The sequence below is a fragment of the Giraffa tippelskirchi genome, chromosome 6 (genome assembly GCF_054371585.1).
Source record: "Giraffa tippelskirchi isolate mGirTip1 chromosome 6, T2T-mGirTip1v1.2.pri, whole genome shotgun sequence".
Taxonomy (NCBI): domain Eukaryota; kingdom Metazoa; phylum Chordata; class Mammalia; order Artiodactyla; family Giraffidae; genus Giraffa; species Giraffa tippelskirchi.
Genome location: NC_137280.1, coordinates 91,094,267 through 91,308,136, shown reverse-complemented (window position 1 = coordinate 91,308,136; position 213,870 = coordinate 91,094,267). Strand labels below are relative to the sequence as shown.

General features: G+C 51.0%; 12 protein-coding genes, 3 long non-coding RNA genes and 3 other non-coding genes across 38 annotated transcripts; 8 read left to right on the top strand and 10 right to left on the bottom strand.

The window, feature by feature from the left end:
- Positions 1-7,941: 7,941 nt before the first annotated feature.
- Positions 7,942-19,205, top strand: CDC37 (cell division cycle 37, HSP90 cochaperone). 4 transcript variants are annotated; one of them, XM_081498219.1, is made up of 9 exons: positions 7,942-8,132; positions 10,903-10,979; positions 14,600-14,881; positions 15,204-15,312; positions 15,420-15,535; positions 15,892-16,014; positions 16,619-16,801; positions 16,892-16,963; positions 18,647-19,205. In XM_081498219.1, the coding sequence occupies exons 3-9, from the start codon at positions 14,615-14,617 to the stop codon at positions 18,800-18,802; spliced, it is 1,026 nt and encodes a 341-aa protein (XP_081354345.1). In that variant the 5' UTR covers positions 7,942-8,132; positions 10,903-10,979; positions 14,600-14,614; the 3' UTR covers positions 18,803-19,205. The 4 variants fall into 4 exon arrangements, with proteins under 4 accessions (XP_081354345.1, XP_081354343.1, XP_081354344.1 ...); XM_081498217.1 differs by having other exon boundaries at positions 15,033-15,312; XM_081498218.1 differs by lacking the exon at positions 10,903-10,979.
- Positions 19,206-23,311: 4,106 nt separating this feature from the next.
- On the bottom strand, positions 23,312-23,418 carry LOC145511788 (U6 spliceosomal RNA). Its single transcript, XR_014058167.1, has one exon. It is a non-coding gene; the product is annotated as a U6 spliceosomal RNA (small nuclear RNA).
- Positions 23,419-32,058: 8,640 nt separating this feature from the next.
- On the bottom strand, positions 32,059-37,133 carry LOC145509499 (uncharacterized). Its single transcript, XR_014056119.1, has 2 exons — positions 35,657-37,133; positions 32,059-32,311 (listed from the first exon to the last, which is right to left on the bottom strand). It is a non-coding gene; the product is annotated as an uncharacterized LOC145509499 (long non-coding RNA).
- Positions 37,134-37,378: 245 nt separating this feature from the next.
- On the top strand, positions 37,379-65,842 carry TYK2 (tyrosine kinase 2). Of its 7 annotated transcripts, none has more exons than XM_081498201.1 (26): positions 37,379-37,504; positions 38,536-38,653; positions 38,797-38,863; positions 39,175-39,390; positions 43,142-43,265; positions 43,383-43,530; positions 43,851-44,014; positions 47,853-48,219; positions 48,937-49,146; positions 49,243-49,400; positions 54,198-54,306; positions 54,402-54,591; positions 54,681-54,784; positions 54,937-55,119; positions 55,195-55,282; positions 56,140-56,267; positions 57,443-57,578; positions 57,660-57,814; positions 59,204-59,354; positions 60,066-60,163; positions 60,435-60,627; positions 61,005-61,123; positions 61,517-61,689; positions 61,924-62,041; positions 63,556-63,666; positions 63,853-65,842. In XM_081498201.1, exons 4-26 carry the CDS (start codon positions 39,195-39,197, stop codon positions 63,985-63,987), a joined length of 3,558 nt encoding a protein of 1,185 aa, XP_081354327.1. In that variant the 5' UTR covers positions 37,379-37,504; positions 38,536-38,653; positions 38,797-38,863; positions 39,175-39,194; the 3' UTR covers positions 63,988-65,842. The 7 variants fall into 7 exon arrangements, with proteins under 7 accessions (XP_081354327.1, XP_081354326.1, XP_081354325.1 ...); XM_081498200.1 differs by having other exon boundaries at positions 54,396-54,591; XM_081498199.1 differs by having other exon boundaries at positions 38,797-38,895.
- On the bottom strand, positions 40,727-40,799 carry TRNAG-CCC (transfer RNA glycine (anticodon CCC)). Its single transcript has one exon. It is a non-coding gene; the product is annotated as a tRNA-Gly (tRNA).
- A 9,453-nt stretch (positions 65,843-75,295) lies between the features above and the next one.
- ICAM3 (intercellular adhesion molecule 3) lies at positions 75,296-82,670 on the top strand. Its single transcript, XM_081498206.1, has 8 exons — positions 75,296-75,333; positions 75,549-75,694; positions 76,295-76,561; positions 80,327-80,635; positions 80,961-81,242; positions 81,696-81,950; positions 82,063-82,311; positions 82,400-82,670. The coding sequence occupies exons 2-8, from the start codon at positions 75,580-75,582 to the stop codon at positions 82,585-82,587; spliced, it is 1,665 nt and encodes a 554-aa protein (XP_081354332.1). The 5' UTR covers positions 75,296-75,333; positions 75,549-75,579; the 3' UTR covers positions 82,588-82,670.
- Positions 80,197-83,167, bottom strand: LOC145509498 (uncharacterized). Its single transcript, XR_014056118.1, has 2 exons — positions 81,842-83,167; positions 80,197-80,630 (listed from the first exon to the last, which is right to left on the bottom strand). It is a non-coding gene; the product is annotated as an uncharacterized LOC145509498 (long non-coding RNA).
- RAVER1 (ribonucleoprotein, PTB binding 1) lies at positions 82,899-96,566 on the top strand. Of its 4 annotated transcripts, none has more exons than XR_014056115.1 (14): positions 82,899-83,139; positions 84,675-84,741; positions 86,347-86,816; positions 90,357-90,548; positions 90,649-90,778; positions 91,131-91,225; positions 92,168-92,255; positions 92,565-92,776; positions 92,874-92,967; positions 93,043-93,179; positions 93,947-94,021; positions 94,587-94,626; positions 95,013-95,096; positions 95,186-96,566. XR_014056115.1 is itself a non-coding variant. In XM_081498205.1 (14 exons), exons 1-14 carry the CDS (start codon positions 82,921-82,923, stop codon positions 95,330-95,332), a joined length of 2,151 nt encoding a protein of 716 aa, XP_081354331.1. In that variant the 5' UTR covers positions 82,899-82,920; the 3' UTR covers positions 95,333-96,566. The 4 variants fall into 4 exon arrangements, 2 of the variants coding, with proteins under 2 accessions (XP_081354331.1, XP_081354330.1); XM_081498205.1 differs by having other exon boundaries at positions 94,486-94,626; XR_014056114.1 differs by having other exon boundaries at positions 92,874-93,179.
- A 151-nt stretch (positions 96,567-96,717) lies between these two features.
- Positions 96,718-101,068, top strand: FDX2 (ferredoxin 2). 4 transcript variants are annotated; one of them, XR_014056117.1, is made up of 7 exons: positions 96,796-96,951; positions 97,039-97,093; positions 97,305-97,411; positions 98,154-98,199; positions 99,679-99,830; positions 100,362-100,449; positions 100,640-101,068. XR_014056117.1 is itself a non-coding variant. In XM_081498214.1 (5 exons), exons 1-5 carry the CDS (start codon positions 96,779-96,781, stop codon positions 100,794-100,796), a joined length of 516 nt encoding a protein of 171 aa, XP_081354340.1. In that variant the 5' UTR covers positions 96,718-96,778; the 3' UTR covers positions 100,797-101,068. The 4 variants fall into 4 exon arrangements, 3 of the variants coding, with proteins under 3 accessions (XP_081354340.1, XP_081354338.1, XP_081354339.1); XM_081498214.1 differs by lacking the exons at positions 98,154-98,199; positions 99,679-99,830 and having other exon boundaries at positions 96,718-96,951; positions 97,305-97,347; XM_081498212.1 differs by lacking the exons at positions 98,154-98,199; positions 99,679-99,830 and having other exon boundaries at positions 97,305-97,347; positions 100,295-100,449.
- A 103-nt stretch (positions 101,069-101,171) lies between these two features.
- Positions 101,172-104,659, top strand: ZGLP1 (zinc finger GATA like protein 1). Of its 5 annotated transcripts, none has more exons than XM_081498209.1 (6): positions 101,172-101,702; positions 101,951-102,322; positions 103,505-103,593; positions 103,961-104,054; positions 104,221-104,346; positions 104,484-104,659. In XM_081498209.1, exons 1-6 carry the CDS (start codon positions 101,566-101,568, stop codon positions 104,581-104,583), a joined length of 918 nt encoding a protein of 305 aa, XP_081354335.1. In that variant the 5' UTR covers positions 101,172-101,565; the 3' UTR covers positions 104,584-104,659. The 5 variants fall into 5 exon arrangements, with proteins under 5 accessions (XP_081354335.1, XP_081354337.1, XP_081354333.1 ...); XM_081498211.1 differs by having other exon boundaries at positions 101,259-101,702; positions 103,961-104,023; XM_081498210.1 differs by having other exon boundaries at positions 101,298-101,702; positions 103,961-104,047.
- A 3,734-nt stretch (positions 104,660-108,393) lies between these two features.
- On the bottom strand, positions 108,394-115,702 carry ICAM5 (intercellular adhesion molecule 5). Of its 2 annotated transcripts, none has more exons than XM_081498193.1 (11): positions 115,062-115,702; positions 113,844-114,113; positions 113,328-113,648; positions 112,824-113,111; positions 112,117-112,371; positions 111,739-111,987; positions 111,020-111,262; positions 110,660-110,938; positions 110,316-110,555; positions 109,682-109,948; positions 108,394-108,822 (listed from the first exon to the last, which is right to left on the bottom strand). In XM_081498193.1, the coding sequence occupies exons 1-11, from the start codon at positions 115,141-115,143 to the stop codon at positions 108,548-108,550; spliced, it is 2,769 nt and encodes a 922-aa protein (XP_081354319.1). In that variant the 5' UTR covers positions 115,144-115,702; the 3' UTR covers positions 108,394-108,547. The 2 variants fall into 2 exon arrangements, with proteins under 2 accessions (XP_081354319.1, XP_081354320.1); XM_081498194.1 differs by having other exon boundaries at positions 112,117-112,257.
- A 945-nt stretch (positions 115,703-116,647) lies between these two features.
- ICAM4 (intercellular adhesion molecule 4 (Landsteiner-Wiener blood group)) lies at positions 116,648-117,904 on the bottom strand. The gene is made up of 3 exons (XM_081498196.1): positions 117,459-117,904; positions 117,035-117,340; positions 116,648-116,895 (listed from the first exon to the last, which is right to left on the bottom strand). The coding sequence occupies exons 1-3, from the start codon at positions 117,832-117,834 to the stop codon at positions 116,777-116,779; spliced, it is 801 nt and encodes a 266-aa protein (XP_081354322.1). The 5' UTR covers positions 117,835-117,904; the 3' UTR covers positions 116,648-116,776.
- Positions 117,905-118,234: 330 nt separating this feature from the next.
- Positions 118,235-128,759, bottom strand: LOC145509488 (intercellular adhesion molecule 1). Its single transcript, XM_081498195.1, has 7 exons — positions 128,639-128,759; positions 126,396-126,656; positions 121,076-121,384; positions 120,428-120,709; positions 120,093-120,347; positions 119,711-119,959; positions 118,235-119,628 (listed from the first exon to the last, which is right to left on the bottom strand). The coding sequence occupies exons 1-7, from the start codon at positions 128,703-128,705 to the stop codon at positions 119,444-119,446; spliced, it is 1,608 nt and encodes a 535-aa protein (XP_081354321.1). The 5' UTR covers positions 128,706-128,759; the 3' UTR covers positions 118,235-119,443.
- A 1,273-nt stretch (positions 128,760-130,032) lies between these two features.
- Positions 130,033-130,741, top strand: LOC145509490 (uncharacterized). Its single transcript, XR_014056111.1, has 2 exons — positions 130,033-130,175; positions 130,586-130,741. It is a non-coding gene; the product is annotated as an uncharacterized LOC145509490 (long non-coding RNA).
- A 5,562-nt stretch (positions 130,742-136,303) lies between these two features.
- Positions 136,304-154,223, bottom strand: LOC145510854 (intercellular adhesion molecule 1-like). The gene is given in 8 exon segments (XM_081503031.1): positions 136,304-136,311; positions 143,416-143,664; positions 143,870-144,098; positions 144,101-144,126; positions 144,212-144,499; positions 144,868-145,176; positions 152,118-152,387; positions 154,157-154,223. Coding segments are annotated over 8 exon segments (1,446 nt in total).
- Positions 154,224-166,074: 11,851 nt separating this feature from the next.
- MRPL4 (mitochondrial ribosomal protein L4) lies at positions 166,075-174,782 on the bottom strand. The gene is made up of 9 exons (XM_081498192.1): positions 174,683-174,782; positions 174,529-174,595; positions 174,301-174,451; positions 171,317-171,368; positions 169,338-169,455; positions 168,330-168,436; positions 168,079-168,188; positions 167,923-167,999; positions 166,075-166,861 (listed from the first exon to the last, which is right to left on the bottom strand). The coding sequence occupies exons 1-9, from the start codon at positions 174,737-174,739 to the stop codon at positions 166,716-166,718; spliced, it is 885 nt and encodes a 294-aa protein (XP_081354318.1). The 5' UTR covers positions 174,740-174,782; the 3' UTR covers positions 166,075-166,715.
- Positions 174,783-181,127: 6,345 nt separating this feature from the next.
- LOC145511787 (U6 spliceosomal RNA) lies at positions 181,128-181,231 on the bottom strand. The gene has a single exon (XR_014058166.1). It is a non-coding gene; the product is annotated as a U6 spliceosomal RNA (small nuclear RNA).
- A 7,296-nt stretch (positions 181,232-188,527) lies between these two features.
- Positions 188,528-196,303, top strand: S1PR2 (sphingosine-1-phosphate receptor 2). The gene is made up of 2 exons (XM_081498191.1): positions 188,528-188,648; positions 193,746-196,303. Exon 2 carries the CDS (start codon positions 193,788-193,790, stop codon positions 194,844-194,846), a length of 1,059 nt encoding a protein of 352 aa, XP_081354317.1. The 5' UTR covers positions 188,528-188,648; positions 193,746-193,787; the 3' UTR covers positions 194,847-196,303.
- The last annotated feature ends 17,567 nt before the right edge of the window (positions 196,304-213,870 follow it).

Below are 213,870 nucleotides of genomic sequence, written 5' to 3'. Positions count from 1 at the left end.
TTTATGCTTAAACCCGAAATAGCTCCGATGTGCGGGGGCCGGGCGCAGCGAGACGGCGGTTTGGGCACAGATGGGGGACGCGCAGGCAGAGGCGCGCGGAGACAGACAGGGACGCGTGGAAATAGAAACAGACAGACAGGGACACAGACGCAACTCCCGGTGATAAGTGCGCTCTGCTGCCGGCAATCCCTATCTAAAAGCTTGGGGGAAGGGAAGCCTGGCTCGCTGTACCTTTGCACCCAGGCGCTGCAAATTATGGCTGTGTGGCCGTAGGTCAGTGCATTCAACTCTCTGAGCCTGTTTCATGGCTCAGAATGGAATGATAATTCTTACAGGTTCTATATGAGAATGAAATGAGATCAGACCATATTGAATTCTTGAAGAACTGTCTGGCACTCAGTAATTGCTTAATAAATGCTATTGACATCTGAGCCTGTTGCTCTTCAGTCACTAAGTCCTGTCTGATTCTTTGCGATCCCATGGACTGCAGCTCACCAGGCTTCCTTGTCCTTCACCATTTCTCAAAGTTTGCTCACATTCATGCCCACTGTGTCGGTGATGCCATCCAACCACATCTCATCCTCTCGCACCCTTCTCCTCCTGCCCTCAGTCTTTCCCAGCATCGGGTCGTTTCCAGTGTGTTGGCTCTTTGCATCAGGTAGCCAAAGTATCTGAGCCTGTGGGAGCCCGTTAGAACCCACATCAGATCATGACCCTCCTCTGCTCAGAGTCCTCCATGACTTTCACCTTCTTCAGAGGAGACATCAAAGTCCTTAACAAGAGGCTCACAGAGTCCTGCATAATGTCTCTGTCCTCATTCCTCCCACTCTCCCCTAGGCTCACTCTGCTCCATCTACACTGGCCCCTTGACTGTTTCTGGACACACTCGGCATTCTCTAGCCTCAGAGCCTTTGCACTTTCTGTTCCCTCTGCCTTAAATATCCACAGGTCCCTCACATCCTTCAGGTCTTTGTCAACATCTTACCTTTTCAGTATTTGTCCCCTCCCCACTGCTGTTTAAAGTTGCTAGCCCCTCAGGATGCCTGAATTTTCTTATCCTGCTGTATTTTTTTCATAGAATTTATCACCTAAATACATACTATGTAACTTACTTATTACATATATTGTTGGTCTTGTTCTACACTAGAATATCAGCTGCAGGAGGATAAAAATATTTTATCTGTTTTATTAATTACTATATGCCCAGTGCCTAGAACTGAATCTGGAACATAGTATTCTCTTAGTGAGTTTTTGTTCAATGTCTGGTTATTATTTTGAGGACTCAAGAGCATATTTATTAAGTTCCTAGCAAGTCTACTATGGACTGGCCACATTACCCCCTACCTTGGCTCTTATTACTTTTTCTTGCCTTATAGCTCTAGCTATAGCACTTCAGTTCAATGTCAACTAGTAGAAATGAATATAAACATCATCTCACCCACGTAGTGCTTAGCACCAGGCAAGCTCATGGCAGACAGCTGTTGAACAAATGGATGTATGTATGAATATTGTTCAATGGTCACCTTCACTTCTCTACCAGACTCAATCAGTCAGTGTTCCGGGCTCCCACTGCTGCTTATTCTGCCCCTATTAAAGCACTCATCATTTGAGGTTATATTTTTATTCCCCACTACAGCTCTGTGAGGGCAAGAAATGGTCCCCTGCACATAGTCTCAATGAATGTTGAAAGAATAAATGAGGGAACAAATTAGCATAAAGAGAAAGAGGCACCCTCTCCTCTGTATGTAGACAGACTAGACACATATCCTCAGACAGGCAGAGAAAGGGTCACGTAGTGAGGACCGTGCTTAGGCTCCAGTGTTAACACTGACAGATCTGCATTCAAATCCTGTACCACTCCTCATTAGCTGTTTATCTGGGGGCAAATTGCCCAGCCTCTTTGAGCTTCAGTTTCCTGATCTTCAGTTTCCATCGTAAAATGGGGACAATATTCCTACCTACCTGAGGAGGTTGTTGTGAGGATGAAGTGAAGTAATGCATGTAAGGTTCTGAGCATAGTGCCTGGTTCACAGTATGTGCTCATGGAACAGTAGCCACTATCATAATAATATTATCACTGTTGTTGACTCAGTAGAGCTATAGACATATTCCCAGGTGACACTTGTGATAAAGAACCCTCCTGCCAGTGCAGGAGACATAAGAGATGCAGGTTCAATCACTGGGCCAGGAAGATCCCCTGGAGGAGGGCATGGCAGCTTACTCCAATATTCTTGCCTGGAGAATCCCATGGACAGAGGAGCCTGGAGGGCCACAGACCATAGGGTCCCAAAGAATTGGACATAAATGAAGTGACTTAGCAGCACATTAATAGAGATTCCTCCCATCCTCCCCCTCATCCCACTGGCCTCCTCCCTGTTCCTCAAACACTTTGAGCATATTTTGATCTTAGGGCCTTTACGCTTGATCTTCCCTCCCTTGGAAAACCACCCTCAGATATTCTGTGCTCTTCCCACCCCCAATCTCCCTGACTCTGCCTTAATTTTGTTTTAGAATTATGACATTCTAACGAGATATATTGGAGAAGGCAATGGCAACCCACTCCAGTGTTCTTGCCTGGAGAATCCCAGGGACGGCAGAGCCTGGTGGGCTGCCGTCTATGGGGTCGCACAGAGTCGGACACGACTGAAGCGACTTAGCAGCAGCAGCAGCAGCGAGTTATATAATTTACCTATTCTTTTATTAGCTATTGCCTGTCCTTTGATTAAGACATGTCATCAATATGTTGGTCTGTTTTGTCCCCTGCTAAATCTCCAGGATCTTGAACAATGCTGGTAGACAGTAGGTGCTCAACAAATGTCTCTTGAGTGGATGAATAAAACCACTTGACTCTCTTACCTCCTTCACCTCTCTGCTCAAAGTTATCTCTTTTCAGAGGCCTTTCCGACTGGATGCCTCCCCCTACCCCATTTCCTTCTGCCTCTCACTCAGCTTTGTTTCTCTCCTCGCATTCATTGCCCCTGCGGTATTATATATTTATGTTTTTGCTTGCCCTACCCCTTAGTTCCACGAGGTCAGAGGATTTTTCTGTCTTGTTCTGGGGCCAGCATCGTGGACACATGACCTGAGCAGTCACACAGGGCCCCATGCTTAGAAGGTTTAATGTGTTACTGTCGTGGTCTTGTCATGGTCTAAATTCTTATATTAAAAAAATTTTTTTTTAATTAAAAAATAATTTTTGGCCACTCAGCATGTGGGGTCTTAATTCCCCAACCAGGGATCGAACCCACTCTCCCTGCATTGGAAGTTCAGAGTCTTAGCCACCGGACTACCAGAGACATCCCTTAACAATAATTTTAAACAAGGGTCTTGCATTTTCATCTGGCCCTGGGCTCTGCAAAATTCTGTAGCTGATTCTGGCTGTATCCTCAGTGCCCAGAACAGCCTATCGTAGGTGCTCAAGGATTTGTGGATGAAGGAAGGAGTGGAGGAGGCCAGGGGGCGGAGGTGGAGACACACACATGCCACCACTGCCTGGACACTTGTGCATCTTTGTAGAAATCAGCCCTGGCATAAACCTGGGCATGGGAGGCAGGTCCTCAGAAACTGGCCTGAGTGCCCAGGTGGAGGGGGAGCCACTAAACCTGCCTTCCCCCAACCCTGGGCAGCAGCCCACTGGGAGGGGGTCCAGATGGCCAAGTAGGCTCAGGCTGAGGAGGGGCCTCTTGACTCATCCAGCTGCTCAGTGCTCCTGGCCTGACCTGACAGGAGCACTGGCTTCACCCAGCCCCCACCACCATCAGAAGGACATGGCGATGGGTGGCCAGAGAGGGATGGAAATGAGGATAAATGCCCTTGTCTGCAGCTTGCCCAGATCATTCAGGCCTAAGGAGGGACAGTGACTACCCAAGCTCCATGCCTTGGAGCTGGGAAGGACTCTCAGTTCCACCCCCTCCCCACGGGGCATATGTGTGTGTGCATGTGCATCTGCATGTATGTGAACATGAGATTTTGTACATGGCTGTCCATTTGCAACTGGATGGGTAGAACTCTCTGGGAGTCTGAGTATTGTGTAGATGAGATCAGACCATACTTGCAGGAGTGTGTGTATGTGACAAAGTGATACCACATCAGTCTATGTGGGCAGGAGGCTGGCTCTGTGTGTGTGTGCGTGCATGCACACAGGTGAGGAGGGTGCATACATATGGATGCAGCAGGAAGCAGCATTTTACACTGGTTAGAAATGTGGATTCTGGGTTCAGATCTTTGCACAGCCACCCAGTAGCTATGCAGCCTCAGGCACTTGTGGTTCTCCAGCCTGTATATGGTGTTTGAGTGACTACGTTTGTCTGTTTGTCTGGATCAAAGTATGTGTGTGCGTGTGTGTGTGTGTGTGCATTTGAAGAGTAATACAACTCTTCTGGGAGGTCTTCCTGGATACGCATCCCAAAGTGGACTCCTCAATTTTTCTCTCTTTTGTGAATTGAATTGTTCAGTCACTCAATTGGGTTTCATTCTTTGCGACCTCTGGACTGCAGCCTGTCAGGCTCCTCTGTCCATGGAATTATCCAGGCAAGAATATTGGAGTGGGTTGCCATTTCCTCCTCCAGGGGATCTTCCTGACCCAGGGATGGAAACTGTCTCCTGCACCTCCTGCGTTGCAGGCGATTCTTTACTGCTGAGCCACCAGGGAAGCACAGTTTGTTGTTACATATTTATTTATGTTGTTTCTTCACTGATTCCTCCACTAAATGTCAGCTCCATGGGGGTAGGGGGTTCTGTTCTGTTCACTGCTGTGTCCTGAGCACTGGGCACATAGTAGACACTGAGTAAATACTCTTTGAATGGATGAACATAGGGCTGTGTCTGTGTCATATGAGGAGAGAGATGGGGGCAGATAGATGTCATGAGTTCCTGGAGGGACCTGTGCTCAAGTCTAGTCTCTATTCTCTTCCATTCCCGGCTGTTCACAACCATTTCTTCAGCCATCCTCACTTGTATGGGAATGACAACATCCCATCAACTTCCTGTACTGCCTTTGATGACATCTTTCCCCTTTCACTTGCCTATCTGTAAAATGGGAGAGAGGATGGGTTGGTTCATGACTAGCCTCCTGCCTGACCTTAAAGCACTATGAAAATAGTTTCAATCAAATTCCCTCTTTAATTAATTCAATATTTATTATGCACCTATGCCTGGAAAATGCCATGGACGGAGGAGCCTAGTAGGCTGCAGTCCATGGGGTCGTGAAGAGTTGGACACAACTGAGCGACTTCACTTTCACTTTTCACTTTCATGCATTGGAGAAGGAAATGGCAACCCACTCCAGTATTCTTGCCTGGAGAATCCCAGGGATGGAGGAGCCTGGTGGGCTGCCATCTATGGGGTCGCACAGAGTCGGACACGACTGAAGCGACTTAGCAGCAGCAGCAGCATTGTGTACCAGGCACTCTTCTAGACCGGACTGGCCCCCGTGGAGCAGAAAGTGAATGACGAAGGCAGATATAAACCATAAAATCTCATTGAATCTTGAACACCCTCCCCTGAAATTACTCTCCATGCCTCATGGAATTTTAGTTTTCACAGTCTAAAATCACTGAGGGGATTTCTCTGTTCACATACTGATCTTGCTCCCTCAGCAGTCTCCAGGGCCAGCCAAGCCAGGACCCAGCTGGTCTCTTTGGTTGCTGTAGTCTGACCACCCAGCCACAGGGCCCTGGCATACAGTAGGCACTGGGGAAATATGTGTGGAATGAGCTTGAAAATAAATGACAGACTAATGCAGACTCGAAAACAAGACTTCCCCCAATCCTGGATGAGTCATTACCCACTTTGTAGATGAGGAAATTGAGGCTCAGGAAGGCAAAGCCGTTTGCCCAGTCCCACAACCGCAGCTAAGCAGTGTGTGGCTGTGGGATGCAGCAGAGGAAGCTTGGGAGCCCAGAGGAGCATTCCCAGCCCCCCACCCCCACCCCACAGATACCACACATCCAGCTAGAGATGCGCTGATGGGGGGTGGATGGTTGGGAGGGCGAGGGACAGTGAGAAGCAATTCAGGGGTCTCTGTCTCAGTCCCCACGAGTGGAGATGCTGTGTTGGCAGGAGATTAGTAAAAGCTTGGCGCTGATGGGGGAGCTTCCGGCGCCCTGTCCCCAATTCTGGGAGCTGAGGCTCCTGGGACCCTGATTCGCAGGGGCCAGGCAGCTCCAGTCTCCGAAGCTAGGTAGAAACACCCCCGCCCCGCCCCCAACCCCGCTCCTACCCGGGAATCCCGATGCGGGGTCCTCCCTACACACCCTCAGCCTGGGGGCCAGCCTGAAGCCCTCAACCGGCTACGTGGGGGGCCCTGACTTCCTTGGGGGGGGATGGAAGTCCCCCCTCCCCGCCCAGAGCCCCTCCCTCCCGGGCGCCAGGTCCCCCTCCCAGCCGCAGTCGTAGTCCAAAGCTTACCTTGCAAGGGGGCTGGGGAGGGGATGCCCCGCCCTCTCCGGCCTGGGGGGCGGGAGGGGACCGGGGTGTCCAGACCCTTTGTTTGCCGGTGTGTGTGTGTGTGTGTGTGTGTGTGAATGTGAGTGTGTGTGTGTGTGAGAGAGAGAGATCGGAAGCCCTACTGGGATGTAGGTCCGTGCGCGCGCGTGCCCGGGCCTTGACGGCCGCTGTGATGCTGAACTGCCAGGGTTGGAGGAGGAGGAGGAAAGGGGGACTCCCCCGCCCCCGCCCGCCTACTCTCGGGTTTGAATGGACCGTGAGGGGGAGGGGCGGCAGCGGGCGGGAGCTTTTGTCCGGATAGCCCCACCCCTTCCCGGGGCCAGGGAATCCCCCACACCCCACACCCCACCCATTTAAAGACCTTTGCTCCTTTCTCTCCAGCGCCCCCCCCCCAAACGCCTGCTTGGTTGGGGGGAGTCTGGAAGAGGCGCCCTTCACTCAAGTGGCTGAATCTCCTCCCATCCTCCCTGTCCCTCGCCCCGCGCCCTTTAATCTAAGATAATCCTGGCCCTAGGCTGCAACGCAGCCTTTTATCCCAGTATCAAAGCGTGGGCAGGGATATATGAAAATGTGTGGCTTAGGTCGCCCAAGCTCAGTGTAATGGAGTTTTTAGAGTCCGGGACGAGGAAGGGGATTCCAGACGAAAGGGGGGCGGACTGCGAGGAGTCCCAGAGTACCTCGAGGGAGAAAGACCCCCTGCGTGCGCACTTCCAAGCTCTCCCACCCCTCCCCCACCTGGCGCGGTGCCACCAGCACTGGCCGCTAGTTAGACACGAGCGACACCCAGCGGACGCAGGGGGAGCCGGCCGTGGACAGGCTCCCGAGGCCCGTTAAGTGAGGTCCGGGTGATTCCAGAGGGGGCGTGTATGCGCGAATCCCCGCTAAGGAGTGGCAGAAGATGGGGGAGGCGAGAGGGGAAGCTGTGGTCCGAGCCAGGGAAACACCAGTTCTCAAGGCAGGGCCACATCGTCCCCATCTCGACTCCTCGAGGGCAGGCCATAACCTTCCTTTACTTAGACCCTCCCAGAGCAGGGCCTTGTACCCCTTGGACTGGGAAGGTCCTTTCCTATCAGGCACCATCTCCAGCACAGAGTGAAGTCCGTCTTCACAAGAGGCGGGAGCGAGGTCTTTTCACCGAGGCCGAGCCCCAGGAGTGAGCTCAGGCTGACGTCACCGTGGCGTGGCTAAGAGGACCATCCTCTCTCTCAGTCCCGCCAACGGTCCCCTCCCCTAAGGCTGCCGTAAACGCCCACCGTGGGGTAGCGGGAGATGAGGGGGGCTCGAGGTTGGAGAACCCACCCGTAAGTCCCCAAGAGGGGCCTAGTGGAGGCCCGAAGCCCGATGGGATGAGGTCTCAGCGGACTCCCGAGAGCTGGAACACGTGCGCAGGGCTCTTTAAGGAGAACTCGGTCGCCAGTGCCGCTGCTGCGGTTACTAGGGATGTGACGTCACGATCGGGCGGGGCGTGAGCGCCCGGGCGGAAGCGGAAGGGGCGGGGCTCCGCGGGCTGAGTCTCAGTGCTGCCGCTGCTGCTGCCGCTGCCGCCGCTACCAGAGCCCAGGAGGGCTGGGCCCCGAGGCAAGATGGTGGACTACAGCGTGTGGGACCACATCGAGGTGTCTGACGATGAAGACGAGACGCACCCCAACATCGACACCGCTAGCCTCTTCCGCTGGCGGCACCAGGTAGAGCGCGCGCGCCCAGCCCCTTCCCCCACTCCCGGGACTCCGCTTCAGAGTTCTGACCCCTGGTACTGCCGGGGGCCCAGCCATTGATATCTGGGATTGCCCCCTACAGCCTGGACTTTCCGAATAGCCCAGGGTTCCTCGATTCAATTCCGGGGCCGTAGAATTGCCGGGACCCCTGAGTTCCTTGCCCGCGATGCCGGCGCCCCCACCCCCCCCTTCCAATTTCTTCTTGAAACTCCAGGTTGACCTGTACGGTATCTTTTTAGAGTTTAGACTACCAAAACAAGCTTTTGACGTGCCTCCTAATCCTGCTTGGGATCTTCCATTTACACCCAGATTTCTACCTCAGAATCTGGATCCTGAACCTACTCGGGTACCCAGTTAAGATCTTGGCTGTTCCATGGCCCCTCCTAACCCCTGTGCTCAGTCGCTTCAGTCGTGTCCAACTCTGTGACCCCAAGGACTGTAGCCCGCCGGGCTTCTCTGTCCGTGGGATTCTCCAGGCAAGAATACTGGAGTCGGTTACCATTTCCTTTTCCAGGGGATCTTCTCCATCCAGAGATCGAACCCGTGTCTTTTATGTCTCCTGCATTGGCAGGCAGGTTCTTTAACACTGGCCCTGGCTGGAAGCCCTCCTAAACGTTAGAGTTCCCAATAGTTTAAGTCTATTCTGCAACCTGCTTTTCTGGATCCTTATGGTTCAGATCCAGAAGTCTTACTCCTCTGAATAAAACAAGAAATTCTGTCTTCCCCTGAGATTTCTATTCCTGGCTTGAGACTCCAGGACCCCTCCCCTAGAACAAAGATTGGTACCCCCCCCAACACCCTCCCCCCAGGGCCCTCAGTCTCATCTAGGCCTGGAATTTTGAAACCTGGGTCCTGTTCAGAATGAACCACCACCTCCACCCTGATGGAGCCTCCAATTCCGGAGGCTCTCCTTCGACCTCCAGTACTGTTAGACCCAATTTCCCATTACATCAGGAAACCCTACCCACGTGGCTTCCTGCCCAGCCAGAACCCCTGCCCCTCCTTGATACTGCACACCCAGTCCCCGCCCACCCCCAAGACAGACTTCCAGTGGGAATCTTTGCCAGCTTCAAAATGCCTCATTCAAACCCAAGTCCAGGACCCAAACCCACCTCATCTCCCTTCTGACACAAACTTGGTTTGCTGTTCTCAGATACCCACAATGACCCTGCTGTTACAAGGAACCCTCCCATCCTGATTCCAGATTCACTGCCCCTTCTTTTATCTATTTTCCCCCAAGTACAGACCCCCAGAATCCCAAGTCTGTGTGTTCTTTTGACACCCCCCCTCACCCCCCCCCACCCAGCTGTGCTCACAGGCCAACAGAATGACTCTCCTGAGACCTTGTGTGCTAACCTCTTGCTCCACCAACTCAGAGCTCCTGCACCCACATTCCAGGGCCTGCTATGCTCTCACATTTGTGGCATATACCTCCTAGAACCTTCCAGTTAGGAAGGTCTCATTCTATCTTCCCATGTATCAGCTTGCAGTTGTTTATCCAGAAACACCTAGAAGCGCCCTTACTCATCCTGCTGAGACACAGTATCCGTGCCTACATCTGGTCCTGGTTCCGGGTCCAACCCATTTCTTAAAGCAGCAGCCTCCTGGCTAGGGCTTCCCTGGTGGCTCAGATGGGTAAAGAATCTGCCTGCAGTGCAGGAGATCCAGGTTCGATCCCTGGGTGGGGAAGATCCCCTGGAGAAGGGAATAGTGACCCACTCCAGTATTCTTGCCTGGAGAATCCCATGGACAGAGAAGCCTGGCAGACTACAGTCCATGGGGTTGCAAAGAGTCAGACACGACTGAGTGACTAACCCTTTCACCTGGCTAGTGTACCTGGTGGGCAAGCCACTGGAGTGAAAAAAGAAAGTTCTAGCATTTCTCTCTTGCCATGTGTGACATTTTATGATGAAATATTGAAGCTCTCTGCAAAGCTCTAAAGCCCATTCTCAGGAACACCTATTGTCACGTAGTTGATCTGTATCACCAGGTTTGGTCCTGCTGGTTTGGGAGGCCATGCCCACTCTCATACAGCGTCCTCCTCCTACCACGCCCTACTCCCTCCTGGCGCAAAACCTTTTCCTGTTCAACTGCTGAGGGTCCAGGGCTGTCGTGCAGATGAGTGGAGGCAGGGAGCTTGGTGTCTCCAGCATAAGGTTCAACTGCCAGTGACCAGTAGCCTGGGCTCCAGCCCTGCCACAGGACCATCACTGTTTTGGGGGAGTGAGCCCCCTGCCTCCATGAGACCATTGTGAAAATGAAATGAGACTAGATCTGGAAAGAACTTGGCTCGGGGCCTGGGAGGAAAGAGTAAGCAATACCAAGAATGGAAGGGGGAATTAGCCAAAAGGTAGCCTGGTACCCTTGTGAGCACAGGCCTGCCCGACTGGGTTCATATCCTGCTCCTTCTGAATATCACTGACTTGCTGCATGGTCCCCAGTGAGGTTTTTTTTTTTTTTTTTTTTAATTAATTTGACCACACAGGGTCTTAGTTACAGTGTGCCAGATCTTTAGTTGCAGCACGTGGTATCTATTAATAGTTCCCTGACTGGAGATCAAACTGGGGCCCCCTGCATTGAGAGCACAGAGTCGTTGCCACTGGACCACCAGGGAAGTCCCCTGCAGTGAGTTTTGATCGCTGTGTGCCTCAGTTTCCCCAGCTGGCGGTCTTAATAGTACCCACCCAATAGGCTTGCTGTGAGAGCCACCTTATGAATTTAATCTGTGTATTGCTTGCAGGACAGCACTGGAACGTAATAAGCTTTGTGGAAACTTTAGCTCCTGTTATCATCATTGCTTGGATAATTCATGCCGTGGTAAAAAATAAAAAATAATCCCAAGGTTCCAAAAGGGGGCAAGTGAGTCTTCCCAGTTCCAGCTCCCTGTCTCCCTTGCCCAGAAACAGCTCCCAGTCCTGGTTTCTCGTGGCTCCTTCCAGTGAGCCATGCGGCATCCAGGTTCTGTGAGCCTCGGGTCCCCCCTCTCTGTGTAAGGCAGGAAATAGGGACACCTGTGGCCCCTTCTCGCCACTGAGGTTTCTGTCCTGCCCAGCCTGACACAGCTCCTCCCGGAGGTGTAAAGCCCAGGTCGGGCAGGCTGCCACCTGCAGCAGCTCCGGGAGGCCTTTATTTAGCTTTGGCCTCCCTGGCGGCTGCTCAGAGGATGCCAGAGGATTTTGATGGCCGCCCAGCAGACACCAGCAGTGTGGTAGGTTCCTGCTGCCCCCCGAGGCCAGCGGTGATGCCGACCACCAATAGTCCCTCTCAAGGCAGGGGGAGGGTTCCAGAAGGACACAGGCCTATCGTGAAAAAAGGGAGGCGCAGCGGCTGCAAGGCCTTAAGAGTCTTGTCCACCCCTTAACCAAATGGGAAAAGTGAGGCTCGTGATTGGCCATGTCAGTCCAGTGGGGTGTGAGAGAAGGGCTCGGGTCTCCTGGTTCTCACCCATCTGTGCATGGCCCTGTGCTGGAGCCCAGAGATACGACCTTGGGTAAAGCACAGAAGTAAGTTAGCAAACCATTTTGGTGACCTTGGCCATGACAGTGGTGAGGACAGTAGGACACATATACCGAGTGCCATGTTGCCAGCGGTTTCCTTGGGGTAACTCATTTAATCCTCACAACAACCCTGTGAGGCCCCATTTCTTAGGGCTTCCCAGGGGGTGCTGGTGGTAAAGAACCCACCTGCCAATGCAGGGGACATCAGAGTTGCGGGTTTGTCCCTGGTTTAGGAAGATCCCCTGGAGAAGGAAATGGCAATCCGGAGGAGCCTGGTGGGCTGCAGTCCATAGGGTCACAAGAAGTCGGACACCACTGAAGTGATTTAGCACACCTATTTCATAGAGGGGGACACCAAGGCAGGGAGAGGTGTAAGCGACTTTGCTAAGGTCACATTGCCAGTAGGTGTGGAGCTGGGTGCTCTGATGCAGTAGCAACTGCTCCCAGTTACCAGGCATGTACTGGATATCGAGCTAAGCACTTGAAGTGCATTTTTCATTTGAGCCCCAGTACCATCCCCAGAGAGAAAGACTGTCCGTTGGACAGACAGTGATGACAGTAGCCAGTGTGGTAATGGGGCTGACCGAGTGTCCAGCACAGCTCTGGACTGTACAACCTCTTTCGTGTCTTCCACTGCAAGCTCGTGAGATTGGCACAGTTGTCCGCCTCTGACAGATGAGGAAACTGAGGTTTGGAAATTGGCCCAGAGACACCTGGCCATTATGTGGTGGCCATGGGATATGACCCTAGGTCTGGGGTCTCAAGGCTTTCCACCAGCATCTCATCATGTCACCTGATGATCACCGAGGGGCCTTTGGGGCTCAATAACTCTAGGGGTCTCGCACTTGGGGAAAGCTTTGTTGAAGCTGAGACTTGCAGACAAAGCAGATGGAGTGAGGGGAGTTCCAGCAGGGAAGAACAGCATGTGCAGAGGCTAAGAGGCAGGAGAGAGCTGGTCCATTTGGGGAGCCACAAGGGCTGGCGTTGGTCTGAGACCCAGCCCCCCAAGGAACATTGGTGCCATCTGGGCAGCTTGGGGCAGGAGTTTGGGGTCCCTTCTGAACAGGGAGGGCTGTGGTCAGATGGGTGTGTTTCCAGGACTCCTCTGGCAGCTTCTGAGCCTGAGTTGGGGCAATGGCAGTGGTGTCTTTCAGGGTCCAGTGTGTGACTCTGGGTTGAGCAGACGCTGCAGGGAACCAGGGGCAGGTGATGGAAAGCAGTGGCACCTCTCAGTGTTCAGGCCATGGCTCTGGGTTGAGCAGACATTGCAGGGAGCTGGGGGAGGTGATGGGGAACTGGGGCAGGGGTGGACAGTGACAAAGCCCCATGATCCAATGAGGGGTCTGGATGAGGAAGCTGAGATGAGCTTGGGGTGCAGCAGAAGAATTCTGAGGAGCAGCGTCTAGGATAGGGGGTATACAGGAGTCTGGTGAGTACCATGCTGGGCTCCGGAGGCATGCTGGCCTGGAGACAGAGCTGAGCGGGCCCTGCGGATCCAGGTGCAGCACGCGGGGTGGAGTACATTAGAGGAACGACTGGAAAGGAAAAGCGTGGTGATTTGGTGGCAGAGAGGGAGGGATGGAGTCACAGCAGGCCTCAGCTGGGGGCAGGAGGCAGGGGCAAGGGTCTTCCCTGAGGGAGGACACAGCAGAAAAATAGGTTTGGGGGAGCTCAGGGGGGGAGTTCAGTCTTGGGCACAGACTTGGTGGTGCCTGTAAGACACCGAGACAGCAGTGTCTGGAGGGCCATATGGCCAGGGTAGGGTGCCTGAGTGTTACCCATGGTGCTCCAGGCAGGAGGGGAGCCTGAGACCCTGGGGAGGAAGGAGGCCTCCTTCCAGCGTGTGATTATTACATCCAGCAAGTCTTTCTTAAGTCCCTGCTATGCACCAGCTTCCTGGCTCTGGAGTCGCAAGAGTGATCAGATCCCAACCTTTGTGGAGCCAGTCTCCTTGGAGGTGGACAGCACCCCAAAACAGGAGAGATAACTGTCACAGAATGTTGTCAGGGGACAAGTGCTGAGGAGGAAGATCAAGCAGAGCAGAAGAGGGGGAGGTTGTGATCCTCAGCAGTATCAAGGAAGGCCTCATCTGGAAGGGACATTTTTTTTTTTACTGCACTACATGACTTGCAAGATCTCGGTTCCCCATCCAGGGATTGAACCCTGGTCCCCAGCAGTGGAGCCTCAGAGCCCTAACCACTGGACCACCAGGGAATTCTCTGTAAGAGGCATTTGAAGATGATCAGGATGCGGGGTTTGGGGAGGTGGGATAGATCTAAAGAGAGAGCATTCCAGGCCAAGGGAACACACAGGCAGTGCAAAGGCCCTGAGGCTTGAAGTGAGTTGGGGAAAAGGTGAGGCAGCCAGTGTGGCTGGAGGGAGGGGGCGAGCAGGAGGAGATGAGGCCGTGGAGGGGACCGGACAGGTTGTGCTTGGCTTTGTGGGCTCCGGGGAGGACTTAGGCTTTTGCTCCAAGTGAGGAAGGAGTCATAGAAGGTTCTTATTTAAAAAAATATTTATTTTATATACTTGGCTGCGTTGAGTCTTAGTTGTGGCATGCAAGATCTTTGTGCCACAAGATCTTTGATCCTGTATATTGTAGTACACAGGCTCTTTAGTTGTGACCTGCCGGCTTAGTTGCCCCAAGGCATGTGGGATCTTAGTTCCCCAACCAGGGATCAAACCACTTTCCCCTGTATTGGAAGGCGAATTCTTATCCACTGGACTGCTGGGGACGTCAGTCATAGAAGCTTCTGTGCAGAGGAGGGACCCGCGCTAGCTCAGGCCTACCTTGGGGGTGAGAGCAGGAGCCGGGAATCCAGTGCGTGGAGGTTGGTGTGGACCTTCTCTGGGGTCATCCCAGGTGCGACTGTAGAGAGCCTGGGGCCGGGGTCAGGGCCAGGCTGTTCGCCAGAGTGACAGGCCGTGCTCAACCCTCAGGCCCGGGTGGAGCGCATGGAGCAGTTCCAGAAGGAGAAGGAGGAGCTGGACAGGGGCTGCCGCGAATGCAAGCGCAAGGTGGCCGAGTGCCAGCGGAAGCTGAAGGAGCTGGAGGTGGCCGAGGGCGAGGGCGGCAAGGCTGAGCTGGAGCGGCTGCAGGCTGAGGCGCAGCAGCTGCGCAAGGAGGAGCGGAGCTGGGAGCAAAAGCTGGAGGAGATGCGCAAGAAGGAGAAGAGTATGCCCTGGAACGTGGACACGCTCAGCAAGGATGGCTTCAGCAAGGTGGGCGGGGCCTGGGCGTGATGGGCAGCGGGCGGGGGCGGGGAGCACTGCGCAGGTCCAGGAATGGACGGATGCTGGGTGGGGGAGCGGGTGGGGGGCGCCCGGCCGGTGAGGCACCCCACCAGTACCCCTCCCTCTGATCTGCCCAAAGGCCCCAGTCCGAGGCCACGCCCACGCTCCCGCCACACTGATGTGCACGGCGCCGTCACCGCCTATGCTGTGGATGGGATGGGCGCTGCGGCCACGGCCGGCCCGGCCACGTTCGAGGCGCCCCGCGGCCGCAGCCTCGCCCCAGCCCACTCCCCTTCTCGCCTCACCACAGAGCATGGTCAACACCAAGCCTGAGCAGGCAGAGGAGGAGTCGGAGGAGGTGAGGGAGCAGAAACACAAAACCTTCGTGGAAAAGTATGAGAAACAGATCAAACACTTCGGTGAGTTACGCCCAGGCGTGGGCTCCAGGTGGGTGGTGCGTTTGAGAGAGGGCTGGCCCTCTGCCTCCGGGGGGCCCTTGGAGCACCTCGCCATTGCCTTCTGGCAGGCATGCTGCGCCGCTGGGACGACAGCCAGAAGTACCTGTCGGACAACGTCCACCTGGTGTGCGAGGAGACAGCCAACTACCTGGTCATCTGGTGCATTGACCTAGAGGTGGAGGAGGTGCGTGCAGACACTGCGGGATTGGGGGCTTGGGAGGGCCCAAAAGGCTCTGCCTTTTTTTTTCTCTTATTTTTTTTTATTCTCTTTTCATCATTCGTGTTTGTTCAGAACATTACAGTAGACATAAAGGGAAAAAGAACTGCATTTTTAAACACTGTCTGGAGTCTAATATAAGAAGCCGTACCATTATCTCTTAGGGGGAAAAAGGCATTAATTTTACATTGAAGTTAAATATTAAGACCGGTGTCCAAGTAAGCCACGGATAAGGTTTAAGTGCAAGTTGTGTTTTCATACAACGGGGGCTGGGGAAAGGAGCCCGACACTCGGTGACGCCGTGCCATGTCCTCCCTTGGCAGAAATGCGCCCTCATGGAGCAGGTGGCTCACCAGACCATCGTCATGCAGTTCATCCTGGAGCTGGCCAAGAGCCTCAAGGTGGACCCCCGTGCCTGCTTCCGGCAGTTCTTCACCAAGATCAAGGTAGGGAGGTGGTCCTCCTCAGGGATCCAGCCTGCAGTCCACTAGGGGAGGCAGACACGGGTCCACTCGGACTCAAGCCCCTGTGATCAGGATCTCATCCATCAGCAGAGGGTTAGTCTTCAGAGGAGCTGGGTAGTGGGCAGCTCCTGTGGAGATTTGGAAAGCTGAGCTGGTAGGACATGCTGAAAGTCCCAACCTAGGTGAGGGCCAGAGTCATGGGCACCTGTGGGTTTCTTACCTGAGCACCTGAAGAGCAGAGCTAGGGGAGATTCAGAGCAGACCGGAGGATGATCGAGGGCAGCTGTATTGAGTTTGAGGTGCCTTTGAGACTCCACAGGAGGACCTGGAGAAGGTGGGTGTCACGAGTCTGCAGTATAAGGGGACATTCAGTCAGATGATTGTAAATACAGGGGTATAAGGTTGAGCTCAGAGAAGATGGAGGAGGCTAGACTGAGCAGAGGAGAGGCCTGAGCCCCAAAGTACCCGTCCTTTAGTTCAGGACCAGCTGTGGGGAGCCCTGGGGACCGGGCGTCCCTGAGGACCTGCATTGGGAGGGTCCTGGGCTCCCCAGTCTCCCCTGGTGAACACACTCCCTCCCCTGCAGACTGCCGACCGCCAGTACATGGAGGGCTTCAATGACGAGCTGGAGGCTTTCAAAGACCGCGTGCGGGGCCGTGCCAAACTGCGCATTGAGAAGGCCATGAAGGAATATGAGGAAGAGGAGCGCAAGAAGCGGCTTGGCCCTGGCGGCCTGGATCCCGTCGAGGTCTATGAGTCCCTCCCTGAGGTGAGGCTCCCCAGGCCCTGGCAGGTGGCAGGTGGGCTGTCAGCGGGATCCCTGGGACCCAGGCCCTGACCCCGCCCCCTCCACCCACAGGAACTTCAGAAATGCTTTGACGCGAAGGACGTGCAGATGCTCCAAGACGCCATCAGCAAGATGGACCCCACCGTGAGTAACCACACACCCAAGCCCACCTGGACAGGCAGTGTGTCTCCCCTACCCCCTCCAGCCCTGCTGACCACTTTGCTGCTGGCAGTGTCCCTCCTGGGCTTCTCAAAAGATCCAGGGAGGTTTTGTCACCATGTGGCTGGCACAAAAGACAGCCAGGCTTCATGCCCCATGCTTTCTCACTTTTATTGAGCAGCTGCTGTGTGTCCAGCATGTAGATTGAGTATCCCTGTCCCTGTGGGCTGTTTATGAGCGCACCCAGCTGACTCCATCTTTGCCAGCAACTCAAGAGTGGCCCACTCCACAGTCTCAGTTAATCCCTCAAACCAGTATCTCTCAAAAAACATATTAACTCACAAAATCCGTGAGGAGGGCCAAGTATGTGGTTGGCGCTGGTGAACCTCAGCTCTTTGGAGCGGTAACAGCACTGGTGGATAAGAACCCTGAGTCTTAATAAACCTCTGTTTAAGCCCCTTCCTGCTGCTTGGCTCACTGGTTGGCCACACTGGTTCCCTTGTCTGTAAAATGGATCTAGTCTCTAGACCAGCTCAGGGTTTCTAGAAGCTTCTATGGGCATAAGCATGTAGACTAAGGGTCTTCAGAGAGTCTGGCTCAAAGGTTCACTGCCTATCTGTAAATAAAACTTTGCTGGAACCGCAGCAGCCAGGCTGGTTTATTTTCATCTTGTCTGTAGTTGATTTTGTGTTGCAGCCATAAAATCGAGGCGTGATGGAATGAGAGGTTCTGACAGGGACCACAGGGCCTACAAGCCAAAAATATTTGCTGTCTGGTTTTTATTTTTTAAAAAAAGTTTGCTGACCCTTGTTCTAGACCTACACTTTTTAAATTTGAATTGTTCATACTAAGTCGCTTCAGTCATGTCTGACTCTTTGTGACCCCATGGACTGTAGCCCACCAGGCTCCTCTGTTCATAGCATTCTCCAGGGAAGAATACTGGAGTGGGTTGCCATTTCCTCCTCCAGGGAATCTTTCCGACCTGCTAATTAAACCGGTTTCTCTTATGTCTTCTGCATTGGCGGGCAGGTTCTTTACGACTCGGCTTCCCAGGTGGCTCGGACAGTAAAGAATTTGTCTGCAATGCAGGAGACCTGGGTTCCATCCCTGGGTTGGGAAGATCCCCTGGAGAAGGGAACGGCTACCCACTCCAGTATTCTGGCCTGGAGAATTCCGTGGACTGTATAGTCCATGGGATCGCAAAGAGTCGTACATGACTGAGCGGCTTTCACTTCACTTCTTTACCACTAGTGCCACCTGGAAGTTAAATTTGAATTAAAGTAAAATTCAGGGACTTCCCTGGTGGTCCAGTGGCTAAGACTCCACACTCCCAGTGCAGGGGACCTAGGTTTGATCCCTGGTGAGGGAACTGGATCCCACATGCCACAACTAAGACCCAGCTCAGCCAAATAAATGTATTTTTTTTAAAAAAAGTAAAATTTCAAGCTCTGTCCTTCCCTTGCACCAACCACATTCAAAGTACTCCGTAGGCACCCATGTCTGGTGGCTGCCAGGTTGGATGGCACAGATTACAGACCATTTTTCCTTGTCCCAGACAGCTCTGATGTAGAAAGAGCAGAAAGCGGGCTTGGGGATGTGCAGGGGATGGGAATGCCACCAGCAGGCGGCAGGCAGCCCAGCCTCACCCACCCACCCTTCTCCCCACAGGACGCAAAGTACCACATGCAGCGCTGCATCGACTCGGGCCTCTGGGTCCCCAACTCCAAGTCCAGCGAGGCCAAGGAGGGGGAGGAGGCGGGTCCCGGGGACCCCTTGCTGGAAGCCAGCTCCAAGTCAGGCGACGAGAAGGATGTCAGCGCGTGACCTGCCCCGGCCGCCACAGGCCCCTGTTCGCCCCTTTTCAGAAAACAAAAATAGATGCCATCTCCCCAGGTCCTGGCTTCCTCCGCTTTTGCTGCTCCCCAACCTAGCCCGGAGGGGCCCTCCCACCCCCCTTCCACCGCCCCCCTCTCCCCCAGCCCTCAAGCAAGTCTTTGCTTTGAGTCAAAGGGGCTTCACTGCCTGCAGCCCCCCATCAGCATTAAGCCAAAGGCCCGGGGATCCAGGGAGGGGCAGAGGTTGCCAGGTTGGTCCATGGGGTGGGGATGGGGTCCCCAGCCAAGGAGCCTGCTCCAGTCACGGTGGGCTCTGTTTTCACTGTTCGCCCACGTCAAGTCTTCTATATAGTAAACAGCAGTTATCTTCCAATAAAGGATTTCAGATGCTCTGTGGGGCGTCACAAGGGCTGTGGGCACAGCTCTTCTCTGGGGGGTGGGAAGGGACCTGTGAGTGTTGGCGGTTGGGCCCGTGACACCCTGGCTTTGCCCTCCAGCAAATGGGCTGTGTCCCCCATCCACACTCCTGGCTCTTCCATCACCTGGAATCCTTCCTCAGGTCACCTTTGGATCAGAGTTCTCACCCCACCCCCATGAAGTCTCGGACTCATCCCATTCCTCTAAGCCCCTCCCACCATCCATTTGGGAGCATCACCCTCCACTGTGGCTCACCTTCCACGGGGCCAGCTCTGCCTCCAAGACCGATCTTGAGTCTGTCCACTGCCCTTCATTCTCCACCCTGGCCTGGACCCCTGCCCCTAGCCTCCTCCCTGTCTCATCCACCCTCACTGGACCCCAACAGGCAGGGTGCGCCTATGAACACTAGAGTCCTGGCACATCCTGCCCCAGAGCAGAAGCATAAGTTCTTACAGCTCACCAGGCCCTGTACTATCTGCCTGGTCCCCTCCCTGCCCTCATCACCTTGTGGCCTCCCATTGCCCCTCTCACTAACTCTGCTCCTTGGGCACTTGAAGCTTCTCTGTCAGTGTGACCTTGGACAGCTTAATCAGCCTCAGCATTCTTCTCTGTATAGTGATAGAAATGTTCGTGCCTTCTTCCCAGGGTTGTGATGAGGAGTGAGTGAGATAATGAGCAGGTGAGCATAGCACCTGGTACTCAGATGCTCAAGATCTGGGCCCCAGCATGTCCCTGTCCCTCACCCTGAACACCTTTCCCTACAGTCTTCCTTTACAAAGTAATATTTGGGCCCCAGGAAAGACTTAAAGAATAGTATGAACAAGGACACAGTTTTTAAGACATGAAATAATGGAGAATCCAGTTGAAGCCCACTATCCACCTCTTTGGGGGACACCACCACCTGGCAGGTGCTTCTCAGTCTGACCAGAGCTCTGGTACCTCCTCCTGGAAGCCTTCCTTGACCCGCCTTCTGAGTCACCCCTCACATCCAGCCACGTTGCTTCTTTACCTTCCTGGCTTTGCCAACCTGTGTATTGCTGTCTCCTTTATGCTGTGAGCACCATGTGGACCTAAACTGAGTCTTGGTCCTAAAATGATCCCAGTGACCCTCACGGATTCTGGCTCTCAGTGAATGCCTTTGTGCCCAAGCTGATTGCCACCAGAGGGCAATAGTGAACTGCAAACAAGTGGTGTTGCCCGATGCTTTTCATATAGATTAAAATGGCAGGGACTTCCCTAGTGGTCCGATGGTTAGGACTCTGTGCTTCCAGTTGGGGCGTGGGGGGGAGGGGGTGGATTCAATCCCTGGTCTGGGAACTAATCCCATATAGCCACATGCATGGCTGAAAAATAAAGATTTTAAAAGTATTTAAAAATGACAGATGAGGGATCTGGGAAGGATTGGGGAGACCCTCCTAAGGCCATGGATAAACCTCGTTCATCTGAGATCAATTCAAAATTGTGAACTTGTTAATTCTTTACCATGAAAACTTTCAGAGGTAGAATCTGTATTTCTGGTATTTCCTTTCACCTCAGCCTCCAGTACAACTCAGCACTGCTGTTACTGATCCTTGACTTAAAATTTCAATATTTTGTTCATCATGGATTTTTTTTTTCCCACATTAACGGTGTTTTTGGAAAATATTACATTAAAATATTTATCTTGATTACTGAATTGGTGCCCTGTTTGCTTTCATGCCACACGCACTTCACCCTAGCACTGTTTAACATTTAAAACATCAAATGATACTGAGATACACAGTAAAGGGTCTTCCCTGGCAGTCCAGTGGTTAAGACTCTGGGCCTACACTGCAGGGGGTGTAAGTCCCATCTCTGGTCGGGGAACTAAGATCCCACATGCCCCATTTCCTTTGTGGCTCAGTGGTAAAGAATCTGCCTACTAATACAGGAGACAAGGGTTCAATCCCTGATCCAGGAAGATTGACCAGGCATGATGTGGAGCAACTAAGCCCATACACCATAACTATTGAGCCTGTGCTCTACAACCCAGGAACCACAACTACTGAGCCCATGTGCTGAAACTACTGAAGCCAGTACACCTAGAGCCTGTGCTCTGCAGCAAGAGAAGCCACTGCAGTGAGAAGCCCGGGCAATGCAACTAGAGAGTAGTCCCTTGCTTGCTGCAACTAGAGAAAAGCCCACACAGCAACAAAGACCCAACACAGCCACACACAAAGAAATCCCACGTGCCGTAAGTCAAGGCCAAAAAAAAATCCGGTTCCCTGCCCCCAACCACTGTCTCTGGTGTCTTGTGACTCCTTCCAGGGTTTCTCTTTGTAAGATCGAATGTAATCTTATCCCTTCCGTTCCTTTTTACACAAAGCATAACACACTGCAGTCACGGACGCATCTTGCTTTTTTCATTGAACCATGTGACCCCGCAGATCTTTTCTTGTCAGTCCATCAGCACTTCCTCATTCTTTCTACTCTGGTAGTATGTACTCATCTCAGCATTTATTTCACCAACGGTTTTTTTAAATTAACGCTTGCAGGTTTGTCTGTCTACTTTTACAAGCAACGCTGAGAGAAATACCTTCCTGCATCATTGCTCACAAGGGCAGGCATCCTACCTAAAGAGTAAGCTCCCAGAAGCAGGATTGTCTGAGTCTTAGCAGCAAACAGAATCCCACCCAAAATGTTTCACTAAACAAAAATGTAATGATGGGGACTTCCCTGGTGGTACAGCGGATAAGAAGTCTTCCCAGGTGGCTCAGTGGTAAAGAATTCTCCTGCCAAGCAGAAGACCTGGGTTCAATCCCTGCCTCAGGAAGATCCCCTGGAGAAAGAAATTGCAACCCACTCCTGTATTTTGCCTGGGAAATATCGGGATCACAAAGAATCAGGCATGACTTAGCGATGAAATAACAACAGTGGATAAGAATCTGCTTGCCAATGCAGGGGTCACCAGTTCAATCCCTGATCCAGGAATATCCCACAAGCCGAGGAGCAACTAAGCCTGTGCTCCACAACTACTGAGCCCTTGCGCCTAGAGCCTGTGTTCTGCAACAGGAGAAGCCACTGCAATGAGAAGCCTGCACACCGCAACGGAAGAATAGCCCTGGCCCGCCACAAACACAACTCACCCCATGCAACAACAAAAACCCAGTGAAACCAAAAATAAATATATATATATTTTAAAGTGTAATGATGTGAGTGGGATAGAAGGACCAACAGAGTGGATTCATTTTCTGGAGCTGCAGTAACAAATCACCACATTTAGTGGCTTCAACACAGATTACCTTACACTTGCATAGGTCAGAAGTCTGACATGGGTCTCTGTGCTGAAATCTAGGCACTAGCAAGGCTGTGATCCTTCTGGATGTTCTGGGTAGGATCCATTTCCTCTGTTTCCAACTTCTCGGGGCTGCCTCCATTCCTTGGCTCATGGCCACCTCCTTCCATCTTCGAAGATGCCAAAGATGGGGACTTCCCTGGCTGTCCAGTGGCTAAGGCTCCGAGCTGCCAATGCAGCTCAGGTTAGATACCTGGTCAGGGAACTAGATCCCACATGCCACAAGTAAAGATCTCATATGCTGCAACTAAGACCCAGTGCAACCAAGTAAACAAATTCCCACTCCCCCCCAAAAAAAATGGCAAAGATGACATCAATCATGTCACTCTGACCTCTTTTTCTGCTTTCCTCTTTCACTTTTAAGACCTTTTTATAAAAAATATGTACACTTTTTATTTACTTACTTATTTTTGGTTGTGCTAGGTCTAGCTATGAGGCTTTTTTCTAATTGTGGCAAGTGGAGGCTACTCTCTAGTTGTGGTGCCTGGGCATCTCTTTTTGTGGAGCACAGGCTCTAGGCACACAGGTTTCAGTAGCTGCAACACGTGGGCTCATGTGGCTCCTGGGCTCTAGAGCACAAGCTCAGTAGTCATCTTGCATGGGCTTAGTTGCTCCACGGTATGTGGGAATCACCCTGGATCAGGGATTGAACCCATGTCTCCTGCATTGGCAGGCAGGTTATTTGCCACTGAGCCACCAGGGCAGTCCCTAAGGACCTTTGTGATTACCTTGACTCCACTAGGATCATCTTCCTATCTTTTTTTTCTTTTTAACATGGAATGATTCAGGCATTTGCATATTATCTTTGTGCAGGGGCCAGGCTAATCTTCTCTCTATCCTCCCAATTTTAGTATACATGCTGCTGAAACGAGCTTGCTAATCTTTTTTTTGGCCATGCCACACGGCATGTGAGATCTTAGTTTCCCAATCAGGGCTGAAACCCGCAGCCCCTGCAGTGGGAGCAAAAAGTCTCAACCACTGTACCATCAGGGAAATCCTCATTTTAACCATTTTGAGGGGGTACAATTCAGCGGTGTTAAGTATGAGAAATTCTGTACCCATTAAACATTTAACCCCCCCCCGCTCCTGAAATATCTGTAATTTCGTGCCTGGCTTATTTCACTCAGCATAGAGTTTTCAAGATTCATCCATGGAGTAGTGTGTGTCAGAAGGTCTCTCTCTCTCTTTTTTTTAAAAGGCCTTATAATATTCCATTGTAGAATACATCACAGTATGTCTATCCATTCATCCACTGATGGACACTTGGGTTGCTTCCACCTCTTGGCTACTGTGAATAATGCTGCTATGAACTCGGGATGTGCAGGGACTTCCCTGGTGGTCCAGGGGCTAAGACTCTGAGTTTCCAATACAGGGGGCCTGGGTTCAATCCCTGGCCAGGGAACTAGGTCCCACATGCCACAACTGAGACCCCAACACAGTGAAACAAATATTTTTTTAAAAAACATGGATGTACAAATATCTCTCTAAGTTCCTGCTTTCTTTGTATATACACCCAGAAATGCAATTGCTGGATCACATGTTAATCATTTTTGAGGAACCACTAAACCATAAGCAAGTTTTGAATTCAGTAATGAGTTGGATGTCAGGAGCCTGGAAGCAGAGTGGGGACTTGTCCTCAAAACCATTTTGTGCCTTTTTGATTTAGAACCTTGTGAATGAATTACTTATTTAAAAATAAGTAATTATCTAAAATAATTTTTAAAAAACATTGAAAGGAAAAGAAGACAGGATAAGCCTTTTTCCTGGAGCCATTGAAAACACAAAATTGGAACTCACACAATTATCCATGGGGCTTGTATAACGGGGCTTCCCTAGTGGCTCAGCGGTAAAGAATCCCCCTGCCAATGCAAGAGACGAGGGTTGGATCCTTTGGTTGGGAATATCCCCTAGAGGAGGAAATGGCAACCCACTCCAGTATTCTGGCCTGGAAAATTCCATGGACAGAGGAGCCTAGTGGGCTACATACAGTTCATGGGGTTGCAAAAGAGTTGGACATGACTGAGCGCATGCACACACACAGACAATGTGTACAACATTGCGCAATAGAGCAGTGAAACCAAAGAAGGTGATTCACACCTAGATGGATGAAATTCATCAACAGGAACTCCAATGAACAAGCACTTTAGGGGGCCCAACAGATAGACAGGAATTACATCAAGTCTAAGGACATCTTCTCCTCCAGACCTTGGCCTCAACTCTTCCCCCTGCCTGGTACACCCTGCCCTGACATCCATGTGGCTCCACTTCAGCTCCCACAGATCAGAAAGATGGTTCTAGAACCCCCAGATCTCCAATGACATCGTCTCCTTCCTTGCTTTGCTTTTTCTATACCATGTCACCATCTGCTACGCTATACATTTTTACTTGTTTATCCTCATTCTTGGCTGTTGTCCCACCTGGAAGTGCAGGGAATTTTATCTACTCTCCACTCTGTTCCCAGGACCTAGAACTGAGCTGAGCATACACTAGGTGCTCAAGAGATATGTACTGATGAAATGAAAAGCAACCCTTCCTCATTGCTTTAGAGGGTGGAAGGGGAAACATCCACTTCCCTCCAGGAATGAAAGTGGAGAGTGGAACTCTGAGATCTCCCATGGTCTTTATGCTGTTTTGTTTTTTGACCTGAGTGGATGGAATACAATGGTTTTATAAAGTTTTAGAAAATTGAGATATAATTGATACAGAACATTATGTTAGTTTCAGGAACAACATAAGGATTTGATGTCTGTATACCTTGTGAAGTGATCACCACTATAAATCCAGTTCACATCCATCACCACACAGAGATACACATTTTTTCTCTTGTGATGAGAACTTTTAAGATCTTCCATCTTCTTCTTGTTGCTGTTCGGTAGCTCAGTCCTGTCTGTTTCTTTTCGACCCCATGGATTGCAGTACGCCAGGCTTCCCTGTCTTTCACCATCTCCCGGAGTTTGCTCAAACTCATGTCCATTGAGCCAGTGATGCCATCCAACCATCTCATCCTCTGTTGCCCCCTTCTCCTCTTGCCCTCAATCTTTCCCAGCATCAGGGTCTTTTCCAGTGAGTCAGCTCTTCGCATCAGGTGACCAAAGTATTGGAGTTTCAGCTTCTGCATCAGTCCTTCCAATGAATATTCAGGGTAGCAACTTTCAAATACACAATACAGTATTATTAATCATCACACTGTACAGTATATCCTCAGGACTTATTTATTTTATAACTGGAAGCTTGTACCTTTTGACCACCTTCGTCCATTTCACCAACACCATTTCTTGTTGATTTAAAAAAAAAATTATTTCTTTATTTGGCTGTGTCTGGTCTTGGTTGTGGCATGTGGGATTTGTAATTGCAGCATGGGGGACCTAGTTCCCTGACTCGGATTGAGCTAGGGCCCCCTGCATTAGGAGAGTGGAGTCTTAGCCACTAGACCACTAGGGAAGTCCCAGGAATTTCCTTTCCTTTTCTTTTTTTAAACTTTAAAAACATTTCACTTATTTATTTTTTATGTATTTTTGATTGTGCTGGGTCTTCATTGCTGTTCGGGCCTTTCTCTAGTTGTGGTGCATGGACTTTTCATTGCGATGGCTTCTCCTGTTGCAAAGAACAGGCTTTAGGCACGAGGGCTTCGATAATTGCAGCACATGGGCCAGTAGTTGAGGTTCCCAGGCTCTAGAGCACAGGCTCAATAGTTGTGGCGCATGGGCTTTGTTGCTCAGTAGCATGTGAGATCTTCCTGGACAGGAGCTCGAACCTGAGTCTCTTGCATTGGCAGGTGGATTCTTTACCACTGAGCCACCTGGGAAGCCCTTTCCTTTTCTTTTGATTATTCTCCATCTATGGTTGGTTGAATCCGGGATTCAGAGCCGGTAGATACAAAGGGTCGCATGTATTCCATTGTATGGTTGTATTACATTTTGTTTGTTCATTCATCTGTTGATGGATGCTGGATTTGTTTCTATCTGGTGCCTAGATGATGTTTATGTCTGCACATCTTTTGGATGCCTGAAATATTTCATACTAAAACTGTTCTGGGGAATTCCCTGGTGGTCCAATGGTTAGGAACTGGTTTCACTGCCACAGGCCAGGTGTGACCCCTGATCAGTGGGAACGCACTCCAGTATTCTTGTCTGGGAAATTCCATGGACAGAGGAGCTTGGTGTGCTATAGTCCATGGGGTCTAAAAAACAGTCAGACACAACTCAGCAATTAAGGGACAATAATGACGCACAACTAAGATCCCACAAGCTGCATGGCACGGGGGTAAAAATCCACCAAATAGATCTACACATATTGCAAAATAAAGATCTCGAAGAAATATTGTGCAATAAAGAAGATAATAGCACTTGTCCTGCACCTGGCTCTGTTTTAAACTCTTTGCTTGTTTAGGTGCATGCTCAGTCCTGTCTGACTCTTTGTGACCCCATGGACTGTAGCCCACCAGGCTCCTCTGCCCCTGGGATTTTCCCAGGCAAGAAAACCGGAGTGGGTTGCCATTTCCCCCTTCAGGGGATCTTTCCGACCCAGGGGTAGAATCCGCGGCTTCCACATCTCCTGCATTGGCAGGTGGATTCTTTATCACTGAGCCACCAGGGAAGCCCCCGTTTCCTCTGGAAACCAGCACAAAACGAACTTGCCTGTGGCTCCTCATGAGAAAGTTTAAGAGGCCGTGTATTCACACACACACAGAGAAGGGTGTGGAGTTTCCTTAGAGGGACTGTAAATCCATCTCAAGGCTCTTTGGGGGAGGGGGATGACTGTTCCCCGAGCCCTCCCATTCAAAAAGACACAAAGGGATTTTTGTTTTTAATTTAACAGCTCTTGACTTTTCCCAGGCTTGGTGGGAGCTCAAGGAAGGTCCCAGAAGACCGGTGAGTCTAGGGAATCCCCCCATTCTAGCTTCCTCCTAAAAAAACCCACTGGGGCAGCATGACTAGTTGTCCCAAGTTTAGCCTGGAAAGTCCCTGGTCTGGGGACTCCCCCTCACTTCTTGGCAAACCTCCATAGTTGGTGGGGTAACCCAGAGTTTCTGTGCTGGGGTTGGACCCCCACTGTGATGTAGGAGTTCAGCAAAGAGGTCACAGGTGTGAGGGGCTGCCTGTGAGCTTTGCCAGTGGCAAAGCTGTCTCTCCAGCTGTCAAGTGGTGTGCTGGTCCCAATTTAAAAGAACCCAAGGGACTTCCCTGGCAGTCCAGTGGCTAAGACCCCAAACTCCCAATGCAGGGGGCCTGTGTTTGGCCCCTGGTCACAGAGCTTCCCTAGTGGCTCAGACGGTAAAGAGTCCACCTGCCTGAGTTGGGAAGATCCCCTGGAGAAGGGAATGGCAACCCACTCTAGTATTCTTGCCTGGGAAATCCCATGGACAGTGTAGCCTGGCAGGCTACAGTCCATAGGGTCGCAAACAGTGGGACACAACTGAGCAACTAACACTTTCGGGAACTAGATACCACTTGAGGCGACTAAGACTGGGCACAGCCAAATAAATAAATTAAATAAATAAACACTAAAAAAAAATCTAAGAGAGCTCAAAGAATTCTTGGCACCCAGGCTGGCATCCAGGCTAGGAAAATGCAAACTATTATTAGAGTTTATTGTTATGACTGGGTTTATTACTGTTATTGTTATTGGGCTTCCCTGGTGGCTCAGATAGTAAAGAGTCTGCTTGCAGTGCAGGAGACGCAGGTTCGATCCTTGGGTCAGGAAGATCCCCTGGAAAAGGAAATGGCAACCCACTCCAGCATTCTTGCCTGGGAAATCTCATGGACAGTGGAGCCTGGCGGGCTACAATCCATGGGGTTGAAAAGAGTCAGACACAACTGGAGAGCTAACACTTTCACTTTCACTTTCATTGATGTTATTAATCACCCCACCTGACAATTTCTGGTGTTCTGGCCTCTGGGCCCAGCAGAGGCCGCCCCATCTCATCTCACCGGGGCTGGCTGTTGAAGAATCCGGCGCACTCCATTTCCTGCTATTGCGTGGTGCTAGTGGCAAAGAGTAAGCTGAGGCTGGAAGGCCATGGCCAGCTTTTCCCAAGTGGGGCAGGACAGTTGCCTGAGGCCTAGATGTCTCTGGAGATCATTCACTCCACCAGCTTCTTGGCACCATTTCAGGCCATGAGGACACCATGGGGAACCACACAGACCTCACTCTTTCGTGGAGCTGACACTCTAGAACGGAAGTCAGGCCTTAAAATCAGTGCTCAAAGAAAGTTCCAGTGAAGCAGACTATCGTAAAGGCTGCTAAGCAAAATGTAGCCGGTGAATGGAACAGGAAAACAGACTTGCTGATTCAGAATGAGGAGCTTCTGGGAGGGTTGAGGGTTCATTTCTGGGCCTGGGTATTTGCTTTGTTTTATTGTTGTTCTCATTGAAACACTGGGCCTACAGTGTGTGTTAGTCACTCAGTCGTGTCTGACTCTTTGCGACCCCGTGGACTGTAGCCCCAAGGCTCCTCTGTCCATGGGATTTCCCAGGCAAGAATACTGGAGTGGGTTGCCATTTCCTTCTCCAGGGCCTATAGTGAAGCTCATGAAAATTTTCTTTCTTCTTCTTTTGTAAAATATTTATTTTCTTGGCTGTGCCAGGTCTTAGTTGTTGCGTGCGGGATCTTTGTCACAGCATGTGGAATCTTTAATTGTGGCCTGTACATTTGGGAACATAGAGTCTTAACCACTGGACCACCAGGGAGGTCTCAGAGTTTTCTTTTTTTTTTTTTTTTTAAATTTATTTTAGGATTTCCCTGGTGGTCCAGGGGTTAAGAACCCACCTGCCAATGCAAGAGACATGGGTTCAATCCCTGGCGGGGAAGATTCCACGTGCTGCAGAGCGACTAAGTCCATGAGCCACAACTACTGAGCCTGTGCTGGTTTCAATATAGCAGTGTATACGTGTCATTTCCAAACATCCAGTATATCCTTCCCCTCAACATTTCCCCTTGGAACCATAAATTCTTTCTCTTAAGTCAGTGAGTCTGTTTCTGTTTTGTAAATATATTCATTTGTATCCTTCTTCTTCGTTTTTTTTTATGATTCCAAATATATTTCACATATATTCCAAGGGATATAAGGGCTTCCCTGGTGGCTCAGATGGTAAAGAATATGTCTGCAATAAGGGAGACCTAGGTTCAACCCCTGGGTTGGGAAGATCCCCTGGAGGAGAGCATGGCAACCTACTCCAGTATTCTTGCCTGGAGAATCCCCATGGGCAGAGGAACCTATCGGGCTACAGCCCATGGGCTCACAAAGAGTTGGACACGACTGAGCGACTAAGCACAGCACACATATAAGGGATATCATACATCTGTCTTTTTCTATCTGACTTACTTCACTGAGTATGATAATCTCCAGATTTATCTATGTCACCTCATCAGCATAAACTCAGGTATGGTTGCACAGGTTTATTATGAAACACAAAAGATGTTCTTTTCACCTCTACCAGTCAGGATATTAGAAAGGTTTTAGGAGATCTGAGCCAGGGACCAGGGACTAAAGCCAAATGCTACAATGAAACACGATGCTATCACTTCTTTCACTCAGGAAGTTTCAAGAGTTGTCGAAGTTCTGTGCCAGGAATTAGGGATGAAGATCAATGTATATCTCTTCTTATATCACCGTATCACACAAGGAAGGGCCAACTCCCTCAGACAAGGGTATTGATGGGTCAAAGTTCTCAGGCTCATCTTTTATTTTTTATTTTATTTTATTTAAATTTTTTGGCTGCCTTGTGCAGCATGCAGGATCTCGGTTCTCCAACCAGATTGAACCTTTGCCATCTGCCCTGGAGGTTTGAAGTTTTAACCACTGGACCGCCAGGGAAGTTCCCTTCTCAGGCCTATCTGTGTTTGCCCAATATTCTCATTCCAAACCTCTGGGACCTGCTCCTCCCCAGTCAGTGCTCTCATCTTAGCCTAAGAGATCCTTGACATTTAAAGTGAAAGTGTTAGTCGCTCAGTCACGACCGACTCTTTTCGACCCCATGAACTGTAGCCCGCCAGGCTCCTCTGTCCACGGGATTTTCCAGGCCAGAATACTGGAGTGGGCAGCCATTCCCTTCTCCGGGGGATCTTCCTGACCCGAGGATCAAACCTAGGTTTCCTGCATGACAGGCAGATTCGTTACCATCTGAGCCGCCAGGTTAGCATTTAAATGGTGTTACAATTCTGTAACCCATACAGTCAGGCTCTGAGCCTGATCACTCATATCTATAAAGGATAAGAGATTGTGCTCAGATGCTCACAAATGGTGTGGGCCTTGCAGGGAGGACAGACAGAGGTGGGGGTGGGCGGGGCAAGGGGAGGAGCCTCAGACCAGGATAGAAGCGATTTCATTGGTCCGGGTGAGTGATGGTGGGACTGGACCAGGTGAGGTGAGATTTTGCTGATGAACCAAAGATGGGTGTGAAAGAAACGTGAGATTTCTTTTCTGCATTTTATTTTTTGTTGTTGGTTTTTTGGTTTTGTTTTTGCTGCACCACAAGTCATGTAGGATCCTAGTTCTCCACAGGCATTGAACCCGCACCCCCAGCAGTGGAAGCACGGAGTCCTAATCACTGGATTCCCAGGGAAGTCCTTCCTGAGATTTTCTGAAAATTTTTTCCTTGAACTAACGAATATTTCCATATTTCTCTTGAGTCCTTCCATAGGTGGGCTGATCAAACACAAGAAAACGTAATACTTTTTTTTTATTCTATATATTCTTTTTCTTTCTTTTCGGCCATGCCACTTGGCATGTGGGATCTTAGTTCCCTGACTAGTGATCAAACCAAGACCTGTGGAGGCAGGGAGCCTTAACCACTGGATCACCAGGAAGTCCTATTCTATATGCTCTATATATTTCATTCTCTGTTATGAAATATACAGACACTCTGGAGATGTCACCATATCAGTACAGAATTCTGCTTTTTTTCCCCCAGCTGCAAATGATTCGCTTGTCAGGGTGAATCACTGTCGATTCCCCAGTCCCCAAGTTCCCAGCACTCACTATCCTCCAGGCTCTAGGCTAAGTTTTTGTCTACAACTTCACATTGAATTTCCATAGCTGCCCTGTGAAGAAGGGTCTGTTTTCCCCCATTTTCTCAGACTGAGTAGAGTAGTCATGTGCTCTTGGCCACAGCTGTTATGGCTCCAACTTCAGAATTAAACCTGACTACGCCCTTTGGTGCTTTGGGACCTGGAAAAGTTCCTCAGCCTCTGTTAAAGAAAAAATTATACTGACACTTGTTAAAGTCATTAACTAAATGAAACTTTTAGGTGGCGTTTCGGGGGGTGGGGTGGGTTCCAAAGAGCTCCAGTCCTTTATGTCTCGGTGTAGAAAAGAATTCAGCGAGAGTCAGAGTGATAGATACCAAGTGACTTATTAGAATAGGATGCTTGTAAGGCTTACCAGTGGGCAGGTGAGAGGGTGCCGAGCCCCTCAATTTAGTGGTCTACAGTTTTATAATCAAAGGAAAAGTGGGGAGAGGGAAAGACCCCTTTCTTCCTCTTTCTTTTTTAAAATCATATATTTGTTATTATTATTTTTAATTTATGTATTTATTTGGCTGCGCCTGGTCTTAGTTGCCACACATAGGCTCTTTTAGTTGCAGCACCTGGGATCTAGTTCCCCAACCAGGGGTCGAACCTGGGCCTGATGCATTGGGAGTGCAGAGTCTTACCCATTGGACCATCAGCAAAGTCCCACTTCCTCATTCTTGAGTAGATGTTATGCTTCGATCATCAGCTCCTCCTCCAGATTGGGCAGGGATGTTTTCTTGTCCCTACACGGTTAAGCTGAAAGTCGTAACATAATGGAAAAATTATTTCAGGTTTCAGTACAATGAGGATATTTACTTTTAAATGTCACTTTCCCATTAATTGTTGTTTTCATGTGTGCAGAAAGCATGTCCTAGAACTTGCTGAGCTTCCTGGAAGGATGTGGGTCTCATAACTGCCATTGTTTTATTGTTTTGGAGCTTGTCTCTTGTTTGTACTGCATGCTTTGTTGTTAAGCAAGCCTGTTTGGTTTTGTGGTTAAGCAAACCTGTTTTCTCAAGTGATCATTAACTTACTGGGGTCTTCCATATTTTTTCTACTTACAATCCCCTAGTGGGATTAACTATTTAATCACCTACTTTGTTCCTTTACTCTGCCCTTATCATAAATGGTACAGATGAACTTATTTTCAAAGCAGAAATAGAGACACAGATATAGAAAATAAACTTATGGATACCAAGGGGGTAAAGGGGGTAGGATGAATTGGGAAATTGGGATTAGTTATTGATAGATAACTAATAAGAACCTACTGTAGAGCACAGACAACTCTACTCAATGCTCTGTGGTGACCTAAATGGGAAGGAAATCTAAAAAAGAGGGAATATATGTATATGCATAACATTCACTTTGCTGTACAGCAGAAACTAACACAACACTGTCAAGAAACTCTACTCCAGTTAAAAAAACAAGCAAACTGTCAACTGGGAAAAAAAGAAGCACAACCTAAAGTTGAGAGTTATATTTTATTTGGCAGGCAAAACTGAGGACTGAAGTCTGGGACACAGCATCTCAGATAACTCTGAGAGATTGCTCTGAAGAGGCGAGGGGGAAGCCAGGATATATTCAAGCTTTTACAACAAGGTTATTGTTAATTAAAGAAAATCAGATATCTCAAGTTAAAGAATTTAGTGCTTTTCTATGTATGGGAAGATGCAAGAGTCTGGGCTCACTGAAATCATTCCTTTGACAGGCACCTCAGCTGACCTGTGCTTTCTCATCCTGAGTCTCCTCATGGTGCATCTTTGCAAGGGTGGCTGCAGTGACTTCCTAGGTGGTGCTCGTGGAAAAGAACCCACCTGCCTGTGAAGGAGACATAAGAGGTTCGGGTTTGATTTCTGGGTCAGGAAGATCCCCTGGAGGAGGGCATGGTAACCCACTCCAGTATTCTTGCCTGGAGAATCCCATGGACAGAGGAGCGAGGTGGGCTAAAGTCTTTAGGGTCGCAAAGAGTTGGACATGACTGAAGTGACTTAGCATACACCCATGCATTGCAGTGACAGATGGGTAGATGGTGGGCATCCTGTTTCTATCCTGAGTTCCCTCAGGGCTCACCATCTGTGCAGCTGTAATGCTGATCTCTGGTAGCCTCAGCCTGCAGTGGTTTGAAGCAGGGTTTCAGTTCCCCAGCCAGAGATTGAAGTCAGCCTGAGGCAATGAGAATGCTGAATTCTCACCACTAGACCATCAGGCCCTGGCCTGTCAGGTGTGTAGAAATGAATTTCCACATAGAGACAGGAAGTAGTGAAACAAGTAGTGATTATTAGGAAGGAAAAAGAGTATGTGTGGATAGACACATAGGCAGGTACAGAGACAGAGTCATGCCCTTACGGTAGTTTGAATCACTTTCATGGTGCATGTCTTCCAGGTTTCCTTTGGCCAATCATCTTGCTTTGCCTGGTTCTGAGTACGTATTTGGTTTATCTCAGTGTCCTCCCATGTGTGCACACATCTCTTAACCAAGATGGATTCCAGTGAAGAGGCCTATGGGTAGGCTGACATCACTTACTATGAGGTGACGCCCCCTCCTTTTTGACCTCCAAGGAGCCTTTCTGTGCATGTATAGTCGGGGTCTCCTTGACTTGTTGTTCAGTCACCAGGTGGTGTCTGACTCTCTGCAACTCCATGAATTGCAGCATGCCAGGCTTCCCTGTCCTTCACTATCTCTAAGAGTTTGCTCAAATTCATGTCCATCAAGTCGGTGATGCCGTCCAACCATTTCATCCTCTGTTGCCCCTTCTCCTCTTGCCTTCAGTATTTCCCAGCATGAGGGTCTTTTCCAACGAGTCTGCCTTCAATCTGTCCCAGCATGAGGGTCTTTTCCAATAAGTCGTCTCTTCACATCGGGTGGCCAAAGCATTGTAGCTTCAGCTTCAGCATCAGTTCTTCCAATGAATATTCAGGACTGATTTCCTTTAGGATTGACTGGTTTGATCTCCTTGCTGTCCAAGGGACTCTCAAGAGTCTTCTCCAGCACCACAGTTCAAAAGCATCAGTTCTTCAGCGCTCAGCCTTATTTATGGTCCAACTCTCACATCCATACATGACTAGTGGAAAAACTATAGCTTTGACTATAAGGAACTTTGTCTGCAAAGTGGTGTCTCTGATTTTTAATTCACTCTCTAGGTTTGTCATAGCTTTTCTTCCAAGGAGTGTCTTTTAATTTCATGGCTGCCATCACCATCCATGACTTGGAGAATGAGAAATATGTGGTCTCTATCTTTTACCTGGATAAAACTTAGCTCTTCTGTCTCCTGCTAATTTGGAGTATCTGTCCATAGGGGAGAAACCAGCCGTTTACCCTGAGGCCCATCTAGCTCCTACTCAATGTGATGGCTGAATGGCTGCAATATCCTTTGTTTACTGATATAGCAGGCAATATTTTTGACTCACAAAACAGTAAGGGAGACTTTATTCAGGACAACTGCAATGGGGGACTGCAAAAGGTGAGAGCATTGGACTCAGCTCTGAATGCAGCACAGACATCTGGGGATTGCCAGGCAAAGAGCAGAAGGAGGGTGTGACGGGGGAGGGTGGGAGGGGAGCTTCCCTGGTGGTCCAGTGGAATCCACCTTGTAATGCAAGGGACACTGGTTCGATCCTCGGTCCAGGAAGATCCCAAATGGCGCAGAGCAACTAAGCCAGTGTGCCACGTGCTTTACAGCCCAAGAGCCTCAATTACTGAAGCCCACGTACTGTGACTACTGAAGTCCGAGCAGCTAAAGTCAGTGCTCCCCAACAAGAGAAGCCACCACTGTGAGAACCCCATGCACTGCAACGAGAGAAAGCCTGAGCCGCAAGGGCAACCCTTAGCTGATCCCCAAAATAAAATAAATAAATGAATAAATAAATCTTAAAAAAAAAAAAAGGATAGGGGGATTCTTGCTAAACTGACCTCACAGGGTTCTTGCTAAAGAGAGGACGAATATTTATACATCAATGGTGGAGACTGAGAAAGCTGATCAGATATTAGGGGTCGGGGGATGACTGTGCAGGACAAAGACAGGACTGGGGCCAAGGTTGAGGGGTAGTCAAAAAGAAGGCTCAGGGCTTCCCTGGTGGCTTAGGGGTAAAGAATCCACCTACCAATGCAGGAGATGAAGGTTTGATCCCTGTTCTGGGAAGATCCCACTTGTCACAGAGCAACGAAGCCCAAGCAGCACAACTATTGAGCCTGTGCTCTAGAGCCCGGGAGCCACAACTACTGAAGTCCAACAACAAGAGAAGCCACAGCAATGAGAAGCCTGCACACCACAACTAGAGAGTAGCCCCTGCCCTCCACGACTAGGGAAAAGCCCACGCAGCAATGAAGACTCAGGACAGCCAAAAATAAAAATAAATAAAATTATTTTTAAAAACAGAAGAAGGCTCAGAGGACTAAAGTTTGGGCAAGGAAAGAGTCTTTGTCACCTCTCTGTACCTCAGTTTCTTTCTCTGAGAAAAGAGATGCCAGAGGACTACTGCTAACATCAAATTGTTAGGGGAACCCACTGACTGAAACCTCCTGCCCTGGCCAAGCTTGATAGTAACAACTTGAGTGAGTTATCTTACAACAGGAGGAATGCAGAACTAACAAACTACCAAAATTCCGGTAAGGAATGCAGAACTAACAAAACTACTACCAACCAGAAAGAAATCGGGAAAGGTCAAAAGGAGAGAGAAAATGCCAATACATACGTCGGACCACCTCCCAGAATTCTTGCTGGAATTCATCTAGGCTGACCCACGAATGCGCCACCAGGAAGGACTCTGAGTCAGAATGATTGGCCAGAGACAACCCAGAAACTAACCCCATCACCATAAAACCCAAGACTGAGAGCCATGCAGCAGAGCCGTTCTCCTGGGTCCCCTTACTCCGCTGCTCTCTTTTCCCCCGGGCGCCCCTTTCCAATAACGTCTTTTGCTTTGTCAGTACATGTGTCTCCTTGGTAATTCATTTCCAAGTACTAAACAAGAGCCCACTCTCAGGCCCTGGCAGGGGTCCCTCTTCCCGCAACAAAATGAAATAATGTGTATGAAACGCTGAGTGCACAGCCTTCTCTGTAAATATAAATAGCAGCGACTTGTTTTGCAGGGATCAGAACTTGGATCAGGTAAGACGCCCAGGCTGCTACCTTGAGCAAAGAGGCCTCAGAGAACAGGATTTTGTTGTTGTTCTTCAGTCACTCTCTGCCACCCCATGAACTGAAGCACGCCGGGCTTCCCTGTCCTTAACTATCTCGCAGTGTTTGCTCAAACTCATGTCTATTGAGTCAGTGATGCCATCCGACCATCTCATCTTATCGCCCCCTTCTCCTCTTGCCCTCAATCTTTCCCAGGGTCAGGGTTATGGGTGATCAGAAAAGGCATGTGAGCTGGTGGGCCCTGAATGCCTCCTCTAGAAGGCGAGGGTGGGGGTGGTTGGTGGGGTGTCTCAGCTCTGAGAAGCAGGGCTGGCCACGCAGACAGGGAGGAGAGGCAGGACGGAATGTAGGGCCACATGGCAGCGGAGTTGGAGGACTGAATGGCAGCCAGCTGCAACCTTGATCGCCGAGATGACGATCTGGCCTTGCACCAGGGTCAGGTCTGGAAGCCTGACTTGCTTGGATCCACGCCTGCGTGGGTAACTGAAGTCGCGGCGCCGCAGTCCTCCCTCTCCCGCCCCCGAGAGACGCCGTAGTAGTGAAGGGGCGGAGCGGGACAGCGACCAATGAATGTGCCCGTTTCAGGCGACCAATAGGAGGTGCTGTTCCAGGGGCGATCAAGAGGCCCCTGCCCGGGGCGGTGGGGCGGGGTCCCGGGTTGTAGCCCGAGTTCCGGGGAAAGGTTGAGTCTGGAAGTGGGCGCGAGGGAGCGCACCCGGGAGATCATCAGGAAGGATGCAACTGGTGGAACTGCCCTTTGCAGGAGGTGGTTAGAAGCTCGCACACTGCCTTGTGACTGATCGATGGCCAGGTGGGTACACAGCGCGGTTCCTGCCCCTGCCAGCAGGGTTTGGAGGTTTCTGGCGGGGTGGTGGGGTGCTTAGGGGGTTGGGGGCTGCGGACCTCGCTTAGACCTCATCTTCAAAGCTAGATCTGTGCCCAATGGGATGAGGAAGGAGGAGATGGCCACTGCAAAAGCCCCATCCCTAGGGTCTTATCTCAAAGATGATAATTTGTTGTTGTTCAGTAGGTCAGTCGTGTCCGACTCTTTGCGAATACTTACCAAGCGTTTGCCAGGCCCCTCACGGAGCCTTTTCTCTGCTTCAACCTTATTGAGTCCTCCCAACAACGCTTTGAGAGAGAGACTGTTTTATGCCTATTTTCCAGATGAGGAAACAGGCTCCGAGAGAAGTTGATTCCTGACAAATCCGGCATTATGCAATTGCGATATTCTGTTTTTTCCCTCATCACGGTCTTAAATGAATAACGTCACTCTAATTGCTGACAGTCCTTTTCCGGAAATACTTGGAGGCCTCAGGAAGCCTGGACCCTGGGTCTGTCTCTCAAAAGTCCAGATTGTTGGGGAAAGAGCTGAACAGAATCCCTCCGCCACTCAGGGAGCCAGCAGGGACTGGGGTCACTAGTAGGGGTAGATGTGAGAGGCAGAAATATTGGCTGAAAGAGAGAAACGACTATGATTATAAAATTAATAATAATGACTTCGTTCTTGATTTTATCATATTTGTTATTTGGTCATGCCTGTATCAAGATTCTTAATGTATAACATACAGAACTGTGTTGAAACATCACAACCTAATTGATTTATAACTCTAGTTTTAAAAAAATGTAGAAAAAAATAACCATAACTACAATAATCTGATTTAGTTACACAATATAAAAAATGTGAAGTGTAACAGCAGTAATCAAAATGTGAGGTGGAGAATTAAAAATGTAAAGTTTACGAATTCTTCTAAAGGGAAGCTGTTAGCTTAAAAGAAGGTATTGTCAGTGTGAGGTATGTTTTGTAAGTCTCATAACACATCTTAAACTTATTAAACTTAGGGTAACCACAAGGAAAAAATCCTGTAGTAATTTCACTCAAACACAAAGAAAGACAGCAGGATAAGAAACAAGGAAGAACCTATCTACGAAACAACCAGAAAACAACAAAATGGCAATAGTAAGTCCTTACCTGCCCCCATATGGTTAACAGTAGTGCATAATTTCCTTAAAACTCTAGTTTAAAAGTTTTTTTTTAAAAGGAATGTAGAAACATCACAACCGTCTCTTCATAGCAACACTCTCAGCATGTCTGTTTTCCAGATGGGGAGACTGAGGCCCAACATGACTAAGTGACTTGCACCCGAGTCGACACAGCATTCACCCCCAGGTCTGTCTGACCACCCCGGTTATTTTGGAAAGGTGGGTTCAGGGCAGACTTTTGTATTGGTTAATTTGTCCAGTAAAGGGGTTGGTGGTGGTGCTGTTCATGACTGATGTAGCGTGCGGGGAGGGTGTCGCATACCCCAACTCCATCAAACAGATGTGGAAACTGAGGCCCAAGGAGGGGAGTTGGGTGCCTAAGTTTGCACAGTGAGGGGTCCCAAATCTTTCCCTTCAGTCTGGAAGGTGAGAAGAATGAGGTACTAAAAAGGGCCCTCAAGGCTGAGGCCTGGGGGTTGATAGGCTGTTCCTTCACAGGCAGGCTAGCTGTCAAGAACATGTCTCTGTGCCAATGGAGGGCCACCACCAGGGGCAGGAAACCCAGTGGGGACGGAGCTCAGCCCATGGCCACCAGAGGAGGCCTGAAAGTGCTTCTGCACTGGGCCGGCCCCACTGGTGGGGAGCCCTGGGTCACCTTCACTGAGGCCACACTGACCGCGGAGGACATCTGCATCCACATCGCACACAAAGTTGGTGAGTCGCGATCACTGGCCCCATGGCAGGGTGGCGGTGCCAGCAGCCACCGGGCCCCGTTCATCCAGTTGTCTGCCCATTCATGTAGCCCACATTGAGTGAGCAGCTTCTGTGTACCAGCCCCCAGTTACTGCCTCTGTAATTTGCAATCAGCTTTGTAAAAAGCTGATATTTTAATGAAAGCTAAAGTGTTAGTTGCTCCGTTGTGTCCAACTCCTTGCAACCCCAGGGACTGTAGCCCACCAGGCTCCTCTGTCCATGGGATTTCCTAGGCAAGAATACTTCGGTGGATTGCCATTCTCTTCTCCAGGGGATCATCCCAACCCAGGGGTCAAACCTAGATCTCTTGCATTGCAGCTGAATTCTTATAGGGCTCAACAAGAAACGCAATAAATAAGGAAACCGAATAGGAGGCCAGAGATGATGGTAAAAGATTTAACACTTGGGGACTTGCCAGGTGGTCCAGAGGTTAATACTCTGAACTTCCACTGTGGCGATGGGAGCCAGGGTTCGTTACCTGATTGGGAACTAAGATGCCACAAGCCACATGGTGCAGCCAGAAATAAAGATTTAAAACTTAAAGGAGATAAGGGAGCAAGCCACAGGGACATCTGGCAGTGAGAACAGCAAGTGCAAAGGCCCTGAGGTGGGAACTTGCTGGTAACTGTGAGGAGGCCCGTATGGCTGTAGCCAAGTGAGTGAAGGGGAGACAGGGATAGGTGAGGGTGAAAAGGTGATGGTGTAGGTTGTGCAGAGCCTTTTGGGCCTCAGGGAAGACTTTGAATTTTACTGCAAGTGAGGTGGGAGCCATGGAGGACTGTGAGCCAAGGAGGAACATGGTTGGACTCAAGGATCAAAGATGCTCTGGCTGTTGTGGCGGGAGCAGACTGTGGTGGGTGAGGTTAGCATCAAGGAACTCCAGGAAGGGAGATGATGGGTGCGAGGTCAGCCAGAGTCAGGTCTTAAACCTTAAAGCTTAAGGGCCTTAAACCCCAGAGGGAGAGTCTAGAGTTTAGACTTTTTCCCAGGAATAGTGGGGAAACATGGAATGGTCATGAGAGCTCGCAGTGGATGTGCTCAGAAGTCTAATGTCTTCTGCCAGAGGAGGAGAGGGTATCTTCAAGGGGACTTCACTTACATACCCCTTCCTCCAGGACATCCTCTCAACCCCCCTGCCCCACAACTGAATGGGGGCTTTCTGGTAGATTTCTATAACACTTTGTACTTTTCTACTGATGGCTGATTCTTTTTTTAAAAAATTTATTTATTTATTATTGACTGCACCAGGTCTTAGTTGTGGCACATGAGATCTTTAGTTGTGACGTGTTTGATCTAGTTCCCTGACCAGGGATAGAACCTGGGCCCCCTGCATTGGGAGTGCAAAGTCTTAGCCACTGGACCACCAGGGAAGTCTCTGACCATAAAGAAGTCGGACAGGTTTGCTGGGTTTGTGAATGATGCCTGGTCAAGGTCCCAGAGAACCTGATCTATTTGAGGAAGCAAAAGATCTTAAGAGTAACTGGAGCATCAGTTTCAAGAATTTAGAAGGGAAACTAGAGATGGAAAGCAGAGCATGACTGTCTGGGTCCAGGTCATGGCTGTTCATTGCTGAGGGGGTTGAGCTTTCTTATGGGGCAAAGGGGGAGCCATGGAAGGTTTAAGCCAGAGAGTGAAATAGATTGGTTCTTTTTTTTCATAGAATATCTTCCTCTAATATCTGTCTTTTGTTTTTATTTTAAATATTTATTTATTGGCTGCGTCAGATCTTTGCTGTGGTGTAGGAACTTCTTACTTGTGGCTTATGGGCTTAATTGCCCTACAGCATGTGGTACCATAGTTCCCAGACCAGAGATTGAGCCTGCATCCCCTGCATTGGAAAATAGATTCTTAGCCACTGGACCACCAGGAAAGGCCCACAGATTGGTTCTTTAGGAAGCTGTCTCACAGGGAGGCGTGCTCCTTCTATGGGGTGCAGTACACTTGGATGTAACCATTTTTTTTTTTTTTGGCTGTGCCATGTGGCTTGTGGAATCTTAGTTCCCCAACCAGGGGTTGAATCTGGGTCCTCAGCAGTGAAAGCACCAAGTCCTAACCATTGGACTTCTGTGGAATTCCTGGATGCAGTGATTTTTGTAGAGCAATTTGGTGTCATATAACCTGAATACATTCCCTGAGGGCACACAGTTCCACTCCTAGATATGCACTCTACAAACACTCGGCCCATGTGTTCCAGGAGACACACACGAGAATGTTCAGAGCAGTCTCATTTATTTTACTGAGAAATAAGAGGCCATCTGAAAGTCTGTGTAGAGGAGAATGCACAAATCAGTTGCAATGTGGTTTGAATACTGGAATACTATGCAGCTAGGAAAAAGAAATTCAACCAAAGATACATGTATCATGTGTGAAGCTTAAAAGCTATCATAGCCTGAAAAAACAAATTGCTGAAGGACACTTATGATGTAATACCACATTCAAGTTTATAGCATTTAAAACTAGGTCATAGAAAATATGAAAATGATAAACTCTAGTTCAGGAGTATGGTTACCTCTTTGCGATAGAGGAGAGGAGGTGGATGTAGGTGGGGGTTTCAGTCGGACTTGCCAAGTTTTATTTCATTAGTGGCTGGTATTTAGGTGATTATAAATTATTCCAAAAGAACTATTTTAGATACAGTTTTTAAGTGATGTATGTATAAAAAAAGATGCTTGGGTGGCCAGTATGGGGAATGACAGTAAATCTGGAGGCTGAACTGGGACTGGGTTTTGTATTTGAAGGAAGTGGGTGGATCCTAGAGAGGATGAAGGGTGCAGAAAGAACAAGACTTGTGACCAATCTGATTTTGAGGGGGTGGGATGAGTTAAGGACAAAGATGAAATCCTGGCTTAGAGAACTGTGCTGAGAGGGGGCAGGTTTGGGGACCTCAGATGAGATCTGTTTGGAACAAAGCACATCTCAGGGGGCCAGAGATACCTACAGGGTGACAGCCAAGGTTGGTTGGGTATTTCTCTGGGGCTGGAGTTCAGAGAGAGACAGGCAAAGTGCCAGCAGTCTGAAGAGCTGTGTTAGTCAGTCTATGCTAGGTTTGCTGTAGTAACAAGCAGCATCCCTCAAATTCTCCTGGGTTAAGACAATGAAAATTTACCTTAAGTCTGATAGTGAAAGTGTTAGTTGCTTAAACATGTCTGACTCTTTGCAAGCCCATGGGCTGTAGTCCACCAGGGCCCTCTGCCCATGGAATTCTCCAGGCAAGAGTGTGGAGTGGGTAGCCATTCCCTTCTCCAGGGCATCTTCCCGAGTCAGGGATCAAACCTGGGTTTTCCACATTGTAGTCAGATTCTTTACCATCTGAGCCACCAGATGTAAGCATTTAATGCTGATGCCCTAGCATTTAATACTGGTCAAATGGTTCCCCTCTATCTTGTAGTTTCACCACTAGGCATGAGGGGTCTCCAACATCTCTGGGGTAGGGAAGAGGTCAGGAGAGTTTATTTCTAGACCTGAAAAATGTATATTCCTTCTGCCCACATCCCATTGGCCAAAAAACTGTCCAATGCCCTCATCCCAGCTGCAAGGGAGACTGGGAAATGTAGTTTTTCTGTGTGGCCACAGCATGGTCTACATATTGTGTTGTCTTCTTTTGCCAGGGGAGGAGGCCAGGGAGAGGTTGTGAAGGGAGATAGCAGGTCTGGGAGTCCACGAGGCTAACAGCAGCAGACACCAACTCCTGACTCATTTCTCCTCTGTGCAGGCATCACTCCACCCTGCTTCAATCTTTTTGCCCTCTTCGATGCCCAGGCCCAGGTCTGGCTGCCTCCAAATCACATCCTGGATACCTCCAGGGACTCCAGCCTGATGCTGCACTTCCGCATGAGGTGGGCAAAGTCCCCTTAGAAAGCTTTTGTCCTCTCCCCTCCCTCCCCTGTCCCCATCTGCCAAGACTTGGCCTGAATCCATGCTAAACCCCGACTGCACCCCCTCCTTTCCTGCAGGTTTTATTTCAGAAACTGGCATGGCACGAATCCTCAGGAGCCGGCTGTATACCGCTGCGGGCCCCCAGGGCCCGAGACTTCCTCAGAACAGGCAGAGCAGGGGGTGCAACTCCTGGACCCTGCCTCCTTTGAGTACCTCTTTGAGCAGGTGTGAGCAGGGCTGGGGAGGCGTGACTATTTGTGAGGGACCTTGGACAATTGAGGAGCCCCCACTTCCCTCCCAATTTGCTATAGCTAGTGGGTTTCAGTCATGCCATCAGGGATCCTTTGGCTGCCTGAACAAAAGGGTTTTGGACTCTTAGGGCTGCAGGGGTAAGAGTGCTGTGATTGATTAGTGATGTCTGCCACAGGCATAGGATTGGACATATGAGGCATACATATGGGGTCCCTCCCTTCCTTAAAGTGACCGGAAGCTGGGGAGTGAACAGGTTCTCACATCTCCCTTTCTGCCTGATTCCCCATCCCCAGGGCAAGCATGAGTTTGTAAATGACGTGGCATCACTATCGGAGCTGTCCAGCAAGGAGGAGATCCACCACTTTCAGAATGAGAGCCTGGGCATGGCCCTTTTGCACCTCTGCCACCTCTCTCTCCATCACGGTGTCCCTCTTGAGAAGGTGGCCAAGAAGACCAGGTATCTGGGAATGGGGCGGGGACATTGCATAGGTGGGTGGACATGCCCAGGTATCTGAAAGCCAGGGTAGACCTTGCATACTGCCATGCCTTCATTCACTCAACAAACATTTATCGAGTACCTACTGTGTGCTGGTACTAGTTTTGGGTGTTGGACACGCAACAGTAAACCAGGCAGACAAAATCTGTGACTTCCTAGAGCTCACTTAAAAAAAAAAGAAATTGTGTATTTATTTTGGCTGTGCTCGGTCTTAGTTGCAGCATGCAAGATCTTTAGTTGTGGCATGCAAATTCTTAGTTGCGGCATGTGGGATCCAGTGCCCTCACCAGGGATCGAGCCCAGGGCCCCCTGCATTGGGAACACAGAGTCTTAGCCACTAGACCACCAGGGAAGTCCCTGGAGCTTATATTTGATGGAGAAGACAGGCAATAAACAAAATACAAAAGTAAAATGTATATAGTATTTTTGATGGTGATGAATGCAATGGGGAAAAATTAAACTGGAAAAGAGGAAGGGGGTATCAGAGAATGAGGGGCGTACAGTTTAAAACTGGGTCATCGGTTCTCACTGAAAAGGTGACATTCACTTTCAGAGATTTGAAGGAAGTGAAGGAGGGAGCCAGGTGGGTATTTGTGAGAAGAGAATTTTCCAGAGGTATCAGCTAGTACAGAAGCCCTGAGCCTGGGCTGTGCCTGATGTGTTGGAGGAAGTATGGCTGGAGTAGAGTGAGCTTGGATGACTCCCTAGAATTCAAGGGAAGGGAGAAGGCAGGAGTCTGGGGGAGTCACTCACCTCCACTGAGGTGAGGACTGGAGCAATCAGGGCACACTGCCTGGAGGAGGCAACCCTGCAGTTTTTTGTTTTTCTTTTTTGGCTGTGCTGTGCAGATTGTTGGATCTTAGTTCCCCCATCTGGGTTTGAAACCAAGTCTCCAGCAGTGAAAGCGCCAAATCCTAACCACTGAAAACTGCCAGAGAATGTCCCAGGACCTGCATTTAAAAAAACAAAAATTATTTATTTTATTTTAGGCTGCTTAGTTGAGGTATATGGAATCTTCGTGGTCTTCTCTGTAGTTGCAGCGTGTGGGCTAAGTTGCCTCGAGTCATGTGGGGTCTTAGTTTCCCGACCAAGGATTGAGCCTGCGTCCCCTGCATTGAAAGGCATATTCATAATGACTAGACTACCAGGGAAGTCCTAGGACCTGCAGTTCTTTTGGGAATTATTTATTTATTTATTTTTGGTTACCCTGGGTCTTTGTTGCTGCGTAGGCTTTTCTCTAGTTGTGGTGAGCAGAGGCTACTTTCTAGTTGCAATGCATGGGCTTTTCATTGCAGTGATTTGTTGCCAAGCACAGGCTCTAGAGCACAGGCTCAATAGTTGTGGCACATGGGCTTAGTTGCTCTGCAGCATATGGAATCGTCCCAGATCAGGGATTGAACCCCTGTCCACTGTGTTGGCAGGTGGATTCTTTACCACTGAACCACCAGGGAAATCCTAGGACCTGCAATTCCTTTTTTTTTTAATTAATTTATTTTTAATTGGAGGATAATTGCTTTACAATGTTGTATTGGTTTCCATCATATATCAACACAAATCGGCCATAGGTATATACCCATGTCTCTGCAATTCTTAAAGCACATATTTTTCGATCCCTGTCGTGTTATCACTCTGGAGGACCAGGGCTGTGACCATGAAGCCAGGATGCTGGGGAGCCCAGAGGAAGCACCCTGTCCAGCCTGGAGATCAGAGGATGCTCCTGGGGTGACATTTCTGCTAAGACCTGAAGGTTGAGTTGGCTTTATTCAGATGTGGACTGCTTTGGCAAAGCATTGGAGGCAGAAGGAATAGCACATACAGAGGCCCAGAGGCAGCAGGTGGCAAAAACCTGTTTCCAGGGGAATTGAACTTGGAATGCAATTGCCCAAGTGGTGGAGTCAGCCAGGCACTAATCGGGGGTCTTTTTCTCTCAAGGTCTTTAGGGAGCCCTGGAAAGCTTGGGAGTAGGGGCAGAAGACAGCTAGAACCTTGAGCTTTAGGCTCCCTCTGTTCAAGGGATGGAAAAAATGGCTTGGGACATGGAAGATAAGGCTTGTGTGTGTGTGTGTGTGTGTATGTGTGTTTAGTTGCTCAGTCATGTCCAACTCTTTGCAAGTTCATGGACTATAATCCCCCAGGCTCTTCTGTCCATGGGATTTCCTAGGCAACAATAGTGAAGTTGGTTGCCATTTCCTTCTCCAGGGGAATCTTCCTAACCCAGGGATCAAATTCACACTCCTGCATTGGCAGGGGGATTCTTTACCACACTGAGGCACTGGGGGAAACCCAGGATAGGGTGTAGAAACTGTAATCTGAATGGGCTCTGCTGGGGACTTTGCTGGTCTAGGAATCCACCTGCCAATGCAGGGGACTTGGGTTTGACCTCTGGTTCGGGAAGATCCCACGTGCCACCCCTGTGCCAGAACTGCTGAGCCTTCTCTCTAGAGCCTGTGCTCCCCCAGCACAACCAAAACATAAAAAAATACATACACACACACATACATAATAAAATAAATGGGCTCTGCTGGTGGGCGGTGCAGGCAGGAGAAGAGGTGAAGAGTACAGCTTTGTGAGGAGCAGAGGGGCTTCCCAGAGCTGTCCTTTTATTGATAATCATTAATGATCAAAACAGTAGTGACTTCTCTAGTAATAATAATAGCCAACACTCACATAGTCTGTATTTTATGCCAATCAATAGTGCTAATTCTCTCGTCAGCCCTAGATGTGGGTACTGTTTGATCCCATTTTACAGAAGAAAAGACGGAGCTCTTTAGAGCTTAAGGAATTCACCCAATATCTGGAATTTGAGCCACGTACTCCCCTCCGGAGTCCTGGGCCCTGGCCCTGACACCATTTGGCCTTGCTATCCTCACCCTTTATCACATTTCTCTTTCCACCTTCATGACAGCTTGCCTGATTTTATTGTTTGTACTTTTATTCAATTTTAATATTTTTTTAGCTTTAATATTTTTTGATTGAAGTACAGTTGATTTATAATGTGTTAATTTCTGCTGTACAGCAAGGTGATTCAGTTATATTTTTTTTTTAATATTCTTTTCAATTATAGTTTATCACAGGATATTGAATATGGTTCTCTGTGCAATACAGTAGGATCTTGTTGCTATCCATACTAAAGCTTACATCTGCTAACCTCAACCTCCACTCCGTCCCTCCCCCAACTCCCTCCCCCTTGGCAACCACCAGTCTGTTTTCTATGTCCATAATTCTGCTTCTGTTTGGTAGAGAAGTTCATTTGTGTCATATTTTATTTTTAATTATTAATTTTTAAAACTTCTGGCTGCACTTTCTTCACTGTGTTGTGCAGGCTTTTCTAGTTGTGGTACATAGTCTCTAGAATGCATGGGGCTCAGTAGTTGTGGCACACAAGCTTAGTTGTGGTATGTGCAATCTTAGTTCTCCAACCAGAGATCAAACTCAGGCCCCCTGCATTGGGAATACAGAGTCTTACCAACTGTACCAACAGGGAAGTCCCTGTCGGGTTTTAGATTCCACATATAAGTGGTATCATACGGTATTTTTCTTTCTCCTTCTGACTTACTTCACTCAGTATGACAATTTCTAGTTGCATCTGTGTTGCTGCAGCTGACATGATTTCATTCTTTTTCTTGGCTGCATAGTATTCCATTATATATGTACACCACATCTTTATCTGCTCATCTGTCGATGGCATTTAGGTTGCCTGTCTTCTAGACGAGGCAGCTGAGGTTCAGAGAGGTTAAACCACTTCCCCATTATCACCCAGCTGGAGCCCCTGAACTGCCCCTCTTGGTCGTCCCTACAGCTTCAAGGATTGCATCCCACGCTCCTTCCGGCGGCAGATCCGGCAGCACAATGCTCTGACACGGCTGCGCCAACGAAGCATCTTCCGCAAGTTCCTGCGGGCCTTCCAGCCGGGCTGCCTCTCCCAGCAGGTCGTCATGGTGAAGTACCTGGCCACACTCGAGCGACTGGCGCCCCGCTTTGGCACAGAGCGTGTGCCCGTGTGCCACCTGGAGCTGCTGTCCCAGGCCGAGGGGGAGCCCTGCTACATCCGGGACGGTGGGCAGGCCTCTCCCGACCCCGGGTCTGAGTCTGCTGCCGGACCCCCCACCCACGAGGTGCTGGTGTCAGGCACGGAAGGCATCCGGTGGCGGCTGGTACTGGCGGAGGTGAGTGGGGTGCTTCTACCATCTCACAGTGGAGGGTGTGGGCTCCTGCTCAGCCTTGACTTTGGCCTCGGAAGGTGGCTATGGCAAAGGTGGTTTTCCCTACATAGCTCTGGGATATGACTGTCTGTGCGTAGACGTCTGTTTCTTGGATAGTGTCCCAAAGGCTCTAATAAGGCTTGCAATCAAGAATTAAGTTCAGTCTTAATGTTCTGCCTAAGCATTTCTGATGCATATTGGTTCAGGAACCCTTCGGTAATACAGCATTCTTCTAGTCTGCCATGGAATTAAAAGTCTATGCAACATACTTGGTTACCTGGTCAACCTGCATCAGCTCCAGGCCAAGCCCATTTCCTTTAGCTTGGCCCTCAATAGAAGGACAGCAGCTGTCTCAACCCCAGGGTGATAAATCCTCTGCCTACCCCCCTTCCACCCCTGGGGAGCTGATGACTAGGATCTCTGCTTCTGGAGAACACCTTTGACCTCTGGGGCCAAGAGGGCTAGGAGCCCCCTTTCTACCCTCCCCGAAGTTCCATCTTCTGGTAACTGTATCTCTCTGGATGGGTCCCCCATCTAGCCTGTGACACTGCACTCATGGATAGATGCCCAAATAGGTAACCTGGTCCCTCCGGCTTCTGCCTCTCCCCAGGGAGGGAAGGGCAGGGGGATTGAAAGGGCACAACCGTGCTCTATTCACCTGCCCCACATGCTGGCTTCCAGGGGCCTGGTGATGATGGTGGTGGTGGCGGCAGCAGGATGCCCGATGCTAACCCATCTGGGAAGAAAATGAAGGCCAAGGAGGCGGGCAGCGAGCCAGTGGACAGGCCTCGGGAAACCCCCTGGTCCTACTTTTGCGACTTCCAGGACATCACCCACATGGTGCTGAAGGAACGCCACGTCAGCATCCATTGTCAGGACAACAAGTGCCTGGTGGGGCCTGGGGCTGTGGAGCTGGGCTGAAAGGGGAGATGCTTCTGGCCTGTGATGCCTGCCTGATGACCCCCCACCCCAACCCCCGGCCTGCAGGAGCTGACCCTGCCTTCCCGGGCCGCGGCCCTGTCCTTGGCGTCGCTAGTGGATGGCTACTTTCGCCTGACTGCCGACTCAAACCACTACCTGTGCCACGAGGTAGCTCCTCCACGGCTGGTGATGAGTATCCAGGATGGTATCCATGGACCCCTGCTGTGAGTGCCTTGGAGGTGGTGGCGGTGGGGTGGGGACAGGGCAGAAGGGGCAGCCGCCAGCTGGACAGTGAGCTCTAGGGACTGTGGAGTTTAAACGAAGTGTGTGCACGTTGATGTCTTGGTGTGTGCCTGTGCGTCTTAGGGTGGGAAGGCCTGTGTGTCCACCCACCTGTAAGAGTGCACACCGGTGTGCAGGCATTCAAGTCTCAGTAAGTACATATCAGTATGTGTGTGTCCTGAATCTATATGCATGTATGTGGATGCATGTGTGTGCGAGCATTTGTGTCTAGTGTGTACATGTGTGTCTGTATGGGCCTGCGTATACTGTGCAAGGATTCACTCATATCGCATTGTACATGCGTTCACATCAGTGAGTGCTCACGTGGGTGCATATGTGACCCATGCATGTGTGCAAGCAGAGGTTATGCAGGGAGAGGGGCACCTGTAATGACGTGGGTGGTGTGCCATTCTGAGAGTGCCTGGCTTTGGGACTGGGTCCCCATGCATGTCTGGATGTTTAACAGCTGTGTCACTGCTCTGGTGACTGCATTTGATTTTGTCTTGTTTCTCTTGTTGTGTTTTTTGACATTGCCATGAGGTTGTGGGATCTCAATCCCCACGACCAGGGACTGAACGTTGAACCTGTGCCCCCTGCAATGGAAGCACAGAGTTTAACCACTGGACCGCCAGGGAAGTCCCCCAACTGCATTTTAAATGTCAGTGCATATTTTCACACTTGCCTGGTGACTTTTGCGTGGCTGTGTGTTTCTCAGATGCTGGTAGCCATTGAGATATACATTTCGGTGTTTCCACCCCTGGAGTTGTAATGTGACTCACCCCTGGCTACTGTGAGTCGCTGAGCACGCCTGCCTGGACATGTGTGGCTGAGAAGGTTGAGTGTCAGGGCTTATAAGGTCATTGGTGTGTGTGTGGGGGCCATCCCGTTTGCTGCCACGTTAGGGTTTATGACTGTCAGCTCCTCTGGCCTGGGTATCCCTTGTCCTACCTGTGACACTGGGACTAGCTGCCGGGGGTGGGGGGGGGTGCGTCATAAGAGGTCTCACCCCTCCTAGCCTAGTCTGTCCACCAGAGGAGGGTGAGGCCTCCTCACCTGTCAAGGGGCTGTGGCCTCATGGAAGTCTGTGGGCCATGTCAGTGTTGTCTTAGTCCATTCAAATGGAATGCCAATGGTTGAGTGGCTTAGAAACCACAGACACTTATATTTCTGAAGTCCAAGCGCAAGGTGTTAACAGATCTGATGTCTGTGAGAACCTGTTTCATAAGAGGCTTCAACACACTTCCTGTTTCATAACCACAAGTTCAGCCTTCTGGCTGTGTCCTCATATGGTGGAAGGGGTGAGTGAGATCTCTGGGGCCCATTTTTTATAAGTCACTAATCCCATTCATGAGGGCTCTACCCTCATGACTTGATCACCTCCCCGCAGGCCCACCTCCTGATGCCATCACCTTGGGGGTTAGAGCTTCAACACAGGAATTGTAGTCTTTTTTACACTTTTATTTGTTTAGTTAGTTTTGGCTGTGCTGGGTCTCCGTTGCTTTTTGCCTGAGTAGGCTCTTCTCTAGTTGCAGCGAGCAAGGGTTGCTCTCTAGTTGTGGTGTGCGGGCTTCTCATTGCCGGGGCTTCTCTTGTTGTGGAGCACAGGCTCTAGGGCTAGTGGGGTTCAGTAGTTGGGGCTTGTGGGCTTAGCTGCTCCACAGCGTGTGGAGTTCTCCCAGAGCAGGGATCAAACCCATGTCCCCTGCATTGTCAGATGGATCCTTATCTGCTGAGCCACCAGGGAAGTCCAACACAGGGATTTTAGGGGGACGCAAGCATTCAGTCTATGTAGCTGCCAGGGCCCGTGGGGCTATGTCATCTTGTGGTACCTCTTTGTGTTTATGACCGTGCTCACCTCTAGGTCTGGGATGCCAGCCTCTGGACTGTCATGTTACACTGGGGGAGCAGCTGTGTCTGTGAGCTTTGACCTCTGTGTGTGTGCCAGACTAGTGTGTGTCACCCTGGGAGTGGCGACAAAGTAGGAAGTAGGAAGTCAAGAAACACCTGGAGTAACAGGCAAATATGGCCTTAGAGTACAGAATGAAGCAGGGCAAAGACTAATAGAGTTTTGCCAAGAGAACGCACTGGTCATAGCAAACACCCTCTTCCAACAACACAAGAGAAGACTCTACACATGGACATCACCAGATGGTCAGCACCATAATCAGATTGATTATATTCTTTGCAGCCAAAGATGGAGAAGCTCTATACAGTCAACAAAAACAAGACCGGGAGCTGACTGTGGCTCAGATCATAAACTCCTTATTGCCAAATTCAGACATAAATTGAAAAAAGTAGGGAAAACCACTAGACCATTCAGGTATGACCTAAATCAAATCCCTTACGATTGTACAGTGGAAGTGAGAAATAGATTTAAGGGACTAGATCTGATAGAGTGCCTGAAGAACTATGAATGGAGGTTCTTGACATTGTATAGGAGACAGGGATCAAGGCCATCCCCAAGAAAAAGAAATGCAAAAAAGCAAAATGGCTGTCTGAGGAGGCCTTACAAATAGCTGTGAAAAGAAGAGAAGCGAAAAGCAAAGGAGAAAAGAAAAGATATACCCATTTGAATGCAGAGTTCCAAAGAATAGCAAGGAGAGATAAGAAAGCCTTCCTCAGTGATCAGTGCAAAGAAATAGAGGAAAACAATAGAATTGGAAAGACGAGAGTTCTCTTCAAGAAAATTAGAGATACCAAGGGAACATTTCATGCAAAGATGGGCTCAATAAAGGAGAGAAATGGTATGGACCTAACAGAAGCAGAACATATTAAGAAGAGGTGGCAAGAATACACAGAAGAACTATGCAAAAAAAGATCTTCATGACCCAGATAATCACGATGGTGTGATCACTCACCTAGAGCCAGACATCCTGGAATGCGAAGTCAAGTGGGCCTTAGGAAGCATCACTAAGAACAAAGGAGGTGATGGAATTCCAGTTGAGCTATTTCAAATCCTAAAAGATGATGCTATGAAAGTGCTGGCTGCACTCAATATGCCAGCAAATTTGGAAAACTCAGCAATGGCCACAGGACTGGAAAAGGTGAGTTTTCATTCCAATCCCAAAGAAAGGCAATGCCAAAGAATGCTCAAACTACCGCACAATTGCACTCATCTCACACACTAGTAATGCTCAAAATTCTCCAAGTGAGGCTTCAACAGTACGTGAACCATGAACTTCCAGATGTTCAAGCTGGATTTAGAAAAGGCAGAGGAACCAGAGATCAAATTGCCAACATCCGTTGGACCATCGAAAAAGCAAGAGAGTTCCAGAAAAACCTCTATTTCTCCTTTATTGACTATGCCAAAGCCTTTGACTGTGTGTATCACCACAAACTGGAAAATTCTGAAAGAGATGGGAATACCAGACCACCTGACCTGCCTCTTGAGAAATCTGTATGCAGGTCAGGAAGCAACAGTTAGAACTGGACATGGAACAACAGACTGGTTCCAAATAGGGAAAGGAGTATATCAAGGCTGTATCTTGTCACCCTGCTTATTTAACTTATATGCAGAGTACATCATGAGAAACGCCAGGCTGGATGAACACAAGCTGGAATCAAGATTGCTGGGAGAAATGTCAATAACCTCAGATATGCAGATGACACCACCCTTATGGCAGAAAGCAAAGAAGAACTAAAGAGCCTCTTGATGAAAGAGGAGAGTGAAAAAGTTGGCTTAAAGCTCAACATTCAGAAAACTAAGATCACAGCATCTGGTCCCATCACTTCATGGCAAATAGATGGGGAAACAGTGGAAACAGTGACAGACTTTATTTTTGGGGGCTCCCAAATCACTGCAGATGGTGACTGCAGCCATGAAATTAAAAGTCGCTTACTCCTTGGAAGGAAAGTTATGACCAACCCAGACAGCATATTAAAAAGCAGAGACATTACTTTGTCAACAAAGGTCCATCTAGTCAAAGCTATGGTTTTTCCAGTAGTCATGTATGGATGTGAGAGTTGGACCATAAAGAAAGCTGAGTGCCGCAGAATTGATGCTTTTGAACTATGGTGTTGGAGAAGACTCTTGAGAGTCCCTTGGACTGCAAGGAGAGCCAACCAGTCCATCCTAAAGGAAATCAGTCCTGAATATTCATTGGAATATTGCTAAATATTCATTGGACTGATGCTGAAGCTGAAACTCCAATACTTTGGCCACCTGATGCAAAGAACTGACTCATTTGAAAAGGCCCTGATGCTGGGAAAGATTGAAGGCAGGAGAAGGAGACAACGGAGGATGAGATGGTTGGATGGCATCACCGACGCAATGGACGTGAGTTTGGGTAAACTCTGGGAGTTGGTGATGGACAGGGAGGCCTGGTGTGCTGCAGTTCATGGGGTCGCAAAGAGTTGGACATGACTGAGCAACTGAACAACTGAACTGGAAGTGGCGGGGTCTGTGGCTGGGCGTGTGTCCATCTGCCATCTGACAGCTGTTTCCTCTGCGTGTGTGTGTGTGTTGTGTGTGTGTGTGTGTGTGTGTGTGGCCTTGTTTGCCATGGTGTCTGACAATTATCATGCATGAGTGTGTGCCTGTTCCGTGTCTGTGTGTGAGTTTTCATGCGTGGGACAGTGTGACATTTCATGTGTGTGTTCAGACACAGTGTCTGACATTTCTCCCAGCTGGGAGTGTGCCCTGCTGGGCAGGTTTTATGTGTCTTTGTTGCCAGGCGTGGGTCCAGCAGTGCCCCCAGTTGCCCTAATGGTCCCCCGCTCCCTACCCGCCATCTCCCTAGGGAGCCATTCGTGCTGGCCAAGCTGAAGCCCGAGGCTGGCCTCTACCTTATCCACTGGAGTACCAGCCACCTCCACCGCCTCATCCTCACAGTGGCCCAGCGCGACCAGGTGGGCGTGGGGCGGGGGGTCCTGGGCCGGGGCTGGGCGCGCTCCCTGCCTGGACCCCTGCTCACCGCCCCCACCCCTGCTGCTGCCAGCTCCAGGCTCCAGGTACCAAGGGCTTGCGCCTACGGAAGTTCCCCATCGAGCTACGGGCCGGGACAGTCATGCTGGAGGGCTGGAACCGGTCTTTCACCAGCGTGCGGGACCTGCGGGCCGCCCTGCAGGACTGCTTGTTGCGGGCTGGTGATGACTGCTTTTCCCTGCGTCGCTGCTGCCTGCCCCGGCCGGGAGGTATGGAGATGGGGGTGCCTCGAGGGAACTGGGGTGGGGGGAGGCCTCTCCCATCTGTGACAGCTCTCAGGGGCTACTCCCACCCCCAGAGATCTCCAACCTCATGGTCACGCGGGGGCCTCAGGCCAGCACCAGACCGCTTAACCTCAGTCATCTCAGCTTCTACCGGATCCGCCAGGAAGACATCACCCAGGTGCGTGGCAGGGGTGGGGAGGAGGGGGGGAGCTGGATGGGGGGCAGTGAGACTGGGATGGGGGATGGGGGTGGGATGGGGGGAGGTGTCGGGCACCAGAGAGGCAGCCTTAAGCCGTTGTCATGGAGATCTTCCCCTCCACGTTCCCCCAGCTATCCCACTTGGGCCAGGGCACAAGGACCAATGTGTATGAGGGCCTCTTGCGAGTGGGGGGCGGAGGCCCCGAGGAGGACAAGGCGGATGGTGAGGAGCCCCCCATGCCCGCTGGGGACCGTGGGCAGGAGCTGCGTGTGGTACTCAAGGTGCTAGACCCCAGTCACCACGACATCGCCCTGGTGAGTGAGCGCAGCCAGGGGGTAGGGGGCAGGATGAAGGGGTCTGTGGCCCCCTAACCTGCTCCATCCCCTCAGGCCTTCTACGAGACAGCCAGCCTCATGAGCCAGGTCTCCCATGTGCACCTGGTCTTCGTGCACGGCGTCTTCGTACACGGTTCCGAGAGTGAGTGGCCCTGTCCTGCCCCCACACACACACCCAACATCCCCCCTCCGTTGACAGCCGGGCCCCACTTATACTCTTGACCTTCATCCTTATCCTTGACTGTACACTGACCCCTTGAGCTACACTCCGAGCCCTGACCACACCCCAGTCTGTGCCTGTTCGACTCTCACCTGCACCCTGAACCCTGTCTACACTTCGACCCTTACCTGCACCCTGATCCCTGGCTACACCCCAACCCTCCACCTCCCCTCTGACTCCAGACTGCATCCCAAACTCCCTTTGCCACCAGCCACCTCAACAGCCCCACGCTGTGTACCTTCTGACCCCTTCTATGCTGTGGCACCATGTAGACCCCAGCCTTGCCCCCCTGTCTTCCCAGACCTCAGCCCCTGTTCCTCCCCCAACCTCCTCTGCATGTACTTCATTGTATAGGGTGGCCACGGGCAGCCCCCAGACCCAAAGGTCCATCTCTCCTGCTTTCTCCCTAATACTGGCCCGCGTGCTGACCCCACACCCCTTCCAATGCATAGGCACCCCAGCCCTGGGTGATCCAAGTGTCACTCAGGCTCCAACCTCCAGCTCCTCTCCCTCCAATCATCCGCACCTCCCCCCGGCACCTCCTGACCTCCATCACTTACTCTCAGCCTCCTGTCTGCTGCAGCCCTACCCTGGACCCTAGTGCCACCTTGTACCTTGGCCTCACCCTGCGGTCCAGCCCACGTTTCTCTTCTCCCCAAAGCCACTCCCAAGTCTCCCCTGGCGCCCTGCCCCAGGGGAGCCTCAGCCCCTGGGTCCTGCCCCTGGCACTCTGAAAGGTGTGCGGGTGTGCAGCACCTAAAGTGACCGGGCCTTTGCAGACATCATGGTGACCGAGTATGTGGAGCACGGGCCCCTGGACGTGTGGCTGCGGCGGGAGAGGGGCCGCGTGCCCCTGGCCTGGAAGTTGGCAGTGGCCCAGCAGCTGGCCAGCGCCCTCAGCTACCTGGTGCGTGGCCTGCAGGCCGGGCCTGGGTGGGTGGTGAGGGCCAGGGCAGCCCCCACATTCAGGGGAGCATGCTTGCTAAGTCACTTCAGTCGTGTCTGACTCTTTGCAACCCTGTGGACTGTAGCCTGCCAGGCTCCTCCATCCATGAGATTTTCTAGGCAAGAATACTGGAGTGGGTTGCCATGCCCTCCTCCAGGGGATCTTCCCGACCCAGGGATTGAACCCACATCCCTAATGTCTCTTGTATTGAAAGGTGGGTTCTTTACCACTAGTGCCACCTGGGAAGCCCCCACATTGGGTATAGAGGCCTCAACACATCCCTCTACCCACTAGGTCTTTCCATGAACCTCCTCTGCTCACCCACCCCTGTGGCTCCCATGTTCCCCTGATTCCCCAGCTTGATATCCAAGACCCTAAGGGAGTTGCTTCTGTTTGCTCTTTCTTGCCACTCATCCCCAGCCCCCCTTGGTCCAGTCACCTGTTTCCAGAACACCCTCTGTGTGCCAGGCTCTGTCCTAGGCCCTGGGGATCCAGGAGAGAGTAAAATAGGCAGAAGTCTCTGTTCTTGGGAGAAGATGGCATTTTACTTGGGAGGGATAAACAAGAAACATTGGGTTGGTCAAAAAGTCTGTTCCGGCTTTTCCATAGCATCTTACAGAAAAACCTGAATGGACTTTTTGCCCAGCCCAGTAATAATTAAATATATTACATGATGTGTCAGAAAGTAGCAAGAACTATGGGGAAAAAAAGCAGAGGTGGAGATGAGGATTTGCTGCAGTTTGGGGAAGAGGCGAAGCCTTAAATAGGTGGGTTGGGGAAGGTCTCACTAAGGGGACCTGGAGGTGATGTGGGGCAGGTATGAGGACATCTAGGGGAGGTGCATTCCAGGCAGCAGGAACAGACAATGCAGAGGACCTGGGGCAGGAGTGTACCTGACCTGGGCTGAGGATAACAGTGAGGTCCTCTGGCCTTTTGTTCCTGTCTGAGAGCCTTGGCCTCCAGTGCTGGGAAAACAAGAAGGACTCACTGGGGACCTTGGACTGCTTTGTCACTATGACAATGTACTGCCATATGCATAATAACCGCAATTGTCTTTTTCATGTGGGCCATGTGGGATGGGTAGGGGTAGGATCTACAGCCCCCAGTGACCACACCCTCTTTCCACCCCACTCCAGGAAGACAAAAGCCTGGTTCATGGCAACGTGTGTGGCCGGAACATCCTGCTGGCACGGCTGGGGCTGGCGGAGGGCACCAGCCCCTTCATCAAGCTGAGCGACCCCGGCGTGGGCCTGAGTGCCCTCTCCAGGGAGGGTGAGGACCCAGGAGGTGCTGGGCACAGGGATGGGCTGCCCCACTCCTTTTACCTTGCTGACCTCTGACCCTGGCCCCCAGAGCGGGTGGAGCGGATCCCCTGGACAGCCCCCGAATGCCTGTCTGGTGGAGCCAACAGCCTGAGCACCGCAGCCGACAAGTGGGGCTTTGGTGCCACCCTCCTGGAGATCTGCTTCAACGGTGAGGCCCCCCTGCAGGGCCGCAGTCCCTCTGAGGTATGGCTGGAGCACCCCTGGGCCCTTCCCACAAAGAGGGCTGGCACCCCCTAAGGAGTCCAGAGGGCAAGTTTCAGGGTTCAGAGCTGCCTCCCCTTTGGCCGTGCAGCCTCATCTTGCTGGGCCTCCATCAGTTTCATCTGTCAGTTGCAGTGAACTGTAGTCATGACCTCATACGGTTGTGCCTGTTCAGTTACTTCAGTCGTGTGTGACTCTGTGCAACCCTACAGACTGTAGCCCACCAGGCTCTTCTCTCCATGGGATTCTCCAGGCAAGAATACTGGAGAGGGTTGCCATGCCCTCCACCAGGGGAATCTTCCCAATCCAGGGATCGAACCTACGTCTCTTACATCTCCTGCGTTGGCAGGCTGGTTCTTTACCACTAGCGCCACGTGGGAAGCCGCATAAGGTCGTGGTCACAACAGATAGTCACATACTTTATTTATTTTTATAAAGTGATAATTTTTAATGTATTTATTTATTATTATTTTTTAATTTTGGGGTGCTCTGGGTCTTCGCTGCAATGTGCCAGCAGCTCTCTGGTTGTGGCGCTTGAGCTCTAGAGTACACAGGCTCAGTAGCTGCAGCACATAGGCTTCTCTGGTTGCGGTGCACGGGCTTAGTTGCCCAGTGGCGTGTGGCATCTTTAGTTCCCCACCCAGGGATTGAACCCGCATACCCTGCACTGGAAGGCAGATTCTTAACCACTGGACCACCAGGGACGTCTCAGGTCACATGCTTTAGTTTTAGGCAGTGTGTGCAGGCCATCAAGGAGGGAGCACAGGCTGTGGAGAGGAGGGGTTCCCAAATGATGCCCCTGACCCAGCTGAGGGGTGGGACAAGACTTCCCAGAGGAGGTTTTAATCCAAGTGCAGAAGTACCACAACGTCCCAGGCTGGGAAGGGCAGCCTAGGTGGCGGGGGCAGCCTAGGTGGTGGACACAGCCTGTGCAAAAGCTAGGAGGCCTTAGTGCATTCAGGGAGCTGAAGACCATAGGAACTTCCTGGGAGTTGGTGGGTGGGGCCAGCAGGACCTGGCCAATTAGAGGCTCTCAGTCCCAGGCAGAGGATGCTGTTTGTAGACACCAAGGTGGGCGAGGCCCGACTGCCTCCTTTCCATCTTCAGAGGCAGGTGGAAATCCAAGCAGAAAAGGCCAAAGTTAAGATGCTCCAGCACAGCACAGTCGGCTGGACTTGGGTTCCAGTCCAGACTCTGCAGTGATGGCCAGCTCTGCATCGCTTTGCGGAGGCTCAGTGGCCTCATCTGTAAAATGGGAATGACAAGAACAAGGAGCTGACTGGTCCACCCTGTCCCTCTGAGGACTTGACTCTGCCTCCTGCGGGACCAGGACTGAGGGCGTACACTGACTCCTAGTCTCCTCCCCACCAGAAAGAGCGCTTCTACCAAAAGCAGCACAAACTGCCCGAGCCCTCGTGCCCAGAGCTCGCCACACTCACCAGCCAGTGCCTGACCTACGAGCCAGCACAGCGACCTTCCTTCCGCACCATCCTACGTGACTTCACTCAGCTACAGCCCCAGAGTGAGCACCGCGCCAGGGCAGGGACCCTGGAGAAGGGAGGGAAGGGCTGGGATCCCTGCTGACACAGGCATGGTGCCCCCAAGATTTTTAAAAAAAATTTTTTGGCTGTGGTGGGTTTTCATTGCTGCGTGTGCGGGCTTTCTCTAGTTGTGGTGAACAGGGGCTATTCTCTAGATGTGGTGCTTGGACTTCTCATTGCAGTGGCTTCACTTGTTGCGGAACACTGATTCTAGGTGCACGGGTATCAGTAGTTGCAGTGTGTGGGCTCAGTAGTTGTGGCACATGGGGCTTAACTGCCCCTCAGCACATGAGATCTTCCTGGACCAGGGATCAAGCCAGTGTCACTTACATTGCAAGGCAGATTCTTAACCTCTGGACCACTAGCGAAGCCCCCCCCCTCCCGCCCCCAGCTCTCAGTGTTTTGCTTGGGGAGAGCCACAGCTTTGGATGAATTAGACCCTGGCAAATGTTTTGGTTGTTAATAAAAAGTTTGTGCCCTTAACCCAATCTCAAAACATCCCAGGTGTCGGTTTTGGTGCAGTCAACTATGCATTTTAGACAAATGGAATTTTTCAGCCCTTGCAAAGAAAGTTTCCTTGTCTGGAGGATCAGAGCTGGGTGGGTAGCAGTCATCGGCTTTCTGTGCCCCCAAGTGTGGGCTCTTTGGGGGAGAGGGCGGTCGTCTGGACTCACCCACTGTGATTCTTCCAGATCTCGCTGATGTCTTGTCTGTGAGCCCGGATTCACTGGCTTCAGATCCCACGGTTTTCCACAAGCGATATTTGAAAAAGATCCGGGATCTGGGTGAGGTGAGGGCGGGGCCTTGAGGGCTGGGGGCGGGGCCTGGATGCCCAGGGTGGGACCTGGAAGACGGGGGCAGGGCCTAGGCTGTAAGAAAGCTCTGGCCTTAGAGACCCTTGGCTTCAAGGGAGGCCCTGGGGAATTGAAAGGGAGGCCTCGGCTCCCAGGGGTCCCTATCAACAAGGAGCAGGCGGGGCCTAGGATTTTCCAAACAGACCTGCCTGGAAAGTGGGCTTGGGGAGCTGGGGTGGGGCTGACCGTCCTGCACACTCCGGCCAGGGTCACTTCGGAAAGGTCAGCCTGTATTGCTACGACCCGACCAACGACGGCACTGGTGAGATGGTAGCCGTGAAGGCCCTCAAGGCAGGCTGCGGTCCCCAGCTCCGGACGGGCTGGAGGCGAGAAATCGACATCCTACGCACGCTCTACCACAAGCACATCGTCAAGTACAAGGGCTGCTGCGAGGACCAAGGTGGGCGGGGCCTAGAAAGGTAACGAGGCGGGACTAGTGCTTGGGTGGGGCTTTGTGGGCGGGGCCAACATGACCTGGTCGTGCCCTCCGCCTCTCAGTCCTAGGCAGAGAATGCAGTTTGTGGACACCAAGGTGTGTGAGGCCGGGCTGCCTCCTTTCCATTCTGAGATACTTTTCTGAAGTCAGGATGGGTGGGAACCATGTCAGCTCCCTTGCCAGGGGACGGGTCGAGATTTGATGGTTCCCCCTGAGGACAGGTCCTAGTGTGGACGGGTCTTGGCTCTCCTTCCCGACCTTGGGATTAGGGGGTGCAGGGTGGACAGCCCGCGGTCCTAGCCTCCACCGCCCTTATGGGCTGCCCCTCTCGCCCCTCTCAGGCGAAAAGTCGGTACAGCTGGTCATGGAATACATGCCACTGGGCAGCCTCCGAGACTACTTGCCCCGGCACAATGTCGGGCTGGCCCAGCTGCTGCTCTTTTCCCTGCAGATCTCCGAGGTGGGCCGGCCCGCCCCTACTCCCGGAACCTACCCCCTCTTTGGCCTGGCCTGAGCTTCCGATCCCCTCTGCTGGCCTCGACCCGCCATCCCTGGGCGGGCTCTCTTCCATCCTTGTCTATTCAGCCGATCATCCATCATCGGGCCACACCCTCGCCGGCCCATACCCCCAACCCATCTATTTCCCACCGCTGACATCCCGCCCAGCGCCTGGCTCCTCCTAATTCTCTCGCCCCCTGCCCGGGAGCGCCCGCTTGCGCTTGCGGCCCCTTCTCTGCTGTTCGGCTCTGCTCCCGCCCCGTCTGCCATCCTGCCCGCTTCTCATGCCCTGTTCTGGTCACGCGTCCTCAGGCCAGGCCCTGCCCGCACTGATCCAGACTCGCCCCACCCCCAGGGTATGGCCTACCTGCACACACAGCACTACGTGCACCGAGACCTGGCCGCGCGCAACGTGCTGCTGGACAACAACAGGCTGGTCAAGATCGGGGACTTCGGCCTCACCAAGGCCGTGCCCGAAGGCCACGAGTATTACTGCGTGCGCGAGGATGGGGACAGTCCTGTGTTCTGGTAACCAACCAGGCGGGACCCAGCGGGAGGGATGGGTGGGCGGTGCCGCGGTCACCCGGAGCAGACAGGGTGGAGCAGATGTATGCTGGGGTCCCAGACAACAGGGCCTGGGTTCAGTGACCCTGCCCCTCCACTCTTAAGGGTGGGGTCCTAACTGGGGCCACAGGGCTCCTAAGCCTCAGATAAGGACTCCAATCTGGCCTGGCCCATGGCTTAAGTGCCTTTTCTCCCCAGGTATGCCCCGGAGTGCCTGAAGGAGTGTAAGTTCTACTATGCATCAGACGTCTGGTCCTTTGGGGTCATCATGTATGAGCTGCTGACCTACTGTGACTCCAGCCAGAGCCCCCCCTCGGTGAGAGCCAAGCCCGCGCACTAACCCCATAGTTGTGCCTCACAGTCCTATTCTGTAAAGTTGGCTACTTACACTGCAGAAGGCTTTGATTGTGAGAGAAACGCACTCAAATAGGAACAGCTAATTCTGCCATTTGCGAACCCCAGGGGGACAGTGGGAACATGGCTTGATGTAGATCTTCAGATGTCATCAGGAGCCCAGTTTTCTCCGTCTCTTGACTCTGCTGTTCTCTGTGGTAGCTTTTTTTTTTTCGCTGTACCACACAGCATGAGGGATCTTGGTTCCCTGACAGGGATTGAACCTGTGCCTCATGCAGTGGGACATGGAGTCTTAACCACTGTTAGCATTTCTCAAGGGCTTTCCAGGTAGCTCAGCTGGTAAAGAATCTGCCTGCAATGCAGGAGACCCCAGTTCCATTCCTGGAAATAAGCTACCACTCCAGTATTCATGGGCTTCCCTGGTGGCTCAGACAGTAAAGAATCTGCCTGCAATGCAGCAGACCTGGGTTTGATCCCTCGGTTGGGAAGATCCCCTGGAGGAGAGCTTAGCAACCCGCTCCAGTATTCTTACCTGGAGAATTCCATGGACAGAGGAGTCTGGCAGGCTACAGCCTATGGGGTCGCAAAGAGTCGGAAACGACTGGGCGACTAAACACAGCACAGCATTTTTCAAGTGGGCGTTCCCTTTAAAAAAAAAAGCAAAGCAAGCCCACCCCCTGCTTTGGCTACAGTGGACCTAGCTGAGAGGAGGAGAATCTTTCTCTTTCCAGCATGATTCAGGACTCTGACTGGTCCAGCTTGGTTCACTGTGCCCTCAAGGAAGCCAATCACTGTGTAGTTCTGGACCAAGAGGAGGAGCCTGGAGTATGCTAGGGCTTTATGCCCAAAGCCAATCAGAGTGCATATATAGGAGAAGAGAAAATAAGATTCTCAACAGGCAAAAACAACTAGCTGGGAGGCTTAATAATAACACGAAACATCTAATCCAGACTTACACTATGAATATTAGTTTATCTAGGGACTTCCCTGGTGGCCCAATGGTTAAGACTCCTTGCTTCCAATGCAGGGGGTGCAGGTTCAATCCCTGGTGGGGGAACTAAGATCCAAGATGCTACATGGTGTGGCCAGAAAAGAAAAAAAAAAGTTTTATCCAACTTCACAATAACCCCAGGTGGTAGATTTTATCACCCATTTTACAGATGAGAGAACCAAGGCCCAGAGAGGTGAAGTCATAAGTCTGAAGTTATACAGCAGAGAAATGGTTGTTCAGTTGCCAAGTCATGTCTGACTTCTTGCAACACCATGAACTGAAGCACACCAAGCTTCCCTGTCCCTCACCATCTCCTGAGGTTTGCCCAAGTCCATGTCCACTGAATCAGTGATGCCATCCAACCATCTCATCCTCTATAGGCCCCTGAGGGTCCCTTAGAACCCCTGCCATCCAGCTCCAGGCTCCTGACCTCTATTGAGGCAGCTCTACCTCTTAAAAAACAGCTTCTCTTGTTTCTTCTGCAGAAATTCATTGAGCTCATAGGCCTCACTCAGGGGCAGATGACGGTGCTGAGGCTCACGGAGCTGCTGGAACGAGGGGAGAGGCTGCCACAACCAGAGAGATGCCCCTCTGAGGTGAGATCCTCCCTTTCCCCCCTCCCCCACTATCGGAGCAGGGAGAAAGTGGAGTTCACACCCTGGTGAAGCCAGCCTCACTGACTCCCTGGGCCTTTCCGCTGTCCCGAGACCCCACCCCAGTGAACTGACTTTCCTAGACTTCCTCCGTTTGGACTGCTATAACAAACTTTTTCCTTTCCCCAGATCTATTGCCTCATGAAGGACTGCTGGAAGGCAGAGGCCTCATTCCGCCCGACCTTCCAGAGCCTCATACCCATCCTCAGATCATACCACGAGAAATACCAAGGCCAGGCACCCTCAGTGTTCAGTGTCTGCTGAAGCCCACCAGCAGCTCTGTTTGAGGGGATTGGAGCAGACAGTACCTACTGAGAGCAACTCCTGGTCCTTAACCTAAGAGGAGCTCAAGATGGGAGGCCAGCCTCACCGACTCCCTGTGCCTTACTACTATCTGAAGACCCCACCCCAGTGAACTGACTTTCCTAGACCTACTCCATTTGGACTGCTATAACAAAATACTGCAGACCGAGTGGTTTATAAACAACAGAAATTTATTTCTCATGGTTCTGGAGGCTAGGAAGTCCAAGATCAAGGTACCAACATGGTTGAATTTTGGTAAAAGCCCTCTTCCTAGTTCATAGCCTATGCCTTCTCACTGTGTCCTCACAAGGTGGAAGGGGGCAAGGCATCTTTCTGGAGCCTCTTTTATAAGAGCACTAATCACATTCATGAAGCCATCACCCTCATGGCCTATGCACCTCCATAATACCATCACTTTGTGTGTGTGTGTGTGTGTGTGTGCATGTCCAACTCTCTGCAGTCCTATAGACTGTAGCCCACAAGGCTTTTCTGTCAATGGAATTTTCCAGGCAAGAATACTGAGTGGGTTGCTATTTCCTACGCCAGGGTATCTTCCTGACCTAGGAATCGAACCTGCATCTCCTGTGTCTCCTGCATTGGCAAGTAGATTCTTTACCACTGAGCCACCTGGGAAGCCCCATTTTTGGAATTTAGGATTTCCACATAGGAATTTTAAAGGGACACAAACATTCAAATCATGGACCCTTCCAAAGTCATGAGCTTGACACAGACTCCTCAGGGACCCAGGACAAGCAAGGAGCTAACCAGGCCCTTGAATTTGATTTTTTTTTTGGCCGTGCCACTCAAAGCATGTGGGACTTTAGTTCCCCAACCAGGGATCAAACCCACGCCTCCTGCAATGGAAGTGTGGAGTCTTAACCACTGGACCACCATGGAAGTCCCGAATCTGATCTTTCTGCCTTCCCCTAGCTCCTGCCCATTGAGCCCACTATCTCCCCTAACAGGGTATAAACTGGTATTTCCTCTGCTAGAGGCGTGGTCCCTGGGCCCTTTTTCATCAAGGATCTGCTCCCCTGAGGACTGCAGCTAGGGCCAGACACTCACAGACAAAGAAGCAGGATTCAAATCTTCAGCCTTTGCTCACCTCTAAATAACCAGCCAGCAATTAGACCAGTGCCTAGAACACAGAAGGCCCTCAAGATATATGTTAAATATATCAACGAAGGACTGGGGGACCACATGCCATGTAGATAAGATTGCCAGTTTCACCCTTTTCTCACTGTGCGACCTCAGGCACATGGCTTCCCCTTTTTGAGCCTGAGCTCTCAACTATGAACTTGGGATATTCCTACTTGCTGCCTCGTTGTTGTTCAGTTCGACCCCTTGCAACCCCATGGACTGCAGCATGCCAGGCTTCCCTGTCCTTTACCATATCCTGGAGTTTGCTCAAACTCATGTCCATTGAGTCGGTGATGCCATCCAACCATCTCATCCTCTGTCACCCCCTTCTCCTCCTGCCTTTAATCTTTCCCAACATCAGGGTCTTTTCCAGTGAGTCAGTTCTTCGAATCAGGTGGCCAAAGTATTGGAGCTTCAGCATCAGTCCTTCTGGTGAATATTCAGGGTTGATTTCCTTTAAGGAGCATGATGTCCATGTGAGAGCTGTACCATAAAGAAGGTTGAGTTCCGAAGAACTGATGCCTTCAAATTGTGCTAGAGAAGACTCTTGAGAGTCCCTTGGACAGCATGGAGATCATGCTGCCTTGTAGGACTAATGTAAAGAGCTAGTAAGGTCATCAAATACTTAGCAGAGAGATATGCAAACAAATGCTTAATAAACATTTGATATTATTAATCTGGTGTTTGCCAACATGTTTCTACTTAATGGGTGTTCTTGAGATGGGTCAGCTACATGGTGGAGTGAAAGTCTCTCAGTCTGTCCGACTCTTTGCGACCCCATGGACTATACAGTCCATAGAATTCTCCAGGCCAGAATACTGGAGTGAGTAGCCTTTCCCTTCTCCAGGGGATCTTCCCAACCCAGGGATTGAACCCAGGTCTCCCACACTGCAGGTGGATTCTTTACCAACTGAGCCACCGGGAAAGCCCAAGAATACTGGAGTGAGTAGCCAGTCGCTTCTCCAGCTGATCTTCCCAACCCAGGAATCGAACCAGTGTCTCCTGCATTGCAAGCAGATTCTTTACCAGCTGAGCTACCAGGGAAGCCACCTTATGGAAGACAGTTAAATTTCTTTCCCCAGGGATTTCTCAAGACCCTCTGCATTGCAGCTTTCCTGGCTGGATAACTTCACATGAATCTAGTGATGTTTTCTTTTTATAACAGTTTTTTCTTTTCTTTTTTTTTTTTGGCCATGCAACTTGCAACTTGCAGGATCTTAGATATTCGAGCAGGGATCAAACCCAGGTCCACAGTGTTGAAAGCACAGAGTCCTAACCACTGGGCAGCCAGGGAATTTCGTATAATGGCTTTTAAAATTAAATAATCAGGGAATTCCCTGGTGGTCCAATGGCTAATACTCCACAATCCCAATGCACGGGGGTGCCTAGGTTCAATTCCCTGGTCTGGAAACTAGGTCCTACATGCCACACTAAGAGTTCACAGACAGCAACTAGAGCTCTCGTGCTGCAATGAAGATCGAAGCTCCCATGAGCCAGCAACTAAGACCTGCTGCAGTCAAGTATTTTTTAAATAAATACATAAAAAGAAAAAAGTTGATTAGGTTAGTTTTAAAATAATTAAATAAAATATTCAGTATAATTCTAAATCCTCCCCCTCTCTTTTTTTGGATGGGTAATATTGACATAAGTACTGAAATGTTTCCCTCCTCTGTCCTTCACCCACCATTGTCACCTCCCTGGGAGACAACTAATGTCATCTGGTTTCCTGTTTTGGCTTCCAGACACATTTTATGCAGACATAAGGCAATCCGTACACATGTTTTCCCATTATTCACAAAAAGAATAATATGCACTGCTATCTAGAGCTCTAACCTATTCCCCCCACCCAGCCCCCACATAACAGGTCTTGGAGGCAAGCTTTCTATTTTATGGTTGTGTTGTAACTCATCATTCAAAAGGCATCAGTGGGCTTTCCCGGTGGCTCAGTGATACAGAATCTGCCTGCCAGTACAGGAGACACGGGTTCGATCCCTGGTCCGAGAAGATCCCACATGCTACAAAACAACTAAGCTGATGTGCCACACCTGTTGAGCCTGTGTTCTAGAGCCTGGGAACTGAAACTACTGAGCCCATGCTCTGCAACAATGAGAAGCCCAGGCACCACAACTAAGAGGAGCCCCCCGCTCACCACAACTGGAGAAAAGCCCCAAGCTGCAACGAAGACCCAGTGCAGCCAAAAATGAATAAATCTTAAAAAAGAAAGCACTTAAGAAAAAAAAAATTATCAGCATTTGTTCTCTGCCGAGGTTCATGTATTCATTCTGAATCCTTTGCTGCACATGTGCTGCCGTTATAGTGAGTGACTGTGTGCTCACATGGCTTCCCCCACATTCAAGGACACCTGCAAGATAGATTCCCAATGGGAACAGCTGCACGATCAACCCAGTAATTTAGAAAGTCGTTGCCACCAGAAAATATTTCGATTGTTGATAAGGCAGGTCTCTCCTCATTCTTTTTTCAAAATTATCTTGGCTTTTTTGGGGGCAGCTTTTTTTTTTTTGCATTCTTTTTTTAAAAAAATTACTTTCCCTTATGGTTTATCACAGGATGTTGGGTAGAGTTCCTTGTGCTATACAGTGGGACCTTGTTGTTTCTCTCTCTTGTTTTTCTTTTGTCCTACCCAGTTACGTGGAGATTTTCTTGCTCTTTTAGAAGTCTGACATCTGCCAGTGTTCTGCAGACTTTTTTTCCAGCCAGGCAGCAGGTGAGATTTTAGTTCCCCCAGGGATTGAGGAAGACATGGCAACCCACTCCAGTATTCTTGCCTGGAGAATCTCCATGGACAGAGGAGCCTGGTGGGCTACAGTCCATAGGGATTGCAAAGAGTCAGACACGACTGAGTGATTAAGCACAGGGATTAAACTCATGTCTCTTGCTGTGGAAACACAGAGTCCTAACCACTGGACTGCCAGGGAATTCCCTGTAGATGTATTTTTTTCTTAATTTATGTATATTTAATTGAAGGATAATTGCTTTGCAATATTGTGTTGGTGTCTGCCATACATCAACGTGAATCAGCCAAAAGTCTACATGTGTCCCCTCCCTGCTGAACCTCACTCGCATTTCCCACTCCATCCCACCCTTCTAGGTTGAGTATTTTTGATGTATGTGTGGGAGAAGGTGAGTGCCTCGATCAGATCTCAGGACCTTGTTGCTTATCCGTTCTATGTATAGTAGTTTGCATTGGGAAGCTACCTTTTTTAAACTTTCATTATGGACAACTTAAAGCATATTCAAAACCAGGAAGAATAATATAATGAACCTACACTTAACCAAGAAAGGCTTCCCGGGTGGCACTAGTGGTAAAGAACCCACCTGCCAGTGCAAGAGACCCAAGAGATGTGGGTTCAGTCCTGGAGGGCTATGATCCATAGGGTCGCAAAGAGTCGGACAGGACTGAAGTGACTTAGCACACACACACACTTAACCAACAGCCAGCACCAACAGCTTCTAATACTCATGGCCCATCTTTTTTTTTTTTTTGGCCATACTAGCTCTTAGTTGCAGCACTCAGGAGCTTTGTTGCAGCATGTGAGATCTAGTTCCCTGACCCTGGATCAAACCCGGGCCCCCTGCATTGGGAGCCCAGAGTCTTGGCCACTGGACCACCAGGGAAGTCTCCCCATGGCCAGTCTTGTTTCAACTTGACCGCTGCCGCTGGATCACTGGGAAGCAAATCCCAGAAATCATGGCATTTCATCTGTTAAAACTGAATATATCTTGAAAGATGTTCAGTTCAGTTCAGTCGCTCAGTCGTGTCCGACTCTCTGCGACCCCATGAATCGCAGCACGCCAGGTCTCCCTGTCCATCACCAACTCTCGGAGTTTACCCAAACTCACGTCCATCAAGTCGGTGATGTCATCCAGCCATCTCATCCTCTGTCGTCCCCTTCTCCTCCTGCCCCCAATCCTTCCCAGCATCAGAGTCTTTTCCAAAGAGTCAACTCTTTGCATGAGGTGGCCAAAGTATTGGAGTTTCAGCTTCAACATCAGTCCTTCCAATGAACACCCAGGACTGATCTCCTTTAGGATGGACTGGTTGGATCTCCTTGCAATCCAAGGGACTCTCAAGAGTCTTCTCCAACACCACAGTTCAAAAGCATCAATTCTTCAGCACTCAGCTTTCTTCACTGTCCAACTCTCACATCCATACAACTACTGAAAAAACCATAGCCTTGACTAGATGGACCTTTGTTGACAAAGTAATATCTGCTTTTTATTTATTTATTTTTTTAATTTGAAATTCACCTATTTTTTCTTTTTTTTTCTTTCTTTTTTTTTTTTATAAATTTATTTATTTTAGTTGGGGGCTAATTACTTTACAATATTGTAATAGTTTTTGCCATACATTGACATGAATCAGCCATGGGTTTACATGTGTTCCCCTTCCTGGACCCCCCACCCACCTCCCTCCCCATCCCATCCCTCTGGGTCATCCCATTAATATCTGCTTTTTAATATGCTGTCTAGGTTGGTCATAACTTTCCTTCCAAGGAGTAAGTGTCTTTTAATTTCATGGCTGCAATCACCAACAGCAGTGATTTTGGAGCCCAAAAAAATAAAGTCTGACACTGTTTCCAGTGTTTCCCCATCTATTTTCCATGAAGTGATGGGACCGGATACCAGGATCTTAGTTTTTTGAATGTTGAGCTTTCAGTTCAGTTCAGTTCAGTCGCTCAGTCATGTCCAACTCTTTGCGACCCCATGAATTGCAGCATGCCAGGCCTCTCTGTCCATCACCAACTCCTGGAGTCTACCCAAACTCATGTCCATCGAGTCGGTGATGCCATCCAACCATCTCATCCTCTGTCGTCCCCTTCTCCTCCCGCCCCCAATCCTACCCAGCATTAGGGTCTTTTCCAATGAGTCAACCTTTCGCATGAGGTGGCCAAAGTATTGGAGTTTCAGCTTCAACATCAGACCTTCCAATGAACACTCAGGATTGATCTCTTTTAGGATGGATTGATTGGATCTCCTTGCAGTCCAAGGGACTCTCAAGAGTCTTCTCCAACACCACAGTTCAAAAGCATCAATTCTTCGGCGCTCAGCTTTCTTCACCATCCAACTCTCACATCCATACATGACCACTGGAAAAACCATAGCCTTGACTAGACGGACTTTTGTTGGCAAAGTAATGTCTCTGCTTTTAAATATGCTATCTAGGTTGGTCATAACCTTCCTTCCAAGGAGTAAGCGTCTTTTAATTTCATGGCTGCAGTCACCATCAGCAGTGATTCTGGAGCCCAAAAAAATAAAGTCTGACAGTTTCCACTGTTTCCCCATCTATTTCCCATGAAGTGATGGGACCAGATGCCATGATCTTAGTTTTCTGAACGTTGAGCTTTAAGCCAACTTTTTCACTCCCCTCTTTCAGTTTCATCAAAAGGTTTTTTAGTTCCTCTTCACTTTCTGCCATAAGGGTGGTGTGGTCTGCATATCTGAGGTGATTGATATTTCTCCCAGTAATCTTGATTCCAGCTTGTGCTTCTTCCAGCCCAGCGTTTCTCATGATGTACTCTGCATATAAGTTAAATAAGCAGGGTGACAATATACAGCCTTGACGTACTCCTCTTCCTATTTGGAACAAGTCTGTTGTTCCATGTCCAGTTCTAACTGTTGCTTCCTGACCTGCATACAGGTTTCTCAAGAGACAGGTCAGGTGGTCTGGTATTCCCATCTGTTTAAGAATTTTCCACAGTTTATTGTGATCCATACAGTCAAAGGCTTTGGCATAGTCAATAAAGCAGAAATAGATGTTTTTCTGGAACTCTCGCTTTTTTGATGATCCAGCGGATGTTGGCAATTTGATCTCTGGTTCCTCTGCCTTTTCTAAAACCAGCTTGAACATCTGGAAGTTCACAGTCCATGTATTGCTGAAGCCTGGCTTGGAGAATTTTGAGCATTCCTTTACTAGCGTGTGAGATGAGTGCAATTGTGCGGTAGTTTGAGCATTCTTCGGCATTGCCTTTCTTTGGGATTGGAATGAAAACTGCCCCTTTCCAGTCCTGTGGCCACTGCTGAGTTTTCCAAATTTGCTGGAATATTGAGTGCAGCACTTTCACAGCATCATCTTTCAGGATTTGAAATAGCTCAACTGGAATTTCATCACCTCCACTAGCTTTGTTCGTAGTGATGAGAGATGTTACCACAAGCAATAACTACAATGTCATTATCGTAATTGAGAAGTTTAAACAGTCATCCCTCAATATCATTGTATAGTTTAGAGTGTTTAGATTTTCCCAATTGTCTCTTCAATATTTGATGAATGGTTGTTTACAGTTCATTCAAATAAAAATCCAAACAGGGGACTTCCCTGATGGTTCAGTGGCTAAGACTCTGTGCTCCCAATGCAGGGGGCCTCACGTTCTATCCCTGCTCAGGGAACTAGAGCCAACATGTCATGACTAAGTTCCGCCACAGCCAATAGGTATGTAAAATCAATAAACAAAAAATGTTTATTAACAATCCAAACAAGGTTCATGCACTGCTTCTGGTTGGAGGCAAGTTCTGTAAGTTTTGGGTTCCTCTTCTTCCTTTTCCCCCCTTGCAACATGTTTGTTGAAGAAACTCAGCTGTTTGTACTGTAGACTTCACCAGTCTGACGGTGTCCTTGTGATGTAGTTTAACATATTCCTCTGTTCTCAGTTTGACCAACCAAGCATCAGTTTCCGTGTCCAGTTTTGGGGCAAGTCTCTCTCACAAACGGCAGTGAGTCCTCTCAGCAGGTGACACTCAGGGAATGTTTGTCCCTCCTGTTGTGACACAAGCCGCCACCTGATCAATCAAGAGGCAGGTTTTCTTTTCCAACATTTTATCTGAACAATTACAGACATTCAGAGAAGTTGGAAGAAGAGTGCAGTGAATATTCATGTGCTATGCTTAGTCGCTCAGCTGTGTCCCACTCTTTGTGACCCCATGTACTATAGCCTGCCAGGCTCCTCTGTCCATGGGGATTCTCCAGGCAAAAATACTAAAGTAGGTTGCCACGCCCTCCTCCAGGGGATCTTCCCAGGCCAAGGATTGAACCCAGGTCTCCTGCATTGCAGGCGGATTCCTTACCAACTGAGCCACCAGGGAAGCCCATAGGTTCCACAATTACTATGGTGCTAAATTTTCTTTATCATACTGTGTCTCTCCATCTATCTATCCATTCCATCTGTCAATCCATCTCATGTTTTGGACACAAATCAAAATAGGTGGATGTCACTTTATTTTATTATGAATATGTATGTTATCATTTTAACCATTTTAAAATGATTTAAGGGGCTTCCCTGATGGCTCAGTGGATAAAGAATGCGCCTTCAATGCAGGAGACACAGGAGATGCGGTTTGATCCATGGCTTGGGAAGATCTCCTGGAGAAGGGAATGGCAACCCACTCCAGTATTCTTACCTAGAGAATCCCATGGACAGAGGACCCTGGTGGGCTACAGTCCGTGTGGTCACAAAGGGTCAAACGTGACTGAGCAACTAAACACACACAAATGGTTTAAGTATATAATTTTATGGCATTAAATACATTCATGATATTCTATAGTCATCATCACAATCTGTTTACAGCACTTTTTCATCTTCCCCAAAAAGAAACTGTCTTCATTAAATACTAACTTCCCATTTCCTTCTCCCTCTAGCCCCTGGTACCCACCCTTCTAATTTCTCTATGAATTTGCCTATTCTAGGGACCTTGTATAAGTGGAATATTTCTTCTTTTGTGTCTGGCTTATTTCACTTAACATAATGTTTTTGAGGTTCATCCATGTAGCATGTGTCAGAATTTCACTTGTTTTTGTGTGTGTTAGTTGCTCAGTCGTGTCCGACTCTTTGTGACACTTGTTTTTAAGGCTGCATAATATTCCAGTGTATGGCTATGCTTCAGTTTATTTATCCATTCTTCTGTCGATGGACAGAATTTGGGTTGCTTCCACCTCTTGGTTAGTTTGAATCATGCTGCTATGAACATTGGTGGGCAAGTATCTGTTAGAATCCTCGTTTTCAATTCACTGTTGGTGGTGGTTTAGTCACTAAGTAGTGTCCAACTCTTGCGACTGCATGGACTGTAGCCCTCTAGGCTCCTCTGTTCATGGGATTCTCCAGGCAAGATTACTGGAGTGGGTTGCCATTACCTTCTCCAGGGGATCTTCCTGACCCAGGAGTCGACCCCGAGTATCCTGCATTGCAGGCAGATTCTTTACTGACTGAGCTATAAGAGAAGCCCTTTCAATTCTTTGAAGGTCTATATATCTAGGAGTGGAAGTGCAAAATCATTTAATTCTATGCTTAACTTTTTGAGAAACCACCAAACTCTTTCCTACAGTGGTTGCACCATTTTATATTCCTGCCAACAGAATATGATGGCTCTGTTTCTCCACATCGTCACCAACACTTGCTACTTTCTGTTTTGTGTTTTTGAGAGTTGCCATCGTGATCATCAGAAGTGCTATCTCACTGTGGCATTGATTTGCCTTTCCTTAGTGGCTCGTGATGTTGAGCATCTTTTTGTGTGTCTATTGGCCATTTGTATAGCTTCTTTGGAGATCTACTTGAGTCCTTTGCCCATTTTTTATTTTTTAAAAAATATTTATTTGGCTGCACATGTCACATTAGCTGTGACATGCAGGGTCTTTTCATTGCAGCATGTGGGATCTAGTTCCCTGACCAGGGCTAGAACCTGGGTCCCTGCATTGGGAGCTTGGAGTCTCAACTACCGGACTACCAGGGAAGTCCCCTTTTCCCATTATTGAATTGAGTTTGTCGTGGTTGAGTTGTAGGAATTCCTTACAATCTAGATATTAATCCCTTATCAGATATATGATTTGCAAATACTTTTGATTTGGGTTTTAGTTTCTCTCTTGGCACCATGTGGGAAGCAGACTTTTGCAGAGGTGAGGCAAGCGAGGAGAGATTTAACTGGGGCAGGAACTCCAGGTGAGAAGGGGGAGTGGCCTCAAGGATGGGGAGAGTGGATGAACCCTGAGTGCCATCAAGGCCCTCAAGAAGGTCCCTCTCTGGAGCTCAGATCAGAGGCACGGGAGGCAGGTCAGAGGCCTGAGAGATGGAGCTGATGGAGTGCCCACCTCTCTGTCTCTCTCTCTCTCACACACACACACACATACACATGTTCCTTCTCTTGGGATGAGGAGACCAGCTACCTGGAGGAGAAAGGCAAGAGGGATGAAGACAGGGATAAGAACTCAATTACAAGTATCACCCTTGGCAGACGGTGGCTCAGGGTTTAGTTGTCCCTCAAATGCTCCATCTCAGCACTGCACACAGGCAATGGGAGACCACCCCAAGATCTTCAAAGATTTGTTGTTGTTATTCAGTCGCTCAGTAGTGTCTGACTCTGTGACTCTTTGGACTGCAGCATGCTAGGCTCCTCTGTCCTTCACTGTCTCCCAGAGTTTGCTCAAATTCATGTTCATTGAGTTGGTGATGCTATTTAAGCATCTCATCCTCTGCTGCCCCCTTCTTCTGCCTTCAGTCTTGCCCAGCATCAAGGTCTTTTCCAATGAGTTGGGTCTTCACATCAGGTGGCCAAAGTACTGGCGCATCAGCATCATTCCTTCCAGTGTATATTCAGGGTTGATTTCCTTTAAGATTGACTGGTTTGATCTCCTTGCAGTCCACGGGACTCTCAAGAGTCTTCTCCAACACCACAATTTGGAAGCATCAATTGTTCTGCACTCAGCCTTCTTTATGGTCCAATTCTCACATCTGTACATGACTATTGGAAAGATAAGGAGCCCTATAGAAGTCACGCTGGCAGCCAACATAGAGCCTGGCACAAGTCCCCAGTAAATGTGGGCTCTGTTCATTGTCACAGTTTTACTCATCATAGGGGGTTCCTCATTGTCACCCCCCAAATCTTTTATTTGCCCTCCAGGAACATCGAGATCTCATGCTAACTCTTTGAAGCCCTGCCCAGAAGTCTGCCCATTGTTCCCTCCTTGAAACGTCACCTCGAAATCCCACCCCTTTTCCTTCAAGGCCAGTGTCCAGATATCCCCATTAACTTCCTCTCTGGAAACAAAACCGCCCCCTTCACCTAAGTTCAACAGGAAGGAGATGTCTTACCACCTTCACCCCTGCCCCCCTCCAGGCTTTCTAGTACTGAGAAAAAAGGAAGTCAACTGAACTGGCACTTCCTGTGAGTTGATCTGGGGACAAGGGGTGTAACTGAGGTCTGCCCTCTCTGACACTCCTCGGAGACTCACCAGCACTCTCCATTTCCCTGAGACCCTCACTGTGGACCCCTAGGGGGTGGCACAAAATATTCCCCTGCCCCTCCCTCAGTCTTGGCAAGGTGTGGCCCCTGGACTTCTGCATTCTTAACCGCGGTGACAATTCTTCCTTCCCCTGGAGGTCCTGCCTGTTCGCCGGTGCCCTGCGCTTCATGAAGGGAACTTCCGCCTCCAATCTGGCCACCATGATGCCCTCAGGGCCGCCGCCCAGAGTCTGCTGGACTTCGTTCATCTTTCTGCTTCTTGCCTGCTGTCTATTGCCCACAGGTGAGGCCCAGTGAGCTGGGCAGGGCTGGAGATGGGTTGCTGGGGAGGGGAAGGAGAACAGTGCACCTCACTTCCTGCTGCCCAGGGCTGTGGCAACACTTCTTTGACTCAGATCTGTCAGGGGGCTCCCCAGTATCCTTGGGGGAAAGTGGTGGCTCCTTAACTCAGCCTTCGGGGCACCCTGAGGCCAGGTCCCTGCCTTTCACTTGTTCCCTGCCCCCTTCACAGCATAGACACACACACACCCAAACACTTATGCCTGCATGCATTTGCTCCCTGCTCCATCCGGACTCTTGATCTCTGCCTATGCTCTTCAGTCTGCCAGGATCACTCTTGCTTTTACTTGACTAAATCCTCCTTGACCCTTTAAAACTGACTGTAGTAGTTTTCTCCAGGAAGCCTTTCCTGACTCATTTCCTCCTGGCCTCCTTCTCAGCTCTCCTTGGTTCCTGATCCATCATCTGTCTTTCCCACTAAACTGAAGCACTGCCAAAGGCAGAGACCTTCATATCTTGGCTAGGGGAGGTGTTGAAGGGTGGAACCTGCAGCTGGGTGGGCTGGGGGGCACTGGAGCCCCCAGCAGGGACTCTGTTTGTGCAGGTGCCCAGGAACAGACATACCAGTTACGAATGGAGCCGAAGGACCCAGTGGTGCCTTTTGGAGAGCCCCTCGTGGTAAACTGCAGCTTAGATTGCCCCAGCCCTAGATTCATCTTCCTGGAGACAGCCCTCTCCAAGGAGACCCACAGCAGTGGCCTGGGCTGGGCGGCCTTCCGTCTCACCAGCGTGACAAGTGACATGGAACTTCTCTGCTCCGGCCTCTGCAATAAGTCCCAGGTGGTAGGTTCCTCTAAGATCACAGTGTACGGTGAGTAGCCGTGGCTGGAGTTGAGATGGCCTTGGGCAGTGGTGGGGGTAGATGACCAATGGTGTAGGAGACCGAGGTGGGGCTGGGGCCCTGAATTTGCACAAATGGACCAGGACACTCAGTCAGAGCTCAGACCTGGGTGTGTGTGTGTGTTTGTGTGTGTGTGTGTGACAGAGAGACAAAGTCAGAGAGAGAGGGGTACATTTCAACTGCATGCCAAAGCAGCAGCTGTGAAATCAACTTATTTGGTTCTCAATAAGCATTGTGTGTGTGTGCATGCGTGCTAGGTTGCCTCAGTTGTGTCCGACACTTTGCAATCCCATGGACTGTAGCCTGCCAGGCTCCTCTGTCCATGAGATTCTCCAGACAAGAGTACTGGAATTGGTTGCCGTGCTCTCCTCTGGGGGAATCTTCCTGACCCAGGGATCCAACCCGCATCTCTTGAGTCTCTTGCATTGGCAGGCAGGTTCTTTACCACTAGTGCCCCCTGGGAAGCCCAATAAGCATTTAAAAAATATTTCAGGAATTCCTTGGTGGTCCAGTGGTTAGGACTCCAGGCTTTCACTGCCAAGGGCCTGGGTTCAATCTCTAGTCAAGGAACTAAAACCGTGGAAGGCTCTCGGTACAGCCAAAAAAAAAGGACACGTCTTTTACTCAATTTTTAAAATTTCTTTTAATATAGTTATTTATTTTGCTTGGCTGCATTAGGTCTTAGTTGCAGCCCACGGGATCTTTCTTTGTGGTGCATAGACTCTAGTTGTGGCACATGAGCTTCAGTAGTTACGACATGCGGGCTCTGGAGTGCATGTGGCTCTCGGGCTTCATTGCTCCGTGGCATAGGGAATTTTAGTTCCCCAACCAGGAATTGACCTCGTGTCCCCTGAATAGCAAGGCAGATTCTTAACCACTGGACTACCAAGGAAGTCCCTACTTTTTCTTTTTTTTGTATTTACTTATTTATTTGGCTGCACTGGGTCTTAGTTGTGGCAGGCGGGAGGTAGGATCTAGTTCCCTGACCAGGTATCGAACCCCTGTGCATTGGCAGTGTGGAGTCTTAGCCACTGGACCACCAGGGAAGTCCCCTATTGCTTTTATTTTTATGACAGATAATAAATTCATGTGGTTCCCAAATCAAAAAGTATTAAAAAAGGGGGAGGGTCAGTGTCAAGTCTCCATTACCTAGTGTGGGCTGTGAGTGACTGTTGTTCTTAGTGCTGACGCATAGGTGCTCACCCAAAAGCCCTTATGAAAGCCCGGGGGTGGGGAGGTACACTTATGAGCCTCATTTCACAGATGAGGAAACTGAGACTCGGTGGGGGTAAAGTCACTTGCCAGGGTCCGTGAGCAGAGATGCCTGGAGTCCAGGTCTCAAATCCCTGCTCTTCACAGTTGAAGTCTTCCTCTCCAGACCTGATATCCCTGTTACCAGTTTTTTATGAATCCTTCCGGTTTCTCTGCATTTGAAAGAAGACAGGGAATTCCCTGGCTGTCCAGTGGTTAGGACTCAGTGCTTTCACTGCTAAAGGCCCAAGGTTCAATCCCTGGTCGGGGAACTAAGATCCCGCAAGCCACGTGGTGCAGCCAAAAACAAACAAACAAAAGAACCCAACAGACTAGGAAATAGCTGAGTACATCACTCAGGGTGCCTACGGTTTTGTGAGGCCTCAGAACAGTGTAGTGTACATCTGTAGCTGTGTGTATGCTCTTCCTGTGTGTGCACCAGTGTCTGCATTCATGGTTGTGTACCTATATGTCTGTGAGCAGGTGGATCCCAGTGTCCTTATCTTTGTGTGAGTGTACTTGTATGTCTACAAATGTGTTTGTCTGTATGCTGTGTGTGCCTGTGTGTGGCTCTGGACTTGTACCTTTTGAAAATAACTTTTAAATTTTTATTTATTTATTTTTGGCTGGGCTGGGTCTGCATTGCTTCAAAAGCTTTTCTCTAGTTGTGCCAAGCGGGCCTACTCTCTTGTTGCAGTGCTTGAGCTTCTCATGGCTTCTCTTGTTGCGGAGCCCGGGCTCTAGGCTGCGTGGGCTTCAGTAGTTGTAGCTCACGGGCTCTGGAGCACAGACTCAGTAGTTGCCGTGCATGGCATAGCTTCTCCTCGGCATGTGGGATCTTCCTAGACCACGGATTGAACCCATGTCTCCTATATTGGCAGGTGGATTCTTTACCATGGAGCCACCAGGGAAGCCCCTGGATTTGTATTTCTGTGTGTGAGTGTCTGCACATGTGTATGTGTCACAATCTGTGCCCGTGTGTTTATCTATGTGAGTATGTCTGTCTCTGAGCATGTGTGGATGTCTGGGCCAGTATGTGTCTATATGTGTCTTTGTGTGTATTTCTGCACGTTTGCCTACGTGTGTATCTGGGTATCCCCGTCTGTGTGGCTGTAAGGTGCCACTGTCCAGTGCTGTGCAGGAGCCAATTTGTCCTGGCTCACGAAAGCCCAGTGGGCTCATCTCTTCCCAACTCTGTGTCACATTGAGTGGCTTTAAATCAGCCAAAAGTGGGAGTATTTACACCACAGAAATTGGCAAATACTCCACGTGGGGCCTCCCTCATCCACCATAGAGAGCCCAGGCATAATCAGCATTGGCTACCATACCACTAGCCCTTGAGTGGAGGTTAAGATGGGGGCCTCCTTGTTAAATACTCTAAAATTGTAAATTTGTTGTTCAGTTGCTAAGTCGTGGCTGACTCCTTGTGACCCTGTGGACTGTAGCCCACCAGGCTCCTCTCTCCACGGGGATTCTTGAGGCAAGAATGCTGGAGTGGGTTGCCATTTCCTTCTCCAGGGGATCTTTCTGGACCAGGAATCAAACCTGAATCTCTTGTATTGGCAGGCAGGTTCTTTACGACTGAGCCACCAGAGAAGCCCTGTAAATGGTTAGATGTTAAAAATTTTCCATGGAAGCCAGTCCGCAGGCTTGTGACAGCTTCAGAGCCAGGCTTGAGAGCTGCTCCCCCAGCGGAGGCCCAGGGTTTGGAATGTGCGCCTTTGAGGGCCACTGAAGCTGCAGCTGGGATTGGACCCAGCCTGGATCTGTTGAGTACCCCCAGGACTGTAGAGAGCACTTTCAAGAGGCTGCCCCAGGCCTTGAGCACCTGGGACAGATTGGGGAGGACTGGACCAAGCTCTGGGAAAGGCCAAGATCAGAGTTCAGGCCAGAGGCTGAAGGAGGGATTAGGGGACTTCCTAGATCTGATGTCATGGAGGTAGGTGGGCACACAGGTCTAGGGTTTGGGAAACCCATTGTCTAAGCCTGGCTCTGCCCCTTCCTGGCTGCGCATCCTTCGGCAGATCACGTCACCTGGCTGGGCCTCAGTTTCTCTGTTCATAAAAGGGAAGAATAATAGAGGAGATTTCACTTGATTGTTGTGTGAATGAAAGTGGATGACATCTGGAAAGAGGAAGGAAAACTCAAAATAAACAGGAAGTTCTATGATTACTATTAACATCATAAATGGTCATAAACTTTAGTCCCCTTCCTTGCCCTTTTTTTCTCTGTTAACTATGAATTCCTTGGGAACAGAAAAACTGATTCATTTCAATGCCTGCCAAGGTGTCCAGCAAAACAGGAAATAATAATCATGATGTTAATGATAATGGCAAACACATATACTAGCACACTTGTAAGTCCAGCAGGTTTATTAACTTGAAGTTCACAGTCCCACACTGGGCCACCCTGGGCTCTTCTCCATGGTAGAGGTTGCCGGCTGGTTGGTAAGTTCTACTCTCCCCTTCACACACCTCCATTCAGCGTTCCCACAGCGTGTGCAGCTGGCACCCCTGCCCCGCTGGCAGCCGGTAGGTGAACAACTCAACCTGAGCTGTCTGGTGTCTGGCGGGGCCCCCCGGGACCACCTCACCATGGTGCTTCTCCACGGGGAGGAGGAGCTGGGCCGGCAGCCAGTGGGAAAGGAGGAGCCCGCCAAGGTCACGTTCATGGTGCAGCCGAGAAGAGAGGACCATGGCACGAATTTCTCCTGCCGCTCCGAACTGGACCTGCGGTCCCAAGGGCTGGAACTCTTCCAGAACACCTCGGCCACCAGGAAGCTCCAAACCTTCGGTGAGGGAAACAACTTCAGACGGTGGGTGATGAGTGGAGCCAGAGTAAGTGTTCCCTGACCACGAATTCCTGAGAATGGGGTGGCCTGGCCCTCAGGGCTTTAAGGAACACATGCCCTTGGCCATTGGGCAGGGTAGCCTCAGATGAGAGGCTCACAGCCTTGGGACTTTTGAAGAAGGCTGTGTGTGTCCTGGAAAGGGGGTGATGCAGGTCTCAAGGTATCCTGGGAAAGAAGGACCCTGGTTTAGGGGGATGAGTGTCATGGGGAAAAGGGATCTCCACAGCTGTGAGACCTCCTCCTGCTCACTTCTATCCTTCTTTCAAGCCATGCCCAAGACCCCCCCACGCCTCGTTTTCCCCCGGTTCTGTGAGATGGAAACCTCCTGCCCTGTTAACTGCAGCCTGGATGGGCTGTTCCCAGCGTCGGAGGCCCATATTCAACTGGCGCTGGGGAACCAGATGCTGAATGCCACAGTTGTGAGCCACGCGGACACGCTCACGGCCACAGCCACAGCGAAAACCGAACAGGAGGGCACCCAAGAGATTGTCTGCAGTGTAACCTTGGGGGTCGAGAACCGAGAGACCCGGGAGAACTTGGTTGCCTATAGTAAGAAGGGGCGGAGCCAAAACTGCTCAGGAGGCGAGGGGTGGGGCTGACCCGGGAACGTCACTGCATATAGTAAGAGGAAAAGTGAAAGTGTCCAACTCTTTGTGACAAGGACTGTATAGTCCATGGAATTCTCCAGGCCAGAATACTGGAGTGGGTAGCCTTTCCCTTCTCCAGGGGATCTTACCAACCCAGGGATGGAACCCAGGTCTCCCACATTGCTGGCGGATTCTTTACCAACTGAGCTATCAGGGAAGTCCCATAGTAAGAGGGACAGGAGGGGCCTAAGTAACCCGAGAGGAGCCTGAGTGCCCCAAACTGGGTGGGGTGAGGGCTGCAGAGTAAATGAAGGAGTAGCCTGGATACTCCGACGGGAAGGAGGCAGGTGGGGGCAGAGCTTCACCCAAGGGAGGTGTGTAGTCAGCAAACTCCTGGGCAATGCCCCGCCTTTAGGCTTCCAGGGGCCCAACCTGAACCTGAGTGAGCCTAACGCCACAGAGGGGACCCCAGTGACTGTGACTTGCGCGGCCGGACCCCGAGTCCAGGTCATGCTGGACGGAGTTCCAGCCGCGGTACCAGGACAGCCTGCCCAGCTTCACCTAAAGGCCACCGAGAAGGACGACAGGCGCACCTTCTTCTGCAATGCTACCCTCAAGGTGCATGAGTTGACGTTGCAACGTAATAGGAGCGTCCAGTTGCGTGTCCAGTGTGAGTAGGTCACGCTGACCTTTAATCCCTTGCTTCTTTGAGACTTGTCTCTCCCTTGCCCCATTGTGCCTTGGGTGTGTTGGGTGTGTCTGATCATTTGGCGGTCCCACAGACGGCCCCACGATTGACAGAGCTAAATGTCCCCAACGCTTGATGTGGAAAGAAAAGACTATGCATATACTGCAGTGCCAGGCCCGGGGCAACCCGAACCCCCAGCTACAGTGTCTGCGGGAAGGCTCCAAGTTTAAGGTGCCCGTCGGGATTCCATTCCTCGTCTTGTTAAACTATAGTGGTACCTACAGCTGCCAGGCGGCCAGTTCACGGGGCATGGACGAAATGTTAGTGATGATGGACGTTCAAGGTGAGCCTCGGCAAGGCGTATTTATCCTAGACGGGCAAGCTTAGGAGGGGCTGACACGAGCGTATTTATTCTTCGTTTTTCCGCACAGGTCGGAACCTGGTCACTATCAACATCGCCCTGGGAGTGTTAGCGATCTTGGGCGTGGTGACTCTCGCTGCAGCCTCAGTATATGTCTTTAGGGTGCAGAGGCAACGTGACATTTACCACCTGAAGCCAAGGAGCAGCCGGTGGTCCCTCATGTTTACACAGCCCGTGACTGTGACAGAGGAGTTATAGTGAGCTCAGTGATACTGAGCAAAGACGACGGGGGCCTGGCTGTATCTATCTTCGAATTCTGAATAAAGGCTTTAAAATCCTTACACTGTGGCTTGATTCCATCTCGCAGCTTCGCGAGCCCATAGAGTGACATCGCGATAGCGGAAAAAGGCGGAGCCTGTAGTGCCCAGACAGGGCTGGAACACCGAGAGGCGGGCCGGGCTTTACCCAATGGGCTGAAGGAGTCGAGAGGAGGCGGGGCTTCCATTGGCCAATCGGCGGGCGCGCCCTCGTTGCCGCTCTATGCCGCTCCGCCCCGGCTCGCTGGTCCCAGAAGGCGCCGGGTTTCCCAAGATGGCGGCCGACGTGTCCGTTACTCACCGGCCGCCGCTGAGCCCAGAGGCTGGGGCCGAGGTTGAGGCTGGTGATGCCGCGGAGCGCCGGGCGCCTGAAGAAGAACTGCCGCCGCTAGATCCAGAGGAGATCCGGAAACGCCTGGAACATACTGAGCGCCAGTTCCGTAACCGCCGCAAGATACTGATCCGGGGCCTCCCGGGGGACGTGACCAACCAGGTACGGGGGGGCTGTGTGGGAGCGTGGCGGGAAATACCACCGTGCGCGTGCGCGGGGGGAACCGGGCGACACCAACGCTGGCGTGCCCGGGGGGGGGTCGTCGGCGGGTGAGTCCAAGCGCGGGATCCATGCGGGATCGGGAGAGACCAACAGCGGGACGTAAGGGGTCGGAGATGGAGGGAGAAACCAATTTTGGACTGAGGGAGGACGTTGCTAGGGGCGACCAGAGGCTTGGAAGGAGCCAAGTGGTTGAAGGGGGCGGGGAATGGAAGGGGGCGGGCAGCTTTGGCCATGTTGGGGGGATAGTGAATGGACAGTCAGATTGGGACTGTGGAATCAGGGACGCCAGTTGCTTCCTGCTCTAGCATGGAGTGGTGGGATCTCATATCCATAAGCTTCATGGTTGACTAGAGTGTGCCTTTCCATAGCAAGCGTTTTTGAATTCCTTTTAGGGGTAGATCCAGAAGTTAAGGCAGCCCCAGGGGTCTTTTTTCCTCAAAAGCCTCAGATTAATTTGGAAAAATGGAGTCATCTCCTGTCCCCATGCCACAGACCTGCAGAGAAGGAGGGGGCATTGTTCCATGTAGCCCTCCTTGGCTGATCTGGGGTGCCTTGGTAATCCAGGGGTGCCCTTCTCTTGGCGCCAAATGGGGCAGGACTTCCCAGTGCTCTTTGGACCCAGGAAGACTGAACCTAGTCTGCCCTGCCCTTCAACAACGGAATGGGTTCTTTGTCCTTGCTGTGGAGAATCCCTGCTCCCTGGCCCCTCCAGCACACCTGCCACTGGCTCTCTCTGTTCATGGGTAGTGGGACCCTAGGAGTGTTGGGAGGGGTGTGACTTGGGGATAGACCTGAGACAGGTGTTCCTAGAGTCAGTCATCCTCCTACTGCCCACCATCTCCCAGCCGGAAATGTGCCTTCTCTCCTGCAGGGTGCACAGGGTGTCTGGCACTAAAAGGCTCCAGAGCCTCACCTCTGCAGCTGGCTTGCAGGAAGCTGTCAGTAGGAGGGAATGGGGAGGCACATGAAGCCACACAATGTGGGCTTATTAAGTACACAGGGTCCCCAGTCAGGTACCCAGGGGTGGCATTCCCACTGCTGTGCCCTGACCAGCTGCTTGACCTTTGACAATTTCCTTCACCTCTCTGAGCCTCCGTTTCCTCATCTACAAAATGGACTTGTTAATACTTGATTTGCAGGGTTGTTGGAAAGAGTCAGTCTTGCAAACTGAGGTGCAGACGGGTTAAACAACTTCCTTGTGGGCAGAGCTGGGTCTTGAACTCAGACCCACCTGACTCTCTAAGAGCGTGTTGTGTTGGTTAAAAGCATGGGCTCTGCAGCTGAGCTCTGCCTCCCACCCCTGCTAGGTATGGCTGCAATGGCCTTGGGCAAGCAACTGCTCTGAAACTCCATTTCCTTGCTTGTAAAATGCGGCTGGTGATTGACCTGCCTTCATAGCTGGTCCACGTGAACATGCCACTGGGTTGCTCTCTTCATTTCTCGGTGATTCTCTGTCCTTTGGCTTGTCTCCACAGGAGGTGCACGACCTGCTCAGCGACTATGAGCTCAAGTACTGCTTTGTGGACAAGTACAAAGGGACAGGTTTGTGGGACCCTGGGGTGGGGTGATGTGGGCTAGTGGCAGGTGATGACAGTCCCTGACGCTGGAGAGTCCTGGCCCAGTGTCTCCTGAACTTCAGGCCCAACGTTCGGCAGAGAGAGGGGGGCCATGGACCAGATGGGAGCCAAGGGATTGGAATGGCACCAGTTATTCTGGAGGACTTGAAGAAGATCAGACAGGCCTAGGGGACTGGCTGGCGGAGGGAATGTTTGGGAAGGGGTCCCCAGTGCCCAGGTATCTGCTGGGTAGCCTGGAAGAGAAACAGCAAGGATGCCCCACGATGGGCACCCAAGATGGGGACAGATTGGGGCAATAGTCTGTCCTACTCTGGGTCTAGGAGACATGTCTGCCGAAATGACGGCCTCCCTCTGGCCTCTCTGCCTCCACGATTTCACTCTCCCGCCTACCTTCCCCTAGGCAACCAGCTCTGATCTGATTGCAAGTCTGATCAAACCTGGTCCTAACCCTGATCATTCTTCTGTCTCCTCACAACCTGTCTGAGCTCTTCCTGATATTACCTTGCAAAGAAGTAGCTCAGCCTTGCCACCTCTTCAGGTGCCTGAGGTTCCAGGCTATTCCCTCTGTTCTTAACATCTCTTCCATTCAGGGCAGCTCCTCCCAGTGCCCAAGCACACCCCGTACCCCATCATAGCACTGACCACCCTAGGCTGTCTCTGCTGACTCACTCACCTGCCTCCACATGGTGGTCATTTCTATGAGAACAGGGACTGGTCTTGGCCCCCAACATAGGAGGCTCTTGGTGGATATCTGTGTCCACCAGGCATCGTGCCAGGTGTCAAACCTGCCAGGGCCTTTGCCTGCAGTCTGTAACATGGATGAGAAGGAACTGAGGACAGGTGACCCCTCGAGACCTACCTGGTGGACTGGGGTCGTAATTAAGATCTTGGCTCTGGAGGCTAAGAGTCCTGGGTTCTTGTCCTGGTCTGTCCTCGCTGTGTGGCCACAAGCAAGTGACTTACCCTCCCGAGCTTTGGTTTTCTCACCAGCAAATTGGACATGGCCTGTTGGAGTTGGCTGTGAAGCCAAACTCATTAAAACATCTGAAAAACTGTGGGTGCCTGGGAGGCGACCTGCCGGGGTTCAAGTCCAGGCTTCTCCACTTGAGCAGGGCACTGCCCTGTGCCCATTTCCTTGCTGGAAAGATAGTGAGGAGGAAGTTATTCCCATTTGACAAAGAAGGAAACAGACTTCAGAGCCACTCGGGCTGGTGTTGAAACCCAGGCTCCCCAGACCACATGTTAACCACTACTACCTCACATGGCATAGCTTGTGGAAAAACCCGAATGAACTTTTTGGCCAACACAGTAGTTCTTAGGATGGGGCCAGGCCCTCAGTGGGTGAGCATCACCGTGGGTTGTAAGGAGTAAGCCTGGAGGAGCCAGGCGGCACTGGGTATTGTTGCTCATGGCTGGTGACTATTCCAGTCCGCTGGTGCCCATGATGTCCTGGTGGTTCAGTATTCCTGAGGTCATGTGTGGTTTAGAGGGAGGTGGGTATGGGCGGACATGGGGTAGAGGCACAGGCCCTCGGGGGGCCCTGCTGACCCCATGCTCCCACCCATCGCAGCCTTTGTGACGCTGCTGAACGGGGAGCAGGCGGAGGCCGCCATCAGCGCCTTCCACCAGAGCCGCCTGCGGGAGCGGGAGCTCTCAGTGCAGCTGCAGCCCACAGACGCCCTGCTCTGCGTGGCCAACCTGCCCCCCAGCCTCACGCAGCAGCAGTTTGAGGAGCTGGTGCGGCCCTTCGGCAGCCTAGAGCGCTGCTTCCTGGTCTACAGCGAGCGCACTGGTCACTCCAAGGGCTACGGCTTCGCCGAGTACATGAAGAAGGACTCGGCCGCCCGCGCCAAGTCAGACCTGCTGGGCAAGCCCCTGGGCCCACGCACCCTCTATGTGCACTGGACAGATGCCGGGCAGCTGACACCTGCCCTGCTCCACTCCCGCTGCCTCTGTGTTGACCGCTTGCCGCCTGGCTTCAGTGATGTGGATGCCCTGCGCCGGGCGCTGTCAGCCGTCCACACCCCCACGTTCTGCCAGGTAAGCCCGATGCCCAGTGCAGGGACCTGGGGGAGCAGATGTGAAGCCCAGAGCACCTTGGAGGGGCCGTTGAGTCACCTGCTCTCTCCAGTCTTCTGTGTTCCCTTTCAGTAAGGCAGCAGTGAGGCCACTTTGAATGGTGTTCTTGTTAGAAAGGCCATGTGGTACAGTGGGTGACAGCCCAGCTAGGAGCCAGATGGCTGGGGTTCAGATCACTGCACACCCTCTGGTGACTTGCTTAACCTGCCCCTGAAAAATGCAAGCAAGGCTACTTTTGTAAAAAAAAAAAAAAAGGCTTTGAGACCCGCTCACCCTGCATTCACATCCACCCTGTGCTCATGCCTCCAGACCCCAGGGCCAGCATCAAGGAGGTCACTGGGAGAGCCCACCGCAAGTCACACATGGCCAGATCCCAGCCCTGCCCTGTGGCCCCAGACAGGTCACTCACTCTCTGGGTCTTGGTTTCCTTCCTACCCCTGTAAGTAGAGATTCGTCCCTCATGCGATGGTTTAGGAAAACAATCCCTGGTTCATTCCGGTCTCACTTGTCAGGCCCTTCTGTAAGTGTGCCTAACTCTGTGACAGGTGCAGTGGGGCAAGAATAGGCCAGGGCCAGCTCTCAGAGAGCCCCCAGGCTCCCAAAGTGGACATCCTTCAGCACACACTGGGCTTAACTACTATCTCTCCACCCTGCCTGTAACAGCCCAGGGGGGCAGGTGTTACCTGTGCTTTCAGGTGGGGAGATCAGTTATTCCAGGACAGACAGCCAGGGTGGGCAGAGCCAGTCCAGGAAGCCCAGGCCACCCTGGAGGAGGCTGGGACATGGGCTCAGAGCCCAGGTCTGCTGCCATGGGTGCTGGTGCCAGGGAACCAGTGTTGGTAGGAACCCCACTCCTTGTTTGCTGCTGCTTTTGCAGCACGCCTACTGTGTGCCAGGCCCTAGATGGGACTCAGGACACAGGTGACATACACTTATAGTCAGCAGCCACTGACTGGAGATTGAAGGCGACAAAGCCATGACCAATTACAGGTTCTCTCTCTGGGCCTCGCTATCCCCATCTCAGAACGGATCTGGTCCTGCTTTGTGACTGGGTTATTGTGAATGGTTGCTCATTTATTCCCCCACTTACATATCTGCTGAGTCCCCGGCTGGGAGGTGACCGCCTCCAAGGAGCCCAGTCACACATGGCATCCTGTTGAACAGAGCCTGGGCTTGGGAGTCAAGCAGGTCGAAGTCTGAGCCTCTGTCCCCCTATTTAGGAGCCAATGGCCTGGGTTGCCCTTTGACTCCTTTCTGTAGTCATCGGATAAGATGGATGTGATTGTGAGAAGCAGCCCATCCAGGCCTTGGTGCAGGGCCTGGCCAGTGGCAAAGGTGAAGTGCTCACTAGAGGTGGGCTGAAGGCCAGACTTGCCCTGCCTGGGCCAGTGGGCACTAGGCTCCCACCCACAGCCACCCTACCCAGTGGATCCAGCTGATGGTCTCATCTTACAGATGAGGAAACCTGGGGCCATGGATGGGCACTTGCAGTGACCTCCCCAAGCTGGCCAGAAAGAGATGGACTGGGAGTCAAGATCAGGCAGCTGACCCAGGGCCCACGCTCTTAACTGGGCACCCTCGCCTCCCATAAGGGAGTTTGCTGCCCATGTCCGGGGGCATTTTATTTCCGATACAGTCTAGAGGAGAACGTGAAGGAAAGTCCATAGCAGCCTAGTCTGGTTCACTCTGCCATTTATCAACAGGTCAATTTATGTGTGTGTGTGTGTGTATGTATATATATATATATACACACACACATATATATGGCTTCCCACGTGGCTCAGTGGTAAAGAACCTGCATGCCAAGCAAGAGATGCAAGTTCCATCCTTGGGTGGAGAAGATCCCCTGGAGAAGGAAATGGCAACTCACTCTAGTATTCTTGTCTGGGAAATCCCATGGACAGAGGAGCCTGTTATAATCCATAGGGTCACAAAAGAATCGGACACAATTTAGCAACTAAACAACAAACAAATATACATGTCATTTGTACTGATTCATTAAAAAAAAAAATTGGCTGCACAGAACTAGTGAGATCCTAGTTCACTGCTGACCAGGGATCAAACCCTTGCTCCCCTGTAGTGGAAGTCCAGAGCCCTGACTGCCAGGGAAGTCCCTACTTAATCGGTTCATTTTGTTGCAAAGTTGCTTAAAAAACTTTGAGTGCTATGTAGTAGTGTTAGTTGCTCAGTCATGTCCGACTCTTTGAGACCCCATGGACTGTAGCCTGCTAGGCTCCTCTGTCCATGGAATTCTCCAGGCAAGGATACTGGGAGATAACCATCTCCAGGGGATCTTCCCAACTCAGGGATTGAACTGGAGTCTCCCGAATTGCAGGGAGTTACTTCACCTGCAAAGTGGGTGTGCCGAGACCACCTGTATCCGGGGTGCAGTGAAACAGCACCTGTGGCCCCTGGCCCATGGCCATGTGGGGCCCAGCCAGATGCTCTCCCAGGATCTGCCCACCCTGGGACAGCCCTGGTCCACGAGTCTAGCAGCCACAATACCCTGGAAACCAAGAGTCTTGTTATCTGAGCTGAACTGACATGGGGTCATCTGTGGCCTTCCTCTTTGCATCTTGCTGCCGAGCTATTCGCAAGCTTGATTTCCAGAGTGCCCCAGAACCCCCTGGGGGTGACTGATACATAGGGTATGTTCGGCTCCCTCTTCTCATCTCCAAAACAGCCTCAATCCTGGAACATAGGGACTTCCTTGGCGGTCCAGTGGTTAAAATGCTGTGCTTCCAATGCAAGGGGTGTGGGTTTGATCCCTGGTTAGGACTAAGATCCCATATGCTGTGCAGCGTAGCCAATTAAAAAAAAAAAAAGGCCTGGAACACATCCTGCTCCAGGATTGAGGGTGAGGGCCTGAAGTACCAAATGGCTGCTGTTAAGGCAGGTGAAGGGGCCTCTGGCTCACTCGTGATCACATCTCTATTTCTGCCACACACTGGCTGTGTGACCCCACCCTCCTGCCCAGCACTACCAGCCTTAAACCTGAGCTCGGTGCCCATCTGCCTCACCATCAAACTGTATGCCCTTCTCAGCCGCAGCTGTAGCATCCTCGGCCTGAGGTGTGCGATCAGGCCGAACTCCAGAGCACCTGGTTCTCTTCTCCTGCCAGCCCCTCCTCTCCAGGCCCTGCAGCGTGTACTCTGGAAAACCAGGCAACGTCCCCAAGAGGCACTGGCGCAAGGCCTGGTAGCTCTGACCCGTGGGAAGCCTGGCTCTGCCCTCCCACCAGCATTGTGACCTTGAGCATGCTGACCTCTCTGAGCCTCAGTTGTCCCCTCTGAATAATGGGCAGGATACAGCCTCCCAGGGCTGTTGAGAAGGTTCGATGACTTAACATAGGAACCGGGCGCGGGGCAGCACAAGGCCCAGAGTCCATTCTCTCTTTAGGGGTTTACTGTCATCAGAATCCTCATCTGGTCACTGCTGTCACTTCAGCTGATGGTGGTCACTGCCACCCTGGTGCTCACAACTGCCTCTCCCCCCCCACAGCTGGCATATGGCCAGGACGGGCAGCTGAAGGGCTTCGCCGTGCTGGAGTACGAGACAGCAGAGATGGCAGAGGAGGCCCAGCAGCGGGCGGACGGCCTGGCCCTGGGAGGCAGCCATCTGCGTGTCTCCTTCTGCGCCCCCGGGCCCCCTGGCCGCAGCATGCTGGCCGCTCTCATTGCTGCCCAGGCCACGGTGAGTGCATGCCCGGGGGGGCGGGTGCCCCAGAGGAGGGGCATGGGGGTACCAGGGAGTCAGGCAGGGCTCTGAACTGCCCCTCTGATCCTCTCTGCAGGCCCTCAATCGGGGCAAAGGGCTCCTGCCAGAGCCCAACATCCTGCAGCTGCTCAACAACCTGGGGCCCTCCGCTTCCCTCCAGCTGCTGCTCAACCCCCTGCTCCACAGTGGCGCGGGTGGCAAGCAGGGTAAGGCGAGGGGGGCCCAGCACTCTCAGAACTGGGCACCTCCCTGGACTCTTGCTGTCTGAGCTCCGAGTGACATGAGCCCACAAACAGGGTCTGGGATGACGCTCCCCAAGGGAGTTGGTACCCTGAGTCCCTTGCAAGTGGACAGGGTCATGGAAGAGGGACTGTCCTTCCCTGGGGGGGGTGAGGGGGGAACTCATCACCCAGGCTGTTTCTTGGGGTATGTCAGTTGCCCTCATGGAGCTTCCATTTCCTGTTTTAATTGGGCCTGGGGCTGTGTTTCCTTGGTGGTCAGCGGGGTGGGGGGTGGTTTCCACCCTAGGACCACTTCATTTTCTGGGTCTCCCCCTAGGCCTCCTGGGTGCCCCCCCAGCCATGCCGCTGCTCAATGGGCCCGCCCTTTCCACGGCGCTGCTGCAGCTTGCCCTCCAGACCCAGAGTCAGAAGGTAACCTCAGGCCTGTGGGCCACAGGCTCCCTCCTCACACACATCCCGCGGCCCCTCATGATTCCATTTCCAACATTGCTTCTTCTGCCAACGGGTAGCTCACCATCAGTGGGGCTGTGGGCCCTCGGACTGTGTCCCTGGGGCCTGGTTCGCAGGTGCTCAGGAAGTGACTCAGTGAAAGCCAAGGCCCCACAGGGGAATAGAGGGGCCTCTCATCCCCACCCCCTCAACACGCACACGGAAAAACTGACACACCACACACAGGTGGCGCTAGTGGTAAAGAACCCACCTGCCAGTGCAAGAGACACAAGAGACACGGGTTCAGTCCCTGGGTGGGGAAGATCCCCTGGAGGAGGGCACAGCAACCCACTTCAGGATTCCTGCCTGGAGAATCCCACGGACAGAGGAGCCTGGCGGGCCACAGTCCTTAATGTCACAGAGTCGGACAGGACTGAAATGACAGCACACACACACCACCCTGTCCAGTTTGATTCACGGGCCAAGTCAGTGACTCGGGTGTGTCTGATGGTAACTGACAGGTGAGGTTGTGGGCGTGGGCTGTTGTGTGAATAAGAATGATTGAATCTACATGTGGCTGTCACACACTGCATCTCCAATCGGGGTGTGTTAGACGTTGTGGGTCTGTGATAATCAGCAAGGGGGCTAGGTGTGAACCAGTGGACATCATTGTATGAATTGCTGACGGTAACTGACTGTGGGTGACACGCTTTGACCCGCTGAGTATGGCCCATTGTTCCCGGGGTCTCCCCAGCACCTGGGCAGGCCCTGGCATGCAGGTGGCCCGCGGTCACTGTTGGTGGGTGGATAATGGCCAGGGTGTCGCAAACATTGGGAGATGCCCTGTGTGTCTGCCTGTCATTGGCTGTTGGCTGGGCCTGTGAGCCCCTGTCTCATCTCCAGCTCATTATCCTCTGTCCCTAGAAACCTGGGATCTTGGGAGACTCTCCTCTGGGCACTCTCCAGCCTGGGGCCCAGCCAGCCAACCCCCTCCTCGGGGAGCTGTCTGCAGGTAATGCCAACCCCCTCCTCCCCATCTCTCTGGGCTCCATCCCACTTCCCCTTCCCTTTCCTCCCTGGGCGTGGTACATTCCCAGCTGTACAGCTTTGGGCAAGTGACCTAACCTGAGTCCTCACCTGTCAGTTGAGCACATGGTGCCCGCCTCCTTGGGGAGCCACGGACATCCTGGGAGTTGATGGACTTCAAGAATGCTGCTCGGTGTCCGAAACGTAGTGGCCCTGGTCCAACCCGAGGCTCCCAGGCCCCAGAAGAAGGGGTCCTGTGTGGTTGGGCTGCTTGACACCCTTCTTCTCTCTGTAGGAGGGGGCCTGCCCCCTGAGCTGCCACCCCGGCGAGGGAAGCCACCACCCCTGCTGCCGCCACTGCTCGGCCCATCTGGGGGTGACCGGGAACCCATGGGCCTGGGTCCCCCAGCACCCCAGCTTACTCCACCCCCTGCCCCCGTGGGGCTCCGAGGCGCGGGCCTCAGAGGCCTCCAGAAAGACAGCGGGCCTCTGCCAACGCCCCCTGGGGTAAGGCCCCACTCAGTGCCCAGCCATCACCCCAGCCTCCCGCCCTGAGAGCTCCCCCCTTCCAGGGGCCCTCATGAATCTAGCCCTCCCACCACAGGTCTCTTTGCTGGGGGAGCCCCCTAAGGACTTCCGGATCCCCCTGAATCCCTACCTGAACCTACACAGCCTGCTCCCAGCCAGCAACCTGGCGGGTAAGGAGGCCCGGGGCTGGGGAGGCGCTGGGAGAAGCCGCCGCCCAGCTGAGGGCCCCCTGCCTCACCCCCCAGCCCCCGGAGGTGGTGGTGGAGGTGGCAGCAGCAGCAAAGCCTTCCAGCTCAAGTCCCGCCTGCTCAGCCCCCTCTCCAGCGCCCGCCTGCCCCCTGAACCAGGGCTGCCCGACAGCTATGGCTTCGAATACCCCTCAGTAAGTATATGCGGCCACCCTGGGGGCAGCCCTCCCAAAGGCCCTTTGTCTCCAGCGAGCACATCATTCTCCAGTCCGACATCTTTCTAATACTGACTGTGCTGGGCTGGGCTGAGTGCACGGGAGACAGGAGGGAACATGCTAGCCATGGTCCCTGCGCTCAAGTCTCTTGTCTGTTTGTCTCTGCGCATCATCAAACCCTGCTTCCTGTCAGTCAGTCTTTCTCTCCCAAGAGGCCTGCGGCCACACGTCTACTTCTCTTTAACAGACAAGGGCTCAGCCTCCTCCCTGTCTGTCTGTCCTTCTCACTGCTCCCCTCTGCAGTCCCCATCTCAGTCCCTGGAGAACTGCTCCTTCTATGGTTCTGAATTCTAGGCCAGATGTTGCAGACTGGCCACATGTGTTGTGTTTGGCCCACACTGGATTTTTTAAAAAATAACCGAGATAAATGCCAGTGACAAAATACAGAAACCACAAGAGTTCGCACCAGGGTGCCCTGCTTGCCTTAAAGACTCCAAACTCCTGCCTCACACCTTCGCAGCCCTCTGGGGTCCAGGTGCAGCCACCCCCTGGGACCAGGCACCGCTTCTGTGTCACTGCCCCACCCTGCTTGCTGAGTTTGCCCCAGGCACTAGAGTCTGCCCACTTCTGGAGGAGGCAGACTTCCCCAATGACAGCTGTGCTGTGGAACTGAATTTGGGTGAGATTGGTTATAGACACCCCCCCCCCCACCGCCCCAATTCAACATGCTTCTCCCACTCATTCAGGATGTGGGACCTCGGCGGCTCTTTTCCCACCCACGGGAGCCAACCCTTGGGCCTCACGGACCCAGCCGACACAAAGTAAGAGCCTCCCTATCCATCCCACCTCCTGGATGTATCAGTTAGCTCATGCTGCATAAGAAGCAGTCCCAGTACTTTGTGACTTAGAACAGGAAATATTTTATTATTCTCACCCTCCTGTGGGTGGGGGGTGGGGGGCAGTTCTTTGCAATCACCAGGCAGTTCAGCTGGGTCTTGGGAGTTCACAGTGGGTTCCTTCATGTATCTGGCAGTCAGTAGGCTGGGGATGCAGCCTCGGCTGCAGTGACTGCTCCACTTGGACCTCATCCTGCAGCTGGCCAGCCTGTGCTCATGCATATGGTAGTGGTCCCGGGGTTCCCCAGAGGAGGAAGGGAGGGCTGGCCCCTCTGCTGGCATTGTCAAAACATTCTCCTAGGGGCCAAAGCCCAGACTTGTTTGGGGGACCTCCAAAAGGGGGTGATTCCTCAGTGATCTGCCTTACTCAGCTAGCCCCCTTTCTGCAGATGTCCCCCCCACCCAGTGGCTTTGGCGAACGGGGTGGCGGAGGTGGCGGTGGGCCCCTCTCCCACTTCTATTCGGGCTCACCCACTTCCTACTTCACCAGTGGCCTGCAGGCTGGCCTCAAGCAGAGCCACCTTAACAAGGTGAGGAGCCTCCCCAACTGAGAACGGGGCCCCAGGGACAACCCGGATGCATGGGGCCCCTGTGACCTTCGGTGTCACGGCCAGGGTGGTGGTAAGGGTCAGTTTTGCTCAAGGCTGAGCTAAAACAGGCCGTCCTCCTCAAGCCTGTATGTCTTACATGTAGTACTGCCCAGGCTTCTGGGCCTCTCACTTCCTCCCCCAGCAGCCCAGGGTGTGGGTGGTATAGCCCCAATCCACAGATGAAGAAACTGAGGCCCAGAAGGATGACATAGTTAGCCCCCAATCTCAGAGCTCGTACCTGGCAGCGGCAGGATTTGAACCTAAAACTCTCGCCTCTGCTCTGGGGGCTGCTTCCTCTCCCATCCCACATCTCCCATTTCTCCCAGGTGGTTGGCTCCTCCCCACTGGGCTCCGGAGAAGGGCTCCTGGGCCTTGGCCCTGGGCCCAATGGCCACAGCCACTTGCTGAAGGTATGGGTAGGGGGTGGGGACCCTCAGGGCTGGGGAGTGGTGGCCCCTGGGTGGCCCCTGACCCACCAGCCCCTCCCCTCTGTCTCCAGACCCCACTGGGTGGACAGAAACGCAGCTTCGCCCACCTGCTGCCCTCACCCGAGCCCAGCCCAGAAGGCAGCTATGTGGGCCAGCACTCCCAGGGCCTTGGTGGCCACTACGCAGATTCCTACCTGAAGCGCAAGAGGATTTTCTAAAGGGCCAGTGCCGGAGATGCTCAAAGGCCTGCACCAAATTGCTTTGGGGTTTTCTGGTGTTTTGTTGTTACTTTTTTTTTCCTTTGGGTAATAGAAAAAACTCTGAAAGACTTTGCTGACCAACCAGCAGGAGCCCAAGGAGTGCGGGGGGCATCTGGGAGCACTCTGCACCTCTGGCCTGCTCCCAGTGTGTAAACCCTGCAGCCTTAAGAGGGAGGGGCACAGCCTGCTCTCTCCGCCCCCCCGCCTCCCCCCCCACCGTGTCCGCCTGTGTCCGTCTCTCTGGGAGTCCCCTCCTGCCTCGTCGCTCCTGTATCTTGGCCTTTCGAGTGCCTTGGAGGTTTCCCTGACCTCCCGTGAGGATCAGAGACGTACCCCATTTTCTAACTTTGAAGATTGACTTCGGTTTCCTTTTCTAATTTTTATTATTTTTAAACAATCCAGGACGTTCCCCTCCCAGCTCTGATTCCTTCAAGGCCCAGCATGTCTGGGCCTCCATTCCACAGTTTCCAGTTTGAAATGGCTCAGCCCTTCTTTCTTTCTCCCACACTTGTTGCAGGCATGGCTGTCTTCTGCCCCGGCCTGCCCTCTCTGGCCTGTACCCCAGCTCCGGGTCCCCTGCTCCCTACTACAGTCCCCTCACCTTCTGATGCCTTAAAAGCCAGGCCCCAGACCCCGCCGGACAGAGCCTCTCAGATGCTGAGCTCCGGAAGCTTGACTCAGGACCAAATGGCTCTGGCCTGGGGATTGGGCCCCTCTACCCAAGGTCCCCTATCATGGGGACAGTAGAAGGCCAAAGTTTTGGTCTTGGCAAACCAGTCCCACCAGCCCTCTCTGCCCAGGCCTAGGTGCGGGGTGGGCTTTCTCTGCCAGCTTAACCCAGTCCCTCTACTGTCCTACTGTCTGTCGGGCATTGTGCATCTCACTGAGCCTCTGTCGTCTCCCCCATGTTGAAGATGAGCCCCGCCTTGTCATCCCCAAGCCAGATCACCCAGAGCTGGCCTCCCTGTGGCCCAATGCTGGAAAATAAGACAAGGTGCAGATAAACTCTGCCCCTTCCCACCAGCAGGACCTGTTAGCCTGAGGTGACCCTGGGCTGTGACCCTGGCCAGCTGGGCCACCAGCTCCCCTCCCCTGACTCGGGGTCCACATCCACTCCAGGGGGCTGTCTCTTCCCCAATCTCACACAAACCTTTGCTGAATTAAAGTTTGTAAGTAAATGGTTTTAAAGGAAGCAGACCTGGCTGGTTCTTGGGACAGTGTGCCTGGGTGGGAGGTCTGGGATATCCCTGCAGGTCTTGGCTCATCCGAGCCTGCGCACTGCCCTCCCAGTTTGGCAGCCTCCCCTGGACTCGCCTCCTTTGCGTGCAGCGACGCCTAAAAAAAAAAAAAGGCGCTTGTATTCGGGGGATTACAGGGCCGTAGCTTCTAAACGCGCCAAGGCGCATGCTTAGTTTCTGGTCACGTGATACCTGTCATGGCCGCCTCCGTGGCCTGGGGTGTGAATGCTGGGTTTCTGCTGCGGGCTGCCAGGGGCGCCTGGTGGAGCCTACCTGGGGGCTTTTGGGGGTCCGGGGAGGCGGCGGCGCCAGCGATAGCCAGGAAATTCCGGGCGACAGGTACCTGGGGAGCCTCGGGGGGGCATCGTTAACCCATCGCACGCCAGCTGGGCCCGGCACGGCAGCTCACCCAACCGTGTTTTCCAGGCTCGCGCACGGCGAGGGAGGAAGAAGCCGGCGGCCCCGAGCGGCCTGGGGACGTGTGAGTGTGGGAGCCAAGTCCCCCGTTAATAATAGCACGGGGTTCCTCCGGTCCCCACATTGCCGTACAGTCTCATCCCTGTGTCCCCCCTTCTGCATCACCCTATTCCCATGTCCCGTCAAGCCCCAAACATAAGTTCCTAACCCTATATTCCACCTGGCCCCTGCGCCCATCATCCATTTGAGGCATCTGCACTGTCATCTGTCCCCAGGGTGAACGTGGTGTTCGTGGACCGGTCAGGCCAACGGATTCCAGTGAGCGGCAGAGTCGGGGACAATGTTCTCCACCTGGCCCAGCGCCATGGGTTGGATCTGGAAGGTGGGAGCCGGGCACAGGGAATTGGGGATATCTTTATTCATTCGTTTAAAAAGCCCACAAGTCAGATAGGATCCTCCACTACTTAATCTTGCACGGCTTCCCACCCAACATGGTTAAACTTAAGTGTCCTCACCAGGATCTCATCCCCTGCTCTCTTAACCTTTACTCATTCAGCAGTTATTTATTGAGCATTTACTAGAGGTTCCTAAAACTCCTGCCCGCCAGGAGCTTGCATTTTCTTCCTTTTTCCTCCCTCTCTTCTAGCCACACTGACTTGCTTGCTGTTCCTCAAATAGCCAAGTTCATGCCTGCCTCAGGGCCTTCGCATTTGGTGTTCCATCAAAAGTGCTTTCCCACCAGACCTTCTGGCTCCTCATCCTTCAGGTCTTGATGTAAATATCATCTTCCTGACAGTCTTATCCCTCTCAGCCCAACTGCAGTCCCCAGGCCCCAATAACTCTATTCATATCAGTGTGTTGTATTGTCTGCATAGCACTTCTCATTGTTTTGTCTCCTTCTTTGTCGTTTCTCCCCAAAATGAGATCAGAAACCCTGTTTGCCTTGTTCATACTTATCTGTTGCCTGTCATGGTATTTAGATGTAACAGGTATTAAATCAATAGTTGTTAAAGGAAAGATAATAATAGCAGGCTTTACTTTAAGCCCCTTACCACATTTTAACCGATTGAATCTGTTTCATGACAACATTATGCAATAGGAAAGAATGTTATCCTGTTTTATAGGTGAGGAAACTGAGCCCCAGGTTGAGCAGACCTGGTCCAAGGTCAAGTAAGTGGCAAAACTAGATTCAAACCCAGCCTATCTTAGCCACTAATCTGTGCTGCTCTTCTGTGAATATTGAACACATACTGTGTGCCAGGTAGCAATGTAAAAAGGCAGATAAGGCCCTTGTCATTTCACACCAGTTTCAACCTAACAGGGACAATAATCCCATGCATAAACATGTAATTATATCATGAGCAACTGGGAGAGTGGTCTTTTAAAAAGTGTATAGTGTTGGGTGTATGTATGTATGTGTGGCAGTGAGTGCATGCTCAGTTGTGTCGGACTCTTTGCAACCCCATGGACTGTAATCTGCCAGGCTCCTCTATCCATAGAATTTTGCAGGCAAGAATACTGGAGTGGGTTGCCATTTCCTACTCCAGAGGATTTTCCTGACCCAGGGATCAAACCCTCGTCTCCTGCATTGGCAGGTGGATTCTTTACCACTGCACCACCTGAGAAGCCCCGGTGTTTATAATAAGGAGCTGATTTAATCATTAGACAGCGTTGGGGGAGGGGGGAGAATTGGGGGCGGTCCTGGCAGACCTACCTTAAGTTCTGTTCTGGAATCCAGTGGCTGGCATTTCATGACAAGATTAGAACATGGGTTTTCGAGGCACGTGGCCTGTGTTCAGATTTTTTTGTTGCCAACTATGTGACCCTGAGCAAGTTACTTAGCATCTTTCAGCCTCCTCATCTATAAAGTAGGATAATTTAGTTCCTATCTCACTGGGTTGCTGTGAGGATTAAGCAGATTTCATGTGTACGGTGTGTAATACCTGGTACGTGGTTGGTGTGCAGTGAGTAGTTGGAATGATCGTATTAGGTTATCTCTGTCTCATGTGGTAATGATGTTAATGAGCTGGGAAAGAGGGCTGAGAAAGAGACACCTGGGGATGACTTGAGTTTTGAGACCCAGACTGTTTCTTCCCCAGACAGGGAAGGTGGGCAACTTAGTCACTGCAGCCCACGGGGAGGGTCTTCTGGGTCAGAAAGCTGCCTTGCAGCTCCACCCTCATAGTCCGACCTGTCTGGAAGAGAAAGGAGAATTCTGTCCTGTTTACTTAGAACAAGTATCTCTCAAGGCATCTACAACCTCCCAGGCTCAGTGCTGAATGCAGAGAGAAGAGGCAGGTTGACAGAGCACAGGGAAACCCAGGAATGGTGGTGGTAACTTCAGATTGTGATAAATGCTGTCCAGAAATTTTTAAAGAGATAACAAGAGTTGGGGGAAGGACAAGAAATAGGAGATGGGAACTCGGAGGACAATTGAGTAGTGCCCAAAGACAAAAAGGACCTAGCTATGGAAAGAGTGGAGAGAAGAGCATTCCAGATCAAGAGTACGCCAAGTGCAAAGGTCCTGTGGTAGGGGGTGAGCTTGGCATGGAGGAATTGAGCGAGGAGGCTGGGATGGCTGAAGTAGATGAGTGCAGTGAGGTGGGAGAATCTCAAGGACTGAGGTGAGGAGTTTGGATTTTATTCTAGCTATGAAAACCCTTTGGAAGAGGACATTATCCGGAAGCCCAGTGCTCAGTCAGAAGCTTGGGAATGTGTCCAGGAGCAAGCAGGAAACCCTCGACTCTGTACCTTTCACCCCTTTATTTCCTGACCCCTTCTGCTGCAGCACTAGATGCTGAGTGAGTCAGTCCCTCCTTCAGGAGCATCAGGGCAGCCCAGCAAAGTGGCAGGGTCACAGCAAGGGTTCACAGGCTACAGGGAACCTGTCTGGCCTGTCCCCTCTCAGCTACACTGAAGTCCAGTGCACGCTTATTAATGGTGCCAGGTACCCAGCCTGGTCGTCAGCCTGCTGGGGAGTGTGGGGGAAACCCTGAAGTCCATTTGCAAAACCTGTGTGCAGATCAGCAACAGTCAGTGACATGGTGGAAGATGCCCAGAGTGGGCGTACAGGCCTGGGAGGGAGAAATTAGGGTCACATGGTGAAACAAAGAGATTCACCGGATTCCTCAGTGGTCCACTTGTTTTCATTGCCATAGATCTGGGTTTGATCGCTGGTCGGGAACTAAGATCCCACCAGCTTCAGGGTGTGGCTCCCCACCCCCTCCCCCTAAGAAAATAAGAAACAAAGGGATTTTTTTTAAAGTCCTTCTCTGAATGGCGCTTGCCCAAGCACGGTCCCTCACCAACGGTCCCTCACTTGCCGCCCCCAGGGGCCTGCGAAGCTTCTTTGGCGTGCTCCACCTGCCACGTGTATGTGAGTGAGGACCACCTGGACCTTCTGCCGCCTCCTGATGAGAGGTGAGCAGGGTGGCCCCTCCCAGCTCTGAGCTGCAAGGCTTGGTTGCTGAGCCTCGGCATTCCGGGGTCCGCCCAGGCCATAGCAGAGGGCGGCCCCGCTTTTCTCTCCCCTCCAGCTGCTGGTGGGAGAGCTTCCCTTCTGGCCCCTACCCCTGGATCCATTAACAACTGCTGCCGCCCTTTACCCCAGGGAGGACGACATGCTGGATATGGCCCCCCTGCTCCAAGAGAACTCCCGGCTGGGCTGCCAGATCGTGCTGACGCCTGAGCTGGAAGGGGCCGAATTCACCCTGCCCAAGATCACCAGGAACTTCTATGTGGATGGCCACGTCCCCAAGCCCCACTGACACGGGCAGCTGGACGGTCCCAGACACTGATGGCCCCAGGGCCAGGACTGGAAGAACATAGCCAAGATGCCAGCCCAGCCCAGAGCGCGGACAGATCCGAGAAAGATGGCGGAAGCACCCAGAAAGTCAAAACCCTGGCTTCAGAGAGATCCCATGTCCCAGCTCTGGTGGGGCCAGGGCCCCTATTGGGGCCACCTCAACCAAGCTCCTGAAAATGGGGGTGTGGATAGGAGTGGAATCTAATTGGAGCGATAATAAAACTGTCTCACAGATATCTGACATCTTGAGCGTCCTTGGGGTTGGTGGGGGTGGGGTGCAGGCTCTGGGGTCTACAGTTGCATATTCCAGACCTCCCCAGCTTTCCCCTACCACGGTGGTGATGGGCCAGCGGGAAACTGAGGCAGAGAGGTCTGAAGGCGAGGTTCCGCGAGCCAGAGGATCAGCATGGCAAGGCCCCGCCCCGCCGTCGCGGAGGGATTTGGAGGGTCCCGGGCCGCCCTTGGCCACAAGGGGTAATCAGATGGTCTGAGCAGAGTCGGAAGCGAGAGAGGGACCCAGGCGGGCCTGAGGGTGGAGTCTTGGAAGCCCGTGCCCAACATCGCCCGCTAGAGGCGCCCAATCTTACTGGCTCCGCCCCCCGACCCCCCAGGTGGAGCCCCTTGCACACTCGGCCAGAAACGGCCCCCCCCACGCAGGTGGGGCTCATCAAGTGGGCCCGGCGTGGGCGGGGCCAGGCGAGATTTGGGCAGGGGGGCTGGGCTAGGACGCAATGGAGGCCGAGCCAGCCCCGGACTTCGCCATGCTGCGAGAGCTGCTAGCGCCGCCCTGCCTGAACCCCGAGCCGCCCCCGGAACCCCCGATCCGGCAGGCACCAAGGACCCCAGGATGCCTCAGACCCAGTGGCAGGTGCGTTCACGAGCAGCCCTTCCCCCAACCTGGCCCAGTCGTTAATGGGTCATGATCTCTGGTTCCTGGGGTTACTCGGGGGTCAAAATGTTAGTTACTGGTACTTGCAAGGAAGAGATTCTGATCCCCAGGGATATTGGGGGGGTCATATGGGGGTCAGAGACTGTGCAGTTCTTGCTCTGTGTCTTTGAGACCCCCTGTAGTTGCCGCCCACGGAAGGGGGTGACCACACCGGCCATTGTCCCCAGGTCCTTCTGGCCTGCACACCAAGACTCGGTCACCGCCCTGCACTTCCTCCAAGAGACAGCAGGGGAGCTGGCCCAGACCCCCTTGGACACCCAGGCCCTGGAGCCCTACTGGGAGCCAAAGGCCCTGGAGACCCTGGGACCCCTACCTCTGGCCGAGGATGCCAAGAACATGCTGACCCCAGTCAACCAGCAGAGCCCCAACCTGGGGCCCCCACGGGCTCCCCCGACTTCTCCAGCCCACTCACAGAGGAGGCCCCGGAAGCAGTCAAACCCCCAGCGGGGCGCGGAAAAAGTGGACCCTCTCTTTGAGGGGGTGACTCTGAAGTTTCAGATAAAGCCGGATTCCAGCCTACAGATTATACCCAGTTACAGGTAGGAGCTGGCCTGGGCAAGGGCACCCTTTATTCAAGTAATAATAATAGCAGTGGGCCTTCCATAGTGGCTCAGTGGTAAAGAATCCACCTGCCAATCCAGGAGATGCGGGTTTGATCCCTGGGTGGGGAAGATCTCCTGGAGAAGGAAATAGCAACCTGCTCCAGTATTCTTGCCTGGGAAATTCCATGGATAGAGGACCCTGGCGGGCTACAGTCCACGGGGCCAAGAAGAGTCGGAGACGACTCAGCAACTAAACAATAATAATAGTGCTGGGGGGTGGGGAGGTGCTCCCAGGCATGTGCTCATGGACTACCACCCCAGCCCTGCATTACAAATGGCCTCATCTCTGTAACTGCCTTTCTTCTTTTTTTATTTATTTATATTTTTTAAAAACTTTTTTGGCCTGTGGGATGTGGGATCTTAGTTCCCTGAGCAGGGGTGGAACACTCGCCCCCTGCATTGGATGCTCAGTCTTAACCACTGGAGTGCCAGGGAAGTCCAAACAGCCTCATCTGAGCGAGACCTTAGGCTGATGCCAGTTCCTGTCCTTTCTGCTATGAGCCAGTCAAATCCAGGACTGAACTCGAGTCTTCTAGTGAAATGGCCTCACCATACCTGGGGGCTGCTGCTTCTGTTAGTTTTTCCTGCAATGATAATAGCTACCATTTGTCAGACATGACACCAGCCATAGAGGTAACAGCACTTGGTGTGTATGGACTCGCTGAGGCCTTGTGAAGCCCACTTTACAGATGCAGAAACTGAAGCACAGAGGATAAGATCCCTTGTCACACAGCAAGGACATGGGAGAATTGAGTTTGCAACCTGGCAAAGCTGGCCATAGGCTTACTGTCTCCTCAAATGATTATGTGTATGATTACTCATGAGGGGCAAGGCCAGGCCTTTTCAAACATCGGATGCCCCCTTGGTCGGGGGGGGGGGCAGTCCCAGATGCCTTGATAGTAAATCTTCATTTGGGGGAATTCTCTGGCAGTCCTGTGGCTAAGACTCCACGCTTTCATCGCTGAAGGCATGGGTTCTATCCTGGTTGGGGAACTAAGATCCCACATGCTGTGGTGTAGCCCAAAACTAAATAAATAAATATTATTTAAAAATCTTAATTTGGGTGCTGTCTGGGGCAGGATCCAGACCCTCTGTGCTAACGCCCTGTCTACTCCCCAGCCTGGCCTGCAGCAGCCGCTCTCCAGGGCCTCTCGCTCCAGGCCCTGCCAGAGGCCCAGAGGCCAACCCGGGAGGCAGCGAGGCCCTGGGTGAGTCCTGGAGACTTAAGAGCTATAAACACTGGGGAAAGGTGCGGGGGGCAGCATTTTCTTTTCTTCCTTATCTTTCTCCCCATCCCGCTTCCCTATTTAGACCCATCCAGGAGGAGTCGCAGCATCCCCCATCCACTCAAGCTGAGTCACCCCCACCCCCAGCTTCCTCCTCTGCTGAGCTTTGCCATCTGTCTCCCTTCCTGGCTTTCCCTCTGTCTTAGATCTGGGGCTGGCTGGGAGTGGGGGGGGCCTTCACAGAGAGCCCCCTCCCACCCACACATATACAAAAGGCCCATCCTACACAGGTCTCCTCAGCTCAGGCTCTTGGCCTCTGACCCCCACCCTTTGACCTCTGCCCTTTCAGCACCCCGCCGCTGTGCTTCCTGTAGGACCGAGAGGACCCCTCTATGGAGAGATGCTGAAGATGGTACCCCTCTCTGCAACGCTTGTGGTATCAGGTCCTCAAAATGGAGGAGGGATTGGGGGTGGGGTCCTCACTTGAGTCCACGCTTAGCCAGCATGGGGTATTGGGAAAACACCCACCTCTGGGAATGTGCCTCCCTTGTGGCAGTTTCTGGGCTCCCCCTGCCTGCTGAATGTCGGTTTCTTGCACCCCCATCCCAGGTACAAGAAATATGGCACCCGGTGCTCTAGCTGCTGGCTGGTGCCCAGGAAAAATGTGCAGCCCAAGAAGCTATGTGGCAGATGTGGGGTGTCCCTGGGCCCCCACCCAGCCTCAGCTCAGGAAGGGTAAGCCCTTCCTCACCCAGCCAAGCCTGTCCTGCCTCAGTTTCTCCAGGGGGAAAGTGGGCTGTGTTCCTCGTAGGGGGAAGAGCCTGAGTCTTGAGGGGTCCAGCCTACCTCCTCTCCACCCCCTCCCCATGCAGAGACCTCAGATGGAAGACCCAGGCCTCAAGGCCCCAGAGATCCTGGTTCAAGGGGTCACTAGCTCCCTCTTTGGCTCCTGCTTCAATCAGGCTTGGCTGAGCACCCCCCTCAGGAAGTGCTGTCAACAGTGACACTCATATTGTTAATAGAAGTGACAATAAAGAATATATCTGTTCAGAAGGGGCACTGTAACTTTGGGATCCCACCTTTCGCGCCCTCACCTGCCTCTCCCCGGGCCCAGGAATGTTGGGGAGGGGTTTTTTCACGGGGTTTTCCAAGGGACACACACAATCATCTAAACAGCTACCAGCCTCCTGCCCCACCAGACAATTAGTCAACTTTGTTACAACATCCCATAGAGGGCAACTGCCAGCACACACAGAAGCAGCACATTCAGAAAGACAGACACAAGGACTTCCCTGGCAGTCCAGAGGTTAAAACTCCGTGCTCCCCATGCAGGAGGCAAGGGTTCAGTCCCTGACCAGGGAACTAAGATCCTGCATGCCATGCAGTGCAACCAAAACTTTAAAAAAAAATTTTTTTTTTAAAGGCCCAAGACAGACACACAGGCTGACAGGTACATCAAAACACACAGGAGATATATCAGCAGACACGTGCGTGCTGTCGCTCATCAGACACAGACCACACACAGGACAGAACGACACACACGTCTACGGAGAGACGTGTATGTTGATAGACACAGGACACGCATGCTCAGTACAGACACACATGAAAGACACATCGATGGCACATGGACACAAGTGGACCCTTCATCTGGCAGCTCCACCCCTGCGTGCAGAATGTCCCCTTCCTGCCTCCTGTACACCTGTGTTCCCCTTCCCCCTTTCATGTTCTCTCTGACCCCACCAAAGGGTGTCCCCAACCTGAAGCCAAAAGCCACATGGGAGAGACATCGAGCTCTGCCCCTGTTGCTAGGACATACAGGCCACCACTACTCAGAAGGAGGGGAGGAGGGAGGGAGGAGAGGAGGGAGGGACGGAGGGAGGGGTGTGTCAAGGATGGGCGGGATGGTCCCTGCTGTGTAGGGGTGAGTGAGGCCTGCTTGGCCTCAGAGGGAAGAGAAGCCCCTCTGAGACCCCCTTTGTCTCTCGTGACTGAGCCTGTGGAGAAGGCCTAGGGCCAGATTCCTCAGCCCTCAGATCCCTGACTCATCCCATCCTGCCTTTCCTCTGCTCGGAACTCCCTCCCGCACCTCTCCTGTAGCTGCTACCTTATCCTTTGCGGGGTCGGGCGGAGGGTGCTTTGCCGGGACACCACATCTTCAGAGAAGCCTTCCTTGACCATCCAGCCTAAAAAGGAAACCCCTCCCACCCGGCATCAGGCTCTAGTTCAGCTTCTTGCTCATCTCCCTCTTAGAACCTGTGGAGATTCTAAGAGGTTCAGAAGTTTCACATCTCAGGACTTCCCTGGCAGTCCAGTGGTTAGGACTCTGTGCTTCCACTGCCGGGGGTGCAGGTTCAATCCCTGGTTGGGGAACAAAGATCCCACAAGCCACGCATGTGGTGTGGCCAAAGGTAATTAAAAATTTTAATTAAATGTTTCACTTCTGTACTGGTCCAGGGTTGTTTCATTCACATTCATCTCCCCTACTGGACCATGACTTCAGAGGTCCAAGCTCACCACCTCTGTGTTCTTGACCATGAATTCCCCACCCCACCACCAGTGCCCAGCATGGAGAAGCTCTTGAGGGATAGATATAGCACACAAGGTTCTCACATTGTGTGTCTCCAAACCCCTGGCAGTTTGTATCCACTAAGTCAATGTTTATTGAGCAAGTATTGTGTGCCAGGCCCCCATGGGGCACTCAACTGGAAATAGAACAAGGATCCCTGCTCTAGCAAAGCCAATATTTTAGAATGATAGTAAGCAAGTATTCAGTGAGGACTAGTAGGATGTCAAGTAGTGATCATGCTACAGAGAAAAATAAAATGGAACTTCCCTGGTGGTCCAGTGATTAAGACGCTGTGCTTCCAGTGCAGGGGGCCTGAGTTCAATCCTTAATCAGGAAACTAGATTCCACATGCTGCAACTAAGATCTGGCATAGCCAAATTAAAAAACAAAAAAGAATTAGAAAAAGAGGGCTTCCCTGGTGGCTCAGGAGTAAAGGATTCACCTGCCAATGAAGGAGAAACAGATTCAATCCCTGATCTGGGAAGATCCCACATGCTGTGGAGTAACTAAGCCCATAGGCCACTACTGAGCCTGTGCTCTAGAGTCCAGGAGGCGCAGCGACAGAAGCCTGCCCTGTGCCCCGCAACAAAAACGTGCGAGCGTGCTAAGTCACTTCAGTCGTGTCCAACTCTTTGTGACCCCATGGACTGTATAGCCCAACAGACTCTTATGTCCACGGGATTCTCCAGGTAAAGAATACTGAAGTGGGTTGCCGTGCCCTCCTTGAGGGGATCTACCTGACCCAGGGATCGAACCCATGTCTCCTGTGGCTCCTGCATTGCAGGCAGATTCTTTACCACTGAGTCACAAGGGAAGACCCCGCAATAAGGTCACACACAACAACGAAGAGTATCCATGCTCGCCGCAACTAGAGAAAGCCGGTGCAAAGCAACAAAGACCCAGCCCAGCCATAAATAAAGAAAAAGAAAATAAAGTACATAAGGAGGTGAGGACTTGGGGATGATACCATGTTCCCAGGGAAGGCCCTTCTGAGCAGGTGACCTTTGTGTAGAGACGTGATGGTAAGGTACCAGCTACGGGACTATTTGAGGTGAGGACACCTGAGGCAGAGGCAGTGGCACGAGCAAAAGCCCTGTGGCGGGGAAGACTTTGTGGGACTCCGGAAACCTTGAGGGCTCGAGTGAGGGCAGAGAGAGGTGAATAAGGGGTGGGGTGGGGTGGGTAGAGCAGAGATTGTAGCTCGCTTGGGCCTTGTCGCCTTCCGTACCTGGCACCCAGCCCTGGCTTGGCCTCTGATGCCCCCGTTTCCTGCTCTCACCTTTTCTCCTGAAATGTTGGGGTGGAGCGGCCAGCCTGTGGAGCTGGAGCTGCCCAGGCCTGCTTCCTTATGGCAGCTCTGTGTTCCTGCTTTTGAGGGAGGAGGAAACGGCGGGGGGGGGGGGGGGGGGGCAGTGGAGGCACAGCTGTTCTCTCCTGCTGCTGCGGAGGGTGAGGGGGGTGGCTGGTGGTGTAACGTGGGGGATGGGGCATGCGGCTGATACCCACTGTGTCTCTTCTGAATCATAATGGCCAAGTCGATGAAAGGCATGTTGGGGGACATCCCCGGTGGTCCAGTGCTTAAGACTCCGCCTTCCAATGCAGAGGGCATGGGTTTGATCCCTGGTCGGGGAACTAAGATCCCACCTGCTGCGAGTGCAGCCAATAAGTAAAAAATAAAATACTGAAAGACAGGTTAGGGGTAAACTCCATTACAGATGGCACAGGATGGAGGAGGCCTTGAGGGTGGGGCAGGAGTGGATTCTGCAATAGGAGGGACATCCCAGAGGCTGACACTCATAGACACAGCTTTGTTTACCCATCCCTGCAGGGCCTCGGGGCCCGGCCATGCCTAGACCCCTGGGAAGGGCCTCCACCCATCCAAGGAAGGCAGACTCGGAGCCTGGGGGAAAGCTCATGTAGCTCCCACCCCCAGACAGCAGCCGGATTAGAAGGCAGAGCTGGGCGGAAGAGATAAGCTGCTGAAGGGGAGGAAGGAGCAAGGTCCCCACCCTGGCCCAAGGGTCCAGGGAGGGCAGGAAACGGGGCGTGGAGAGCAAACTCCAGGTCTAGTCGTGAAAAGGTGGCTTGGACCGTGCCTGACATGTAGTAGTAGGTCCTCAAAAGCCAAAAGGTTTTTTTGAATCAGTAACCGGCAGGGCTGGGATTCAAACCCTGGATTGCTTCCCCATCGCAGACTGAAGCAGATAGAGCCGGAGTCCTTTATAAAAATTTTATTGGGGGAGGGGGTAGAAAACGCGGGGTGATGCCCCTGGAATTGAAAACATAAATAAATAAATAAATAGAACAATAAATCAGCCCCCGTGTGAGTCTGGGGGGCTTCCCCCGGCCCGCGGGGAGAGGGGTGCGGGCTCACGCTGACGTCAGCTGGATGGCAAAGACCTCGCCCCCTGCCGGCACCTCCGAGGTGCCCGCAGCCTCTGTTCCACCTTCAGCGCCTGCGTCCCTGCAGGCGCCGGCACCCGCGCCGTTGAGACACACGGCCTCGCCTGAGCTCTCGGCCTCCTGCACGTTATACTCGCCCTTCTTGCAGGCGGTGGACTGCACGTAGAAGGCCAGGCCGGCCCCCGCGGCCAGGAGTGCCGCGCCCGCCGCCGCGCCGCCCACAGCGACCCAGAGCCACGGACCTGCGGGGTGGAGACGCTCAGAGAGGATGACGAGCTCCGGGCTCGGTCCACACGCCAAGCCCTGGCCACTTCGTCCCCTCCCCAAAGGCATGAAGTCAGTCCTCATGCGCCTGGCAGGGAGCATCAGGGAACTCAGCCTTGGAGGAAAAGAGTGACCCCTGTAAGGCCACCCCCAACTCGGGTGATGCCCTTGACCCATTTTACACACCACCCCATCACAGGGAGGATATAAGCCTCTAACCCCAGGGATACCAAGTCAACCAAGTCTCCTCACCCTCAAAACGATGGGGAGGGTGACCTGGTCATTCCTACTCCCCAGAAAGACCCCAGCCCCTAGGGATTTCCCCAGCGGTTGAGACTCCGCGTTTCAACTGCAGGGGGCGCAGTTTCCATCCCTGGTCAGGGAACTAAGATCTCACACAGCAAAAAGTTAAAAAAAAAAAAAAAGACCTCAACCCCACCTAGAGATACTCGAAATGAAAGTGAGGATCTTGGGGGCCTCACCCTGATCCTCTTCTCTTGGTCCCTCTTCAACCCCCTTCTCCACAGAGACACAGTGGAGGGTGAATTGTATTAAGTCTTCACCACTTAAAAGTTAATATCAACTCCCTCCTCATAACAGTCACATCCTCGAAGGTTCCCTTACTTTGACTCCAGTCAGCTCCCTGTCCCTCCACTTGCCACCTCGAACACGCCATCAAAGCCCCACCCATCAGGGCGCCCCTGATTTCTACCCCGGTTCACATCAGTCTCATCTGTGGAGACTGAGAGGGAGGCAGGGGTGGGATCAAAAATACCAAGGCGCAGGTCATAGCCGCCTTCAGATCCCTCACCCCGCCTCCTCCCCATTGCCACTTACCAGCCACTCGCACTGTGATGCGCCGCGTGTGGCGCCCATGCGCGTTGGTGGCTGCGCACTCGTACTCGCCGCCGTGGCTGCCCATGGCGCCCGCCACGCTCAGCGTGCTATTATTGCTCGACAGGCCGATGTTGAGCGCCCCCGGGGGCGCGCGCCAGCTGATCTGGGCTGGGGGCCAAGCCTCGGCTCGACAGGTCAACGTGAAGTTCCCACCTGGCCGCACGCCTCCTGGAGGTGAAGCAGCCAGCTCGGCCACCACTGGGCGGTCTACAGGGGACAGGAGGTGGAAGGGGGCCAGCTGCTGACCAAGCGCCCCTCTTTGAGACCGCCCCTCCTGAAATGAACAGGCAAGGATTCTGCCTTCCATCAGAGTCCCCTCCCCCTACCACTGGCCTGGTGGGATTAAACTGAGCCCTGCTTCACTGAGTGGAAGGAGGTGGGGACCCAGGCCAGTGCCTTTCAGACCCAGAAATTGAGGGGGGGCCGGCTCTTGTTCCCTCATGTTAAGGCCGGGGTTCCTTGTCCCTGGGAACGGGACTAGGAGAGGTGTCCTTGAACAACCCTGGGCAATCCCACCTCTTCTAGTCACTGTCCTGGAGACCGAGTGCCCTCTATCTGGTGCTGCCCCACTCACATTCCACGCCCACGGTGATGATCCGGGCGTCCGTGCCGTGCGCGTTGGTGGCCAAGCAGCGGTAAGTGCCCGCATCCTCTCGGGACACGCGCAGCCGCTGCGGCCGGGGCGCGCCTTCCCGGGAGCAGCTCACTTGTGGGGAGGGGCGACCCCGGGCGGAGCAGGCCAGCGCAGCAGCCTCCGCGCCTTCCAGCCAAGACTGGTGACTTGGGCAGGTAGATTCATCCATTTGCGGTGGCGCTGCAAAACAGCCACGGGGTTGTGGGGAGGTAGGGGGGAGTGGGTCAGGGAGGGGCCGAGACCCGCAGCGCCCCCTACCCTCCGCCCGCCTGGGCCTTGCTCACACTCCGCGCTCACGGTGACCATCTTGACCATGGAACCATGCCGATTGGTGGCATTGCAGATGTAGGTACCGGGTGCCAGTTCACTAGGGATGCGGGGGGCTCTGGAACCAGGGTCTGGGGGTGCCAGCGGCAGCAGCACCCCCTCACTGTTGCCTCCGGAGCCAACACACTCCACGCTTGGCTGTGGCTTCCCAGCCACCTCACAGGAAAAAAGTCGCCCAGATCCTTCTACCCATGTCCAATTGCTGGGGCAGCTCACCTCCTCAAACCTGGGGCCATCTGGGGAGCAGAGCAACTGGAAGTCAGTTATTCAAGGTTATTCTGACATGCCCCATCTTGAACCGTGTTGTCTCCACTCACATTCCACTGTCACAGCCACATTTTTAGCTGCCGACCCTTGAGCATTAGTGGCTTCGCAGCGGTAGGTGCCCGCATGCTCCCGGGCCACACGCATTAGGCCCTCGATGACCTCGGCTCCCCCAAAGCGCACACAGCTCACGTTGGGTAGTGGGACCCCATGAGCCACACAGCTCAGGGAGACCTCTGTTCCTTCCAGCCAGGTAATCCGTTCAGGGCAGCCCACGCTGTCCAGCGCTGGTGCATCTAGAGAGGGGAGTATTGTTGAGTTTGGGGTTTAGTGGACAGTCTAGAGTCCCTGGACACTTTTTTCCCATCCTAGGCAGGCAGGCTACACTCTGCACAGGGACTGGCCGCCGAAGCAAAGGATTTTGGCACTGATCACTGTTTGGGGCTTCCTGAGCCCCGAAGTGTGCTTTTTTTCTGATTCCTTCACAGTGCTCACAGGACCTTCCCCAGTCTTTGACCTAAAAACTGTTAGCTGGTTTGGAGCACCCACCTTTCCAAGACTCAGCTCAAACGCCACGCACCAGGCCCCTGTGGACACGCTCACCTGCTCCTCTCCGTCCTTCTCTTAAGATCTTCCCATAATCCCGCTCACCACCTTCTCAAAATCCTGCTCAAAAGCACACCTCAGACCCTGTTTCCACCCTACTCTGTAGTCAGGCCACCCCTAGGACCTGAGAACCAGACAGAGGCGCGCCCCATGCACCCCCACTCACACTCCACCGTCAAGGTCACGTCCTTGACCGCCTGGCCTTGGTCGTTGGTCGCAGTGCAGCGGTAAGTGCCAGCGAGAGCACGAGTGACCGGACCCACCAAGCCCAGGGCCAGCACCGCCCCGCCGTCGGGCCGCGCGCAGTGCACCGAGGGCTGTGGGTTTCCGCGGGCTTCGCAGCGCAGAGTCTGCTCTGGTCCCTCCGGCCACGTCCAGCTCCTGGGACAGTCCGAATCGTCCAGCCGGGGGGCGTCTGAGGGCAGGGGCATATATATACAGGAGCCTAGACGTGAGAAAAGCCTCCACTTCCACGACACGGCCAGAGATCGGGCAGGCCCTTGAGATGACGAGGAGGGAGGCGAGAGGTTAAAGGCCAACTCACATAGGACTCGCAGCTCTACGCTCTCGTTCTTACTCAGGGTCTCCCCGTCAACTTCGAGGGTGGCGTCGCAGAAGAAGCCACGCCTGTCGTCGTTCTCGGTGGCGTTTAGCTGGAGCTGGGCGGGCTGTCCCGGGGCCGCGGCTGGAATTCCGTCTAGTGTGACTAGGGCTTGGGTCTCCACTGCGCAGGTTACTGTCACCATCGTCCCCTCGGGGGCGTTGGGCTCGCTCAGGGTCAGGAGGGGCTCCGGGAAACCTGGGGCGGGGGCATTGGCCGGGAGACCACTGACCTCGCCCCTCCCACCGCTCCAGGCTGCAGCTCAGTAACCCGAAACTTACCCCCTGCAGCCGAACAGTGCGTGCAGTACAGGTTCAGGAACGCCCATCTTTCCAAGACTCAGCTCAAACTCCACGCCCCAGACCCCTGTGGGCACGCCCACCCTACAGGTGGGCTGTTCAGGCTTCTCTCCCTTCTTGCCCCGTCCCCTTGAGGAGGTCAGGCCACATATCTAGGTATCCTCGTCGGGTCTGCGATCTTGTCGCTGGGGCAGCTCAGACTCCACCTCTCTAGCTACTATCCAGCAGGTCCTACATCTGCCCCGCCCCTTCGGGACTCTCGGGCCACGCCTATTCGGATACCATGGCCACACCCACTATTGGCCCCGCCTTCGCCTTCCTCTGGCTGCACCCCCGAGGTCCCACTCTTACTGTAGACAGTCACGTTCTTCCGGGTCTCTCGGCTCTCGCCTCCCAGGGTCACGTTGCAGACCAGTTGCCTGGCGCCCTTCTGCTCTGCGCTAGCTGTGGCTGTGGTAGTGGCCATGAGAGCGTCCCCTTCGAGGGTGACATCGGGACTCAGCCTCTGGTCCCCCAGCGCCACGTAGACGCCAGCCTCCGAGACTGGAAACAGCCCATCAATGGCGCAGCTCACGGTTCCTTCTGAACCCACTTCCAAGAGCCGGGGGGCAGTGAGGCGAGGGGGTTCCGGAGGCAGGGCTGGTAGTAGAAGAACAGAGCTTGAACTTTTGTACTGAACGCTCAATATGTTCTAAGCGTTTCACATGTACTATAGTATGGAATTATCCTCAAGGTAGACAGAATAACTTTCAGCTGGTGAGTGTTGGAGCAAGAATCAGAATTCTGATTTCTCTGCCTTCAAAATTCTTAAACACCAACCCGACCCCTCTTGGGCCCCTTCTCCTAGCTACTCACCGAAGGTTCGGAGCTCTCTGGGAGCTGAGCTGTTCTCAAACAGACCCAGGCCATGCGGCCGAAGGTCCAGCTCCGCAAGGCACGAGAAATTGGCCCCATGGTCCTCCCTGCGCGCCAGGACCGTGGCTGTGAGCACGGCGCCCCGTGCTCTGGGTGGCTCCCCGGCGAAGCTGCGGCGGATCAGCTCCTGGGTTCCCCGCAACAGGGTCAATGTGAGACTCCCACGAGGTCCAGCACCGGGGACCCTACAGCTCAGGGTAAAGTTCTCGCCCACTGGCTGCCAGGCAGGCAGCGGCACCAGCTCCACACGATCTGGCCGTTCTGCAAGGAGGAGGAACCACGGCTGTTGGAAATGCCAGGCTCAGAAGGACTTGGCTTGGAACCCCAGGGACCAAGAGGGGGAGGGGGTGCGGATTCAGAGAGTGGGGTCTGGAGGAGAGGACCCCGTGACCCAGGGAGCGGGACCTGGAAGGGAGGGAAAGTAGTGGAGTAAGAGCGTGGCCGCTGAGAACTCACGGAAAGTGCGAATGAGCCCACGCGCCTGCAGTGTGCGCCGCGCGCAGCGGAAGAAGCAGACGGGCTGGGTCTCCGGCTCGCGAATGTCCACCAGCTGCCGCGCCAGCCAGCGCAGACCCCTCTGGGTCCCATTCCGGCGCAACGAGGTCTCCAGGCCACCGCGCTCGGGCCGTGGGCAGTTGGTGCTGCAGTTCAACCACAGCGATCCCCCGCGTTCCACGAGCGCCACTCGGGGCTGCAGGTCCGCCCAGAAAGGTTCCTGCGTGACGGCTGCTCGGAGAAACGCAAGCTTAGCCTGGGAGCCATCTCCCTTGGATCTATGTGCCCCTCTGCCCGAGTCAGGGATTCCCACGGAATGAGCAGAGGCCACAGCCGGGAGTTCCATATCCTGCCGAGGTCTCGGGTTTACAAGCGCGCTCCCGCGACCCAAACCTCGAGGGTGTCTCTGGTACATGGCAGCGAAGAGTCCTGCTCTTCAAGGTGCCAGCAGAGTGATGGGGAAGCATACGGGGAGGGGAGAGATGAGGGGAAATATGGGGTCTCCAATGCACACAGCAATGCTGAGAGGAGGGGACCCCGGGCGGAGGAAGGGAAACCACCTGGTTCTCACTGTTCTCGCCAAGGAGGGGGGGGGGGCTGTGGTTGAAGTGGAGGGGGTGTCGAAAGAGAGATGAGACTGAGTCAAGCAAGGGTAAGGGAGGATTCCAAACCCCGGTGAAGAGGTGAAGAGTATGGAAAGAGGTCTGGGGCTGGGCTCAAGAAAAGAACCGCGGGAACAGCGGACAGCCGATGGACTCGGTTGCCAGGGCTCCGAGGGGAACGGAAACAGCGCCTTTGAGTCACGGCAGTTGGTGAGATCGGGTCTTCGTTGATTTCGAGTAGGGAAGATGCCGTAGAGACTATGGTGCATAGTAGAACACAAGGAGGTACCCCGGGAGGGGTCAAGGGAGACGTGGGGGTCTCCAGAGCTCGAGGATGGATGCAAAAGAGCACCCAGGATCTCGAAGAAGGTAGGGTAGAGACCTGGGCAAGCGAGAAGTCAGGAAGCTGGGTCTTCAGTGTGTATTGAGGGGAAGAGGGTTAAAGAAGGCCTGGGGCTCAAGGTGGGAGCAGAAGCGTGGGAGCGAGGCGAGGGCGGAGAGGGGAGGAGCTTGTGGCCGCTTCTCTGGTCCAGGAACTCCGCCCCCACCCTGTCCACCCTCAGCCAGACCGGCTTACCTGAGAGGCCGAGGAGCCCCAGGCTCAGGGCAGCCCAGAGGCCGAGCAGCGCCCGGTGCAGCCCTGGCGAGGGCCCTGGCATCGCCGCCGCGGGGGAAGCGCAGGAGGCGAGGGGACCGCGAGCGTTGAGCTGGGCTAGAGGACGGCTCTGCGCGGCGGGTGGGGTGTGGAGGAGGCTGAGTTGCGCTCGGGGATTGGTTTAACGTTGGTAACTTGGTTTCCAAGGAGGGGGCGGCAGCAGAGGCGGCGGTAGGGGGCGGGAAGGCGAGCTTGCACCAGGCTACCGGCCTTGGTGAAGGCTTGCTGGCAGCAGCTAGCGACCCCCGGGGTCTACGTGGAGGCCGGCCCCATCGCCCGGAGCCTTCTGGGGGCGGCTGCGCGCTCCCGCGTCATCCCCGGCAGCGACGCGAAGGTTGTGGGGGATGCAGGGTTGTCCTTCGCAAACCCCCACCCACCACTTGCTTAGATTCCATAATGAGCTGGACTCCGAAATCCACCTCCATATTTAATCCCTCCCACCGGAGCCCCTTGAGGCGGGGATTGAGTTGGGGGCTAGGAGAGATCTGAGAAGCGGAAGCTGAGGGTGGGAAGGTTCTAGGAGAAGATTTCGAGATGCCTGGCTCGCTGATCCTTCCCCTTTTAACCCCTGGGAGCTGAGAGTTACAGCCACGCCTCTAGTCTTTCTCTGGCTCCGCCCCCGCACGCGACAGAAGGGGCGGGGACGAAAGTGACAGCGAGTTGGGAACACGTGTGCGTGAGCGCTGCGTTCTCGGGCGTCTAAATTAGTGTCGGCTCGGCTCTGGGTCTGTATTTACCCAGCGTGCAGCATGCACGTGTCTGAGCAGCGTGTGTGAGCTGGGGCCGCAGAAGAGCGTCCCCATCCTCTTTCTGAGCGGCGGGCGGGGCCCTGGACCACACAGGCCTTGCCAGGCATCCGCTGCAGGCCCGGATTCTGTGTCCACCCTAGGCCAAGAGTTGGCCTGCCTCTGGGCCCCAGATTTGGACGCTCTCCATGTGCCCACCTGGCCCGGTGACTATCAGGATGTTTCCAGGCTGCGATTCTATGACACACACCCGCCCCTTCCCACACACACACCATATGGTTGTTCCTTCCCCTCAGTCACCACCCAAGTATCTTTTCTGCAGATCCACGTCCCTCAGAATATACATATGACCCCGTCCACCTGTACCCTCCCTCCTAGAGCTCGTGGTGAACTCTGGGGATTACTTCTCGCCCCGCCCCTGCCCTCCAGTAAAGTGCAAGGTCTAAAGGGGGCGGGGTAGGAAACTTAACATCCAATCAGAGCTCTGTGTGGCAGCGCTGGAGCCAATCAGAAGAAGCCGCACCAGGAAGCCGCCTTCTCAGATCCTGAAGCCCCCTAGGGCCCATGTTTTGCCCTTCTGCTCCTCACTGATAATGACCAGGAGAGAGGTTTTTACTACACAAGCTGGCAATGCAGAGGGACTGGGGCTCCGGTATGGGAGACCAGAGTGAGGAAAGCTCAAGAGCCCTCAGGGAGACAAGGAACTTGGAGAAAAATGAAAGAGGCAAGGCCAAAAAAGAAGACCACTTCATTCATAGGAGGTGCCCTAATGGGGGAACTTTATGCCCAGGGGCAGAGCTGACTGAGAAAGTCTTTATTGATCCAGGCAAGGTTCCACCAATTGTCCCAGATTCCTTTTTCCTCCAGTTCAGCCAGCATGGACCAATGACTCTATGTTGGAGGCTGCATCGATAGGTACTTTCGCAGACAGAGGGCCCCCACAACAAGAAAGATCCCCACAAAGGCTGCGATGGAGGTAGAGGCCAAGGCTTTGGACGCAGGACTCCAAGCTGGGAATAGGAGGGGAGAATTAGAAACAGAGCGCTTGGAGGTGTGACCACCCCCTTGGACATGCTCTAGCTTGGCCCGCGCCCCCTCTTGGGGTCATAACACCTCCCCACTTCTTCCAGGATTATAAGGGTGCCTCACCGGGGACTGGCAGCGTCACGGGTGCTGAGCTACTGAGGACCACCAAGCCGTCGAGATTGAGGCGGGCATGGCAGGTAACGGGCTGCCCAGAGTCACCGGGCCGGGAGGGTAACAGGTAAGTCAGCGTCACGTTGGCCAGATCCAGGCCGGTGAAGCGCTCCAAGCTCTCGGAGTAGATGACTCGGCCACCGCGCCTCAGAGTCACCACGAAGAAGCCCACGGGGAAGACGTGCGTCACGTGGCAGCGCAGAGTGTAGTCACTGCCCATTAAGACGGGAGGCTCCAGGATCACACTGCTTGGCGGTTCTAAAGCAAGAGGGGTCCGCTAGGCAAGGTCCAAGGGCTCGTCCTAGCGCGACTGTCAACTACCCCCGCTCCGTCCTCCTCCCCTCACCCCAGGCCGGCTTGAGCCCCTGTCCCTCACTGTAGGCTGTAATCCTGGCGGTGGCCCCCCGCGTTTCTCCCGCGCAGGTGACGAAGCAGTGCACATCGGAACTCCAGGCCCTCACATCCAGCAGCTGGTAGGATACCCAGCGGGGCCCACTGAGCGTCTCACCCCGCCGCAGCTCGGTGCGGAGGCTGGAACCCTCCGGGAGGGGGCAGCTGCTGCTGCAGTTGAGCCACACTGAGCCCCCCAGGGGCACTGCCTTGAAGACGGGGCTTACGCGCACCCAGAACGGTGAGTGAGAGCTGTCCCCCGGGCTTTGCGTCCGCGCATCCCGACGCCTCCGCGCGCTCCCGCCTCGCGGATAGGAGGGCGACAGCAAAAGCAGCAGCAAGACGAGGAGCAGAGACCCCATGGCAAAAAGCCCGGACTGAAGGGCTGGGCGCCAGGGAGCCACGGCTGGCTCTGGAGATAAGGAGGCTTGTAGCACCGCCTCCTCGGCACCACCCGGTGGGGGCAGTAGGGAAAGGGGCGTGAAAGAGACTGAGGGGCCCTGAAGCCTTGCAGGATACACCCCACTACTACAGCTTAAAAAATGAACTCTCAACGCCATTCCAAACCAAACGTCATGTTTTTTCTGGAGAGGGATTTTTCATTTTCACTAAAGTCTCCAAAGGCCCTAATAAACCTCATATTTGGATTAGAGCCTGAGGGCTGGGCCTTGAACCCGCAGCCTTTTCTTGGAGCAGGAAGTGGGAAAACTGGTAGAAAGGGCTCCAGCTGGACATGACACCACCCCTCAACTCACACAAGGCTGGGAGGATGAAACAGCTTTATTAGCACAAGGGAGAGGCTTCCGACGCTGGAAGGGGCTACACCTAGGCCTCTCCTCCCCACTGCCTGCAGGACCCTCGTCGCTGCAGGAATTTGGAGCTGTGTGGTCCCATTGAGATGGAAACAGGAAGGGCAAGGCAGAGGCACACAGGTGTTGGGCAGAGTTTCATGCGACCCTGTGGTGTAGCTATCAAGGAGTGAGCACTGACATTTAGGCCTGCCACCAAGTGTCAGAATCCCATGGACAGAGGAGCCTGGGAGGCTACAGTCCATGGGTCACAAGAGTCAGACACGACTTAGTGACTGAACAACCACCAAGTGTCATTGTCAGCATTAGCAGAGATGCATATGGGTGGAGAGGTGTCTTAACAGAGGTCAGTGCTAGTTCTGGGGTATAAGGGCTCAGTGGGTGATCTCTGGGCATGTTACCAGCAATACCCTATTATCATTACTAATCCCTTTCTGGGAGAAAGCAGCTTGGCCAATGGAGTGGGAAATCCTAGCCCCACTTAATTTTTTTGCCAGGCACTCTTGTGCAGTGCACAGCCAAAATAACTGTACCTGACAACCCTGAATGAGATTTGACCGAGAACTCCCTGAGGGCTGGAAGCAATGTTCTTGTTTACAAATTCTAGCCCCCATAGAAGGCACTCAATAAATAGCTAGTAGAAAAAACAGTGAATAAATATGTCATCACCAAGATTTGGGAACAGTCTGTGGACAGTAATGCCGGAGCTGGTTTCTGTTCAGAGGAAGTGTGGGGATTTGTGTTTCAGTGCTGCATGCGTCTGAGCAGGGCCACGTCTCTCTTAGGACTGTAAGGCCTCAGCACATGCAGCAGGGGATGAGTTTCAATGTTTCCCAGGTGAGTGTCCCCATGCTGGAGGTAAGGGTCTCCATCACACAGCCTCCGGCCAGGTCAGACTTTGACATCCCTCAGAGTCATGCCCTAAGTCTTGGCCCCTTCTTTTGTCTTAGTTCTTTGGCTCTAGGTCAGGTGTGAGGCCTGGGGGTCATAACTGTGCAGAGGCCATGACCCCAGATGCTGTTTGTCCTGACTGAGTCCTCTATTTGGTCCTCTGGAATCCAGGGAAGGTGAGTGTAGCTTAATGGCATGTGTCCACCATTGGTTGATGCAGCCCCATTTGTCATGGCTTGGGGAGCTGAAGTGGTCCTGTCCTGGGGTGGGCTCAGGGTGGCGTGGATTGTGCATTCAGTTTCAAGGCAGCCTCTTCTTGGGCCTTCCGGGCCTTCTGCAGCTCGTATTTCTGGATCTTCCGCTGGTAGTTATAGATGTAACCGGCGGTGCCCAGAGCACCCAAGATGAAGGCCACAGCTACCACCGGAATGACAATGTCCGGGATATTCTGGCGGTCTGTGGGGAGGACACAAGGCAGCAGTGAGTGTTGAGCTGGCCAAATTGCCCCTGCCCTGCCCATCCCAGAACTCGAACTCACAGAGCACATTCAGGACCACTTCACGGGTGACTCCACCACGAGTGCTAGTGGCCCGACACAGATAGGTGCCCGCCACCTCCCGCTTGACGGGCCTCAGGTCCCCGATGGGCAGTGAAGCCCCATCCCCTTTCCGGCTACAGTTCAGCTTGGGGATTGGGTTCCCCCGGGCCTCGCACTTCAGGGTCTGCTCCGAGCCTTCCTGCCACGTCCAGTTTCCCAGGCAATCCCGCTGGTCTAGTCGGGGGCCGTCTGAAGAAACACAGCAAGATTGGGGGGGGCGGTTTCAGTAGGGGTGAGGGTGGGCCTTGGAGGGCAGGAGCTCTTAGGGTCTTGGTGGTTGGGGCTTGGAACTTAGGGGTCATTGTCCAGCGGCCTCACTCACACAGGACATGGAGCTCCCGGGTCTGGGTTTTGTGGACCACCTGCCCAGCTATCTTCAGGGTAGCAAAGCAGGAGAAGTTGCTCCCGTGGTCGCCAGCACTGACATTCAGCTTCAATTGGGCCTTCGGACCCGGAGGCTCAGCTGAGACTCCATTCAGCGTCACCACAGCTCCATCACGGGTCACGCATCCCACAGTCACAGTAGTCCATTCTGAGACCTCAGGCGGGCTCAGGGTCAGGGTGGGAACGGGGAAGCCTGGAGGTGAGACACACAGTGAGCCCCGCCCCTGGCATTAGCCCCACCCCCTCGGAAGGTTCACGTGGGATTCTACTTACTGTAGATGGTCACGCTGTCTCGCGTCCTCCGGGCCTCCTCTCCCAGACTCACTGAACACTTCAAGGAATGGGTGCCCTCCTCGTTTTCCTCCGTCCAGGCCTCGGCCAAGACAGAGTCACCATTGTACGTGATATTGGATTCCAGTTTCTGGTCCCCCAGCACCAGGTAGACCTCAGCATCCGAGGCTGGGAACAGTCCATCCAGCGTGCACTTCACCCGCCACCGTGAGCCTACTTCCATAACCGGGGGGGCCTCAAGGTGCGGGTTGGTCGATGGCAGGACTGGTGAGACAGAGCCGGTGTAAACAGGGGGCAAACAGACATCCTGAAGCCCTCTCCTGGGCCATTTCCATCCCCCCACCTGGAACGCCCTCCTCCAGGGAAACTGGCTGGGTCACCCTTGTCTCAGGACACACGTACCACTTGCCGTGGGTCACAACCTTTCTAGATCATCCTGCAGTGCAGGAACCCCACCTAGAATATTCCACCTCAGTGGCCAAGAAGATGCTCTTCCCAAAAGCCTTTGCTTTCAAGGTTGCCACTTTCTCAGCAGGCCCATGGCCAGAGGCCTCTCCTTTCCAGGGACCCCACACCCCAACAAGAAATCCCCCTCAGTCCATCTTCTCTTCTGGCTCCCCAATGCCTCACCATAGGTCTGGAGCTTCCTGGGGGCCGACGTGTTCTGGAAGAGTTCCAGCCCTTGGGACCGCAGGTCCAGTTCCCAGCGGCAAGAGAAATTGGTGCCATGGTCTTCTCTTCTCGGCTGCACCATGAATGTGACCTCGGCAGGCTCCCCCTTTCCCACTGGCTGCCGGCCCAGCTCCTCCTCCCCTCGGAGCAGCACCATGGAGAGGTGGTCCCGGGGGGCCCCGCCAGACACCTGGCAGCTCAGGTTGAGTTCTTCACCCACAGGCTGCCAGAGGGGCAGGGGTGCCAGCTCCACGAGCTCCGGGAACCCTGAAGGGGAAAGGGGTGTTGTGTGAACAGGACAAGCTGGCTGCCTGCCCACAGACGGTGCGTTGGGGCCCTGGACACACCTGCTCCAGGAGCCTCACCACTTTCTCCCCAGAACACTCCCCAAACCATCTAAGCCAGAGCGGAATGTTAAGAGCTTCAGGATAACCTGGTGAGACGTCCCCAAGTGGTTATGAAGGAGGCAAAACAGTTTATTCACTGTAGCATCTGAGAATCACAAGTGGGAAAGGAACTTCAAAGTCTATTGCCAGGAGTCCCAGCAAATAAATACAGTACATTTAAGCCGCCCAGTCTCTAGATTTTGCTGTAAAACAAAACAAAACAAAACTTCTGTTCTTTCTTCTCTCTTTGGCCATATTTTTCTGCATAGCATCTCTCACCTCTGAGGTACAAAATCATTGACTGAGTTCATTTGTTTCTCTATTATTCCTACCATGGAATGTCAGTCCAGGAGGGAAGGAATCTTTGTTTTGTTCCCTGTTGTACTGTTGGCACACGGGAGGCTCTCTGTGTTTGTAGAAAGAATGAGTTTGGACTACCCACACCTATTCGAGGCCTTTCGGAAGCCTGCTTCCCAAATAAACTGTCCGATCCCCTGAAATGTCAAAATGTAAGAACAACCCACAGACGCTCAAAAAAAAAACCCTGAGTATACCCTGAAACCACCATCTGTGGGCAGGGTATTCACAGGCCAGGGTCTCCATTCTACATGAGGTAAGAATTCTAAGCCTGGATCTTCCTGCCAGTGGAAATTGCCAGCATGAGCTGTGGCTTAGCATTGAGACCCCCCTGCTCCACCCTAGACTCCCGAAGGAGGGGTCTTGAGGCTTCCCACTCCTAGTCCCTTCTCAGATGGCCCTGAAGTGTCACTTAAACAGCAGTGATGTTGGGAGTTGGTTTTGGGACATGAGTTCACCTTCTCCCCAAGTTGCCAACCTCCTGAACAAAGCAAACTTTCCTCTTCCAACAAAAAAAAGAAAAAGCAGGGATCTTACCATGTTAGAAGCCTAGAGTTGATTCCTAGCTTTTGTGCTTCTTTGCTATGGGTTATGGGAAAGTGACTTTGCCACTGAACAGTCCCAGCCCTTGTGGCTATAGAAACCAAGCCTCAGTTTTCTAAGCTGTAAGCTGGGACTAATGAAGGTAGGAGTAATATTATTTTTTTAAGGACTATCATTAATCCACTTCAGAAGTTGAGAGAGTGACTGTAAATGGGCATGAGGTTAATTTTAAGGTGAGGGATATGACAGATACATTCTTAAAGTATATTGTGGTTGTATACCTCTATAAATACACCAAAGTTCATTGCATTGTACATTAAAAGCTGTTAAAAAAAGAGGGGGTGAGAAAACCCATAGACATTCAACTCATACTTCTGACCATCTGTTGCAAACCCTTGCTTGCAGAGCTGAAGGCTTCCTCAAACCACAATCCCCAAATGGGACTCACATCTACAAGCCTAGCTCTTTGCCCTGAAAGCCAGACTGGGGCAGGAGGTCTGTTCCACCAGTATCTCTCCTTGACTCCCCATCTTTAGTCCCAAACTGAATCCTGATTACTCCACCCTTCAAATGTTTGTTGGCCACTCCCTTCTTGTACATGTTACTGCCCATGAGATGTGTAACCTGGATTGGGTCCACAGCCAGCTGCTCTCTGGCTTCCTCTAAGTTCAGCCCTCTGCTCTAGATCCCTGGCCTGCTTACACATCCTCCATGGCTCCCTATTACCCAAAGGAGAAGTCTCAGCTTCACAGCCTGGCATTTGAGGTCCTGCCAAACTCAGCTCCAGTGACACTGATCTTTTGATAGTCAATCCCTCTGGTTTCCCCAATCCCAGGCTGTTTGTTTCCCCACTCCAAACCTTTGCCCAGTCTGCTCCTTCTGACTAGAATGCCTGTCTTTACCAACTCCTACACGTCCTACAAAGCCCAGCTAGGGCTTCCCTTCTGCAGGAATTACAACTCCTTCTAGAGAAAGCTCAGCCACCCAGAGATGCTCCCTTATCTTTCTACTGGTGGTGCGGCAAGACCAAGCTACAGTGTCTCCTAGGTGGCCCCTTGCTACTGGGTACACCCATCTGTTCCACTTCACAGAGGTGAAAACTAAGATAAAGTCTGGAACCCAAAGAAGGAGAAATGTAGTAGAGCAAGGACTCAAACCTGGAGGGAGGGGCTCTCAACTCAGGCTGAGAGGCAGACAGTCCTTCGAGGAGGTTTCTGGGTGGGGGTGTGGTTTCAGAGGCCACTGGGAATGTTTGGGGACTTCCCTCACTTGGCTAGCCACTGCTCAAACATCCTTCAAACCAGAAACAAACTTGATATTTACCTCAAAGCTTCTTTGACTCAGGTACTGTGAAGGCAGAATGTCCTTCAGGCCTCACTGCATCATTAAATCCTTCCAAGCAGGTTTCAAGTGAAAATCAATCAGGAAGCCATGGGTTCCCCCCTCACTCCCCCACATTGGGGTCACCCAGTTAGTGAGGACCATACTGGGACTAGGGGTTTCCCAGGTGGCTAGTGGTAAAGAATCCACCTGCCAATGTAGGAGACAGTGGATGCTTGTTCAAACCCTGGTCAGGAAGATCCCCTAGAGTAGGAAGCAGCAACAATTCCAGTATTCTTGCCTACAGAATCCCATGAACAGAGAGAGGAGCCTGGCAGGCTACAGTCCATGGGGCCACAAAGAGTTGGACATGATTGAACATACACACACACACACATGCTAGGACTAGAACCCAAGGCTGTCTAATCCCAAGGACAGTAGGCCAGTCCTCTTTCTTTCCTCCTTTTTTATTTTCTTTTGTTTTCATTTGAAATTCATGTCTATATTTCTTTACCAACTGAGCTATCAGGGAAGCCCAAATAAATAATATAGTATCCATGGAGTTCTCCAGGCCAGAATACTGGATTGGGTAGTCTTTCCCTTCTCCAGGGGATCTTCCCAACCCAGGGATTGAACCCAGGTCTCCTGCATTGCAGGCAGATTCGTTTTTCCAGTAGTCATGCATGGACATGAGAGTTGTACCATAAAGAAAGCTGAGGACTGAAGAATTGATGCTTTTGAGCTGTGGTGTTGGAGAAGACTCTTGACAGTCCCTTGGACTGCAAGGAGATCAAACCAGTCAATCCTAAAGAAAATCAGTCTTGAATATTCACTGGAAGGACTGATGCTGAAGTTGAAACTCCAATACTTTGGCCACCTGATTCGAAGAACTGACTCACTGGAAAAGACCCTGATGCTGGGAAAAATTGAAGGCAGAAGGAGAAGGGGAAGACAGAAGATGAAATGGTTGGATGGCATCACTGACTCGATGGCCATGAGTTTGAGCAATCTCTGGGTGTTGGTGATGGACAGGGAAGCCTGGAGTGCTGTAGTCCATGGGGTTGCAAAGAGTTGGACATGACTGAGAGACTGAACTGAACTGAACTGATTTATTGCTTATATTCATATTAACTCACTGTCACACTTCAAAATGCCCAGAAGAAACAAAAGGTACACAAAGAAAACTAGACCCCCTGCCCTCTCCCAGAGCCTCCCAGCTTCTCTCCTCACAGCCAGCTATTATTGTCATTTACTGTGTCAGGGCTCTTTAATGCAGAAACACAGTCTTCCTCACCTAGCCCCCGTTGGCTCTCTAACACTGTGGTAGGTGTACTACTGATTCTGGACAGGACCTTACTTCTTTTGAACTTGACAGTACACCTGGGAGTTTCCATCTCATTCTTTTTTAAAAAATATTTTTAATTGTTATACTAAGAAGCAGAAAACTATAAAAAGGTAAATGTGCAGGTTAATATAACTGCTTTAAGGTTAGGACTTTTGTAAATACTACTCAAGATAGGAGAATTTTTTTAGTCACTCCAGAAGTCCCCTAAGTGCCCCCATCAACCACCAGCACTCTCTCTGCTAGAGTGACCACTACCCCACCTAAAAAGATGGAAACAAGCCAAATGGCCATCAACTGATGGGTAGATAAAATGTTCTACATCCATTCAATAAAATATTATTTAGCCATAAAAGGAATTCAGTACTAATACATGCTGCAACATGGATAAACCTTGAACAGTTTGATAAGTGAAAGAAGCCAGATACATCGGTCCACACACTCCATGATCCATTTAAAGGAAATGTCCAGAATAGAAAAACACAGAGACAGAAAGCAGACTAGTGATTGTCAGGGGTTGGGGAGAGCAGTTTCATTCTTTTATACAGTTGCATACTATTCCACGATTGAACTGCCTTCTTCCCCCAGTTCCCTACATTTGAGTGGCTTGCAAACTTTTGCCCTTCCAGATCAAGAACAGTGAATAACCCCGCCCCCTTTCAGTTCCCTCATGGGTAGGAACATCTACAGGCCCAATTCCCAGGAGTGGGTTTTCTCTATCAAATGACCCCCTTATGTGACATTTTTGAAGACTGATGCCCCCTCCCCCACTGGAAGTTGTGCTTTTTGCACCCCTACACTGTCAGCAATGTCCCAGGATTACCTGCTTCCCCACACTCTTGCCAGCACAGCTGTTATCAATTCTCTGGATTGTTGCCAATAAGTGAAAAGTGTCATCTCAGGGCTAATTTTAATTCTCATCTTTTTTTTTTCCTTTGGCCAAGCTGTGAGGCTTGCAGGATCGTAGATCTCAGGGATTGAACCCAGTCCAAAGTAATGAAAGCCTGGAATCCTAACCACTACCGGGAAACGCCCAGCATCTTTTTCTAAAGAGTCAGATCTACGACCTTGTCATCTGTTTAAAGAGGCCTAGAGAGCCAGCATTCTTGAATGTTCTGATTCTCTGACCATACTCCAAAGGCACGTCCAAGGAAGTTCAAGGAAGGGTTCCAGACAACAATGAGACTTTCCGAAGATGGACCCCCTGCTCTTCAGTGAGACCCTGCCTTCACCTACCAAGTCACAAATGTTGTTCCAACTTGCTGGGGACTCCCCTGTCTACCTCCCCCACCCGGTCTGCCTAGTCCAGGCCCTGGACCTAGCTACTCACAGTATACGGTGAGGTTCATCGAAGCTACTGGCTGTTTCTTGTGACAGTTTGAGTAACAAAGCAGGTTGATGTCTTCTTGCACATCACTCAGTTCAAAAACCTTCCAGTTGTTCCCACGGTCCACCTCCTTTTTGGTTAATTCAGTCTCTAGGCCAAACGCTGAGTTTTGGTCACAGGAGCTACTGCAGTTCACCCTCAGGGAGCCTCCACGGGGTATGATGGCTTTTGAAGGATATATTGATGTTCTGGCACCTCCAGGCACTGGAATCAAAAGGGGGGGTGGTCAGGCATGACAGCTGGGGCTCATCAATATTACTGCATCCAGTCCATGCTGGGGACACAGCATTGAACAAGAGTCCCTTCAGTGTGGGAGACAGAAAAATTCATGAGCAAACAACATAATTAACAACTGATGCTCACAAGGATTTTGGCAAAACCAAAATGGGATGAGAGAACAGACAGTGCCTTGGTGACTGGGGAATGTGTGAGCAGAGAGGATGAAGAGCAGAAGCGGGCCATTCCAGAGAAAAAGGAAATGACCTCCAGGAAAAGCAAGTACAGAGGTCCTGAGGCAGGGTGGCTGGAGCAGAGTAAGGGGATAAGTTGGGGGGGGAAACAGAGTCAAGAGGATCATGAAAGGAGTGTTAAGCCATGCCAGGGATGTGGTCTTCATTCTGAGGAACTTCTGAGCAGCCATGGAGAATTTTAGCAAAAGAGGGGCATGAAGTCAGCATATGTTTCAATCCCAAGAGGTCAAGGGGAGGGAGTCAGCCTTTCACGGGTGAAGGGGCTCCAATCAGGCTGGTCCCCACTCCTTTGGACAAGTGGTTTTCCTTCTCTCTGGGCCTCACTTTCCTCTATCTGTAAAGTGGGCAAATACAGTCACCACACCTTCTGCTAACACAAGTAACTCCTGCACAGGGTAGGCAGGCAGTGGCTGCAAATAAGAAAGACAGGGTCTGTTCTGATGAGCTCCCTCAGACCATGGCCCTTTCAAAGCTGAAAAAATCTCTCTCTGAGCCCATCCATCCTACCTGCCCCCCCAAAAAAGATTTCTGCCTTCAACTTTGGGTCTACTCCATCTGGGATGGAGGGAAACAGCAGCTCTTTGAATTCTCCAAGGGTGATTCTGGAATCCTTCCCATTTCAGAAGGAAATTTTGAGATCTGAAGGGAGGCTGGGGCTTCCCAGGTGGCACAGTGGTAAAGAATCTGCCTGCCAATGCAAGAGATCCAGGTTCGATCCTGGGGTTGGAAAGATCCCCTGGAGGAGAAAATGGCAACCCACTCCAGTATTCTTGCCCAGAAATCCCATGGACAGAGGAGCCTGTCAAGCCCCACACACGAAGGGAGGTTACTCAGCTAGAAAGGGGTAGACTCCAGGTTAGAGTCTGGATTAGAACTCTTCGTTGAGCTGGTAACCATGATGTGGATTTTTCACACTCCTGCTTTTTGAAGTGGCCACCATTTGAGACCAGTTGCGCTGCTTCTGCAGGGTTTCCCTGCAGTTAAAAATCTGCCTGCAATGCAGGAGCCAAGGGAGACACGGGTTCCAGTTTCCCAACCCAGTCTCCTGGGTTGGGAATTCAGTAGTCTTGCCTGGAAAATTCCATGGACAGAAGAACCTGGCAGGCTACAGTTCATGGGGTGGCAAAGAGTTGGACACGACTGAAACGACTTAGCACAGCACACAGCACAGTCCGCCTTCTCCCCTTCCTCCTAGCTGGAGGTGGGGAAGGGCTGCTGGGGCATCCCACTTCTCAACCTCTGCTCCCCGGGCAAGTCAGCCCTGGAATTCCCCTGAGCAGAGTCCTGGACTTCCCCCAGTGGCATGGGGTGAGGAACAGAATGTGCATGGCGGGGTGGGGGGGGGGGTGGTTTCCAGTCTACCTAAGGTTGGGGCATATGTCTACACTGTCAGACCACCTCCTGGGGCCAGGACACAACCACTGCGAGGTGGCCACTGTTAAACGTCTCCATTTTACAGCGGAAAACCTGTAGATCCTCAGGGAGGGGCAATCCCCAGTCCGAGAGCACAGAGTCGGGCCATGAAGGGTCTGGTCTGGATGGGAACCCACGGCTGTTGACTTGCAATCAGTGCCTCTAACCCCAACTTCCCAGAAACAGCGACCTAAGTACGAATGGCCTTATTCCCAGCCGGTCGGGAGCCGGTCCTCCCACGGCTTCTGGGCGCACCTCGGATCCCGAAAGCTGACTCGACGGCAGCCCTAACCCCTGACTCACCTGGGAGCAGAATCCCGAGCAGGGCCAGGAGCGCAAGCGGCGCGGCAGGGGCGGCGCCGGGAGCCATCGCAGCAGGAGGCGGGGCGGACAAGTTGCAGCTGAGAGGCGCCTCTAAGACTGTGGCGCCCAGGGCTTCGCGGGTCTTTTTATACCGCTGGGCTGGCCGAGGGGGGCCGAGGGGGGCCGTGGGGGCGGTTCTTCCCGGAAACCTCTTGCTTTCCCCTCCGGAACGGGGGCCCTGGCATTTCCGGATTGAGAGGGTGCCTGGCCAGAGTCGGGTTGTCCCCCCTCGCTGGCCGCTCAGCACCGGAATTTCCGAATTCAAGTCTTGAGGGCTGCCTGGCGGCAGCAGCCAAAAAAAAAAACCCGGGGACGACTCCCGGAGCTAGGGTTCCTGTCCCCGGGCCAGGCTAACCTTGATTTTGCGTTTACACTGCGCTAAACCCTTTATTGGATCCTACCAACCACCCTGGACGGTAGGGACTGTTATCGTGTCCCTTCCACGGAGGGGTAGACTGAGGCTTCCAGCTTCGAGGGCATTCGAACTCAAGTCTAACTCCCCAGCGCAAGCAGGCCTCTAATCGAGTGGACCGTCCCTCGCTTCGGTGGGGGCCCAGGATCCTCCTGGGGCGCTCCCGATCACGGGTGCCCCTGCCCTAAGGGCCAAGTACCCGCCCAGATGACACCGAGATTTCTCGAGAAGCGACCGCAGCAGGCCCAGGCACTTCCAGACGCCTGTGAACCCTGGAGGGGAAGCAAGGCGCATCACATCCGGGGCGCTGCATCCCCCACGGATGGGCGCTCCTACTCCCCCACTCATCGCTTCCCCTTTCGGCCTGGACCTCGGCCACGGGGGCGTCTTTACAGCTTCCAGGGAAAAAAAGAAGGAAGCCTCGTGGTCCTGACGCAGCGAGTTGCTGTTCCCAGGCTCCGCGGGGAAACTGAGGCCAAAGACCTTGACCAGGGCGGGGAGTGGGGGCGCTCGAACCCTTGCCCTCTGCAGGGAAACTGAGGTAGCTCCCAGGCCCCGGAATGGAGGAGGAGAGGGGGCGCTCAAACCCCCGCCCTCTGCGCGCAGCTTCTGAAACTCCAACCCCAGGCGCCAAAACTAAATCGGTGCGGGAGTTCGCCCGGGCTTGTTCTATTTGCATTTGTAGGGAAGGGGCGCGGGATGCTGGGAGGTCCGGCGCTGCGCACTTAAGCTGCTCGCACGCCATCGCCCTCCGCTTCAGGCCACGCCTGCGCGGGTGATCCACAAACTCGGCAACCGTCCCTTCAAGGCTGGGGATCCTGGAGTCTCCAAGCGCGGAGCCTCGCCGCCTAAGGCTTCCTGTTGTGGGGCGTGCGCCGCGTCGCCATGGAGACCAGAGAAAGGCCAAGAAGGTCGCGCCGCAGAAGGGGAAGGGGCTGCGAGTCACTACCCAGCCAGAAAAGCGTTCCTCGCTCCGCCTAGATTGTTCCTAAGGAATTTCCACGGGGATCTTTCTTCTTAAGGGTGGAGAGTGCTGAATTCCCGCCCCAAACGGCCTGGGAAAAGGTGCTGAGTGGGGGCCGGGGACGTCCCTAGGAAGGTCTGGAAAAATCCTCTGCTGGGGTCACTTTCCGGCGGGTTTTTAGCAAGTTCAGATCACTATTTTGGCCCGGACCCCAAGTGCGCTGGCGGAGAGCTCCCCCGCGCGGCCCAAGTTTTACGGCGGTTTTAAAACCGTAAACCGTGGTTCCTTCTCTAGCTCCACAGTGACTTAAAACTGTGTTGACAGCCTAGAGTGTGGACTCCCTGGTAGCTCAGTGGTAAGAAATCCGCCTGCCAATGGAGGGGACACGGGTTAGATCTATGAGAAGGTCCCACATGCCTCGGAGCAACTAAGCCCATGCGCCACAACTATTGAGCCTGTGCTCTAGAGCCTGGGAGCAACAACTAACTGAGTCCCCGTCCTCCAACTACAGAAGCCCAAGCGCTCCAAAGCCTGTGCTCCACAACGAGAAAAGCCACTTCAGGGAGAAGCCAGTGAACTGCAACTAGAGAGTAGCCCTCACTCTCCACAACTAGAGAAAAGGCCACACAGCAGAGAAGACCCAACACAGCCAAAAGTAAAAAGAAAATTTAAAGAACCTACTGTGTGCCAGGCATCGTTCCAGGTGCTGGGGGCACAGTAATGAACAGAAGAGACCAAAATTCCTGCCATTATGCAGAGATCGTTATTAAATGTAGGAGCAACAGAAACAAAAATAAAATACATAAAGGGACTTACCTGGTGGTCCACTGGCTAAGATTCCACTGTCCAAATGCCCGGGCCCAGGGTCCATCCTGGTCAGGGAACTAGATCCCACGTGGCATCACTAAGAGTTCACATGCCTCAACTAAAGATTCCCCAAGTAGAAGATGGATGATCACCCAAGCAACAACTAAGACTCAACACAGCTAAATAAATGCATAAATGTTTAAAAAAGAACAGATATGGAGATGTAGCTTGTGCTTAGTGCTAAGAAAAAAATAAAGCAGGAAAGGGAATAGAAATGTTCAGAAAACTTTAAATAGAGTATTCCGGGAAAGACTGAGAAGGTGATTTTGAGCCAGAAATAGAGGGAGGTGAGGAGTGAGTCCTGATTATATCAGGGAAGGAATGTACCAGGCAAAGTGCACTGGATGTGCAAAGGCCCTGAGGTAGGAACTGACTTAAGGAAAAACCAGGAGGCTGCTGTTGCTGGAGTGCAAGGAGGGAGGGAACTGGGGGCGAGGCGGGCAGGGAGGGAATGGGCAGAGCATGGGCTGGGGAGAACTTTGGCTTTTCCTCTGAGTGAAGTGGGAACCGTGGAGGATTCTGAGCAGAGGGGAGACACCCCTGACTCGGGCATTTACAGGCACCCTTCTGAGACAGCAGGAGCTACAGTAGCGGGGGAAGGAAGGGAGGTTTGGTGGAGGACAGGGTGGAATCAGGAAACCGGGAGCAATGATGGAGCCTGGAGTGGGCCCTGGAGACTGGAGATGTGGTCCAATTTGGCATTCATTTTGGCAGCAGGGCACAAGCACTTTTGGGACTTGGGGGCAGGGCAGAGTCAAGGTCAGCTCCCTGGTCCGGCTCTGATGTCCTGAGAGGGTGGAGGGCCCTTTCCTGAGATAAGGATGGGATGATAATGAGGGACAGTTTGGCAGAAGAAACTCGCACTCTCCATCTGCACTCTCTTTGTGCTTTCTTGAAAGAAAGGGAAGCAGATGCTCCCCCATCCCCTTTCCAAAGCCACCAGGAAGGGCAGGGCTTCCTCCAGGGTGCCTGGCAGTCTCAGGAAGGGAGGAATGGCTCCAGTGCAGACTAGAGGCTGTGCACCAGGGCAGAAGTACCCAAAGTGCACTCCAGGGCACTGTGCCTGCTCGGAACTCATCCTGAGCTTGGGTGTGACCACCTTGCTGTTCCCTTGAACTGGAATTCACTTCCTCTCATCCCTGATGGAGCCAGCCCTTGGGGCCTCAGCCTCCACTTACAAGCTTTCCTGAGGACTTCCCTGGTGGTACAGTGGATCAGAATCTGCCTGTCAATGCAGGGGACAATGGTTCCTTCCCTGGTTCAGGAAGATCCCACATGCCTCGGGGCATTTAAGCCCATACACCACAACTACTGAGCCCGAGTGCTGCAGCTACTGAAGCCCTCACCCCTAGAGCCTGTGCTCCACAACAAGAGGAGCCACTGCAATGAGAAGATGGCTCTCTGCAATTAGAAAAAAGCCCGGGCAATAATGAAGACCCAGCGCAACCATAAATGAATAAATACATTCAGTTCAGTTCAATCGCTCAGTCGTGTCCAACTCTTTGCAACCCCATGGACTGCGGCACACTAGACTTCCCTGTCCATCACCAACTCCCAGAGCTTGCTCGAACTCATGTCCATTGAGTTGGTGATGCCATCCAACCATCTCATCCTCTGTCTTCCCTTTCTCCTCCTGCCTTCAATCTTTCCCAGAATCAGGGAAGTTTTGTTTTTTTTTTTAAATAAAAAAACCTTTTCCCAATGCTCATCTGGCCCCTTCCATCCTGGGCCACAGCCTAATCATTCCCTGTCACTTGCTCTAATGGTGTCATTACTGAAACTCATTCACGGGTCAAAATTCTTTTGACTGACTTGATTATATCACCTCTATTTGTGTGAATGCCAGAAGGCCAGGGAATCTCTCAGCCTCAGCACCTGAATCAATGTCCAGTCATTAGAGGCAGTGTTGGTTGAATGAATGAACTTCACTTATTCTCTGAGCATTCCGTACATGCTGTTCTTCCAACCCAGGATTCCTGTCCCACTGCTTTTATGAAAGGTACTAGAGGATTTCATCCCCCCAGGTTGTAACAGGGCTGGGAACACAAGGTCCAGACATCTTTGTGCTTTTTTGGCTCCCAGGCTCTTTGTTTTAGTGAGCAGGCTTAGTAGTTGCCACACTCGGGCTTAATTGCCCTGTGGCAAGTTCTCTGAACAGGGATCAAACCTGAAACTCCTTCATTGGACAGTGGATTCTTAACCACTGGACCACCAGGGAAGTCCTCACTCTTTCTTTCCTTTTTTTTTTTTTAAAGCTTCATGTTTGTGAGCTCTTAGTTTTTCGACCTGGGATTGAACCCGGCCCCCACAATGAAGGTGCCAAGTCCCAAACACTGGATCACCAGGGAATTCTCAGCTATCTTTTCAAAGGAACAGCTTTGTTTCCTTCAGATAAATACCCAGGAGAGGAATGCCTGGAGCATACATTAGTTCTATATATTTATTGAAATAGAGTTGATTTATAATGTTTGGATAGTCCTATTTTTAATTTTCTGAGGAACCTCCATATTGTTCAGGCCCTCGTCTGAGTAACATTCCATTGTAAGGCCAAATCAAGTTTTGTTTTTCATTCATGGATATACTTTGGTAGTTTCCACCTTTTGGCTATTCTGAATCATGATGCTATCAGCATTCCTGTACAAGTGTTGGTATGAATGTCTTCTCATTTCTTTTGGGTGTCTACCTGGGAGTGGAAATGTTGAGTCACATGGTAATTTCGTGTTGAACGTTTTGAGGAACTGTGAGACTGTTTTCCCTGGCAGCTGTACCATTTTACATTCCCACCAGCAACAAACAAAGATTCCAGGGTTCCAATTTCTCCGCATCTTTGCCAACATATATTTTGTTTAATTATTATGGTGATTGTCATCAAAATGGGTGTGTATTAGTGGCTCAGTCCTGTCTGACTCTTTGCAACCCAATGTACTGTAGCCCACCAGGCTCTTCAGTCCATGAGATTCTTCAGGCAAGAATACTGGAGTGGGTAGCCATTCCCTTCTCTAGGGGATCTTCCTAATGCAGGGAGTGAACCTGGGTCTCCTCCACTGCACACAGATTCTTTACTGCCAGAGCCACCAGAGTGGAAGTGGTATCTCACTGTGGTTCCCCAGTCCTTCTGACATGTCCAGTGGTGAGCCCAAAACAGGGCTGTGATGTGCAGGGGCCAGCAAGTGCTGAGGGGATGGGGCCAAGGGGCACCAGACACGAGCTGTGACCTTGAGAAGCCACTTCCCCTGGTGTTACCTTCATGGCCACAGCTGCAGAAAGGGATGGTAATGCATCCTGCAAAGCGTGGCAGTGAGATATCAATAAGACCATTAGGGACTTCCAGTGGTTAAGAATCCACCAGGTTCAATCCCTGGTCCAGGAAGACTCCACATGCCTCGGGGCAACTAAGCTGGTACACACAAATTCTGAGCCCACGCTCTAGAACCCCTGCTCTGCAACAAGAAAAGCCACTGCAATGAGAAACCCTCATGCCACAACTACAGAATAGTGTCCCCTCCCTACTCGCTGCAACTAGAGAAAGCCTGCAAGTACTAAAGACCGACGCAATCAAAAATAAATAAATAAAAACTAAAAAAAAAAAACCCCAATATCATTCATGGGACTTCCCTAGTGGTCCAGTGGTTAAGAATCTGCCTTCCAATGAAGGGGACACAGGTTCAATCTTTGCTCAGGGAACTAACATCCCACATGCCTCAGGGCAACTAAACCCTTGAAACTACTGAGCTTGCAAACTTTAGAGCCCATGCTCCATAATAAGAGAAGACCACTTGCTCCAACAAAGACCCAGCACAGCCAGAAGAATGAATAAGTAAATAAATAGACAGATAAACAAAATTCAAAAGACCATTCATGCACAGATAGCAGTAGTGGCAAGTTGTCTGTTTCCTTACGACTCAGCTCTGAGAATTCCGCCTCAAACTTCCTGGTCAGGACCACAGACTTCCTCCTTTTTCCCCACAGATGAGTTCACTCTCGCATCACAGTTCCTCATAACAGCCCTAGGGTGGAAAGCAAAATTGCATGGCATGTGGATGTTGATTGGAACAGAACTCGGCTCCTCCATCCACTCAGTTCAGTTCAATTCAGTTCAGTCACTCAGTCGTGTCCAACTCTCTGTGACCCCATGGACTGCAGCACGCCAGGCTTTCTTGTCCATCACAAACTTCCGGAGCTTACTGAAACTTATGTCCATCGAGTCGGTGATGCCACCCAATCATCTCATCCTCTGTCATCCCCTTCTCCTCCTGCCTTCAATCTTTCTCAGCATCAGAGTCTTTTCAAATGAGTCAGTTCTTCCCAACAGGTGGCCAAAATATAGGAGCTTCAGCTTCAACATCAGTCCTTCCAATGAATATTCAAGACTGATTTCCTTTAGGATGGACTGGCTGGATCTCCTTGCAGTCCAAGGGACTTTCAAGAGTCTTCTCCAACACCACAGTTCAAAAGCATCAATTCTTCGGCCCTCAGCTTTCTTTATAGTCCAGCTCTCACATCCGTACATGACTACGGAAAAAACCACAGCTCACTGAAAGTTTATTCTGTGGTGGACTCTGCCCTGCCACTAGCTGCGAATCCTGCCTGGGACTCAGGTCCACATCAGCCTCACATTCAAATCTCTGAACTTGGTGTTGGATGGGAGCCCAGGTCAGGCCTCTCCCAGCTGGAGGTCCTGCTAGAGCAGAAGGGCCTGGTCCCCCAGCTGTTGACCCTCTGTCTGTCCCCCTCGCCTCCTCTCACCAGCCTTTGGGTCTCCTACCGAGGTGTAAGGAGGCACCACAGGGCAGCTCCTCCTGGGCTGGCAGCTTGCCCTTCTTTAGGTTCCCCAGCAGTGTGCTCAAGTGTTCTGAGCAGCTTTTCAAGGTTTCTTCTTTTCTGGGTACATCGTTACTAGATGGAGGCACCTTTTCTTTTATTTTTTTTTGTGGTCCTATCCTGAGCCATGGAACCTGCACCCCCTGCAGTGGAAGCACAGAGTCTTAACCACTAGATTATCAGGGAGTCCACCAGCATCTTTTTTCTTAAATGTATTATTATTATTATTTGTCTTCTCCAGGTCTTCCCAGGTGATGCTGGTAGTAAAGAACTCACCTGTCAATGCAGGAGACATAAGATCCTGGGTTTTGATCCCTAGGTTGGGAAGATCCCCTGGAGGAGGGTACAATAACCCACTCCAGTGTAGTTTTCCTCAAGAATCCCATGGACAGAGGAGCCTGGTGGGGGTACAGTCCATAGGGTCACAAAGAGTCAGACATAACTGAGCTTGCACACATCACCGGGTCTTAGCTGCAGCATGTGGGATCTAGGTCCCTGACCAGGTTTTGAACCCACACACCTGCCTTGAGAGAGCAGAGTCTTAGCCACCTGATCACCAAAGAAGTGTGAGATGGAGGCACCTTTGGTATGGGCTATGGCTCTTTCCTCAGCCCTTGGGGTCAATCTACCCTCTCATCTCTCCTGGTGGGCTTCTAGGTGTGTGTGTGTGGGTTAGTCACCCAGTCGTGTCTGACTCTTTGTAACCTCATGGCCTGAAGCCTGCCAGGCTCCTCTGGCCATGGGATTCTTCAGGCAAGAATAGTGGTGTGGGTATCCATTCCCTTCACCAGGGGATCTTCCTGACCCAGGGATCAAACCCAGGTCTTCTGCATTGCAGGTGGATTCTTGACCATTTGAGCCATCATCAGGGAAGCCCAATGGGTCTTCCACACCAACCACCAATAAGCAGACACCTTCACTCTGGATCACAGCCCCCTTCCTCTCGCCCTCTGGATCTCCAGGATATCAGATCCCAGCCCCATTACCTCACTTGAGCTTTCTTAAGCCAAAGTCAGCCTCAGTCTTGAGTGTTCTGTCTTCAGGATATATTTTGTCTTCAAGATATATTTCAAAGGCTATGAAGTCTTCTTTCTCTCTGAGCTCTGGGTTAACCTACATCCTAAAAGTGTATGATAGGGTTTTTTTGTTTTTGTTTTTTTTTTTGGCTTCACTGCGGGGCATGTGGGACCTTAGTTCCTTGAGGAAGGATTGAATCACAAGGAGCAGTGAAAGCATGGACTCCCAACCACTGGACCACCAGGGAAGTGCCAGTGTGATAGGGATTTGCATGCAGCAACAGCTCCCCTGAAGAAACCTCTTCACCCATCTCTCTCTCTCTTTTTTAAAAAAGATTTTAATTGCATAGAATTTCAAAATAGGCAACAGTGAAGAGGACATGTGATAAAGCCACATGTGCCTACTTCCACAGTCCTCATGGCCAGTCTCATTCCATCCTGTCATGGGTTCAACTACTTCTCTTCCCAGGGAGAGGAGGGAAAGTGCTGACCCCCAGATTGTGATCTTATTTAGAAACAGGGTTTTTGCAGATCGTCAAGTTCAGAAAAGATCACTTGGATGGGCCCTAACTCAACATGACCGGGGCTCTTATAAAAAGGGGAAATTTGAATACACACACACACAGGGACTATGCCAGTTGAAGATGAGGACAGAGATCATGGTGATCAATCAAATAAAGAAGTGCAGAGTGTTTGCCACTCGGTCGTGTCCGCCTCTGTGACCCCATGGACTGTAGCCTGCCAGTCTCCTGTGTCCATGGAATTCTCCAGGCAAGAATACTGGAGTGGGTAGCCATTCTCTTCTCCAGATGATCTTCACAACCCAAGGATGGAACCCAGGTCTCCTGCATTGAAGGTGGATTCTTTACTATCTGAGCCACCAGCGAAGCCCATTGGATATGCAGAGAAGTGCAAAGGACACCAACAAACCACGTGAAGATAGAGGACAGGGATGGGACAGAGCCTGCCTCACAGCCTCAACAGGAATCAGCCCTGTTGATACGTATTTTTTTCTTGGCTGGGCCACCAGGCATGCAAGGATCTTAGTTCCTTCTCCAGGCCTTGAACCCACATCTCCAGCAAATGGAAGCACAGAGTCCTAACGACTGGACAACAGGGACGTTCCAACCCTGCTGACATCTTTTTTTCTTAATAATGTTTATTTATTTACTACCAAGCTGGGTCTTCCTTGCTTTGTGGAGGCTTTCTCTAGCTTCAGTGATCGACGGCTACTCTCTAGTTGTGGTGCATGGGCTTCTCATTGCAGTGGCTTCTCTTGTTGCAGAGCACAGGATCTAGGTGGGCAGGTTTAACTGGGGCACACAGGCCCAGCTGCTCCATGGCATGTGGAATCTTCCCACAGGAGGGATTGAATCTGTGTCCTCTGAGGGATCGAACCTGTGTCCGCTGCATTGGCAGGCAGATTCTTAACCACTGGACCATCAGGGAAGTCCCCTGCTGACATCTTGATCATGGACTTCTGACTTCCAGAACTGTAAGACGGTACAGTTCTATTATTTGTTTGACTTTTAAAAATCAGGTTACTACATTTATTTTACATTATTAGTTTTTTTTTTCTTCTTCTTTCTGGCTTTACTTTGTGGCAGATGGAACTTACCCCACCAGGGAGTCAACCCATGCCCCCTGCAGTGGAAGCAATCAGTCTTAACCAGTGGACTAGGAGGGAAATCCCAGTTCTATTGTTGAAGCCTGCCTCTGTGCTACTTTGCTAAGGCAGCCTAGGAAACTAATTCACATATTATGCCCTGATTATTAGCACATTCCTGACACCAAATCTTTTTGAAAAGTATTTATTTATTTATTTTTGACTGCTTGGGTCTTCATTCCTGCTCGTGGGCTTTCTCTAGTTGTGGCAAGCAGGGGCTAGTCTCTAGTTGTGGTTCACAGGCTCCCTTCCTTGTGGTGGCTCCTCTCACTGTGGAGCTCGGGCTCTACAATGCAGGCTCGCGGGCTTAGCAGTTGTGGCGCACGGGCTTAGTTTCCCAGCCACATGTGGAACCATCCCGGATCAGGAACTGAACCTGTGTCCCCTGCATTGGCAGGCAGATTCTTAACCACTGGACCACCAGGAAAGTCAGGGATCACTTTTTCTGATGCCTTTTTCATCCTTGATCTGGCCAAAGAATTGCAGTGCGGAGCAACAAGTTCTGACCTCTTTCTTCACCCTGTTTCCTGTTTTCAGCTGTGCTATGAACAGCTGAACCCTATTAAACATCTCGATGACTAGGCTGGGAGCTGTCAGAGCAATAGAATTGTCTTTCTTGGAGCCTTGGTTCCCTGTGGGACTGATGAGAGGCAGAGGGAGAGGCTGGTAATGGTATGAGTTTAGCTCAGCATTTCCCACTCAGCCTCTGTATCCTTTCCTACTATTTGCTCTAAATTGCTTTTTACTTTTTTTTTTTAATCAAAAAATGTATTATTATTTCTAATGGAAATATAGTAGATTTACAATGATGTGTCAGTTTCAGATGCACAGCAAAGTAACTCAGCTATGCAAGCAGGTGTGTAAGATCTTAGTTCTCCAACCAGGGATCAAACCTGCACCCTCAGCACTGGAAACATGGAATTCAAACCACTGGACTGTCAGATTTTTCTTTTTCTCTTGGTCAAATATGATGCTTTAAGGATCACAATTTATGTCCATGGAGGACTTTTGAAGAGTGTGTTGTGAGCCTCTGAAGCCAGTCCCGAGAGGCATCCCAGAGATGTTTTCAGGGAGGAGCTGTCCAGTCAATGGGTCACTGTGGTCACCTGGCCGGGCCCACACACCAGAAGGCAGTTTCGGCTGACGGTAAAGAAACTACCACATTATTTTGTACTTTGTGTTGTGACTATTAAAAAAAATAATAACTTGGGGGATTAGGGACATCCAAAAGATGCTTACTCCTTGGAAGGAAGGTTATGGCCAACCTAGATAGCATATTTAAAAGCAGAGACATTACTTTGCCAACAAAAGTCCGTCTAGTCAAGGCTATGGTTTTTCCAGTGGTCATGTATGGATGTGAGAGTTGGATGGTGAAGAAAGCTGAGCGCCGAAGAATTGATGCTTTTGAACTGTGGTGTTGGAGAAGACTCTTGAGAGTCCCTTGGACTGCAAGGAGATCCAATCAATCCATCCTAAAAGAAATCAATCCTGGGTGTTCATTGGAAGGACTGATGTTGAAGCTGAATCTCCAATACTTTGGCCACCTCATGCGAAGGGTTGACTCATTGGAAAAGACCCTAATGCTGGGTAGGATTGGGGGCGGGAGGAGAAGGGGACGACAGAGGATGAGATGGTTGGATGGCATCACTGACTCGATGGACATGGGTTTGGGTAGACTCCGGGGGTTGGTGATGGACAGAGAGGCCTGGCGTGCTGCGATTCATGGGGTCGCAAAGAGTCGGACACGACTGAGCGACTGAACTGAACTGAACTGAACTGACCTCTATCTACCACTAGATGCCAGCAGCACCCCCACCCCAGGGGGAACAACAAAAATGTCTCAGACATTGCCAAAAGTCCCCTGGGGCTGTGGAATCACCTGGGAAGAGAAGGACCGATTTAGCCCCATGAAAGTGACAAAGCAGTGAGCTTGTCCTGGCCATATTTCCTCTGGACAATATCTTACAATATCTTAGAGCCTAAAAGCAGCCCCAAATCAGCCTTTTGAAAACAGTTAAGTCATGGATGGGGCACATCAGGAGGGGTCCAGGGTGAAAATGTGGAGTCCTAGGCCCTGGAGGGAGAAGGAAATGGCAACCCACTCCAGTACTCTTGCCTGGAAAATCCTATGGACAGGGGAGCCTGGTAGGCTGCAGTCCATGGGTTCGCTAAGGGTCGGACAGGACTGAGCGACTTCACTTTCACTTTTCCCTTTCATGCATTGGAGAAGGAAATGGCAACCCACTCCAGTGTTCTTGCCTGGAGAATCCCAGGGACGGGGGAGCCTGGTGGGCTGCAGTCTATAGGGTCGCACAGAGTCGGACACGACTGAAGTGACTTAGCAGCAGCAGCAGGCCCTGGAGGCAAATTCTGCAGGTCCTGGTAGGGCCCAGGGAGCTGTATTTCACAACCTCTTCACTTGGAAGTTTAAAAAGCATTTCCCCCAGCTCTATTACGATGTAATTGACAAATAGAAATCACATATATTTAAAGTGTACAACATGATGATTTGATATATATATATACCCACTGTAAAATGACTACCACCATCAAGCTAATGCATTCATCACCTCACTTGGTTCTTTTTCATTTTTTGGCCACACCACACAGCCTGAGGGATCTTAGTTCTTCAACCAGCAACTGAACCTGCACCCCCTGCATTGGAAGCGCAGTTTCAACCACTGAACCACCAGAGATGTCCTTAGCTAGCATTTTTTGTATGTATAGTGAGAATACTACTGTCCAACTACACGATGCAGTGTTATCAGCTATAATCACCACGCTGTACATTAAATCCTCAGAACTTACTCATCTAACAACTGAAAGCTTAAATCCTTCAATCAAATTTGCCCCCAGCCCCAGGCAACCACCCTTCTACTCTCTGCTTCTGTGCATTTGATTTAAATTTCACATGTAAATGAAATATGGTATTTATGTTTCCGTGTTTGGCTTATGTCATTTAGTATGATGTCCTCCAGGCTCATCCATGGTGTTGCAAATGGTAGGATTTCCTTCTTGATGGCTGAATAATATTTCCTGTGTGTATATGTGTCTGATGATTCTTTCTTCTTTCTTTTTGGCTGCACTGAGTGGCATGTGGCATCTTACTTCCCTGACCAGGGATGAAACCCATGCCCCTTGCAGTGGAAGCACGGACTCCCAACCACTGAACTAACAGGGAAGGCCCTGTAGCACTTCTGCTTTATTCAACCATCTGTTGACAAATGCTGAGGTTTTTTTTCCATATCTTGGCTACTATGAGTAATGCTGCAAAGAACATGGGGGTTCAGATATTTCTTCAAGAGAGTGATTTCATTTCCTTTGGATATATACCTAGAAGTGAGATTGCTGGATCATATGGTAGTTTTACATTTAATCCCATGAAGAACCTCCACACTGTTTTCAATCATGGAAATTACTTCCTAACATTGTATCATATATTTGCTTTTGTGGCTTGTCTCCCCTACTACCATGTAAGATCTCTGAGGGTAGAAACAAAATAGAGTGTTCAATATGTATTTAAAGGTTTTAATTCTTTTTTAAATAGGCTTACTGAAGCAAAATTTAGAGGCCACAAAATTTTCACCCATTTTAAGAACAGAAATCAATGTTTCCTTAGTAAACTTTCGAAGTAGTGCGATTGTCATCACTATCCACTTTTGAAACACTTACATCACTCCAAGAATCCTCATGCCTGGTTCCAATTAATCCCCATTCCTGCCTTCAACCCTAGGCAATCACCAATCTACTTTCTGTCTCTATAGATCTGTCTCTTATGGACCTTTTATAGAATGGGTCATACAATTTATATTATTTTGTGTCTGACTTCTTTCACTAAGTAAGCATAATTATTTTGAGTTCCATTATGTTAGTATGTGTCAGCGTTTTGTTCCTTTTTCTTGCTGAGTTATACTCCATCATATGGATGAACCAAATTGTGTTGATCCATCCATCAGCTGATGGATCCAACTCATCAGTTGATGAGTTGTTTTCACTTTAGGACTATTATGAAAAACACTGTTGTACATATGCACAGACAAGTCTCTGTGTGGACGTATCTGTTCATTTCTCTTGGGTAGATACCTAGAGTCAAATTTCCAGGCTGCATATTAAGTTTAGGTTTGCTTTTCTGAGAAAACAGCTAAACTGTTTTCCAAAGTGGCAGGGCCATTTTGCATTTGAGGTTGAGATTACCATTTTACAGACAATGAAACCAGCGGAGACTTGTCAGGCAATTTGTGAAAGTCTACTTGGAATGTCAAGTGTTGGAGTTGCGATTAAATTATGTTTGTTTTTGTTTTTCACTTTAGAATATGCACTCTTAAAACTAACATCACAAATGCTGCTGACAATGAGTCACACCTACCCACCTCCATTTGCCTTTTATGACAGATTTAACTATTCTCGGACAGGACACTTAGGGAAAGGCAGTAGATGTTAGATGTCTGAATTTGAGGAAGTACGTTTGCTTCGTAGATACATGAGAAAGATGTACAGAGTGTGAGGATGGAGAGATGGATTAGAAACCCTTTGAAGGTGGCTAATGAAATGACAGGTCCCAGTAACTGTCCACAGAGGATCAAATCATTAGGGAACAGTCAGAGAGTTTACAAAGGTAGGATCAGGTGGATGACACGTGAACCTCTTGATCAGTTGTAGTCCTCAGAAATGGAAAGAGAAACGCAGAATCCTGTCCTCCTGGTGAGTGTTTCCAGCACCACCTAGAATGAATTATGGCTTTCGCTTCTTGAATTTGGTGACAAAGGAACACGTTAAGTGACATAAGGGGATGCCATCAGCCAATATCAAACTGTGGGAAACTGCAGGGCAAACAGCCTGGTTTTTTTTTGTTTTGTTTTTTTGCCTGACCACACTGCATGTGGGATCTCAGCACCTGAACCAGGGACTGAACCCCTTGCTCCTGCAGTGGAAGCTCTGAGTCCCTTCCCAGACCCAAACTCCAGCATTCACAGAGCATGTTCACGACCACTTCACGGGTGACTTCACCGTAAACGCTGGTGGCCTGACACAGGAAGGTGCCTGCCACCTCCCGCTTGACTGGCCTCAGGTCCCAGATAGGCAGCGAAGCCCTGTCCCCTTTCTGGCTACAGTTCAGCTTGGGGATTGGGTTCCCCCGGGCCTCATACTTCAGGGTCTGCTCTGAGCCTTCCTGCCACATCCAGTTTCCCAGGCAAACCCGATGGTCTAGTTGGGGGCCATCTGAAGAAACACAGCAAATGGGGAGTGGGGGGAATAGGGCAGATCAGGAATCTGGACACCACTCACCTTCTGGGTCTATGTGAAAGAAGACTTAGGTGGGAATTTGGGTAAGGGTCTCGCCAGGGTGGGGGTGGGGTGGGCCTTGGAGGGCAGGAGCTCTTAGGGTCTCGGAGCTTAGGGGTCATTGTCCAGCAGCTTCACTCACACAGGACACGGAGCTCCCAGGTCTGGTGTTTCTGGACCACCAGCCCAGCCACTTCCAGTTCAGCAGAGCAGGAGAAGCTGCGCGCATTGTCCTCGGCACTGGCGTTGAGCTGCAACTGGGCCCTTGGGCCCAGAGGCCCAGCCGGGGCTCCATTCAGCGTCACCAGAGTTGCAGCACGGGCCTCGCACTCCACGGTCACTGTAGTCCATTCTGAGACCTCGGGTGGGCTCCCAGGGTCCGGGAGAGAGCCGGGAAGCCTGGAGGTTGGGCGCACACACAGTGAGCCCCGGCCCCAGTGTTATCCTGACCTCCCTCGTAAGGCTCACTTGGGTTTCTACTTACTGGAGATGATCATGCTCTCTCGCGTCTTCCGGATCTCGTTTCCCAGACTCACTGAACACTTGAAGGACTTGGTGCCCTCTTCCTCCTCATTTCCCTCTATCCAGGCCTCAGCCAAGATGGAGTAATCATGGTACATGATGCTGGTTTCCAGCCTCTGGTTCCCCAGAACCAGGTAGACCTCATCATCCGAGGCTGGGAACAGTCCATCCAGCATGCACTTCACCGGCCACCGTAAGCCCACTTCCACAACAGGGAGGGCCTCAAGGTGCGGGTCGGTCGATGGCAGGACTGGCGAGACAGAGCCGGTGTAAACAGAGAGGGGGCAGAGACATCCTGAAGCCCTCTCCTGGGCCATTTCCATCCCCCCACCTGGAACGCCCTCTTCCAGGGAAACTGGCTGGGTCACCCTTGTCTCAGGACACACGTACCACTTGCCCTGGGTCACAGCCTTCTCAGATCATCCTGCAGTGCAGGCACCCCACCCAGAACATTCCACCTCAGTGGCCAAGAAGATGCTCTTCCCAGAAGCCTTTGTAATCAAGGTTGCCACTTTCTCAGCAGCCCCATGGCCAGGGGCCTCTCCTCCCCAGGGACCCTGCATCCCAACAAGAAATTCCCCTCAGTCCATCTTCTCTGCTGGCTCCCCAATGCCTCACCATAGGTCTGGAGCTTCCTGGGGGCCGACGTGTTCTGGAAGAGTTCCAGCCCTTGCGACCACAGGTCCAGTTCCCAGTGGCAAGAGAAATTGGTGCCATGGTCTTCTCTTCTTGGCTGCACCGTGAATGTGACCTCGGCGGGCTCCCCCTTTCCCACTGGCTGCCGGCCCAGCTCCTCCTCCCCTCAGAGCAGCACCACAGAGAGGTGGTCCCGGGGGGCCCCGCCAGACACCTGGCAGCTCAGGTTGAGTTCTTCACCCACAGGCTGCCAGAGGGGTAGGGGAGCCAGCTCCACGAGCTCCGGGAATCCTGCAGGGGAAAGGGGTGTTGTGTGAACAGGACAGGCTGGCTGCCTGCCCACAGAGGGTGTGTTGGGGCCCTGGACACACCTGCTCCAGGAACCTCACCACTTTCTCCCCAGAACACTCCCCAAACCACCTAAGCCAGATCGGAATGTTAAGAGCTTCAGGATAACCTGGTGAGATGTCCCCAAGTGGTTGTGAAGGAGGCAAAACAATTCTTTATTCATTGCAGCATCTGAGAATGACAAATGGGAAGGAACTTCAAAGTCTATTGCCAGGAGTCCCAGCAATACCTTACACTTAAACTGCCCAGTCTCTAGATTTTGCTGTAAAATAAAAAGAGAAGTTCTTCCTTCTCTTTGTGGCCTTATTTTTCTCCACAGCAACTCTCACCTCTGACATACAAGATCATCGACTGAGTTCATTGGTTTCTCTACTTTTCCTGCCACGGAATGTCAGCTCAGGAGGGCAGGGATGTTTGTCTGTTTTGTCTCCAGTTGTATGGTTGGCACCCAGGAGGTGGTCTGTGTTTGTAGAAAGAATGAAAGAGAGCCACCCACACTGATTCGAGGTCTTTCAGGAGTTTCCTTTTAAGGGTTCCTTAATGAACTCGTGATTCCCTGAAATGTCAAACATATCAGGACACTCAAAACGAACCCCTGAGTACCCCCTGAAGCCACCATCTGTGGGTGGGGTATCCACAGGCTGGGGTCTCCATTCTGCATGAGGTAATAGAATTCCAGTAACGCTGAAGAAGCTGAATTTGAACGGTTCTATGAAGACCTACAAGACGTTTTAGAACTAACACCCCAAAAAGATGTCCTTTTCATTATAGGGGACTGGAATGCAAAAGTAGGAAGTTAGGAAACACCTGGAGTAACAGGCAAATTTGGCCTTGGAGTACAGAATGAAGCAGGGCAAAGGCTAATAGAGTTTTGCCAAGAGAATGCACTGGTCATAGCAAACACCCTCTTCCAACAACACAAGAGAAGACTCTACATATGGACATCACCAGATGGTCAACACTGAAATCAGATTGATTATATTCTTTGCAGCCAAAGATGGAGAAGCTCTATACAGTCAGCAAAAACAAGACCGGGAGCAGACTGTGGCTCAGATCATAAACTCCTTATTGCCAAATTCAGACTTAAATTGAAGAAAGCAGGGAAAACCACTAGACCATTCAGGTATGACCTAAATCAAATCCCTTATGATTATACAGTGGAAGTGACAAATAGATTTAAGGGACTAGATCTGATAGACAGAGTGCCTGAAGAACTATGGACAGAGGTTCGTGACATTGTACAGGAGACAGGGATCAAGACCATCCCCATGGAAAAGAAATGCAAAAAAGCAAAATGGCTGTCTGAGGAGGCCTTACAAATAGCTGTGAAAAGAAGAGAAGCGAAAAGCAAGGAGAAGAGGAAAGATATTCCCATCTGAATGCAGAGTTCCAAAGAATAGCAAGGAGAGATAAGAAAGTCTTCCTCAGCAATCAGTGCAAAGAAACAGAGGAAAACAACAGAATGGGAAAGACTACAGATCTCTTCAAGAAAATTAGAGATACCAAGGGAACATTTCATGCAAAGATGGGCTCGATAAAGGACAGAAATGGTATGGACCGAACAGAAGCAGAAGACATAAAGAAGAGGTGGCAAGAATACACAGAATTGTACAAAAAAGATCTTCACGACCCAGATAATCACGATGGTGTGATCACTCACCTAGAGCCAGACATCCTGGAATGTGAAGTCAAGTGGGCCTTAGAAAACATCACTACGAACAAAGCTAGTGGAGGTGATGGAATTCCAGTTGAGCTATTTCAAATCCTGAAAGATGATGCTGTGAAAGTGCTGCACTCAATATGCCAGCAAATTTGGAAAACTCAGCAGTAGCCACAGGACTGGAAAAGGTCAGTTTTCATTCCAATCCCAAAGAAAGGCAATGCCAAAGAATGCTCAAACTACCGCACAATTGCACTCATCTCACACGCTAGTAAAGGAATGCTCAAAATTCTCCAAGCCAGGCTTCAGCAATACGTGAACCATGAACTTCCAGATGTTCAAGCTGGTTTTAGAAAAGGCAGAGGAACCAGAGATCAAATTGCCAACATCTGCTGGATCATTGAAAAAGCACAAGTGTTCCAGAAAAAGATCTATTTCTGCTTTATTGACTATGCCAAAGCCTTTGACTGTGTGAATCACAATAAACTGTGGAAAATTCTGAAAGAGATGGGAATACCAGACCATCTGACCTGTCTCTTGAGAAACCTGTATGCAGGTCAGGAAGCAACAGTTAGAACTGGACATGGAACAACAGACTGGTTCCAAATAGGAAAAGGAGTGTGTCAAGGCTGTATATTGTCACCCTGCTTATTTAACTTATATGCAGAGTACATCATGAGAAAAGCTGGGCTGGAAGAAACACAAGCTGGAATCAAGATTGCCGGGAGAAATATCAATAACCTCGGATATGCAGATGACACCACCCTTATGGCAGAAAGTGAAGAAGAACTAAAGAGCCTCTTGATGAAGGTGAAAGAGGAGAGTGAAAAAGTTGGCTTAAAGCTCAACGTTCAGAAAACTAAGATCATGGCATCTGGTCCCATCACTTCATGGGAAATAGATGGGGAAACAGTGGAAACAGTGTCAGACGTTATTTTGGGAGGCTCCCAAATCACTGCAGATGGTGATTGCAGCTATGAAATTAAAAGATGCTTACTCCTTGGAAGGAAAGTTATGACCAACCTAGATAGCATATTAAAAAGCAGAGACATTACTTTGCCAACAAAGGTCCGTCTAGTCAAGGCTATGGTTTTTCCAGTAGTCATGTTTGGATGTGCGAGTTGGATGGTGAAGAAAGCTGAGCGCCGAAGAATTGATGCTTTTGAACTGTGGTGTTGGAGAAGACTCTTGAGAGTCCCTTGGACTGCAAGGAGATGGAGATCCAACCAGTCCATCCTAAAGGAGATCAGTCCCGGGTGTTCATTGGAAGGACTGATGTTGAAGCTGAAACTCCAATACTTTGGCCACCTCATGTGAAGTGTTGACTCATTGGAAAAGACCCTGATGCTGGGAAGAACTGGGGGCGGGAGGAGAAGGGGACGACAGAGAATGAGAAGGCTGGATGACATCACCGACTCGATGGACATGGGTTTGGGTAAACTCCGGGAGTTGGTGATGGACAGGGAGACCTGGCGTGCTGCGATTCATGGGGTCGCAAAGAGTCAGACACTACTGAGTGACTGAACTGAACTGAATAGAATTCCCAGCCTGGATCTTCCTGCCAGTAGAAATTGCCAGCAGAGCCCCAATGAACTGTGGCTTAGAACTGAGACACTCCTCAGACTCCCCAGGGAGGGGTCTTGAGGCCTCCCACTTCTAGTCCCTTCTCAAGAGGCCCTGAAGTATCACTTAAATAGCAGCGATGCCTCGAGTTGGTTTTCATACCTGAGTTCATTTTCTCCCCAGGTTGCCAGCATCAAAAGAAAAAAAAGAGAGAGCAGTGATCTTAAAATGTCTGGAGGCTGGAGTTGATTCCTAGCTTTTCTGCTTCTTTGCTATGGTCAGTGGGGGAGTGACTTTGCCACCTGAACAATCCCTGCCCTCGGGGTTAGGGAAAGGAAGACTGAGTTTTCTAAGCTATAAACTGGGTCTAATGAGAATAGGGCTCGTGTCATTATAATTATTATTAATTTACTTTAAAATATTTATTATCTTATGTGTGTGGATCTCATTGCAGCATGCCAGATCTTTTCTTGAAGCAAGAAGGCTCTTCCCTGTGGCAAACCGTGCTTCTCTCTAGTTATGGTGGGCGGGATCCAGAGTGCTCAGCATCAGTGGATGTGGTGCTTGGACTTAGTTGCCCTTTGGCATGTGGGATCATAGTTTCCCAGCCAGGGAAGGAAACTTCTGCATTGGAAGGCAGATTCTTAACTGCTGTACCACCAGGGAAGACTCATAATGGTTTTTTTTGGACTACTATTAATCCACTTCAGAAGTTAAGAGGATGACTGTAAACTGAAATGAGGGTACTTTTTAAGGTGAGGAATGTGTGTGCATGCTCAGTCGTGTCTGATTCTTTACGACCCCATGGACTGTAGCCCACCAGGCTCCTCTGTCCATGGGATTTTCCAGGCAAGAATTCTGGAGTGGGTTGCCATTTCCTTCTCCAAGGTGAAAACTACCTTCTTTAAAAGAAAAAAAATTTTAATGTATTTATATGGTTGTGCTGGGTCTTCATTGCACACACAGGATCTTTAATTGTAGCATGTGGGGTCTAGTTCCCTGATCAGGAATGGAACCTGGTCCCCTGGGAGTAGAGTCTTAGCCACTGGGCCACCTGGGAAGTCTCTGCTACTCCCTTCTTGTACACACCACTGCCCACGACATGTGTGACCTGGATTGGTTCCACAGCTAGCTGCTCCCTGGCCTCCTGTAAGGTCAGCCCTCTGCTCTATATGTCTGCCTGCTCACACGCTCTCCATGGCTCCCTATCACAGGAAGGAGAAGGTCTCAGTTTCTCAGTCTGGCATTCGAAGTCCTGCCAAACTCAGCTCCAATGACATCAATCCATTGATATTCAGTCCCTCTAACCTCCCCAATCCCATGTCAGCTTGTTTCCCCACTCCAAACTTTTGGCCAGGCTGTTCCTTCTGTCTACCCTTAAAAAAAAATTATTCTTTTATCTTTGGCTGTGCTGAGTCTTCTTGCTGTGTGAGCTTTTCTATTATTGAGGTGAATGGGGGTACTCTCTAGTTGTGGTGTGCAGGCTTGTTATTGGGGTGGCTTCTCTGATGGGGATTCTGGGCTCTAAGGCTAGCAGGCTTCAGTGTTGTGGCCCACGGGCTTAGTTGTTCTGCGCCATGTGGGATCTTCTTGGATCAGGGATTGAACCTGTGTCTCCTGCTCTGACAGGCAGATTCTTTACCACTGAACAACCAGGGAAGCCCTGTTCCTTCTGTCTAGCATGCTTGTCTTTACCAACTCCTGTGCATGCTTCAAAATCCAGGTAGAGGCCTCTCCTAAATTTCAGCCACCCAGAGATGCTTCTTCATCTAAATATTGGCAGTGGGGCAGGACCAAGCTACAGTCTCTCCTAGGTGACCCTTTGTTACTGGGTGTGACTATGTGATCCATTTCACAGAAGTGAAAACTAAGGCAAAGTCTGGAACCCAAAGAGGGAGAAATTTAGCAGAGCCGTGACTCAAACTTGGAGGGTGCTTTCAATCTCAGGCTGAGGCAGAGGGTCCCATGAGGAGGTTTCCAGGGGGTTTTCAGAGGCCACTGAGATTGTTTGGGGACTTTGCTCACTTGGCCAGCAGTTGTTCAAACATTCCCCAAACCAGAAACAAAGCCACTGTTTGCCCCAAAGCTTCTTTTACTCAGGCACTGTGAAGGGGAATGTCCCTCAGGCCTCATTGCATCATTAGACCTTTCCAAGGGGGTCAAGTGAAAATCAATGAGGAAGCCATATGTTCCCCCTCATTCCCCCACATGAGGAGCACTCCAGCACATGGACTTAGTTGCTCATAGGCATGTCTTTGTTCCCCCACTAGGGATTGAACTTGTGTTCCTTCCACTGCAAGGCAGGTTCATAATCACTGGATCACCACAGAAATCCCTCTTTCTTCCTTTTTTATTTTCTCCTAGTTTGAATTTCGTGTATCTATTTATTGCTTGTGTCATGCTAACTCACTGTAACACTTCGAATGTCCACAGGAAATAAAAGGCACCTGGAGAAAATGCATCCCCTGCCCTCTCTGGAGCCCCTCCTCCCACCCCAGTTTCTCTTGTCACAGTCAGCTACTTTTGCTGTGTTTCTGTCCAGAGCTCTTTAATGCAGAAACACAACCTCTCTCTCCCTGCCCCAATGTCTCCCTAACACTGTGGTACCTTGACAGTCATTCTGGGCAGACCTTACTTCTTTTGAACTTGACAATACCTCAAATTTTCTGTATCATTCTTTTACACAGTTGCGTACTATTCCATGGGATGACTGAACCATTGTTTCTCTGCTCAACCCCCTATGTTTTTTAAAAGATTTTTTTTTTACTTTGGACCATTTTTAAGCTCTTTATTGAATATGTTACAATATTGTCTCTGTTTTGTGTTTTGGTTTTTTGGCTGTGCAGCATGTGGGATCCCAGTTCTGGGCCAGACATCAAACCCTCACCCCCTGCACTGGAAGGTGAAGTCTTAAGCACTGGACTACCAGGGAAGTCCCCCCAGTTCCCTACATTTGAGTGACTTGCAAACTATTGCCCTTCCAGATCAAGCCACAGTGAATAATCCCCTACCTGCTTCAGTTCCCTAGTGAGTGGGAATACCTATAGGCACAATTTCTAGAAGTGGGTTTTCTATGTCAAAGGACCCAGACATGTGACATTTGGGGGACTGACGCCTGCTTGCCCACCAGAAGTTGTGACTCTTGGTACCCCCATTCTGTCAGCAATGTCCACAGACTGTCTGCTTCCCCACACTCTTGCCAGCCCAGCTGTCACCAGTTTTTTGGATTGTTGACCATGTTTGAAAAAAAAAAAATCTCAGGGCTACTTTTAATTCACATCTTTTACTTATTTATTTATTTCTTGGTCTCAAGGCTTGTAGGGACTCAGTTCCCTGACCGGGTACTGAACCCAGGCCATATCAGTGCCTCTACATTACCAGGAAACGCCGCAGCGGTTTTTTTTTAAAAAGAGTCAGATCTAGGACCATCTCACTTTATTAAAGAGGCCTAGAGAGACAGCATTCTGGAACGTTCTGAATCCCTGTCCATATTCGAAGGGCACCCCAAGGAAGTTCAAGGAGGGAGTTCAGATGACATCAGACTTTCCAAAGATGGGCCTCCTGCCCCTCAATGAGACCCTGCCTCCACTCACCAAGTTACAAAGGCTTTCCAACCTGCTGGGACTCCCCTGTCCACCTCACCCACCCAGTCTGCAGCCACTCACAGTATACGATGAGGTCCATCGAAGTGAAGCCATCGTCACTTCACTGTGACACACTGAGATGCACAACGGCATGTGGTCTTCTTGCACATCACTCAGTTCAAAAACCTTCCAGTTGTTCCCGCGGTCCACTACCTTCTTGGTTAATTCAGTCTCTAGGCTCAAAATTGTCTTTTGGTCACAGGAGGTACTGCAGTTCACCCTCAGAGAGCCTCCTCGGGGTGTGATGGCTTTTGAAGGATGTATTGATGTTCCGGCACCTCCAGGCCCTGGAATCAAAAGCAGGGGGAGGGGTCAGGCATGACAACTGGGGCTCATCAATATTACTGCATCCAGCCTGTGCTGGGAACACAGCATTGCACAAGACAAAACTCTGCCTTCAGTGTGGGAGATGGAAAAATTCATGAGTAAACAAGATAATTAACAACTGATGCTGACAAGGGCTTTGGGAAAGATGAAACAGGATGGGAGAACAGACAGTGCCTTGGTGACCGGGGAACGTGTGAGCAGAGATCAGGATGCAGAGCAGGGGCGGGCTATTCCAGAGAAAAGGGAAATGACCTCCAGGAAAATGAACAGCAAGTGCAGAGGTCCTGAGGCAGGGTGGCTGGAGCAGAGTAAGGGGATAGGTTGGGGGAAAATGAAATCAGGAAGATCAGGTAAGCAGTGTTAAGCCATGCCAGGGATGTGGTCTTCATTCTGAGGACTTTGAGTGGCCATGGAGGATGTTAGCAAAAGAGGGGCGTGAAGTCAGTGTCCGTTTCCCTCCCAAGAGGTCAAGGGTGAAGAAGTTCCAATCAGGCTGGTCCCCACTTGGACAAGTGGTTTCCCTTCTCTGGCCCTCACTTTCCCCTATCTGTAAAGTGGGCGAATACAGTCACCACACCACCCACTAGCACAGGGAAGGTAGCCAGTGGCTGCAGGAAAGAAGGAGGTGGTCTGTTCTGATAAGCTCCCTCAGACCATGGTGCCTTCCAACTGAAAAAATATCTGTGTGAGCCCACCCATCCTAACCCTGTCACCCCCCCCAGACCCCCTCAAAATGATCTCTGCCTTCAGCTTTGGGTCTACTCCGTCTAGGATGGAGGTGCGTGGAAACAGCAGCTCTGTGAGTTCTCCAAGGGTGATTCTGGGATCCTTCCCATTTCAGAGGGAAATGGTGAGACCTGAAGGGAGGCTGGGGCTTCCCTGGTGGCTCAAATGGTAAAGAATCTGTCTTCCAATGTAGGAGACATAGGTTGGATCCCTGGGTCAGGAAGATCCCCTGGAATAGGCAATGGCAACCCGCTCCAGTATTCTTGCCTGGCAATTCTGTGGACAAGAGCCCCATGCTTGCCTGGCAATTCCGTGGACAAGAGCCCCATGCAAAAGGGGAGGTTACTCAGGTAGAAAGGGGTAGAATCCAGATTGGAATCCCGATCAGAACTCGTTGTTGAGCTGGTGTGGATTTTTCAGTCTCTTACTTTCTGACAGTGACCACCATCTGAGACCAGCTGTCCCGCCTTTCCCCTTCCTCCTAGCTGGAGGTGGGGAAGGGCTGCTGGGGCATCCCACTTCTCAACCTCTGCTCCCTGGGCAAGTCAACCCTGGAATTCCCCTGAGCAGAGTCCAGGACTTCTCCCAGGGGCACCGGGTGAGGAACAGAATGTGCATGGCGGGGTGGGGGTGTGGGGTTCCAGTCTACCTAAGGTTGGGGCGTGTGTCTACACTGTCAGACCACCTCCTGGGGCCAGGACACAACCACTGCGAGGTGGCCACTGTTAAACGTCTCCATTTTACAGCGGAAAACCTGTAGATCCTCAAGGAGGGGCAATCCCCAGTCCGAGAGCACAGAGTCAGGCCATGAAGGGTCTGGTCTGGATGGGAACCCACGGCTGTTGACTTGCAATCGGTGCCTCTAACCCCAACTTCCTAGAAACAGCGACCTAAGTACGAATGGCCTTATTCCCAGCCGGTCGGGAGCCGGTCCTCCCACGGCTTCAGGGCGCACCTCGGATCCCGAAAGCTGACTCGACGGCAGCCCTCACCCCTGACTCACCTGGGAGCAGAATCCTGAGCAGGGCCAGGAGCGCAAGCGGCGCGGCAGGGGCGGCGCCGGGAGCCATCGCAGGCGGAGGCGGGGCGGACAAGCTGCGGCGGAGAGGCGCGGATAAGGACTGTGGCCCCCCGGGCTTCGCGGGTCTTTTTATACCGCTGGGCTGGCCGAGGAGGGCCGAGGGGGCGGTGCTCCGGAGAAACCTCGCACTTTCTCCTCCAGAACCCGGACCCTGGCTTTTCCGGATTGAGAGAGTGCCTGGCCGGATCTTGCTTTGTTCCCCCTCGCTGGGCGCGGAGCACCGGAATTTCCGAATTGAAATCCTGAGGGCTGCCTAGAGGCAGCGGCCGTGAAACAAACGACGGAATTGCTCCCGGCGCTAGGGGGCCCGTCCCTGAGCGGACCTGACCTTGATTGTGCGTTTACACTGCGCTTAGCGCTTTATAAAGCCTTTGTCTGTGTAGATCACAACAAACTGTGGAAAATTCTTCAAGAGATGGGAATTCCAGACCACCTTACCTACCTCCTGAGAAACCTGTATGCAGGTCAAGAAGCAACAGTTAGAACCAGAGGTGGAACAACTGGCTGGTTCCAAATTGGGAAAGGAGTATGTCAAGGATGTATATTGTCACCCTACTTATTTAACTTTGATATGCAGAGTACATCATGCGAAATGCCTGGCTGGATGAAGCACAAGCTGGAATTAAGATTGCAGGGAGAAATATCAATAACCTCAGATATGCAGACCACACCATCCTTATGGCAGAAAGCAAAGAGGAACTAAAGAGCCTCTTGATGAAGGTGAAAGAGGAGAGTGAAAAAGCTGACTTAAAACTCAACATTCAAAAAAATGAAGATCATGGCATCCGGTCGCATCACTTCATGGCAAACAGATGGGGAAACGATGGAAACAGTGACAGGCTTTATTTTCTTGGGTTCCAAAATCACTGTGACTGTACCCATGAAATTAAATGATGCTTGCTCCTTGGAAGAAAAGCCATGACAAACCTAGACAGCTTACTAAAAAGCAGAAACATTACTTTGCCTACAAAAGTTGGTATAGTCAAAGCTATGGTTTTTCCAGTAGTCATGTATGGATGTGAGAGATGGACAATAAAAAAGGCTGAGCAGCAGAGAATTGATGCCTTTGAACTGTGGTGCTGGAGAAGACTCTTTATAGAGTCCCTTGGGCCCCAAGGAGATCAAACCAGTCAATCTTAAAGGAAATCAGTCTTGAATATTCATTGGAAGGACTGACGCTGAAGCTGAAGTTTGGCACCTGATACAAAGAGCCAACTCATTGGAAAAGACCCTGATGCTGGGAAAGATTGAAAGCAGAACGAGAAGGGTTCGACAGAGGATGAGACGGGTGGATGACATCACCATCTCAATGGACATGAGTTTGAGCAAGTTCTGGGAGACGGTGAAGGACAGGGAAGCCTGGAGTGCTGCAGTCCATGCAGTCTCAAAAAGTAGGACACAACTGAGTGACTGAAGAACAAGCAGGGAAGATCCAGCACAACCAAAAATAAACAAGTAAATTTTTTTAAAAGAGCCTACTGTGAGCCAAGTGTCATTCCAGGTGCTCAGTTCAGTTCAGTCGCTCAGTCGTGTCTGACTCTTTGCGACCCCATGAATCCCAGCACGCCAGGCCTCCCTGTCCATCACCAACTCCCGGAGTCTACCCAAACTCATGTCCATAGAGTTGGTGATGACATCCAACCATCTCATCCTCTGTTGTCCCCTTCTCCTCCTGCCCCCAATCTTTCCCAGCATCAGGGTCTTTTCCAATGAGTCAACTCTTCACATGAGGTGGCCAAATATTGGAGTTTCAGCTTCAACATCAGTCCTTCCAATGAACACCCAGGACTGATCTCCCTTAGGATGGACTGGTTGGATCTCCTTGCGGTCCAAGGGACTCTCAAGAGTCTTCTCCAACACCACAGTTCAAAAGCATCAATTCTTTGGTGCTCAGCCTTTTCTTCACAGTCCAATACTCACATCCAAACATGACTATTGGAAAAACCATAGCCTTGACTAGACGGACCTTTGTTGGCAAAGTAATGTCTCTGCTTTTTAATATGCTATCTAGGTTGGTCATAACTTTCCTTCCAAGAAGTAAGCGTCTTTTAATTTCATGGCTGCGCTCACCATCTGCAGTGATTTTGGATCCCCCCAAAATAAAGTCTGACACTGTATCCACTGTTTCTCCATCTATTTCCCATGAAGTGATGGGACCAGATACCGTGATCTTAGTTTTCTGAATGTTGAGCTTTAAGCCAACTTTTTTCACTCTCCTCTTTCACTTTCATCAAGAGGCTTTTTAGTTCCTCTTCGCTTTCTGCCATAAGGGTGGTGTGGTCTGCATATCTGAGGTTATTGATATTTCTCCTGGCAATCTTGATTCCAGCTTGTGTTTCTTCCAGCCCAGCGTTTCTCATGATGTACTCTGCATATAAGTTAAATAAGCAGGGTGACAATATACAGCCTTGACGTACTCCTTTTCCTATTTGGAACCAGTCTGTTGTTCCATGTCCAGTTCTAACTGTTGCTTCCTGACCTGCATATAGGTTTCTCAAGAGACAGGTCAGGTGGTCTGAGTGATCCACACAGTCAAAGGCTTTGGCATAGTCAATAAAGAAGAAATAGATGTTTTTCTGGAACTCTCTTGCTTTTTTGATGATCCATCAGATGTTGGCAATTTGATCTCTGGTTCCTCTGCCTTTTCTAAAACCAACTTGAACATCTGGAAGTTCACGGTTCACGTATTGCTGAAGCCTGGCTTGGAGAATTTTGAGCATTACTTTACTAGTGTGTGAGATGAGTGCAGTTGTGCGGTAGTTCAAGCATTCTTTGGCATTGCCTTTCTTTGGGATTGGAATGAAAACTGACCTTTTCCAGTCCTGTGGCCACTGCTGAGTTTTCCAAATTTGCTGGCATATTGAGTGCAGCACTTTCACAGCATCATCTTTCAGGATTTGAAATAGCTCAACTAGAATTCCATCACCTCCACTAGCTTTGTTCGTAGTGATGTTTTCTAAGGCCCACTTGACTTCACATTCCAGGATGTCTGGCTCTAGGTGAGTGATCACACCCTCATGATTATGTGGGTCGTGAAGATCTTCTTTGTACAGTTCCAGGTGCTGGGGACACAGTAATGAACAGAATAAACCAGATTTCCTGCTATCATGCAGAGATCATCTATTAATAGCAGGAGCAACAGAAACAAAAATACAATATGTGAAGGTGATCCATTGGCTAAGACTCTGCTGTCCAAATGCTGGGGCCCGGGTTCCATCCCTGGTCAAGGAACTAGATCCCACATAGCATAACTGAGTTTGCATGCCGCAACTAAAGATTCCCCAAGTGGATGCAGAAGATGGAGAATCGCCCAAGTGGCAACTAAGACTCGACACAGCTAAATAAATACATATATATATATGGAGATGTAGCTTGTGTTTAGTTCTAAGAGAAAAATAAAGCAGGGAGGGGGATAGGAAATGTCAGGATTCCTAAAGCAATAAATAGAGTATCATGGGAAAGACTGAGAAGGTGACACTGATCAAGAAATGGAGGGAGGTGAGGAGGGAGTCCTAACAATATCAGGGAAGGAATGTACCAGGCAGAGCTCACTGGATGTGCAAAGGCCCTGAGGTAGGAACTGCCTTAAAACAGCCAGAAGGCTGGTGTGGCTGGAGTGCAGTGAGGAAGGGAGGGAATTAGGGGAGAGGAGGGCATGGAGGGGATGGTGTAGAGCAAGGGCTGGGGAGAACTTTGGCTTTTCCTCTGAGTGAAGTGGGATCCATGGAGGGTTCTGAGCAGAGGGGAGACAGCACTGACTTGGGAGTTTACAGGCACCCTCTTGATACAGCAGGAGCTACAGTCGGGAGTGGGGTAGGTGGAGGACTGGGTGGAATCAGGAAACTGGGAGCAATGATGGTGCCTAGAGGACCAGAGATGTGGTTCAATTTGGCATTCATTTTGGCAGCAGGGCATATTGCACTTGATGCATGGCCGAGTCAAGGTTAGCTCCTTGGTCCTGCTCTGATGTTCTGAGAGGCTGGAGGGCCTGAGATGGAAAATGGGATGATAATGGGGGATAGTCTGGCAGAAAAATTTGTGCCCCCAGTCTACACTCTCTTTGTGCTTTCTTGAAAGAAAGGGAAGCAGATGCTCCCCCATCCCCTTTCCAAAGCCACCAGGAAGGGCAGGGCTTCCTCCAGGGTGTCAGGCAGTCTCAGGAAGGTAGGAACGGTCCCCCTGCAGACCAGAGGCTGTGCACCAGGGCAGAAGTACCCAAAATGCACTCCAGGGCACTGTGCCTGCTCGGAACTCATCCTGAGCTCGGGTGTGACCCCCTTGCTGTTCCCTTGACCTGGAATGCCCTTCCTCTCATCCCTGATGGGGCCAACCTTTTCTTGTGGCTTCAGCCTCCCCTTAACAAGGTTTCCCGAAGATTTGCCTGGTGGTACAGTAGATCAGAATCTGCCTGTCGATGCAGGGGGCACTGGTTCCCTCCCTGGTCCAGGAAGATCCCGTACGCCTCGGGGCATTTAAGCCCATGCACCACAATGTTGGGAGCTGTTCTGGAACTACTGCCGGATGACAAAGTCACGGCACCACTCAAGAAGAAACTGCAAAGCGGTTTCTCTCCTGGATTGAAACCTTCACTCCTTCCTGTTTCTATGCTTTTGTTGTGGCCAACTCTGTTTCATTCTTTGATGGCTGGAGTTGTAGGGGCTTCTATGATGAGGTCATGAGAGTCCAGGAAAGAAAAAAATGATCCCTTACCCCAGAGAAACATTCCAAAAATGATTAAACCTATTGAGGCTCCTGACTGGTGGGTCCTTGACACTCAGCCGGGGAATAAGGCCATGATTATTTGGAAAACAAGCCCTAAGCCTATTGTGACCTGGCCTCGTGAGGAGATTGTTATTGATGACTGGAAAACTTGGGTCATATATCAGGGAAAATTACATAAAATAAGCCAGTTACCTTTTCTCATAAAGATTGGGATGCTAGAGATGTTTGTGCCCCTTAGAATCTAAGCATAAACGGAAAGAAATATGTGAATTGTATTGTAAATAGTTTCTAGGTAAACTGCAAAAGACTTGCCCCTGCCAGAAATAGCCTTGTGTTATGTGGGTAGATGGTAAACAAACCACCACTGAAAATGGCTGTACTATGAGAAACTTTTGCCCTTAGACACTGCTATAGTACTTATTCACTGAAGCAAGACTCTGTATTCGCTGTAGTAGCAGGCTGTACAGAATAAGTAGATGGAATAATATGATTCATAGACTATGTTTCAGTAAAAATAAAAATAGGTTTCGGGGTAAATATGTAACCAAAATGTGACAAAGGACTAGGAAAAAACTTTTAACGCATTTAAGAATCAGGGGATGTTGATCTGAACAGAAAAATATTTTAAGAATCATTGCATAAAAGAACATGTGCTATATAAATAGAGATTAAAGCAATAAAGAGTGTGGTCCTTGGACCAATGGTCTTTGGGCCATCAAAAACTCTCTGTCTCCTTTCTTTTCCTTTTGCCGACGCCGTTCATCCCTTGCGGACCCCTGGACCACCTGGAGCGGGACTCCGGCACCACAACTACTGAGCCTGAGTGCTGCAGCTACTGAAGCCCTCACCCCTAGAGCCTGTGCTCCACAACAAGAGGAGCCACTGCAATGAGAAGCTGGCTCTCCGCAACTAGAAAAAAGCCCAAGCGGTAATGAAGACCCAGCGCAACCATAAATACAAACATACATACATACATAAACAATTAAAATTAAAAAAACCTTTCCAATACTCCCCTACTTGCTGGCCCCTTCCATCCTGGGCCACACCCTAATCATTCCCTGTCACTTGCTCTAGTGATTTCATTACTGAAACTCATTCACTGGTTGAAATTCTTTTGACTGACTTGATTATATCACCTCCATTTACATGAGTGCCAGAAGACCAGGGAATCTCTCAGCCTCAATCCAGTCAGTGTCCAGCCTCAATGTTCAGTCATTAGAGCAGATGGTCAATAGTATTGGTTGAATGAATGAACTTTACTTATTCTCTGAGCATTCCGTACATGCTGTTCTTCCAACCCAGGATTCCTTTCTCACTGCTTTTATGAAAGGTACTAGAGGATTTCATCCTCCAAGTTGTAACAGGGCTAGGAACACAAGGTCCAGACATCTTTGTACTTTTTTGGCTCCCAGGCTCTTCATTTTAGCAAGCAGGCTAAGTAGTTGCCACACTCAGGCTTAATTGCCCTGTGGCAAGTTCCCTGAACAGGGATCAAACCCGCAACCCCTTCATTGGACAGTGGATTCTTAACCACTGGACCACCAGGGAAGTCCTCGCTATTTCTTTCCCTTTTTTTTTTTTTTTAAAGTTTCAAGTTTGCGAGAACTCAGTTTCCTGACCTGAGATTGAACTCGGCCCCTAAAATAAAGGTACCAAATCCTAAACACTGGATCACCAGGGAATTCTCAGCTATCTTTTCAAAGGAACAGCTTTGTTTCCTTCAGATAAATACCCAGGAGAGGAATGCCTGGAGCATACATTAGTTCTATATATTTATTGAAATAGAGTTGATTTATAATGTTTTGGATAGTCCTATTTTTAATTTTCTGAGGAACCTTCATACTGTTCAGGCCCTCGTCTGAGTAACATTCCATTGTAAGGCCAAATCAAGTTTTGTTTTTCATTCATGGATATACTTTGGTAGTTTCTACCTTTTGGCTATTCTGAATCATGGTGCTATCAGCATTCCTGTACAAGTGTTGGTATGAATGTCTTCTCATTTCTTTTGGGTGTTTACCTGGGAGTGGAAATGTTGAGTCACATGGTAATTTCGTGTTGAACATTTTGAGGAACCGTGAGACTGTTTTCCCTGGCAGCTGTACCATTTTACATTCCCACCAGCAACAAACAAAGATTCCAGGGTTCCAATTTCTCTGCATCTTTGCCAACATATATTTTGTTTAATTATTATGGTGATTGTCATCCCAATGGATGTGTATTAGTGGCTCAGTCGTGTCCAACTATGTGACCCAATGTACTGTAGCCCACCAGGCTCCTCAGTCCATGCAATTATCCAGGCAAGAATACTGGAGTGGGTAGCCATTCCCTTCTCTGGGGTTTCTTCCTAACACAGGGACTGGACCCAGGTCTCTTGCATTGCAGGGAGAGTCTTAACTGCCAGGGCCATCAGAGTGGAAAGCGGTATCTCACTGTGGTTTCCCAGTCCTTCTGACATGTCCAGTGGATGAGCCCAAAACAGAGCTGTGATGTGCAGCTTGGATGTTCAGGGACCAGCAAGTGCTGAGGGGATGGGGCCAAAGGGCATAGCCACCAGCTGTGACCTTGAGCAAGCCATGTCTCCTGGTGATAACTTGATGGCCTCAGCTGCAGAAAGGGATGGTAATGCATCCTGCAAAGTGTGGGAGTGAGATTTCAATAAGACCATTAGGGACTGCCGTGGTGGTCCAGTGGTTAAGAAACCACTTTCCAATGCAGGGGACACAGGTTCAATCTTTGCTCAGGGAATTAACATCCCACATGCCTCAGGGCAACTAAGCCCTTGAAACTACTGAGCTTGTGAAGTTTAGAGCCCATGCTCTGCAATGAGAAGCCCACTTGCCCCAACAAAGACCCAGCACAGCCAAAAGAATGAATAAGTAAATAAATAGATAGATAAACAAAATTCAAAAGACCATTCATGCACAGGTAGCAGTAGTGGCAAGTTGTCTGTTTCCTTACGACTCAGCTCTGAGAATCCCACCTCAAACTTCCTGGTCAGGACCACAGACTTCCTCCTTTTTCCCCACAGATGAGTTCACTCTCACATCATGGTTCCTCATAACAGCCCTAGAGTGGAAAGCAAAATTGCATGGCATGTGGATGTTGATCAGAACAGAACTCGGCTCCTCCATCCACTCAGTTCAGTTCAATTCAGTTCAGTCACTCAGTCGTGTCCAATTCTTTGTGACCCCATGGACTGCAGCACACCAGGCTTTCTTGTCCATCACGAACTTCCGGAGCTTACTGAAACTTATGTCCATCGAGTTGGTGATGCCATCCAATCATCTCATCCTCTGTTGTCCCCTTCTCCTCCTGCCTTCAATCTTTCTCAGCATCAGAGTCTTTTCAAATGAGTCAGTTCTTCCCAACAGGTGGCCAAAGTATTGGAGTTGCAGCTTCAGCATCAGTCCTTCCAATGAATATTCAGGACTGATCTCCTTTAGGATGGACTGGTTTGATCTCCTTGCAGTCCAAGGGACTTTCAAGAGTCTTCTCCAACACCACAGTTCAAAAGCATCAATTCTTCAGCCCTCAGCTTTCTTTATAGTCCAGCTCTCACATCCGTACATGACTACGGAAAAAACCACAGCTCACTGAAAGTTTATTCTGTGGCAGACTCTGCCCTGCCACTGGCTGCGAATCCTGCCTGGGACTCAGGTCCACATCAGCCTCACATTCAAATCTCTGAACTTGGTGTTGGATGGGAGCCCAGGTCAGGCCTCTCCTGGCTGGAGGTCCTGCTAGAGCAGAAGGGCCTGGCCCCCCAGCTGTTGACCCTCTGTCTGTCCCCCTCGCCTCTTCTTACCAGCCTTTGGGTCTCCTACCGAGGTGTAAGGAGGCACCACAGGGCAGCTCCTCCTGGGCTGGCAGCTTGCCCTTCTTTAGGTTCCCCAGCAGTGTGCTCAAGTGTTCTGAGCAGCTTTTCGAGGTTTCTTCTTTCCTGGGTACGTCGTTGCTAGATGGAGGCATCTTTTATTTATTTATTTTTGTGGTCCCATCCTGAGCCATGGAACCTGCACCCCCTGCAGTGGAAGCACAGAGTCTTAACCGCTGGATCAGCAGGGAAGTCCTGAGATGGAGGCATCTTTTTTCTTAAATGTATTATTACTATTATTTGTCTGCTCTGGGTCTTCCCAGGTGACACTAGTGGTAAAGAACTCATCTGTCAATGCAGGAGACATAAGAGCCTGGGTTTTGATCCCTGGGTTGGGAAGATCCCCTGGAGGAGGGTACAGCAGTCCACTCCAGTATAGTTTACCTGAAGAATCCCATGGACAGAGGAGCCTGGTGGGGGTACAGTCCATAGGGTCACAAAGAGTCGGACATAACAGCATGCACACATCGCCGGTTGCAGCATGTGGGATCTAGTTCCCTGACCAGGTTTCAATCCCACACCCCCTGCCTTGAGAGAGCAGAGTCTTAGCCACCTGATCACCAAGGAAGTGTGAGATGGAGGTATCTTTGGTGGGGGCTGTGGCTCTTTTCTCAGCCCTTGGGGTCCTTTTATCCTCTCGTGTCTCCTATTAGGCTTCTGTGTGTGTGTGTGTGTGTGTCGTTCAGTCATGTCTGACTCTTTGAAACCCCACGGACTGAAGCCTGCCAGGCTCCTCTGTCCATGGTATTTTCCAGGCAAGAACACTGGAGTGAGTACCCACTCCCTTTTCCAGGGGATCTTCCCGATCCAGGATGGACCCCAGGTCTCCTGCATTACAGGCAGATTCTTTACCATCTGAGCCACCAGGAAAGCCCAGTGGGCTTCCATGTTGACCATCAATAAGCAGACACCTTCACTGCACATCAGAGCCTCCTGCCTCTCACCCTCTGGATCTCCTGGGGGTCAGTTCCAAGCCCTATTAGTTCATTTGAGTTTTCTTAAGCCTGATCAGCCTCAGCTTGGGTATTCTGCCTTCAGGGATATTTTTCAAAAGTTGTGAAGACATTTTCCTCTCTGGGCTGTGGGTTAACCCATGTCGTAAGAGAGTGTGATAAGGTTTGTTTGTTTCATGGCCACGCTGCGCAGGATGTGGGATCTTAGTTCCCTGACCAGGGATTGAATCTGGTCTCCAGCAGGGTAACTATGGAGTCCCAGACACTGGACCACCAGGGAAGTCCCCCTGTAATGGGCATTTTCATGTAAGAACAGCTCCTCTGAAGAAGTGTCTTCACATATCTCTATTTTTTAAAAATATTTTAATTTCAGAGAATTTCAAAATAGGCAACAGCGAAAAGGACATACGGTGAAGCCACATGTGCCTACTTCTACAGTCCTTGTGGCCAGTCTCGCTCCATCCTTCCCCCTACTCCCTGTCATGGGTTCAACTACTTCTCTTCCCAGGGAGAGGGGGGAAAGTGCTGACCCCAGATTGTGATCTTATTTAGAAACAGGGTTTTTGCAGATGATCAAGTTCAGTTGAGGTCATTAGGATGGGCCCTAACTCAACTTGACCAGTGCTCTTATAAAAACGGGAAATCTGAGCACACACAAACACAGAGACAACACCATTTGTAGATGAGGACAGAGATCATGGTGATGGATCAAGCCAAGAAATGCCAAGGATGCCAACAAACCTCCAGAAGCTAGGGGAGAGGGATGGGACAGATCTTGCCTCATAGGCTCAGAAGGAATCACCCCTGCCTACTTTGGGGGAGGGGGAGCTGCTCTGTAAGGTGTTTGGGGATCTTAGTTCCCTGACCAGGGATAGAACCCATGCCCCCTGCAGTGGACTGAGTCATAACCACTGGCCCACAAGGGAATTCCTGATCCTGCCTACATCTTTTCAACATTTTATTTTTATTTGCTTATTTTGTTGCACCAAATCTTTAATTGTGGCATGTGGGATCTAGTGCCCTGACCAGGGATCGAACCGAGGCCTCCTTTATTGGGAGGATGGAGGCTTAGCCACTGGACCACCAGGGGAGCCCTCCAACCTTGCCAACATCCTGCTCTTGGACCTCTGGCTTCCAGAAGTGTGAGATACTACAGTTCTATTGTTGAAGCCCTAGTTTTTGTGTGCTCAGTCATGTCTGACTCTTGGTGACCCCATGAACTGTAGCCCACCAGGCTCCTCTGTCCATGGAATTTCCCAGGCAAGAATACTGGAGTGGGTTGCCATTTCCTTCTCCAAGGGATTTCCTGACCCAGAGATCGAACTTGCGTCTCTTCCATCTCCTGCATTGCCAGGTGGATTCTTGACCACAGAGCCAGCTGGGAAGACCCTCCTAGTTGTGCTTTATGGTAGCCCACGAAACACACACATTTTATGCCCTTACTACTAGAAAGCACATTGTAGACCCCAGGTCATTTCTTCTGATGACTTTTTCCATCGTTGATCTGGCTAAGGGATTCCAGTGTGGGGTAACAGATTCTGACTGCTTTCTTTACTGTTTCCTGATGGCCATGTTGTGGACAACTGAGCCCCATTAAACATAGCTATGAGGCTGGGTGCTGTCAGGACAACAGATGTGTCTTTCTTGGGGCCTCGATGTCCCTGCAGTTAGTGAGGCACAGGCAGAAGCTGGTAATGGTTTGGGTTTAGCCCAGCATTTCCCACCCAGCCTCTGTACCTCTTCCTACTACTGGCTCCAAATAGCTTTCTCTTTTTAAAATATTTTAAAAATTATTTTAAAAAATTGAAACATAGTTGGTTTACAATGCTGTGTTAGTTTCAGGTGTACAGCAAAGTGGCTCAGCTATACATGCACGTACGTGGGATCTTAGTTCCCCGACCAGGGGTTGAACTTGGACCCCTTGTATTGGAACCTCAGAGTCTTAACCACTGGACAGCCAGGGAAGTCTCAGATTTTTCTTTTTCCCTCAGTCAAATCTGAAACTTTAAGGATCACAATTTTTGTCCACTGAGGACGTTCAAAGAATGTGTTGTGAGCTCTCAAGGGACTCTCAAGAGGCATTCCAGAGATGTTTTCGGCATCGAGCTGCCCAGTCGATGGGTCTCTTTGGCCGCCTGGGTGGGCCTGCAGGCCAGATGGCAGTTTCAGCCAACCTTAAAGAAACTGACATTATTCTGTAGTCTGTGTTGCGACTATTAAAGAGATAATAACTTGGGAGGTGGGGGACAGATAACATCAGCAGACTCAAGAATCAGTATGTTGACTTGGTGTTTTTTTAAAAAATGTTTATTTGCACATTTACTGACCACATTGATCCTGACTCAGTGCTTAGGGAAAATCCCTGTGATGGAAGCCCCAGTTTCCACATTGTATCCATTTGGAGAATCAGGCCCACAGCTGGATGGAAGGGTGGTAATAAAGGGGACCACAAGCCCCATCAGGGATGCGAGCACTTGGTCAGAGTGCCTGGGTTTGGGAGGCAGCACCAGTGGGTTCTCAGAGATGGCGGCTTCTCTGCTGCGTGCTCCCCGAGGCTGACTCACCCTGGCAAAGTTGATCCTGGGTCATTTCTACAAATGGGGTCTTGAGGCAGCCAGGTACCCAGGGACGCCCAGCACCAGGGAAGGCGCCAAATGGAATTATTCACAAAACGGCAATCAGCTGCTGTGCTTCCCCTCTTTGATTACAAAATAAAATTTATCTTACACGAAAGAGAGACGTGTCTCTGGCAAGCTGCCCTCTTCCCAGTATTGACACCTGCTTGGCTGCTCTCTGTGTGTGGCCTCAGCCTCCCACTGGGACCAGGGGGCCTGGGGATGGGGAGGTGTCTCCCAAGCCCGCCCAGGGCTTGGGCTGGCTCAGAGCAGGAAGGAGGGTGGTCTGTGTGCCCTGGGGGGCGCGGGATTGGGGCTCAGGGGAAGTCTCGGTAGGGCAGGCGGAAGGGGTAGAGGGGTGTGTAACGTGAGTCATGCCAGAGCAGCTTCTCTTCCAGGAAGGCGACGGTGGGCAGGGTCAGGACCAGGGTCTGGTGTTTGAGCATGCTGTGCACGTTTAGGCCTGGGGAGGCGGGGGGAAAGGGGGGCACAGTTAGGTCCATCCCCCCTCCCCCAACAGAGACACCGCAGTCTAGCATAGGGTCCTGAGCCCAGCAGCCTGGGTTTAAACCCTGGCTCAGCCGCTCACCCCTGACAAGACCCTGGGCAAGGGGTGGTCCTCAGCTCGTCAACCTCAACCAAAACACCCAGGGTACCCTGACTCTGCCCTGTGCCAGGGAAGGGTTCCCACCTCACGTTCCCGTTGGGGAGACAGATGATAAACGGAGCAGATGAATAAACACGATGTACTGAGGGGGGGTCCATGCGGCTGCAGGATGTGATGAGGGAGGGAGGGGAGAGGTGGGGAGAGGAGAGCAGGTAGTGCAGATCTGTGGGCCTCCAGATAAGTCAGGTTTTTACCCTGAGTGTATGGAAGCCCTGGAGGGTGGTGGGCAGAGAATGGACGGGATTTTATTCAGGTGCTCAGGCGCCCTCTGGTGGCCGTAAGCGGGACTGGGAGGGGGATGCGAGATCAGGACAGATTATGGCAGTTAGCAGGTGTCTGGGACCAGGGCAGAGGTGACAGAGTGGGAGATGCTGGGAGCTGGCCCAGGGTGGTGAGAAGTCGTTGGATCCTGGACAGGTTCACAGACAGAGCTGACAGGGTGGGCTAACAGACTGGAGTGGAGGAAGGAGGTCTTAACATGCTGCGATGACTCAGAGACCCCCATGTGCCGCTGTGCAGGAGGCAGCTGGGCCCGCAGTCAGGAGGCCAAGAGAGGGCTCTGGAGACTAGTCAACCTCTCGATGGATGGGGGGACCTGCTCAGGGCAGCTCTGATCCTGTGGGTCTGAGTGAGGAGCCGTGTGGGAGCAGCCAGGGGGCCCTCGGACTCACTCCACCCCGGCACTGAAACTCAAGCTTGGACTGACATGACCTCAGAGGATTTCTTTAAGAAAGACATCATTCTCCCAGTGCTGGGCCAGCTGGGGGTTGGGTGGGGGAGAGCAGTCACTGCCCAGAGCCGCTCAGTGACTGAGTTGTAGATACAGGATGTGAACGGGCCCGAGGCCCTTTGCTCACCGACAGCTGGGACCAGGTTGAAGGTCTTGAGCCCGGATGTGGCTGCTACAACGTTCTGGGGCATGTCCTCGTGTTCTCTGAAATAGAGGCCAGGAGGTGAGCCCTGCCAAGGATGGAGCCCCGGCCCCCCGTCCCTGCCAGGCGTGGCCCCCTCACAAGTCTACAAAAAGGACAGAGTCGCCCCAGCGGCGGTAGCGGGCCAGCTCCATCAGGTACTGGGGGTCTGTGGTGGGCAACTCCAGGGAATCCACGATGTGCAGGTCGTCCTGGTGGGAGGAAAGGACAGGCTGAGCCTCCTACTGCCCCCCTGGGAGCCACTTGGGCCCCCCTGCAGCTACTCAGGCTCCTCCACCCCCACAGGCCACATCCTAGGACACAGTGGCTCCCGGTAGGATTGGTGCTATTACCTGGGCCAGCTTGACGGTCAGCGCCACCTTGAGGCCTAGCACCCGCACTTTCATGGGGAGCATGTAGTAGTAGCTTGTGGGGCCCCGGGGGCCATGGGCGACACCTCCTGCAGGGGCAGAGGGATGTGTGAATGGGTGAAGGCCCCAGCTGGACTCGGAGGTCAGAAATCTGCCTCAGTGGTGGGCCCAGAGGTGGGAGGAGGGAGGCTGCTGGCAGCCAGGCTGAAGTGCAGCAAAGACGGTGTGGGTGTCAGGGAGGGATGAGAGGGGAGGATGGATCAGGCACCACCTGGGACAGGTAACTGCCTCAGAGGGGCCTGGTGTCCTCAGCCATCAATCCCTGAGTGAGGATAGTTCTACTTGGGTGCTCCCCCTGCTGGGCCCTGGGATGCAGCAAGGGACCTGACAGGATCCCTGCCTCATTCATATTCAGACAGAGGCTTGATCGCAGAGGGAAATCAGGGCTGTGTGGGGCAGCACAAGGGGATTCAAGGGGTGAGGGGGACCCAAAGAGGATCATGGAGGGCTTCCTGGAGGAGGCATGGCCCAAACACAAGGGAAAGTGAAAGCTGCTCAGTCGTGTCCTACTCTGCAACCACGGAATTCTCCAGGCCAGCATACTGGAGTGGGTAGTTGTTCCCTTCTCCAGGGGATTTTTCCAACCCAGGGAAGGTTGAGAGGAATTGGCCAGGCAAATGGAAGATGACTGAGTCAGCTCTATTTGGTCAGGAAGGCATGGAAGGACAGCGGGGAGAAGGGGTCTGCAGCCACCAGGGCCTGGAAGGCCAAGATGAGGGGCTCAGACTTCAAACAGGAGCTAGGAGGCTCGGGAAGATCCCTCTGGGTGCTGTGTGAAGTGTGGGCCAGGAGAGGTGAGCTGGGAGGTGGGGTAGAAAGGGGCTGTGGCCACGGCCTGATGAGAGGTTGAGGCCAGAGCTGCTGGGACTTGCAGGGAAGTGCACAGTCTTGCCAACCTCTGACCGCACACATGTGGGCACATCTGCTCACCTCCTCGCCAGATTGGGGAGCGGATGCTGCCGTGTCTGGCGCGTCCACTGCCTTTTTGCTGCCAGGGCTTCCGGCCACCTCCCCGCACCTCAGCCCTGGTCTTGGTCTTGGCGTAGCTCTGTGGGCACAGAGTAAGGAGTCAGGTTCACATGGCAGATGCCATCGCAGCCGAAAGGCACCAGGCCCATGGACAGGGCAGTGAGCTGGGAGGACCGGCCTGCTGCTTGGGAGCTGGAGAGGAGGCACAGAGACTGGGGCTCCATCAGGACAAGCACAGAGTGCTTTGGGAGGGAGGGAGGGAGGGATAAAGAAGTCAAGAGCTCCCTCCTCTACTCCAGAACATCAGCCTCAGAAGGGCAGGGGTGCTGCTGCCTGGCACAGAGTATTTTTTGAATGATTTCCATGTGGTTGTAATTAAAAGGAAGGTAAGGGCTTCCCTGGAGCCAGTGGATAAGAATCCGTCTTGCAGTGCAAGGGACACTGGTTCAATCCATGGTCCCGGAAGGTTCCACATGCCTTGGGACAACTAACCTTGTGTGCCACCACAATTGAAGCCCACCCCCCGCTAGAGTCCATGCTCCGAAACAAGTGAAGCCACTGCAGTGAGAAGCTGGTACACCACAACAATGATTAGCCCCTGTTCGCCGAAACTAGTGAAAGCCGGCGTGCAACAATGAAGACCCAGCACAGCCAAAGATAAAATAAATAAATCAATATATATATATATGTATTTTTTTAACAAAAAAATAAGAAAACAAACTAATTTTTTAAAAAAAGGAAGGTGGGGGAATTCCCTGGCAGTCCAGTGATTAGGACTCTGTGCAGGGGGCCTGGGTTCAATCCCTGGTTTGGAAACTTAAGATCCCACAAGCCATGTGGCCAAAAAAATAATAATAAAATAAAATTTAAAAAATGAAAGGAAGGTGGGATATGGGGAAAGATGTGGGGGTTAGAATCAGGGAGAGGTGTGGGGTGGGGGATCCTGTGAGGCTTCCAATGCCAGGCTGATGACTTCATTCCCAGGGCCATGGGGAGCCAGGCAGGGCTCACAGGACTGCAGGTGGGCACATGAAAGGCAGGGACCCCGACTGACAACAGGATCTTCCATGCTCTTGGCACAAAATCCAAACACCCCCACGCTGCCCCTGCTGACCTCCAGGACCACGCTGGGCTCCCTCTGATCCCACAGGCCTTTGCCCATGCTGCTCCCACTCCCTCCATGCCAGCCCCACTGACCCCTCTACCTACTCAGCTCCTATCTATCACACACCCGAGGTTAAATTTCCTTTCTTCTGAGAACTTCCCTAATGATACATTTACAGGCATGACTGTTTGACTCCCATTCTCCCATTCTGACTAGACTGGGAGCTTCATGAAGGCAGGGACCTTGCCTGTCATGTCCCCTAGCACAATGGCCAGTACACAGTGGGTGTTCAGAAAATGCCTAGTGGGAATTCCCTGGTGGTCCAGTGGCTAAGAATCCTTAGGAGCCTGGGTGGGGGGGCGGCTACAGTCCATGGGGTCGCAAAGAGTTGGACACAACTGAGCACACAGGCACAGACAAGGGCTTCGCCAATAGAACTGTACTGTCGCACACTTCTGGAAGCCAGAGGTCCAAGATCAAGATGTTAGCAGGGTTGGAGGACTCCCCTGGAGGTCCAGTGGCCAAGCCTCTGTGCTTCCAGTGCAGGGGGCCTAGGTTCGATCCCTGGGCAGGAAACTGGATCCCACATGCCACAAGAAAGACCCAGAGCAGCCAAACAAATTAAATAAAGGTATGAGTATAATCAGTAATACATAAAAATAAATCTTAAAAAAATTCTCAGTGCTCACATTTAAGAAAAAAGAAAATGGCCCATTGGGGAATGGTTCAGGAGAGAGAAAATGGGGCCTGAGCCAGCCATCCAGAGAAGACACAGCAGGGCCTTCCTCTGCCTCTGCCTCTGCCTCACCCCACCTGCCCTGCCCAGGGCACTCACAATTCTCTTGAAGTTCTTCTGCCAGATGGCAACTTGGTGCAGGATATCCAGCCTGTGAAGGAAGGAGATATAAGAGGGCCGCATGCACTTAAAACCCTCCCTACTCCATGAGATGAAAACCCGGGCTCTTCCTATCCACTTCCAGGGCCCTGTGTGGTCCGCTCCAGTCCCTCTCCGGGCCCATCTCACACCACCTCCAGCCCCGCTCCATGTCCGTTCTGTCACTTCTTTACAGGCTAGCTTGCCTCTCTAACCCTACGCTGTCCCACACAGTGGATGGCCATATGTGCATCTACTGAAGCCCTAAAAGGTGGCCAGGGCCACATGACAGCACTTCATATTTTTAAAAAATATTTATTTATTTTGGGTTTCCCTGATGGTTCAGTGATAAAGAATCTGCCTGCCAATGTATGTTCGATCCCTAGGACGGGAAGATCCCACATGCCTAGGAGCAACTAAGCTCGTGGGCCACATCTACTGAGCCTGTGCTCTAGAGCCCAGGGGCAACAAGTACGGAAGCCTGGGGGCCCCAGAGCCTGTGCTCTGCAACAAGAGAAGCCGCTGCAAGGAGAAGCTTGTGCACCGCAACTCCAGAGGAACCCCTGCTTGCCACAACTAGAGAAAAGTCCGTGCGGCATTGACAACCCGGAGCAGCCAAGAATAAACAAATCAAATTTAAAAAATTTATTTTAGACTTATCAGGCTAAATGAAATATATTACTGAAATCAATCTTATTTGTCTCTTGCCATTTGAAAGAAAATGTGGCTACTGGAAGAACTGAAATTACACATGGGGCTTGCATTGGACAGGGGTGCCAGGCTGGTGTGCCAAGGGTTGCCAAACTACGGTTTGGTTCAGTTCAGTTCAGTTGCTCAGTCATGTCCAACTCTTTGCGACCCCATGGACTGCAGCACGCCAGGCCTCCCTGTCCATCACCAACTCCCAGAGCCTACTCAAACTCTTGTGCATTGCATCGGTGATGCCATCTAACCATCTCATCCTCTGTCCTCCCCTTCTCCTCCTGCCTTCAATCTTTCTCAGCATCAGGGTCTTTTCAAATGAGTCAGTTCTTCCCATCAGGTGGCCAAAGTATTGGAGTTTCAGCATCAGTCCTTCCAATGAATATTCAGGACTGATTTCCTTTAGGATGGACTGGTTGGATCTCCTTGCAGTCCAAGGGACTCTCAAGAGTCTTCCCAACACCACAATTCCAAAGCAGCAATTTTTTGGTGCTCAGCTTTCTTTATAATCCAACTCTCACACCCATACATGACTACTGGAAAAACCATAGCTTTGACTAGATGGACCTTTTTTGGTAAAGTAATGTCTCTACTTTTTAATATGCCGTCTAGCTTGGTCATAGCTTTTCTTCCAAAGGAGCAAGCGTCTTTTAATTTCATGGCTGCAATCATATCTGCAGTGATTTTGGAGCCCCCCAAAATAAAGTCAGCCACTGTTTCCACTGTTTTCCCATCTATTTGCCATGAAGTGATGGGACTGGATGCCATGATCTTAGTTTTCTGAATGCTGAGTTTTAAGCCAACTTTTTCACTCTCCTCTTTCACTTTCATCAGGAGGCTCTTTAGTTGTTCTTTGCTTTCTGCCACAAGGGTGGTGTCATCTGCATATCTGAGGTTATTGATATTTCTCCCTGCAATCTTGATTCCAGCTTGTGCTTCATCCAGCCCAGCATTTCGAATGACGTATTTTATGGTTAGAAAGGCCAAGTCTGGCCTGCTGCTTGTTTTTGTAAATATGCTTGACTAGAACACAGCCACGCTCATCCACTTCCTCATTGTGTATGGCTGCTTTTGTACTGCATCAGCAAAGATGAGTAGTTGCCATGGAGACATTACAGCCTTCAAAGCCTATAATATTTACTCCCTGGCTCTTTACAGAAGTTTGCCGTCCCAGCTCTAGACTGGAAGCAACATCAGCAACCTCAGTGCTCATTCACTGCTATATCCCTGACACCCAGAATGGAATCTGGCACCTGGTAAGCACTTCCTAAGTATTTACAGAATAAATAAAATGCTTTCTCTTTTTTTTTTTGACCTCACAGCATGTGGGATCTTATTTCCCCAACCAGTGATGGAACCCATGCCCCCTGCAGTGGGAGCTCAGAGTCTTAACCACCAGGGAAGTCCCAAAATACATTGTTTAAAATTTTTTTTTTTGGTCACCCCTTAGCAGATTGGGATTCTGTAAAAACAGGGGACAAACCATACAAACAACATTACAGTAATAAATTAACAGCAGTTATTATCTGCCAGACACAGTAGACATAAGAGATATCAAACTCTTTTGCAAGTGAAAACTTAGTCCTGGAAGTTGGCCCATATACTGTTGAGTATATAGTTTACAAGCTATGTGACCATAGGCAGATTTCTTAACTTGCCTGTGCTGTTTCTTTAGCTACAAAATAAGAATAAAAAAATAATAAAAAGGAATTCCCTGGCAGCCCAGTGGTTAGGACTTTGCACTTTCACTATGGAGCGCCTGGGTTCATTCGCTGGTCAGTGAACTAAGAGCCCACAAGCCATATGGCCAAAAATAAAAAAAAAAAACGAAGTTAAAATAAAATGCAAATAGGCTGTGCCAGACACACAGTAAGGCCTTAACCACTGTTAGTGCCCATTTTTGCAAAAACCAATAACAGCAACAATAATCAACATTTCTATAGACCATATTATGGGCCAGAATTATCTCATTTAATCTCTTGAGGTTTGACAGAATGGAGACATCAAAGCACAGGGGGAAGGTAGGATTCCAATCCAGTCACTCGGGACACAGAGCCCTGTGCTCCTAACCCACAGGGAACGTTACCTCTCAACCCTCACCTTCACACAACTCTGAAGCAAGAAAAACCATCATTCCCTTTTGACAGCTGTAGAAAATGAGGCTCGAACCCAGGTCATCCTGATTCCTAAACCCCGATCCTCGTCCCTCTGCCACCCAGCTCACCATTTCAGCTCCCACTGACCTGGGCGCCGTGGAGAAAACGTCTGGGTGCAGCTCGGTCAGACCCACGCGCTCCTGCTCATAGCCCCGCAGAGATTCAACCCAGGCCTGCACGGGACGCCGGTGCAGGGGTACCGGGAGCTCGCACCTGCGAAGCACGGGTGCCTGGGGACCTGGAACGATTGAGAAGTCAGTAGTAGGGGTCAGAGTTCCCAGTCGCCACCCTTCCTGGGGTGACTAGCAACCTCACCTGCGTTCGCCAAGGGTTCTGGTTTCTCCGCCGGCTGCACTGCCTCTTCTGCCAGCGCGTTCAGGCCCTGAAAACGGTGGGCGGGAATGAGAGAGAACCCCCCTGGGCCCTCCAACTTTTATCCTCCAACCCCGTCCTCCGTCCCCGGCCTCACCCGGCAGCCCTTGGGCCGAAGCCAGGCCCGGGCCCCGGCCCGGACTAGCTGCTGCATCTTCGCGTAGCTCCCCACGCTTAGAGAGGTCAAGGTTTCCTCTGGAGTCTCACGACGCCTCGAGATGACGTCACGCCCGCGACACCGCCTTCTGGGCTTGTTTTCGACGTAGGAAAGCGGGGCATGCAAGATCGAGGACCGCGGGGCTCGCCTCAGCGTGCCCCCACCTCCGCCCCAAGACTAACCCCCAAACCCCAGTTTTCTCCGCAGGCCTAAAAACCCTCTGCAACCCCGAGAGTGCGAGCCCACAGTGAGAAACCCCGCCCCTTCGGTCCCGCCCCCAAAGAGCCTGAGGGAATCCAGCAATGAAACCTCCCTACTCAAAGGACACGCTCCTCATTCAGCCAATGAGCTGTTAAGTATAAAAAAAAAAGTTCTGGGGCGGGCACTAAAGGGAATATGGCCAATAGTTACGCTTTTATGTCGGCCACGCCCTCTAGGTCCCGCCCTGTTAGGGCCCCGAAGACTCTAAGCTGCGGTTTCTACAGGAACGTGGATTTTTGTTTGTTTAAATGCAGAGCTTTATCTCCTGCAGAAAGCGGTCAGGATAGGACCTGGCGGATAGATCCCCAGGGTATGTCTCTGTTCAGTGCCTCAGGTTAGGGATGTTTCTCCCTCATCTCCTTGGCCAAGATGTCGCGTCTCATACAGCCCGAGTTCTCGGAGAGCACAGTGGGAAGTCCACAGATCCTAGCTTGCTCTCTCGTCCCCCCTCACAATAAAAATCCAAATGCTCATTAAAAAAAGTAATTTTATTCATTTATTTGCTTATTTAGGCTAGTTCTTCCTTGATGCGCGAGCTTTTCTCTAGCTGTGGGGCACGGGCTTCTAAATGCAGTGGCTTTTTTGCCGAGCACGGAGCTCTAGGCGAGCGGGCTTCAGTAGTTGGGATACGTGGACTCAGTATTTGCGGCCTCTGGGGTCTAGAGCACAGACTCAGTAGTTTTGGCTCACAGGCTTAGTTGCTCCGGGGCATGTGGGATCCTTCGCGACCAGGTATCGAACTCGTGTTCCCTGAATCGCCAGGCCGATTCTTTACCCCTACTGAGCCACCAGAGAAGCCCCAAATGTTCCTTTTCCAGGTTCTTTGCCACGTTCCCCGTCTGACCTCCAGGCGGCGCCACGAGCACATAGCAGCCTTTCTTGCCGGGCTAGACCTGAGCACTTGGCTGCCAGCGCGATTTGGATCGAGTTCAGTGGCTGAGAACGAGTTCTCGGAGTCGAATTCAGTGAACTCATCTGGAAGATGGGGAGGTTGTAAGATTCGATGAAATGATTGAGGCGAAGCATGTCATGCGTGAAACATGCAGAGCATTATTATATTATTATTATTAATTGAAAGTGACTTTTGTCATCAAATCAAGAACCAAGGCAGGGAAAGGGGTGGGCACTGGAGGACCTGAATGCTGTGCTAAAGATGTAAGACATTGTTTCTTCTCCTTTTTCAATTTTCATCTGATATATGACATGTGGATATTTTTGTGAAGTATTAATGAAAATTTACAATGTTATATTTCATTGTGTACTCTACTCTTGTAAGAACTGTGAATGTGTGTTTTAAATTTCACACACTTTGCAATTTCAAAAGGTTTTTAAAATTCTTTATTTTGTACAGTCTTGTTTATTCACTATGTGTTTGCATAATTTACACACCTAGTAAAGAAAATTTCAAAAACTGCAAAAAGAAAACTAGAGTGAATGAAAAATCGGTCTCCTCCAACCTCTGTTCCCTGCCGGGCCCCGCCCCACACTCCTTTCCCTTCCCAGAATCCATCGCCACAACCAGCTGTGTCTCTTCTCCGAGAATCAGTTTATTATTTTATAGGCAGCTTTTCCAAGTCTGTCCCGGGCAAGAGAATTTAGATTTTATGTGGTTAAGGATGGAACGGCACTTAGTTGCTTAATGATTTAGTGGGCACCTACTGTGTACCGCTGGGGTGGCTCCAACAGACACCCTTGAAATACTCACAGCTCAATGCAGAAGGCTGAGAGATCGGAATGGGGGAGGGAGGTCTATAGAGTCTCTGAGAGCCCAGGGGAAGAACACCTAGCCCGTGGGGGCAGGAGTCTCACAGGAGACTTCTCTGAAGCTGTAACCTGAGAGCTAAGGCTTAAAGGTCCATCAAGAGTTTGTCCAAAGGAGAAAATGTGATCCAGGCTGAGGAAATAGCAGTTGCAAAGGGCAGAAGTGGGGGTGGGGGTGGGGGTGGGGGTGGGGGTGGGGGTGGGGGTGGGGGTGGGGGTGGGGGTGGGGTGGGGTGGGGGTGGAGGAGGGGTTGAGGGGTGGGAGGTGGGGTGGCTGGACCTTCCTAATGGCCACAGGCTTTGTTTATTGACTCATTCATTTCTGTTGACCCCACCTCAGGGCCTTTGCATTGTTGTTCCTTCAGCCTAGATCATACTTTTCTTTCTTTTTAAAGGCTTTTTTTTTTGACGTGGACCGACTCAATGGTTATGAATTTGAGCAAACTCCAGCAGATCGTCAAGGGCAGGGGAGCCTGGCCTGCTACAGTCCATGGGGTCACAGTCAGACACGAATTAGCAACTGTGAACAATAGCAGGTTTTATTTTTTGTTTTTTATTAGTTGCTCAGTGATGTCGGACTCTTTGTGACCCTGTGGACTGTAGCCCACCAGGCTCCTCTGTCCATGGGATTCTCCAGGCAAGAATACTGGAGTGGCTTGCTGTGCCCTCCTCCAGGGGATCTTCCCAACCCAGGGATCAAACCCAGGTCTCCCACATTGCAGGCAGAATCTTTACTGTCTGAGTCACCAGGGAAGCCCTGATGCAAGTATATTACCAAAAACAATCCTCTCTGTCTCTTGGGTCTCAGGATCTGTATCCCCCCTGAAGTCATGGGCAAATAAGGTACCCAATGAATTATTTACCCAATGATCCTGGAATCATATAGACACAGGTTCGAATCCAGGGGCTGCTGCTAACTGGTTGGGTGTCCCTGGGCATGTGGTTAGCACTTTCAGAGTTCAGTCTCCTTACTGGTAGGTGGGACACCCACAACCTCTCCCCTGACTAGTTGTGTAGTTGATGAGTTCTCTTTCTTTCCATCCTCAGCCCCCACAGTGTCTCCCCGCTCCGCACCATGGAGAGAGCCTGTAAATACCTGACTCAGATCACGTCCCTCCTCTGTTCAGAACCCTCTATGCCTCCTTTTCACTTAGGGCAAAAGCCAAAGTCCCCACTGGAGCCCACAAGGCCCTGCGAGACCTGTCCCCACTTCCTCCCACTGTCCTCCTCTATCCCTCTGTGGTTTCCAGTGCACTGGTTGTTCTAGGTTCCCTCTGTGGTGGGGGGCAGGGGGAACATTGTGGGGGCTGAGGATGGAAAGAAAGAGAACTCATCAACCATACAGCTTATCAGGGGAGTGTTTGTCTGTGTCCCACCTACTGATCAGGAAACTCAACTCTGAAAGTGCTAACCATGTGCCCAGGTAATGCTTGACCAATTAGCAGCAGCCCCTGCATGCACTGGTTTTCTCACCAGAACCTGTCAATCTCACACCAGCCCCAGGGCTTTTGCACTGGTTGTACCTTCTACGTGGACCACTCTCCACAAAATATCTGCACAGTTCACTCCCTCACCTCCTTGTGTGTGTTTAGTCACTCAGTTGTGTCTGACTCTTTTCGACTCCATGGACTGTACCCTGCCAGGCTCCTCTGTCCATGGAATTTTCCAGGCAAGAATACTAGAGTGGGTTGTCATTTCCTTCTCCAGGGGATCTTCCCTCTCCAGGACTCAAACCTGCGTCTCCTGCCTTGCAGGCTGATTCTCTACCCACTGCGCCACTGGGGAAGCCCTCACCTCCTTTGGGTCTTTACACAAATGTCACCTTCTCAGGTGATGCTAGGTCTAAAAATCACAGATCTGTTCCTACCCCACATATCTAATCTACCTTCCCAATGTCGTTGTTTCCTGAACTTTCACTACATCCTAACAGATGACATCATGTTCTTATTTGTCCTGCCTCTTGTCTGTCTCCTCATTGAGAACATCAACTCCTAGACAACAGTGATCTTTGTTTCTTTCACTGTTGGGTCCCTTTGCTAAGAAGGAGAAGGGTGCCAGGCACCCAGAAGGTTTCAATACATAGTAATTGAACAAATAGAATGTAGACGAAGCAGTTTGCACATGGCTCCTCCACTGGCATATTGATTGCAAGCCTTAATGAAAGGGGGGTAATGACCTTCAGATCTGCACACTGAGAGGCTCAAAGTTTGACCATTTTGGTCCAAGCCTGAGTAGAGGTTGAAGGTTGAGGTGTCCAGCCCTCCCCTGTGGCTCAAAGGCTCAATGGTAGGTGACCTCTGTCCCCAGTGGGCCAGTATCAATACTTGAAGACCAGAGAGGGTCTCTGCTGGCACCAGGCATGATAGCAATTTTGTTGTTGTTGTTCAATCACTAAGTTTTGTCCAACTCCTTGCCACCTCATGGACTTCAGCATACCAGTCTCCTCTGTCCTCCACTATCTCCCAGAGTCTGCTCAAATTCATATCCATTGAGTCAGTGATGCCATCGCACCATCTCATCCTCTGCCGCCCTCTTCTCCATTTGCCTTCAATCTTTCCCAGCATCAGGGCAATTTAGGGAGCACATATTGGAAACTGGAAGGTCCCCCAAGGTCTGGTCATTTCTAGCCTCCCATCATTGTGCCAGGGTTTTCACAAAGGGAAGAGGTCAAGGCTGGGATATTGAGGGGCAGCCTTCAGATACAAGATGCAGACCATGGGTTCAGGCTGATCTGGGGGCTCTGACCTCTTGGCGGGAGCTGTTTAAAGTATACCCCCATCAGCTGCCAACACAGCTGCTGTTTTGCAGCTCAGTTTGTGGGTAACGGCCAAGCAGGTGAGGAGGAGGAGTCCCCATGGAGGCTTTCTCCACTCCCCTCAACCCCTAGGGATGGGCATGATTTGCATAGATGTTTCCATTCTCTTCAGTTCAAGTGGGTGTTTGGGGCAGAAAAAAAGGCTCAAAACCAGCCTTCCAAGTTTTGGCAGAGAGTCAGGCCCCCGCAGGGCACATGGGCTCTCTCAGCCTCAGTTTTCCCTTCTGTAGAATGGGGGTATGCTTGCCCTTTCCTCATTTGGTTTGTGTCAGCCTTCAGCCTGTGTACCCTCAGATCACCCGCTCCCTGTTCTGTCCCTGCCCCATGGTTAAGGTCTGACCCCTGCATAGGATAGCCCCCCTTTTGCCCACTGCTTTGTGCCCAGATTTAGTCAATGGCAGGCCCTAAGGGTAGATTGGAGGGTGGGAGGATGGGACAAGCCAGAGTCGTTCTCCCCATTTGCTTCCCACATCATCTCTCACTGGACATGGCCTCCCTCTTTGTCAATTTCTCATCAACGTAACCAATCCTGTTATTAAATCCCATCTGTTTGAGATACTTCTATTTTCCTAAATTGACTGACTCATTTGAAAAGACCCTGATGCTGGGAAAGATTGAGGGTAGGAGGAGAAGGGGACGACAGAGGATGAGATGGTTGGATGGCATCACCGACTCAATGGACATGAGTTTGGGTAGGCTCTGGGAGTTGGTGATGGACAGGGAGGCCCGGCGTGCCGCAGTTCATGGAGTCACAAAGAGTTGGACACAATTGAGCGACTGAACTGAATTAATGCAAGGCAGTTGTGAAGGATTTTTATTTAAGATACAATTAAAAAAGAAAAAAGATGGAAAAGGAAATGGCAACCCAGTCCAGTATTCTTGCCTGGGAAATCCCATGGACGGATAACCTGTCAGGCTATAGTCCATGGGGTTAAGAGAGTTGGACACAACTTAGTGACTAAACAAACTACATTTAGTACAAAATACTCAAATGGAAAAATCAGTAGGTTTATATCTTTATAAATCCAGTGCAGTAAGCCAAGGATTCAAAAAATTCTTTTAAGTAATGTACTAATGGTTAATTAAGATTCATATCTCAGGTATTTTTCCTGGTTACATTTATAGTTATATTTGGAAGGGTTTTTTTTTAAGTACATTAAAATGTGACCTGCATTTAAAAAAAAAAAGAAATTCTTTTTTTATAGTGCATATTTCTGCAAGTTTCCACAAACATATGTAGTCATAGTACCACCACCACAATCAAACTATAGAAAGGTTCCATCACCAAAAAATCCCCCATGCTTTTTTGTTGTCAACCCCTCCCTCCACCCTCAGCCCCTATATATCCCTGGTTGTTCATTGTCCGTATAGCTTGGCCTTTTCTGAAATAACATAGAAATGGAATCATACAGTATGCAGCTTTTTGTGTCTGCCTTCTTTCTCTCACCACAATGCATTTGAGATTCATCCATGTTGTTCTATACCACTGCTTTCTTTTAATTACTTGGCTGCACCAGGTCTTAGCTGCGAGATTTGAGTTTTGTTTTTGTTTTTATGGAACGCTTCATGAATTTGCCTGTTATCCCTGCGCAAGGGCCATGCTAATCTCGGTATCGTTCCAATTTTAGTATATGTGCTGCCAAAGTGAACACCACATGCGAGGTCTTTAGTTGCAGCAGGCAAACTGTTAGTTGCAGCACGTGGGATCTAGTTCCCTGATCAGGGATCGAATCCAGATCTCCCACATTGGAAGCCTGGAGTCTTAGCCACCAGACCTCCAGGGAAGTCCCACCATTAGTTCCTTTGAGAACTTGAAGCTTCAAATATTATATTCCCGAGTGGTCTTCCATGTGAAGATAAACTGCAGCATGTCTATTCATTCCATAAAGGGGCTGCTGTGAGCTTCTGATGGGTTGATATTTACACAAGACTTAGGACAGTAAGCTGGCACATGATGTATGTGTTAGCTGTTATTACTATGCTGGAGCGGGGCTGAAGTGGGCCATGGGGGTTCCCTTCTCCCCTCACTGCACGTCTCCATCATCTGGAAGAGAGAGCTGACACTTCCCAGGCTCAATGGGCTGCAGTTCCATCTGGTGCCGACGTGGCAGGGGTGGCCTCCCCCAGCGGCCTCCCTACCCCGTCCCTGAAGCTGAAAGTGGGCCTCAAGCCCATGGGTGGATGAAACGAGGCCACTGCAGCTCCACTGCCTGCCAAGATCAGCATCTGGAAAGCCTCTCTGCAGCTGGGCCCCTCCCCCCCCGCCCCCGCCCCCCCCGCCCCCCCGTGCTGGGGTGATGATGAGAAAGTTGGGACCTGTCTCAGACACTTCTCCTCCTGCCAAAACCTGAGAGCTGGGGGGGGGGGGACAGCGGAGGCCCAGGGTGGATCAAGGGACATGCTAGGGCTCATCCACATAGGGGAGTTCACAAAATCAGGGGTGGAGACTTCCCTGATGGTCCAATGGCTAGGACTCCAGGCTCCCGATGCAGAGGACCTGGGTTCCATCCCTGTTGAGGGAACTAGACCCCCACATGCTGCCACTAAAAAATCCTGCAGGTAATTACTAAAGACTCCATGTGCTGCAACTAAGACCTGGTACAGCCCAAATAAATAGATAAATCTTTTTTTAAAAATTGGGGTAGGGTGGGATCAGAGGTCAGAGGGATTCCCTCACCTCTGAACTGTGGAGAAGAACATTCTACACCTCACCAGTGACTGATGTGGTCCTGAGCGATAACCACAGCCCTTCTATTCCAAAGAACCAGGGCAGGGATGGGGCGGGGTGGGGGTGGGGGTGAGGGCGCGATCACTGCATCAGGAGTGGGACAGGGACTTGGGATAAAAAGAAGAGCAGAGAGGGCTCTGGTTCTAATCCACCACAACTGTGTGCCTCAATTTCCTCATCTTTAAAATGGGGTGATGTGGAAAATGCAAAACTATGGGGACAGTGAAAAAAACCAGTGGTTGTCAGTGATTAAGGATGAGGAGAGGGGAATGAATGGCTAGAGCACGGAGGATTTTTAGGGCAGTGAAACTATTCTGTATGATACTATAAGGGTGGATAGGAGCCCTTATTTTTTCTTCCATTTTTTTCCCATTTTGTTTAGTCACTAAGTTGTATCTGACTCTTTTGCAACTCCATGAACTGTAGCCCACCAGGCTCCTCTGTTGGTGGAATTTTCCAGGCAAGAATACTGGAGTGAGTTGCTATTTCCTTCTCCAGGGCATCTTTCCAGCCCAGAGATCGAACCTGCATCTCCTGCATTGGCAGGTGGATTCTTGACCACTGAGCCACCAGGGAAGCCCATGTATCATTATACATTTGACCAAACCCATAGAATGTACAAAGCTAAGAGTGAACCCTCATGTACACCATGGACTTGGGGGGTGATAACGATGTGTCTCTGTAGGTTCACCAGTAGTAACAAACGTACTACTCTTGGTGGGGGAGCTGTTGACAGTGGGGGAAGCTATGCATGTGAGAGAGGGTAGATGGGCCATTCTCTGTACTTTCTGCTCAATTTTCCTGTGAACCTAAGACTGTTCTAAAAAACTAAAGTCTAAGGACTTCCCTGGTGGTCCAATGGTTAAGTGCTTCCAATGCAAGGGGTGCAAGTTGGAACCCTGGTCTGGGAACTAAGATCCCATATGCCACTTGCTGCAGCCAAAAAATGAAAGAAAAAGAAAGTCCATATAAAAAATGGAATTATGATGAAAACAAAAACACCCACCTCCTAGGCGTGGAGGACTCCTGCAGCCGCACCCAGCACAGTCTGTCTGTGTCTGTGAGCGTTAGCCATTAGTGTCGATGGCCCTGTAATTAGTGAAGGCTGCTCCAAGCCTCTTCCTTTTCTTCTTTTTCCCTTGCTTGGGAGCTCGGCAAGAAAAGGGCCCCATTTCCTTCCTCTTCCACGGTTCTCTCACTCAGAGATTCCCCCCTCCCCGAGTCCCCGCCACAGGGAGGTTCCAGCTTTCCTCTTGACAACCTCCCCTGCCGCCCAGACCATCAGGGTGTCTGCGCAAGTGGTTCCCAGTTCTCTAGCCTGTCCCCTCAGCTGACCCGGTGTAGCTCTCATATGGCCCCAGTAATGGGAGGTGGAGGGGGAAGCGGAAGTTGCTTGCGGGTGTATCTGTGTGTCCCTGGGGACATCACCTTTGTCTAGGCGCCACGGTACCCCTAACAGACAGCCGGATGTATCTGCAGCCTTGATATTACCCCCCCCACACACACACACCCGCACCCGCAGGTCCCTTGAGAGGACGGCAAACTGCTGAGCCAGCTGAGGCGAGCTGGGGAGGGGGGCACTTCCTCCCCAGTCTCAGGTCCTCACAGAGGGCTAAGATTTCCGCTCTGATAGCTCCCTGGCGAGGAGAGGACCTGGTTTTTCTTTGCGTTTTTTTTTATGTGTGTGTGCTTTGTCTTCTGTGGGTTGAACACCTGGTTTCTAGACTTTGCATGGCTGCACTTCATCTGGGCAGAGGATTCGCGAGGTTTTGCTGAGGTTCCGAGTGGACCCCACCATCTAGCCCTGAAGCTGAGTGGACACTGAAATCTGAGTCAGGCAAAGGAGCAAAGTCACTCTCCGGCTTTTTTTAATCCTCTCATCAAAGCCCTGCTACCTCGTGTGTTAGAACTGTTTGGTTCCTTCTGTCTCTTCCATTGGACTTTCAGTTTTACAGCAGAAACCAACAAGGTATCACTATAGCGAGCTCAGAGCATTCTCTGTTGCATTATATGAATATATATGCCACAGACATGTAACACTAATATATTGACTCTTAATATTTATTTCCTTATTGATAACTTAAATATGTGTATTCTTAATATAAATTCATTTCACAGTGACATGTTGAATAAATAGCACGGGTATGTTTATTGATGATGTTATTGTTGATTTATGTTATTGATACTATTTGTTATTATTATTATTATTATAGAAACAATTTTACAGCTAAAAAGCCTGGTGATTTGTTATTTCAATGTGATTTTTCATGTCTTTGTAAATGTTTTGAATTTGTAATATGAGCTAAAAATTTCAAACATTCCCTCCCCCCCAGGGTACCCCATGAAAAGTCTGGTCCCCTCTCACCTGTCCCCCTGCCCCCTCTGTGTCCCTCCCTGAGGCTAACCACTGTGACGGTGTCTTGTGCCTCCCCCCCCACCCCCCTGAGATGGCCTGGTTGTCCACAGGCAAATATGTGTGTATTTATACAGTCCTTATAAATAAATATATCCAGAAACGCAGGCAAGCGAGCAATGCAAACTCATCTACATTGTGCTTTTTTTCATCTTACGTTGAAAACGGTTTCATATCAAGATGACTCCGATTTTCCTTTTTAATAGGCACAAATGGATCAACTTTAATTTCCTTTTTCAAAGTTTCGCTTTTCAACATGATTTATGGAGTATTTATGGAGTACTAAACTTCTCTTTCTCTCTTTTTAATTAGTTGCATTATGTGGGATTCAAGCATCCATAATTTTTTTTTTAATTTCATCTTTTATGAGGCATGATTGATGCGTAAAATGGTAAGTTAAAGTGTACATCCGGGTGATTTGACATATGTATATATTGTGAAAGGATTCCCCCTCATGCAGTTAATGAACATATCCTTCACCTCACGTTTTTATCTTTTGTGTGTGAGGGGGGATGTAACAGCAGTTCAGTTCTGCTCTCAGCAAATTTCTATTCTTTGATACAGTATTATCAACTGTAGTCACTGTGCTGTATATTAGATTCTCAGACCTTATTTATCTTATAACTGAAAGTTTGCACCCTTTTGCTAATCTCTCCCCATTTCCCCCACCTCCCAGCATCTGGCAATCACCTTTCCTACTCTCTGTTTCTATAAGTTTTTGTTTTTTTCTTAAAGATTCCACATATAAGTGATAGCATGTGGTATTTAGGGGCTTCCCCTGTGTCTCAGTGGTAAAGAATTCGAGTGCAATACAGCAGCTGCAGGAGACCCTAGGTTGGGAAGATCTCTTAGAGGAGGGCATGGCAACCCACTCCAGTATCCTTGCCTGGAGAATCCCCATGGACAGAGGAGCCTGGCAGGCTACTCTCCATGGAGTTGCAAAGAGTTGAACACAACTAAAGTGTCTTAGCACGCATGTGGTATTTGTTTTTGTCTGGCTCATTTCACTTAGCATAAAGCCCTCAAATTTCATCCATGTTGTTGAAAATGACAGAATTTCTTTTCTCATTGGTGAACAATATTTCATTATGTATATGTGTATGCATGCTCAGTCACTCAGTCATGTTTGACTATTTGTGACCCCTTGGACTGTAGCCTGCCAGGCTCCTCTGTCCATGGGGATTCTCCAGGCAAGAATACTGGAGTGGGTTACCATTTTCTACTCCAGGGAATCTTCCCAACCCAGGAATTGAACCCTCACTTCCTGCACTGGCAGGTGGATTCTTTACCCTGGGGGAAACCACATGTATAAGTGAATCTTACATCTTTATCCATTCATCTGTTGACAGACACTTAAGTTGTTTCCATACCTTGGCTACTGTGAATAATACTGCAACAGACATGGGAGTGCAGATACCCTTTTTTGTCATTTTGCTTTATAACACTCTTTACTGAAGTATATTAGACATACGAGGAGTTCCCTGGTGGTCCAGTGGTTAAGACTCCTCACTTTCACTACCAAGAGCCTGGGCTCTATCCCTGGTTGGGGAACGAAGATCCCACATGCTCTACCACGCAACCAAATACACACAGAAGAGTGTACCTACCTTCTCCCTCTTCTTTCTTACACTGTCTGGGTATCAGGGCTTCCCTGGTGGTTCAGACAGTAAAGAATCCACCCTCAATGTGGGAGACCTGGTTTCATCCCTGGGTTGGGAAGATCCCCTGGAGGAGGGTATGGCAACCCACTCCAGTATTCAGTAATCCACAAAGAGTCGGACAATACTAAGTGACTAAGCACAAGTCTGGGTACAAGCATTCTAACTTTCAGTTTAATTGATCAATTAATTTTTTTGGCCACATGGCTTGTGGGAATCTTAGTTCCCTGACCAGAGACTAAACCTGGGCCATGGCAGCGAAAGCCCCAAGTCCTAACCACTGGACCACCTGTGAATTCCCTCAAGGTAACTTATTGTTGGAATAGGGCAAGTATGTACATGTTACAAAAGTCAAAAGATACAAAAGCACTCACAGAGTGAAAGTTATGTCCCTCCCATGCCCTGTCCCCTATCTTTCAGTTCCTCTCCCAGGAAATTTATCAGTTTCTTCTTTCTGTAATACTTTAGATATTCTGAGCAAGTATATGTGCATGCTAAGTCACTTCAGTCATGTTCAACTCTTTGTGACCCTATGGACTGTAGCCCGCCAGGATCCTCTGTCCATGGGATTCTCCAGGCAAGAATACCAGAGTGGGTTGCCATTTCCTCCTCCAGAAGAAACTTCCTGACCCAGGGATTGAACCCAAGTCTCCTGCAGCTGCTGCGTTGTACGAAAATTCTTTACCACTGAGCCAGGGGGGAAGTCCTGAGCAAGTACAGTAGAACATCAACTTGGGACAGGGAGTTTAATCTGTCTTGTTTCCTGATAAATTGCCAGCCTTTCAGAATGATGTCTGGCACATGGCAGGTGCTTACTGTAATGTGGTAAGTAAACATATAAGCAGATGATGTATTCATTTCCACAAATAGTGCCTTTCTGAACATAAGTTCCATGAAGGCAAGGACTTTCTTCCCTTTTCTGTTCACTGCTATGCCTGTGGGTCGGCTCTTGGTCACTCAGTCATGTTTGACTCTTTGCAACCCCATGGACTATAACCTGCCAGGCTCCCTTGTCCATGGAATTTTTCCAGGCAAGAATATGGGAATGGGTTGTCATTTCCGAAGGAGTGAGGGACATATTGTCTAGTCCCTGATTTCACACACACATCAGTAAATGCAGGTGTGCTTCATCTCTGCAGCCAGGCACACAGAGATGCCCAGGAAAAGCTGAATGAGGAAAAAAATGGGAAACTAAAGAACTGGCTAGGACTTCTCTGGCAGTCCAGTGGTTAAAACTCTGTGCTTCCGCAGCAGGGGGCATGGGGTTTGATCCCTGCTTGGGGAATTAAGATCCCTCATGGCTCAGCCAAAAAAAAAACAAACCTCAAAACAAACAAACAAAAACCTAGATATAAGACTAAGATCCAACTTGAAAAGCAAGAATTAGCTTGGGCCTGCTGGTCGACCACAAGGAGGGTACTCCATGGACAGAGGCAGTGGAGACTGCTAAGTGCTCCCAGTCTTCTTGGGCAGAGGGGCCAGGGCCTCGATTCTGGGGCCTCAATCCACTCGCCAGTGGGTCCTGGGTCTGGAAGATACCCTGGAGAAGGAAATGGCTACCCACTCCAGTATTCTTGTTTGGGAAATCAAAATCCCAAGGAGGAACCCAGGGGGCTATAATCCATGGGGTTGCAAGAGTCCGACACCACTAAGCGACTAAACCACCGCCACCACCTAGCACACAATAGGAAGCTGCTTATTTGTTGGATGAACACATAGTGGGCGCTTAATGCCTATTTGCTGTGTTGACCTTAGGTGCTTCGTGGCTCCTTGCTGAATAAGTAAGGCAATTCCTTGCCCTCCTGCAATTCCAGGATCCCAGGCAGGGGCCAAGAGTATATCTGCAATCCAAGACAGTTATTCCAGGTTGAGGCCACCTGGGCAGGAGCGACTGGACAGCACCGGGCTGCGTGACGTCATGCGCTGGCCGGTTCTCACGGGTGGGGGCTGGGAGGGGGCAGGGCTGGACGTGGGGGTGCGGACAAAGGGACCCTGCACGCCTCCCCCACGCCCGCCCTCGCGCGCGCCCCGCTGAGCTGATCACATCTGGAATTCATTGCTGCTGCCGCCGGCCGGAAAGGAGGCGGAGACAGGGCGGGGCGAGTGGGGGCCAAGGCGGCTCTTCCCTCCGTGCCCCTGAGTCCCCAGTCCCCAGCCCCGGGACGCAGTGGAGCCCGGCGGGCAATCCCAGCCCCTGCCGCGGCCGTCCCGGGGGACGCAGGCGCCAAAGCCCCTCCGGCTCGGGGAAGGAGCCGGGTCGGCCTAGCCAGGTGAGCGTGCGTGGCGAGGGGGAGGCAGAAAGGGCGGGCCCCGGGCCCCGGAGGTCTCGGATCCGAGCTAGGAAAGCCCGCCAGGGGTCAGGGGCTCCCCGGGCGCGCACGCACTGCCGGTCCTCCGGCTGCACCCAGGGAGTGGTCATCGTGCGCCCTCTCCACGACCCTAGGCGGCCCCATTGCCTTGGCCGCGAACCCCCAGACTGAGTTCCCCGCCTTCTCCAGTGGCAGGAAGTTGGCCGGGAGGAGAAGGCGGAATCCAAGCGCTTTTGGTCGGAGACTAGGAGGCAGGATGGCGTGCCCCCGATCCAGGGGTTTGGGGACTGTGTATGGGGGAGGGGAGGACGCCCCTCTTTACTGACTCCGGCTGGACGAGGGCGAAAGGTGCTGCACGCCGCGGTACAGCCAAGCCAAGGGGCGGGGCCCCCGAGGAGGCAGATGCCCACCTCCTGCGCGTCTGGTCCTCTGCCTCAGTTTCCCTGAGTAGTTCATCTCTTCCAGTTCTCCGCCCCGCCCCCCGTGGGGTCGTGGCTTTGTTCTGGAAGGAAAGGGAACCTGATTGCGTGGCTTCGGCGCCTCTTTCCCCTGGGCCCTGGGGATGGGGCGCGGGCGCGGGCACGCGTGGCGGGGACCCCGCGAGGTTCTGGGCCCAGACAAGCGTGGGAACCTCTCCCACTCCTTCTGGCACGAGTTGACTCACCGGGGATTTCCATCCCCTCACCAGACTCTGCCCTAGTCAGACACTCCAGGCGCCACGCGCTGAGCCCACGGTGCCCCGCGTGGCGCGACACGGGCGCGGCACTCGCGGTGCAGCTGTCGCTGCACCCTCTCTCCGCCTCTCCCCAGTTCTCTGGGAAGATCGAGGCGAGGCCCCGGGCTGGACGCACAGGCGCCCCCCACCCCCATTTGGAGACCTGGGGTTCCCCTGCGTGTGGCTGTCGCGGAAGAAAGGAGGCGCGGCCCCAGAGGCAGCCAGTGTGGATACCGTGCATTCCACCGCCAGATAAGGAGGCCGAGTCTGCGGCCCGAGGGCGGGGGCGGGTTGTGCCGTGTCTCCAGGGAGACGCTGGGCTTCGCCTGGTGGGGGTGGCCTGCCAGCGGACTAGAGGTGTCTCCCGCCTCCTTTACTGTTGTCTAAGCCTGGGCTGAGTTTAGGAGCCTCCATCCTCAGGGGTCCTCGTTCACTTGTTCATTCATTCATCTATCCATCCATCTATCCATTCATCCATCCATCCCACACATTTTCTGAGTGCTTTCTAAGTATGCCAGGCATCCTTCCAGGGACTGATGGATTTAGTTGCTGGCCTCTGACACACATTCAACTATGGAAGCTGACAAAAAACAAGAAATACAATGATAATTTCTGAAATTGGCAAGTGCTGTGACTATAATAAAAGATGCTGTGATAGAAAGGGCCTAGGGAAGATGGCTAGGATAGCCTAATGTTTAGAGGCCACTAAACAGAAACCTGAAAGATAGGAAGGCCATGCCAGGTGAAGAAACAGCAGAGGCAAAAGCTCTGAGGTAGGCATGGGGCTGAAATGTGAGAGGCCAGTGTGGTTCAGTGGAATGGCTCTGGAGGAGAGTGGGAGGAGGGGAGGTGGGCAGGGGCCACTTTGGATGCTGGGGAACCACGGAAGAGTTTGGAGGTGAGGAGTGACATATTGAAGCTATAAATTTAAAAGCTCCCCCTGGCTGCTGCATGGAGAATGGCAGTATAGGGGGGCATGCATGCATGCAAATGAGCTTAGTCGTGTCTGACTCTTTGTGACCCCACGGACTGTAGCCCGCCAGGGATTTCCTCTGTCCATGGGATTTCCTAGGCAAGAATACTGGAGTGGGTTGCCTTTTCCCCCTCCAGGGGATCTTCCCGACCCAGGGATTGAAATGCAGGCAGATTCTTTACCACCTGGGCCACCTGGGAAGTAGAGGGCAACTAAAGGGAAACTGAGCCCGGAGGGATACCCTAGGGCAAGGGGCAAGGGACCTGTGAATGCCCAGAGGAACAGTAACCGCTGGGCATGCCTCCATAGAACTTGCGGGAGGGGCTCCTGGAAGCCACTGAGACTTCCTCCTGCCTTCCTCTCTCCTAATCTCCCCCTGAACAGTCTTGGTGTGTCTCGCTTTCCTTCCCTCCAACCCCATTGCTTGTCCCTCTTGCTTCAGGCCTGGCCATTCGCCAGTGCTGAGCCTAGTGACCTCTTACTGAGCACCTGGGAGGTGACTGCCTTGGTGAAGGTGAAGAGGAGTCAGGCCCTGCAGTTAGCCACGCCTGGGAGCCTGATGCAGGGAGGGGAAGCAGGCCAGGCCTGTATTTGCCTCAGGGTGACTGTGCCAGCTCCAGCCTCCAGACCCTGGTTCCTCTTTCTGGGAATCGTGAACCTGCCTTAGGCAACGTCCTAGCGGAGAAGAAAGAGACATTCCTCTTCTCTAACTAACCACCCCTCTTTCTGAGGCTCTAAGTGAGGGTAGTCTCCCAAGGAAGAAGACGACATTTTGGTCAGTCCCTGGGGCATGAGGACTGAAACCACTTCTTATTTCTCTAGGAATCAGCCATAAATCTTTCTCTGGGCCGCCAGACAGGAGAGGGGCTTGAGGGACGATGCAGGGAGCACATCCTGGGCTTCTAACCCACCAGCAAGGGTGCTTCCCAGACCTGCCACGGGCCCTCGATTCTCAATTATGACCCCCAGGAGGGGGCCAGTAGGCCAGAGCAGCCCGAGGGTGACTGGTCGGGGTGACCCAGCGGTCAGGCTGTGGTTCAGACTTTCCCCCGGGGACATCCACACAGTCTGAACAATGTCCTTGAAAAGAAAGGAGCTCCAACCGCTTGGAAAAGGCCCGCTCAGTAGTGCAAGCCATAGAGCGCCCCCAACTGGGCCAATCAAATGTCGAGGATGCAAAGCTCAGGCCAATAGGCCTGAGTTGCTCAATACTCTGGGATTGAAAATGAGCCAATCAGAGCGCGGGGCTGTTTCTGGCCCGACGGTCGGTCTGGTAAGGCCCAAGACCTGGGCCAAGCTCGCTGCAATGGGCAGAGGGCATCGGGGCGCCTGGGCCCCGTCCGGCAGGGGAACAAGGGGCCTCTGTGTGGCGATCTGGGCGGAGCGACAGTCCCTGGGGATGTGCACAAGCCTTTCTCTGTTCCCAAACTAGGACGGATGTCCTTTTGCCCAGGGGGAGCAGCTGCCTCTATCAGGCCAGGGGCCAGGGCGCCCCTCCGAGGGGTGTCCGAGACTGAGATGGCTGGGCGACCCCGGAAGCCCCTCATCATTCCCAAGCTCACTGAGAACCGGCCTAACCAGCCTTTTCTGGAACCGGTGCTCCTGGGATGCACATGGTCCTTGCAAGGCATGTTTCCAGGGACTTGGGGAGGGCTGTTCCCGCGCCCCCCCTCCATTAACTAACTGCTGGTCTGGAGCTTCCTCCTGGCCCCTCTTATGGCCCTCTTGAAAGGCAGACCCTACACCAGTTCCTCTGAGACCACCTCCCGGTCCCGCCCCCATTCCCAAGCTGGGGGGAGGCCATGGTATTGGCCTCTCACCTTCTCTGCCTACGCGCTCCTTCCCGCCCCCTCCCCCCACGGCTCAGTTTTCCTTGGGAGAGGGGTGACTCAGGCTTTCATGGAAGGGAATACCATCCCCTCCTCTTCCCCGCGGGGCTGCACGCCCCCTCACCACTCACATGACTTCGGCCCAGCTGTCCCATCCTCCCAGCCAGGACCTCCCAGACGGGTCTCCTGTGGCTCCCCCATCCCAACATCCCCTCCCAGCCTTCTCCACACCGGATGTGACTGGAGAGCAAGGATTCCACCCTGTGTGTTCCAAGGCCCTCACATCTGGATTTCATCCTGGCTGGGGAGGGGGGTGCCACGGGGCCCTGCCCACCCTGCTAAGACCCTGTGTCCCAGGGCAGGGCTAGATGGTGCTGATGAGAACAGGCTGTTGAGGACTCTTGCCCAGCTGGCTCACTCAACATCCCCTCCCAAAAGACTGGGAGGAAGGCACCTAGTGCCTCCCTATAGTATGGCAGGAAGAGGGGAGCTAATAATATTAGCTAACATTTATTGTGTGCCTGCTGTGTGCTAAATGTGCTGCATGTATCATTCAACAGGATTTTCCCATTACCCCTCTGAAATGGGCTTTCTTCTCCCCATTGCACAGATGAGGCCACTGAGACCTAGAGACCAAGCATCAAGTGACTTGGCCCAGCATCCCACACCATGTCAGATGTGGGAGTGGGGCTGAACCCTGGATTGCCTGCAAGGTCTATGTCCTTGAAGATGACGCGACCTCTGTGATGCTCAAACCTTGGGGCCGCCCTGGTGTCTCCCCAAAACCTTATCTTGGGAACACCCAGGGCCTCTAGGCTTAGACCCAGCCTGAAATCCAGAGCAGTGGGTGGTAATGAGCAGGGGATGGTGCTATCAGCAACCAGCATCTCGCTGACCCAGGCTGGCAGGCGGCACGGGGCCCGAGGCTCCAGTGTATTTGAAAAAGGAGACAAGCCTCCAGGTTCTGGCTAAGACTCCTTCTCTGGGTGGGTGGGTAAGACTTCTAGAAGTCCACTTCGCGTCTCTTATGCCCTTTAGGGGAGCTTCTGTTCCTTTGCAAGACACTGTAGCTTAGAGGTTTTAGATGCTTTGGAGTGGGTTTCTGAGGCTCTGCCACTGACTAGTTTTGAGGCTTTGGGAAAGTGAATTGACCTCTCTGGGTTTCCCATTTGTAAAGCAGTGCTCATTTGCTCAGTCACTCAGTTGTGTCTGACTCTTTGTGAAGCTGTGGACTGAAGCCCGCCAGGCTCCTCTGTCCATGGGATTCTCTAGACAAGAATACTGGAATGGGTTGCTATGCCCTCCTCCAGGGATCTTCCCGACCCAGGGATCGAACATGCGTCTCTTGCCTCTCCTGCATTGTCAGGCGGATTCTTTACCACTAGTGCCGCCTGGGAAGCCCCCCATTTGTAAAGCAGAGATGATGATAATTCTGACTTCATGTGACAGAGCTGGAACGTGAGCCACAGCCCAGTCCAGAGTCAGCCCAGGCTGCAGACACAGCACTGACCTGTCTGTCTGTGTGTGTTTTCTCTCTGCAGCATCAACAGCTCCATGGCCCCGGCTGGCTACTGAGCCCCACCATGGGCAGCGTGTACTCAGAGTACCTAAGCTCCAGCAAGGTCAGGGAACACTATAATTACACCAAGGAGAGTCCCGACACGAAGGATACACCCTCCCGTCAGGTGGCCTCAGCCCTCATCATCCTCCTGTGTTGTGCCATCGTAGTAGAGAACCTGCTGGTGCTCATCGCAGTTGCCCGCAACAGCAAGTTCCACTCGGCCATGTACCTGTTCCTGGGCAACCTAGCGGCATCAGATCTGCTGGCGGGCGTGGCCTTCATAGCCAATACCTTGCTCTCTGGTTCGGTCACCCTGGGGCTGACGCCTGTGCAGTGGTTCGCCCGCGAGGGCTCTGCCTTCATCACGCTCTCCGCCTCTGTCTTCAGCCTCCTGGCCATCGCCATCGAGCGGCACGTGGCCATCGCCAAGGTCAAGCTCTACGGCAGCGACAAGAGCTGCCGCATGCTGCTGCTCATCGCGGCCTCGTGGCTCATCTCGCTGGTCCTCGGCGGCCTGCCCATCCTCGGCTGGAACTGTCTGGGCTACCTGGAGGCCTGCTCCACTGTTCTGCCGCTCTACGCCAAGCCCTACGTGCTCTGCGTGGTGACCATCTTCTCGGTCATCCTGTCGGCCATCGTAGCTCTGTACATCCGCATCTACTGTGTGGTCCGCTCCAGCCAGGCCGATGTGGCTGCCCCACAGACGCTCGCCCTGCTCAAGACAGTCACCATCGTGCTGGGTGTCTTTATCTTCTGCTGGTTGCCCGCCTTTAGCATCCTCCTTTTGGACTATGCCTGTCCGGTCCGGGCCTGCCCTATGCTCTACCAGGCCCACTACTTTTTTGCCTTCGCCACCCTCAACTCATTGCTCAACCCGGTCATCTACACATGGCGCAGCCGGGACCTGCGGCGGGAGGTGTTACGGCCACTGCAGTTCTGGCGGCGGGCGGCAGGGGTGCAAGGGCGGCGGGATGGAACCCCGGGCCACCACCTCCTGCCCCTTCGCAGCTCCAGTTCCCTGGAGAAGGGCATGCACATGCCCACGTCACCCACATTTCTGGAGGGCAACACAATGGTGTGAGGGGCAAGTGGGCTGACAGCCAGGCCACCGTGGCAGAGAGTTCCGTGGAGAAGCTCCGGGGACCCGGGAAAGAAATGGGGCCGAGGGGGGCAGGGGTTGCCAAGTAAGATGCCCCCGTTCCACAGACCCGGGTGCTGCTGAAGATTTTTCATGCTTGGGACGGTTGACTGAGGCTTTGACCAGTCAGATGGCACAGTTGCAGCAGGGTCCTGGGGCTCAGCATGGTGACCTCTTTGGAACTGGATCGTGAGGAGGACCGAGGACGGGGGTGGTGTGGGGGAACCTGGAAAGGGCCCGAGTGACAGCAGGCAGGTGCTCGAGTGGAACACAGCATAGGAGCCAGTTCCAACCCCATATGAAGGATGTCAACATTTCACAGCACCTGACCCTCCGCCCTGTTTCTGACTCCCCTCTCTGAATTTACCATCCCCCCTTGCCACCTTCTGGCCACCTCAGAGCCTACTCCCCTGGAACCACTGCATCCCGAGGGGCTGGAGACCTCCTCTCTGACCTTTCTGGGCGGCCCTGGGGCTAACAGTTCCTGGCTTCAATTCCACAGCTTCCCCAAATGTCACCAGCTGCCACGCTGGCAACTTCTTCCCTTTCTTTTCTTCTCATTCTACAAGTGAGATGCCAGGAAACCACGTGGGGGTGAGGGGGACTAACCCCCATTCTCAGACCTCATTGGCCACATTGCACTACTGGGGGCTCAGAGGAGTCATCCAGGGCTGGGAAAACTGGTCTGGGGGCCTGAGGAGGGCTCTCCCAGTGGGGCAGGGTGGAATAGGAGAAAGTTACAGGGGACCTGTTGACACCAGACCTCCAACCCCCCATAAAATAACCACCCTCCCCCAACCTCCACTCACTTCCAGACCCAGCCAAGGTACCCAATCTAAGGCAGAGCAGCCTTGACCCTCTTGTGCGTCCTTTCAAGCTACATCAAGTGGAGCACAGGGGGTGGGGTTACCAAGGACAATGGTGGGATGCCCTCTTTTAACCCACTCCAAAAGGACTTTGCTAAATTCTGTGGATGGAGGGAAGGGATATTGCGGTACAAACATGTATTTATGCGCGTCTGTCAGTGTCTGTGTATGTGTGTGTTTGTGTGTATGTAATATCTGTGGTCCCCTCCCCTCGCCATGTCTCCCAGGATGCATGCTATTTTGTCTCCTCTCGTCTGTATTGAAGCTGCCAAAGAGGGGTCTGGTCCCTGCACCAACCCCTTTGTCGTTGCTGGCTTATCTCCCAGCTGGAGAGCTGGGGTGCAGCTCACCTGGGGGTGGGGGGAAGGAATCCTCACACCTGAAAGTGATTTCTTGTGACTGCAAAGGCTGGGGGAGGGGATCTTTGGGGGGGCAAGGAGCCAGTTGGGGGCTCATCTCCCCTTACACAGCTCCCCGGATGCCCCTTCTGCCTGAGACTCAGGCCCAGGCCAATAAACGGTTCAGTGTCTCTTTCTGGTGGTGGTTGTCTTTTGAGGCTTAAGGCGGCGGTTGCCCCATTAGCACCCTGGGGGTGGGTGGGGGTAGGGAGGGTGGCTGCTATCCAGACAGCTCATCCTTTTCCAGCCTTCTGGTTCATTCGTTCCCCCACCCCTCGCCCTGTCAGAGCCAGGATCTCAGTGGCTTCTGAGAAAACCGGGTAAATGCTGAGGTTCTCCCCGTCCCCTGGCAGTTGTCTGGCCCCTCCCAGTGATTAATTAGTCCCAGGACCTCTGTGCCATCCTTCCAAAGAGAAAGTCTGGCAGGTGGTGGGGGCCCCCGTTCTTCATCCCAAGTGCACATTCCTCCCAGGGAGCTGGAGAGATGTTCTTGGGAGACACAGACTCAGATACCCCTCTAAAGCCCAGTGTTCCCTAAGTGAATGGCCAACCTCATCATGCACTTTCTTCTTTTCCCCCTTAATTATTTATTTGGCTATGCTGGATGTTAGTTGTGGCATGCAAGATTTTTAGTTGCAGCATGTGAACTCTTAGTTGCAGCATGTGGGATCTAGTTCCCTGATCAGGGATAGAACCCTGGGCCCCTTGCATTGGGAGCACGGAGTCTTAGCCACTGGACCACCAGGGAAGTCCCCAGCAAGCACTTTCCAGGCTGGAAGACAGAATCCGCAGGATGCAGGAGTTACTGATAAACTCCTTTTATGGAGATGAGGATTCAGAGAATTTAAATGAGCAGCTTAGGGTCACACAGCTGGTTGGGACAGTGCCTGGCTGGATTTTTTCTTTTTTTTTAGTAGTCATAAATGTTCCTGTCTGGATTTGAACTCAGGCAGGCTCACTCCAGATCCTACCAGTTCCACCAGTGGGCCAGAGAAATGATCCTCAATCCCCTCTTTGCCATGGAAGGAGTGGTGAGTGTGGGCAGCCAGGCCCCACCAGTCCCCTCCCACCCCCAGATCCAGGAGATGTCCAGCTGGGATGCAGCTGAAAAGTGGCTCCGTAACTGGGCTCCAGGATGACACTCCCTTCTTTGTCCACAGGCACAGGGCCCAGCAGCTCCTTTGAAAATAGATCTGAAGCTTTGATGGGGAACTCAGGCCCTCAAACCGAAACTCTGCCCAGCAACACCTACACAAAGCTAGGGCAGCCAGTGGAAGAGAGGAGTGGAGTGGATGGTGGCCAGAGACTGAGACCCGCGCACAGACACACACGCACACACACAGAGACCCGTGCGCAGACACCCACACACACACACACACACACACCCATCACCCCCATCGGAATTCCCCTTCCTCCAGCAGTTCAGAGACAACCTCTGTTTGGAGGTTGGGAGGAGATTGTTGGGGTTGGGAGGAGGAAGAGGCACAGACCAGGCCAGAGTCAATAAATTTCCCCCAAATACCCACATGCTTCCTTCACCTCCTCCTTCCAGCCTCCATTCAAATGCCACCTCCTCAGAGAAGCCTGCTCTGACCACCTTCTTTCTCTATCTAGTCCCTCACCTGCTTATCAACTGGCAGAGTAATATACATTGGTCTTACTCAGTCGCTAGGTCATGCTGCACTCTTTTGCAACCTCATGGACGTTAGCCTGCCAGTCTTCTCTGTCCATGGGATTTTCCAGTCAAGGATACTGGAGTGGGTTGCTATTTCCTTCTCCAGGGGATTTTCCCGGCCCAGGGATCGAACCCACATCTCCTGCATTGGTAGGCGGATTCTTTGCCACTCAGCCACCAGGGAAAACCATTAGTAACTAAGAGAAACTGATTTCTCACTCATATACAAGAATTTCAGAGAAAACTGATCCTGGTTAAGAAGGATCACTTACCTTCAGTCCAGGCTCCTGTCTATCTATCTATCTATTCATACATACATCTACCTAAATATTTCACTTTTCCTAAGGACAAGGCCGGAGAAGGCAATGGCACCCCACTCCAGTACTCTTGCCTGGAAAATTCCATGGACAGAGGAGCCTGGTAGGCTACAGTCCATGGGGTCGCTAAGAGTTGGACACGACTGAGAGACTTCACTTTCACTTTTCACTTTCGTGCATTGGAGAAGGAAATGGCAACCCACTCCAGTGTTCTTGCCTGGAGAATCCCAGGGACGGGAGAGCCTGGTGGGCTGCCATCTATGGGGTCACACAGAGTCGGACACGACTGAAGCGACTTAGCAGCAGCAGCAGCAGCAGCAAGGACAAGGCATTCTCTTACATAACCCAGTAGAATGGTCAAAATCAGCAAATCTACAAGCCTTAATCAGATTTCACCAATTGTCCCATTGCTGACTTTGATAGCAGAAGAAACCCCAGCTTGTTGTATTCACTTGTCTTTTTAGTTATCTTCAATCAGAACAGTTTCTGAAGCTTTCTTTGTCTTTTGTAACCCTGACATTTTGGAAAAATACACATCAGTCATTTGGAAGCATGTCCTTCAGCAGAAGTTTGATGTTTTCTCATGATTAGACTCAGGTTATGGATTTTCTTTGGCAGAAATACCAAAGAATTGATAGGTCTTTATCAATTAGTTCCATCACTAACAATGTTAACAGATCACTTGGAGATAGCAGCAAAGCTTCTCCACTTTAAAGTAACTATTTCCTCCTTTTAAGTTAAGTATCTTGTGGGGAGGTCCTTTGAGACTGCAAACAATTCTGTTACTCATCAAACTCACTCATTTAGCATCCATTCCTGTCTGAATCAATTAATACTCACTGGGCATTTTTAAGAAAAATCAGAGGATATCACACCATTTCATTTGTAAGTACTCTCCTTTTTATCTTTTTTTTTTAAAAGAGCAACACTTAAAAAAAAAAAACTTAACCACAATATTGTGATCATACTTAGATGTTTATGGGAAATTTCAGTCTGTTAAAATTCCCCCATCAGGTGTTTTTTTTTTTCAATTGAAGTATAGTTGAGTTACAATGTTGCATCAGTTTCAGATGTCAGTTTTTCTTTTTTTTTTTCTTTCTTTCTTTGATGTGTTTGAGTCAGAATCTAAACGAGATCCTCACATGGTATTTTGTTAATGAATCTCTGAAATATTGCTTAGCAAGTTTATCTAACCTGGTTAAACAATAGGTTTAAACCAGGTTAAACCTATTTAACCTTGTTTTACAAGATTTCCTTTCTCTCTCTCTCTCTCTGTTGTTTTTTTTGGTAATTCGTTTGCATAAGAAGTTAGGTAGGGACTTCCCTGGTGGTCCAGTTGTTGGGACTTGGGATTCCATACTTTCACTGCAAGTGGCATGAGTTTGATCCTTGATGAGAGATCTAAGACTGCACGTGCTTTGAGGTGGGGGCCAAAAAAAAAAGAACCAGACTGTTTGCTCTACAGTTTCCCCTAGTTTGGTGTTGGCTGATGGCATCTCCTTATTATGTCATTTAACATTTGTCTTTGTCCCCAGTCCAATTCAAAAATGGAAAGATATTCAATTCTAAGTGGTGCTGGAAACTCTCCTCAGGGGGATATAAAGTCTGTCTGTCTTCGTTTCTGAAGACTATCAAGTGTTCGCAAGCCATCAGCCTGAATCTGCCTTTGTAAATTTTCCTTTGACAGTCCCCTACTGGTTTGATAATCTGTGGACTGTTGATTGGACCTGTCATTTCATTAGCCATCTTCTTATTCTCACATTCTGTCTATCTTTTTCATTTGTCTGCAAAGCAAATGTACTCCCCCAGATTCAGACATCTGACATGTACCACTTTCCCCTAAGTGTCTTGTCTGAGAATAGTGAAATATGTATGAAAGGGAAATGAAGTTGGGTAGATGTGACTCATTGTTGGCGGCATTTTGAGTGTTAGTTTTAAAGGTGCATACTCTATCTAAAGTGAAAAAAAAAAGAAAAACCAGATTTGAATCTCAACTCCAACACTTGACAAACCATGTAGACTTTCAGCAAATCACCTGATAAGTCTTAGCTGGTTTCATTGTCTGGAAAATTGTAGTTCATAATCCTAACCTCGAATCCAAGATGGCCCTGCCACTTTGGAAAACAGTTTGGCAGTTTCTTAGAAAGGCAAACCTAAACTTACTATGATCTTCCCTTGTGGCTCAGCTGGTAAAGAATCCACCTGCAATGCTTGAGACCTATGTTCAATCCCTGGGTTGGGAAGATCCCCTGGAGAAGGGAAAGGCTACCCACTCCAGTATTCTGGCCTGGAGAATTCCATGGATAGTCCACGGGGTCACAAAGAGTTGGACAAGACTGAGTGACTTTCACTTTCACTTTCAAACTTACCATGCAACCTAGAAGTTTCACTCTAGGTATCTGCCCAAGAGAAATGGGTAGAATGAACACGTGTGTCCACAGAGACTTGTCTGTGCATACATACAGAAGCATTTTTCATAACAGTCCCAAAGTGGAAACAACTCAAATGTCATCAGCTGATGAATGGATCAACATAATGTGGTTCGTGTATATGATAGAGTATAACTCAACGATAAAAAGGAACAAAATACTGACACAATAATACAATGGCACTCAAAATAATTATGCTTAGTGAAAGAAGTCAGACACAAAATATCATAAATTATATGGTCTGTTATGGGCTTCCCTGGTGGCTCAGTGGTAAAGAACTCTCCTGCAATGCAGGAGATGCAAGAGACTCAGGTTCAATTCCTGGGTCGGGAAGATCCCCTTGAGGAGAAGATAGCACCCACTCCAGTACTCTTGCTTGAAAACTTCCATGGACAGAGGAGCCTGGTGGGCTACAGTCCATGGTGTCAGAAAGAGTCAGACGGGACTGAGCAACTGAGCACACACAACACATGGCCCATTATATGAAATGTCCATAAGAGGCAAATCGATGGAGATAAAAAGTAGAGTGGTGGTTTCGTGGGCTTGAAGGCAGGAATGGGGATTAACTGAAACCAGGCATGAAGATTCTTCTTGGAGTGATGGAAATATTCTAAAACTGGGTTGTGATGATAATTGCACAACTTGGCAAATTTACTAAGGAAACTGTAATTCCTCTGGTTAAAACGGGTGAAAATTTTGTGGCCTATAAATTTTACTTCAATAAGCTTATTCAAAAAGAATGCCAAAGTCTCAAATACATATTGAACCCTCTGTTTTATTCCTACCCTCAGTGATCTTAGGACTTCCCAGGTGGCGCAATGGTAAAGAATCCACCTGCCAATGCAGGAGATGCAGGAGACAGAGGATCCATCCCTGGGTTGCGAAAATCCCCTGGAATAGGAAACGGCAACCCACTCCAGTATTCTTGCCTGGAAAATTCCATGGATAGAGGAGCTAGGTGGGCTACACTCCTTGAGGTCGTAAAAAGTCAGACACGACTGAGCACACATACACTCAGAGATCTTACATGCTAGTAGGGGAGACAGGCCATAAATGCAAATATATAATACAATTTAGGAAGTTTCCTTTATGGAAAACAGTATGGAGGTTCCTCAAAGGATTAAAAATAGAACTATCATATGATCCAGCAATCTCACTTCTGAGTATATATCCAAAGGAAATGAAATCAGTATCTTGAAGAAATATCTGCTCCAACATACTCACTGCAGCATTACTCAGAGTAGCCGAGATATGGAAACAACCTAAGCATTCATCAATGGATGAATGAATAAAGAAAACATGATAAATGGCTTTCCTTGGTGATCTAGTGGTTGGGAGTCCATGTTTCTACTGCAAGGGGCATGGGTTCAATCCCTGGTCAGGGAAGTAAGACCCCACAGGCCACACAGCGCAGCCAAAAAGAAAGAAAGAAGGAAATGAAAAAAGAAAAGAAAATATCACACACACATACACATATATACACAAGGAATATGATTCAGCCATAAAGAGGGAAATCCTGCCATTTGCAACAACATGGATGAGCCTGCAGGACAGCATACTAAGTGAAATAAGCTGAACACAAAAAGACAAATATTGTATGATTTCATTTACATATGAAATCTAAAAAACTCAAACTCGCAGAAGTAGAGAGTAGAACGGTGGTTACTGAGGGCTGGAGGATAATGAGGAAATGTTGGTCAAAGGATTCAAACTTTCAGTTATTAGATGAGTAAGTTCTGAGGATCTAATGTACAGTGGTAATTATAGTTAATGACACTGTATCCTGTAGTTGGACAGTAGTGTTCTCAGCACACACACAAAAAATGGTAACTAGGGTAGTCCCCGGAGAAGGCAATGGCACCCCACTCCAGTACTCTTGCCTGGAAAATCCCATGGACGGAGGAGCCTGGTAGGCTACAGTCCATGGGGTCGCTAAGAGATGGATACGACTGAGCAACTTCACTTTCACTTTTCCCTTTAGTGGACTGGAGAAGGAAATGGCAACCCACTCCAGTATTCTTGCCTGGAGAATCCCAGGGATGGCGGACCTGGTGGGCTGCCGTCTATGGGGTCACACAGAGTCGGACACGACTGAAGCGACTTAGCAGCAGCAGCAGCAGCAGGGTAGTCCCTGGTAGGCCAGTAGATGAGACTCGGAGCTTCCAGTGGTTGGGGTGTGGGTGGCTCCCTGGTTGAGGAACTAAGATCCCACATGCTATGCAGTGTAGCCAAAAAGTAAATAAATAAATAAATAAGGTAACTAAGTGAGGTGATGAATGCGTTAATAGACTGATTGTGGTAATCATTTCATAATGGATACATATATCGAATCATTGCATTGTACACCTTAAATATATGCAATTTCTATTTGTCAATTATACTTTAATAAAACTGGGGAAATGATTCTTAAGGGCTTCCCAGGTGGTGCTAGTGGTAAAGAACCTACCTGCCAATGCAGGAGATGCAGGTTCGATCCCTGGGTTGGGAAGATCTCCTGGCGGAGGACATGGAAATCCACCCCAGTATTCTTGCCTGGAGAATCTCATGGACAGAGGAGCCTGGCAGGCTACAGTCCATAGGGTGAAAAAGAGTCAGACATGACTGAAGCAACTCAGCACACACACATGCATGCAGTTCTTCTTAAACTTCTTGAGTAGGGAGGATGTGAAAAAAGTACAATTACCTGGGCCCTACCAGGGCCTGCAGTATCTAACTCCAGGGAGCAGGCCTCGGCATTTTCATACTGGAACCCTCCTAACATGACCCATTCATGACTTACAGTTTTCAAAATGCTGATTTGGGGCTGGTTTTAGGCACCAAGATATTGCCCAGAGGAAATATGGCCAGGACAAGACCATTGCTTTGTCACTTCCATGGGGCTAAATTGGTCCTTCTCATCCAGGGTGATTCCACACCCCCACGGGACCTTTGGCTATGTCTGAGACATTTTTGGTTGACCCACCTGGGGGTGGAGCTGCTGCTGGCATTTAGTGGGTAGAGGTCAGTGATGTCATTAGTCATACTGCAATGCACAGGACAGTCTCCCATGATAAAGGCTTATTTGGCTCCAACTGTCAGTGGTACCTAGGTGGAGGAAGGGTGCCTGCCCATCCAGCTCCTTCTACCTGGTCAGCCCGGTTCACCTGGGAGAGTGGGGAGATGCCTCACTTTGCCAGGTATTTGTAATAACTTGGTGATTGCCTTTGGAGAGGCAGTTGTGGCTAATCAGTGGTCATTTCCAGGAAGGAGGGCCTTCATGTAATTTAATGGCCAGGGCAAGCTCCATTCTCATCCCTGCTCAGTGTGGTGAGGATGATTTTCTTTGCAGCTCAGGGGCAGATGTGGTGTGTTTTCACTTCGTGCGCCAGAAGGTGAGTGATGCCCAGAGGTCTGACCACTGTTTTTCTTTAGGGACTGGTGGCTGCAAATGAGAGATGGCCATGGGACCCAGAGCAGTTGAAGAGTGCTGGGGTGGGCTGAGAGAGGCAAGATGGGACCCTATGTGTCTTGGAAGGAAGAAAGGATGGAGGCCCAAGCTTTAAGTGGGTGACAGAACTGGAAAGACATACCCTGGATCAAAGCACTCATTCTAGGAGTGGAATTACTTAGGTCAGAGGGCAGGAATATGCTTAGCCTTAGTAGATATCATCAAATAATTTTCCAAGTGACTGTTCTCTTTGGGGCTCTCCCAGCAACGCAGGAGAGTTCTGGTCTTGCTAAAACTCAAAAGCTTTTCTTTTTCCATTTTAGCCACCCTAGCATGGCTGGGTGTATGTGGGAGTTGATGTCACACTGAGGTTTCATTTTGCATTTTCCTGATGACTAATGAAACTGAGCAGCTTCCCATTCTGGCTATTTGGATATCCTCTTTTGTGAAGTGCCTGCTCAACTCTTTTGTTTACTTAAGAAGACAAGCAATCTCTTCAATATTGAAGTCTGTAGTTTAGACACAAGTCCTTGATTAGCAGACATATGTCTGTGGCTTTGTCTTTTAGTTTGGCTTAGTGGTAAAGAATCTGCTGGCCAAGCAGGAGATGCGGGTTCCATCCCTGGGTTGGGAAGATCCCTTGGAGAAGGAAATGGCAACCCACTCCAGTATTCTTCCCTGCAAAGTTCCATGGACAGAGGAGCCTGGTGGGCTATAGCCCGTGGGGTCACAAAAGCATCGGACATGACTTAGCAACTAAACAACAACAATTTGATGAACAAAGTCATCTTAATACAGCCTAGCATATTTTCCTTTATGATTAAAATGATTTGTGTCATGTTAAAGAAATACTTGCCTACTCCAAAGTCACAAAGATGTTCTGTGTCTTTCTTGACATTGCTTTCCCATTTGAGTTTCCCTGGAGGCTCAGATGGTAAAGAATCTACCGCAATGTGGGAGACCCAGTTTTAATCCCTGGGTCTGGAACATCCCCTGGAAAAGGGAATGGCAACCCACTCTAGTATTCTTGCCTGGAGAATTCTATGGACAGAGGAGCCTTGCAGGCTACAGTCCATGAGGTTGCAAAGAGTCAGACGTGACTGAGCAACTAACACTTTAGATCTGCAAGACATCTGGAAATGAGTTTTGTATATGGTGTGAGGTAGGGATCGAGGTTCATGTTCTTCCATAGTGTCATCCAGTGATTCTAGCACCATTTACTAAAAAGACCATCCTTTCACCGATGCTCTGCTAGTTGTTTTTGTTTGACATAAATAATATAGCCACATGGTCCAGCATTCCAAAAGGGCCAGAAGATTCAGAAAAAATTCCTCTGCCAGTAGCTTCCACTCTGCTAATTAACATCCTTTATCTCCAGAGATAGCATCCCTTATCTTAAGAAATTTATCCATATCTTGTTTCTTTCCTAAGATTTTACATGCAAACCAGTAAATATACATAATTCCTTCCTTCCTTCCTTTTTTACAGTGTTAGTAGCACACTAAGGATTCTGTCCTCCATCTCTTCTTTTTTTTTCTCTCCACTTACAGATAAGAAACAGTCTTCAGGATATTATGTAGAAAAGTATCCCTTTTTTTTTCTTTTGTTAATGTGGAGTTTGTCACTGTATGATCAGGAAGCCATTCTTTTAAATTAATCCCCACTGGTGGGGATTAGATTCTTCCCAGTATATTGCTACAGACAAGGCTCAGTGGGGGGCTGCATCCACTTCTCTCCCTCCCTCTCTCTCTCTCTCTTTTTTTTTGCTGCACCTCAAGGATCTTGAGATCATAGTTCCCTGATCAGAGCTGAAACCTGGGACCCTGGCACTGAGAGGGCCAAGTCCTAACAACTGGCTGCCAGCGAATTCTCCACTTCTCATTTTGCACATGTTTGTGAGTACATTTTAGGAGAAATTCCTGGAAGTAGAATAGCTGAATAAAAGGGTGTCTGCCTTTGTTCCGATGAATGTTTGCAGACTGAGCATTTAACATAGAGGAAGAGCCATTGTGCCCTTTCTCATGCAGGGCTCCTTGAGTCTTTGTTCTGTGCCAACTACATCTTGGGCACTTTGTTAGATGATGGCAAAAAGTTATCACCCCCAAATGTGTGATCACCAGCTTAGGCATAGGCTGTGAAAGAAAGAGCCTATCAACTTGAAGGCCTGTGGCAGGTGTTGACACGATGCGAGTTCTGCCTAGTGCTCTAATCTAGAAAGATGGTACTGATGAACCTATTTGCAGGGCAGCAACGGAGACACAGACATAAAGAACAGACTTGTGGACACAGTGTGGGAATGGGAGGGGGATGCATTGATAGAGTAGCATTGAAACATATACATTACCATACGTAAGATTAGATAGCCAGTGGGAATTTGCTGTATGTCTCAGGGAGCTCAAACACAGTGTTCTGTGACAACCTAGATGGTTGGGATGGTGTGGGAGGTGGGAGGGAGGTTCAAGAGGAAAGATACATATATATACCCATGACTGACTCATGTTGATGCATCACAGAAACCAACAATATTGTAAAACAATTATCTTCCCATATAAATTTATTTTTTAAAAAGCCTATTGAGACTTCCCTGGTGGTCCAGCGATTAAGACTTTGCCTTTCAATGCAAGGGGGTGCAGGTTCGATCCCTGGTTGGGGAACTAAGATCTCACATGACTTGCAGCCATAAAACCAAAACATAAAACAGAAGCAGTATTGTAACAAATTCAAGAAAGCCTTAAGAAAAGAAAAGAAACTTAAAAAAAAAAGCCTATCAAGACACCTGATAGTGTTGGGGGAGGTCAGGAAAGGCTCCTTGAAGGAAGTGATGAGTGAGCCAAATAGGAAGAATGACTAATGATTCTCTAAGTAGGAGAAGTGAACACATGGAGTAGCAGGCTAAAACAACAGCAAGTTCTGAAACCTTACAATATTTTTTTATGGCTGGATAACAAAAAGGCCCACAATCTAGTGGCTTAGAACACTACCAGCCATGTATTATCACTCAACGGTTTCAATAGGCTGGGGATCAGAAAGCAGCAAAGTGAACGGTTCCAGCTTGAGGTGTCTCAGAGAATACAGTCAGATATTGGCTGGGGTTACAATCATCTGAAGGCTTGACTGGGGCTGGAAGAACCACTTTCAAAGTGGCTCACTCACCTGGCTGACAAACTGGTTCCTCTTCCCATGGCCTCCCCACAAAGCTGCTTGAGCATCCTCATGACATGATGGCTGGCTTTCCCCAAGAGAACAAGGTGGCTTTTGTGGTCTAGACTCAGAAGCCCTTTTTATACTGTTCATGGAGTTCTCGCATATAGTCAAAGCTATGTTCCTTTCTGTAGTCATGTATGGATGTGAGAGTTGGACCATACAGAAGGCTGAGAGCTGAAGAAGTGATGCTTTCGAACTGTGGTGCTGGAGAAGACTCTTGAGGGTTCCTTGGACTGCAAGGAGATAAAACTAGTCAATCCTAAAGGAAATGAATCCTGGAGACTCATTGGAAGGACTGATGCTGAAGCTGAAGCTCCAGTACTTTGGACACCTGATGCGAAGAGCTGACTCATTGGAAAAGACCCTGATGCTGGAAAAGATTAAGGGGAAAAGGAGATAGGGGCAGCAGAGGATGAGATGGTTGGATAGCATTACTGACTCAATGGACATGAACTTGGGCAAACTCTGAGAGATAGTGAAGGACAGAAAAGCCTGGTGTGCTGCAGTCCATGGGGCCACAAAGAGTCGGACATGACTGAGTGACTGAACAACAACAACAGCTCAGAAGTCCTGCACCTTCACTTCCACCATACTCTCTTGGCAGTAGAGACTGGCTGGGTTCATTCTTGGAGAGGATTTCAACAAGGTTGTGAGTACTGAGAGGCAAGGAATTTTGGAGGGCCCTGTAGGAGGTGGGCTTCCACAGCTGTTAGACAGGAAGGAGTGGGGAGTTTCTAGGATGTAGCTCAGCTGGGTGAACCAAGGGATGAGTGGCAAAAGCTGATGTGGTTGGAGCTAGGCCTGTAGGGGTTGGATTTATCCTAAGAGCCCTGAGAAGCCATTCAGGTGTCTTCAGTAGGGTAGAGAGGAAGTGATAAGATCAGATCTAGATTTTTAAAAAGTAATTTTATTTATTTTTGGCTGTGCTGGGTCTTCATTACTGTGTGGGCTTTTCTCTTGTTGTGGCGACTGGGGGGCTACTCTAGTTGGAGTGCATGGAGTTCTCATTGCGGTGGCTTCTCTTGTTGTGGAGTATGAACTCTAGGACATGAAAGTTTCAGTTATTCTGGTTCAGGGGCTCAATAGTTGTGGTTCCTGGGCTCTAGAGCACAGGTACAGTAGTTGTGGCACATGGGCTTAGTTGCTGCTTGGCATGTGAGATCTTCCCGGACCAGGGATTGAACCTGCGTCTCCTGCATTGGCAGGCAGGTTCCTCACCACTGTGCCACCAGGGAAGCCCCTCAGATCTAGAAACTTCACACTTCCTTGTGGAGAGTAGGTGGTAGAAGGGCTGAAGGGCAGCCCAGGAAGGAGACCAGGCAGGTGTCCAGGAGAGTGGGGAGGAATGACTTGAGCTGGGGCACTGGCCCTGGAGTGGCAGATCAGCTAACTGACTCAAGGGCTGTTTGAAGAAAAACCTGGCCAGGCTTGGCGGCAAGCCTAAACAGAAAGCCCTCAGCCTGCTCAAAGGCCCTGCAGAGGAGCAGACAGGTCTGCCCAGCACTATTCACCATTGGTTTCCCAAGATCTGATTTCCGGTCACTTGAGCCTAGAGAAAGAGAGTTTGCGAGGCTCTGTCCTGGTGGTCTTCCTGCTGGGCCACCTGCCTGGGGCTGAGAGTGGCAAAGTGTCCCTGTGGAAGCCTTGAGTGCTGCTGTCACCTCCCAGGGCCTCTGCTGGGCTGGCATCAAGAGCTCAGTGGCTGTGACTAATTCCCCAGCATGTGGCGTGACTCAGCTTCGGCCTTCTGACTGACCATGGCTCAGGACATGTAGCCATCTCTCCACCAGCCCCGTGCTCTGGGCTGCCGAGACCTCAGTTGGCCTGACCCCCAGGACTCTCCTGGCCTCTGGAGTGTGGCCCTCCAGCTGGAGGCAGGAATGTGGCCCAGGAATTGGGGAAGTGGGGCAAATCTTTTTTTAAATTTTTTTGGTTACACTAGGTCTTTGTACACGGCTTTCTCGAGTGTGGAGAGTGGGGACTGTTCTTCATCATAGTGTACGGGCTTCTCACTGTGGTGGCTTCTCTTGCTGCCAAGCACAGGCTCTAGGCACATGGGCTTCAGTAGTTGCAGCACACGGGCTCAGTAGTTGTGGCACATGGCTTGGTTGCTCTGAGGCACGTGGAATCTTCCCGGAGCAGGGACTGAACCTGCGTCCCCTGCATTGGCAGGCAGATTCCTATCCACTGCTGGGGAAAATCTTCTTCAGGGAAGGAGTCTGGTGGCCCAGCTAGTCACTCTGGAAGCCATCCGTAGCCCTTTCCCCTGACCTTGGCCAACATTTCACCGGTCAGGTGAGTTGAGCGAAACAGGTGTTTCAGGGACTGTAGACAGAAACTGGGTTTGCAACCGATCTGATTTGGACTACAGTTTCTGAGTTTGTGAAATGGAAATCATAGTGTTGTGGGGAGGGGCTGGGGAGAAAACCACTCTATACCTGCCAACATTTGCATCAGCCACCTCCCACGTGGTATCTCCCACGTCCTATGTATTCAAAGAATATTTGGATTCCAACTGAGTGAGCCCTTGGAGAGTCAGCTGTGAATGAGGCAGACCACCAAATCCTTGCCCTCTGGAGATCAGTCTTTTCTTTAAAAAAAAAAATTGATTCAATTTATTTTGGGCTGTTCTGGGTCTTCATTGCTGCATGTCGGCCTTCTCTAGCTGCAGCAAGCTAGGGGTACTCTCTAGTTGTGGTGCTTGGGCTTCTCGTTGCGGTGGATTCTCTTGTTGTAGAGCATGTGCTCTAGAGCATGTAGCCTTCAGTAGTTGTGGCATACTGGCTTAGTTTTCCCACAGCACTGGAATCTTCCCAAACCAGGGATCAAAACGTTGTCCTCTACATTGGCAGGTGGATTCTTAACCACTAGATCACAAGGGAAGTCCTGGAGCTCATAATTTTTGCAGGGGTTGGCTTACTAAGGCCCATGGGCTAAATCTGGCCCAGCAAGTTTTTGGAAATTAAGGTGTTTTTTTTTTAATGTAAATGAAGTTTTATTGGAATACAGCCACAGCTATTCATTTGTGTATTGTCTATGATGATTTCTTATGCTAGAAAGGCAGCGTTGAGTAGTTGTGACTGAACATATGGCCCACAGAACCTAAAATACTATCTGATTCTTCATAGTAAAGTTGTCAACCTTTGCTCTGCTCTAGTGGAACAGAAAGACTACGACAGACGGAAATAAGAGTCAGTGACGGTGGAAAGTGCCACGAAGCCACAGGAAGATACAACAGAGAGGTGGGGGTGAGGGGTTGTTTCCAGATGAGTGGATGGGTCGGGGGATCCCGTGGGTAGCAGCAACCTTTGAGCTATAAATCTTCCAGAAGAGTAACCTGGGCAGAATTGACATTGAAAGCAAAGGCCCTGGGGCACTTGAGAGCTTGAAAGACTGAAAGTGGGTCAACGAAGCTGGGGCCAGTTGAGGGGGGTGGAAATGAGTTGCATCATGGCAGGACATCGTGGTGGTGGTGGTTTAGTCATCAAGTCATGTCTGACTTTTGTGACCCCATGGACTGTAGCCCGCCAGGCTCCTCTGTCCATGGGATTTCCCAGGCAAGAATACTGGAGTGGGTTGCCGTTTCCTTTTCCAGGGCCTTGTAAAGGTAGTTAAATGCTTACATGTTATTTCAAGGGTAGTAAAAAGTTCTGTAAGGTTCTAGTGGGAAAGAAAAGGGCATTAAAAGTTTTTAAACATGCCCTCTGGATGCAGTGGGCTGAGAGACTGGGGAAGGGGCTGCTATTAGAGTCCAGGTGAGAGATGATGGCAGTCTGGGTTGGGGTGGCAGCGCACTGGATACACAGAAAGTCCTGTGTGTATTTCAGAGGAGGATCAACAGATTTCTCACCTCCAGCAGGTGAGGGGAGGAGAGGAATTTAGAGATGGTGCCTGGCTGGTTGCTTCCGAGCAACATGAACAGATCAGCTGGGCTGAAGGTGCAGCTTTGATACCAACTTGCTGGGTGAAAGTGAAAGCGTTAGTTGCTCAGTTGTGTCCAGTTCTTTGCAACCCATGGAGTGCAGCCCACCAGGTTCCTCTGTCCATGGGATTTCCAGGCAAGAATACTGTAGTGGGTTGCCATTTCCTTCTCCATAGGATCTTCCCAACCCAGGGATTGAACCCGGGTCTCTTAGGCTTCCCTGGTAGCTCAGATGGTAAAGTGTCTGCCTACAATGCAGGAGACCCAGGTTTGATCCCTGGGTCAGGAAGATCCCCTGGAGAAGAAAATGGCAACCCACTCCATTATTCTTGCCTGGAAAATTCCATGGACTGAGGAGCCTGGTAGGCTATAGTCCATGGGGTTGCAAAGAGTTGGACACGACTGAGCTACTTAACTCACTCACTCACTCACTCTCTTGCCTTGCAGGCAGATTCTTTACCATCTGAGCCACCAGGAACCTTGGCCAATCTTTGTCCCTGAGCCTTTGTCCCATCTGTAGAATGGGTCGAATTATCCCTTGGCGAAGGGATTACAAAGAGAATCTGCCTGAGAGGGAGGTTCCAATAAGTGCAGCTGCTCTCCTGTGAGCTGAGGCCCTTAAACAGCGGGACTGCTCATCTATCTCTCTCCCCTCCCTCCCCCATCCCACTGCTCATCTATCTCTCTCCCCTCCCTCCCCCATCCCATGAGCGCCCCCTTTCCTAAGCTGGGTTAGGGACCCAGATGCTGGCTTTTGACAGGTCTACACATTCAGGTTTTGGAGTTAAAGACACCTAGATTGATAGTTCTTTCTGCTTACTGAGCCTGTGATCTTGGGTAAGCCAGCCTCCTTTGTGACGAATCTCCTAGGCCATGGGAAATGGGGGTGGGGTGGGGTCTTGAAACCTCCCTTTGTGGTGGTTAAGGACTGAGTGTGTGCTAGTCGCTCAGTCGTGTCCGACTCGTTGAGACCCTGTGGACTCTAGCCCACCAGGCCCCTCTGTCCGTGGGATTCTCCAGGCAAGAATACTGGAATGGGTAGCCATTCCCTTCTCCAGGGGATTCCTGATCCAGGGATCAAACCCAGGTCTCCTGCATTACAGGTGGATTCTTTACCATCTGAGTCACCAGGGAAGCCTGTTAAGGACTAAATAACTCCTAAAGATCCTGGTACAGTATGTATGGAAGTGCTGATGAAATATTCAATTAATAGCTATTAGTTTTATTCTAATATTTCAGTTCTCCTGGATCCTGCCCTGCAGTGGGTAACCCATGGTGACCAGAGGGTCTGAGGTCCATTTCTGGAAGCTCTCCACCAGTTGCTGGGGGAACTTAGTTTATGTGCATGTTTACTTGTAAATTACACGTTCACTTGTAAATTGCATAATACAAAAATGTAAATGTATACTGTAACCTGGAACTCCATTCTGATGCTTACGTTGTGGCAGATAAAGTACTTTAAAAAAAATGTAGTTCTATCCTATTGATGATTTATTTCTTTATTGGGGTAAAAAAACATAGCATTTATGATCTTAATCATTTCTAAGTATACAGTACATTACTAACTGTATGCACATTGTTCTGCAGCAGGTCTCAAACTTTCATCTTGTGAAACTGAAACTCTATTCCTATAGAACAACTTTCCTCTTCCTCTTCCTCCCAGCTCTGGCAACCACCATTGTTCTTTCTTTATGAGGTGACTAAGTCAGATACCTCTAAGCGGAATCACACAGTGTGTCTTTTTATGACTAGTTTATTTCACTTAGCATAATGACCTCAAGTTTCACCCAGGCTGTTGCAAAAGGGCAGGATTGCTTTTCTTTTTTTTAAAGGCTGAATAATCCGTTTAATACATCCATAATGTATATGCCACATTTTCTTTATCCATTCATCTATCCTGTCCTTTTGGTTGCCTCCACCTCTTGGCTATTGTGAACACTGCTACTAAGAAGATGACTGTGAAAATATCTCTGAGATCATATTTCCTATTCTTTTGAATATTTATCTAGAAATGGGGTTGCTGTTCATATAATTCTATTTTTAGTTTTTTGAGGAGCCTCCACACTTTTCTATAGCAGCTGCAGTATTCTAAACCCCCACCGACAGTGCAAGGGGGTTCTAATTTCCATTTTCTCACCAATACTTTTTGTTTTGATACTGGCCATCCTAAAGCATGTGAGGTGATCTCATTGTGGTTTTCATTTGCATTTCCCTGATTGGTCATATTGAACCTCTTTTCATATGCTTTTTGTCCATCCGTATCTACTTTATGGAACTTTCTATTCAAGTCTCCTGTCTGTTTTCTAATTGTCTTCGAGTTGTAGAAATTCTTTATATATTCTAGATATTAAGCCCTTATCAGATACATGGGTTGCCTACATTTTTCTCTCATTCTATTGGTTGCTTTTTCACTTTGATTCCTTTGCTGTTCATGAGTTCACTTTAATTTTCATGAGTTCATTTTAACATAGTCCCATCTGTCTATCTTAGTTTTTGTGACCTGTGGTTTTGGTGCCATTTTCAAGATATCATTACCAAGCCCAATGTTGTGAAGCTGCCCCCTCCCCCACCACACACACGTTCTTCTAGAAGTGCCACAGTTTTAGGTCTAGGTTTAGGTCTTTAATCTATCTTTTGAGTTAACTTTTATATGTTGTGTAAGGTAAGGGTCCAATTTCATCCTTTCGCAGGTAGATAATCACATTCTGGGTATCTTTGGCGTGTAGATA

Bases quoted from the DNA above. Each gene is read 5' to 3' on its own strand.
- CDC37 (XM_081498215.1), top strand. From the start codon at position 8,031: ATGGTGGACTACAGCGTGTGGGACCACATCGAGGTGTCTGACGATGAA. The intron at 16,015-16,618 runs GTAGGGAGGTGG...CCTCCCCTGCAG, and splicing joins AGTTCTTCACCAAGATCAAG to ACTGCCGACCGCCAGTACAT. The intron at 16,802-16,891 runs GTGAGGCTCCCC...CTCCACCCACAG, and splicing joins TCTATGAGTCCCTCCCTGAG to GAACTTCAGAAATGCTTTGA.
- TYK2 (XM_081498197.1), top strand. From the start codon at position 39,195: ATGTCTCTGTGCCAATGGAGGGCCACCACCAGGGGCAGGAAACCCAGT. The intron at 55,120-55,194 runs GTGAGTGAGCGC...CCATCCCCTCAG, and splicing joins GTCACCACGACATCGCCCTG to GCCTTCTACGAGACAGCCAG. The intron at 63,667-63,852 runs GTGAGATCCTCC...TCCTTTCCCCAG, and splicing joins CAGAGAGATGCCCCTCTGAG to ATCTATTGCCTCATGAAGGA.
- ICAM3 (XM_081498206.1), top strand. From the start codon at position 75,580: ATGAAGGGAACTTCCGCCTCCAATCTGGCCACCATGATGCCCTCAGGG. The intron at 75,695-76,294 runs GTGAGGCCCAGT...CTGTTTGTGCAG, and splicing joins CTGCTGTCTATTGCCCACAG to GTGCCCAGGAACAGACATAC. The intron at 80,636-80,960 runs GTGAGGGAAACA...CCTTCTTTCAAG, and splicing joins CAGGAAGCTCCAAACCTTCG to CCATGCCCAAGACCCCCCCA.
- RAVER1 (XM_081498204.1), top strand. From the start codon at position 82,921: ATGGCGGCCGACGTGTCCGTTACTCACCGGCCGCCGCTGAGCCCAGAG. The intron at 83,140-84,674 runs GTACGGGGGGGC...TTGTCTCCACAG, and splicing joins CGGGGGACGTGACCAACCAG to GAGGTGCACGACCTGCTCAG. The intron at 92,256-92,564 runs GTAATGCCAACC...TTCTCTCTGTAG, and splicing joins CCTCGGGGAGCTGTCTGCAG to GAGGGGGCCTGCCCCCTGAG.
- FDX2 (XM_081498212.1), top strand. From the start codon at position 96,810: ATGGCCGCCTCCGTGGCCTGGGGTGTGAATGCTGGGTTTCTGCTGCGG. The intron at 96,952-97,038 runs GTACCTGGGGAG...CGTGTTTTCCAG, and splicing joins CAGGAAATTCCGGGCGACAG to GCTCGCGCACGGCGAGGGAG. The intron at 100,450-100,639 runs GTGAGCAGGGTG...CCTTTACCCCAG, and splicing joins CTGCCGCCTCCTGATGAGAG to GGAGGACGACATGCTGGATA.
- ZGLP1 (XM_081498207.1), top strand. From the start codon at position 101,566: ATGGAGGCCGAGCCAGCCCCGGACTTCGCCATGCTGCGAGAGCTGCTA. The intron at 101,703-101,950 runs GTGCGTTCACGA...CATTGTCCCCAG, and splicing joins TGCCTCAGACCCAGTGGCAG to GTCCTTCTGGCCTGCACACC. The intron at 104,048-104,220 runs GTATCAGGTCCT...CCCCCATCCCAG, and splicing joins CCCTCTCTGCAACGCTTGTG to GTACAAGAAATATGGCACCC.
- ICAM5 (XM_081498193.1), bottom strand. From the start codon at position 115,143: ATGCCAGGGCCCTCGCCAGGGCTGCACCGGGCGCTGCTCGGCCTCTGG. The intron at 111,988-112,116 runs GTGAGTTGGCCT...CCCTGCCCTCAG, and splicing joins CGTAGAGCTGCGAGTCCTAT to ACGCCCCCCGGCTGGACGAT. The intron at 111,263-111,738 runs GTGAGTGGGGGT...TCCCCTCTCTAG, and splicing joins CGTGACCTTGACGGTGGAGT to ATGCACCAGCGCTGGACAGC.
- ICAM4 (XM_081498196.1), bottom strand. From the start codon at position 117,834: ATGGGGTCTCTGCTCCTCGTCTTGCTGCTGCTTTTGCTGTCGCCCTCC. The intron at 117,341-117,458 runs GTGAGGGACAGG...CTCTTGCTTTAG, and splicing joins CGCCAGGATTACAGCCTACA to AACCGCCAAGCAGTGTGATC. The intron at 116,896-117,034 runs GTGAGGCACCCT...TCCTATTCCCAG, and splicing joins CGTGACGCTGCCAGTCCCCG to CTTGGAGTCCTGCGTCCAAA.
- LOC145509488 (XM_081498195.1), bottom strand. From the start codon at position 128,705: ATGGCTCCCGGCGCCGCCCCTGCCGCGCCGCTTGCGCTCCTGGCCCTG. The intron at 126,657-128,638 runs GTGAGTCAGGGG...TTTTGATTCCAG, and splicing joins GCTCGGGATTCTGCTCCCAG to TGCCTGGAGGTGCCAGAACA. The intron at 119,629-119,710 runs GTGAGTTCGAGT...TCCTCCCCACAG, and splicing joins AGTGGTCCTGAATGTGCTCT to ACCGCCAGAATATCCCGGAC.
- MRPL4 (XM_081498192.1), bottom strand. From the start codon at position 174,739: ATGCAGCAGCTAGTCCGGGCCGGGGCCCGGGCCTGGCTTCGGCCCAAG. The intron at 171,369-174,300 runs GTCAGTGGGAGC...CTTCCTTCACAG, and splicing joins GTTTTCTCCACGGCGCCCAG to GCTGGATATCCTGCACCAAG. The intron at 166,862-167,922 runs GTGAGCAAAGGG...CCGCCTCCCCAG, and splicing joins CAACCTGGTCCCAGCTGTCG to GCCTAAACGTGCACAGCATG.
- S1PR2 (XM_081498191.1), top strand. From the start codon at position 193,788: ATGGGCAGCGTGTACTCAGAGTACCTAAGCTCCAGCAAGGTCAGGGAA.